Below are 218,489 nucleotides of genomic sequence, written 5' to 3'. Positions count from 1 at the left end.
AACTTGGAAAAATCCAGTTTATTCATCTGTAGAAGCCTCCCTCCACTTAGCACCCAATTGCAGTATTAGGGAACCTAAATTACTCCTATTTGGGAAAATGTACCACTAGACAGTACTATACAGCACATTGAGGGGTACTGGAGACTTTCCCTATGGAGGGTTAAAGATGAAGCTCCTGAAGGGGGCATCAGCACAGGGAGCAAGCCAGAAACTGGGTGGCCACCAGTTGACTCCCCCTGAGGACTGAACTTGGTCTGGTAACAGAGACAGTGGCTTGCTCCACTTCTTCTGAAGTCACATTCTACTATGGGCATCCAGGCCAGGAGTCAGGAATTAAATGAGGCTGGAGGGGAGCGGCATGAGGTGCTCAAAATTTGCTGATTCAGGACAGATGGAAAGCTACCTCTCTTGCCAGTGGGTTTCAGCCCCGGGCAAGTTCGCTATGGATTCGGTGTGACCAACGAAATGACAATAGAACGTTCTTGGGGTGAAAGGGTTTATCACCTGGCTTGTTCTCCTGGCGATAGGTGGAGCACTGGTATCTCTACCTCCGCCCAAAGCACTGGGCCGAGCTCTCTATATAGTGCAATAGCAGCTTATTACCTACAGGTGTGGAAGTGGTAGCCTAGCAACAGGCCAGTTGCATCATCAGGTGGTTTAAGTTCAGTGAGGATCCTGGCCATAGGAACCCCAACTTCTGCACACTACCCTTTTCCCAATATATGCTTCTGTGGGAGAAATAAGGAGCTTGACTAGTTTGCAGATAATTTGAAAGGAGCTTGATGCTAGGTTATAGATGTTTGTAGAGAAGCTGAAAGGAGAAATTAAATGAAGAAGAGAAAGGGAAGTTCAGCCCCAAATTACAGATGTAGGTTGTTGCATTAAGATCAGCTGTGGCTATGAGGCCGAAGGTGAACCAAGGGGCAGTCACTACCCCCAGGTCCTGAGAGGATACTGGCTTCCTTGGAAGGCAATGAGTTTCAGGAGGTAGGACACACATTGGTGATGGAGAACTGAGAGAGAATAAGCATACTATGGGAGAGGGAACAAGTGAATTGGGTCAAAACAATTCAGGAGAGAAGACAAGTACCTCAGGGAATGATGATGGGCAACAATTTGCTCCTTCTAGAATTTTCTTTCCTTGGCTTTCAAGACCTGCCATCCTGATCCTCCAATAGCTCCTTCCAGTTCACCCAGGGATGATGAGCAGACCTTATGTGGCAAGGCACATTGTTGATAATTAAATAAACCCACGAACGTGCCAACCTTAAAAATAAAATAGTGCTTTTACTAGCAAAATGAGTTTATTTGGTGTGGATAAAATGAGAGTTGCTGTGGCCAGGATTCTCACCTGGCCCTGGTTGACTAGCTCGCTGCACACCTGTGGGCAATACATGTCTGTTTACTCTATTTAAAGAGCTCCGCCCAGTGCTCTGGGCGCAACACGGTGGCAGGGCTGCAAGGCTGCAGGAAAGCAGAGTAGAAGCTGGAGTGGTGGCAACGCCAAGGACAGAGGCCCAGAGGATGGCTGTGTGGGACGACTGCAGACAGAGGGGCCCAGAGGCAGAGACTGACTTGCTGCATGCAGACTTGCTCTGAGTGAAAGGGATTCTAGTGACTGACCTGCCACCTGAAAATAACCCTTTCACCCCAAAAACGATTTGCTGTCAATTTCTTTGGTCACACTGAATCCATAATGAACTTCCCTGGGGCTGAAACCCATTGGCAAGACATTTGGGAATGGCAGAGGAATTGCAGTTTAGGACAAACAAACTGGCAAACCATAGGCAAGTCCAGGAAGATCAGCTGTTACTAGATTTTAGGAGGAGAATTGGGGAGAATTGTTTTGAACTAAGTTTCACTGGAGCCCAAGAGTTTGAGGTTTGAAGGTTTCTCATTGGCTGCAAGTGGTGGTTAGTGTGTTGTTGCTGGAGCAGGGAGATGAAATAATTCTTACATGCAAAATCTCGCCTCTTGTCAAGGTAATTCCTACTTTCCTTCTTTCTGCTGGTTACAAGCTGCAATGAGTAGCAACTTCATGAGAACTCACCCTTCACCACTTCCTGACCCCATTTGAAATGAGGTTCCCTTTACTCATTTTCACAAAAGAAATCCAGAATTAGCCAGATAAAAAGTTTTACTATAAATCAAGGGTTTCAATCTCACTCTGATTTTATTTCTTGAAAAATAATGTGTGGGAAAAACTTGCTTTTTGCTTGAAAGGTTGCAAAATTTGGCTTAAACTGTTTGCCCAGTTCTGTACCCCAATACTTGGGAGAAAGGAGGGTGCTTATTTCAGTTGTGGTTTTGGAGTGAGAAGCCCTGTGGGTCAATGGTCACCGTTGTGGGGCTGAGAGCTGTGACTTGCCATTCTGGGGGTTCCCGCCTCCTCCTGCAGGGTTCAGGGTGGTTTGGCCTGGATGATGAGCGCCACCTGTAGGTAGAAAGCTGGAGGCAGGAGAAAAATCTGAATACTGCTTAGCGTTATTAAGGATCTGGAATCAAAGCCCTGTAAACTCTTTGACCCATTTCTGGTCTCTTCATCCTGAATTTAGTGTCATTGTGATTAAGAGACAATATGTAAGGTCCAGCCCTGAAAGGGAAGCAGCTCTAATTTTTGCAACGTCTAAGAGACCTCCCCACCTCCTTTCCAGAGAAAATAATTCATCAGGGGAGAATTCCCTTACCTTCCCATCAGCAGTCATTCAGAATTACTTACTTCTCTACGGCATCTCCACCTTGTTCCTGGAGCAGAGGGAAAAGTGTCCCCTACCTAAGGCTAATACCTGCAGGATCCCATCCCACCTTCTCCCGTAACCTGTATCTTCAACCCTTTCTTCACTTCTTCCTACCACTATTTAAACATGCCTAAGAGTCTTCCATCTTGAAAAGATTTAAAAATCCACAAAGCAAAAAGAACAGCAGCTCTCTGACCCTATTGTAACCTGCTGCCTAACTGCTTCTCCCCTTCACAGCCACCCTGCTGGCAACGGCTGACTCGGACTGCTGCCTCCACTTCTTCTCTTCCTTTCAATCCTCTGTCCACTGCCATCTCCCTGTCACCCCCCTCACCAGGAGACAGTGCTTGCCAGGTCCCCAGCAGCTCAAAAGACACTTCTCTTACCTGCTCTTTTGGTAGTATTAGGATGATACTCCCTCCTTTTCACTTGAAACACTCTTATGTTACGCATCACGGAAACACACATTCCTAGGCCCTCTCCCACATTTCTGGCCACCCATCTGGTAGATGCCACTGAAAGGGTATCTCGCCGCGACCCTCCTTACCCAGAATGACTCAGGAGACACGGGCCCACACAAGAGATTTTATTATCTGAAGGAGAAAGTGGCTGCCCCAGAGGGGGGTGGGGAGAGAGAGAGAGAGATAGAGAGAGGGAGAGCAAGGGGACAGAGAGCCAAAGAAAGAGAGGGTAGCAGCGTGGTGCCTTTTATTGTGGCAGATCCACTAGGTCTGTGGCAGATCCGCTAAGCCTGTTGCTTTGGGGAAGGGTCGGGATGTTTAGAGATAAGGTGCGGTAAACCCAGGCAAGCCCCAGGCAAGCCCAGGCTTAATTCTCACCAGCTTATGTGCTTGGGACCATGGGGCAAATGGAGGATAAATTACTATATTCTTACAGCCACTATAACCAGCTAGTTGCTCAGGCCATCCGTGGATGACCATGGAGTCATCTATGAGCATCTGCTCTCACAGTCCACATCCTCCAGCAAGTTCTGCAGCTGTGCCTTCAATATCGATTTGGAATCCCACCTTTTCCCAGAAGGTTCTACCTCTGCCAACACCCTGGTCCCGGTCACTGTCAGCTCTCACTTGGGACATTACTGTAGCCACTTGGCTAGCCGCCCTGCCTCTGTTCTAGCCACCACAGAGCAGCTGGAGTGATCCTGCACAAATAAATCACACTATGGAACCCCCCTGTTCTCAGTTCTCTGACGTTGCACCCTGTGAAAATTAATAAAGGGAAACCTAAGATAGAGATGGGAGGCCAGAAGGGTGGGCTCTCAAGCCATACCATTCCAGGTCAACCACAGGAATAACTGTCCATTACAGACCCGCAAAAGAAGAATTGTCAACAGGAAAGAATCATCCATTACAGGCCCCAACCGGAGAAGATGTTCTTTACATTGCCTCTCCAACAAGAAATGGATCTCCCCAGCAGCTCAGCCAATGAGAAACTTCTAAGTCCTGACCCTTACTGTTCTCCAACCGACTTCTATTCAAAACCAGCCCCTCCCAGCTTCCACCTTATGTTTGTTTGTTTGTTTGTTTGTTGGATTAATGTACGTTTTTTGCCACAGTTTGCATGTCCCAGATTGCAATTCAGTGTTATTCCTGAATAAACCCATTTTTTTTCCTATTGAAATAATTAACTGTTTAATTTTTAAGGTAAACACTCCCATCATCCTTAGGCTCTGGTTACGTGTCACCACCCCACAAACCCTCCCTGAGCCCCCACACTCGGTGAGAAGCCCCTCCTGATGTGTTTCAGGAACACCTGTATATTTCTTCCAAGAGCGTCCTCTGCACTGTGTCATAACTCTTCTGTGTCCAGACAGCTTCCTGAGCTCAGGGAGGGCGGGAATTGTGCTGAATCCATCCATCCCAGCGCACGGCACCTGTAAATATTCCGTAACAAATGGTGAATGTATTGAACCCCCGCCCCCCACTTCTAGACATTGTATTAACAGATCAGGGAGCAAAATGCAAAAGAAGGAAAGGTAAGATGCTGAGAATTAATTGATTGATTGGGGTCTATCGGGGGACTTATTTCAACATTTTTAAGAGTCTCAGTTTGCACCCAGCCGGTTTATTTTTATTTTTTTGTAAAATGTTGGTCGGAGGCAAAAATGAAGCTGTTTTTGTGTTTGCACAAGGTCTTGTGACCCAAAGCTGTCGGTTTCATCCAGTTGTGGTTTGGGCGAGTGGCACATAATGCTCGGAGCTTAGGGACCCGGGGACACAAACGGAGGGAAGCCAGATGCCTGGCATGGGGTTGGCCAGCCTTTGCTGTGCGCGAGCGATAAAGGTGAAGAATTAGGGGGTGACTAGCTCAGCTGGGGCAGCTGTTGACAGCCGAAGACAGAAACTAAACAGCAGGGAGTGTTCCGGGAAACGAAAGCGAAAGGGGCAAAGTTTAGCCGCCCGGAGTCTGGGTGGGTGGGGCAGTCTCGGCCTGACGAGCGGAGCTGAGGATGGCCGCTCGCGGCTCCTTCCCGCTGCTCGTCCAAGGGTCCTGGGGCCCCGAGCCCCCGCAGAACTTGAGCACCAAGTTGCAGATGTACTTCCAGAGCCCGAAGAGATCGGGAGGCGGGGAGTGTGAGGTCCGCCAGGAGCCCGGGAGCCCGCCGCAGTTCCTGTTGTTCTTCCATCTGGAGGACGGTGAGGGGACCCAGACCCAGGGATGAGAGGGGACGAATGGGCTCTTACCCCAGGAGAAACTTAGGACAGGGGCCCGCAGCGGGAGAACCCGCCCGGCTCCAGGAACAGCGGCGGGGAAGGGCGCGGGGCTGTGCAAAGACAGACTGCGCCGCGGGCGCTGCGATTCCCCTTGCGCTGCGGTTCCCCCTGCGCTGCGCTTCCAGGCGCTCTGCGGGGCTGCCTGGAGGAGGAGGCAGAACCTCGCAGGTGATCAAACATTTATTGTGGTACAACCGAAAGGGGCTGGCAGCCGGTTCACTCCCTTCATTTTACAAGAGTTGCCATTTCATTGTAATTTTTGCCCTCTTCCTATGAAAGTAGTAGTTCCAAAGGTTTATGGGAACACAATTTTAAGGGAAGAGAAAGTTTCCAGGAAGAATCACTCCTGAAGGTGAATCCAGTTCCCGATGGGCAAGATGCTGGGCAGAACTCCTCAGAGGACGGCCCGCTTCCTGAACAAGTACCAGGTGGCAGGAAAGCACGATGCACCTTGAGGGGCGAGCAGGGCACCCCAGAGATGTTTGGCTTGAGTAGTGAGCCATCTGTTAATCCTTCATCTCTGTGCACAAGCAAGGTCTGGAGACTGGATAATAAAAAGAACATGTAGGATCTGGGAAATTTTCTAAGGTTATAAAGGGGCTGCCTATATTTTAAAAACCTTAGGCCTTCTATAATTAAACCTCCTATTTGTGAAGTGGTGGTGAGGAAATTAAGGCTAAGAGAAAGGTGGTTTGAGATGACAGAGGGCCTTGTATGACACCAATAAGAAGTACGAACTTTCTGCCACAGGCAGGCAGGGGAGAGACATGTCCAAATATACTTTAGGGAGATAAATTTGGTTGAAAATAGGTATACTGATTTCTGTTGGGAGAGATCATGGAAATCAGACCATGCAACGTTCTAAGTGAGGACAAGTGAGCTTCTGAACAATGCAAGCCGGTGTGGGGATGGAAGGCGCGTGCTTGTGTGCTGTTCTGGAGCTCGTAACTGATTCTGTGAGAATGGTCAACGCTCCATGTGGGAGAAGAGGAGAAGAGAGAGCCAGTGTCCTTTTCTTTCTGTTATGTTTTAGGTTATAAATAAAAGTTTTTTTTTCCTTTAGAGAGAAAGGTGTTACATACACAATGTGAGGAGTTGTGGGGGCCACTTGGCACTTGGGAAGGGACAGAGGTGCTGCCTAAAACCAGGAGAAACTTGGGACAGGGGACATTTTGTAAATAGTTATTGGAGGGGGAGGCAGAGTGCAGTTGATCAACACACAGTATCTTTGTTGAGGGTCCTCTGGTACCTCTTCCCTGAGTTTCAGGGTGGTCCTCAGCCTGGGAGTAGGGGTGACATTCTGAATTTTGAGCTTTTGCGGGGGGAGTTTCTTCCCCATAGACAGTTGGGTGGTTGAGTTCATCTGCTTGCTGTTGCTTTTAGGAAAGGGGAAGGACAAGTACCCACCAATTAGCTGCTTGCTCAAGACACCTGCCAGGTCTGTACTTGGAGGTGCATGACCTGCTGCCCGCAGAGTAAGCATTTTCCCATCAGAATCTCATAGGAAAGGATGTGGACAACCCCACTTCTGCCGTCCTGTCACTGGATTTGGAGAAGCATTTGGGCCAGAGGAAAGGCAAGGAGGTTCACAAGCTGGGAGAGCAATCAGAATGCTCTAGTAGGGATCCAAACAGGAAAAGGGAAACCCACAGAGGAGAGGGGTGCACCCAAAAGAGTGAAGGAAGGGAGGTGTTCAGGGGCAGGAGATCTGTTTGGCTCAGAGCCCTTATGAAAAGATGGTGCGAGTTTTCCAAGGATTAATTTCACCAAGCCATGCTCAGTAGGGCATCTGTGCAGTGTACTCATTCCCCCAGGGTTCACTTCTCGTCAAGGGGCGTTCCTATGATACCGACTGTGAACATCACCATGGACCTGGCCCTCAGGGTCACTTCCTTCTTCTTAAGCTTCTCACTGTCCTCAAGAGTAGTTCTCACACTGGGGCCACAGACCCGCTGCATCCGGCTTGCAGCAGGTTGAACAGGCACAGTGTCAGCTCTGTCCCAGAGATGCAGGACCCCTTTGTGTGGGTGGGCGGGCAACTGCAGGGTTAACCAGCACTCCAGTGACGCTGATGTGCTAACACTGAAGAATCCGTTTGTGGACCCTGAATGAACAAAAAGGGAAACGATGATAGAAAATAACAAACAGCATACAAATAACAACCAGTGCAAAATACACCTTTGTCGTGACGACATCTTTCTGTTCCAGCCCGCAAAGAGGGAACGATTTCAGTCTTCTTGCCAGACTCCTTCCTTCATATCCCCGAGCCCACTAACCTCTAGCTCCACCCCCAGGCTGCTCCAGTGGCCCCTTTGTGTTAACCCCAGCATAAACAACTCAAAACATAGCACAACTCAAAAACTTAGAATCAAAGTCTTAGTGGGAAGTAGGAAGTCCCTGTTCAGTTTCAGTTTCCTGTGGGAGGAACCGCTTACTTTACTGTCACAGATTTGCCAACAATGACTCTGCTTGCCCTAGCAATCAATCCTAGCTCACAGCAGCTTCTCCTGCCCAGATACTCCGCACCCTCAACGGCAAGAAGGGGATCCAACAGGTGGAGGCCCCTCCTATAACAACTTTATTCACATACATTTGACCCTTGAATAACATGGGCTTAAATTTTGAGGGGCCATGGATTTTTTTCAAGAAATTTTTTGGACATTTGTAACAATTTGAAAAATATTTTCTTCAGCTTATTTTATTATAAGTATACAGTATATAATACATATACAAAACAAGGGTTAATTGACTGTTGATATTACTGGGAAGGATTTGCCTGGTCAACAGTAGGCTAGTAGTTCAGCTTTTGGGGGGTCCAAAGTTAAACATGGATTTTTGTATGTGTGGGGTGTTGGTGTCCCAAACCCTGCTTTTTTCAAGGGTCAGCTGTAATTCATAAAATAAGAATGAGCCAAATAATACTTCTCTGTAGAAATTAGTGTATAACAATAAGGAAGTATTTGGACATAGCATCTTACTTTTATATACAGTTCACTGAATTTCCTAAAAATTGAGGGTATATTGACTTAAAAGATCTTAAACCCTGTTTCAACTGTGTACAAGTATCATCCTCTCTAGTCATAATTTGGCTCCTGACTATTGTTAGTACCACTGGGGTAAAGGAACCTATCTTCTCCTTAAATAAAATTAAATGAAGATGGTTTGAAGTTGGTGCAGAAGATAGACTGTCCACATGGCTAAGGGTGCTGGACATCAGAATTTCAGCTCTTTTTCCTCCCAGATTCACCTTCTCCTTGTTGCAGATCACTTACTAATATTACTCTTGTCTGCTTTCTTGAAATAGTGGTGTCTATTTCAAGACACTTGCACACACTTTCAGAACTGGCACATTTAGATACCTGGTTGGGACTCTACCAAAGTCTAGGGAATAATGAAGGAACACATCACAGAGGTCCAAGACTCCAGGCAAGTTCCTCTTAGAAAAATTAGCCTCATCTCTGGGTATGCAAGTCTCTCTTTATGAAAGAGTCTTACCATATTCTTGGTCACATCAGGCCAGCCATATCAGAATACAAGGTGTTAACCCAGCATGCGCCTGTGAACAGTAGGGCTCTCTCAAAGGTTCCCCTTCGCCCCAACCTCTGCACAATCTATGTTGACCGTACTTCCTCCTCTAAACTTACTGATTCCCGTTCTCCACGGTCTGAGATACACTGCTTCTCCTCTTCTCTCCCTGGCTACTCCTTATAACTCACATTTTCCTAGCTCTTTTAAGTGTTACAAAATCCAATCACAGACACTGCTTTAACTGAGGAAATAGACTGAAGAGAAGTAAGCTATTTTTGTCAGTATCTCTCATAGTGTGTGACAGAGGTGGAATTTGACTTTGGACTCTGGATTTCATAAAGTCTTTAGACTCTTTCATCGACCACTCAGTTTTTTCATTTTAGCCGAGCTGTTCATATGCTAAGTATATTATCATTTTTCTAAAATCTTCCCCATGCCTTCTTTTCTACTCCTTTTATTTATATTTAAGAGAGATGAGGTGGTTCTTACTACCACAGGTTAAAGAATTGATTGAAACAGCTTTTTAACTAGGCTCCAGGTCATTTGGCTCATGGCCACCCAAGTCCCCTCCCTGAAACATGGCTTTCAGTCATGCCGTGACTCAGAGCCCAGCCTTCCCTGGCCCACCATGAGGGATGGTTTTTTATTTCTCTTCACTCTGGAATATACATTGCTACTTTTCTGAGTGCCTATGGAGCATCAGGTATCCTGCTGGGTTCTTTAAGTTTTTTCTTCAGTTTAATCCACGAAACAGCTGTACAAGACAGTCTTCATAATTAATTACTTAATTAGTTACATAATTAATTACTTATTAATAGACAAGAAGACTGAGGCTTTATAAGTAAGGCTTACTAAGGAACATGCTCAAGGTTAAAAAAAAAGTTTAAAGATGGAATTCAAGTCCAAGTCTGCTTGCTAAACTTGCCCCTTTTCACCGCCCAAGTCCTCTCTTGGGAAACCAACCAAGCCATTGACTGATGGTGAGGAAGCCTGTGGAAACCATGGAGTAATTCTGTGAATAAAGATTGCTTGACGGCTGCACTTTTTTAAAATTTCAGTTCGGCGGAAGGTTCTGGAGAGAGAGAACCATGAGTTAGTATGGCCAGGACAAGGAACATTCAAGTTAACTGTCCAGTTGCCCACAGCACCAGTGGAAGCCCATGTCGTTGAGGGGGAAATTGCAACAAAGGTATGTAAAAGAATGAGTAAAATTAGGGTGTTCTTCCTAGGTGTGTGGGATGGGAATCTCAGTGAGGAAAATACAGTCGAGTAAGTATAAATCAAACCGGAGTGAGAAAAGCAGCTTACAGATGTAGAGGGAGCAAGAGAGGCGACAGGGAGGGTCTGGAACACTGGAGGAGTGGCACCTTCTGTCTGATTTTAGACACTTTTTGAAAAGCCAAGATTTAGAGGTTATAATACAGGCAGTTTGAGATGGAAAATGTTGGGTCTCTTCATCCTGGGTACTATACTTGTTTTATTTCTACATTGTTTCCAGGGGACAGTGATCCACACCTCCTGTAGTACTTCCTCAAGCGCAATATGGGGCAGAAACAGTATCTGCCTCATTGGATGTTGAATTTCTGAGGATTAAGAGAGACGACCTCTGTAAAGCACATGGCACAGGGCTGGTTAATAGTAAACACTCAGTAAATGTTATGGGGAAAAGATTTAGGTCTTACCCCATACCCCATACACGGGGTGCTAGCTGTGGTTTCTGTTATTTGTGACTCGTTTTTGCGAGATGCCCGTGCTGAGTCAGCAGATATGCCCCTACCTGGGAGGCGCATCTGGCAGAGTCATTGCTGGAACTTTCCTTCATCGCTTCTGTTGACCCTTTGTCTCCAGGCTGGGCTGGTCCCAGGAAGGTTTTCTAAATGTAAAGTAATTACTAGCCACTTACTAAGGCTAACTTCTTTTTTATTGGATTTTAGGAATCCAAGGCCAAAGAACGTGTCAAAGAACCAGGTAAGGTCTTGGTCGAGATGCCTGGCCTTCTGACAAGATGCTTTGCTTGTCTTAAAGATGGCCCTGCTCTCCTCGACGTCACAAGGCAGGGTCTGCTCGGTCTGCTCGGCTTGGAGATGCCTTAGGCTGCCTCGCCTACATATGGTCAGCCAGCTGCAGAGGGCGAACGCTGTGGGGTGGGCTTGTCTATGGCTTAGCTCAGAGGCGTGGGAGCAGCTCTCCCTGTGGGCCTGGGAGACACGCTGCAATTGAGGGGAGGGCAACCTTTAGAGCCCACCTGTGCCTAGCTGGCCCCCAAGAAGCAAGGAGATGCTGTGTCAGTAGGTGCTCTGTGTGGCCAAGTCAGCTTCTGAACACTGCCTGGGGAGGGTACTGTCACCTGGAATCACAACAGGAAGGTGGAGAAAAGCTTCTGAGGGCTGTGTACAGCTGGGCATGCTCTTATAAAGGGCAGGGCATACAGAACTGTGCCAAATGGCTGGGCCAGCGATGAGGGAGACATACATCCAAATCTTAGGGAAAAGGAGTTCCAAAATGTGTAAATACTGTCCTCTAAGGTTGAAACTCTCTTGAGGACATGTTTAGATTTTCACAACTTTCTCATGAAAATAGAGCTAGGCTGAGAGCTGCCTTTATTTGGTGAAGTGATTGGATAGGGCTGTATAGATTGTTTTTAGCTAACATGGATGTGCTATTAAGTTGTAGAATCTAGTATGCATGGTTTTCTTAAGAAGCTCATGATTCTTAAGACCTAAATTTTAGATAGACTTCAAGATCTGCTCAGCTGCCTCCTCTGAAGCCTTTCCAAGCCAGCCCAATCCCTTTCTCTCTCTTTCTTGGACTCCTGGCTTGATTTTTGATGCTCTTTATTTCGCAGTTAACTAAGCCTCTATTGTGATGAAGCTTCTAATAGTCTTAGGGTTATAAAACTATCCTGCTGGAAAATCTCTTACCATTTGCTTAGTCCAGTACTCTATTTTATAATTAAAAGATGTGTCCAAGGTCACATGGCAAAAGACTGGCCAAGTCAGAGGTTGAACTCATATAGCCTCACTCCCAGCCAGGTAGTCCTGGTTTGTCATGCCTGCCTTCTTAAATGCTAATGTAGGGTGTTATTGAATCCTTAAGCTATTCTTTTTTTTTTATTAAAGTATTATTGATTTACACTCTTATGAAGGTTTCACAAGAAAAACAATGTGGTTACTACATTCACCCATATTATCAAGTTGCCCCCCCCATACACCATTGCAGTCACTGTCCATCAGTGTAATAAGATCTTAAGCTATTCTTCATCTGGCATTAGGGTGTATATATGGTGTCACACCCAGCATACAAGGAGTTTTTCAGGGTGGTCCGATGCCTGTAATAAAGAACCCCCCAAACACATTCAGGGTGGTCAGCTGTGAGAGTGGTGGGGGCAGTCTAGATTGCTTCATGCAGTCATTGGGAAATCCAAACCGTGCCATCTTCTGACACCATTATCTTTGATGTGTGGCCTCCAGGGTCACTGCAAGGGAACATGGAGATTCATACAAAGGAGATTTGTATTGGTCAGACTTAGAAAGGGAATTCACCACTTGCACCCATATCCTATGAGGCAGATGAACTCTGCTAGGCATTGAACTATACGAAGTCTGGCATATGTCACGCAGAAAGGAAACAAAATGGATTTGGTGAGCACATAGCCTCTGACTCTGCCGTAATAAGCAGTTTACAAGCCTTTATTCCCTTTCTCACTTACCTTGTGTATCTCCACTAGAAAACCTGTAAGTTCCTTCTCAAATATTTATTCTTGAGCATAATAAGGGCCCATTTGAATAGTCGCTTACAGAATGTCTGAAGATTATATTGTACACATCATGCTCCCCGGACAAGCATAGAGTGAGAGTGACCTTGGGCATATATGTAACTCCTGTGGTCAACAATGAAGAGGAACAAGCTACCTGGGGTGATCTCTATTCAGTGAGTTTGAAGTAGCCCTGCAGCTCTCCAGGCTATTTTACTTTTATGTGAATTCCATAGTCATTCACTGCAAGTGTCATTTTTTCTTCTTCAGTGATGGGAACTTGCTGTTTTTCAGAATATAATGTGTTAGATGATGTCCAACCATGGTACTCGTGCTTTCCTCCAGTGGCCCACACACTCAACCTCCAGTTCAGTGAAAGCTTATTGAGTCTCAAGTATATATCATGTGCTAGCGATACAAGGATGAATAAACATGCCCCTTGCTTTTGAGAAGTGGAGTTCAATAACTGTAATATGGTGCTGTGTTAAAAGTATATGTCAAGCGCTATGAAAAACAAGGCAGGTTTCTCGAAGAGACAAGGCAGAAAAGGGTATAATAAAATTGGACATCATCATAATAATAAGTTAAATGCCACATTTAATTTAATTTAACTAAGCACAAAGCCTTCTAAGACCTGTTTTTATTTGAGTTAGGCAAGAGATTGGGAAGAGGGCAGTGTCTGATGACAATTTACTTTGCTAGGACCATGATAGATGCATATGACATCTTGTGCCTCTTTTGTCTCCCTAAAATCAGATGGGTCAGAAGAACTGGATGCCAAACTATTTCCTGACAGAAGATCAAAAAAAATTGAAGCTATCTCAAAAGAATGTGAAAAGATTTCCTCTTTGGTTGCATTTGAAAATCTCAAGGCAAATGTGACTGACATAATGTTAATCTTGTTAGTGGAGACCATTAGTGGCCTTACAAATGGTGATTTTCAAGTGGAAATACTACGAGATTTTGATGTTGCTGTAGTTACCTTCCCAAAATATGTAGGTAAGGTCAAATGATGCTTCATGTGTATTACACTGTGGGATTTGAGTCACCTAGCTAATCGAATTTCCCTGAAAGTTTGAGTCTTTCTAGTAGAAGACTCCATGTTAATATAGGTGCTTTTTTATTTTGAAAGGGAAACAAACAGTTTGAAACCAAATTCTGGTACGTTCAATAGATCAAACTTCATTGTATGAATTCTGTGTGTGTGTGTGTGTGTGTGTGTGTGTGTTGAGAGATGAAAAGAGACAGAACACACCCAAACAGAAATCTAAAGTCTAAGGTTTAGATCTAAAGTGATTCTAAACAGAGAAGTAGGTGTTTTCAGATGTGTTTTCTCACTCAAAGAAGTAAATACTGATTTATTACTAGACTGGGCTTCCTGGGATGTAATACTACTAATAATAGCAAACACTCTTATAGTGTTACTGTAAGTGACATATTACGCTAAGCTCTTTACATGAATTCATTTATTTGTTCCTTTCGACAGCCTTTTGAGATTATTATTCTTCCTCATTTTACAATTGAGGACACAGAGGCACAGAGAATGCTAGTAAATGGAGGAACTGGATTTGATCCCAGGCAACCCACCTCTATACCTGCTCTCTTATCCCCTTTTACCATGTGTTTCCTTAGTGCTTTGATGGTCAGCACAGTTGCCGGAAGAGTAAGTGCATGTGCTGCAGAAAATGAGTGTCCTCCGAGGTCTGTGTGAGGAGCCTATAGACAGTCTGAGATTGGTAGAGGTACCTCCAGAAAGACAAGGACATTTTCCAGTTCTAAGCTCTCACTATTCCACGGCCTTGGCAGTGGGACAGTTCATTAACAGCACAGGTCATGAAGTCAGAATTGTAGCCCTGCGATTTACCTGATTATCCAAGATAGGCCAAATGACCATCCTCTGTGTGCTTTACTTTCCTCAGCTGTAAAATGGGGATAATAACAACTACTTGATTCAGTTTCTGTGAGGATTAAATGAGATAATGTTTAAAAAGTTCTTAACATAGTACCAGAGACATGGTAAGGACTTGGTAAAGAGAGCAATGCGTATTTCAAATTTATGACTGTTTCTTTTAAAGGTAAAGCTAAGTGGACTTAATTTTGTTCACTGTGAAAAATCTCAAACATCACTGTGTGCCAGGCACTTGTCTAGGTGCTGTGGGTCCAGAGATGGATATTCTTGGTGTCTGCTCTTGAGGAACTCATTTGGGGTAGGCAGGAAACCCATATGTAAATGGATAATAAAGGTGCAAGAGGAGAAGCTGCCTCCCTCAGCTGTGAACAGCAGGCTGTGAGGAAGGGGAGAAAAGGGGACTCAGATGGCTTGGTTTTGCCCTGCCTACTCCGTTCTGCGAAGTGGATGCTCCAGCAGTCCCAGTCTGTCAGGCCCCAAACACTATGTCGCTTCATGCCGCTGCTGTTCCCTATGCCTGAAATGTTTCCTTCCCTCTCTGGTGAACTCGTCTTCATCCTTCAAAACTCAGCTCAGTGACCACTTAACTCTGGGGATCCTTCTCTTAGGTCCAGGATCAGTCTTCCTGCCTCGTTGACCCCACAGCAAGCCACCTGTTTGCTTTCAAGACTTCCTCCCTCCTGGCTGGGGAATTTTCAAGGGCTTGTTCTGTTCATCTCTCTGTCCCTGGATCCTAGTGTCTGCCCTCAGTATTGATTAATTTGGAGGAGATGATTGGGCCAAGTCCTGAAGAAGGAATAGGACCGGGATAAGAAATTGGAGAAGGGCATTTCAGGCACAGGAAATTGCATATATAAACGCAAAAGAGAATGGGGTTTTCAAAATAATGATGAGTTTTTGTGTAATATGGAAAATAAAATGAATGGCAGGGAATATCCAGAGGTGATGCTTGGGAATCAGTTTGGAGTCAGATAGCTAAAGGTACTGTAAGCCTATCTAAGGATTGTGAGCTCGTGCCTGTGTGTACTAGGGAGTCTTGGAGGACTTGAGAAAGGAGTGAAAGCAGGAGATTTGTGTGTTTTGGAGACAGCACTGAGGTGGCATGTCAGGGAGGGTTGGAGAGGGCTGTGACTGGAGGCAGGCACACAGCTAAGGGGCAGTAATCCAGGTAGTATATTCAAATGTGCATTGTTGCTCAGAATCTGGGAATTGTAGCCACATAAATTCTTATCCCCCTTTCTCTCAATTAATTTTCAGATAGTTTATTCTATATAGTATATAATCATAATTTTCTGATTGACGGATTGATTTTGGTTTGTAGATGTCATGAAATTCATTGATGATTGTGCCAAGCATCACTCCATGAAACACCTTAAGCTTTCTCCAAGAGTTCTGGAAGTGACGAAAACAATCAGGGTTGAAAACCTGCCACCTGGTGTCGAAAACTGTAATTTGAAATCTTTATTTGAAAATCCTCAAAATGGAGGAGGAAGAATTGCCAGTATTGAATGTTTTCCGGAAGAGAGTTCAGCTCTGATTGAATTTTTTGACAGCAAAGGTAATATTGATTAGCTTGATTTTGTAAACCTTACCTGGCATAATCTAAACCATTTTAGCAGATTTTAAGAGCTATCAGTTGATATCTTATTTTTTATTTTGTATTCATATATCTCATTGGAAATCCTGTTAGCAGTCCTGTTCACCTGGAATGTAATGCTCAATGAGCCCAGTGATTCAACTTTAGAGGAGCAATGTAAAGTTTTGGAGCGATAAAAAGAGATTCTCTCGTCTTTAGCTATGATGGACTGAAAAATACTTTATTCTTAGAATCTTTGAAATACTGTATTTAAAAGGGGGTGATCTGTGTTTTAGCTCTACACTAGGTAGAAATTCTCAAGTTAATTTCAACAAAGGTTAGGTAAAGAAATACTCAGAAACACATACAGTTCCTGTAAAGCATCACTACTTCCCCTGTGACCTGTCAGTATCATCATTTAGAAATTGATAGGAGTGGTTTCATGTGATCAATGGATGCCTGCAGGACTGTTCTTGGCAGTGACCCTGTGAAAACCATGTCCAACCGAGCTGTAGGGAAATACTTCTGAGGGGTTTGTAGAGGTAGACTGACCGTTCTCTGAACCATATGCAGAGTCAGCTGGGAGATTCCACTGATGTTCAGAGGTCAAGGCTGAGGAGTAGGAATCAGGGGGCCAGACTTCTTAGGGAGAGAATTAACGTTGTGCTTGGCATTAACTGGAGGAGCATGAGACAGGACCATGTAGCATGCCACCTGCTCCAGATAAATTGTTTCATGGGAGTATTTGGAGGAAACTCTTACATATTGGGGAAACGGGTGAAGGTATGGTTTGGACTCCAGTGTAATGAATGACCTAGTGATCCTTGGGCAAGGGGACAAAGGAGGAGGAGCTTCACATGTTCCTTAAATCTTCCTTGGCCTCGTCTTGGGCCAGGGAGAGAGGTACGTAAAGCTGCATCTCTAGAAGTTAACCTCCCACATATGGTGGGAGTTGACAACTTTGGGGCTTTCAGACATCTTGATGGCATGGGGAGCTAGGTGTGTTTTTAGAATGTCTTATGTTACATGTGTATGACTAATAATAGTGAATATTTAATTAAGATTTATTTTATGCCAGAGCTACTACACCTGTGAAGAGCAGGACACTCTCAAAGGTTCCCCTTCACCCTGACCTCTTTGTCCCACTGTCTGACTATGCTGACCACACCTAGTCTGGTAACCTTACTCATTCCCCTCTTCACAGTCTGAGATAAACTGATTCCCCTCTCCCTCTCTGGCTGCTCTTTCTAATAATTATGACTTAGATTTGCACAGCAGGGGTGCTACAAAATGCATCCACAGAGACCGCTTTACAGGCATTGCTAGTATCACATTCCTATTTTACAAATGAAGAAACTGAGGCATAGAAAGGTCAAATAACATGACCAGGTTACACAGCTGATAGGTGACAGGGCCAGGATTTGAACCTGGGTAGTCTGGCCCCATAATTTATGTTCTTCTCCACTTTTCCACAATCTTCTGTTCACCTGAAACATTAATTTTTTTTTTTTACAAACCAAATGGAAAATATTTATTCAAAAAACATTAATTTTTCTTATAGGATATTTTACCACTTACAGTGGGTTACCAACAATGTGGCAAACTGTAGATAAAGCTGGATTAAAAACAATTTATGGGAGTTGGGAGGGGTACAAGTTGTAGCACTCCAAAATCTTACGACTATAGACTATCTACGGTTAAAAGAACATATGGGATTGAACAGATCCCAGAAATGGGTTGCTTTAATTTGTCTGATTTCTCTCAGACTGTTCAAGTACAGTTGGACAATATCCATCATATCATAGACAAATTTTCACAAATGCCTAGGGTGCCTAAATGGTTTTCTTGGCTTCACTGGAGATGGACGGTAATTATAGATTTGCTCTGTTTATGTCACCGTATTCCTATTATGTTAATATGTGTGCACAAGTTAGTTAGTAGTTTAAAACCTATACATGCTTAAGGTACTCTACAAGAAGATATGTCAAAGAAATAATCAATCCTCCCATGTTTTCTTCCATATGCTACCTCTATAGCTTTTCTTCTTCCTTCCTAATTACAACCCTTAAATAGAATTCATGCCTCATATTGAATTTACCGAGCATCATAATTCTTCCAGGTGGTAAAGATACCTCGAGACAAGTGCTGGGCATAGAAGCCACAGGGCATAAATCTGCAAAGAAGTAAAAAGCTAACCTTTTCAAACAATACGGCTTCTCTCTCACTTACCAACTTTACATTTCCCTGTATGGCTCCAGAAGATGACTGGTTAGCCAGAGACGGGTAAGATTCCTCAAGGGAGGAACAACCTAAGACAGGCACAGTCGCAGGGGGGCCATCAGGTGAGAAATCGGGGAACAACAGTGGTGAAGCTCAGAACCTCACCCCCCCCGTTTTGAGAGAAAGCTTCTGCATCCGTGGATGTTTTATTGCCCTTGTCTAGCTCGGATTAGCACATAGTCTACAGGCACACACCTGATCATCTACAATTGCTCTCTTACAACACTAAACTATGTTTTCTAACTTTATCTTGCATCTACCTACCACTTCAGCATTTTATTAAAAAAATAATAATAATAATTATAATAAAGGGAGAAATGTGGGATCCACATATAAATCAAGTATAAAAATCAAACGAATATTCATATTTGACCTGATTGTTTATAGTTCATAATGCGTGATCAAAACCGAAAGTTTCTGTGATGACTGCCCTTGTACTGTTCACCATGTAAGAACTTACTCACTATGTAAGAATTCGTTCACCATGTAAGAACTTGTTCGTTATGCTTCAGAAGATTGGAGACTGACGAGAATTAGGCTTGAGATGGATTAATGATTGTGCATTGAGCATTGACCCCCCTATACTGAATTTTATTGTTGTTAACAACCATTTGATCAATAAATATGAGAGATGCCCTCTCAAAAAAAACAAACAATTTATGTAGCACTATTGTATTTATGTACATTATTTGAGAGGAATAAGTTAGGTACTTATTCTGAAGTTATTTGGTTCAATTTCACAAAATCTGACTTACAAAATCTTAAGGAGAGGAATCCATACTGAACACCTATTGGACATGAGATCTTCTGCTGTTTCCTGCCACAGTATCTCACAGAATCCTTGCAATAAGCCACGCAGTTAGATACAGTTACTCTTTCTTTACAGAGGAGGAAAAGGATGGAGAACTTAAAGCACAGTAAGTTCTTAACTGTGAAGGTTCTGGGTCAGACAGACCTGCGTTCAAATACTGGCTTTGGGGCTTACTGGCTTTGTGATCTTGAGCAAATTACTTTAACCCACTAAAGCCTCTGTCTTCTCAACTGTAAATTGGGGCTCACATTTATTATTTACTTCAGAGGAATTTGTGAGGATCAAATGAAACTACAGCTGCAAGTGTTTGGCATGTGGTGGCTGCTCAGCATGTGTGAGTTGTCACTGCCACTGCCCAGGCCTGGAAACTGCACGAGGCCATGCTGGGAAGTTGAAGCTGGTGTCTGGGCCTCTGAAGGCCACTTTCTTTATACTATGTCTGGCTCCAGATCTAGGAGGTAGTCATGGACAAGGTAAAGTTAGTGTTAACATCTTTACCCAAGGGCACTTTCTTAATCCAAGTTGTTACTTGGGTTCATTCTAGTTCCCTTCCTTCTCAGACCTCTTGTACCTGTGTAATAACTAACACAAAATGAAGAGGGGCTTTGGGGAGAAGAGTGCCAGCCTCCCCCTCCCACACACATATTCCACGCTAGGGACTGTCCCAGTAAAGGAGGCAGGAGGGGGACCATAGCAAGGATAGGGGAGGCGCAGGACTTACTGAACTGGAGTCTCCGAGGCAGGGCTCCCTGGTTACTGTGAGGATGATCTTGGTCTGGAACTTCTGGCAGAGGGGCAAGAGCATGGGCTTTGGGGCTAGATAGACACTGACTTGACGCCTAGCCTAGATATTTGCAGTCTTTGTGACCCTGTTTGAGTCATCTGACCTTTCCTAGCCTCAGTTTTATCATTTGTAAATAGGATGATAATAATGGTGACTCTCAAAGCACTGTGAGGATTAAATGAATTAACATGTATGTAAATCACTTAGAATTGTGTCTGACACATAAGCCAAGCTGATTTTTACTATGCTCCTCCCCTGAGAGATATTAATGGAATCCAAGTCATCTGAAGCCTGAAATTGTGAGGCTGCACAAGAAGCAAATAGCATAATTCTTAAGTGAGCTTTATTTTGAGCACCAGAATATTCTTTGCAGTGGGGCGAACATTATCTCCATGCTTGCATCCAAACTCCCATCTATTTCTTAACCTGGTGGTGATAGATCAATGTTATCAGAAAAACGGAAGAAAGAAGTTATTTAACAGAAGTTCAACATAGAGTGATCTTGGCTGAGAAGTAATTATTCCACTAAACAAGGGATACCTGTATAGTGTTAACACATATTAATTTATATTTGAGCACTTGGAGAGTAATGCTGCTTTTGAATAGCATGTGATAATATCAAAGTTCCATAAACAGGATTTTTTTTTTTGTCTAGAATAAGGAAGGCTCTTTTTTTCTTTTTCACTTGAAACTTATTACACTGGGATTACTTTATTATTTTATTTCTTTCCTTTTAAGTGTTAGACACCATCATGACCAAGAAATTTGACCTCTTCAATATGCCGCTCTCGGTGTTCCCTTACTATACCTCTTTGGGCACAGCTTTGTATGGAAAGGAGAAACCTCTGATTAAGCTTCCAGCACCATTCAGAGAATCACTGGCTCTTCCCTTGTGGAAGTTCTTGCAGCAAAAGACTCACCTGATTGAGGAGATAAATGATGAAGTGAGACGCTGCCACTGTGAGCTAACCTGGTCTCCACTCAGCTGTGAAGTCACCGTCAGACCTGCGGCCACCTTGGTCAATCAAGGAAGACTAAGAATCAAGACCTGGCAGAAAAATGCTTCCACTGCACTCTCCAGCATCAGGGCTAAATATAAAGTTATCTCATTTAAAGTGGACCCAATAGTGTGGGACACTGTGAAAAATGATGTAGAAGATGACAGGATTTTGACTGAGTTTGATGCATGCCTGGGGATTATAAACTTGGTGGGGAAATCAGAGGATATACAAAGCATTGAGTCACAAATCAAGGAATTAATAGAAAGCACCATGCAAAAAATTAAAAGAGAAAAGCAAAGTCTGAAGGAAAAAGTGGCTATTTCTCCAGGAAAGTATTCTCTTTTGTACCACAGTGGTGTACAGAAGCAGCTCTGCACAGAATGCCCGGATGTGGAGATTTCCTATGATGAAGCCAGTCAGCACATGTACTTGAAAGGACTCCAAGCAGATGTGCGTAAAGTAAAGTGGGAAATCCAGGAAAAGGTGTATGCCATGGCTAAGAAAAACATTCATGTTCCCCCTGAGGTTTTCCAGTTTTTGCAACAAGTAAATTGTGCAGAACTCTCTAAGTCTCTGTTTATAGCACAGAAAATTCTTGCAACTTGTGAGCTAGATGGTACAACTGTTTTCTTAACTGGCTATTCTTTTGACGTCCTATTAGAAGCTGAAAAGCAAATAAGCAGTGCCTTAAATTATAAGCGCATAGATATTGAGGACAAGGGAGTTCTTAATGACAAGAAATGGAAGGAGCTCACTCAGAGTTTAAGTAAGAAATATAATTCCTCCCCAAAGACTATAGTAATCAATCAGTTGACTTCAGGCACCACAGCTGAGGTCATGATCTCAGGCTATGTAGGAGAAGTAAATAAAGTCCATGACTTGCTTTACGAGTTCTTGGAAAAACACATCAAAATAGAGAGATTGATTGAAGTAAAGTCTTCCTTAGTTTTTGATTATTTAAGGATAGAAAAGAAGCTGTTCTGGCAAAAGATAAAGAGGACAGGTGTTCAGGTAATTTTCAATTCTGAGAATAAACAAAAAGGCATTTTACTAATTGGCCCAAAGATCAGAGTCCTGGAGGAAATGAACATTATCAAGCAAGCCCGGGATTCAGTCTGTGTTAAAAGCATCCGTATCGATAAGCCAGGAACCAGCCAGTTCTTCAAGGACAAAGCCCGGTATTATAAAGGTGAAGTCAAACAGTTATTTGGTTGTTGTATTGAGCTACAGGAGAGTGAAGGAGAGCAGGCAGGAGGTGGCACGCGGGCGCAGAAGTGCCTCTGCCGGACGGAGGTGGTCCCAGGAGTCTCCCTCACTGTGCAGCAGGGAGATCTGACACGGTTTCCCGTGGACGTGGTGGTGAACATGGCAAACGAGAACCTCAAGCTCAGCGGTGGCCTGGCGGCTGCTCTTTCCCAAGCAGCTGGTCCTGAGCTCCAAGCAGACTGTGACCAGATAGTGAAGAGGAGGGGCAAGGTCCTACCTGGCCATGCCACCATCTCAAAAGCAGGACAGCTCCCGTACCACCACGTGATCCACTTGGTAGGGCCCCAGTGGAAGCAAGATGGGACCGAGAAGCACGTATGTCAGCAGAAGAGAGCTGTGGGCGAGAGTCTGCGTTTGGCTGAAGAACACAAGTACCGATCCATAGCCATCCCTGCTGTTAGTTCCGGGGTCTTGGGCTTTCCCTTGGCCCTGTGTGCGGGGGCCATTGTTCTGGCAATAAAGGAAAACTTCCAGCGTAGCCAGGCCGGATGCACCTTAAAAGAGATTTACCTCGTGGGTTCAGTGGAGAAGACTGTGGAGGCCTTTGCCGATGCTGTGAAGGATGTCTTTAAGGATGTCCAGCCTGACACAGCTTCCCTGCCCAATTTACGAGCAGTGGTCCCACCCAGCGTGAGACAAGTTCATGGCAGCAGACGAACTCTGCTGACCCCAGAAGGCCTGAGGATCCTGTTGGTCAGAGGAGATGTACAGAGTTCTACGGTGAGTGTCCCTCACTCCAGCCACCCCCCTCCCCCCCGGCCTTCCTTAGTCTGTCGCCAAAGGAAGATCAGAATCCAGGGAAGAAGCAAGCGAGAGGATCCGTGTCCCCCAGCCCCACCTTGAAACAGCTTTCCTTAGAAAACAGGGCTGCTTCAGGACACCTGCTAATAGAGATTGGCCACTTATGGGTGGGAACTGAAAGTGTATTCAGGGTAGCAGGTTTCTAGTAACTGTGAAAACCTTACATTCACAAGTCTCTCTCTACTTTTTCAGTGCCTTTACCCCTGCTGTATTTTGGCAAATCAAAAGTTAATTTCCCATCAGATTTATCGATAGCAGTTACAGGAAGAATGGAGCACACGATGGGGGCAGAGGACAGGAATCTTGTCAATGGAGCTGAGCCACAGTGAGCAGAGCCCCTGGGTCTGAGGGATGGTTAGCACCCAACACCAGAAAGAAAATATGGGTGGACCTGGGAAAGGTCTGGGTATCATGTAGGGACCATTCTTGCAGGTCTGCTAGAGGGTGACATGTTTTTATTTATTTGTTTGTTTGTTTATTTTTATTTTTTATTAAGGTATCATTGATATACACTTTTATGAAGGTTTCACATGAAAAACAATGTGGTTACTACATTCACCCATATTATCAAGTCCCTCATACCCCATCGAAGGAGGGTGACATGTTTTTAAAGAATGTATTTAACAACCTTTTCAACATTAGTAGAAATCATATTTTTCTCGTTCAATGCCATGAAGTAGACTCCAGGCGTCTTCTTGTGTCACAGATGAACGAATGAGAGTCGGAGGGGTTAAGTAGTTTGCCCAACAGAGCCCTGAAAGCCCTCTGTTCCCCCAGGTTGTTACTTCTTTTTAACTGAGGGGTGGTGGGCAGTCCTGAGGAAGGAATTCCCCGGAAGGCCATTCACGGAGCTTCTTTGAAGAAATGTCTATTCAGATCTTTTGCCTGCTTTTAAATTCGGTTATCTTTCTATTACTGAGTTTTAAGAATTCCTTATATATTCTGGATACAGGTCCCTTACCAGGTATTTGATTTGCAATTATCTTCTCCCATTCTGTGGGTCATCCTCCTTTTTTGTTTTCAAGTTGTTACTTTGTTTAAATATTTTTTGTTGTAGTTTAAAGTATGGAAAAAGATTTTTTTAAATTGGACTTCTACTTACAGTAATCTCAAGTAATAATGAAAAGAATGAGAACTAACACTGATTATTTACTATGTGCCAGGCATATATTAAGTGCTCGGCATGCATTTTTCTCATTCAATGCCAAGATGTAGACGCCAGGCACAGGCATCTTCTCGTTTCACAGATGAAAGAATGAGAGTTGGAGGGGTTGGAATTTGTTCAGGTTCTTGACCACTGCACAATTTCCAAATATTAAAAATAATTTTGTTTCTCATTTGAGACATCAAATAAACAAAAACTCTTTGGACCAAGAGTCAGTAATTGGAATGAGTTCCGTTCCTCATCCACCTTGAACACTGAATAGTAAGACATTCCTTCCATTCCTGTCAGTCCTACAGATGCGTGGCGTCTGATGCCACAGTACCTGCTGTGTGCCCAGTGACCCATGCAGGGTGACTCTGAAAATCAGTTGGTCACATTCCTTCTCCTGTCTTCTGTTGGCCTCTCAATCTAGCCTTATTGGTCTGCTCACATGAACTGTCCTGCTGGAAAAGCTTCCAAGGCTCTTCATTGTCGGGAAGTCCAGCTGGCTTGGCACTCAAGGGTCTTTGCATTCTACCCCCAAGGTGACACCTCTAGCCTGGCTTGCGCCATTTTGCTGCAGAAACTCTCTCTCAGGTCAAATGGATCTGCTCACAGCTCACAGCCCACTTTGCTGATGCCCGTGCAGTTTGCCTTCTGACTGCTGTGTTTTTCTCTGCCTGCTGTGCAACTCTTCCTGTTTCCCAAGACTCCGCAGCACTCACAGTGTCTTCACTGGCCGCTAAAGCCACTTCCTCTGTACTCCTTCAGTGATCCTGTCATTTCCGTATTGCTTTTGACAGCCCATTTTTGTCCTGGAATGTTATTTAAAATACATCTAATAACACTTTGTCTTGGGGTGGTATTTCAGTGTATGAAAATCAGTCATTTTAGTTGTCCCCCATTGTGCCCAGCCCAGTGGTACAAAGATAGCAGTCCTTGATGAATGCTGCATGTCAGAATTTGAAACGAATTGTCAGTTTTGTTTTTAAGGCTGATGTTGTTGTGAACTCCATTTCCTCGGACCTCCAACTTGGTAAAGGGCCCCTTTCTCAGGCCATCTTAGCAAAAGGTGGGCCAAAGCTCCAGGAGGAACTGAACATAGCTGGACAAATGGCAGAGGTTGGTGTGGGCACAATTCTGCAAACCAGAGGCCACAGCCTGCACTGCCACTGCGTGCTTCACGTGGTGCCTCCGACCTGGAAGAATGGCAGCACATCTTCACTCAAGGTGGGGCCTGGTTTTAAATTCTCCAGGAAATTAGGTAGCCCATTCATTATAATGTAGATTGGACCATCCCTTTCTCTTTGGTAATGTATTCTTGGCAGGTTCCACCAGTGGTAGCCAACGTCTCCTGAAGACTAGTCACTATTGCGAGGTGATTACAGTGCTTCCTCCTTATGGGGCCGGGGAGGAGTCACTGAAGCGAGCACATTTTTAGAGAGGAAGGCCAGGCATGGGCTTGAAGAATGGACGAGAGTGAAGGATTAGAACCATAGTTGCTTCACTTCTTTCCTTCATCACTGAGTTTGGATCTTTCTGGAGAATCGCTCACACTTCCTTTTCTTTTTCCTCATCTACTCCTGTATTTCCTTTCCCCTTCTGACAGCCCTTCACCTCTCGAAAGCAAAAAGGAGTAGACACAGGGATCACAAAGTTGTTAACTTCTTGTTCTTTCTGTTCTAACTCCCGTTTCTAGGCAAGATATATAAAGATGTGCTTTGTGCTTTTCAGATCATGGAAGACATAATCAGAAAATGTTTGGAAATCACTGCCAGTTTGTCCTTGAGATCAATTGCATTTCCAGCAATAGGAACAGGAAATTTGGGGTTTCCTAAAAATGTTTTTGCTGAACTAATTGTTTCTGAAGTGTTCAAATTTAGTAGCAAGAATCGCCAGACAACTTTACAAATGGTTCATTTTCTGCTGCACCCAAATGATCTTGAAAATATTCAGGTACTGCCTCATTCACTTGTGGTTACTTTGGCAGCTAAGCCCTAATATTCTCAAATGTCTTCTTGGTCTAATAGGTTGTTTCTTTCATGTATTTCCCATATGAGAAAATGAAGGGGTACTCTAAATCAGTTGTGGCATGGAAAATTTCAAATTTATAGATAAAGAAAAAATTTCTTATTAAAGGGTATTTCAAACATACATAAAAGTAGACAAAAGTATAATGAGCTCCCTTGTAGCCATCATTCATCTGCACAGTTATTAACCTATGGCCAATATGTTTTATGGTTTATCTTTATTTCCAGTTATTTCCCTTCTTCTCATAATATTTTGAAGCAAAGTTCAGACAGACATTTGACCCATAAACTATTCAGTAAGTATTTTAGACAATAGGATTCTTTTAAAAAACATAAACACAATACTATTTCACCCATAAAAGATATTGAAATCATTCCATTTTTTCATCAATTACCAAGTCAGTGTTCAAATTTACAGCTGTCTCATAAATGTTTTACTTTGTTTTTACAGCTTGTTTGTTTGAATTAGAATCCAAATAAGGCCCATATATTGCAAAGGAGTTGGTGTGTCCCTTAATCCTATTTTTCATCTATAGGATTGATTCTCTTCCATATGAAAATAGAAATTTTAATAGATAACATAAAAGTTGGGGTCCTGTGAGTAGGAGGAAAAAATAAGTTGGGGTCCTATAAATAAGAGAATGTCAGGATGAGATCCAGTTGAAGGGTGTTGTTAGAATGAACTCAGAACATCCACACAGGAATAGAACTTGGGGACCAGAAATACCAGAACCATCTTTGGTCATAGAGAGTCCATCAAAAGCTCACATTTGCTGAACATCAGCTATGTATGAGCCACTGGACTTGGCATTATGGGAGAACAAGAGGTATTTAATAAGAAGCCATTATCCCTGCCCTCCAAGTTCTTAAGAGTCCAATAAAGTAGCTGCCATTAAATGTTTGAACAGTTTCATGATAGTGCAAGAATTAAACAAAAAGATTAAGTCAGCAACCTAAGAGGTGTCCATGGATCATGGGCCACCTGAATTTTTTGGTCACATTAAATTCTTTTCTGGATCTAGATAATACCTGTAAGTTCTTCAGAAGCAAATTGAACCTGAATTCTAATCAAGCGGCCAAACCACTGAGCAAAATATGTATGTGTTCCATTTGGTTGGCCTGCATAACCACAGTAATTTCTAGTCAATAAATGCTTTGGACACCCTCCCTTTGGCTTGTAGTGTACAAGGTGAAGGGGACCATGGAATGGGTATATAGCATGGGTTTCCCATCTTGTGATAAATCACAATTACTTTAGGGGCTAAGATTTATATACAAAAGTGAACTAAATTAGGGAAATGAAATGCTAAGAGTTTTTTAATGAGTGGCTGAGTGAATAGGAGAATGAGTCTTGTGACATGGACCTAAAACAATCAAATCTCACTATTTCTGTGCAACTCGTCTTTATTTTCCTCCCTAAGGACTCTGAGTACTCTGCAAGTATTCTATGAAAGGATCAGTCTAGACAGTCACCTTTATTGCCACTGGAAATAGTATGGATTCTCCATACATGGCTGTGACACTTCTTCTCTTAAGACTTTTAGGGACAGTTAAACTTGGTTGTATTTTCACAAAAATCATCAAGACTTATTGAGATGATTTTTGGTGGAAACTGTAACAGAAGTTGCAAAACCAGCCCATGGTCTCAACATGGCCTCTAGACATGCTTCCTTGGGGCTATTTAAAAAAAACTGGATCAGTTGTAACACTTAAGGTTCAGACATTTCACATAAAACTCTGGATGTCCACTGTGACCTACAAAGTTCAAGTTTTTGGCACACACCAGATGTGGATTTCAGCGTGAACAGTTTGCCGTGCCTGAGCGGCTGGTGCCCTGTGGTTCTCTAGAGTCAAACCCATTCACCTTTCATGTGTAGCTTACTTGCCTTGGTCTCTGGAGGCCTGTGGGCCTGAGGCCCTGGCTCTGCACTCTCTCCTGGTCCATCTTCCCTTATATTAGCCTTTTAGCCAAGAAGTTACTTGTTTTTTTCCCAAGAAAATTCTGCTTGTTTACAAGAAGGGAGAAAGTGATGATTTGGGGGTTTCACCACCAGGCAAAGAAATGGAATTCCAGGCTCACTGACCCTAGATGACACACACACACACCTCCATTCCCCAAAGCACCACTCCCCTGGCCGTTCCTCTGCTGGTACAAAGAAGCAGCTAAGAACTGAAGTGTTGGGGTCCTTGTGATTATCTTTCTCTTAACACTGTATTGTTTACAACTGGCAAGTTGTTTGCTCTTCCTGATTATGAAAATAATACATGTTCATTATAGAGACTTTGAACACAACAAAAGGCAGAAATTCTTTTAGTTTATTTCATTTTAGTCTTATACATGTGTGCTTTTAAGAGTGGGATTATATAATGTGACAATATCATTCTTCTTTCATTTAATAGTATGAAATAAGCATTTCCTCTTTCAAAGACTCTTCTATTCTTTGAAAATGGGATTTTTAATAACTGCTAAATGTTCTAAAACAGTTTGTCTATTACAAATAGCCAGTAATGAATAGCCTTGTATTTATATCTTTGTTCACATCTTGGCAGTTTTCACACGATGCATGTAGAAACAGAATTATTTTTGTGACTTGAAAACTCTATAATGAAAATAAATAAGACTTCCAGAGTTGTTCTCTCTTGAATATATGTGCATACAAGATCAAAAGCCCCGATGCATCAAATTCATTCATCTACCTAGGATTGTCGTGGTCAAACCTGTCTTTGTATTTCCAGGCATTTTCATATGAATTTGCCCGAAGGAGTAATGGAAATGTCATCAGTGACAAAACTCCCCAGGCTGAAGATGCACAAGGTTCAGTAAAGCTTTTAAATTGGGAAGTTATTTCTATTGCTAAATAACAATTCAATGATAGGTGAAAGATGGTAGGATGACTTTCATAAAAAAATGAATTTGTGATAAAGAAGATACTAAATTATACTCCATACACCTGAGCTTGTAAGACACTGGCCATGTTTATGTGATCTGAAGTGAAAGCATAGGCACGCTGTTATGGAATCTGTACAGTGGGTTTTAACTAGTGATGTGGCTAAGATTGTCTAAGGACGATGTGATGTATTTTCAGAAACAGACACGTTTAAAGGGAAAATACCAGCCCAGTGCTTCCCCTCTGTCAAATCTGCTGTTGCTGCATTGAGTTCCTCCTGTGTTAAGCCTCAGCAGCGGCTTCTTGAATCGAATATGTATGTCTTCCCACAAATTTGGGGACTTTTCAGTCATTTCTTCAATCTTTTTCCTGTGCTGGTCTCTCTTGTCTCCTGGTGCTTCAGTAACATGAATGTTGGGCCTTTTGATCAAGTCCCAAAGGTCCCAGTGATCTGTTCTATTTTTTTTTCAACTTTTTTTCTCTGTATTTTTCAGATTGGATAACTTTTATTGATCAACCTCCAAGTTCACTGACTCTTTTCTCTGCCTACTTCTCTGCCCATCCAGTGAATTTTTTATTTCAGATACTATATTCTTAAGTCTAAAATGCCCACTGGATTCTCTTTTTATAGTTTATATTTCTCTGCAGAGACTCTTTCTTTGTCCATTCATTCCAGATCATCTCATACATTCAGCTGTGTTTACTTTGACTCTCAGGGAAGATAGTTATAGTAGATGCTTAAAAGTCTTGGATAATTCCAACATCTGGATCATCTTGAGATTAGCATTTTTATCAATCGTCTTTATCCTTGAGAATTGTTCACATTTTACTCATTCTTTGTATGACAAGCAATTTTGGATTACAGACTGGGCATTTTAAGTATTACATTGTGTCCCCTTAAACTCCTGCAGAAAACAGTGGTTGTTTTGTTCGTTTGCTTTAGCAGGCAATCAATCAATTCAGTTCAGTCCTAAAGTTCGGTCTCACCTTCTTACTGGGTAGCAGTTCTGATGTTAATTCAGTTCTCAAAGCCTTTGCTCTGCTGCCTCGGGTCTGTCCCCCCACAGCTCTGGGTGAGCTCAGGATTCGTTCCAGCTCATACACACAGTAGGGAATCACCTTCTCCAGCTCTCACCTCCCCAGGATTCCTCTTACACTCCAGCTCACAGGAGTGCATTTCCTAGGTTCTCTTGTCGGAGCGACCGGCCTTTCTCCGAGTTTAAGCTGCCTGTTCTGTTGCCTCCTAGTGTTGTGTGATCAGGGTCACCCTTGGGCAGAGCGGAGAGAGAGACGAGAGAGAGAAACGAGATTGCCCGTACACATACATATACACTTTTTAGGCCAAAGGTTCCTTTTTCCTGATTCTTCTGGACAAAAATACAGAATGTCTCTTCGCACCCTGTGGGTGCCACTCTGGAGTTCTGCCACTGAGTCACCTTGGGGCAGGGCCTGGAGTGCCAGAGGAAGAACATTCCCAGTAATGAGGATTGCCTCTCACACTCTTTGGCACGTAGGGGGCCACTCTTTGGCCACAGGGACAGGGCATCTCTGAGGGCTTTGCTTGTGTGGTTCTGCTGCTAGGGCCACATTTGAGCCAGCATTGGGAGAGAAAAGAGGAGAAATTTCAAAACCAAACAAAGTGGGCAACCCTCCCCTGTACAGGCTGCTTCTTCAAGTTTTGGCTCCCTTCCCCAGTCTGCCTGCTGTTTACTTTTCAGTTGTCAGTGGCTTTCTGTACTTGTCCTGTGTTTTTAGGTGTAATCAGTGGGAGACATAGGCTCTAGTGGGCTGCCTTCACCATGGCCAGCAGCACAAGTCCATGTTTGATATGTATTAGAGTTTATAATCCTTTTTCAGAAGCAGACCATAGAGGCTCAGACTCAGGGCCAGGTCAAGAGCCAAAGATCACAGGCAGGAGGAAGTACAAGACGGGCACATGTGAGGGGCAGGAGACCTGAACCATTCTTGCAATAACTGACTTGGTTATTGACTCCATTTTTTTCTTCTCAGGTTTCTATGGGACTGTTTCTAGCCCTGATTTAGGAATGCGTGAAATGAAGATTGGACCCATCACCTTTCAGGTGGCCTCTGGAGATATCACCAGAGAAGAGGCAGATGTGATCGTAAATTCAACATCAAAGTCATTTAATCTCAAAGCAGGTACTTTACTGAGGATTTTGATGAGTGTAATATTTAACTGTTGGTTTATCCATACTGAATAATGTAAAAATTCTGACATGGTTTCTAATAATTGGTAACAATTGTTTTATGAATGTTTCTTCTTTTTTATCAGAAATACCCAGGCTACAGGATTCCTCTGATGATGGGGAAAAGGTTTAGATAATGAGGCAATCATTTTAATGAAAATGTACTGTACTGATTTTTTATTCATGTTTGCATCATCTTGATTTTCTCCTGTAGGGGTCTCCAAAGCAATTTTAGAATGTGCTGGCCAAAATGTGGAAATGGAATGTTCTCACCAAAGTAAGACATGTTACTTTTTGGTCCTAAACTGTAAGTGGAAGGCTGAATATGGGAGGCTGTGGAGAGGCTGGGGAAAATCTTGGGATTGAGGAGACAACCTGTGAATCTTAAAATCATACATTTGGCAAAACAATTCAAATCACGGAGAATTATATGTGAAAAGTAATCTCTCAGTTAAAAAGGGGTAGTAAGCAAGAAAAGAGTCATTGAAGATATTTTAGGAGTTTCCCATTCACATTAAATGCTTTATTTGCCATCCCAAACATTTTGCTTTCTAAACAAAGAGGGGGTTCAGCCTCTAATGTATTTTTTTGTCATGTGTTTCCCAGCTCAACAGGGCAATTGTGACTATATAATTACCCAAGGAGGGTTATTGAAGTGCAAGAATATTATTCATGTCGTTGGTGGAAATGATGTCAAGAGATCAATATCCTATGTTTTGCAAGAGTGTGAAAAACGGAATTACTCATCCATCTGTCTCCCAGCCATTGGGACAGGTTTGTAGACTTTGGCTGTTGAGTCTAATTTCCTGGATGTCCACTTACCCTTAGAGAGAGAGCACTCAGCCATGGACCCATCACTCCATCAGATTCTGCTCAGGAAGTACGAGTATCTCACACTGGCATTCTAGGCCCTCCATAAACTTAGCATTAATGAGCTGTTCACTTTCTGGACTTCCTTCTAATCCTCTGTCCCATATTTGGTTTTTCTAAGTTTCTACAACTCCTCTTAATGTTCCCACATGGAATGCTATGTCTGCTTTCTATATCTAAAAGTAAATTTTATAGTCCCTTTATGTTTTCCTTCCCTTCGTAGTTTTATCTAGTCCTAGCAGATTAGCCAATGTATTATCTGTTTGTTTATGTCTATATATTCATGTATCTGTCTATCTATCATTTATCTTTCTTTTTTTTTAAATGTAAAACATTTATTTAACCTGAGATTGATGGAAAGGCTTCTAAACAGTTTTAAATGTTCTTTGATCTTTTATTTTTTTCCTCCTACCCCAAGTCCACCCCCACAAACCCCATTACACTCACTGTCCATCAGCACAGTAAGATGTTGTAGAATCACTACTTGTCTTCTCTCTGTTGCACAGCCCTCCCCTTTACCCCACCCCCCACATTATACATGCTAATCATAATACCCCTTTTCTTCTTCCCCACCCTTATCCCGCCCTACCCTCCCATTCTCCCCAGTCTCTTTCCCTTTGGTACCTGTTAGTCCATTCTTGGGTTCTGTGATTCTGCTGCTGTTTTGTTCCTTCAGTTTTCCTTTGTTCTTATACTCCACATATGAGTGAAATCATTTGGTACTTGTCTTTCTCCACCTGGCTTATTTCACTGAGCATAATACCCTCTAGCTCCATCCATGTTGTTGCAAATGGTAGGATTTGTTTTCTTCTTATGGCTGAATAATATTCCATTGTGTATATGTACCATATCTTCTTTATCCATTCATCTACTGATGGACACTTAGGTTACTTCCATTTCTTAGCTTTGTAAATAGTGCTGCGATAAACATAGGGGTGCATCTGTCTTTTTCAAACTGGGCTGCTGCATTCTTAGGGTAAATTCCTAGAAGTAGAATTCCTGGGTCAAATGGTAAGTCTATTTTGAGCATTTTGAGGAACCTCCATACTGCTTTCCACACTGGTTGAACTAATTTACATTCCCACCAGCAGTGTAGGAGGGTTCCCCTTTCTCCATAACCTCGCCAACATTTGTTGTTGTTTGTCTTTTGGATGTTGGCCATCCTTACTGGGGTGAGGTGATATCTCATTGTGGTTTTAATTTGCATTTCTCTGATAACTAGCGATGTGGAACATCTTTTCATGTGTCTGTTGGCCATCTGAATTTCTTCTTTGGAGAACTGTTCAGCTCCTCTGCCCATTTTTTTAATTGGATTATTTGCTTTTTGTTTGTTGAGGTGCGTGAGCTCTTTATATATTTTGGATGTCAAGCCTTTATTGGGTCTGTCATTTACGAATATATTCTCCCATACTGTAGGGTTCCTTTTTGTTCTATTGATGGTGTCCTTTCTGTACAGAAGCTTTTCAGCTTGATATAGTCACACTTGTTCATTTTTGCTTTTGTTTTCCTTGCCCGGGGAGATATGTTCATGAAGAAGTCGCTAATGTTTCTGTGCAAGAGATTTTTGCCTATGTTTTTTTCTAAGAGTTTTATGGTTTCATGACTTACATTCAGGTCTTTGATCCATTTCGAATTTACTTTTGTGTATGGGGTTAGACATTGGTCCAGTTTCATTCTTTTACATGTAGCTGTCCAGTTTTGCCAGCACCATCTGTTGAAGAGACTGTCATTTCCCCATTGTATGTCCACGGCTCCTTTATCAAATATTAATTGACCATATATGTTTGGGTTAATGTCTGGAGTCTCTCATCTGTTCCACTGGTCTGTGGCTCTGTTCTTGTGCCAGTACCAAATTGTCTTGATTACTATGGCTTTGTAGTAGAGCTTGAAGTTGGGGAGTGAGATCCCTCCCCCCACTTTATTCTTCTTTCTCAGGATTGCTTTGGCTATTCAGGGTCTTTGTTGTTTCCACATGAATTTTTGAACTATTTGTTCCAGTTTGTTGAAGAATGTTGCTGGTAATTTGATAGGGATTGCATCAAATCTGTATATTGCTTTGGGCAGGATGGCCATTTTGATGATATTAATTCTTCCTAGCCAAGAGCATGGGATGAGTTTCCATTTGTTAGTGTCCTCTTTAATTTCTCCTAAGAGTGTCTTATAGTTTTCAGGGTATAGGTCTTTCACTTCTTTGGTTAGGTTTATTCATAGGTATTTTGTTCTTTTTCATGCAATTGTGAATGGATTTGTTTTCCTGATTTCTCTTTCGATTGGTTCATTGTTAGTGTATAGGAAAGCCACAGATTTCTGTGTGTTAATTTTGTATCCTGCAACTTTGCTGTATTCTGATATCAGTTCTAGTAGTTTTAGAGTGGAGTCTTTGGGGTTTTTTATGTACAATATCATATCATCTGCAAATAGTGACAGTTTAACTTCTTCTTTACCAATCTGGATTCCTTGTATTTCTTTGTTTTGTCTAATTGCCATGGCTAGGACCTCCAGTACTATGTTAAGTAACAGTGGGGAGAGTGGGCATCCCTGTCTTGTTCCCAATCTCAGAGGAAAAGCTTTCAGCTTCTCACTGTTCAGTATGATGTTAGCTGTGGGTTTATCATATATGGCCTTTATTATGTTGAGGTACTTGCCCTCTATACCCACTTTGCTGAGAGTTTTTATCATGAATGGATGTTGAATTTGGTCAAATGCTTTTTCAGCATCTATGGAAATGATCATGTGGTTTTTGTCTCTCTTTTTGTTTATATGGTGGATGATGTTGATGCATTTTCAAATGTTATATCATCCTTGCATCCCTGGGATGAATCCCACTTGGTCATGGTGTATGATCCTTTTGATATACTTTTGAATTCAGTTTGCTAATATTTTATTAAGTATTTTTGCATCCACATTCATCAGGGATATTTGTCTGTAGTTTTCTTTTTTGGTGGGGTCTTTGCCTGGTTTTGGTATTAGGGTGATGTTGGCTTCATAGAATGAGTTTGGGAGTATTCCCTCCTCTTCCATTTTTTGGAAAACTTTAAGGAGAATGGGTATGTCTGATAAAATTCTGAGGTAAATCCATCTGGCCCGGGGTTTTTTTTCTTGGGTAGTTTTTTGATTACTGCTTCGATTTCTTTGCTGGTAATTGGTTTGTTTAGATTTTGTGTTTCTTCCTTGGTCAGTCTTGGAAGGTTGTATTTTTCTAGGAAGTTGTCCATTTCTTCTAGGTTTTCCAGCTTGTTAGCATATAGGTTTTCATAGTAGTCTCTAATAATTCTTTGTATTTCTGTTGGATCTGTCATGATGTTTCCTTTCTTGTTTCTGATTCTGTTGATGTGTGTTGATTCTCTTTTTCTCTTAATAAGTCTGGCTAGAGGCTTATCTATTTGGTTTATTTTCTCGAAGAACCAGCTCTTGGTTACGTTGATTTTTTTCTATTGTTTTATTCTTCTCAATTTTGTTTATTTCTTCTCTGATCTTTATTATGTCCCTCCGTCTGTTGATCTTAGGCCTCATTTGTTCTTCTTTTCCCAATTTTGATAATTGTGACATTAGACTATTCATTTGGCATTGTTCTTCCTTCTTTAAATATGCCTGGATTGCTATATACTTTCCTCTTAAGACTACTTTTGCTGCGTCCCACAGAAGTTGGGGCTTTGTGTTGTTGTTGTCATTTATTTCCATATATTGCTGGATCTCCATTTTAATTTGGTCGTTGATCCATTGACTATTTAGAAGCATGTTGTTAAGCCTCCATGTGTTTGTGAGCCTTTACTTTCTTTGTACAATTTATTTCTAGTTTTATACCTTTGTGGTCTGAAAAGTTGGTTGGTAGGATTTCAATCTTTTGGAATTTACTGAGGCTCTTTTTGTGGCCTAGTATGTGGTCTATTCTGGAGAATGTTCCATGTGCACTTGAGAAGAATGTGTATCCTGTTGCTTTTGGGTGTAGAGTTCTATAGATGTCTATTAGGTCCATCTGCTCTAGTGTGTTGTTCAGTACCTCTGTGTCCTTATTTTCTGTCTGGTGGATCTGTCCTTTGGAGTGAATGGTGTGTTGAAGTCTCCTAAAATGAATGCATTGCATTCTATTTCCTCCTTTAGTTCTCTTAGTATTTGTTTCACATATGCTGGTGCTCCTGTGTTGGGTGTATATATATTTATAATGGTTATATCCTCTTGTTGCACTGAGCCCTTTATCATTATGTAATGTCCTTCTTTATCTCTTATTACTTTCTTTGTTTTGAAGTCTATTTTGTTTGCTCCTAGTACTGCAACACCTGCTTTTTTTCTCCCTATTGTTTGCATGAAATATCTTTTCCATCCCTTGACTTTTAGTCTGTGTATGTCTTTGGGTTTGAGGTGAGTCTCTTATAGGCAGCATATAGATGGGTCTTGTTTTTTTATCCATTCAGTGACTCTATGTTTTTGATTGGTGCATTCATTCAGTCCCTTTACATTTAGGGTGATTATCGATAGGTATGTACTTATTGCCATTTCAGGCTTTAGATTCGTGGTTACCAAAGGTTCCAGGTTACTTTCCTTACTATCTAAGAGTCTAACTTAACTCACTTAGTATGCTGTTACAAACACAACCTAAAGGTTCTTTTCTGTTTCTCCTCCTTTTTCTTTCTCCTTCATTCTTTATATATTAGGTATCAGATTGTATACTTTTCCTCTGTTCCTTGATTAGCTTTGGGGATAGTCAATTTAATTTTGCATTTGCCTCGCAATCAGCTGCTCCACCCTCCCTACCATGATTTTACTACCTCTGGTGACAGCTATCCAACCCTAGGAACACTTCCATCTATAGCAGTCCCTCCAAAATATACTGCAGAGATGGTTTTTGGGACATAAACTCTCTCAGCTTTTGCTTATCTGGAAATTGTTTAATCCCTCCTTCAAATTTAAATGATAATCTCACTGGATAAAGTGATCTTGGTTCCAGGCCCTTCTGCTTCATGGCATTTAATACATCATGCCACTCCTTTATGGCCTGTAAGGTTTCTGCTGAGAAGTCTGATGTTAGTCTGATGGGCTTTCCTTTGTATGTGATCTTATTTCTGCCTCTGGCTGCTTTTAACAGTCTGTCCTTATCCTTGATCTTTCCCATTTTAATTACTATGTGTCTTGGTGTTGTCTTCCTTGGGTCCCTTGTGTAGGGGGATCTGTGGATCTCCATGGCCTGACAGACTATGTCCTTCCCCAGATTGGGGAAGTTTTCAGCAACTACCTCCTCAAAGACACTTTCTATCCCTTTTTCTCTCTCTTCTTCTTCTGCTATAATGCGAATATTGTTCCGCTTGGATTGCTCACAAAGTTCTCTCAATATTCTTTCATTCTTAGAGATCCTTTTTTCTCTCTGTGCCTCAGCTTCTTTGTATTCCTCTTCTCTAGTTTCTATTTCATTTATTGTCTCCTCCACCATATCCAACCTGCTTTTAATACCCTCCATCGTGCTCTTCAACGATTGGATCTCCGATCTGAATTCATTCCTAAGTTCTTAGATGTCTTTCTCTACCTCCATTAGAATGCTGATGATTTTTATTTTGAACTCCCTTTCAGGAAGAGTCACGAGGTCCATATCATTTAAGTCTTTCTTGGGAGTTATATTAATAATTTTACTCTGGACAAGGTTCCTTTGGCGTTTCATATTTGTATGTGGCGCCCTCTAGTGTCCAGAAGCTCTATTCTGGAGCTGCTCAGCCCCTGAAGCAATGTCGGGGGTCGCAGGGGAGCAGTACTGGTGCCAGGGGGGAGGAAAGAGCTGTTCCCGGCCTCCTGGCTCCTGTGCCTGTCTCCACTGCCTGAGCCAGTGGGCCAGTCTCACAGGTATGTTTTTGTCCCAGAGCAACCAGATATGGATCCCTGCTTTCCACAAGCAGCTGGAATCCCAGTGTCCCCAGGAACTCTGCCTGTATTAACGTTCCAACCCGGTAGTCATGCGAGTCTCATGAAAGCACCATGAAATGTAGGTTTTTGCTCCCAAAGCAGGTCTCCGGAGCTAGGTATTCAGCAGTCCCAAGCCTTCCACTCCCTCCCTGCTTGGTTTGTCTTCCTCCCTCCCGTGAGCTGGGGTGGGGGAGGGGCTCGGGTCCCAGCGGAGCCACAGCTCTGGTACGTTACCCCGTTGGGTGAGGTCTGCTCTTTTCTCCAGGTGTGTGCAGTCTGACCCGGTCCTCTTTCCTGTTGCTCTCTCAGGATTAGTTGCACCAATTAAATTTTCTAATTGTATCCAGTTGTAGGAGGAAGCCTCTGTCTCTCCTCTCACGCTGCCATCTTTAATCCCATCTCCTCATTTATCTTTCATAGTGTATAACAAGTTTATAAAATTGATGTGCAAAGCTCATTGTTAAAGGATAACACTATTTGTTTATAAATATGGTGTCTCCCGTTTACATTTCCTGATTCTTGATATAAATTGGAGACATATAGTATTTTTAAATAATACTTTTTAAGCAGTAAAATATCCAAGAGATTCCTGAGCACAACAAAAATATCTTGAAAATATGTGACCATCTGAAGTATAAAATAGCAAACGTAAAGAATAGCATGATTATAAAACTGTTTGAAAGCTTATAAACAGTACAAAATAGTTTGCCTTTTCTGAGTACCTAATTATACATTAGTGCAAACAAAAATGTCTCAAAATTTAATGGCTACAAATCTCAAAAGACTCACAGAGGTGTGCAAAACAAATTTCTTTAATGTCATGCAAACTGAACCCAGTTCTTGATTAATCCTTTCCAAACAGTCATCCAAGGCTTCCTGATTTAATCTCGTCTTCAAAGTGATTTGTCCTTGTAGAAGGCATTTGATTTACTGCTGTCTCAATCTGGTCGTTTCCTTTTGTAAATTCATTGAGAAATCATTCCATTTCAGCTGGGATCCTAACTTTTGCTGTATATTCAAAGTCATAACTATATGGTGCTACTGAAGTCAGCTTACACTGTTCTTAGCTAACTGATTTATTCTTCTCCCAGGTGGATCTCACAGACTATCTAAACTCCATGTGGCAACAGTTCAGGAGAAGAGCTATTTTTAGCATGGATGTCAGTGGCTTTTTCTGAATACGTTTTTTTTCATCCAAATCATCTAGAGGAAGAAACTGGATCATCTATCTATATTTAATGGACACCCCCTAATGACTTCTCAGTCTCTGTCTCCATCTGCTTTTTCCTCTGAGCTCTGGTCTTATGTTTCTACCTTAGCTTTGTTTGGGCCAAGAAAGCAGGCAGCCTAGGGGTGGCCCAGACCTTCCCAGAGGAGGCCCTGGAGAAGTGAAAGAAGAAACAAGAGATGAGGCTGTTTTTCTTCTGTATAAATATGTGCACCTGTTTGAGTATTTCTGAGTCACTGCAGACCTATTGACCTGGTGGTACTGCTGGTCTGCACAAATAAATCAAGGCCAGCAGATCCTCCTTGCTTGCCTTCTTTACCAGTCTCTATCACCACCTGAGCTGGTCCTTAGACTAATGGATGGGGGAGCTTTCTCCCTTAGAGGTGTTTTTTAGTTGAACTGGGACTGTGATCAAGACAGCTTCTGGCAGTAAAGGAAGCCCTGTCCCTGTCCTTATAGACACCTGCCTAAGGGGAGAATTGAGTAGTCAGGCATCTCAAGCTCAGGGCAAATTTCAAACTCGATTCACTATCTGAACCAACAGTGCCTTCCCAAACCTGCCCTTCCTCTTCTGTCCCTGATCAGGTTAAAAACATCACTCTGTACATGGACTCAATTGACTATAAGCTCTTGATCATTTCTGTGTTTATAGCTTATTAATTATTTTGATGGAATATTCTCTGAGTGCCTGCCATGTGCTAGGCACCATGCGTAGGCACTGGGGATAAAAGGATGACTAAGAAAAGGGTCCAGTCCACAGAAAGTGCCCAGCCTACCATGGGAGGCAAACATGTAAACAAACAACTGCCTTATGTGACTCCTGATGTACACAGGAAAGTGTGTGGGTGGCAAAAGGGAGAACAAAGGGTCAAGGAGATCCCCAGTTGGGCACTACATCCTGCTAACCTTAATTCCTAATGATCTCTTCAGTGCCTACATCTGACTTCATTCTGACCTCTTTTTGTTCAGCTCTTGTCTTTTGCCTAAATTTTTAATAAAGCTTCCTACCTAAACTTGGGCTCCCTGCCCCAGCACCTTCTGTACACCTCCCCCAGATTTATCTTTCTCCAAAACAGACTTATTCCTCTAAACACTCCAGGTCGAACACACCATGACCCCGTTAAACAGTTCTTTCTGGCATAGCCTTCCCAGCAGTTTTCCATACTTGATTGACATCTCTTCATTGCCATGTATCATATCCTCTGTGGCCTAAGTGCCTAGATGAGCTCTAGCCCATGATGGGACACAGTAACTGTTATTGAGAGAGGAATGAAGGTATCTGAACACTCCCATTTAAATTCTTCCAAATATCATGAAATAACCACAACTTTGCAAAGGAGAATTCCCATTTATCCCTGATCATCTGATCAAAACAATGCACAAACTGTTGGTTAGTTTAAATGGAGTTTGTCTACATTCCCACTGTTTATCCAGCTAAGTCAAAGAGGTCTGCTCTAACTTCTGCAGTAATGGTGGGCACCATTAGAAGGATAATCCAAGTGGGCCTTTAGTCTATCATACCAAGCTGGCCAGGGAACTTTTATATTGCCCCTCTCAGCCTGCAATGTGACTTTGCCAGTTGCCAGTCATACAGGACTGCTCCATGGCTTTTCATGGTGCTTTTGAATGGACTCATGATCTTACCTAGGCAGTAGGCTTGAGAAGCAAGATACAGCATGCTGTTACGATTAGCACACATAATGTAGGGGGGCACAGGGAAGGCAGTATAGCACAGAGAAGACATGTAGTAACTCTACAGCATCTTACTTCGCTGATGGACAGTGACTGCAATGGGGTGTGGGGGGAACTTGATAATACAGGTGAATGTTGTAACACAATGTTGTTCATATGAAACCTTCGTAAGATGGTATATCAATGATAGCATAATAATAAAAAAAGACAGCATGATGAAAATAGGAAAAGACCTGCTTAGGTCGCAACCTTGAACCTTGCAACTCAGCTAAAAGTCACTGGCTGTGGGAGGAAAAGACCTGGAGGCTCATGGCTAACATGTGTGCAAAGAATTATTATAACAAATAGATTATTCCAGGTGTCTTACAAAATTAGCTTAAGTCAGTTCCTTAAAGACATCTGCGAAAATGAGGATACATGCATAAAGTCAGGTGATGACTGAGCCAAAAAAATTGTTGTTCTCTTTATTTAAAAAGTATTGTATTTCAACATAGATTAACATGTTTTGCTTTTATTGATCTTTTGAGTGCATTAGTGAGCCAAAAAAAAAGGTGTACTGTGCTTTGTAACACAGGAACTCAGCCGGGATCAGTTGAACAGAGCAGATACGAACATCAGGCACCAAACGTTAGGTTTCTAGATCTTTTGTTCATTGTTGGGCTGTTGGCTTCCAGACATCTTGGAACCCAATGCATCTAGGACCTCAAAAGCGTTTGCTGATGCACTGTTAGAACTAAGTCCATGTTGATGAAAAAGATGGGGAGCAGGCATTTATCCTGTGAGAATTGACTTAATCTTCAGCCTTTTCTAGTTGGGTCTTTTTTACCCCCAGTCATTTTCCACTCCCCTCACTCCCAGTCGTTTTTATTATTTGTCTTTTCAGGAAATGCCCAGCAAGACCCAGATAAGGTTGCTGAAGCCATAATTGATGCCATTGAAGAGTTTATCCAGAAAAGAGTGCCCCAGTCTGTGAAAAAAGTTAAAGTTGTTATCTTTCTGCCTCAACTCCTGAATGTATTTTATGCCAGCATGAAAAAAAGAGAAGGATCTCGGGCTTCTCCTCAACAGTCTGTGATGTCTAAAGTTGCAGGTGAGTTGTGTATTTTTATGAAGTGCATATTCCTGATATTGATGTCACATGAGAAATAATCTGTAATGAACTATCAGAAAGAGAAATTAAGAAAAAAATCCTACTTACAATTGCCTAAAAAAAATACCAGGAATAAATTTAGTCAAGCTGGTGAAAGTCCTGTATACTGAAAACTAGAAGACACTGATGAAGGAAATTGAAGATGACACAAGTAAATGGAAAGATATCCCATGCTCATGGGTTCGAAGAATTATTGTTAAAATGTGCAATCTAAAACAATCTACAGATTCAAAGCAATCCCTCTCAGAATTCCAATGGCATTTTTCACAGAAATAGAACAAATAATCCCAAAATTTGTATGGAACCACAAGACACTCTGAATAACCAAAGCAATCTTGAGAAAGAGCTGAAGTTATCACACTTCCTGATTTCAAACTATATTACAAAGCTATGGTAATCAAAACAGTGTGGTAGTCACATAAAAAGAGATACATAGATCAATGGAACAAAAGAGAGACCAGAAATAAGTTCATGCATATACATGTCCTTGACTTACAATGGGGTTAGGTCCTGATAAAACCATTATAAGTAAAAAATGGGACTTACTACACCTAACCTACTGAACATCATAGCCAAGTCTCAATTACCTTAAACATGCTCAGAAATTTACATTAGCCTGTAGTTGGGCAAAACCATCTAACACAAAACCTATTTTATAATAAAATGTTGAATATCTCATGTAATTTATTAAACACTGTACTGAAGGTGCAAAACAGCATGGTTGTATAAATATAGAATGCTTATAAGGGTATCAGTTGTTTACCCTCATGATTGTATACTAAGTGGGAACTATGGCTCACTGCTGCTGTCCAGCTTCACAATAGAGTGTCATATTGCATATCACTAACCTGAGAAAAAGTCAAAATTCAAAATATGAAGTACAATTTTTACTGAATGCATATTGCTTTCAAACCATCATAAAGTAAAAATATCAAGTCATCATAAATTTGGGACCATCTGTATAGTCAATTAATTTATAAAAGAGGAGCCAAGAATATACAATGAGGAAAGGATAGTTTCTTCAATAAATAGTCTTTGGTGCTTGCTTCAGCAGCATATATACTAAAATAAATGGTGTTGGAAACACTGGACAGCTAAATGCAAAAGAAGAAACTGGACCACTATCTTACACTATACACAAAAATCCACTCAAAGTGGATTAAAGACTTGAACCTGAAACCATAAAACTTGCAGAAGAAAATATAGGGGGTAAACTCCTTAACATTAGTCTTGGCAGTGATTTTTTGGATTTGACACTAAAAGCACAAACAAAAAAAGCAAAAATAAACCTGGGAAAACCTCAAACGAAAAAGCCTCTATACAGTAAGGGAACCCATTAAGAAAATGAAAAGGCAGCCTATGGAATGGGAAAAAATATTTGCCAGTCATATACCTGATAGGAGGTTAATATCCAACATATATAAAGAACTCTGACAACTCAATAGAAAAACCAAACAATCCAATTAAAAAATGGGCAGAAGATCTGATAGGCCTTTTTCCAAAGACATACAAATGGCCAACAGGTCCATGAAAAGGTGCTCAACAGCATTAATCATCAAGGAAAAGCAAACTGAAACTGTAATGAGCTATCACCTCACCTGACAGACTGGCTATTATCAAAAACGTAAGAAATAACAAGTGTTACTGAGGATGTGGAACAAAGGGAACCCTTGTGCACTGTTGGTAGGAATTTAACTTGGTGCAGCCATTGTGGAAAACATTACTGCAGTCTCTCAAAAAATTAAAATAGAGTTACTACCTGATCCAGCAATTCCACTTCTGGTATTTATCCAAAGGAAATGAAATCACTATCTCAAAAAGATATCTGCACCCTTATATCTATTACAGCATCAATTACAATAGGCAAGACATGGATACAACCTGTGTCTATCAACAAATAAGTGGATAAGGAAAATGTGGTGTGTACACACACACACACACGTACACACACACACACACACATACCCCACTGGAACATTATTCAGCCATAAAAAAAGAAGGAAACCTTGCCACTTGCAGCCACATGGATGTACCTAGAGAGCATAATGCTAAGTGAAATAAATCAGACCAAGATAAATACTGTAGGATATCACTTATATATAAATCTAAAAAACATACTCACAGAAGAGATTGGTGGTTGTCAGAGATGGGGGTGGGAGGGTGAAAGGTGGGCAAACTAGGTCCTGGGGATGTAATGTACAGCATTGTGACGAAAAAATAATCTTCCTTTCTTTTCTCGCTTAGCATTTTTGAGCTTGTCAGGTCAATCTCCCCCAAAAAAACATCCTTTGGTTTTGGAAAAGAAAACAGAATCAGCAGTTTTTCAGGTGTGTGGTGAAAATGAAACATGTGTGGAGAATGCCCTCTCCTGGATACAGGATCTGATTAAAAAGGAACAATGTCCTTACACAAGTGAAGATGAGTGTATCAAAGACTTTGATGAAAAAGAATTTCAGGAATTGAATGAGCTGCAAAAGAACTTAAATATTACCATTTTCTTGGACCATAAAAGACCTCTGATTGAGGTTTGGGGAATTAAAGATGCGATAAAGGCTAGAGATGCCATTGAGAACATCATCAAGAGAGTTAGACTGGCCAAAGAACAGGAATCCCGGGCAGCTTGTGTAAGCGAATTTATAGAATGGCAATATGAAGACAATAACATTTTTCATAATTTTGACAAAATAACCAATTTGCAATTGGAGGAAGCAAAGAAGGAACAGAGAAAGACTGTTAATATCAAAATTAATCATCAGAGCTACACAGTGGACTTGAAATTATATATTGCAACAGGTGCAAAGGGACGCAATTTATCTGTTCGGCGCCTCATGAAATCTCAAGGTGAGTCAAACTTTCATGCTGGTTATCCATTATTTTACAGCTACTTTGAGCTTAACCTGTTTCGTACATACATTAAAATTGTATTCAAGTAGGAAAAATTCAAGCATAAAATAAAAACCTTGGTCTCTGAGCTTGAAGCGCTTGCATTATGACCCGGAAGATGCTGCGTGAGCATACCCGACAGCCTGAGGATGACTGTCTTAATGGTAATAACCACACTTTGCATTTTCTCCCATCTCTGCAGTTTGCAAGCTTCCCAGAGCCAGTTCTGCTGGGGAGGTAATGTCTGCTTCAGCCAGGAGAGAAGCCATGGGCTTAAAGAAAAGTGGCCAGTTTTTTTCTAGAACAAATGGGAGAAGACAGCCTGGTCAGAGAGTGTGTGTTCTCTGTGTCTAACAGAGAGTACCGGGAGCCTGTAGGATCTTCTCCCAGAAGTCACTTCCTCCTTTGCTCTAAGGTTCCTTGATGCACACACATCAGGAAGCAGCCTTTGGATCCTTTGAGGGGCTCTGCTCCCCAAGGAGGGAATGCTTGTCTTGTGTAGACAGCCATGCCTGCCTTCAAACCACATAACTCCCCCACTGAAAACTAGCAGATTGGCTTCCTATCCATTATCTTCATCTCCTGTGAGATCAGTGTGAATAAATTCCTCAGACTCTGAGCAGCCCTAGGACAATGGCAAATCAAGGAGGGGATTCTGTTTAGCAAGAGAGGAGATAGAGCTGCCACCACAACCTGTGACAGAGCAAAATCTGCCACCACCCGCCTCTTCAGGCCATGAAAAATTGTGGGAGGATGGGTGTGGTGGGCCTGTGGTGGTGCTGAGTTCTGGCAAAACTGCACACCTTTGTAAACAAGACAACAGTGACTATTTAAAACATTGTAAGGAAATAATTTATTGCTAAATTACTAAATTATGACAGATTAGTGACTGAGCAGAACACACAGCCGAGTTCTACTACACCAACAGTTCTCAGGAAGTTGTTAAGATGCAGGTACACAGATTCCACCCCTCAGATTTGATTCAGTGGATCTGCAGGTTTGTTTTTTTTAACAAGCATTACAGTTGGTTCTGATGTAGGTTGTCTGTGGACCACGTTTTGAAAACATTCTTCTAGAAAGATAAGGAACTTCTTGAACAAGTTGAATTAGAAGACTGTAAAATAAAAAAACAGGTGCTACTCAGTTATTCAAAGCTTCTCAGGAATGTGGACTATGCAGCCTTCCCAGGTGGGAGGGAGTCCTCAAGTGCCTCTTTTGCAGTTGAGATCCCTGCGAATTGGAGTGATATGAAACAGAAGAATGTCTGTGTGGTTGAGCTACAGCCTAGCCAAGCAGAATACAGCACTGTGGCGAGCAAGTTTAATCAGACCTGCTCAGACTTCAACATAGAGAAGGTAAGCCTCTGCTGACGTGGGCTTTCTTAAGTGGAAATAAGTGGTATCATAGTCCTGGATAAACACATTTCATTCACTTCCCATAACATTTTTTTTTACCCAGAGTTTGAATATGTTATGGTCATTAGATTTTAGATTCTATTCATATTACTACAACTACTGAGACGTGAAGATTGGGATTCTGTGTCGGTTATTACAATATAATATTAGATTGTAATATATTGGAATACTGAAGACACATATTTACTTTGTAGAGCAAGCTAATAAAAATTCAAAGAATATGGCTTCAAAGTTGGACTTGATAACTAGCAAACAACACAAAGTGACAGGCAGAGGCTCCTCAGATCGGGGTTCTGCACTTCTGCCCCACCCCCCACGGCCAACAGTGTTCACTTCCTTGGTAAATCTGTTCATCTCCCTTATTTTGTAATCTTCCACTTTTAAACATTAGTATTGCCCTTTGAAATTATGTTCTCTGTTGATTTCTATGGTAATATTATATTGACGTTTTGTCCTTCTTTAACTAATTTTCCTCTGATTATCATTGGTATCTGTTTCTCCTCCCAATCCCTAATCTAAGCTTTACCTACAGGGCTTATGTTTTGATCTTCTGTCTCTGCACCTCATCAGGAAATGTTTTTCCTCTGCTTGGCTTGAAATGTTACTTCACTGTTGCTGGCTCCCAGATCATCTCCAGTCTGAAATTTTGACTCAAGCTCTAGGACATATCCCAGTGGCCTAAAGCGTCTCTACTTGAATGTCTATCTGCTGAATCAGTTTCCCTAAAACCTAAGTCATCATCTCCTCATTTCCCCTTCCTTCCCCATTTCTGTCCTCAGTTCCACCACTTTCTGAATAAAGCTGGAAATCTTTGAGTATCTTCCACACAAAAATGAATCTGCCAATAAGGCCTGCATTTTCTTTCTTTGCAAATTTTCCCTTACTCTCTATTTGCACAGCCACCACTCTGTTTACTCATGTGGTTAAGCACATAATAATTCAGAAATGATTTGAGGTGTCCTATGAAGATATATATCATACATTCAGATAAAAAAATAGATAAAAAATGTATAAAAAGAAACAGAAGTATGGAAAATAAGATAATACAGGGGTACTGTTAGGTCACAAAAATATGTAACATGAGGTCTTAGTAGTTACTGGAGGAGGACCATAAATTTGTCTCTGAGCTTCCCAGTAGACAAAGCAAAGAAGTAAACAGCCAGCCACAAGATTCATAATGTCCATACATCAAACACAAACCATGTGATCAGGAGGCTCAACAGGTTTTCACTATACTAAGATTGACTAAGAGATTCAGCCTGTGAATCGAGTACTAGAAAACAACTTCAAAATCATCCTCAGAGTAAATTCAATATAAAATTTTATACCACTTTTTAAAACAATTCCTCAGTGTAAACCAGTTGAGTAAAAGCAATTATATGAGGTACCAAGACAACATGATTCAAGCATTCAGCTCTTTGATGGTTTGGTTCTGAGATAACAAGTAAGTTTCATTCCAAATACCAATTACAGTCACCTGGTGGTGGCTGACTGACTCATTCCCATGAAATGCCAAGTCCAGATGGAACAGAACCATCCGGTGGACCAGCATATCTGCAGTGGGCCCTGGAGGCTTGCCGTATTTTGGCAGACCTTGGCCAGAGAAATTATTTCACTATTTTTTTGTAGTGAAACCTTTTCTCAAATAAAATCTTAACCTGAAATCCCAGCATATGAAAGAGGTAACAGCAGAGCGAGGGTTATTTAGGGCACCTCTGTGGAGATACCTACTACTATGAAAACACTAACATGAAGAATGGGTGGTCTGGCATCCTCCATGACAGTTAGGACTTGTGACTAAGATTTTTAATGTGCATAAACTTCCACTGAGATTCAACAATTTTGCCCCATTTGCTTTTTCTCCCACTGTTTTTGCTGAAGCATCTGAAAGTAAGTTGCAAACATCATAGCACTCCTAAATATTTAGCAGCTATCTCCTAAGATTAAAGATGGTCTCCTAAATAACACCCCCATTTTCCCATATAAGGAAATTAACATTGATTCAATAGTATCCCATATAAGGTCCATATTGAAACTTTTCCAATTGGTCAAAACAGCTTTCATTTACCTGCCCTGTCCCCTGCCCAACTCTGGGTTCACATATTGCATTTGGTCATTGTGTCTCCTTTAGCTCTTTTAATAACAGTACTGCTGCATTTAAAAAATTATTTTTCATGATATTGAATTTTAAGATAGCCAGTTGTGTTGTAGGATGTCCTACATTCCGGCTCTGTCTTGCCTAGATTTTTCCTTTCTCAGAACCCAAACCAGTGTTCTTGTAGATTCTAGATCTGCCTGTTTCCTCTTGAGTCTGGAATGAGTCTCCACCAGAGCCCTGGAGGTCGCTTCCCAAAGAGTATGGTCAAAGCATGGCCACTTGGTTCTGCGACCAGATCCCCTCCTAGCAGGCTTCACGGCCCTCTCTTCCAACTAGGCCAGAGATTTTCACTGGTTAATTTCCTTCTTGACTAGACACTCTAGTGCTTAGCCCATCGCACCAGAAGGACTGAGGAGGGCCAAGTGACAAAGGAAGGACGCCACCAACAGGAGCAGTTAGAATGCAGGTACAAGCAGGCAGTGGGAGGCTTGGTTGGCCAAGTTCACACAGCAAGGACTGAAGATCCTAAACAGTTTTTGTTCTTGTGTGGTACTTAAAGATGTTAAAATTAAATTCACATTCTTCCCAAAGCCTGTTTGTGTGAAATACTGGACCTAAAAAGATTTCAGAATATGGAAAGCAGCCATATGGCATTGAACTTGCTGTTTCTTTTAATTTTTATTTATGAAAAATAGTCATCCCGTTTCATTTGTCATCTCTTATCTAGGGCTTTTGGCACTGACAGAATATTTTTCCTTATTGATTTGCAGATTGAAAGGATCCAGAATATGGATCTCTGGAATAGCTACCAGGCAAAGAAAAAGACCATAGATGCAAAGAATGGCCACATAACAAATGAGAGGCAGCTCTTCCACGGGACAGATGTGGACTCAGTGCCGCATGTCAACCAAAATGGCTTCAACCGCAGTTATGCTGGAAAGAATGGTACGGGAGAGTACAGGGTGCTCTGAATGAGGCGTCAGCCACGGGAACCGAAACAGGCTAGGGGACAGTGTGAATTACATCGTGTTTCCCCGAGGTTGGTGGCCACAGTGCAGCCAGAACTTCAGGGTCACAGTCAGTGCTGCATCCCAGAGGGACTGATTGGCCCTCTGGAGTGGAGGAATGGTTTTTTGAAATTAAAAACACACTAAAAGTTTTTGAGTCTTTAATGAGAAGAACTGAACATTGCTTTAACATTATTTGGCACACAGGGTCAACATGTCAAATTACAGACTAAACTGAAATTCTGAAAAACGTTTTGTTTTTCTCTTCACAGCTACGGCGTATGGAAAAGGAACATATTTTGCTGTCCATGCCAGTTATTCTGCCAATGATACATACTCTAGACCAGACAGAAATGGGAAGAAGCATATGTATTATGTGCGAGTACTTACTGGAACCTACACACGTGGACATCAGTCATTAATTGTGCCTCCGGCAAAGGATGTTCAAAATCCTACTGACCTGTATGACACTGTCACAGACTGTGTGCAAAATCCAAATCTGTTTGTGGTATTTTATGACTACCAAGCTTACCCAGAGTATCTCATTACTTTTAGACATAGATACTAACATTTTGGTATCCTTCACAGAAGACAGTAGATACATCTATCTGTAAGATAAGTTTTAGGGTGTTTTTTTTCTTAACAACTTTTTCTGAAATAAAAGGATCCTTGTCACTGAAGTCAGACTCTCTTCAGCTTCTCCTTCATAACTGGAATGAACCTTTTCTGAGAGCAATAAATGTGAGAATTTAAATCAGGTAACTTAGAACTATGTGTCCACAACCACAGACATCAAATTTGTAGACAAAAAGAACGGGTTTATATCTTCAGGAAAAGAGAATAACATTAAATCTTAAAGGTAGAGGGCACAGCTATGCAATTTCAGCTGCTGCTGGAGACATCCCTGTCTCAGGATGCCATATTGCTGCAGGGGCACAGGATTTCTGAGAGGGTAGGACTGCTGTCCTCTCTGGGGCAGGAGTGGTGTCTTATTCCTCCTTTTTTATCCTTGAGCTGAGGTCTGTACCTTAGGTGCAACAGATACTCCTGAAATGTTTCAGAAACCAATTAAGAATGAAAGGCTTAAAGCAATCCTGAGAAGGAAGAATAAAGTGGGGGAGATCTTGCTCCCCAACTTCAAGCTCTACTACAAAGCCACAGTAATCAAGACAATTTGGTACTGGCACAAGAACAGAGTCACAGACCAATGGAACAGAATAGAGTCTCCAGACATTAACCCAAACATATATGACCAATTAATATATGATAAAGGAGCCATGGACAAACAATGGGGAAATGACAGCCTCTTCAACAGCTGGTGTTGGTAAAACTGGACAGCTACATGTAAGAGAATGAAACTGGATCATTGTCTAACCCCATACATAAAAGTAAATTCAAAATGGATCAAAGACCTGAATGTAAGTCATGAAACCATAAAACTCTTGGAAAAAAACATGCAAAAATCTCTTGAACATAAACATGAGTAACTTCTTCATGAACATATCTCCCTGGGCAAGGGAAACAAGCTAAAATGAACAAGTGGGACTATGTCAAGCTGAAAAGCTTCTGTACAGCAAAGGACACCATCAATAGAACAAAAAGGCAGCCTACAGTATGGGAGAATATATTCATAAATGATAGATCCGATAAAGGGTTGACATCCAAAATATATAAACAGCTCACGCACTTCAACAAACAAAAAGCAAATAATCCAATTAAAAAATGGGCAGAGGAGCTGAACAGTTCTCCAAAGAAGAAATTCAGATGGCCAACAGACATGAAACGATGCTCCACATCGCTAGTCATCAGAGAAATGCAAATTAAAACCACAATGAGATATCACCTCACCCCAGTAAGGATGGCTACCATCCAAAAGACAAACAACAAATGTTGGCAAGGTTGTGGAAAAAGGGGAACCCTCCTGCACTGCTGGTGGGAATGTAAATTAGTTCAACCATTATGGAAAGCAGTATGGAGGTTCCTCAAAGCTCAAAATAGAAATACCATCTGACCCAGGAATTCCACTCCTAGGAATTTACCCTAAGAATGCAGCAGCCCAGTTTGAAAAAGACAGATGCACCCCTATGTTTATCGCTGCACTGTTTACAATAGCCAAGAAATGGAAGCAACCTAAGTGTCCATCAATAGATGAATGGATAAAGAAGATGTGGTACATATACACAATGGAATATTATTCAGCCATAAAAAGAAAACAAATCCTACCATTTGCAACAACATGGATGGAGCTGGAGGGTATTATGCTCAGTGAAATAAGCCAGGCAGAGAAAGACAAGTACCAAATGATTTCACTCATACGTGGAGTATAAGAACAAAGAAAAAACTGAAGGAACAAAACAACAGCAGAAACACAGAACCCAAGAATGGACTAACATTTACCAAAGGGAAAGGGACTGGGGAAGATGGCTGGGAAGGGAGGAATAAGTGGGGGGCGGAAAGAAAGGGAACATTACGATTAGCATGTATAATGTGTGTGTGTGGGGCACGGGGAGGGCTGTGCAACACAGAGAAGACAAATAGTGATTCTACAGCATCTTACTACGCTGATGGACAGTGACTGTGATGGGGTTTGTGGGGGGGACTTGGTGATGGGGGGAGTCTAGTAAACATAAGGTTCCTCATGTAATTATAGATTAATGGTACTAAAATTTAAAAAAATAAAAAATATAAATAAATAAATAAAAAAAGAATGAAAGGCTTAATCAGACTCCCATCCAGAGTAGGAATCATGTCTTCACCATCCTTGACTGACTGTGACTTCACCTTAAATTGAACAGAGAACTTGGTTCTTCCTGAAGCAGCCCGACATGGGACAGCCCTTCAGGCGGTGAAACTGTAGTCCAGCTGTGGTCTAGCTTGTGGTCTAGGTGAATTGGGCCCCATGGGGTGTGCAGTGCAGCAGCCCGGGCTCCAATGGGTCCTTTTTATTTTGAAGCCAAACCTGCATTCTTCTTTTATCCACCCAGTGAAAATGGTGGGACAATGCCTGCCCCATCTTCAGTGTGACACCCTTCTACTGTGTGTTAACATTAAGTGAATTCTAAGGTTACTAAGTAGCATATTTTCATTGGCCGCCTAGCTTTTGATGATTTTAAAGCCTTGTGTATAAATAAACCAAAGGAATTAAGCAGTCATATTGCTAATTTGCTAAATTTCTTTGTTAACTTCCCCAGGTAAATTTCAGATTCAAACTCTATTTATTGAGCACCTACATTGTGCCAGGTAGGTGCTTTCACACACAGTACTTATTTTATTCCCCAAAATAATCTTGTGAGGTAGGAATTATATCCCCTTTTAAAGTTAAGGAAATGATACTCAGAGTGCGAGAAACTTCCTTTCTCTCTATTCCTTCCCCTCGATAGCAGCTCTGAGTCAGCTACACAGTCTTGCTACCTGGGTCACCAAGCCGCTGCTTCTCCCTGTAGAACATGGCTTCTAGAACAAGGTATACGTCAGACATTCTGCGACTTAGCCTCCTGTTTGCTTGGCTTTTCCCTCCTGGCCTTGGTTGCCACTGTAGAGTCTCTGCATTTGGAGCTCTGTAGGCCAGGAGGCCAGAGCGAGGCCCATGTGCTGCGATGGCACACTTGGACGCCAGGGGTCGCTCCTCTGAGCTACACCAACACTTCAGGTAGAGGAGGTTTAAGGGAACCAGTTGCTGCTTCCTCAACACAGACGTTTTAAAATTTTTCTTGCTGTTGATGTTTATTTTTGAAGTGGACTGTCAAAGACTCCTTATTGCTCAAGAATGGCTTCCCTGCCAGTGGTATCTGAACTCAGGTTTGACAATGTAAGAAACAGAAAGGAGAGCCCCTGCTCTCTAATCTGTTCTTGTTCTCCAGCGGTCTGGTTAACGTAGGGCAAAGTGGAATATCAGCGTGTACTGCACCTAAGTGTAATGATGCAGTCAGTAAATGTTACAGTCAACCGCAATCTAAAGAGGATGCCACATACCTCCTTTTTGAATAAAATACTTGGAAAATATCATTTGGTGGGTAAATTTCTTTATCCTTGTAAAAGACCACGACTAAACATGACAGCATCAAGGGATCCTCAGAGGATTAACAGTATTTGGCTGAAAATTACAAGGAAGGGCAGAGTACAGGTTTAGTTTAGTAAGTGTGAAGAGCCAGTTGATGCCAACTGGAGGTCCCTTCTAAAACAAGCCCACTTGGAGACTGATACGTCTTGGTGGTCTACCCTAGGGCCAGAGATTCTTAAACTACTTTGGTATTTGCATCACCTGAAGTGTTTGTTGAGACAGCAAGTTCTGGCCCATTCCAAAGGAGCCAGTTTCTGTAGCTCCACAGTGTGCCCAGACACCTGCATTTTCTGCAACCGATTCTGACATCCCGGGTACCACAGCCGCTTTGGACTCTCATGGGCTCCAGGCACTTTTGCCTTTGTGGGATCCTTAGTTCATGAACAGTATTAAAAATTATATTTTGCAACTGTGCTGATGTAAACATGAGTGTAATCGAGGCTGGATTATATTCATCTTTTGATTTTAAAAGACACAAATCATTTTTGTGGGCCCCTGAGATCACATGGGCCCTGGCCACTGTGCCTACTGGATAGCCTGTCCCTGTGATGCATGGATGCTGACACTGAGATGCAATAATGAGTTTGTATTCTTTAATCCCTCTGGCCTCTGGAGGGTCAGTGTATTTATTTAATAAGTGATTTCACTCACTCAGGCATGCTTGGCTGAGAAATGTAGGACGAAATGGGATTCAGGTATCTTGGTGGCAGCCTCCCCGTCTCTCTTTCCTCACACTCCCCTTACACAGCCGGGTCTCCTGCTATGTCATAATGTCCACTCCTATAAAATCAGGAAATTATTTCCAATCACCTATTTACACTTAGAAATCCATATATTCCAATGTCTTAACTCTCTTCCAGGTCTCTGCATGTCAAAGACTATTACCTCTATCTCATAACACCTTTGAAACTTTTCTGACCCCAACCTACAGTAAGAAATACATTTTGTATCAGGCCCATACACATATACAGCTATAACTGAAAAGCTTTATGAAATAAACTTACCCTGAAAAATATATTTTTCCTGAAAAATTTGATGAAGTAATACTTACAGTTACTACTGGATTCACTGCAATCACCTGTTCTATTCCATTTTTTAAAAAAAATGCTAGTCTTAATCACTATTGATTTTATGACTCACTTGTGAGTTACAATCTGCAATCTGAAAACTAGTGGTTGAAGGAGTAGTGAACATAAAAAATAAAGTATCTGAAGAAAAGCTTATGTATATTTCTGCAATAAGGATATACCTAAGGGTAACAGACATCTTACCCTTGACCACAACATCCTTTGCCCCAAAGTATTTGATGGAATACTGCCAACATGCTCTTTTTATAATCTGCTCAAATATTTAACAGACACCTGCCAAGTGCTGGGCATTGATGAAAGGCTCTGCAGATTCAGCAATAATCACAGCCCATACCCTCATGGAGTGGCATTCTGATTGAGGAGATAGATAATCATCAAATAAACAGATAAATGTAGAGAGGTCAGGCGGTGATAAGTGCTACAGAAGGGTTTTTTTCAGACACTCCTTTTCCTGGGCATGTGCAACACGACAACCTCCTTCCTCCTTCCCTGTCTCCCAGGAGGCACATACTTTCTTTGCATGTAGGGATACCCGCAGTCTGAAGACTGAGAAGGATAGGGCCAGTTGTGAATTCATCTTTAAAGCTTACTTTGGTTATCTTTTGTTACCTATTTGTTTCATGACTGGTGGCTCAGAGATCAAAATATGCATTTCTAATTTCAAAATTCTCACTTAGTAATGTTAATAATTACTCCCAGATCTTCTTCCAGATGTAATAAGCATAGGATCAATTTCACTAAACCAAGCTTTTAGTCAGTTTCAGGAATCAGTAACATCTGGCTTTTTATTCCCAGGTCTGGTGTTCTGGATGTCCCAGGCTCTTCCATAAGGAGGCCTCATACTGGACCCCCGCCTACTTTTCTCCTGATTAATACCCTGCTTTGGAGGACAGGTTAACCAGTGAGAATTCTGCAGGTGTTCAGATCAAGGCTAGAATCCACCTAATGGATGCATTTGGCCAGGGGCTGGCAAACATTTTGTATAAGGGGATAGATACCGAATATTTTCAGCTTTACGGGCCATGCAGTCTCTGTCACTAATCAACTCTGCCACTGCAACCCTAAAGCTGCTATAGATGATATGTAAATGAATGGCATGGCTGTGTGCCAATAAAGTTTATTTACAAAACAAGCAGCAGGCACACCCTTGTAGGAAGCTGATGGAGAAATTACTTCCTGGTGAGAACTCACAGGGGTTCCATGTGAGACAGGCTACAAGCTCAGGCGAGGGAGGAGAGGCAAAGGTACTGAAGAAAGGAGGCCGACAAATAACAGAGTGGCACGGCCAAAGAGCAATGTGGCCAAGAAGGCAGGCAAGGCTGAAACTTAGTAAGGTAAGAACAAGGGCATTTATGAGCATGTGAACATGGACGCTTTACTCTTGTTATTTAACAATCACACATTTAAAAAATATTATTTAAAAGTCATATTCTGTTAGAATCACAAACTTTCTCTTTGTATCAAAAGTTGTGCTACCAGCCTGGTTACCTGCGGGTTCACCAAGCAGTCCAGCAAGTCATCAGTGGAAATGCATGTCTGGGAAGGGGCCATAGTGCCCTCTGCAGCAATCGGTTCCACAACTGCATCCTCAGTTTCACTCATCATTCGTGGCTTCTTGGTACAAGCCGATTTTCCAAAGTGTTCTCCACCTTTGCCGACAAAGTCTTTACTATCACTTTCACGCAGACCCCCTCTTTCTGAGGGCAGTTCTCTAGAGCTCGGTGCTACAAGAACCAGATCAGGACCAAACGGGCTTGCTGCCGCCAGTTCTGTTCCCAAGGTCAAGTTCTGGCTACCTGTTTGCTCCACCTCCATGGGGTTGCACATGTTTAAATCTTCCTTTCTCATGGACTCTCTCTTTGTTCTCAGTGCTGGGATTTCTACCTTAGATGTTCTGTAATGATCAAAAAAGGCAGAAACAGCTCCATTTAAATAGTGACAATTGACTTCATGGGATGTTTCCTCAACCTAAGGAAAAAAGAAAAACCCTTTAGAATGGTTACCTGTACTTACGTAAACTGAAAAACAAATGTTCTAGCCACAGTCAGTATATCACATGAAAGCACCTGGCATGATAAAAACCAGAAGCGGCCTACCTCAGTGGGGTTCAACCAAGCTCTGGTGTTGTGTGGGTCCTCTGCAGTCTTCAGCACACACACAAGCATGCGGGTGATGGCCTCCTCCACCCGGGCATAGTGGTCCTCTTCCTAAGTCAAGATTAAACAAGTATCTTCTCATTTGTCTCTGTGTCTCATGGCTTAAGACAGAGTAGAGCCTCTCTTAAACGTGTGCCCTGTTCTCTCATTAATATAAGCTGTGTAACAGAAGGAATGAATACATTGTGGGCAGACCACTACACGATAATGTATTTATTATCATCTGCCATCTAGAAGAGATGTAGAATATTTCACCAACCAAATTTAAGTACGTAAATATGCTGTTCATACAAAATAGTCCTTAAGTATGAGCCAGTTTGTAATGTTTTTTTCAATCTTTTCCATTCTTTGGCATGTTTTTTAGTTTATTCTTTTTATTTTTTTGACTTAAGTATAGATGATATATATATAAGACATGTTTAAAGTTAAAAAAAAATACTACATACAGAGAAATAATCCCTATAGAGTTTGACAAGCTAATTGTTTGAAGAATGGGAGAAAAATTAGAACAAACGTGCTTGGCCACAGAATGATATGGTTAAACTTCTATGTTTTTTTATGAGGACAGTAAGTATAAACTGTAGCATTAATGATGAATTACATTAAAATCAATAACTTCTGTTCATCAAGATACCATAAAGGAAAAAAATGAACCAGGCATCTGTAACACATATAACTGATATGAGGTTAACATAAAAAATATATCAAGAATCTGCATGTATCAATAAGACAAATGAACTACTTTTTTGATGTGGGCAAAACATATGAAGAGAAGCGTTTTTTTTTAAAAAGCAACATATGACTAATAAACACATGAAAATATGCTTAACCTCATTAATTATCAGGGAAATGCAGATTGAGAAACTGATAAAACTGGCAAAAGAGGGTCTGATATTTCCAAGTGGCGGGGAAATGTGCAGTGAGAGACAGAAGTCTTATACACTAATAGTGGGAAGGCGAACTGGTGGCACCATTTGAAAAACACATTGGCCGTACCTTGTGAACTCAGGTATCATATACCCTATAGACCAGCAATTCCACTCCTATAAATATACATATTATCCAGGGAAACTCTTGTATAGCGTACAAGGATATTTTATTATAAAAGCAAAAAACTGACTCAATTATTTATCAAGAGAAGACTCAATCAGTTATGGTAAATATTATACTATAGTGAAAATGAATGAACAGCTACATGTGACAACACAGATGAATCTTAAAAACATAATATTAAATTAAAAACAAAATCCCCACTATGAGACACCACTTCACACTAGGATGACTAGATAAAAAAGACAAATAGCAAATAATGGTAAGGATGTGGAGAAATCAGAATCTTCATATATCATCGGTGGGTATCTAAATGGTACAGCTGCTTTGGAAAACAGCCTGGCAGTTTGTCAAAGGGCTATGAATTACCATATGTGATAATTAATTATAAGAGTCAACTAGGTTAGGCTGTGGTATCCAGCTGTTTGGTCAAACCCTAATCTAAATGTTGCAGTGAAGACAGTCTATGGATATGATTAACTTTTACAATCAGTTTATTTTAAAGGAAATTACCTCAATAACGCGGGCATACCTCATCCAAACAACTGAAGGCTTAAGAAGCAAAACACTAAGGTTTCCTGGAGAAAAAGGGTTTCTGTCTCAAGACAGTAACAGAAATCCTGAGTGGGCTCCAGCCTGCCAGCTGTTCTACAGATTTTAGACTCCAGGCTGCAACTTAAACTCTTGGCTGAGTTTCCAGCTTGCTGGCCTGCCCTAACTAATATACCATATGACCCAGAAATTCCACTTTAAGATTTATACCCAAAAGAAATGAAAATATATGTTCACATATATACTTGTACATGAATGTTAACAGTAGCATTGTTCATAACAGCCCAAAGTAGACACAACCCAAATGTCCACCAGCTGATGAGTGGATAAACAAAGTGTGGTGTATTATACAATGAAATATTATCCAGCCATAAAAAGGAATAAAGTATTGAAACATGCTACAACACAGATGAATCTTGAAAAAACTGTGCTGAGTGAAGGATGCCAGTGACAAAAGACCACATATTATATAATTCCAACATTGACAAATCTACAGAGACAGAAAATAGAATAGGTTAGTGATGGCCTATGGCTAGACAGGAAAATGAGGGAGTAACTACTAATAGATGGAGACTTCTTTTTAGGGTGATGCAAATGTTGAAACTATTCTTAAAATTGAGTATGGTATGGTTACACAGTTCTGTGAATATACTTAAAACTACTGAACTGTATACTTTAAAGGGATTAATTGTATGGTATGAGGATTATATTTCAACAAAGCTATTATTTTAAACAAAAGCAAACCCCCAAAGACTACATTAAATATGACCTCATTTGTACCAGCTCAAACACATGCAAAACTAAGCAATATATTTTATAGTGATATGATAAAGGTACTTTCTGTTTAAGCAAGAGAATGAAGTTAGTAAAGGGAATAAACGGGATGGGATGGGGAAGAGCAAAACACAAGATAGAAATTATGGGTAGATTTTTAATTTTGGGGTTAGGTGCTAAGTTACTGGTATTCATTATATTATTATCTTTTATCTCTTACAAATATGCTATATATATATATTCCTTTATATGTATAAAGACTTAAGAATGGAAAAATTATGAGAGCAAGAGGAAAGCCTTTATAAATTAAGAAAAATATTTTTGAACAAAGTTTGCAAAAAATACTGAGAAAATATATCTCAATACTAAAAGAATAAAGAGGTAAAAAGGATGAAAAAGACACAACTGAAAAGACTAAAGGATACAAAGAATATACTTCATCCCCTAGAATATATTAAAACAGGATCTGCATTTCTTTAACAGAGAAACTGAGAAGGAATGAGTATTGCACCAGCTCAACAGAACTAGAATTGCTACTTTTTTCCAAACCTGTGTGACTCACAACACAAAGTCTGGAGTCAGCTTGAGTTATTTGAATATGGTAGGCTTTAAAACCAAGGTATCATTACTCAACTCCGATTCTGCATTCCAGTTTTTTAAGAAAGACTGAACTGTCTTCAAACTGTAAAGTATATAGAAAGGAGTTAAAGAACAAATTGAAGTCTTAGCTTGGTAAAGGACAGAAATCATCTACTTTATATCAGCATCTGGTCCTTAGGTACCCAACTTGTAATACTACCTCAGAGCTTGTTTAACACCTTTTCCTGATTAAAAACAACAACAAAAAAGTAATGAATTAGACACTTAACATGATAAAATATATATGCAACTCAGCCACAAATATAGCATTTTATTTAAAGAGGAATCACTTAAAGGAACTCTCCCTAAAGTCAGAAACAAGGCAAAAATGCCCTCTAGCTCCATTATTATTATTGAATTGAAGGTATCAGCTAATGTAATCAGAGAAGGGAAAAGAATTACAGGCAAACAAACTGGAAAGGAAGAGGTAAAACTATCTTAATTTTCAGGTAATTTGAGAAACACCTGAAAACCCAAGAAGGTAAATAAAAATCACTACCAACAACAAAATAATTCAAATTAGCAGAAAAATCAATAGACTTCATATACACAAACAATATCCAGTCGGATGATATAATGGAAGAGAAAATCTCACTTACCATAGCAGCAAAAAAAAGATGAAATACACCCAGGAATAAAAACTTAGAGTATTTCATTCTTGGATAGAACAATTAAACACCATAAAGTTCATATAAAACTTAACATGTATTGAATAAAACTATCAATTGGTTATTTATCCTGAAGTTAAACATGCTAATTCTAAAGATCATATGAAAAAACAAATTCAGGAAGAGCCAGGAAAACCACGTAAGAAAAGCTCTGAGAGAACTTAGCCTTATAGATATTAAGACCTAGTATAAAACCTCTCTATAGAAAACAGGGTGGAAGTGATGACAGAACATGAAGAAAGACCAATGGAAGAAACAGAACCAAGTACAGTGTATGATTAAAATTACATTTCAAATCACCAGAGAAAAGACAGACATTTCTATTTTCCATTTGGTAAAAGATAAAACTAGACCTCAGTGAAACAACCCAAACTCTAAAACGAAACATTGGGGAATTCCTTCATGATCTGGAAGAGGGAAACGTCTTTCCAAGTGCAACTCAAAAACCAAAAGCAATTAAGTTCAAACACAATCTGGTTGGTGAGTCTGGGGAAAAAAGAAGCACTTTCACATTCTACTGACAGATATGCAAAATGGCACAATCACAATGAAGCGCAATTTGGCAAAACCTAACAAAATTAGAGATACATTTACCCTGTGACATGGCTAACCCATTTGTAAGACTCTGCCCTAAATACACTTTGACAAATATAAAACAACATACACACTTTCAGTGGAAGAGAAGACATAAAAATATGGGAACAAGGAAGAAACAAACCTACCATAATTAACTTTAAATTAGAAATAAAAATACATCAATACCTTTCTGACTGTCTGTCTGTACCACATTCTAGCTTCATCACTTAAAAGTATCTGGAAACAGAGACATGCCAGCAGGAATGAGCAGCAGCCTAGAGTCCAGATCTTGGTTTCTAAAAACCATTCCCCACTAAAAGGAACCATGGCCACCTGGAGAAATTACCAACTTCCAAGTTTGGGTCAGGGAAAGCACAAGGTGATCCTGGGATATCTTCTTATACCAGAAGGCAAAGACACACTCAAAGACTCATAGGGACATACCAGAGAGGCGCTGGCCCGCCTGAAGGAGTTTCATTAAAGGCATAGATGAGACTCAAATCCAAAACTACCTTGGCAAGCTGGAATGCTCAACTGAATCAACATGATGAAAACAACAGAGATGGCTGTGAAGTACTGGGTATAGGTTTAAAGAACCAGCTGTACAGGTTCAGGCTGAGAACAACTTGACAGGGCAGCTGATCATGTGGGAAAAAAATCTGAACATTCTAGAGCTGAATATGAACCCAAAGTGACATGAAATTTCTAACAAAACTACACTGAAGAAATTTAGGATCTAAGTCATGTGAGGTGGAAATCTTACACTCCACCAAGTGAGGCCTTCTGGTATTCAGTTTTAAGCGCTATACATTAAGAGGGCCATTCTTGATATAATAGCTCTTCTTGCTTTTCATAGCAATCTATTTTTAAACACTTCCCATGTGCTAGGCACTGTATTAGATGCTTATGAATATTCTGCTCAATGTTTAGCCCAATTTAAACCTCACAATCACCCTACTGAAGTGAGTACAATTATAATTCCCTGTTCTACCAGTGAGGAGACTTAGGTTTGATGAGATTAAGTAACCATCTAGGTTAGCTACAAAGGCATAACTGTAACTTAAATCAGCATAATTCCAAAGTCTACAAACAAAATAGTGAAGAATCTGGGGAAAAAAAAATTCTTATAAAAAACATTGTTTTACATAGGCAAAAATCTCTTGGACATAAACATTAGTGACTTCTTCATGAAAATATCTCCCCAGGCAAGGAAAACAAAAGCAAAAATGAACAAGTGGGACTATATCAAGCTGAGAAGCTTCTGTACAGCAAAGGACACCATCAATAGAACAAAAAGGTACCCTACAGTATGGGAGAATATATTTGTAAATGACAGATCCAATAAAGAGTTGACATCCAAAATATATAAAGAGCTCACACACCTCAACAAACAAAAAACAAATAATCCAATTAAAAAATGGGCAGAGGAGCTGAACAGACAGTTCTCCAAAGAAGAAATTCAGATGGCCAACAGACACATGAGAAGATGCTCCACATCGCTAGTTATCAGAGAAATGCAAATTAAAACCACAATGAGATATCACCTCACCACAGTAAGGATGGCTACCATCCAAAAGACAAACAACAACAAATGTTGGCGAGGTTGTGGAGAAAGGGGAACCCTCCTACACTGCTGGTGGGAATGTAAATTAGTTCAACCAGTGTGGAAAGCAGTATGGAGGTTCCTCAAAATGCTCAAAATAGACTTACCATTTGACCCAGGAATTCCACTTCTAGGAATTTACCCTAAGAATGCAGCAGCCCAGTTTGAAAAAGACAGATGCACCCCTATGTTTATCGCTGTACTATTTACAATAGTCAAGAAATGGAAGCAACCTAAGTGTCCATCAGTAGATGAATAGATAAAGAAGATGTGGTACATATACACAATGGAATATTATTCAGCCATAAGAAGAAAACAAATCCTACAATTTGCAACAACATGGATGGAGCTAGAGGGTATTATGCTCAGTGAAATAAGCCAAGCAGAGAAAGACAAATACCAAATGATTTCACTCATCTGTGGAGTATAAGAACAAAGGAAAACTGAAGGAACAAAACAGCAGCAGAATCACAGAACCCAAGAATGGACTAACAGGTACCAAAGGGAAAGAGACTGGGGAGAATGGGAGGGTAGGGAGGGATAAGGGTGGGGAAGAAGAAAGGGGGTATTATGATTAGCATGTATATTGTGGGGGATGGGGGAAAGGGGAGGGCTGTGCAACAGAGAAGACAAGTAGTGATTCTACATCTTACTATGCTGATGGACAGTGACTGTAATGGGGTTTGTGGGGGGGACTTGGGGTAGGGGAGAGCCTAGTAAACATAATGTTCTTCATGTAATTGTAGATTAATGATACCAAAATTTTAAAAAATAAAAAAAATAAAGATGCAGTGGCAACAGAAACAAACAAAAAAAAAAACATTGTTTTAAAAACCAGAAGTTTCTGAGCCTAGACAATAAAAGATTAATTGGACACATGGCAGCTATCCTCAAATACATTTTTTAACAATTCTGTATAGTTTCAGAAACAACGGGTATAGGTACAAGTAGGCAGATAAAAGCTCCACTGTTTCACAACTTTACAAGCTACTTTGGAAGGTGAAGCATCTGTCAAGACTACTGTAGATGAGACTCTGGGGGTGGGAGAGGAAGCGGACTCCATGGCCTGTGCCTCAGCATTTGCTCCGACTCCGATCCAGCATACTGCAAGCAGGACTTCTAACTGCGAGTCTACTAATCTCCTCTAACTTCTCACCTAAACCTAAGGGCAACAACTATCCTCTGGGCCCACATAAAACAGCTTCCTGTTACTGATTCCTTATACTCCACCTATGCCAAAGTCCCTCCCATTACCAAAGGTGAAACAGCTGACTGAAGGGGCATGCAGCAGCCAAGAAGAGGTGAGAGATGGAATCAAGACTGTGGGTGCAGGAGAGCATAGGTGTAATGAAGACCTCACACTGAGGAGAAACTTGAGCTGTACTGGGCAGCCATCTTAATTGGCAAGTAAGAGCAGGCAACCAGGACTGAGCACAGCATATTGGAGGGCAAAGGCCTCTGGAAGAAATGAAATGATAAAAACCTAGCACTGAATAACTCTACTTTGAGGAAATGTATAGGCCAGGACTGAGAATTCTGCAATTAGTAATAAGGACTCTGAACAAAGAAACAGTTATGTCCAGCCTAGGTGGGACAGGATGGGACTGGCAAAGTGGGAGACATATGGCAGATGCGGGCCAGGCCCAACACAATTCTCCTATTAGCACTATTCAAGGGAGAGGACCCTGTACTCCAACATCAAGGCCCACTGTGTGCACTTTAAAGAAAGAATGGCATGTCATTGAAAACCATATTTCTAACCTAAACATCCATCAACAGGGCATAGAATACATAAATTATAGCATATCAAACCAAAGTAATACTGGAGTGTTGGTTAACATTAATCACAAAGTTTTACAGACAGGCTTTGTGTATCTTAAAAGCAGGATTACATTTATTTAATAAATAAATAAAGGGAAGCATACCAGCTCGATCCATGAGTTTATACTGACGGTGACTGGATCAATGGATTCTACATAATGCCACCAATGTCTGGGAACAAACAGAACCTGAGAAACCAAACAGAAAACACTTAGCATAAGAATAAGACATTTTGTTTTTATGTCAGAAACGGATAGTAACTGAAGCTGCTGGGTAAAAAAAGAAATATGAAAGGATATAGTAATGTTGTTGTAGGGAAAAAAAACCCCCACAATCTTCTTATTCCTTTTTTTCTTGACAAGTTTGCCATGTTCTACAAAGGATATTACCAGCTTCTTTAATCTCTACTCTTCCGAATCCCAGACCTTTCTGTCTGCATTTAATCTTAGTAAAGGATTCTGAGATTCTAACTTTCCCTCCTTTCCACTAAAAAAGTTACCTGCATTCTGAGAAAGAGCATAGGTAAAAACATAGGATATGGTTTCTGTGTTCTTACAGTCTAAAATCTAGCCAATAAAAAAATAATGTATAGAAAGGGGGCAGGGGCAACCTGGGTGGAGAAGTATGATTTACGCCAGGGCTTGGCGAGAACTTGGACAAGAGAAAAGAATGAGGACATGCCAGGAGGGAGAAGTGGCACAGGCAAGGGGTGTGGGCCTGTTGAGGGACAGCAGGTAGTGAATCTTACAGAAGAAGTAATGAGAGATAAGGTGGGAGAATTAGGTTAGGGCCAGTGGAAGGCCTGACTTCAGAATAAACATCTGGATTTTATCCTATAGGCATCTGCTAAGAAATTTTGAGTAAGGGGATGGCTAAAATAGTGATATTATGGGAGAGTCTGGGAAGGACAGGAGATTCTTGTGATGGTCTAGTGACTGTATGTTAAGATCTAAATAGGAAGGTATAGTGAACAAAAGCAACAGTCAGAGTCAAGAAGGATCATATTTGTCCAAACTCAATAGGAGATTTCCTATGGAAGGCTAAGAAGAGCAAATTAGATAATCCAAAGTTTTTGGGCTTTGAATTAGAAAACTGGTGGCACTTGCTATGAAAAAGGTGGATCTGGGAGATGGGAAGAGAGCTCCTTTTAGGAGAGCTGAACACTAAAAAGAGTCATAGGATTTAGACATTGGGAGGTCATGAATGTCCTATCAACATGTGTTTTCAGTAAGGTGGTAAGACAGGGGGCCAGCTATTGGTGGCTTAAGGAATGAGTAGGATATGCAATAAATAGAGGCGCTCATTCAAATTTGGCTACTAAAATAGAAGAAATGAATTAGCAACCACTTCACATCAACTAGAATGGCAATAATAACAATAATAATGGAAAGTAACAAGTGTTAGGATGTGAAGAAACTAGACCCCTCACACATTGCTCGTGGAAATGTGAAATGGTGTAGCTGTTGTGGAAAACAGTTTGGCAGTTCCTCAAAAAGTGAAAAACAGCTGTCATATGACCCAGCAATTTGACTCCTAGACATATACCCAAGAGAACTGAAAACATGTCCTCACAAAACTTATACATGAATGTTCATAGCAGCATTATTCAAAATAGCCAAAAGTAGAAATAACCCAAATGCCCATTAATAGATGAATGGATAAACAAAATGCATATCCATACAAAGGAATACATTTAGCCATAAAGAGGAATGAAGTACTGGTAAGATTCCACAGAATGGCTGAACCTTGACACATAATGTGAAAGAAGCCAGACACACAGGCCATACACTGACATGTGCACTCGTATGAAATGTCCAGCATCAGTCAATCTGTAGAGAGATGAAATAGATGAGTGGTTGTCAGGAGCTGGTGGGGGGTGGGGTGCATAGGTGGACAGGGAGAGACTGATAATGAGTCAAAGCAACTTGGGCACGTGAAATTGTTTGAGCTGGAGTACTCCAGGGTGAAGGAAGTGGGAAAAGAGCTGGTGAGAAGGGAGCCAAGGGAAACAGGTAGGGGAAAGGATAATCACGGGAGTAAAACTCCACAAGAGACTAAGAAAACTTCTCAAACTATTAATAAGCTATCAGACAGAAAATGCCAATGTTGTAAAGGTGATTTTCCCCAGTGTGCAGCAGCACTAGGTACAGTATCTTTGGAAATCTTTCAGAGACAGTCATTTATAAAAGTAACATCCATTCTTGCTTAAAAGCACATCAGTCTCAGTTCACTGTACCTCTGTGGGCCCACCACCTGGATGCCTGCCAGTCTGCATTTATGTGTTTGGGTTCTGGCACAGGCGAACATATATTGACTGTGAATAAATGTTCCAGAGATGCTCAAGCACCCATGCCTGACACTGTCTTCTAAGCGTGACTGGGTGTTCGCGTTCCTCCAAAGTCCATTCTCCTGTTCACCAGCAGGAGGAGCTGCGTTCCCTCCTCCCTCTCCTTCCCTTGCCCTGTGAAACTGAGAAGTGTGCGTCTGTGGCCTACACCTGGGGAGCTACCTTTCAATAGCTGGGCAGCTGGGAAGAAAACCATTCTCACTTGTAGTGGTGGCTACGTGGCATGAATGCTTGAGAGAAGTTACAGCAGGGGTGTCCACTGACAGGTCATCAGTGTTTCAAAGACTCCGTTACCTGTCCTGGGCTCAGCGTAACCATGTGTCTTCGAGCTTTCCAGAACTGGGGAAAACGTTTTAAATCAGGATTGACAACATTGACTTTACTGAACACGCTGGATTCTTCGTAAGGGATTCTAGTTGGATAAAGGAAAGGAGTATCTTCAGGAGGAAAAAGATGCCATCTTTTCCTAAGTAAAAAAATAAGATACAAGTTAGTACTTTGAACTTGAGATAAAACATTTAAGAAGGTAGCAGCTAAGTGTTCCATTTTACTCATTTCATTTAATCCATAAAGGAATACGGGAGCAATCTCAGAGTCATCTGGCCCATCTCTCTCTCTCTCTCTCTCTCACTCAGTGCTGGAGTCTTCTCTGCAGACACCTGGTATATGTAGGGCAGCAACAACTGGATACCTCATGATGCCCCTTTGCAGAATCTAGTTTGTCAGATCATTCTTTCTTATCTCAAATCAAAGTCTGCCTCCTCTAGTTTCTATCCCTGACTCTAGAGCTATGCAGAATAACTCCTCCCCGTTCAAATATCTGTACTCTTATCTTATGCAGAGCAACCACCATCAAAAAGGTTTGATGCAGAGCAACCACTATCAAAAAGGTTATATCCATCAAAAGGTTTCCAGACCTGTTTGGGTTATAAATTGCTTCAGTTAAACATTTATTAACTCATTAGGGAAGAGAAATGAACAAATGATGGCACCCAACTAAAAAGTAGTATAATACAGGAATTTTCAAAAAGAGAAACCTATAAAACGGTTCAGTCATTTAAAAACTTTTTGAGAAACGGAGGTGATCTTAAATCATAAAATGCTACACACGTCCACACTTTGAGCCAACAGAGGAAGGACATCTGCAGCAAAGGAGGGAGAAGTGTGAAAAAGGAAGAGACACAGACGGGCAGAAATACAGATGAGGAAGCAAGGAGGAGCAAGAAAACCTCCTAGTTCTGGGAAGAGCCCTGAAGCCCTCCACTGACCCCTGCAGTTTCAGTGGGGTCATCATGTCCTTGTAGAACAGGGAAGCACTTGGCCGCTATTTTCAAACTAAGAAGGCTTATTTTGCCTTAGAGATGATAAAGCTGCTCCATTGACTGTGACTAGCTGGGGAGAAGTTTCAGCATTTAATACGTTTAGGAAGTTAGAGCTGGAAGGACTCCCCAGAGATTATCTACTTTTATTTTCAAAGCAGCGCAAGAGGGAGCCAGTGCTTGCTCAGTGTCACTCACTGGGCTACTGGTTCATGGGGGGCCCAGAACTAGGTCACAGATCTCCTGACCTCTCCAGGTCCCAGTTCTACCTCTGTACCAGAGCTGTGTTTCCCGAAGAAGGGCCATATGAAAACCATCCCATACTGTTTGCTTGGCATGGTTTAAAATGTAATTTATATGCATCCTTCTTTTGTTAATCAGAAATGGTGGGTAATCACCATGTCATCCCCTGCTTACAGTTCTGCCTGCTGAAGGAGCAGAGAATAAGCAGTATTTGCCTGGAAGTCAAGACCCTCAGGCTCCAACCTGCCTTTCCTGCCTGATCCCTCTGTCTCCAATGCATGACTTAAATGGCACAGCTCACAAGGTTCTCTGTACACCCCATGCTTTCCTGGGGTTCTGCTCATGCTGGCGTCTCTGCTCCTCCCTGTTGTTTGAACATTCACCCATCCTTCCAAGCCCATCACAAACGGCAGCTCCTCTCTAAAATCTCCCCTAATCTTTCCAACAGGAATGCTCCCTTCTCCTTTTCCACTCCACAGCCCCATGAAACCTTCAAAAAAAAAAAAAAAAAGGAATTGAGCTGGAAAAACACTGCCAAAAAGAAATACCTAGGTTCTTCCTATGATATAAAATTAATATAGCTTTATTTTAACTTTGTAATAGAGCATATTTTCTGGCCTTATATATCTCTGAAGTAATAGCATAAGTATCAGTAAATATTCATTAGTATCCTGCTGTGGCAGGTACCATGTCTTTCAGTGGGAGGGAGGTTGAATGAGTAAGACCCTCTGCCCTAGGAGAGCTTAGAGGTAGGCAAGCCCACAGGGAGCCCTGGCACAAGGCAGAATGCTTTTCCAGCTCAATTTCTTTTGCTTATTTCCCAATTCAGAACACATGGAAAGCAGCTATTCAAATGAGGCCTTCTCTCACCAAGTTTAAGGTTCAGACTGTTACCTCCATAAGGGCACATTTGACTGGTGCTGCATCCACAGCACATAGTAAGTACCTGAGACATTCTGGGCCCTTTAATGAAGACTTGATAAATCAAGGAATGGACTATCTTATACCATTTTATAGTTTTCAAATTATTTCACATGTAAAATCTATTCACATAATTATTATTTCTCTTGGATCCACTCATAATCCTTTTCCTGTCTAAAGAGTCTGAGAACTTAGACACATTTCTGCTTTTCCCTCTGTGCTGTCCTGTAAATGTCCCAAAAGGCCAGGAAAGGCCATCGTTAATTAGGGGGAAGTAAGGCTGCACATACTACATTCTGAGTACATCCTCCAAGTGGCAAAAACACTGACACTCTCACATAACCCCTGGAACCAGGGACTATCAAAAGTATTACCTGACCTAGACTTGTATCTCTTTGGGTCCACAGGCAGATGGAGACATGACTGACTTAAGGCAGTAAGATGCTGCATTGCGTCTACATGTCTGCTTTTGTCTACATGCAGACACAAACAAAACTTAGGGTTGAAAGGGGCTGTAAATACCATCTGGTCCAGGAGCTCTCAAACCAGGCTCCCTGGTCTCCCCTCAGGGGCCGGAAGGTAGCAGCAAAGCCTCTTCCTTTCCACAAACTGCTTGGCTCTTATTTATTATTACTACTACAAATGTGGACTTTTATGTAACAGAGCTAAGCAGACAACTGTCTGGTTGAACTGAGCGTGGAATCCTGGAGTTCTAGGATCAGCTTTCTGAAAGTAAGTAACCCTGAAAATGGCTCAGACACCAACATGGAAACTACCATTTAACGGTTCCTCTTACTTCACAAAGGAGGAAACTGAACCACAGGTTAAAACATCTGCCCTGGTCATAAGAGCAGGCAGACAGACAGGATGGAGCTGGGACTAACCCTCAGGGTTCTGCTGCCTATCCGATACTCATTCCTCTTGCTGTGCAACACACACCACACACACACATATGCATGCGCCTGTGCTTACCTTCCTTGTACCTGGAATACTAAATTGCAACCATAGGAATCCAGATGACAGGGTGTATGGGCCCCCCTGGAGCCGATCCATAAGGTACTTTCCTGTCCATTTCTTCCAGGAAACCCAAAGTCAGACCACCTCACATCCTGTTTTGAAAATAAAGTTACAGTCCATCAAGAACCGCACTCTACGACATGGTAGCGTTCCACAGCTTCACTTGCACATCTGGTTGTTGGCTCTCAGAATATTCTCTTAAAGAAAATGCCATAGATGGAGGAGGTTTGGTTTCCAGAGGAGTCCAAGAAATCTTTTTAACCAATAACATGTGATTTACCTCATTAACAGTAGTTATTCAACAAATACTAATCAGTGTTTACAAGATGCCAGGCAAGGTTCTAAAAGCTTGAGATGAATCAATGAATAAAATATGACAAAAATGCCCACCCAAATGAAACTTATATTTCAGAGGTTGGAAACAGACAATAAATAACATACACAATTATGCCGATATCTCAGGGAAGAGAAACAGTGGCAGCAGGAACAGTGACTGTAATGGAAATGGAAGTATTTAAAGAATCTCGGAAGCTCAACTCAGAGAGCCAGAAAGCCATATTCCCTCCAAGCAGTACAGATATTTCTGGGCATTAAGTAACATACTAACTTTCTGCACTTTAATGATCATGAAGAAGCAGCCTTCTCCTGGTTTTAGCAAAGTTATTTAAAACTACAAACGCTGGCAGGAGCCTTAGTTCATACCTACTAAATCAGTCTCTAGGTGGGGGTGACATAGTTATCTTTTGAAATTCGTATCCATAGATGACTTCTGCTATGCTCCCTGAAGTCATGAACTCTTTCAGTGTAATGAACTTCAAAACAGAGATAGCACAGTGCTCTGGACTTAGCTCTCTGTATACCTGGTTCTGTGGACAGATCATGCCCAAGTCAACCACTGATCCATAAATACCACCTGTTTCAATAGTTCTCTAATCGGGCTTCCTGGCATCCCTTAGGGGCCTGAGGCTACCAGCAGAAGCTTTTCCTTTCAACAAACTGTTCTGCTCCTGCTCTATTTTATTAGGTTTGAAGAAAGAGTGTTCCTACTTCTACATAAAAGTTGGAAAAGTACAAATGTGGTTTGACAAACTCAAATCCATGGCAAAGTATGTATAAGCTAGAAAGAAAAAGAACATACTAGTGAACCAGACATGAAGGTTTTACTTTACTTTTCAATAATAAATTCTTCTTATTGAGTTCTAAAAAAATAAAACAAAAAGATATTTATATGTGCAGAACTTGGTCCTAAATGCTGACTTCTTTTATCAGTATCTTCTATCTGTATTTTCTATTGTTAGAGGCAAAACATTAACAGCTGTATTCAAAAAGAAAGAGGACTTTGGAGAAACATTTTGAGGAAGAATAGAAAAGCATTTTCACTTTTGCCTTGAGTGATAAAAATAGTGGAATATGTGCACATAACGCTTGTTTCAGAAAGGGGGAGTTTTTGCAATGTCAGCATGATTGTACATGCACAGGGCTCACATGCAACAGCTCTAGGAGGTGGAGAAAATCATGTCCCTTCTGAATATAGGCCATAAGCTCCATGCAGGGAGCTTACATATGTATTCCCAATGCCTAACATAATACTTGACTCAGGGTAAGCACTTAAAACATTGGCTGGGAGGAAAGAAGAATCTGTTGGTTTATTATGGGTAAGTGGTTTGGGTGAAGAACATTTTTGAGCAACTACCACATACCTGTTATGACGGAGGGTGTTTGGAATACAAAAATTAATGTAACATGGGCCCACCCTGCATATCTAACAATGGAAGATAGTCTCATAAATGAGCCTTTTCATTATAATATGGCAAGTGCTCTTATAAAAGGCAGAAGATGCTCTCAGATCAAAGGAGGGCTCCTGGTTGAAGCAGGGAGCTTAGGAGAGGTTTCCAATTAACCTGGTCTTTGTTTGCCATTCATCACATCTCAGCTTGGAATTTAACTAAAATGCAGCTGAAAGACTTGCAGTATAAAAACAAAAAATGGGGATTTGCCTAATGAATCTAGTAAATGTCAACACCCCTCTCCTCAGAGAAATGCACGCACACACAATTTCACATATACTTTGAGGGAGTCGATGGACTGACCCCAGGTGAGACTCTTCTAAAGCACTGCTTCAGAAAGAATCGCTGGAGAATTTTATACAGGGTTGGGGATGACTATATGAGAAATGGACAAGAAGTTTCCCTGACCTCTTATCTAGCACAGTAGTTACTGAAAAAAGAAACATTATTTTGGAATGAGTAGATCAGGGTGACTTAAATTCAGCCTCCCCTGCAGTTAAGTTGGGCTGTGGGACTAAATTCTAACCATTAAGCAGAAGTTCTTGGGTGGGACTTTGGGAAGGTTCCTTAAAAAAGAGAGAGATTGCTGGGAGTCCACTTTTGTCCTTCCACCTTTCTGGAATATAGTTGTGTTAGTTGTGATGGCTATCTTAGAACGCAAGATGGCCTTGAGGATGGAAGCCATATGCTAAGAAAGATAGAGCAGAAAGACAGGAAGAATCTGGGTTCTTTGGTAGGACAAAGCTTCCATTCCAGCCCTGGCCAGGATACCTCCAAACTTTCCTTATATGAGGAAAAAAATCACCCTTATGTGTTGTGGGGCAACTTCTTCTATTCTTGGTTTTCTGTTATAAGCAATAAAGCCTAACCCAAACCAATTCAGGAGGTTAACCCATGGAATTCTGTCTTTCCCCAACAATCTCATTTTGTCAGAGCCTATATCTCAGGTATGTAGCAAGGCTAATCCCAAACCCTGTATCAGAGAAATGTATCCCTGAAGACACCTTGGGGTGAGAGTAGGGAGACTTCCGTGGTACCATTCTTTGAGTATATTACAAATTTAGTAGGCTGCCCCAGGCTGGCCTAGAGTACTAACCACCAAGATCAGCATTGTTGCTCCAGGAAAAACAAAACAAAACATGCTGAGTCCAAACAACTGAGATACAGATAAAATGCGCAGACCATAAGCAATGAAAATGGCAAAAAAAAAAAAAACCCCAGAAGAGAAACAGAGCCAAAAGGTCTAGATAGTCAACTGTTTAATTAAAGGGTAAGACCATAGTTATTATGGAAGTGCTAATACAGGGCTGCAGTAATTTAGTAGTCCATTAGATATGCCAGTAATTCTAGAAGAAAACAGTATCACATCTTACCCCAGTACTTAAAGGAATTAACCAGGACTAATACCTCAATTAACCAACAGAATTCAGTCCTGCTTTTTCATCTTCCCCCACCTCTAACCTCAATGGTTTCCTATCAGCCCTGATTCTCAACCTATTCCCAGAATCTATCTGGGACACTTACCTGCAGTTGAAAGATGCCTGAGAGAAATGGAACGGAAATAATACATTACAGTGCTTCAAGATAAGACCAAGTATAGGACAGAGTCTGACCAGAATGAGCATTATAAGAAAATTCATTGTTCACTCATAGTTGGAAATGGTTGGCCAATGAAAATGAACTTTGTTTATAACACAAAAGTATGGCAGGTACTTTATTTTCCTTCTTTCTTTGGATGGCCCTGCCTTGTCATGGTGTTCTGAACTATGTAATTTATAAATAATGATGGTTTTATTTCTTATGTATATAGAGGGATCAGATTTCTCAAATAAAAAATCAGGACACAAGGGATGACAAAGCTTTATTGTGCCACTTGTGAAGATAAAAGTTAGTTTAGGATATACTGCTTGAATACCAATATAATGGAATATTTAGAAGCAATATTTTTCCATTGCCTCGTTTTCTTTCTAAATTAATTTTATTGAGGTAAAATTTACTTACAATAAAATGCATCCAGTTTAGAGTACAGTTAACAAGTTTGTCAAATGTATACACCAGTGTAACCACCAGCATGATCAAGATATAGAATAATATATACTTCCATTGAACCAAGGAGATGAAAGACCTGTACTCTGACAACTAAAAATGTCCATATCGTCCAAGCCATCTACAGATTCAATGCAGTCCCTACCAAAATACCAATGGCATTTTTCACAGAACTACAACAAAGAATCCTAAAATTTGTGTGGAAGCAGAAAAGACCCTGAAGAGCCCAAGCAATTTTGAGAAAGAGCAAAACTGGAGGTATCATGACCCCAACCCCTGATTTCAAAGTATACTACAGAGCTATAGTAATCAAAACAGTATGGTACTGGCATGAAAACAGATACATAGATCAATGGAATAGAGCGCCTAGGGAAAAAACGCACTCATATATGGCCAATTAACCTATGACAAAGGGGAAAAGATTGTCTCTTCAATAAACAGTGTTGGGAACACTGGACAGCTAAATTCAAAAGAATGAAACTGGACCACAATTACTACACCATATACAGAAACAAATTAAAAATGGATTAAAGGCTTGAATGTAAGACCTGAAACCACAAAACTCCTTGAAGAAAGCAGGCAGTAAAGCTCTATGACACCAGTCTTAGCAATTTTTTTTTTTTGGACCAGTGTTGTCAGCCCAGGGCAATAAAAGCTAAAATAAACAAATGGGATTACACCAAACTAAAAAGCTTTTGCACAGTGAAGGAAGCCATCAACAAAATGAAAAGGCAACCTAGTGATTCGGGAGAATATTTTGCAAATCATACATCTGACAAGGGGTTAATATCCAAACTACATAAAGAATTTACACAACTTCATATCAAAAATAACTCAATTAAAAAATGGGCAGAGGACTTGAAAAGACATTTTTTCCAAAGAAGACATACAGATGGCCAAAAGGAACATGAAAAGATGCTCAACATCACTATCTACCACAGAAATACAAATCAAAAACCACAATCGCCTCACACACATTAGACTGGCTATAACCAAAAAGAAAAAAGTTTAACAAGTGTTGGCAAGGATGTCGAGAGTAGGGAACCCTTCTGTACACTGTTGGTAGGAATGTAAACTGGTACAGTTACTATGGCGGTTCCTCAAAAAATTTGAAAAACTACCATATGATCTAGCAAGTCTACTTCTGGGTATCTGAAGAAAATGAAAACACCAATTGGAAGAGATATATGCTCTCCTATATTCACTGCAGCATTATTTACAATAGCCAAGATATAGAAGCAACCTAAGTGTCCATATTTGGGTGAAGACAGGTGAATGGATAAAGAAGATGTGGTACATATGCACAATGGAATATTACTCTGATAAAAAAAATGAAATCTTACCATTTGCAACAACATAGATGGACCTAGAGTGTCTTATGTTAAACGAGATAAGTCAAACAGAAAAAGACAAATGCTGTATGATTTCACTTGTATGTGAAATCCAAAAACAAAACAAGCAACAAACAAACAAAACAGAAACAGACTCATAGATAGAAGAAACTTGGTTACCTGAGGTGGGAGGGGTGGGGTGGGGGTCAGGTGGAACAGATGAAGATGATTAAGATGTATAAATCTCCAGTTAAAAAATAAATAAGCCATAGGTATGTAATGTAGAGCACAGGAAATATAGCTAATAATATTTTTAAAACTTGTAGGATAACAGATGGTAAACTAGATTTATCATGGAGATCATTTCATGTTTAAAAATATCAAATAACTATGATGTACACCTGAAATTAATAGGCTATTTTATATCAATCATGCTTCAATAATTTAAAAAAAAAATACTTCCACTACCCCAAGACTGCCATGCAGTCAAGCTGCCTGCCTCTACCCTCAGCCCCAAGGAACTACTGATCTACTTTCCGTTATCACAATATTTTGAAACTGGATTCCTTTAGGTAGACATAACAGCAAGAGAATCCGTTTTGAAAGCTGCTTAATTAAAAATGTTCAAAGCACTTTAAATAATTACGCACAATATTCTAAAACTATTATAACCATTTAAGTGATAAAATAATGTCAGAAAAAGTTTCAAAATCTCATAGCACATTTTATACTCTTCTATCTTAAGGTTTGGTTTCAGCATTCAACTTTAAAGTCCCATGGGAGCCAAGCCTTTTATTCTATTCCAGTTGGCATCTCCAGTATCTAACACAGTGAGCATAACAAATGCTAATTTTTGGATTTACTGATCTAGGTAACTAGAACTATTTATGCTGAACTTGAGTAGCTCCTAAACCTGTTCAAATGAACAAGTTAAATAACTGTTGCAGAATAAAATACTATTTAAAAAATTTGGTATAAGTAACCAAATCTTCCATCATTTTATAGCTTTAACAACAACAAAAAACCTGAGGAAAAACTGGTAAGATGCTTATGATATAGAATGGGAGCTTTGTTTTAGCCTACTATGAAAACCAACTACCAAAAAACTAATCCCTTCTTAAGTTGCTTAGTTCTTAAAGATGGTATATTTTGAGTTGGGGTGTTCTCAGAGTGAAGATTCAGAACAAGCTAGTCTAAACTCAAGGCTCTGAGAACCCAACTCAAAACTACTTGTTCTTTTACCTATCCCATACTGCTTGGGCAATGTGGGTCACGGTTAATTTGAGCCTGTCTGTTATGTTGAAAATTGTCTCATTCTATTTATTCTCCATGCATAGACTATAACTATATGAAAACTGATTACACATATGTAACTCCATAGTAAATTTACAATTGAATAAAAAAAAAAACACTAATTTTGTTGTTGGTCAAAAAACAACAAAAATGTAACTTTAAAAACATGTAATTAACTATAACTACTATGTAAAGTATTATATAGGATTATAAGGATAGTAATATAATACATAGTATTATAAAGGATAAATATTTCAATTTAAATTTCAAACAGCCCCTTAAATGGACATTATATATTAGCAAGTACTTAAGGCCCTTTTCTCCTTAAGAAAATCACCTTTGGTAACATAAACAGAAAGAAGATAGCAGTGCTCTATGCAGATAGACTTGGATAAAACATCCAAATTCTTACATTTCAATTTGTCTCATCAGAAAGCATCACTGGCTATCAAATCCTTTTAATCATTACTATACCACATGGTTCAATTTCAACATACAGTCATAACCATGTTATAAAGTCCAAGATAGGCTAGAGCCAATCTTTTATGGATTGCATTTTGAGACTGTGTCCAGATGAGTCAACAGGGGTCCTGACTCTCAGAAGCCAATCTTAATGATAACATAAAATGGAATCTACATGGGGAAACATTCTTGGGGCAAAATCCCTTTTGCTATATATCAATTATTAATAGCTTCAACTATGATTATACTTATTGATAATTACAAAAGGTAACACCTGTCATTCTTACCTAGTGAGTCAGAGATAAGGAAATTTTATGTGATACTGTCACAAATCCCCTAGCTTCCTTGGGAAGTAGAGAACAAACAAAATGTTCCAAATAAATGCTTCACTTAGTCAATGACATAATGTATAACCAAAAAGTTATAAGACTAATTCCATTTTCCTTACTGAAAGTCAGGTAAGTATTAAAGTCATAAGTTTTGGTCATCTTTAAGGTTATAGGATATTTTCCAATGATATTAATTTATGTATCAGTATATATAAATACATATTTATCAGTGGATAGATTTTTTGTGGAAGGAAAGGGTTAACAGATGGACACTTTAAGTAGAAGCTGTAAGTAAAAACTTTCTAGTACAAGGCTTAAAAAAGCTAATAACTTCTTATCCAGATTGACAAATGCTACGATTAATTAACTAGAAGCCACAGGAAATTGGACAAGGGTGAAGCTAGGGGTTTAAGTCAAAACATTCTCTGGAGGGCCCGAAAGACCAAAGAAGTGTCAAAACAAGAAATGGTAAGACTAGGAAAAAAATACACTTATGTACTCATTCGAATACGTATTATGTATTCAGCACTGCTGAATGTTAGCAGTTTTGGGGGAAAAAGATTACACAGAGTCCTGAAGAGCCTACAATATTGTGAGAAATAAGACACAAGCATTCTGTGTCACTCACCATTTAAGTAACAATCCAAATGAAACATTCAGAAATGAAGACAAGGGGCAGATGTCTGTTGATACAAGTGGTTGAGAAGACTTCAGAGCCCACAGCAGGGTCATAAGTAGTAGGATTTTCATAGACAGAGACGAAGAAGAGCACAAGCCAAGGTAAACTGGAGAGAACTCGGTGGTCCAGCACTCAGCGGTCCAGCACTCAGCAAGAAGATTAGACAGGAACTTAGGCGAAGGTTGCATCAGTCATATTGAGGAATGTCTTAAATGTCATCCTTACACAATTTTAAATCAGGAAATGTTTATGAGCATGATTAATATATTTCAATATTTAATCTCTAGCATGGCTTGAAATGTATTTTCATAAGAGACCATTTTAGAACTAATTAGAGGAGTCAGAACTGGAGAAATGAAGAGTAATTTCAGAAGTGATGTATGTAGATCAGAGGTTCTCAAAGTGGTTCATAGATCCCTTGGGAGTCCCTGAGACCCTTTCAGGGGATATGTGAGGTCGAAATTATTTTCATAACACTACTAAGATGTCATATGCCTATATCACTATGTTGACATTTGCCCTGATGGCACAAAAACATTGGTGAATTAAAACTGCTGGTGTCAAGGCAATGGAACCAAAGTGTACTAGTAGCGATGTATTTTTTTAAAAACAGCTTTACTGAGGTGTAACAGACATGTAATAAACAGCACATATTAAAGTATACAATTTGATGAATTTTTACACACATACACATTTGAGAAACTATCACTACAATCAAAAGGATCATACCCTGTGACCCTTTGTAACCCACCTCTCTGTATCCCCTCATTCTCAGACAACCATTGCCCTATTTCCTGTCACTATGAATCTGTTTCAAGTTCTACATTTTATATAAATGAAATCATAGAGTAAGTACTCCTTTTACATGCCAACACTAACCAAAGGCAAACTAAACAAAGCAGACTTCAGACAAAGTAGATATCAGAACAAAGAACACAGAGAGGATCATTTCATCATGATAAAAGATCAGTCCATTAAGAGGACATAATAATCCTACATGTGCATGAAACTAATAAGTTTCAAAATACATGAAACAAGAACTGGCCAACCAAAACCAAAAATGAAACAAACACACAATCATAATGGGGAAATTTCAATGCCTCTCCCTATAGAATGGGTAGAACAACAGTACAGAAATTCAGTAGATACAGGAGACTTGAATAATCAACTTGACTTAACTGACATTTATAAAACCCAACAGCAGCAGAACATACCTTATTTTTTTTTAATTTTTATTAAGGTACGATTGATATACACTCTTATGAAGGTTTCACGTGAAAAAACAATGTGGTTACTACATTTACCCATATTATCAAGTCCCCACACATACCCCAATGCAGTCACTGTCCATCAGTGCAGCAAGATGCCACAGATTCATTATGTGCCTTCTCTGTGGTACAATGTTTTCCCTGTGATCTCGACACCATGTGTACTAAACATGATACCCCTCAATCCCCTTCTCCCTCCCCCCTCCCTCCCCGCCCGCCCTCTCACACCCCTCCCCTTGGGTAACCACTAATTCATTCTTGGGAGTCTCTGAGTCTGCTGCCATTTTGTTCCTTCAGTTTTGCTTCGTTGGTATACTCCACAAATGAGGGAAACCATTTGGCATTTGTCTTTCTCCTCCTGGCTAGAACATACCTTATTTTTAAGTGCACTGGAACACTGATAAAGACTGAGCATAAAACAATAAATTTAAGAGGTCTGAAATCATACAACGTATGTTCTCCAACCACAACAAATTAAATTAAAAATCAGTAACAGATAGCTGGAAAAATCCTCAAACATTTGGAAACTAAACATTATACTTGTAAATAATCCATAAGTCAAAGAATAAATCACAAGGGAAATAAGAATATTTTGAATGGGATGAAAATAACTCTGGAAATTTGTACCTTGAAACACACGAACTTGAAAGTTTCCTAATATTTAACAAGACTTTTCTGATGAGAATGGTGATATTAACGAATGCCACTCTTTTATAGTGATGTATACGGAAGCGTGTCAACATTTGTAAGATCTATGTAAATGATGAATGAAAGGCATTACAAAAGATCCATTCCAAACAAGACAGGCCAATGAATTTTATTGTAAGGGTACACAGAATTCATTGATTATGGATTCAGAGTCTGTACTGCAATGAACAAACTTTTAAGAAACTACCCCTGGTTACTTTGGTGGAGTATTAATTATCTAAAAGGTCTGCTAAAATACTCAGCTCTTTTTCAGCTGCATATGTATGTGAGGCAAGACAGTTGTCATGTATTTCAAACAAATTATAAGACTGAATGAAACAGCAGATAGGAGAACCCAGCTGTCTTAAGCTAGTCACTGAAGAGACAAGATTGTAAAACAATGCTACTGCTCTCATAACATTAAAAATTTTTTTAATATCTTTTCATAAAAATGCCATTTATGTTCATGTGTAAGTTTATTTTAAATGAATTATTTTTAAAACTTACCAATTATAACATTTAACTACCATCATTTTATGACAAAGAGGAAAGCTTGAAAGAGTAAGTAACAAGACTCCAGGACTGAGTGAATGAGAGGGGTAAAATAAACCAGCACCGTAGGTACTTATGATGTAAGAAGACTTGGTGCTCAGAAAACTCTGAAATAAAAATTGGTACAATCTTAGTGGGCTTGGTTGTTCACAGCAGATTTGCCTATTTAATCCAGAGTATTAATAACCACATTGTGAGGTGACAGAAAACTAAAAAGACCAGATTTTGGAAGGGCTCAATTAGAATTCCAGCACGTTATAACAAATGGCTGCCTTTCATCTCCACACTGAATGAACAGGACTCATGTCTGCCCACTGTTGCCATGCCTGGGCTAAGACACAACTGATGAGGTCAGATTAGATTCATCCAAAGCAGAAGTGAGCCTACAGAACTGAATGCATTCAGACCCTCTGTAGGCATACAGTGCAGTAGTTAAAGGTTGGAGGGCAGACAACTTGTCAGGGGGTTACTCTTTTCTTGTATAATTTCAGAAAAGATTTACTTAACCTCTTCATGCCTCATTTTTCTTCAAATAGGGATAATTGCTATATTATAGGGTTACTGTGAGGATTATAAATGTAAAGCGTTTAGAAAAGCACCAAGTATAAGTAAAGCACTTGATAAATATTACTATTACACAATGCTTTTCACCTGAAATTTGGGAGTAAAGAAATACTAGTCTAATCTACAGAGGAGGTAGGGCTGTAAGAAATATAATAAAATACTCTAAAATTTACCTATGATACTAAAAGTTCTAGGATTAAAGATACATAAAGTGATCAGAACTAATGTTATAAGAAAAAAGAAAATCACCTCAAGGTTATCATTTAAAAATGAGTAAACAGTAAATTTGGTTATAGACCTTGGATTCAGAAAGCATCTATATTTTCAAAACCAAGGCCTCTCTTTCATGGTTATGAGAATAATATATCCTCATCTAACAATTATGGGGCAAGTGACATATTTTTCCTTTTTTTTATAAAAAGCAAAATTTAAGTAAAAATTTGAAAAATTTAATAAAGGAAACCTACAAAGTATTGGTATTTGTATTATAACTATGTAAACATCAGTGTTTATAACTTGACTCAAGGTGAAAAAGAAAAATCCAGGCTGAGTGGAAAACTACTCAGGACACCAAGGACTATCAGCCTACGTGAGTGCAAAGTCCAGAGATCCGGGACAGTGCTGACGGCAGAAGGAGAGGGGCGAGGGTGGGCAGCCTGCAGAGATGTGAAATACTTTTCTCCATAAAGGAGTAGGGGCAGGATACAGGACTCTGGAGCCTTGACTTAACTTGTGGATAAGGCATTCATCCAAACAGCTTCCTAGGACACTTCCCACCCCTGCCCCATGCCTAAGACACACATAGAAACCGAACAGGGAGTCTACAAAGCCACCCCACAAAATAAACTGGCAGCATGAGGTAGAAAAACCTTAAAAGAAAAGAGGATATGGTAGTCTGCAAACTCTGCTGTCAGTAATGTCAACACATGGTAAAGAACTCCCACATTTTTTATTTCTGCAAGAACTCCCACTACAGGAGTTGTACGAACAAACACCAGAGCCCAGTACTCTCTGCCTCAGGACATCTGCACGAATGCGCCCCAAAGCAGAGAGATGGCAGCAGCAGCCTGAAATGCTTTGAGGATTCTGGGAATACACCTTTCTATCTCCATCTGCATCAGTCAGAACAAGAATTTATATGTAACTCAGGAGGAAATGAAGTCTTATATACAATCTATGCTTCTAATAAACTCCAAACTAGCTTAGATGCTATTTACAAGCAAAGGAGAGAATGTGTGCAAGTCTGGTGAGTAGGAAAATAGTGAGAAGGCTGCTCATCTGTCAGCCAAACATTACACTTCTCTTGAGCAAATCTTTTGGCTTGAGTGGGTATAAATACTCAAGACTCATGGTGATTGCTTTTGAGAGGAAAAGACAGTGAAGGAAAAAGGTATCAGGAAGATTCTAATCTGTGATCTTTTCTCAAGAACAAATTATTACCATGATTAAAAGAAATGTACTCACTTACCTGGAAAATATCTGTCTTGTCTCCAAATAGACTGACAAAATATTTATAGTCAGCATAAGCCCAGAATTTGGAATGATCATAATCTCTAAATTGTCCTGAAATACTAGACTGGTCACAGTTCCAGGTCAGAAACTCTTCAAGTGTGGCTTCTATGTAACTGCATGTAGTTTCAAACTGAGGAACTGCAATGCAAGAGAAACCAACTGTAAGTCCGGGGAGAGGAAATCCTGGGGCAAAATACCTCTAAAAACTGAAATCAGTCAAAGGGAGAAATAAAGTTTAAAATCCGTTTATTGCTCACAAACCCCTCCAGAAATTTCACCTTACAATTTACTCATTCCCCCTCTTCTGACGTATCTAATAACATACAACAGCAACAGCAATAAAATGTTGATAATTCTCAAGCCAGGGGATTCAGCCTATGCAGACTGAGTAAATGTGCTTTACAGCACAATCTCTCACTAAGCACAAAATGTTTCTACACTTGTTTACGCATTCCTAACAACTATGCTAGATTGCTCACAAAACTTTTACCAAACATTAGACAAAGTCAAGCCCCTCTTTAAGCATTTTTTTCTTGACAACAGCAACACAATCGTGATAATTCTTAGGCTAGAGGAGTCAGCTAGGTTCAAAGTCCCATGCAGATTAAGTCCAAAGCTCCTCCATTCCAGGCATCATGCGGTAGCTGCAGCCAGGAGGCACATCCAGGACACAAGGACTGTAGAAGCAAATAACTGTGATTGTGGGGGGGCCACTTTTCTGTTATTCCAGGAATACACAGGAGGCCAGCCTCCAGGCCTTTTCCCCAAGGTGCCAGAAGAGCCAGCCATCACTGATCCATGTGTTGAAATGTCCAAGGCCATGACCATTTTATTTCTAATTGCTGCACCCATCCTTGCAAGGCATGTCCAATAAAGTGGGTGCCTTGATTGCTCTCAAAATTAATTTTTAATGTTAAATGATAGTTAAGATATTTTGGTTGAAATTATTTTCATTTGTGCGACCAGCCATAGGTTGCAAAGAGATGCTCTAGGCCCCTCTTGGTGGTTTGCTGATCTGCACAATATGCAGGGCACTCCTGCTGGGCTAGGCTGACTTCTTCAAAGGTGAAAGGCAAGCCCCACTGATGGGCCCATGTTGTCTTTTGCCCTGAATGCAACAAACGCTGGTGTAGCCATTGGGCCACATCAGAGGCAGGCTTTCCTTCTAGCCAGCACACCTGAGCCAATGTGTCTGCTTCATCATTCCCTGGGGATGCCAAAGGCAAGTGGCCAGTCACATGATATATGGTAGGTGTCAGTGCCACACCACTCCGTGGCTTTTGGGTCCAGTCTTGTACCCACCCTGCGATGGGATAGGAGGTTATTACCTTGGTCGGAGCTGTTTCAGCGATGGGCTCCGTAGCCAGCAAGGCGTGGTACACAGCAGCCAGTTGCTTCCCTATCAAAGTGACCTGGACCTCTGCTCCTTTCCATAGTTGTGACCAGGATCCAGCTGGCAGCAGGAGCAGCAGCAGTGGCAGAAGCAGTAGCCTTAGGCTTGGGCCATGGGCAGGGGTTGGCATGGCCAGCAGCAGTGGTGGCGCCTTCACGACCACACGAGTGTAGACACACTTGCCTTGGCATGAGCACCACTTTTTCCTATCATTTCTAGGGGTGGCCCTCCTAAAGGTCGCACCCATTATGACAGATTTCAGGTTCAGAGGAATCCTGTAGACTACTGCCAGATTTAAGTCCGGGGAGAGGAAATACGGGGGCAAAATACCTCTAAAAACTGAAATCAGTCAAAGGGAGAAATAAAGTTTAAAATCCGTTTATTGCTCAAACTGCAGTCTGGGCCGGTTCTCTCTTTTCTGCTCCGACAGAAGCTAAAAAGAGGCCCTTCCCACTTCTCAGGTACAGATAAAGCCCTCTGTTGCCCAGGTAATTACCCATTGATATGGAGATGAACTTCTCTCCACCCCTGAGGAGTGATGCAAATGCACTAAAGCCATAGTTCTTTCACCACTGAACACCTACTGATAGGCAGATGTACTAAAGCCAGGCAAGATATTCTGGAAATGTTACAATTTTACTGTAAGAATAGAAATAGGTTAGCATAAGCATAGCCATCTTAAAGGCCTAGTAGCCATTTTCTGAGTATGTGACTTAGAAAGAAAAACTGGAACTGGGTAAGGCCTTGAAAAACAAGTTAATCATGAGCACCGGGTGGTGGGCAGCTGTGACCCTTGGTCAGCTAACCTTGGTCAGTAAATCTTACATACCAAGCTTATCGTGCAGAACCTCCCTAACCATTGAGGAGTAGTCTTACCCTGCCCTTGCTTAACCCCAGGATATATGTCTTGCAAGAATAATGTATAGTTATAGAAAATTGCTATGAGTTAAGTGCTTTGAAATTGCTATATAAACCCTTGGCTCTGAGTGCTCGGGGTCCTTGTTGAGACCCGCTGCATCGGGCTGACTTGGACCCCAACTAGTTGGCTGAATAAAGACTTTGCTTGAATTTACATCTCTATGCCTGTGTAGTTTGTTCTCTGGGGAAGCCTCGGAAGCCTGCACCCTAATATTTACCCACACCAACTTGAAATGTATACTGAAGTTTCCAAATGCTGTTGTTGTTTTAAATGAAAATAATTTCAACCAAACCAAAATATCTTAACTATCATTTAACATTAAAAATTAATTTTGTGCTTGCTACATAATTAGAATGATAATACGTACAAAATACCACACTCACAATACTCATGATTAAATATAAAACAGTTTTCATTTTAAGATTGCAGATTTTGCTTATTATATAGCCTGATTCAGTAATCCAGTGGAAGGCTTTAGATGAGCAATTCTCCAAGGCGTTTTCAGGGGTCTGTAAGGTCAAACAATTGTCATTGAAAGACCATGACACTATTTGCCTTTTTCACTCATTCTCTCTCAAGTGCACAGTGGAATTTTTCATAGGCTACATGACATGAATTAATGCTCACAATGATGCATGTTAACTGTTCTGACATATAGTGGAATAGCTTATGTTCTTGTATTTTAAAGTGTCTTGATTTAATTTCTAATATGGTAGTATCACTAGATATAACCCACACTGACAAAAGCTCATGGGGGTACTCAATAATTGTCAAGTGTAATGGGATCATGAAAACAGAAAGTTTGAGAACCACTTCTGCAGATACAAAAAAAAAGGCTACAAAAAATCTCTTTTGAAAATGCTCTGACTTTATATGGCACATATATCATACACAGCTCTTGAGAATCATTAAGTAGACAACGGTAATTTAAAGTCTGTTAATTTATTCATTAACTCATTTCAGAATCATTTATTAGGTGCCCTATTTGTAACTAGCCCTGTGCTCAGGCTTGTGGGAACATAAAAGAAACAGGGAACAATCTTGAGTTTAGAGTATATTTAGACAAAGATAAAACTTTAATTACAATAATAGGAAATTTGAGGCATCATATAATCAAATGCAAAATTTTGTGCCATAGACATATAGGAAAAGGCAAAAACCACCAGAAATGAGGATTCATCTACATGTAGTTTCAAACTGAGAACAAATGTGAGAAGTCTGTTGTCTTTCCACAGTGCTTTATTACTGTAGGATGATGTGAGTAAAACTGTAATATTTCCAGAATATCTCGCGTGGCTTTAGTACATCTACATATCAACAGGCATTCCTACGGGATGGAGAGCAGTTCATCTCCATATCAATGGTAATTACCTGGGTGAGATGGAGGGCTTATCTAAACCTGAGAGGCTGGGGGAGGTCTCGCTTGCTTCTGTCAGAGCAGGAAAGAGAAGTAGCCCCAGACCGCAGTTTGCAAGCAATAAACGGGTTTTAAATTTATTTCTCCTTTTGACTGATTTTGGTTTTAGAGGTATTTTGCCCCGGAACTTCTTCTCTGTGGAATTACAGATGACTTATTTAAACAAAAATTATTCTCTAAAGACTGATGAAATGAGGCAGGGATTTTGCATTTGGTGGAGTGTTTTAAATGTACACTGGGAAGTCAACGTTCAAGGAATCTGATTATGATCTCCCTTGCAAAGCATGAAATCCTTTCAAGAGGGGATGTAGACCTACCACATGTAAATCAGTTAAAAGAATGTTTAATACATAGAAGATGCCCAGTATAAAAATCATTACTCTTATTCTTCATTCATATATTTATCTGGAGCCCTTTAAAAATGGACTGAATTAGCAGTAGCAAGGGGAAGGTATTCAAACTCTTCTTTCAATGGCTTTTATCTTTTCCCTCCTTTGATGCCTGAACTGCTAAGGATTATCTTAATCATTTTCCCCCTCCTCTATTTTTCCTAAAACCTCAGGATGGCAGAGAAATAAGGGGAGGGGATGTGTCAGTCATCTTAATGCATCCACTTCATCAATTTGTCCTGACTTTGAGGAGCAAGAAACTTATTACTAGGGTACATTTATCTAAAAGATAAAAACTCTGCATATTAAGACTTGAATTTGTTAATTTTTAAGAAATTTTTAGAACACAGCAACCCATCAATATTGCAACTCTCAGGGGGGAAAATCCTGGGGCAAAATACCTTTGAAACTGAAATCAGTAAAAGGGAGAAATAAAGTAGGAGAAACCCATTTATTTCTTACAAGCAGTTGTCCACTTTTGCTCTCCTGGGTCTCTCGCAACTGGCTGCAGAAGAAGCCCCACCCAACCCCTCTGGTCCAGATAAGCCCTAGCTTGCCCTGTAATTGCCTATTGATATGGAGATGTTACTCTCCACCCCTTAGAAACACCTATTGCTATGGAGATACACTAAGGCCAGGCGAGAGATTCTGGAAATACTGCAATTTTACGCACAAATATATATAAGCTCTTCATATTATCAACATCATCATCAGAAATTTACCATAACAATGTACGAACACATAGTGTTTCTTTAACAAACAAAAACCCCCATGGGCAAAGAAAGCTGCGTGGTGCTGGGAAATAGGAGTCAGTTCTAAATCAGTTCAGCATGTTCCAATGTAAGCCTGAAGACATTACACCATCTTGTGAGTTTTTACAGGACAGAACTCAATCCAACTGATCCAACTGAATATTAAAGCTATTACTTGAGCCACTTGTCCCTGGGGTAGACTGAGCAGAACTCTCAGTTAAGGCCACTTTTCACAGGCAAACCTCAGCCTCACTGGGGACTTTGTTTTCTGTCACAGCAAGTTCCATACTTTAAAAGATGAAAACTTAAAACGTAAAAATTATATTTGAGAACTGTTTACTGTCAGGATAAGATGAATGGAAATGATAGGGATATTCATTTACACAGTAATTTCAATATGTAATCTTTCACTCCCTCCTGGTAGTAGGGGCACCAAAGCTACTGTTTTCATTCTGTTATCAAGGCAGTTTCTTTCTGGGTGGTACAGTTGTTTTTCCTAGTTTATTATGTAATGGAATGCCTCCTTTGTACCTTGAGTGCTATTATTCTTGCACACTGAAGTAGCCTAGGCAGCTGCCACTTTCATCCCACTTACTGTCAAAGTGTTCAGTAAGAAAAAGCTCACCTGAGTTCAGGATTTGGAAATAGCGTATGAACTGAGTTTGCTTTTGCCTTCAACTCTCCTAAAAGGGAGTCCTAAAATAATTTTTTGCACAGCAAGGAATCAAATACTTCTCCATTTTGTTAGACTTCATCATTTTACAAGCAAGGAACACTGCATGGAATGTGAGTACTGAACAGAACTTTGGATCATCGCCCACCCCCATCTACAAATGTCATTCGTACAATTCCTTGGCAAATTACTGCTAGCTGAGGTATTGCCTCTGCACACACATGTTGGCAAATGAATTTGATCCAAAATGGTTTCAAAGGGCTATATGATGAACACCAAAAAAAGTCGCTGAACACCAAAATAAATACAGATGGATAAAGAATAAAATGTAAAAAAGAAATCATTAACTTATTAGAAGAAAATATTTAAGTATTTGTCTATTTTCAAGATATAGAAGGAATTTTTAAATAAATAATAATAATGTTGAAGTATTATTTGATTTTAGTATATAAAAATGTGAAGCAAACTCAGAAGGCAAACTGAGATACATATAACTCAAATAATACATAGTTAATACTTTTATTTCAAACATTCTTGAAAAAGTCTAGCCAAGATCTAAAGCAGAAATAAGAAATACAGTCAACTGAAAGGAAACAAAATTATCTTTTCTCATAAGATCACATGTCTGTCTTCCTAGAAAACCCACAAGAATAAAAAAGCATAAACTACTTATGCTAGTAAGTAGCTGGATAAAAAATAAATATACAAAAAAAATTAATGATTTTTATTTATGTACCAATCACAACTAGTTAGAAAAACAGGCAAAAATATTTTCTTCATAAAAGCTACAAAAAATTTATAGTATTTAAAGAAATTTGTAGACCTATATGAAAATTCCAAATCTTTTTACTGAGATATAAAATAATCTTGATAGGTGAAGATAACATGTTCTTGTGTGGGAATATACAGTAGTATCATAAGGGAGATTCTTTTGAAATTTATAGCCCTTAATGAGTTTTCATTTAAAATCCCAACAGCTTTTGTTTAATGTGAGCACATTATTTAACTCTAAAATTCATTTAGAAGAATAAAATTCAATAACATCTAAGAATAAACTGAGAAAGAAGAGTAATTAAGGAAGACGAGTTATTCTTTCAAGTATTAAAATATATATACCAGTTACTAAAATAGTTTTTAAAAAGTGTTTTACTGGCCCCCACACTGATATCTCAATATGTGTCCAAACATGGATGCTGGAATATGTAAGAAATAATAATATAATGAACGTGGTTTCAAAGTCAGTAGGGAAAAAAAGGATTATTCAGTAACTGATACTGAAATAAAAATATTGTTATTTCCAACTTAACTATTTGGAAAAGTCAGTGAATACCAAAATAAATACAGAATGGATAAAGAATAAAATGTAAAAAAGAAATCATTAACCTATTAGAAGAAAATATTTAAGTATTTGTCTATTTTCAAGATACAGAAGGAATTTTTAAATAAATAATACTAATGTTAATGAAATATTATTTGATTTTACTATATAAAAATGTGAAGCAAACTCAGAAGGCAAATAGTGAACTGGGAAACATTAATAACAAATACAGTATTATTTTTTTATTGATGTATAATTGACATACAATATTATATTGGTTTTGGGACAGGGACCATAGGGTGAGGGCCTCTAGAAAAAGCAGGATAAGGTATTTGCAGTCAGAGCAATGTAACTACATGCAAGGAAACCCCCAACTAAACTCTATTAAACGTTAAGCTCTAGAGTCATTCTTCATTGAGATCAGTTAATATTCCCCAGATAAAGAAGAGTAGCACATGTTTTTATTATGCTAATCATTTGTAATCATGTGTAAGATTCACTTTAGCATGCTGAAGGCCCAGGCCTATGTGCTGTCTTTCCTCCTTTAGACCTGATGAGGTGATTTACAAACTGGGCAACTAATTTAGGATGCAGGCCCAGCCATAAACAACACAGTAAAAGGTAGGAAGGATTCCACCTTAAAGATAAGATTGCATTTTAACACCCAAGTAGTTAAGAAGTAAGATTCTTAACTGACTCTTTAGCAGACAGACAATAACTCAGCCCACCTTGGGGGCTGGGCAGGTGGCCCTGTTTGATATGCTCCCAGACCAAGACACCAGTATCCCAGGGAGAAATCAGAGCAGGAAATTCTTTATGTTAGGTTAATTCTAAATATTCAGGGACCACTTAACAAGTCCACACCCCTAAGTCTTTTTTCACATTCCCTATAATCCTCAACTGCCTATAAAACCCCTAGACAACGCACCACTAGGGACTCTCTTGTCCCCCGCTGGCGTGAGCCAGGAGCTCTGTCCTCTCACTGTATGTCTCAATAAAAGCCTCTCCCTGGCTCTCCTACCTTGGATGTTTGCTAAGTTCATTCTTCGACTTCACAAACAAGAGCCCGGCATCAGTTTCAAGTATACAACACAGTGGCTCTATATTTACACACATTATTAAATCCTCATCCCAACTAGTATAGTTACTACCCTTCAACATAGAAAAATGTTACAGAATCATTGGTTATATTCTCCATGCTGCACGTCCATCACTGTGACCTACTTATACTGTGATTGAGATTTCTGTGCTCCTTTATTCCCCCTCAACCTCCCCAACTCACTCCCCATGGTAACCACCAGTTATTTCTTAGTGTCTATAAGTCTTAGTGTTATTTTGTTCATTTTGTTTTGTTTTGTTTTTAGGTTCCACAAATAAATGCAATCATACAATATTTGTCTTTCCCCACCTGGCTTATTCCACTGAGCATGATACTCTCTATGTCCATCTGTCATGTCAAATGACAGGATTTCTTTCTTCTTTATGGCTGAAATAATATTCCATTGTGAATATGTACCACAGCTTCTTTATCCACTTATGTATTGATGGACACTTTGGTTGCTTCCGTATCTTGGCTATTGTAAATATTGTGGCAATAAACACATATAAACATGAATATATCTTTTCAAATTCTTCTAGGAATTTCTTCACGCAAATGATGTGTGAGCTAATACCTGAAGTAATTTTTTCATGAAAATTCCTAGAAGTGAAGTTACTGGGTTATAAGGTGTTTCTATTTTTAGTTTTCTGAGGAACATCCATACTGCTTTTCCACAGCGCTGAATGCTGCACCAAATGACATTCCCACCAACAGTGTAGGAGGGTTCCCTTTTCTCCACTTCCTTGCCAACACTTGTTATTTCTTGTCTTTTGGATAGTGGCCATTCTGACTGGTGTGTGGTGATACCTCACTGTGACAAATGGCAGATGCATTTCTCTGATGATCAGTGAAGTGGAGCATCTTTTCGTGTGCCTGTTGACCATCTGTATTTCTTCTTCAGAGAAATGTCCATTCAGATCCTCTGCCCATTTTTTAACTGGCTCATTTGTTTTTTTTGTGTTGAGGCATATGAGTTCTTTATATATTTTGGATGTTAATCCCTTATTGTATAAATCATTTATGAATATATTCTCCCATACTGCAAATACAGTATTCTTAATAAAAGGAATATATATTTTTAAAAAACCCAAACCTGAAACCCCAATAAGGAATAGCCAAAGAACAATTACCAGAAAAAATATATATTACTAATAAACACAAACACATGTTCAACATCACCAACAATCAAAGAAATGTTACTTAAAATTATACCATTTTTCACCTATCAGGAAGATTTTTTTTAGAAAAGATAAATCTCAGTTTGGGCAAAGGAGTGGCAAAACCACCACCTTTCTGCCAATCACTTGGCTGCACTTATCAAAAGCCTTTCATTCTTTCATTTCACAAATATCTGACTGTCCATTAGGTACTCAGTGCATGATGGCCCTAGCCCTCACTAAGGTGACCTTCTTGAGGGGAAGAGAGACTTCAAATAGTTAATTACTTACACAATGCACCACATGATTATAACTGTACTAAATGTCAGAAGAAATAAAAGGTGCTCTGAAATAATGTAATAGTTGCATCAGATTTGGGGGTGGAGGAAGGAGATGTGGTCAGGAAAGACTTCCATGTGAAAATGAGGTGTGAGCTAACATCTGAAGGAAGAAAAGGGATTAAGTAGGTAAAGCTGGGATAGGAGATGGGAAAAGAGATGAATGGCTAGACTGAATAAGCAAAGGCCCTGAAGTAAGAAGCAATTCTGTATATACAAAAACTGAAAAAAATTCTGTTTGGCCTGACCTCAGGAAGAGAGAGAAGCTGACAAGGCAAACAGAGCTTTCCATACCACAGCAAACATCTTGATCTTCAGCTTAAGGGTAATGGGAGGCCACTTGAAGATTTAAGCAGAAACAACATGAGATTTATTTTTTTTAAACTGTCTCTGCTTCAGTATGAAGAATGGCCTAGGTAGGAAGGGCAGAGGGTACAAAGGGACTAGGGACAAGACTACTGCAATTATAGAGGTGACAGAGAGCAGGGTGACCTTGACTAGAGGATGGCCAAGGAGAAAGAGAGAAGCAGGTGGACTACAAATATTTAAGATGTAAGTCATATCACCAGACACCACTTACAGAGGCAATCAGAATGACTCAGGGGTTTCTGGGTAAGAAGCTTCATGGATAATGCTGCTAATGATAATGTTTATACCCTGTGACCCAGTCATTCTCCAGAAGTCTGTCCCAGGGAAATAATCAGAAACTTGGACAAGGTTTGTTTTCAAAGATGTTCACTGCAGCTTTATTTAAAACTTCTGAGCAATCTAAATAATCAAGAGAATTTAAAAAATTAATTATGATAATACCATACTGTGGGTAAAATTGCAGTATTTCCAGAATCTCTCTCCTAGTCTTAGTCCATCTCCATATCAATAGGTATTTAAAAGGGGTAGAGAGAAGCTGTTCTCTCCTTAGTTTACTTCCATATCAATAGGTGTCTACAAGAGGGGAGAAGTGAGCACCCCCTGCCACTGGAAGAAATGGGTGATTGAGAGCAGTAGCCAGAGAGAAAGGTGAATGGAGCCAGGCATCCTGTGAGCAAATAAATGGGGTTCTCCCACTTTATTCTTCCCATTGACTGATTTCGGCTTTACCGGTTACACTCGTTTATTTGTCCTGAGCTGGGAACATGCTTCCCCCCAGAGGTACACATACAATGGAATACAAGGTACCCATTTAAAAGCTGCATTTAATGTCAAGAGAAGCTGCTCAGAATATGTTAAATAAAAAAATTCAGGTTGTCATAAAAATAAATCTTGCCATTTGCAACAACATGGATGTACCTAGAAGGTAATATGTAATATGGTCAGTGAAATAAGTCAGGTGGAGAAAGACAAATACCATACAATTTCACTTATTTGTGGAATATAAAAACAAAGCAAAACAGAAGGAACAAAACAGCAACAGACTCACAGAGGCTGAGAAATGACTAGAGGTTACCAAGGGGGAGGGGTTAGGGTGGGTTGACGGGGAGAAGAAAGGGATAAAGAGGCACAGTAATTCGCAATCACAATGTAAGTTGGCCAGAGGGACAGTAGTACAGCATGGAGAATATAGCCTATGATTTTGTAACATCTTTCTATGGTGATAGATAGTAACTACACTACAGGGGGTGAGTATTTAACAATACGGGTAACTGTTGAACCACTGTGTTCTATATTTGAAACCAACATAAGATTGTATATCAATGATACTTCAATTAAAAAAAAAAAGCAGGCTGTGAAAAATTAATACTTTATTTTTAAAATATAAAAAGGTCTACAAGGACATATATTAAAGTGTAATAGTGGTTATCTCTTGGTAATAGGACCAAGTGTTTGTATTTCTTTGGACATTCCCATTTTTAGAATGTTCTCTACAATGAGAAAGTCGTATTTTTATTTTTTAATTATTTCTATTTTAAAATAACACTTAAGCATTTACTATGTGCTAGGTGCTGTTCTAAATGTTTTATGCATGTGAGCACATTAAATCTTGAAGACATTTCTAAGATACAGAAAAGTTAAGTGACTTGGCCAACCTCACACAATAAGACAAAATCTGAACCCGTGCAAGCTGACCTGAGTTGTCACTCTGTGGACACTGCTTCCCTACACTACTTTGAAAAGAACAAATTATTAAGACTGCCCGCAGAATAGGAGAAAATATTTGGAAGTCATGTATCTGATACAAGTCTAGCATTTAGAATATATAGTCCTCTTCCACAAGTCAACAACAAAAAGACAAAACAACAATAAGCCCCAAAACAAAAAACACCTCAATTAGAAAATGGGAAAAGGATCTGAACGGACATTTCTCCAAAGGAGATATACAAATGGTCAATAAACAGGTGAAAAGATGCTTAGCATCATTAGTTATTAGGGAAACGCATCAAAACCATATACACATACCCGAGGATGGCTAGAGTAAATAAGTGTTGGTGAGGATGTAGAGCTAGAGAAGCTGGAGCCCTTGTACACTGGAGTGGAATGTGAAATTGTTCTGGAAAACAGTTTGGCAGTTCCTCAAAAGGTTAAACAGAGTTACGTAAGACTTGCCAATTCCTCTTGTAGGTATAAACCAAGAGAAAGGAAGACATATGTCCACACAAAATCTTGTACATGTGTGTTTATAGTAGCATTATTCATAATAGCCCAAAATTGGAAACCAACCCAAATGGTGGTCAACAAATAAATGGATAAACAAAATGTGGTACATCCATAGGATGGAATATAATTCAACAACAAAAAGAAATGAAGTACAGATACATGGATACATGCTATAACATGGATGGATCTTAACAACGTGCTACGTGAAAGAAGCTAAACACAAAAGGCCACACAATGTAGCACTCCATTTACATGATATATTCAGAATGAACAAATCCATAAAACAGCAAGTAGACTGGTGGTTGCCAGGGGCTAGGAGTAAGGTAGAATACAGAGTGACTGCTTAAGGGTTACTGGGCTTCCTTGTGGGTGACGAAAAGAGACAGTGGTGATGGTTGTGCAACATTGTGAATATGCTAAAACCACTAAACTGTATTCTTTAAAATGGTGAATTTTATGTTATGTGAATTTTATCTGAATTTTTAAAAGGAACAAATTATTTTTAGTAAAAACTCACAGCAATTGCTCATATAAGCAGAGACTGCCTGCTTTTTCTTTTATGCTTAAGTATTAACTTGAAAATGTCAAATTACTGTGCCTCATCTATAAAAACATATAATAATAGTACCATTCTAAGAGGATTGAAGAAGATTAAGAGAGTATGTATAAAGCACTCAGAGTAGTACCTGACATGATAGCTCTCAAGAACTATTAGCTATTAACAGCAGTAGTGTATGTGGGAACTAGCCAGAATGTGAAACAAAATTACAAGTCCTGTTTCTCTCCAAATTACTAATAGACACTTCAGTGAATGGAAGATTTATTTGACTAAAATCAAGAAGGAAAAAGCATAAGCTGGCTTTACATGTGGCTGCTGCTAGTCTAGCATTTAGTTGCAAAATACAATAAACACTTTGGTCTGTGATTAGAATGAGATGCCAAAGAGTTTCAGGACTATTAATCCTGCTCCAGCTGTCATGGGAGTACAAGGAGGTTCTAAGACACCAGAAACCAAAGAATTCTATGAGATATTCTAGGATGTCAACATGAGAGAAAAAGGCTTGGAGAAGCTGGAAGGGAAGCTCAGTAATTTTCTAGTTCCTTCTGAGTTATTAATAGATAGTCACAGAAGTCACAGAGCCAGCCACTTTAGAGCAGTGCTGAATATACTGTCAATTTCTAGACTACCCATATTTAAACAGAAGTTAAACACATATCCTGAACCCAGAATACACATATTCTTAAGTCATGAATTCCTTTAGATTAGAAACAGCACTATTTATTTTCTTTAAATTAACTATGTTTAAAGTTAAGAGTAATTGCTTCATCTGACTAGAAGGCAAAAAATCAAAATGTTATAAGTCTTCAAGGAAGAAGAGGGAGCCAGCAAAATCTAATTGCTTCAAAGGATGAAAAAAACCCAACCTTATATGTTTCCCATTTATGCAGTGCAACAGAGGTCAGGAAGCAGATAAAGCAGAGAGAGAGAATTACAACCAATTCGAGCCACTATAAATAGCAACTGCAGCCTCCAATAAAAGGACATGTTCTATATGAGTCAGAAGTGGAAGAGACTATTAGATTAGTATTAGTCTTTTCAGTCACACACAACATAAATATAGCACATGCTAATAACAGCATGTGCTATTATTAAGCCTACTAATAATAACTGCACATGCTATTATTATTAAATGCTTACCACGTTCAATAAACCACGATACGTGACCAAATACATTTTACATGGGGTTGTAAACTACAGATTGTTTAGTTGAAAAAAAAAATCTTAACAAACCGTCCTTCCGAAACATCCAATAAAATTTCCCTATCCACAAAATGGTTAAAAACAGATTAGAAGTAAAGGATTCTCTAGAGATAAAGAAACCACTGCTCAGGATGTGGGAATGCTTTGAAGAGACATTAGTATTATGACGTAGTCCTACCTGTACCTCTGCTTTTCATTCCCATCCTGAATCGTATCTTCTTGCCACAAAGGACCTCTGAAAGGTGTTTAGCGGTCCAGTGTTGTGCTGGCCAATCAGAAACCATGTTACAGAAGACTGCTGGTAGTTGTAAAGACATTATAATTTCTTTTGCTTTCTCTGGAGTAAAAGGTTTGACACGTTTACCTAGGAAAAGAAAGAAACTGTAGTAATAGAAAGTCATTTCATATTAACAAGGAGAAAAAATAGCCAGTGCCATTCTACTATGGCAAATATCTTTCTGTGTAATTACACTTCATTTACACTTCACTTATTATTGTTTATATAGTTTATATAAATATTTGGCCTCCATAAACCACAATTCTTATGAGTTTTCTAATTAAATTTTAAATGTTTAAAAACATTTACAATTTTCAATGTCAAAATGTTTTAAAAGGAGGCTTTTAAACTATTCCTTTAGATTTTAAAAGATGCAGTTCTTTGAAAATTATTTCCTAAATAGAGAATTATGTAAGAAATGCTGATGGGAATACTACTCAAGAGCAACAAGAACAGCTGGAATCACCAATAATTCTACTTTCAATATTACATGTTTATGCCAAGAACAGTACTGAACTAATACAGCAGTCAATAGGATGGCGAGCTAGTTGTTGCAAGATTAAAAAAAAAAAAAAAGAAAAGATGTGCTAGGATAATGGTTATTAGTGTTAATCCTTGACTTTCACTGCATCCATAAACAGTACAGGGGACTAGGTAAAAACTAATACTGTGACTTACTGAGTACTTCAATGCATTTCACAGAATCACAGAATGTTAATTCTGGATAGGACAGTAAAGATTAGTATTTGTTAAATAAAGAACAGGTAAGTTTCCCTTTAGACACATCTTAAGATTAAAGTTTTTTGGGAAAGTTGGAAAATGCTTCATACCCTGACTGCAACAACATATATTTACAATTCTCCCAAACAATCAGCTAAATTCCCTAAATTTTTTTAACTACTCCATAATTACATATAGTTCAAAAAAAATTAAGAAAAGCTCATAAATTATCTAAATTCTCCCATCACCCAACTATCTTCTAAACTTTCTGATGAAGGGAAGAGGGATGGGATAAGACTCGTTGATGAATTTGAGTAATCTGTACTTGTTTGAATTTGTACTTGTACTGTAAGGGTGGTTTTTAAAGAAAATGAAAATTTAAGTCAATTTGGCCTCCTTTCCTTAAATGAGGGCAAACACTTAGAGTCCTTTCCTAACTCTTGATGAAAATGAGCAAACTGTCAGCCCTCAGCAGTTGACACTAGAGAACCACCTGCCATCTACACAGTCCAGGCTCCCAGTGAGGAAGGAGACCAGTGTGGGAGATAGAAGGAGCAGACAGGAAGAAGAGCTGGGGACTGCACGGAGTGAGCAAAAGAGAAGGCACCCAAGGCCCAATGTAAAAGGTCCCCAGTTTACTTTAAGTGACCTTGAAGTGCTGAAGAGCCCTGGATGTGACCAGGACTAAAATTTTCTGTCTTTTCTTGAGATTCATTTTTTTCTACTTTTGACAAGTATGATAAATTCACATTAAAGGTCTTACCCCAATTATACTTAACAGCGAGAAGCTGGAAGCTTTCCCTTTAAGATCAGGAACAAGACAAGGATGCCCACTCTCCCTGCTTTTATTCAACATAGTACTGGAGGTCCTAGCCACTGCAATCAGACAACACAAAGAAATAAAAGGCATCCAGATTGGCAAGGAAGAAGTTAAACTGTCCCTGTTTGCAGATGATATGATATTGTACATAAAAAACACTAAAAAATCCACTCCAAACTACTAGATCTAATATATGAATTCAGCAAAGTTGCGGGATACAAAACTAATACACAGAAATCTGTTGCATTCCTATACACTAACGATTAACTAGCAGAAAGAGAAATCAGGAAAACAAGTCCATTCACAATTTCATCAAAAAGAATAAAATACCTAGGAATAAACCTAACCAAGCAAGTGAAAGACCTATACTCTGAAAACTGCAAGACAGTCGAGAGAGAAATTAAAGAAGATACCAATAAATGGAAACACATCCCATGCTCATGGATAGGAAGAATTAATATTGTCAAAACGGCCATCCTACCTAAAGCAATCTACACATTCAATGCAATTCCTATCAAAATACCAACAGCATTCTTCAATTACTAGAGCAAATAGTTCTAAAATTCACATGGAACCACAAAAGACCCCAAATAACCAAAGCAATCCTGAGAAGGAAGAATAAAGCTGGGGGGATTATGCTACCCAAATTCAAGCTCTTCTACAAAGCCACAGTAATCAAGACAATTTGGTACTGGCACAAGAACAGACCCATAGACCAAAAGAACAGACTAGAGAGCCCTGATATAAACCCAAGCATATATGGTCAATTAATATATGATAAAGAAGCCATGGACATACAATGGGGAAATAGCCCCTTAACAACTGGTGTTGGCAAAACTGGACAGCTACACGCAAGAGAATGAAACTGGATTATTGTTTAACCGTATACACAAAAGTAAATTCGAAATTGATCAAAGACCTAAATATAAGTCATGAAACCATAAAACTCTTAAAAGACAGCCTAGGCAAAAATCTCCTGAATATAAGCATGAGCAACTTCTTCCTGAACACATCTCCTCGAGCAAGGGAAACAAAAGCAAAAATGAACACATGGGACTACATCAAACTAAAAAAGGACAGCATCAACAGAACAACAAGGCATCCTACAGTATGGGAGAATATATTTGTAAATGACCTATCTGACAAGGGGTCAACATCTAAAATATATAAAGAACTCACACGCCTCAACACCTAAAAAGCAAATAACCCAATTAACAAATGGGCAGAGGATATGAAGAGACAGTTCTCCAAAGAAGAAATTCAGATGGCCAACAGACACATGAAAAGATGCTCCACATCACTAATCATCAGGGAAATATGTATTAAAACCACAATGAGATATCACCTCACACCAGTTAGGATGGCTAGCACCAAAAAGGCTAAGAACAACAAATGTTGGCAAGGATGCAGCTACACTGCTGGTGGGAACGTAAGCTAGTTCAACCATTGTGGAAAGCAATATGGATAGAAATACCATTTGCCCTGGGAATCCCACTCCTTGGAATTTACTCAAGCAAGGGAAATAAAAGCAAAAATGAACATATGGGACTACATCAAACTAAAAAGTTCCTGTACAGCAAAGGATTCAAAAACTTCTTTGCTGTATAACTTTTCAGATTCAAAAAGACATATGGACCCCTATGTTTATTGCAGCACTTTTTACAATAGCCAAGATATGGAAGCAACCGTAGTGTGCATCAGTAGATGAATGGATAAAGAAGATGTGGTACATATACACAATGGAATACTATTCAGCCGTAAGAAAGAAACATATCCTACCATTTGCAACAACACAGATGGAGCTAGAGGATATTATGCTCAGTGAAATAAGCCAGGTGGAGAAAGACAAGAGCCAAATGATTTCCCTCATTTGTGGAGTATAACAACAAAGCAAAACTGAAGGAACAAAATAGCAGCAGACTCAAGAGACTCCAAGAAGGAACTAGTGGTTACCAAAGGGGAGGAGTGTGGGAGGGCAGGTGGGGAGGGAGGGAGGGAGAAGGGGATTGAGGGGTATTACGTTTAGTACACATGGTGTGGGACGTCACGGGAAAACAGTGTAGCACAGAGAAGGCAAACAGTGAATCTGTGGCATCTTACTACACTGATGGACAGTGACTGCAATGGGGTGCGGGTGGGGAATTGATAATATCGGTAAGTGTAGTAACCACATTGTTTTTTCATGTGAAATCTTTATAAGAGTGTATATCAATAATACCTTAATAAAAATTTTTTTTTAAAAAAAAGGTCTAACCCTTACTGGCCTACAAATACAAGTACAAAGTTACCTAGATTGCAACACACCAAATCTTTTCGGATTTAGAGTACCTGGATTCCACATGTATGAAATGCTGCATTTACTTATATATTTTCAAAATTTTGCTAGATTATGAAAAGCTATTATACATCCATGATAACACTCTTGTTTGCAACATATAAATTAGAACAATCCTTGGGGAAACAACTGGAAAAATGAAGAAGTCTCAAAAAACCACTCATGAACCTAGTAACTCATGCCATAGGAATTTACTTTTAAAAAGTAATTAACCATAAACTATATACATATTTCTGTATATCACATGTACCTATACACACACATAAAATATCCACTACTACAATATAAAAACAGCGTAATGTCTACAAGTAGAAAAACTATTTACTAAATACTATAAATATTTAATAAGTACTTTTCCCATGGCACATTCCCACAGTAATTATATCCATTTGCAATAAAGATACGGGCCAGATAGAAATGTATGGAGCTATAGGGGCTAGCATTGCCTCAGAGCACTATTGCAATAGCCAGCTGAGATGAGTGATAGTAAGGCCCTGAACAAGGGGTGGCAGTGAGGAAAGCAGAGATCGTAGAGATGGAGAAATACTAAGAGAATAATACCAAAGGCTATTATGACCAAAGAGATGTAGAGTGGGAGGCAGATGCAGCTATAAGGAAGACGAAGTTTCCAGACTCTGTGACTTGCCATAACAGAAAAGTTGGGCAACACCCTATCCTGTTCGGAAGATGAGGAGTTTGGCTTTGAATGTCATCATCATCATAACAACATCATGCATTGACTTGCATTATGCTTTACTGTTTCCACATACTTTTGTGTACATTGACATAAAGGTACTCATCTCTAAGAAGCCTGTAAAACACAGGCAGAGAAAGTATTTTATTTCCATTATCCAAAGGAAGAAATGGAAGCTCAGATGTCCAAAGTCAACAAACCAGTGAAGAACTGAACTATAAGCCAGTTTCCCTGATTCCAAATCTAGGGCTCTTTCCACTGAACACCTGCTTGCAGAGAAATAATGCTGTGGGACTTAGACTAGCACTAAAAGCTCAGCAAAGACAGTATAACCTTAAAAAAATAAGGTCAGGAAAGCTTTAGATCAATTCACACGTAATAAATTCAAGCATGCTGTTGGGCAGAGAGGAGTGTCTTAATTTGGCCATATGTGTTTGGGGGTGGGGAGGGGTGGTTAATACCTGTAGTAGAGATTGCTAGTTGCCTACCTTACCCATTACCCATTCCCTACTTCCTTGCTAGCAGAACTTCAGGCAATGGGAAGGCTGAAAAATTAAATTTCCTAGACTCCCTTACATCAGGGATAGCCAGCATGTATCTGGAAGTTGCTAAGTCAGCCTTCTGCCCTTCTCTCATGTATTTTACCTGGAAAAAAGACATCTTGGGACATAAAAGAAAGGCCCATGAAATTGGAATCTTCAGCTGAAAGAATGCAAAGATGTCTGTGCTATTAAATCAAGCAGCAACATTCTACCTCCTCAATCCTTTCACACAAAAAAGTTAACTCTTATAATCAAGACTCCATTATTAGCTCATAAGTGGTATAACATCTTGCCTTCTGAGGCTGCCACTTTCAAGGACAACCATATTCTCCCAAGAAACCGTTCTATGGGTTAGGCTGAATGAATTATGGCTGGTCTGACCCAATGTAGCATTCTTTAGGTCTAAGGCTTAAAAATACTCAAACTTTAAACAATTTGCTTCTAGAACTTTAAAGGGCTGAGAAAAATAGAAGCACCAGTCCTTTGGGGTGGGGATTTATTTATTCTGCTTATCTGAAATCAGAACCAATAGATCACATGCCTTTGAATGTTCCCAAAAGAGTACTCGCATTTGAAAATGTCTAGCCACCCATCCAACCACAAGTAAGTACCTGGGCATTAATAACGTATAAGTAGTGTTTTGACAAAAGAGCTCCAAAGAAGCACATACTTTTTTTTCCCTCTAACATGTTTTTTTTAAGTATTTAATGGTCTGGTCTAAAAATCCCAGACATCCCAGAGGCTATTTAATAGGAAACCCTAAAAGCTAAAATTTGCTGAGAACGCACCTGTTCCAGTAATTGGGATATATTAAATGCTCAAACATTGCTAAATGAATGAAAAGTGCTATAATGTGTATGCAGAACAGAGCAGTAGGATGCTTACCATAACAGGAAATCAGCATATTTACAGAATTTTAGGACTATCAGTGAAATAAAATTATCAGCGGGTTGTAAGATAAAACTAATTTGGTTTCTGATTGTTTAATTAACAATGAACTGGGCCATTAAATTAACAAATTTAAGTGCTACAATTTCCTTTAAAGAAGAATACAATCTACATTGTATTAATTAAATAGCCTAGGGAAGCACCCAGTCATTTCCTGCAAGGAATATTTGCAAAAACATAAAAATTCCAAAGCAACCTTGACAGCCTTTAAAGGGTAAGTGTATTTAGATCTAAACTTGCAGTAAGCAGCAATTTCTAATTAGATGCTTTAGAAACTGCTGAAAAAACAGACTATTGATCTAGGTGTTACACAATAGTCTTTTCTCCCTGAATGTAGCATTTTTTTTCAGACAATTTATTGCAGCTTTGGATACAAGGAATTCTTTAGAGATAGTAAAACATCAAAAAGCAAACTGCCTTTTTCTCAGTAATTTTTTCTCTAATTAATGCAAAGTACAAGATCATTTGAAAACTAATTTTTTTGTATTTGCTAGCAACCTGGCTTCAGTCATTTTTTTGGTTTGGATTAATAGCTGAAATTTAGAATTCAAGACAAGAATAGGGAAAATTTACCAAGTTTCCAGAATACCCTCTAAATATTCATAAAATACAACAAAGATAGAGATCCTGAAACAGAAATGAACTCACCTCTCATGTCAGGTATAATTTTAATAGAAATTTTAATAACTATTAAATTTAAATTTAATAGTTTTAAATGTTACTAAAAAAGTTTCATAAGTGACAAAAGACTAAGTCACAAGTTACAATATAGAGAGACTCACCATACTTATAGAGCATGAATTAAAAAACTGGGTCCTGGCATGGTGAGCTAATGTCTTTCTAAATATATACATGTAGGTCTATGATGGTTTCATCAATCTGACAACTACTGTATATACATACAAGAAAATTAAAAACCTCTGGAATGGTGGACATTAGGGTAAAAAAATAATGAAAACATTTGGGCCATGTCAAAAAACATGGATAGGATTACCCAAGCACTATTTAATAAAATGACTGTATTTATCCTAATGCCCAAATGGTAAAACTTCCATCTAAGATAATTTTTCTTTTTATAGTCACTATTTTCAAATGTCGGCATGAACTAAAAAATATTCTCTTGGAAGTTAATGCAATGCTTAAGTAAGACAACAGTTAACTCGTAAACCCCTAGAATTTTAGGGTCTAGAAGGTGGTCCCACTGAAGAAACCACAACCTAAGTGTTGCAGTTGTTGGGATGTAACCTTGCCAATTCCAGTGCTTGGTGTGAGTGAGCACCAGTCAGCCTCAGGTTGGGAACGAGAACGTCACGTGCCGGATGGTGACCATCCTCTTCTTCCCATCGTCTTACACTTGCAACTCTTGCTCAGTTAATCCAGAAAACTGTTTTCTCCTCACTTTAATCCATTTATGAGCCAGAATGGCTCATAAATGCTACTTATAAGTTCAAAAGTAATTCTACTTCTAAACCTAGAGCAAGGAAATCTGTATTTTATAAGAAGGTAGTATTAGAAAGAAAGGTGTCTTCAAGATTAAAGCTCTTTAAAATGCTCCAAAGTCTCTTCAAAACTTTTACTGAAATATTTCCATCTATGTCTTCAGCTCCCACTAAGAAAATTTTCTATGATGCAAAATAAAATGGTTATTTCATCTCACTTTTCATAAAAAACATTAGTCTTAAAACATATTTGCACACCTATATTCATAGCTGCATTATTCGTAATAGGCAAAAGGTGGGAGCAACCCAAATACCCACTGACAGATGAAAGGATAAGGAAAATGTTTAACCATATGGTAGAATATTATTCAGCCTTAAAAAGGAAGGACATCTGTCACATGCTACAATATGGATGAAACCTAATTGAAAAAAAAGCCACAAAAAAGACAAATGCTGTATTATTCCAGTTATATGAAGTACTAAAACAAATTAATAGAAACAAAAAGTGGAATGGCAGTTACCAGAGGATAAGGGAGTGGGGGGAAGGGGAATTATTTAGTGAGTACAGTTTCACATTTGCAAGATGAAAAAGTTTTTGGAGATCTGCTTCACAATAATGTGAATATACTTAACACTACAGATTTATTAAAATCTTGAAAATGGTTACAATGATACAGTTTATGTTGTTTTTCACTACAATTAAATATTCAACAGTAGGGTTTTTTTCTGCTATTCATCATTATCCAATATAAAGTATTTTAGCTACATATGAATTACACATGTGTTCTAGGATGGGAATTTATTTTTTTTAATTATAGAGGCTTTTGATTTTCTTTAAACTCCTTTGCCTCCCTCTGCCCTTAAAAAAAAAAAAAAAAACGAAAACAAGAATGACATGGCATCCCCAACTGAAGGGGGAGTAAATCCTGTCATGTAGGAGTGTCAGCTCTACGTGCAACTCAAGTCCCTACAACTCTGGAATTAGATATTTCCTTGGGAAGGACTGGAAGAAGAGTTACTAAAAGTACATTCTTCTCTTCATCAAAGCATAAACTTGGCTACAGCTGAAATTATAAGAGCCCAACAGAAAGAAATATAATAATCTCAGTCTGAAAGAATCAGATTAAAAGAATTGTGACTTTTAATCTCACTGAAACGCTTCAGTCAATGTGTGATTTTGGAAGTAACATCTCAGAATTGATGTTGGTTCTTAACAATAAGTGGTTTCACATTTGTTGTCACTTTTTAAAGAGTGGTTTTAAGTTTACAACAAACTTGAAAGGAAAGTCCAGAGATTTCCCATATATCCCCTCCCTCCACACATGCATAGCGTTCCCTATTATCAACATCACTCATCAGAATGGTACATCTTTTATCAAGATAAACCTAAACTCCACATCACAATCACCAAAGTCCATAGTTTACTACAACATCTTGGTGTTGTACATTCCTATGGGTTTGGACAAAGTATGACATGTATCTATCACTATAATATCACACAGAGTATTTTCACTGCCCTAAAAATCCTTTGTGCTCTGCCCATTCATCTCATGTTTGTTTTTTAAGACAAAAGAGATCATCTGTATTAAATGATAAAATATGGTGAACTTTAAATTAGGATGCAATGGCAGCAAGACAGTTCTTTACTTTGCTGTTTTTTATTAAAGTATCTTTGATATACAATCTTATGTTTGTTTCAAATATACAACACAGTGATTTAGTTACCCATATTATTAAATCCTCACCCTCTCTAGTGCAATCACTATCAACGTAGTAAGATGTTACAGAATCATTAACTACATTTTCTGTGCTGTACTACCATCCCCATGACATTCTTATACTGTTAATGTTAATTATTTTGCTGTTTATCCCCCTTCACTGTCCCCCAACACCCTCCCCAATCCCTCCCCCTTAATGACCACTAGTCCCCCTGTGGTGTCTATGAGTCTACTGCTATTTTGTTCCTTCTGTTTTGCTTTGCTTTTATGCTCCACAAATACTTCACTTTGCATTTTTAAGGCCCCCTTCATAAGATTCCAATACATTTCATTATCAATATGTTCCAAGCTGTTACTTCAAACAAAAAGTATCACATCCTTGAAGACAAGCCTGTAATTTTCATATCTCTCGAGCTTTGGACAGTGCTCGGCATAAACTGGTGCTAAGTAAATATTTTCTGAATTCATACCTCATTTTTAGCTATGTTTAAAAAATACAAAACTTTATTAAAACTAACCACTTGGTTTCTCTACTTCTGCACAGTGGGCTATTTCATAGTCAAAAACAGTCTCAAAACAAAGGGATCAGTTACTAGAGCAACTATTCCAAAGCTTCTTCACCCAAACCGCCAATGGTCTACTTCCTCACTCTTTGTGGTGCTTGGCTCTATTTTTCTGAGAAAACTGAAACCCATGATTTCCAACTTCTCAACCTCAACATTCCTGGTTCACCCTGACCTTTAGTTTCTAAGAATATACTCTTCCTCCTGTCACCTGCCTTCCCTGCCACCGCTTCCACTCCAGCAGAACCAGCCTGTCTCCTCCACTGAATGCCTTGGGCTTTTCTCCACTCCCACTCCTAGCCTCTGCCTCACCAAAAATGGCCTCCTCCATTCATTTCCATAAACTATACCAAACCTTCAAATCACTCTAGGAAGCACAGACCAATCTGATTTGCATTATTTCTTTCTCCTCTCAGACCTAAATCACCTAGTGAGTGGAATATTTACATCCCAACTGGAATAATTGCGTGGAATAATTATTATAATTAAGAATATTGACTTACTGATATTTATTTTATTTTATATTAATTATATTAATAATATAAATAAGTAACATTAAATTAATAAATGATTAACCAGAATACATAAAGTGGAATAATTGCCTCCTGCCTTGTGAATGTCTTCACAACTATTTTCATCTGAGTCTTTCCCTCCCAAACTATATAAGTTATTTTAGGGCAAGAACTGTCTTCTACCTCACTGTATGAAAGAGCCTTCTGTTTATCATGTACATTAAAAGTTTTTTGATAATGGAGTGATAATAAGTTTGCAAATATTTGCTTTTCTAAGACTCCCACAATATACATGATTATACTGAATGCACTGACTTCTTCACATGCATTTATTTAATGTATGTATTTTTCTATTAACTGATAAATGGATAAACAAAATGTGGTATAGTCAGACCATGGAATATTATTCAACCTTGAAAAAGAACAAAATATTGATGCAAGCTACAACATGGATGAACCTGGAAAACATTCTATGTGAAGGAAGACAGACACAAAAGGTCACATAGTATCTGATTCCATTTATATGAAATGTCCAGACTAGGCAAATCCATAGAGATAGAGAGTAGATTAGTGATTGCCAGAAGCAGGGGAGAGGGGCTAATGAGGAGTAACTACTAGTGGATACCAGACTTCTTTTCAGTGGGATGAAAATATTCTGGAATTACAGTAGTGATGGCTGCACAACTTTAGGAACATACTAAAACTCACTGAATTGTATAACTCAAAAGACTGAATTTACAGTATGTGAATTCTCTCTGTCTCTGTCTCTCTCTCTCTATATATAACCCTCGTCTTCTCCGGCTTCATGTCTATATCTTTGTATCATCTTTCCATACCCAATTCTGTATATCACATTAAAACACAGCATTGCTCCCAACCCCCTCCTTTTCTTCACATTCCTAATTTACATGTAATTTCTCAGGCTGAAATATTTCAGAGATATCTCTAATTCCTTTTCTCTCGGTTTCAATATCAGTCAGTGACCAATGCCAGCTCTTTGTATTAAGAAAAATTGTTGCCCTTCTGAATTATGTAATTCCCACCATATGCTATGCCAGATGATCTACAATTATCTTTACTTTTCACAAATGTCATGCATTTTACAGAAGGAAACAGGATAAGGTAGATTAAGTACCCTGTCCTCCAGTCTTTCTCTAATCTATCCTCCACCCTTCAGCCAGAGTGATCTCCCTAAAACCAAACCTGATCATGTTATCCCCCTGCCTAAAGCTCTTCCAAATCTTCCCACTGTCATAAGCTCACACTCCTTACTTGGTATAAGGTACCCTTCATGATTCCTCTTCTCTCACTGCTCCTCATACCAGCTTCTTTGTTTCTGGGCCATACCATGCTCTTTCTCCTCTTGCCTCTGGACTGGACACAGAGGTCCCTTATTCATTCACTCAGTAAATAATGATTTTAGTGCCCACTATGTACCCGGCATTGTACTTGTTGTTTGGGCACATGTAGTGGATAAAACAGATATAAATTCTGCCCTTAAGGTAGTTAAGATCTAGTGGAAGAAACTGTAACAAACAAGAATTAATTACAGATTGTGATAAGTGAAATGAAGGAAGCTGGATGCTGTATTATGGAACATCCAGGGTTAGGGGTCAAAGGAAAACTACAATGACTGTTTTACATAGGTTGGTCTGATAAGGTCTCAGGTGGCATACTCTGAAATCTGAAGATTAAGAAGCCAGCTATGTGAAAAGTAGGTAAGAGGTGGGAGAGGATGAGTGACGACAGATGCTCTTAGACACATCAGCAGAGCTCCGATCAAAGATTTCTGTAGGCCATAGCTAGGAGTTTGGATTTTACTCCAAGTGCAAAGGAATTTATTGAAGAATTTTAAGTAAGAGTCACTTTTTATGGCTGAAGGAGAAAGGATTGGAGGGGCAGAAGATAGGAAATAGGGACTCACATCCTTAATAGTAATAGTTTAAGTGAGAAATGTGGGTGATTTGGATAAGGGTCTAATAGTGAAGGAGGAAAAAATTTGACAAATTAGATGAAGAACTGACCTGACTTGCAAAGTTGTCAGTTGAAAATGAGAAAGAGGTGAAGAGAGGATTTGGGGAGTTTGGGGAATTGTTATTGCAGAAAGAAAGTAAGCTAGATGCAGAAACAGAGGATCAGAAGGCTCTCAGGCCAATGCTGAGTGAATAGTCAAGAAATTGGCCATTTTCATTCTCTAGTGTCATCAGTTTGCCCAGGACTTTCCCCAGCAATGTTCAGCAGTACAGGTGCAGGTACAAAGAGGGCAAGATGTCTGATTTATTCAGAGTACACAGTTTTGACAGAAGAATAAAAGGCAGAGACGGACAAGTGAACAGTGTGTTTTCAAGGGATAGATCATAATAATGTGACATTCACTCTAAGCTAGATAAGGGGGTAGAAATGGACAGAAAATGGAAGGCTCAGTGGACTGCAGGCACAGATGAAGTTTAAGAACCGTCTCCTTGGGGTACCTAAAGCAAGCAAATTACAAAGGCAGGATACTGTGGTCAAATAGCAGCAAGTAGTTTCTTATGTTTGGAATGGTCATCTTCCCTCTAGGCAAACCTATTTGATCTCCAACCACAACCATTCTGTGCTTCTCTGCTCCCTGTCTTTCCACCACACCCTAGGGCTACCACCTAAGTATGTCATTATTATCTCATCCAGTCAAAAAGGTCTACCTCAACTACTCCCTCCTTGAGGAATTTGTTTTCCCAACTGGGATCTCTCCTCCTGGTGACAGCACTCATCCAGTGTTTACTTCGGATAGTATTCACGCACTAGTCATTCTTTTTCCCTTCCATCCCCTTTACTCAATTGGGATAAGGCACTGGATCCCGTGGCAGTCCCCAGAACAGTGCCAGGCACGGAGCAGTCATTCACTAAATGCTAACAGAGATCTCAGGCTCATGGGCCTCCAAACCTCATTTGTTCTTTAAAGCAGGATTCCACTGAGGTCAAACAAAAGCTTATAATGTCTGTTCACGAAAGTTCCAGATATGTCCACTTACCTCAAGAGTGGGCTCCAATTTCACAAATTCTATTTTAACCCACTGTTACATTCAAACCACCCTCGTGCCAGGATGCGGGGTTACGAACCTGTATGATGATCAAAAATCTGGATGCCAAAATTTGAGAAAAGTCGTGTTCACTAAAACACAAGTAATTTTCCTCCTAGCTTAACGCAGGCCCGGAAAACCTGGGATAAGAGCTAGACTAAAAGGGCACGAGAGGTGCCCACAGAGTCAGCTGGCAAAGGGGTGTACTCGTGGTCTGACCTCAGCCTGGAGCCTACCTTCCTCCTCTGCAGCTGCAGGAGCCGTATCAGAGGTTGCCCCCGGGCCGGCTGCCATGGCTAGCACGACGCGGGCTCCGCCCGAACCCCGAAGTGGAATGGAGAGGGCGTGGGGTCCGAGGAGCGCCAACACCCGGACTCTGAAGCCGGACAACAGGAAACGGCCGCTGCTGGAGCTCCGGGCCTCCCCCCGGAAGCACCGTTTACGTCACAGTCACGTGACAGGCGGCGGGCAGGGCCACGCAGATTTGTTTTGATTCCCTATTGTGGAAATGTTAAGCACGTGGGTTCGGCTGTGGCGCTTTTCAACCTACCCGGAGTTTAGGATTTTTCCAATGTAGTCGTTTCTTCCCTTTGTTTCTGCGTCTCCTCGTTTTATAATCACGTTTTTCCTTTCCTTTGTGGCGCTTTCCTCCACCCAACGGTATTGGAGTTTTAGGAGGTCTGCTTTTTTGTAGCTGCGGGCAGTGCAATGTGACTGTCCGCTTACCTTGCAGCCGCTCATACCAGCCTTGGACACCGGGAGAGCTCCCGCTTCTCTTCCACTCCTCTTGCCCTTGCGGCAGCAACATGAGTCCATCTGGTTTTCGTGGCTGCTGGGGAATAAGAACCCCAGGCAAATGTCCTTTTATTGCGTTCCTTGTGATTCAGCTCCATCCACCCCCCAACCCGGCCCCCAGCAAAATCCCTTGACCTGTTTTCAAGGCTACTAACCGACAGCTGTCAGCTTCTGGATTTGTGTATCAAAGTAACTGCTTGATCAAGAGGTCAACAACACCCACCCTCTTAACTTTCCGTCTGGTCATAATTATATAACTGTATATGGTCATTTGGGTGCAGATATCTTCCAGTCAACATATATTTAACGCTCGCCTATTAATGACAGGCAAAAGAGTACAAAGATATCTACCTATCTACAGCTTATATATAGATAATATATGAATGAAAATGGCTAGTTCTTAATCTTATTGGGTATGTATGACACCAAACGATAGCTAAGAAAACTAGGCACTTTGTACATAAGTAATGTTCATGAGGCAATCCAACACCTCAATCTTATCCTATCTCCCCCTATAATTTCTTAAGTTATAAACCCAGTGAAAATAAAAATAAACATGATATAGAAGAAAGCATTAGCTTAAGTGACCCGAGGTGTCCGAGTTGTTTATTAGGCACGTGATGTAAACTTGGGCACTTCCTCCAACAACCCCGGGTTCCTCACCAGCCTCCTCTAACAGCTTCTCTGGGAGTTTCCTTTTCCCCGGGCTCAGCCGCGCTCTTCCCTGCCTTTTCAATTTCTCCTTGTCCCCGCTCTGGACGCCGGCTCCACTCGCGGTCTCACCTCGATTTCCTCTCGCCTTGTGGGGCTCCCCAGCCGCCTCCCGGAGCGCAGCACCTGCCCCCCCTCCCTGCCCCCCACCCCCGAGCCGGCTCGCGCGGCGCACGCGCACCAGGCGCACCAGGCGCGGCCGGGAGGCCGAGAGCGAGCATAGTAACCTCTGTCTCCGCTGTCCCGGCGGTCAGCGCCGGGCTGGTTGACGGCCACCTGGACAACGCGGGGCACGGGCCCCGCGGGCCGCGTGTCGTCATGGGCTCCAGCTGGAGCAACGAGGAGGAACGGCAGCCGCTGCTGGGGCCCGGGCTCGGGCCTGCGCCGGGAGCTGCCTGGAGAAGCCGGGAGGCGGCAGCGGCGGCGCTGCCCGAGGCGGCCCCGGTTCCCGGGCGGGTGTACGGGCGCCGCTGGCTTGTGCTGCTGCTCTTCTCGCTGCTGGCGTTCGCGCAGGGCCTGGTCTGGAACACCTGGGGCCCCATCCAGAACTCGGCGCGCCAGGCCTACGGCTTCTCCAGCTGGGACATCGCGCTACTCGTGCTGTGGGGGCCCATCGGCTTCCTGCCCTGCTTCGCGTTCATGTGGCTCCTGGACAAGAGAGGTGAGGAGGGCCGGGAGAGCCGGCCCCCGCGGGCCCACCAAGGGGAGCCGAAGCCCGTCCGGTCCCCAGGCCAGCGAGCCGCCGCCCTCGGCTTCGGCGGGGGGATTGTGAGGAGACGGACGTTGCTGGCGCCCGCTTCCTGACCAGCAGCCTCCGTCCCCAAAGAAGCAAACATGGGAAGACTGCTTAGCAGATATTTATGTTTGTATCAAGGCCCGTTACGCAATATCAGGGATTAAGCGATCTCCAAATGCTGAAGTTTTTGCCTGTTGTTGACATCAGAGCATCCCCACGCACGTGCTCTGTACATTTTTTACATCTGACAAAATGACTGTTGGTTTGACTTAAAAGAGATTTGGGAATGTTGAGGGTGCAAGGTCAGAAAATAGAAAGATGATGCCCATATTTAAGGAGGTAATGCGTTGGCTTTGCATAATAGGTGACTCCAGCCCAGGGCTGTTGGGAAACTCGGATCTGACGCTTTGGTTTCTGGAAAATGGTTCACAGCAGCTTTAAAATGTGTGTGGGGGACTAGGTGGTGTCTCAGTTGAGATTTATACGTCTCCAATAAAGCAAGGCACATGAATGAAGACTCTCTGAGGAATAGTCTAGACAGACATCTCACTTCACCACTTGCCAGTGTGATTATGTGAAGAGAAAAAAGGTTGTAGGACTGAATAATAAGGCATTGAATTATACCACACAAGTATGGGCAAATGATGCATGATCAATGTGATGTAGCCGCCAGAAAAGGGAGGACAGTTTTAGGCATAGAAGTATAGGGTCTAACATAAGAAGAGAAATAGTTTGATATGCTTCACTCTAGTGTTCAGTCTGAGCATTAATTTTAAAAAGGCCATTGGCAATTTGGAGAACTCTAAAAGTTGTGTGACAAGAATGATTAAGGTTGTAAAAGTCATAATATGTAAGGTGAAGGGTGTGTGTCAAGCTTGAAAAAGAAACTTGAGGCAGAATATAAAATAAGCGAAGATAAGTAAAAGAGGAATTAGACTTAATATGGGTAATTCTAGAAGGAAGAACTAAATGAAGTTCCAAAAGTATGTCTCAAAACAATACAAGGAAGAACCTTCTAACAATGAAACAAGTCCAGTCCTGGAAGTTGTGTTTTGACTGGTGTAGGACTTCCAGGTAGAGTTAAGTGTTCATGCTGAAGATGTGTGTTAGATGCTGAGGAAGGGTTTCTTGTACTGGAGGTTTTCTTTGACTGGGTTTTTTAGTTTGCTTTTAAACTGTATTATAGACTTTATTTGGGTTTCTCAAGTTTCTTCACTGTCTTTTTTTCCCCTTCCTCTTCAAGAATTCAATGTAGGGTTCCAAATTGTATTTATTTATGAGTCCTCCTTAATCTCCTCCAATCTGACAATTCCTCCATCATTCCTGATGAGGTTGGCAATTGAGGGGGAAAGGCTCTTTTGTTGTTTCTTTTTAACAGGAGTGTTCTTCAGTATTATTCCCTAAATTTAGATAACCTTGTTTTTATAGAAAAATATTAATTTTTACCCTTTTTACTGTAATTGTATCTGCTGTCCATGGCCTCATCAATCTACCTATTCGCTTTATAAAGTAAGTTACTTTAGGAGTTCTTTCAGAGTTCCTGTGGCTATATGGTGAATTCAGTTTTATCTTTTCCATTGGTTGAAGCAATGAAAATACACTTTAAAAGTCTCCCTTAGGTTACAGACCTGTGCCAGTTCATCAACTGTGGCTACCAGATGCAATGAGATAAGAAGCTTGCTCCAGAATATCAATGCACCACTTCCTTCACTAAGAAAGTCTTGCTACAAAAGAAAACAAATCAGCTGCACTATTTGCAGATGACACTAAAAAACCAGACTGCCTACTTTGAGTAGCCCTGACCCAAACAACTTAATCAATACAGTCACTCTTACAAATATGTATAAATTTCTGAATCTCAATATTAAAGACTACACTTCCTTTTGAAGTGCCTGTGGAATAGTCATAAAAATGGACATTTAAAGATAAAAGAAAAACTGCAATAAAAGGAAAATAGCACAGTGCTCTCTGACTATAATGCTAGAAAATTGATAATAATAATAAAGTTTTTTCTACCTGGAAAAAAAAAGTCTCCCTTAAGAAGTGCTTTTCCTTTTCAGTAGAAGTCTTTCCTATGTTTTCTGCCCTGCTGTAGACATTCTATCTGCATACATAGAAAGTGAGTTCCCAGTGTCCCTGGGTATGAAAGGATCTTGCTCCCTAGAAGGTAGGTGGTTTTCTGGCCTTCTGCTGCCATGCATCCCAGCCAGCTTAGCATGAACACTGGTTATCTTCCTAAGATGGGTTTTGTACTGCCTCATCCCTCTTCATTTTACAGCAAGGAGACAAAAAAAGACTTGCTGGTGAGATAATAGCACCAAGAAAGAGTGCCAAGTGAAAAAAGTTTCAAGGAGATAGCACCTAAATATGTGTTAAGGCCTGGGGAGGTAGCCCTCACAGAGCCTACGTTTTAGTGAGGAGATCCAGGCAACACATAAACAGTAAAATTAAATATTTAGTATGTCAGATGGTGGTAAGTGCTTTGGAGAAAAATAAAGCAGGGCAAGAGATGAGTGAGTGGTATTCTACTTTATATAGAGTGTCCAGGAAGGCCTGACTGATAAAGAGTATTTGAGCAGAGATCTGAGGGGAAAGAAGCCTCACTTGTCAATTCTGGACAAGACTGTTTCAGGCAAAGGTCCTGAACTTGTTTGGCATATCCCAGAAAGAGCAATGAGGCCTGTGTGTCTGGAGGTGAGCCATGAGGGAAACACTGATAAGAGATGAGGTCAGAGAGGTAGTTGGAGGCTGAATCATGCAGTGCCTTGCTGTCCACTAAGGAACGAGGAGGGCTTACTCCATGGGAAGGCTGTGAGCTGAAGAGGAAAATGATGACCTTGCTACTTACTGTCTTGAGAACAAGAGCCTGAGCAGGGAGACCAGTTAGGAAGCTAGCGGAATAACTCAGCTGGGGCTGATGGTGACTTCCAACTGTAAGATAAATTCTAATTTTGCTGTGTACTTGATACCGAGACTCATTTGCTTTAATTTTATATAGCATGACCATATTAAATTCTTCTACAAACTTTCTACAACCTTTTTACATTTAGAGTTCTCCCTCTACATAAACAGCTGTACTTTAAAACAAAGTTACTTCCTTTTATCAAGACACATTCTTTAGCATGCAGAAATGTTTTCCTTATTACTTTAAGTAGTTTTTATTAGAACTTAAAACCATTACTTTAACCTTCAGTGAACACTGAAAAATAGGCTACTGTAAACTGTTACACTAGCATTCTTCAGATTGATACATCTATGAATGTATATTATCATTTTTGAAAATGTGCTTTACAGCACAATTTCTCATTAGGCACAAAATATGTCTATATAACTTAGCAAACTTTAAGAATTTTGGTTACCACAAAAATTCTCAGGCTGTTTGCATATATATACATATATATATATATATATATATATATGTATATATATACACACACACACTGTTATACATTAATACAGTATCATTATTAAGATGTTTATTTGCTTCACTTGTTTACTTATTTTTAGCAACCATGCTAGATTACTTACTAGCATGACTAGCATTTAGAATGACCAAAACTTTTACTAAATATTAGACAAAGTCAAGCTTTTCTTTAAGCATCTTTCTTGAAATGTTTAACAGATAACATCAACTTAAATGACTTTAAGTAAATTTTGGCAACTGATAACTATAAGGACATGTCCATTTCAGTTAAACTTAAATTAGTGTTAATGCTTAATATTTTTTATTAGATTTTCTGGAAGTTTTAGAATGATCAATTTTCACAAGTGCTTGTTTTTAAATCAATTTTTATTAACACCATACGGGGGTAGGAAAATATTTTTCATTTACACACTTAGACACACAAACATACAAATTGAGACATAACGACTACAGTTAGCAACACTCTTCATATAAAAACATATACACAGACAGACAAACTGATATAAAGATTTGAGTTACTGATTTTTAGTTGCTTTCTTTCTTTTTTAGCTTCTTGTCGGTGGCTTCTGGAACCGGAGGGTGGGAGGAGCGTGTTCCGGTGGGGGAAGAGGGCGGTGAAGGTGGAAGGAGAGGGGGAGGGGGTGGCGAGCTGAGAGAGGTGGGAGACCAAGGTCCTCTGGCGGATCTGAAAAGGAAGAAGGACTGGGCAGAGTAAGAGGCTGACAATCTTTAACTGGAGATTGGGCCGGGAGAACCTGAGTCGTTGAACACTTAACATAAACGTCTGGGCGAGAGCGCAAAGTCCAAAAAGCCTGCACATATGGGATTTCACCCTACTCTCCACTCCGATGGCAATAATTAGTCAAGTCGGTGAGGAGGCCAAAATCGAAAGTTCCCTCGGGGCCAGCGAGGTTGATTGTCCAAGGGATACTGAGGCCCGGCCTCAGAGCAAAGAAAGACTAGCTTCCATTTGCAAACTTTATGGGATAAATATAGAGTAGCCAAATTAGAAATGAGACACCACAACGGGTCTGAGCCTACGCTTTTGAGGGCTGGTTCCCCATGTCTGTGTCACCTCCCCAACTAATCCCGCTGAGAGGAGCACCCAGTGTCCCAAGCGCACCAAGTCAGGGGAGACGTCCTGGGAGCCTGGGTGAGGGACGTCTCCCACAGCACAGGGCTAGGGGCAGGCCAGATGCCCGCAGACGTCCTGGGGCCTGGGTTAGGGACGTCTCCCGCACCACAGGGCCAGGGGTGGGCTGGATGCCCACAGGGAGTGGGCCGAATGCCCTAACCTGGACGTAGCTACGATTTTGAACGGACCAGGTGAAACGGAGTTAGGAAGGAAAACAGACTGGGGGAAACTGAGGGACTCACTGGAAAATAGTCCACGCAGCAGAGAGCAGGCTGAGGTCCCGGGTCGGGGAAGGAAGGGGCATGGCCACCGGTGGCTGGTCAGGGCCCCACGCTCACGCTCCTTCCTGGGATTTCGGCACCAAATGTAAGATAAATTCTAGCCGAAATAAGCAGGCGACGAGAGGCAACAAAGGACCAGGCAGTTAATTTGAGCACAATTCTTGGGTGATATTCTCTGGTCTGGTTATTACAGGCCAGGGAAGTCACACTCAGCAGGGCAGGCAGTGAGTTTTAAAAGAAGGTAGGGGGAGGCAGAGCTTAGATTTACAGCGGCGTGAGATTGGCTAGCTTAAGGCACATTTTTCAGGTTGGGAGGGGGCAGCAGCCGGGGACCTTGGCACATCATCAGTGTCCCACGTGCTCACCCCTCCCTCTGGTGTTTTCGACCTTACACCAACCACGGTGATAAAAGTGGATGTAACTCTGGAGAAAGGAAATCCTGAGACAAAATACATCTAAAACCAAAATCAGTTAAAGGGAGAAATAAAGTTTTAAACATGTTTATTGCTTACAAACTGCAGACCAGGGCCGTCTCTCTCTCCTGCTCTGGCAGAAACAAGCAAGACCTAACCTCTCAGGTTCAGATAAGCCCTTGGTTGCCCAGATAATTACCCATTGATATGGAGATGAACTTTCTCTACCCCTGAGGAATGCCTCTTGATATGCAGGTGCACTAAAGCAGGGCAAGATATTGTGGAAATACTACAATTTACCCACAGTGGAGGATTTGAGAATTGGTTAGATTCCAGATACATGTTGAAAGTAGACTCACAGTATTTGCTGATGGATTGGGGGTGGGGTGTGCAGAAAGGAGAGGAGTCTAAAATGTTTCTCAACTTTTTAACATTAGTAACTGGGAGAAGAGCCACAGTTTACTGAGATACAGAAGATTCTGGAAGGAACAATTTGGGAACAGATGACATGAACATGAAGATCAGGGGTGTGAAATGCCTATTAGATATCAAAGTAGACAGGTCAAACTGTTAGTTGGATTTACAAACATGGAATTCACTAGAGAGGCCTGAGTAATAAACTTGGGATTTGTCAGCCTATAATGGTAGGTAGAGTCTTGGGGCTGGGTGCTGTCACCTGTGGAGGGGGTGTTGTTTCAGGAGAGGACTGAGCCCTGGGGCATTCCAGCATTTAGAGGTTGGGAAGATAAGGAAGGACCAGCTACTGAGGACTGAGAGTAGATCCTTGAATTTAGCAACTGGAGATTTTTGGTGTCCTTTAAAAGAATAGTTTCCCTTGAGTCAGGGAGGGTGAGTTCAAAACAAAATGCAAGGAGAGGAATTGGGGACAATGGATGTAGGCATTTATGTCAAGCATTATACTATAAAGGTCAGCAAAGAAATGGGGTAGTAGCCAAAGGGAATGTAGCTACTGAAAAGCTATTTTTAAAGATAAGAGATATTAAAGCATGTCTCTGTAATGTAGTATCCCAGTGGATCCAGTAGAAAGAGGGAAATTGATGATGCTGGATAGAGAGGAAGAACCCCTGTAGCAATATCCTTGAGTCAGCAAGATGGGGTACAGTCCTTCAGAGCACAGGTAGACAGGCTGGCCTGAGTAGCAGAAAGCTGGTTCTTCAGTACCAACTGAGGAGAAGGTAGAATGTAGAGCTGCAGATGCAGATGGTGAGTGGCTGGAGCTTATGGAAATGATCTTTGCTTATATTTCTAAAAAAATAGGAAGCACAGTTATCACCTGATGGATGATAATAGGGGAGCAGTTGCAGGAAGATTGAAGAGAAAGGATAAGTTATGAAACTATTTCCCAGGAAAGTGGACAGCACATGGACTAGGAATTGTATAGTAGGCTTGTCGGGCAGCACTAAGGGCTTGCTTCAAGTGAGAGCAGTCACCATGGTTGTGTGTCCCTGCAGCCTGTTCTGTTGGGCAAGTGCAGGTATGGGCAGAGTTGGCAGAGAATTTAACTGGAGTTGCAGTTTGCCAGATGAGTAGGGCTAAGGAAGTGCAGGCCAGTAGTAAAGGGTTATGTAGAGAGGGGTGTAACAGTGGGCCATGGAGTCAGAACTGGGTAAAGGAGAAAAGGATGAGAATAAGGAGTGGGCTCCAAACCTGTCATTCCCAGTTGGATCAAGAATTGAGTACTAGAAGGAAGGAGTGGGAAAGAGAAGAGGTCATAGATAAAGAATGGGAGGCTTGAAGGTGAAATTATGTCCTGGATGCAATTATGATAAAGATAAGGTCAGCGTGTAACTAAGAGAATGGACTACTGAGGGAGAGTAGAGGACACGATCATGGAATAAGTCAGGGGGCTGAGGCCAGGATATTGGAAGGATCATCTGGTAAATATTGTAATTACCAGATTTATGACAGAAATAGTGTCCCAGGGAGTAATAATGAGCCAAGACATTTGCAAGCAGTGAGGGTGAATGACTTGGAGTCGTCTGTAGGCAGCTGCAGCAAGGACTGGTGAGCATTATTGTCAGATAAAATTAGATCAGAGACTGTTCTGCCATGATGGAGGAACGTGAACCAACTTTATTCTTACATCTTCAGCAACTAAAAACAAAAAACAAAACAAAAGTATATGAAGCAGTGTTTTTAGATGTTGGACAAAAACAAGGCTGGACAGTGGCCCCTACAATTGCATTCGCTTACTGCCTGCAGAGAATTTCCAGGCAGCAGTGCAGAGATGGGAAGCCCAGAGCCCCTGCAGTCTTCCTAAGTTGAGACGTTTGAGAATTACAAGACGTCAATTTAGCTAGAATTCTTAGGGTAGAATCTAGAGAGGAAAAGCTTTCACAGAAAGGAAGTTCTGAATCTACAGGGGTTCCTCCTGAGTCTTCAGCTGAGCTCTGATCAGCCAATGCACATGAGGAAATGACCCAAGGCTGGAGAAGCAGGCAAAATAATGCCCAGAGTTCACATGAGGCTGAAAATTGTTCATATTCCCAAAAGCCAGAATGGAGAAACCTCATATACGTAGGAGCCTGGGTTATACTCAGAACGGCATCATCTCACTAAGAAATGAGATTAACCCCCAGGTTAAAGGCTGCTCTGGTTCCACCTACTGGAGCTTAAAAGTACAGCTTGAACAGATCAAAAGTAACTTCTGTGTATCCCAGAACATTGTTCACAAATATTTGAAGGAGTGCAAAAAAATAAATAAATGAGCCCGTCACCCATCAAGGTAGAATTCAGAATGCCTGACATCCAAATCAGAAATTACCAAGCATGCAAAGAAGCAGGAAAGTATAATTCAAAAAGACGAGAAAAAGCGATCAATAGAAACAGACCTAGAAATGGCATAGGTGATGGAATTAGTAGATAGGGACATCAGCACAGCTACTGTAAATATATTACATTTATTTAAGAAAATAGAAGAAAGTAAGGGCATGTTAAGGAGACAAATAGAAAATACAAAAAGACCAATATTAAACTTCGATAGGTGAAAATATATAATGTGTCTGGGACAAAAATATATATACTAGACATGATTTAACAGAATATTAGACATTGCAGAAAAAAATATTTACTTGAAGGCATAGCAGTAAATATTATCCAAAATGAAATAAAGAAGGAAAAAAAAAGACTGAAAACAAACCCAAATCCCATGAGGTCAGTGAGCTGCGAGACAGTTTAAGTGGCCTAATACACCTATATTTTAAGTCCCAGGAGAAGAGAGGTATGAGTGGAGAGGGCATGGAGTGAGCTGGGGTGGGGCAAGAAAGGAGAGGAAAAAAGAGAACGGCAGAAAAATTGTCCAATTTGGTAACTATAAACCCACAAATCTAAGAAATTCAAGAATTCTAGCAGAAGAAACTTGAAGAAAACTACACAAAGACACATAATAACTGTAGCTTAAAAACAGAAAATCTTTGAAGTGTTGAGAGAAAAGAGCCTGAGAGCTTAGGGAGGAGAGAGTAACTGTGATCTGGAAGTGCTGGGGAAGGAGTGTCGTCAGAGGAGAGGTTTCAGTGGGAATAAGAAAGTGAAGAGAACTTGAGGGATTCCATGGATGCCGTGCTTCTGATGCTCCAGAAGGCAGAGTGCAAAGGGTTCAGGCCCTGGGGAGGTGGCAAAGGTGTAGTCAGATTAGGGCGTTAGATGAAGCTATATTTGGATAAGGAATACCTGTGACTCTTGGACCTCTCCTGACCATGTAAACAGGAAAAACAGGCTTGATGTGATCAGTGCAGATGGTGGCCCAGGCAGATTGGTGTCGTAAGGCTGTGACTACTGGGAAGGCGGAACCTGGAGGTCTTGCCGGGAACAAGCAGGGCTCATTTTGCATCCCAGCTGATGGAAATGTGGAGCCTGGGAGGGGCAGTCTTCCCAGCTAAACTTTGTGGTATTAACTGATTTCTGTGCATCTGCTATGGGTGTGTGTGCAAGAGTACTTTTCCAATCAGCTTTGCATCCTGATTTTTTAGGCACATCTTGTAGACAGTCTGGTCCTATACCAAATAGGTTTCCAGAGGGAGGATTTTTGCGCTCACATCCTAGTACTGTAGTCACTTGGGTTCTAGTGACTGCTGTAGTCATTTATGTAAAGGTTCTAGTTGTCTCATAACCCTAGTTTCCTGGGGTCCACATACCTCTCCTTTCCAAAGTCAGTTGATTTCTTATTCATGACTTGGAATTATAGAATCCTGCATTGTTAAGATTCAAAAGATAAAGAAAGCATGCTATTCCAAATTGAGCATCAGGTGGAGTGAATCTAAGTATTTGACAAAATTAAAAATAAGCAAGAATACCACAAACCATACCAGTGAGGCTTTAATAATCAGCTTTTCACAACTTTTTTACTCTAAATGTTTATATTAACTCTTATATATTCATTTATTTGATTAAAAAGCATAATTGAATAGGAAAGTATACTAACCTCAGTAGTAATAATAGGAAACCTGGTTATTTGGACTAAATGGCCATAAACAATGCCCCACTGCTCACCTTAATTACAAACCAGTATTACGGGAAGATAATCGTCATGTAAAGGGTAAGCGTTATAGTCCCAAATCTATAAAATTGTATTCGGTATCTCATTGGCCACCCAGTATAATCTTATAAGAGCAACATTTTGCAAGTTTAGGATATTTATGACTGAATGTACTTTTTATTAATTATACTGTTTTCTGTGGCTATAATGTGGTTTTAAAATCTTTCTTCTGTGTAGAAGTAAATGAGCAGTATGTATGCATTACTTGTTACCACGAAGTACAATATTCCTTCTACCAAATTGTATTAATCATATTCAGATCATATAAGAATATAAAGTTAACTCAGTTCACATCACAAATTATCCCCAGTGTAGCAAGTGTGTGCCTGATCCAGATCTCAAGTTTATTTTCCTTGCTGTGTTTAATCTACATAATTATAGTTTTATTGACTTTGTTTCCTTTTTTAAAAAACACTATTCAACTGAGTAAATCTCAAATATCGTACTGGCTTTATTCAGTGATTCATGAATCCAGCAGCCCCATCGTGCAGATAGAACAGAGCCCTGCCTTGCTGTACAAAATGAAAGACGTTTATAGGCAGAAGAGAGTGGGAATAGGAAGTTACATTAGCGAAAAATGGGTTGGTGGTGGCAAGGTCACTTACCTTTAGGGGAGGGCAGGGGTCTGTCAAGCAGATCACCTCACTAGTGCTAATTGACTGGTTTAATATTTTATTTTTGGAAGAGTTGAAACTGTAATTAAGTCTGTAATCAGTTTGGTGCCATGAGGCTTAGCATAAGTGACTCCATTTGGGGCCTCTTATCTTGTTTTTTAACACTTGCAAGCAGAGAAGCCCTTTGAAAACCAAACATTTAACCATCTTCCCTCTGCCTAAAAAGAAAAGGTCTGATAAAAAAGAAAAATTTGCATTAAGCAGTTTTAAGTCTGTTCCCTGTGAAATGGCTTCAAGGAGGTATTGCTTTTGGGAGATATTAGAAGAAATGTTGCCACCTTTGCCAACTGTCACTTTTCCAGAACATTTAAAGCAATGTTCTATCACCTTAAAAAACTTCCTAGGAGCGGTTTAGAGTTTTTGCAGCTTGCATTCTACAATTGAAAATTTCATATTGGAATTATAAAACTGAAATACCTAGTCCTTTAAAATTATTTCCCGTATTTTTAGTGTTGTATGTGAATAAAATACTCATTTTGAAAAACCCAGAGCTAATGTAACTTCTCCGTCCCTGGTGTGATCATTCAAGTTTTCTATTAGTGTTAGAATCCTTTCATTTTCAGCACATAGTTGTTTTTCCCCCATGTTGGAAGCTATAAAGAAAAGCTATAATACTAGAATATAATATCGGTGTGGTTAAATAAAAAAACTGTTCTTAACATTGGGCTTACTTGAAGAGGAAATAACAAATAATCCAGATGTTTTTGTTTCCTTTTAGGTCTTCGGGTAACTGTGCTTCTGACGTCCTTCCTTATGGTTTTGGGAACTGGTCTAAGATGCATACCTATATCAGACTTAATGCTTAAAAGAAGGTAAATCTTATAAATAACTTTTTTAACCCACATTTTCCTTTCATTATAAGTATATTATTTATGTTTGGTTATAAGCTTTTAATAAACAGTTCCATTTTTAAGAAGATCTGTAGAGTGTCATATTTATAGTAACATTTATTTTTTCTCCCTACATGATGATTAATTCAGTAGACATTTATTTGTTGTCTTATGGAAGATACTCTATTAGTTGTCATATAAATAAAAAAAAGAACAAGTTAGTCTTCATGCTATCCAGGAGCTGTAATAACCATGGGAAGATAAGATACAAGGGAAGAATAATTTGGTTAATGCCATAGAAGAGTATAAAATTGCCCTGACAGAATTAAGAGAAGTTTTGCCTGAGAATATCAAAAAGAAGAGTTCATGAAGGAGGTAATAATTAAGCTAAGCAGAAGGATGAGTAGAATTTTGATAACTATACCAAAGGAAAAAAGTATTCCAGGGTAGAGGAATATCAGGAATGAAGATACGGAGGCAGGTAAGCATAGGCCTCTTCTGAGATGGGTGGGTAGCTTCATTTGCATACAACAGTATTTGTGCACCTGGGATCCATGGATTTATTTTCAAGAGGTGCAAGGTATATGAAGATTTTTAAGTTTTTATTTTCTTTTTGGTTATAATACTAACAATTATTTACCAGTAATAAACCTGTAATTAGACATTTTTACTGACCAAAACATCAATTTCTTAAATTAGTGTTTCTCAAACTGGGGTTGTTGGATGTGACCTTGAAATCCATTGAGAAATGTTTTCCCTTTCAAAAGGACCCATAAATTGCTCAAATTTGGGAGACACTGGTCCACAGCACAAGTTATAAGAATAGGATGTAAAGAGATGAGTTTAGAAAAGGATATCAGATCATGAAGGATCTTGGTGCCATCCTGTAGAACTGTATTTTCCTCAGTGGACAGTTGGGAACCACTTAGGTTCTTAATCAGAGTAGCAATAGGATCAGACCTATGTTAGGTAAACTACCAATTGGAGGTATGTAGGATTGATTACAGAGGGTAGGGGACCAGGAAAGATGCAGAGAGAGCCCAAACTGGAGTCATTTTATTATTGCTGTTTGCTTATTCATTTATTAGTTCATCCATTCAGCAAAATTCACTGAGCTGCTTTTCTGTGCCAAGCTCTATTCTGGGCATGGGCAGTACAACAGAGAACACAATAGACACAGCTCTGCTTCCTGTAGTTTTCAGTCCATTTGGGCAGACTGGCAATAAACTAGATAAATCAGTAAATGTATATTATGTGCTGTGGTAAAAAAGTAAAATAGGAAAGAAGGATTTGAAATGTCAGGGACAGGATGGTGAAATTTCAGAAAGAATGACCAAAAAACCTTACTGGGGAGATAACTTTTTGAGGCAAAAACCAGAAGGAATGAGTGGGAGATGCATTATGGAAGGGACAAATTCCAGGCAGAACAGCAAATGTAAAAGAGTGGAAAGAGCACACCTGGCAGGGAGCCGAGTGAGACTTCATGGGAAGAATGGCAGGCAATGAGACCAGCTCAGCTATGGGGCAGTAGTGGAAATGTGAGACAAGGTCCTTTAAGACCTTCAGTTTTTTCTCAGCTAGGAAACCATCAATAGTTTTGAGCTGATGATAACCATGGTTTCAGGTCCTTTACTGAGAATAGTCTTAAGGGCAGGAGTAAGCAGACCAACTAGGGAACCAGTGCAATAGACCAGGTGAAAGATGATGCTGGCTTGGGCCATAGTGGTGGCAGTGGTGGTGGTGAGAAGTCAAAGTATGATAATGTTTTGAAGGATTTGCTGATGGGTTGGCCAAGGGGAATAAGAAAAAGAATGGAGTCCAGAGTAACTCCTTGCCCTGGGAAGTTGTGGGAATGGAAAGAGTGGCGCAGATGTGAGAGAGAACATGAGAGAAAGAAATGGGATGCAATATAATTGCGATTTCACTCTAGAGACTCTGCAATTGATGAGTCCATTCACAGAGACAGGGGACATAGGAGGAGCAAAGAATGGATTTTAGGGGCAAGATGTTGAGTTTTATTTGGAACAGAATTTTTCCATTTCAAAATAAGTGCTATTCATTTTCAGTTCTTCAAAATATACTATACTTTCCAGAAAATGTGGAGTACAGGTGTTTCATATTTTAAAAGAAAGATAAGAAAATCACTCTGGTTCTGGTGCAAAGTTAGTCTTCATTTCCCATCCTGCTGAGTGAGGTTTTAACAGATGGGTTTCATTATTGTGTTTGAGATGTTTGTAATTTTTCAAACATAAAATTGCATTTCTATTTTTTTGACCATCTACAGCGTTAAGTACAAATTTTAGTATAAGCTTAACTACAACAATGCATTCTTTTAAAAAGCCTATTAATACTTTTGTCAGCTTTTCTTCTGTTTTGGGCCTATCCATAATATTATTTCTCACTAATATTATTTCTCTTTATATTCTTTCCCAATATAAAATTCTAGGAATAATAAAGAGTTGACATTCTGTTTTGATAGAGAAGGTGGTATGAAAAAGAAATAGAGCTCTTAAAGAAATGTAAACAAAGATAGGAAAGAGATAAAGAAGAGAGAAAATAAAGAATTCAGAGCAATTGAATCTTTCATGGAAAGAGTATATGAATTGAATTTTCAACACTTGTGTGTTCATGTATAAAGAATGTAGGACTATTATCTCCTTGAAATGAAACTTCACTTTATGTCCATACAGTAGTTCTTTTAAGCAGTACTATTAACAGTGCATATGTACTGTTAAAATGAAAATGGTACAATTGAAATATGTATTTCTGACCAGTAGCTTCAATAAATCACCACTTTCAAGCTTCAGTCTCCATCTGACACTCAGCAGGAGGGGATAAAGATCTTTAAGGTGTATCTGGACAGCACTGAAACAAGTATTTAGCAGTCTCTGTCTTTGTGTGCCTCCTTTACTTGGAGCTTTTTGAGCTTCTGATCCAGCCTTCTAGAATAGTGTCCCTGCACCCTTGGCTTCCTGTATTTTAGCTTCTGTAAGTCTCAAGACAGAATAGCATCTTCTGATGAACCCGTTCGTCAATCAAAACTATATATTTTTTTATTAAGGTATCATTGATATACAATCTTATGCTCAGGTTTCACATGAGCAACATTGTGGTTACTACATTCCCCCTATTATCAAGTCCCCACCACATACCCCATTACAGTCACTGTCCATCAGCATAGTAAGATGCTATAGAGTCACTACTTGTCTCCTCTGTGCTATACTTGCTTCCCCGTGACCCCCCCACCCCCAATATTATGTGTGCTAATCATAATGCCCCTTAATCCCCTTATCTCTCCCTTCCCACCCACCCTCCCCAGTCCCTTTTCCTTTGGTAACTGTTAGTGCATTCTTGGGTTCTGTGATTCTGCTGCTGTTTTGTTCCTTATGCTTTTGCTTTGTTGTTATATTCCACAGATGAGTGAAATCATTTGGTACTTGTCTTTCTCCACCTGGCTTATTTCACTGAGCATAATACCCTCTAGCTCCATCCATGTTGTTGCAAATGGTAGGATTTGTTTTCTTCTTATGGCTGAATAATATTCCATCAAAACTATTCTTAATATTTTCCTAATGGTGTTATACTTATGTATAGAATCAGTATTTCTTTTATCTGCATGGTACCAATGAAAATTCAGGAAAAATTAGTTCTCCACCTTTTTAAAAATTAACATCATACATAAATAAGGAACTTAGAATAATGAATATAAACATTTCTTCTATGATCAGGAAGCAAATAAAAAAATATAGATGGCATTGCTCTATAGCACTGGATGGCATTACTCTGTAGTGTGAAATATGATACTATGTGCCCAATAAATAATTTAAAGATTTCTGGAAGGTGAACTTATAGTCAATAAGTTATATCTGTTTTTAGTTATAGGTGTATCCAGTGATTCCCATAATGCATGCTATCTTTCAATCCAGGATAATTTTCATTAATATTAGTAATAGTTAATATTTACAAATGAGTTAGTTAAATAGTATGGTTCTAGTAAGCACAGATTTTCTAAATACATATTCCATTGTGAGATGCTTTGCAGCTGTCAAAATTACATTTAAAATGACCATACCAGAAAAGATGAATCATTTAGTAAATGGTTTTGTGACAACTGCTTAGCTATCTGGGGAAAAAATGAAGAAGAGCCTTCAATCCCTGCCTTACCACTTAAGTAAATTTCAGTTGGATCAAAATTTAAATGTAAAAAATAAACTATAAAACCTTCATAAGAGTGTATATCAATGATACCTTAAAAAAATGAACCATAAAAATATTAGAAAATGAGCCTAGTTACTTTTTAGTAATCTTAAAACAGGAAAGACCTTCCAACTAAGACACTAATCTCAGAGGCCATAAAGAAAAGCTTAATACATTTGGCTACATAAAAATATAGACCATGTGATTAAATAGACTATAAAACAAAGTCAAAAGACAAGTTAAAAACTGGAAAATATTTGAAACAATAAGACAAATGGGTTAATTTCCTAGTTGAAAATAATTCTTTCAAATTAGAAAAGAGGCAACTCAGTAGGAAAATGAGTGACAGATATGAACAAGTAATTTCAGCAGTTAAAATACAGGTGACAAACTGAAAATGCCTGTGGATAAAATGAAAGTTCCTGTGGCCAAGATTCTCACCTGGCCCTGGTTGGCTAGCTCAATGCACACCTGTGGGCCATACGTTGCTATTGACTCTATATAAAGAGCTCTGCCCAGTGCTCTGGGCGACACGGTGGCACAGCTACAAGGCTGCAGGAGAGCAGAGCAGAGGCTGGAGTGGTGGCAGTGCCAAGGACAGAGACTGGGACGGCTGTGCAGGCAGAGAGGCCCAGAGGATGGCTGTCCAGGCAAGAGATGCCCAGAGAACAGCTGTGCCAGGTAGAGAGGCCCAGAGGCAGAGACTGGCTTGCTGCATGCAGACTTGCTCTGAGTCAATGGGATTTTAGTGATTGATCTGCCACTGTGGAAACAAAGTTGGTTATAATCCTTTCACCCCAAGAATGTTTTACTGTCATTTCTTTGGTCACATTGAATCTATAGTGAACTTCTCTGGGGCTGAAACCCATTGGCAAGACAGTGCACAATTTTCCAACATAATTAAAGACATGAAAATTAAAGCAAGTAGATGTCTGTTTATTGGCAAAGATGAAAAGGTGTAGGATAAAACAGGCAGTGTTGATGCGAGTAGTTGGGGCATCCTCTTTGGAGGGCATTTTGGCAATATTTATCATAGTCAAAATTCACATGCCCATTCACCCGGTGGGTGCACTTCTAGAAAATTAGCCAATACAAAAATCTATACCAGGTGCAAGGACAACCATGTTCATGCAGCTCTGCTTGTAGTAGCAGAAGGCTGAATGTAATCCAGTGTCTTCAGCAGAGGACTGGTTGTGCTAATGTATGTGACGGAATGTATGCAGTTGTGAGAACAGTCAAAAGTTCTGTAAGTGCTAATATGGATATATCTCCAAGATACATTGTTGAGGTCTACAAAAAGGCAAAGTTTACATATTATGTAACATGTTTAGTATGTTTCTAGTTTAAAAAGTGGGAGGGATATGTATGCCACATTTGATAAGGACTATTTCTGAGAGAAGCTATTACTACTGGTTGTCTCAGGGTAGGAGGCCTAGGGAACTATAAGTCTAGGGTAGAAAGGAGATTTGCTTTATTGCCTCCATGTATTCATGCAACATCCTGTTTCCATGCAGAGAACATATTTATCCTTCCTTGAAGTTGAAAACCTATTGCCCTGTCCAATTATTGCATCCAACTCAAAATCCTGAATTTCTGGGTTCCGTCAGGTCTTTGTGACTCCTTGGGAGTAACTCCATTAATTGTTCTTTGTGGCTTTTAGCTTTGCCCTCTGGAAGGCTCTTTTTTTTGTCAGTGACCATACCTGAAGTGAATGTTGGGAGGCTTTGCTCTTCTTGGGGGCAATACAGCTTTCGACTTTTACTTTGTGCTGTTGCTGATTTGGGGACTTGAGGATTGCTTTAGGGATCAAGCAATCTTAAACTTTCTGTAGAACTGTTTTGTAGTGTCTTTGGAAATACACTTCCCTCAGGCGTCTAGTAGACTTGCTCTATTTACATCCAGTAGGTTCATGTAAATGTAGCCACACCCAGAGATTTTTACTTCTGGTTATAGTTTTTAAACCAGCTGAACCTCCTTAACTAGCATTTGTGCTCAGCCCATCCCTTTTCCCTCAACTTAGTGTTAGCTGCCTTGATGCCATCTGAAAGAAAGTAGGCCTGGGTAAAAAATAACACCATTAATCTGATCTCTGCTGCTAGACAGGCTCTGAAGGACATTTTATTTCCTGCTATTGAGGTACAGAAGCAAATTGAAGCTTCAAGTTCCTGGATTCTCATTAAATTTAGATTGTAGGCCTCAGGCAGAGAGAACCTCTTTTAGCAGAACTCTTGTCCCTTCCATCTGTGCTTGTAAATCAGCTAGCACTTGCCTGACTTTCTCTTATAGTACCATCCTAAAGGCAGCCAGGAGCAGGAAACAGAATAACATGATTTTTTCCAGCTAGTTACAGGTTATCACAAGCAATGGTTTTGCTATGTCTCACAAGTCACCTGCCTTTTCAGCACACTGCCTAACTGCTAAACATATTGTGTCTTGTGAGTGCAGCACCCCAATTCTGGAGTTGATTTCTCAATTAAGTAATAGGTTAAGCCATTATAATGAGGAGAGCCCAAAATATAATGGCTCTAATAAGATAGTATTTTTCTTATTTGAGTTGGCAGGTGGGCCAGGGCAGGGAGGCAGCTCTGTTCTACAAGGGATCTCAGTTTCCTCTATCTTGTTGCTCCCCAGGGAGACAACCTTAGCAGTACAGTCCTAGGCAGTGCACCGGCACTGTCATTATATTTCATCGCACATGGAAAGGGAGGGGAACACCAGGGAGAGCATTTCATCCCCATAGAGGTGAACTTGAAGTCTTCCCACTGTAATGTCATTGGTCCAAACTTAGTAACATGGCTCTCTGCAAGGGGTACTTAGAAATGTAGCAAAAATGTGGGGTGCTCTGTAGCTAAAAGGAAAATAGAATGGACACTGGGGGATAGTTAATTGTCTCTACCACAGGAAAACTGGCTATGTATTTGGGAGGAAAAGATAATTTTAGATCCTCACTTCATACCATGAATCAAAATAAACTCAGGTGAACTAAACAGTTAATTTAAATATTTAGCTGTAAAACAATATGTGGGAATATTTATATGATCTCTGTATGGGAAAGTTTTTTTTTCTAAGCATGAAAAACAAAGGAAAAACATAAAGAGAAAAATTGATAGATCTGACTGCTTGTAAATTTTAATGTTATGCTTCAGAAAAAATAAACTAATGGGAAAAAATATTTATCAAAGTAAGAGCAATAACAGGTAAATAGTGTAGATAAATATATAAAGCACTTATTTAAAATAAGAAAAATTATAATAAGCCAGTGGAAAAAAAGACCTGTAGTTAAAAAAGAAATGCAGTTAAAATAAGAAAATGCCTTTTGGCCTTACCAAATGTACTAGGCAGAATTATGCATCCATCCCCAAAACATAGCCATATTCTAATCTCTGGAACCTGTGTATATGTTAAGTTACATAGCTAAGGAAATCTGTAGTTGCAGGTGGAATTAAGTTTGCTAATCTGCTGACCTTAAAATACAGAGATAATCCTGGGTTATCTAGGGGGACCAAGGTAATCACAGAAGTTCTTAAAAGAGAGACACAAGAGGAAGTCAGAGATGCAGTTAGCTTTGGAGACAGAGGAAGGGGGCCGTGAAGGAATGCAGGTAGCCACCAGGAATGGGAGAAGGCAAGGAAACAGATTCTTCTGTAGAGCCCATAGAAAGGAACAAAGCCATGCTGACACTTAATTTTAGCCCAGGGAGACCTGTGTTAAACCTCGCATTTACAGAACTGTAAGAAATTTGTGTTTTAAAGCTGTTAAGTTTGTGATAATTTGTTTGAAGGGCAGTAGAAAACTAGTGCACCAAGATATTTGTGTGTGTGTGTGTGTGTGTGTGTGTGTGTGTGTCTGTTTTTAAAATACTGGTATTCCATGCTGGTGAGGCAGTAATGGCAGCCTCTACCGATAGGAATGTAAGCTACTATAAACCCTTCTGAAAAACAATTTGGGAGTATGTTTCATTAAGCCTAAAATGTTCATATGGTCTTTGACTTATTGACCCTAAAGAAATGACTTAGAAAGTGACAAATATTTACATACACAGATTGTCACAACAGCATTATTAATAATAGCAAATAAGTAGCAAACATTAGAAAAATGGTTAAATGACGTTTGTACATCTGTATAATAACACTGTCATAGAGTCATTAACAATAATTATTACAAAAAATAATGAAAAAATGCTATGATAGACTATAAAGTGAAAATGATCTGTAATTACCTATGCATACATATTGATTGAGAGATGCATTAGAAAAATCTGAAAGAAAAAAATGAAAAATCAAAATATTAGTAGTGATTGTCTGAGTTATTGAGTTACTAAATTTATGGGAGTTTTTTTCTTTCTAGACACTCTTTTATGCTATGAGTATATATACTTTTAAATTAAGAGGACAAAATAAAAGTTATGAGACAAAATGGGGAAAGGCAGACATCTCTCAGACCAGGGCTAAGTCCATTTTTCCCCTGTACCATGCTGAGAGATTATTGCATTTGGCCTTAATAAAAACCTCGTAAGATAGAGTACCTTTGGAGAAATTGAAACAGAAAAGAATAAGTGATTCACCAAAGATTATGTGGTTAATAAATTTAGCTAAGAGTAGAAGCTGAGTTTTCTGATATCTAATCTAATACTCCTAATACTCTTTTCACTGTTTTTTATGTACTTTGTGTAACTGGTACTTGGTGATTTATTATTATTATAAGCTTCTTTAGGGCCAAGACTATTAATACTCATCCTTATATTCCCTTTAGCGTCTAGCTGCCGGTGTTCTGACCACAGCAGATATTCAATAGATATTTTTAATTGAATCATAATTGGCCAAAGTTATTAAAGGATACAAAAGTGAATTAGATTTTCATAAAAGAAAACTGAGGCATGGAGTTGGGGGAAGATGGAAGAGTAGGAAGGCAAGGCGGAAACCTCCTCCCACACACACACACACGAAGGAAGCACCTACAGCAACTACAACTAAGCCTGAAAATGACCTGAAGACTGCAGAACAGGCCACCTACACCTGGTGAAGAAGAGAAGACCACACAGAGAGGGGTAAAGTGACAGAGCTGTGATCGAGCAAGAACTAACCCTTCCTCCATCCCAGCCCACAGGGGGGAGGAAGAGGAATAGAACAAGGAAGGGAGGGGATAGGCCCTCAGGAACTGTGCACACCTGGCCCTGGAGATATGTTCTGGGGACATGAGTCCACATTGCACTGGGTTCTGGTGATTAGTGGGGCACCAGGGAAAGTTGGAGCACTCTCGGAGGCTGAGACTCTAGCTTCTTGCAGAGGAAGGCATGCTCTGCCTTTTATTCAGCATAATACTGAAGGTCCTACCACAGCAGTCAGACAAGATAAAGACATAAAAGGCGTCCAAGTTGGTAAGGAAGAAGTTAAAAACTGTCACTATTTGCAGATGACATAATATTATACATAGAAAACCCTGAAGACTCCACCAAAAAACTAGAATAACTGGATTCAGCAAAGTTGCAAGATCAAAGTTCATACACAGAAATCTGTTGCATTCCTATGTACTAACAGCATACTAGCAGAAAGAGAAATCAGGAAAACAATTCCATTTACAATGGCATCAAACAGAATAAAATATCTAGGAATAGATCTAACCAAGGAGGTAAAAGACTTGTACTCCGAAAACTACAGGACACTCATGAGAGAAGTTAAAGAAGACACAAATAAATGGAAATATATTCCTTGCTCATTGATAGGAAGAATAAATATTGTCAAAATGGCCATCCTTCCCAGAGCAATTTACAGATTCAATGCAGTCCCTATCAAAATGCCAAGAACATTTTTCAACAAACTAGAGCAAATAATCCTAAAATTCATTTGAAACCACAAAAGACCTCAAATAGCCAAAGCCATCCTGAAAAAGAAAAACATAGCTGGGGGGGGAATTATGTTCCCTTGCTATATTACAAAGCCACAGTAATCAAAACAGTATGGTACCAGCACAAGAACAGATCCACAGATCAATGAAACAGAGTAGAGAGCACAGAGATAAACCCACTTATTTTTGGTCAATTAATATATGATAAAGTAGCCATGAAAATACAATGGGAAAAAGTCTATTCAATAACTGGTGTTGGGAAAACTGGACAGTTGCATGCAAGAGAATGAATCTGGATTATTGTCTAACCCCATGCACAAAAGTAAACTAGAAATGGATAAAGACCTGAATATAAGTCATGAAACTATAAAACTCTTAGAAGAAAACATAGGCAAAAATCTCTTAAACATAAGTATGAGGAATTTTTCCTGGACACATCTCAGGCAAGACAAGAAAAAAAGAACAAGTGGGACTATATCAAACTAAAAAGTTTCTGTACAGCAAAGGACACCATCAACAGAAGAAAAAGGCAACCTACAATATGGGAGAGTATATCCGTAAACAATTTTTCCGACAAGGGGTTAACATCCAAAATATATAAAGAACTTAAACACCTCAACACCCAAAAAGCAAATAACCCAATTAAAAAATGGGCAGAGGATATGAAGAGACAGTTCTCCAAAGAAATTCAGATGGCCAACAGGCACATGAAAAGATGCTCCACATCACTAATTATCAGGGAAATGCAGATCAAAAGCACAATGAGATATCATCTCACACCAGTTAGAATGGCCACTATCCTGAAAACAAGAAATAAGTGTTGGCAAGGATATGGAGAAATGTCACCCAACACTGTTGGTGGGAATCTTAATTGGTGCAGCCACTGTGGAAAGGAGTATGGAGGTTCCTCAAAAACCTAAAAATAGAAATACCATAGAACCCAGTAATCCCACTTCTAGTAATTTACCCAAAGAAAACAAAGTCCCTGACTTGAAAAGATGTATGTGATAAAGAGAATGATAAAGAGAAATCAGGAAAACAATTCCATTTACAATTGCATCAAACAGAATAAAATACCTAGGAATAGATAAAATAACCCTATTCTATCACCACATTATTTGCAATAGCCAAGTTTTGGAAGCAACCTAAGTGTCCATCAGAATGAATGGATAAAGAAGAGATGGTATATATACACAGTGGAATATTATTCCGCCATAAAAAAAAGAAAGAAATCCTGCCATTTGCAACAACATGGATGGATCTAGAGGGTATTATTCTCAGTGAAATAAGTCAGGTGGAGAACGGTAAATACCATATAATTTCACTTATTTGTGGAATCTAAAAACAAAACAAAATGAACAAAATAGCAGTAGACTCATAGACACTGAGAAGTGACTGGTGGTTACCATGGGGGAGCGGAGTGTGTGGGTGGGTGGGGAGAGTAAGGAGGATAAAAGCGCACAAAAATTCTCACTCATAATGTAAGTTGATCATGGAGATGTTAGTACAGCATGGAGAATATAGCCAATGATTCTGTAACATCTTCCTATGTTGGCAGATAGTAGCTGCACTAATTGGGGTGAGGATTTAATAATATGGGTAACTGTTGAAACTATATTATATTGAAATTGTTGTATATTTGAAATGAATTTAACATTGTATATCAACGATACTTCAATTAAAAAAGGACAAAAGACAAACTAGCAAAAATAAATACAATATAAAAGTAAAAAAAACAGGCTATGATAATATGTCTTTAGAATGTTCATCCCTTTCCACCATCAGCTCTCTTTCTTCCTTCCTAACTTTCTTCTCCCTGTAATTAACTCATAACATCTCTGACCTTTTTTATTTCTGTCTTTTCTTCGACTAAATAAAGGAAAAGTTTTCTAGCACTTTTGCCATATTCAATATGCAGGAAATCCTATAACACATGAGTTTACTCTGATGCATGATGATTAGGAATTGGGAAGAAAGTCTGTGAACCATTGAGTCTTAGAGGTTAAGTATTTTTATGGATTTTCAGATTAAAAATACATAGAATTTAAGTTAAGGATGCTGGACCTGTACTGATTCTCTCCTGTTACCTCCAGTGCTAGTCATAATGAACTAAAGGTTTATAAAGTACATCTATGCCCCAAATAAAAATACATCTTTGAATCTGGAATCCTTAACAATCAGTGATTTTTATTATAACCATTATTAACAGAAAACCTTAAGAATGAGATGCTGTGGAAGAGAAGAGAGATTTGTGGGCTGATGAAAGCAGTTCTAATTTTGATTTCTAATCCTTGCTTAGCCACCAACTAGGTATATGACTTTGGAGCTCCCTCCAGTACTTTTTGGAGAAAGGAAAGTTATAAAATTGTATGTGTGATTTTAAATGTATTATTATCCTCTCTGTAACTCAATTTTTCTATCTGTAAAATTAGGAGGGTGGGTTATCTAGGTGAGGTTTGAAATCTCTTCCAGCCATAAAAATTCTAATTCAAAAACATTCTAAGTAGAAAATAATTTAGGAATCATAGGTATTTGTCCCAGGATGTCAGAAAGTAGATTAGGATACCAGAGTATCATTAAATACAAGCTAAAATGTCAAGTACATTAAAAAATGTGAGCTCTAAGTGTTCAGTCGCAACTTTAGCTATTGACGTTTGTTTGGAAAGCTATAGTATATTGAATAATACAGAAAGGAATGCAGCTGTGCATGAATGCCATGCCATGTGCCACCCAGGTCTCAGCCTCTCTTGTGGGTGGGAGAACTGATTGAGGACTGAAGGTGCATAGGCCAAGGGCAGGGCTTTGTGAGGCTTCCTTAGGCCCCCTGGGCCTACCAGAAACCTCAGCAATGCTGACACTACTGGGCAGCACCCTGTCTGCCTAGTTTGTACCATCCAGTTCTGTTGAAGTTGGGGAAACACCCAGATCTTTTCATCCTTTCTGCCAGCCTGCTAGGGAAATTCCCTTATCTCTCATCCATTCTTCTACCTAGCCTGTGAGGAATGGGACAGACTAGGCCTTAGAAGTAGGCAGAAGCTAGGTAAGGAGGAAAAGAGGAAAAGGAAACAAGATCTGAGGGAGAAAGGAAGAAAAGGGAGTTGGAAGGGGGGTGAGGGACAAGAAGAGGGATAAATTAAGGAATCAATGGGGTGAAGAAGGAGAGCAACACACCTGTTCCTTGCAGATCTGTCACAGTTTGGCCTGCAAAGGGCAGGAGGCTTGCAGTCCCCTAACTGAATATATACAGACCCTCCTCAGGTGTGAAGTGTCAGGTGAGGAAGCAAGGCAGGCCCCTTGAATTAACTAGTGAACTTCTGGAGAGCTCCTTTCTACTACAGAGTTATTACCCAGTTTTGTCTCAAAATTACCTACTCACACTCCTAACTTCCACTCACCCTTCCAAGTCCACCGTGCTTGAGACAGTAATAAAGAGTATGTCTTATTTTTACCACCCCGTGTCTTTTTTAAAAGTTTCATTTCTAGAATATTTGTTAATCACCTTGGTTTTTATATTGCTGAATGTAAGCTTTTTAAATTTATAAATGGAACTGATATCATGTGTGTGTTTAGGTAACTGAGGGTTTTAAAAGGCAGTTTAGTCGTGTTTTTCAGCAACCCCATTTCCCTGTGTTTGAATCAGTCCATGCATTCTTAGAGTGTATCTGCACTACCTTAGCACTTTGTGAGGCACTGGGGAATTTAGAAGCCATGGTCCTCACCTGCAAGGAACTTAACTGTTACTTGCAAAATAAAACTGAAACATGAAATGATGACACAGAAAAATGAACATTAAATTATGTGATTTACTTCACTGAAGATTGTCAATCATTCCTCTTTTGTTTTTCTGTATTTTTAAGTCAGTCCAGATCAGTAAGTATTAATTTCTGAGTGCTTAGAAAGCATTAGAACAATCATAATAAGTTGCATCTGTCTTTCAATATGTGAAGTAAAAATCACCCAACTTTTTACTTTCACATTGCCAAGTTTATATACCTAATTTTTGTTCTGGCATTTGTTTTCTAACTACTAGAATGAATAGTCTAAACCCAAATTTCCATCACTTCACACCAGTCAGAATGGATACTATCCAAAAGACAAGAAATAAAAAGTGTTGGTGAGTATGTGGGTAAAAAGGAACCCTCCTGTACTGTTGGTGGGAATATAAATTAGTCCAGCCACTGTTTAGAGCAGTATGGAGGTTCCTCAAAAAACTAAAAATAGAAATACTGTATGACCCAGTAATTCTACTTCTGGGAATTTACCCAAAGAAAACAAAGTCACTGATTCTAAAAGATACTCACTCCTATGTTTATTGATGCATTATTTACAATAACCAAGATTTGGAAGCAACCTAAGTGTCCATCAATAGATGAATGGATAAATAATATGTGGTATACATATACAATGAAGTATTAGCCATAAAAAATAAGGAAATCTTGCCATTTGCCATGCATGGACCTAGAGGGCATTATGCTAAGTGAAATAAGCCAGGCAGAGGAAGACAAATACTGTATAATTTCACTCATATGTGGAATCTAAAAAACAAAACAAATAGACTAGGAGACACAGAGAAAAAACTGGTGGTTGCCATGAGGGATGAAGGTGAAATAGGTGAAGGGGATGAAGAGGCACAAAATTGCAATTATAATACAAATCAGTCATAGGGACAGCATAGGGAATATAGTCAATAACATTGTAGTATTTTTGTATGTTGACAGGCAGTAACTACACTTACTGGGGTGAGCATTTAATAATTCAGATACCTGCCAAATTACTACATTGTACATCTGAAATAAATATAATGTATTTCAATTATACTTCAATTTTTAAAAAGTTGAATAAAAAGAAAACATTTTTAATTCAAATTTCCATTTCCTTATAAGCCTGCCTTCCATCCTCAACATTCTACTGAAATGGCTTCTACTTGGATCACAAATGACTTCCTTGTTACCGAATTCAGTGGTTACAGTTCAGTTACCAAAACATTTTTCTGTTTGATTTAACACTATTGCCTGCTCACTCTCATCTTCTCAAAACCCTTCTCTCCTTAGTTCCTATGACCCCAGTCTTTCCTCTTCAGTTTTTTTCCTGCCCCTCTAGTTGCTCCTTCCCAATTGTTGTTCTAGATTCCTCTTCCCCTAGTTAAAAAAAGTTGGTGTTTTCCAGTGCTTGTCCCCCACCCTCAATGTGTATCTTTTATCTCAGATCTCTTTCCTTAGCTTCTGATTTTTAACCCCTTACTGTACATTTTTACAGTTATGGGTGGCCCCTCCCTCCCCCAGTATCCAGTCATTCACCTACCATATCTATTTTATGGCTGTGAACAGTTTTCCAAACCATCCCTTCCTTTGTATCCCCACTCCTTGCCAGTACTGCCAAAAGGTCCTGTCCTGGACTCCATGCCTGAAAGTATCCCACTCTGGCTTTCCTTCAGCTTTGCGATCCCCTGTGGGCTGAGGAGTCTGTAGGCCCAAGGAGATGTGCCCGCCTTGTCCATCTCCTCCTAGATACACAAGACTCCACAAATCTCAGCAACAGGCTTCTTTCCCAAGGCTGTTCCTCCAAGAGTGGACTGCATCCCTGATGTGTACTCCCTTGGCCCAAAAGGTAGCTATGGGGCAGCTGTTGGGAAGGCAGTAGATGGAGCTTCGAAGCTTGAATGGAGTTGGACCTCAGGTCCACATGCACACATGCCGTGATGCTGAAGACCAGAGCCAGAGGTCAGAAGAGAAGGAGGACGTGCAGGGACCTGCACTGGAATAATTATTGCCTTATTTTTCTTTATATTCCTGGTACAGTGCTGGTAGGTGATAACTTCAGCTATTCTTAGGGATTCTTAAAGGCAAGGGCCTTAGCCTTTTAATTTTATATTCCTGCCTGTCGCAATGCTTACCCAACACACACTGAACACTTAGTACATTTTTGTCGAATGAGTTAACACAGCTTGTATTGAACAATTAATAATTATTTCATCTCCTTTATTGTCATTTTAAATAGTTTATTATAGTATTTGTATGATTTTATGATGTCTTATGACCAACATTTTTCCAGAAAAACATACCTCTAATTTTCTATTATCATGAAATGGGAAAACTGAATTTTATATGTAAAATGGATATTTATTTCTAAATATATTTTTACAAAGTAATTTCATAAAATAGCATGAAGTAAGTGAAAGAAAACAGTGTCAAAAAAACATTAAAATCTTGATTTTACAGATAGTGCTATGTCATGTATGTCATGGTTACCAGGACAATGGTGCTTATAACCTGTTGTGTTAATAACTGCCAAGTCCTGAGGCACTCTGGGTATAAGCCGAGAGGGAGCAAGGCTAAGTTCTGGAGAACTTAAAGATACTGGGAAGATCAAGACCTGGCTTTCCCTGCTAGGTTCTCCATGAATTCAGAGGTTTACCCCAAGATCCTGTGGGTCCCTGTTTTCTTACTGAGCTCATTTGTGAGGAATATGTTTGTATATGATGACTTTTAATACAAAAAGCACAGTTATTTAAATGAGAATAATTTTTAAACACCAATCTGCATGTTTTAATTCCTAAGATGATTTTTCATGTTTTTTGTTCTCCCCAACCCCCCACCCCCCCACCCCTCCAAGTTCAGTAACTTTTTAGACCTGGAGCTCATCTGAAATATCCTGCTATGGATACTATGTTGGCATGTGTATCATGTTATAGTGAGAAACAGTCTGAGCTGAGAGTTGAGTACATTATCACAAGCTCAAGGTTCTGTGGCTCTTATGATTGCTGCTTGGAAAATAGTCTATTCATGATTCCACTGAGAGGTAACAAAGATTTAAACCATGGCAATAATCTGAGTTTTATACCTGAACTCTCAGATTCATACTGTTTTATCAGTGTTTTGTTTTGTTGTTAGATGGGTCTTCCATCTCTCTACTCTTAACATTTTCAGGCATAATAAAATGTATTCATTCCAGCCTTTCTCCTTCTAAATGAAATGAGATGTTTCAGGAACACCTCATTAAAGGTATTAAATATCAAAGCAGTTACCTTGATGAGCCATTGTGCGCTGTCCACTTGTTGGGCCATCCCCAGTCAAGAATAAAACCACCTAATGATATTGTTTCAAGAATATTTCTATGATGAAATTGCTGTATGACAGCTTGGGACCCACTGGCTTGTGGAGTAGATCTGGTTTCATAAGCAGTTTGAATTATTTTAGTTATCCAGAAAATAGTTCCCCTTTCACAAAAAGATTTTTAAATGTCTCCAGTTTTCTTAATTTAGGAATATTAATGATGCTTAAAGCTATTTTGCCTTCAACTGATTTTTCCAACATTTACAAAGATTTGAGCAGACCTAATTCACATATCTCACTTCCTACTCACTTATGCTTCTGCATTGAGGCTCTGCCTCTTCCCTTATGCCTGTTTATTTCCTTCTGCATTCAAAGAACTTTTTCTAAGTAGCTGAAGGTGGCAGTTGTTAAAAAGAGGATTTGACACCTCACATGGTGATTAAAAAGCAGAGCAAGCAGAGCAAGAGTGGCATCATGTATTCACATATACTGTCCCTTCCCTTTCTTCTACCTCCAAAGCAGAAGAGGTCGACTTGCCTCCCTTTCCTGTTTGCTTTTTGAACTTCTGACTTTTTTTCTTCTTAAGGGTACCCTTGAATGTAAATGCATATGTATATGAGGTGGAGGAAGCAATGGGGGGAAAAGGTTTGGCCAAAAAGGTACAGGATAGAGCACTAAATAGAATATTTGAGAAAATATGAGCAAGAGAACAAATGAAGTGAAAGCAATAAACTACTCTTCACCAACCCTTGCAATTAAAGTCATAGAGTATTAGAACTGGCAGGGACCTGGTGATCCTATGATTGCAGTACCTTAACCTGAAAGATGTTCAATAAATGAATATTGAATTAATCTCATTTTTTGAGAGAAGAAATGGCATCCCACAAAGATATATTACCCAGGACCATTCAACTAATTTGTTGCAGAGCTGAGCCAGAACCCAGGTCTTCCCATTCCTTGACCAATTCCTTTTCCATTAGAAGATACCATAATGACTATTTTCTTTTAGTATGTCCATCATCTGGCACAGAGTAGGCATTAAATGTATAATTTGTATGGCTGATGGCACTTTCTAGGTCTGTTTACTAGGAACTATATTAGAAAGAGTATGGATTTTGGAGTCAGACTTGGATTTGAATCTCCTCTTTGCCTGTTAGCCCTTACTTGGGCAAGTTTCTTAGTCTTCCTAAACCAAGTCTTTAACATCTCAGCTAATGGGGATAACAGTAGCTCTACATAGTGTCATTATAACAAATGAAGCAAGGTTATTGGAAGTACTCAGTTTGGTACATGGCACAAATCAGAGGCTTTGCTAAATATTTATGAAATGAATAGGGTAACAGTATATTTGCTGCCCCTCATAGAGAGAACATACTTCACCTTTCAGGTGTGTCAGTATTCTTTTTAGATACGTATACTTGTTGCCTAGTTGAACTGCTATTTGGCTAACTTCTCTTTGTCTAGAAAATGCCCGCTGCAACCACCTCACAGACTTTTAATTCTTTTAATTCCAGACTAATCCATGGAGGACAGCTGTTAAATGGATTGGCAGGTCCAACTGTAATGAATGCAGCTCCATTCCTCTCTACAACGTGGTTTTCTGCAGATGAACGGGCCACTGCCACAGCCATTGCATCAATGCTCAGTTACCTTGGTGGAGCATGTGCATTTTTAGTTGGGCCACTTGTTGTTCCAGCTCCCAATGGGACATCACCTCTTCTTGCTTCAGAGAGTAGCAGGGCTCACATTAAAGATCTCATAGAGACTGTATTATATGCAGGTATTTTGAAGTTTATTTTATTTCTGTTATACTTTGCTTTTATCCTAGTCATCTTCACTCCATTTTTTGTGTACCAGATCTCTTAAGAAATCCTTTAGAGGAGTGTACATATGCATATGTGTGCTTTCCTTATCATATAGTATGGAGAGGCCTATTTAAAACATCCTTTTGAGGAGGTTAAGTTTAAAATGTATTATTGCTGCATGGAAGGTTATTTCTTAATTTTACTCCTCCCATCCATTTACAATTAATCACTGTGTGACACATTGTCTGGTGTCTTTTCTAGATATTTTGTCATTGTATAAAACTAAATTTGATCAACAGAAAGATGTTTGTTAAGCACCTGCTGGTAAGTGTTAAGACCAGTTTCCCCACTATTGACCATATTCTCTGATCTTAAAACCTAAGTCATCCGTGATTTATACTTCTCTTCATTTCCTTTGCTCTGTGTATTTTGTCTATTAACCAGGGACGTTGACCTTTCCAAAACATTCTCTTGATCCTTTCTCTTAATTTCTAGAGTCAAGCCCTAGTCCATGCTACATTTATGGTCTCCTTCAGATTAATTTAAATATATCCCCTTTCCCCATATGCTTATTTTTTTATTTCCTTCTGCATTCAGAAAACTGCTCTAAGTTTTTACTATATGCCAAATACTGTGTTAAGCATAGGAATTGGTAGGATCATCGGTGAGACACTTATAATGCAAATAGACATACAGAGCTTGGGAGGCCTTACTTGCCTGGGTTTGGAGAGAAGAGAAGTTGGGTCAGGGAAGGTTTCAGTAAGCATGCATTAACTAAGCAAAGTTAACACTTTTATAGGAATTCAGTGAGTGTTCAAGTGAGTTAGGTTGTTCTGTATAAAAGGAAACAGTAACCGCAAAGGCAGAGAAGGTATGAGAGGGCTCAATATGTTCACAGAACCACACATAATTTGGCATGGCTACAGTGGTGTAAGTGTGCTTGTTTGGACATAGGAAGCAAGTGGCAGAAAATGAGTCTGGAAAGAAAAGGGGTCAGATTATGATGAATTGTATATTCATTTATTCACTTATTAATCTAATATAGTTTGAGTTCCTATGTATCTGTCACTGTTGTAAGCACTGAAGTAGACATATTTCCTGCCCTCACAGAACTTACAGTGTCCCAAAGGAACAGACAGGTAAACAAATAGTTCTGTAACTGAAGGCCTACAGTTGCTCCTGATTGCTCAGAAGAGGAGCACTTAACCAAATTTTGGAGGTCAGATAGTACTTCCTGAAGATGCAGCATCTAAGTTGGAACCTGAGAGATGAGAGAGAATTAGCCAAATGCAGTGGACAGGAAGAAGACTATATTAGAGGGAGAAAGTCATGAAGGAAAAGCCCATTAAGAGGCAAGAGCCTGGTACATTCATGCAACTGAAAGCCCAGAGTGGCTTAGATCTGGTGAGAATAGTGACAGATGAAGCTAGCCAGGTCCTGCAAGACTTCTAATCAGGGCTAAAGGTTTTGAAGTTCATTACATTGTAGGCACAGGCCACACTCTGAAGAATTTTGCACTAGAGAATTATATGATGAGATTTACATTTCAAATATGGTTTAAAGAGAATAAAAGCAAAAGCAGAGGCAGTGGCATATATAAAGCATTTAACTCTCCTGTAGACTCCTTTTAAAGAAAAAAAATGTAAAAATAAGTAAATAAAAAATGAAAGCAGAAACATAAGTTTCAAACATTTTTTTGGCCATATTCTTTTTATTGAAAACTCAAGCAATGATTGTGTCTTTTAAGTGACTGGATTTTAAATACTATTGAACATGTGTTAACACTCTGCATCCTTCTGACTCACAGATCCCATTCAGTGAAGCAGAAGCCTCTACTCAAAAACTTCCCAATTACTGCTTCAGTGCTTTTGTGTGTGCCAAAGTGCCTTCCTGAAATACTGTCCCATAACCCTTCATTCCATTAAATGTATTTTGCTAAAATTGCTACATATAAAGATTAATGACTCTTAAATTATTCCAGACAAAGACACACAATAAAAATAAACTACCAGCCAGTATCTCATGAATATAAATCCACAAGTCCTGAACAAAAACCAGCAAACTAGTTGCAGTGATATATAATAAAGATTGTACACCATAACCAAATGAGACTTATTCCTAGGGTGCAGGTTGGTTTAACATTCAACACTCTTAACCGATGTAATGTGCCATATCAGTAGTCCAAAGGAGAAAAACCCTGTGATCATCATAATAGATTCAAAATCTGTATTAACAAATCCAACATCTTCTCAGGATAAAAACACTCAACAAATTAGAAATAGGCAGGTGCTCTCTCAGCCTAATAAAAACCCACAGATAATATCATATTTAATGGTCAAAAACTAAATGCATTTCCTCAGAGTCCAGGAACAAGACAGGGATGTCTACTCTTGCCATGTCTGTTTAACATTGTGCTGGTGGTTCTAAATGGGATCACTGAGCAACAAAAAGAAAAAGGCATCTAGATGGAAAAAGAAAAAGGAAAAGTATCTCTGTTACAAATGTGATGATCTTAAATGTAGAATATCCTCTGGAATGCCCTAAAAAACTATTAGATCTAAAAATCAAGTTCAGCACAAATGAGCAAGTTCATCTTAAAAAAACAAAAACAAAACAAGTTTTAGGATGCAAGACCAATATGTAAAAATTGTAATTATGTACATTAGCAACAAACAATCCAAACATGAAATAAGGATAACAATTCAGTTTATACTATCCTCAAAAAGAATAAATATTTAGAATAAATTTAACAAAATAAATGTAAAATTTGTGAAGATTACACATTGTTGAAGGAAATTAAAGATGACCTAAAATAAAAAGATATACTATGTTCATGTGTTGGAAGGTATAATATTTTGAAGATATAACACTCCCCAAATTTATCTACAAATTCAGTAAAACCCCTATTAATATTCCAGCTGGCCTCTGTTGCAGAAATTGACAAACTCACCCTGAAATTTATATGGAAATACAAGGGACCCAGCATAGCCAAAACAATCATGAGAAAGAACAAAGTTGGAGAACTCGTATTGCCCAATTTCAAAACTTACTACAAAGCTGCATGCAATATAATGAGTTATAAGAAATACACATTTGGTCATTTAGATGGCCAAATATCTATTTCCTGGGTATGTTTGGTTTTGACCCACAGTTCCTGAAAACACTTCAGAGCCTTAATGGTGAAATGGGTGTCTTGTCATGTTAATCAGAGACTTTTGGACGCCATGCAAAGGCAGGGGCTGGAGGTTGAATCAACCAGTGGCCAATGATTTAGTCAATCATGACTATGCAATGAAACCGTCACAAAAAACCCTGAGAATTGTGCTTTCTTTTGAATCCTGCTTCTCTGTCAGAGAGCTTCCATGCTTGGGGAACTGGAAAGCTTCCATGTGCTACCAAGCCAGGCCCCAAGTTCCACAAGAATAAAGCTGCTTTATTTGGGACCTTGCTCTGTGTATCCTTTATCTGGCTGTTAACTTGTATCCTTTATGGTATCCCATATTAAACTGGTAGCCATGTTTCCCTGAGCTCTGTGAGCCACTCTAGCAAATTAATCAAACCTACAGATGGAACTTCCAATCTGTAGCCTGGGGCTTGTGACCAGCGTCTGGAGTCGGGGGTGGAGGGCAGTCTTGTAGAACGGAGCCCTTAACCCAGGGAATCTGGTTCTATCCCCCGGCAGTAAACATTAGAACTGAGTTGAGTTCTCAAACACCTGTTCGAGAACTGCTTGGAATCTGGTCCAGGAACCTGAAAGGAGTTGTATTATTACTGCTGTGTACTATTGTGTAGGAAAAAACACACTACACTTAACAAGATAGCATGGTACTAAATCAATGGAACAGAAATAAGATTCTAAAAAATAAACCATTACATTTATGTCATTTAACTTTTCACAAGGATACCAAGACAATTCAGTGGGGAAGAAGAGCCCTTTTCAACAAATAGTGCTGAAATAACTGGATATCCACATTTAAGAGAATCAATTTGAACCCCTTCTTTACACCATACACAAAAATTAACTCACAATGGATCATAAACCTAAATACAAGAACTGTAACTGTAAAACTCTTAGAAGAAAACATAGGAATAAGTCTTTGTGGCCTTGAGTTAGGCAAAGTCTTTTTATAAAGGACACCAAGTGCGCAAGTGACAAAAGAAAAAATAGACAAGAAAAACTTAGATTTCAGCAAATTAAAAACTTGTGCTTCAAAGGACACCATCAACAAAGTGAAAAGACAACTCAGGATGAGAGAAAATAGTTGCAAATCATAGTCTGATAAGAAAGAGACTTGTATCCAGAATATATAAAGAATTATTACAACTTAACAAAAAGACAACCCAGTTAAAAAATGGGCAAATTACTCAAATAGATATTTATAGAGAGAAGACATACAGATGGGCAACAAGCATATGAAAAGATGCTTATCATTATGGAAGTACAAATCAAAACCAAAATGAGATATACTTCACACCCTGTAAGATGACTGTAATAAGCCAATAAAATGGAAAATAACAAATGTTAGGAAGAAACTGGAAAAATCAGAACCCTTCATACATTGGCAGGGATATAAAATGGTCCAGTCACTTTGAAAACAGTTTGGCAGTTCCTGAAACTGTTAAACATAGATTACCATATGACCCAGCACTTCTATTCCTAGGTATATACCCAAGTGAAATGAGAACATACATCCATGCAAAATTTTCATACTAATGGTCAAAATAATATTATTCATAATAGCCAAAATGTGAAAACATCCAAATGTCTATCAACTAGATGGATAAAAATATGGTATGTCCATTCAATGGAATATCATTTGGCAATAAAAAAGAATTAAAGTACTGATACATGCTCCAACATGATTGAACCTTGAAAATATGCTACATGAAAGCAGCCAGTCACAAAAGACCACACATTATATGATTCCATGTAAATGAAAAGACCATTATATTCAAATCCATAGAGACTGAAGGTAGGTTAATGAGTGGATGCCTAGGGCTGAGAGATTTGGTGGGGAGGGGCAAGGGTGTGGTGGTAATGGGTAATGGGTACAAAGTGTCCTTTTGGGATAATGAAAAAGTTCTAAAAGTTCTAAAAGTGGTGATGGTTGCATAATTCTGTGAATATTCAGACCATTGAATTGTGCACTTCAAATGTGTAAATTGTATCTTACCTGAATTATATCTCAGTGAAGCTGTTTACAAAAATGCCAGAAGAAAGAAGAGCTAAGAATATGAACAAGGCAATCACAGAAGAAATACAAATGGCCAATAAGCATGTGGAAAATGCTCATTCATAGAACTGTAAATCAAAATAATGCATTAACTTCTTCTTGCTCCTCAGATTGACAAAGAATAAAGATATTATCTGTGGTTAAGTATCTTACATGAATATTGTAACTTTTGCTGTGAAATGTAGCCCTAGAATTAGAATAATTCAACTGAAAGGACCTCTATCTAGAGCTAGTCATTTTTAGTCCAAACCCTTTATTGACCCAGAAAGAATAAGGGACTCATTCAAGTTACAAATTAGCAGCATAGGTAGGCTCTCTACTCCAAGTTTCCCGACTTTTCTACTGTAGTTTTGCTTTTCTACAAAACTGCGCAGTTAACAAAAGTGGGGACTTCCAAGTGCCAGAAATGCCAGGGAATGATCAGGATTCCTAGGGACTTTCCCTTCTGTAATGGTGACAAACTAAAATTGTTTAGTTGTCCATTTTACTTATAATTCTTTAATATTCTATGTTAACTAGTCTCGTATTTCATTTTTTTACCTCTTGGTTTCTTATTTTTGGATGCTTTCCTGATTGTTCAAATTCCCTATACAGCCCACTTATACACTGTACATCAAAATATAATATCATTGATCAAATAAACCCCCTATTCTGTTCTTACCAATTTCTCTGTCATATTCTTCCTTTCTGAGTACCGTACTTATTAGGCCATCATCCTAGGCCTGTTTCAAATCTCTTTTTATACTGCGGTACTGTGGTTTTTAATGTGTTTTCCGCAGAGTAACATCTCTTTACTTACTCAGTCTCTTGTCTGTGTGGGGTACTATAGTACCACCATACTTCTTTGCTTATAGTATGACTTCTTACCTGTTGAAATTTGTATATTTACATATCCATCTTTCTCACAAGACTGAGCTATCTTGGCTAGGTTCTGTATTTTGCTTATCTTTATATGCCTAGAGCTTAGTTGATGCTCAATAAATAAATATTTGTTAGATAAATAAATATTTGGAATATTGAACTTTTTCTATTGTTTGGTTAACATTTTACTCTTTTTTTTTCCCCTCCAGAATTTGGAGTTGTCTGCTTACTATTTGCTGCAACACTAGCTTATTTCCCACCCCGGCCTCCTCTTCCTCCCAGTGTTGCTGCAGCTAGCCAGCGGTTGAGTTACCAGCGGAGCTTCTGTAGATTATTAAGGTAAATATACTTAGAGTCACTGAATGGTTTTGATAGCACACTAGGATAACATCACATTTAAGGTAATTTAAGATAGTAATTTTTCAGCAACCTATTAATCAGGTTGTAAGTAATTGAAAGACTTTAAAGTGGAAGATTAAAGGATTTTAAACTAAAGGAGTTAGGTAAAAGATTGTACAAGGAAAAACAGCTTATACCCTGTGTTTGTTTCTAACTACACTAGAGTCAAGATCTTTGTTCACTGCTTAAACTGTAAATTTTAAGATATTGTAGTATGTAAATATAAATGTTATCTTATTATAGAGAAGACTATAAAAAACCCTTTTCACCAATGCAGTTGTCTGTTTCACCAATTCCTTCGTCTTCTTCCATTTCATTGTTTATGCTGCAGGATTGCCTGCTTCTACCCTTGGCTCTCCAGGGAGTTTTTTGGGCCTGCCACGCCGCGTTCCTCTAGCCTACCAAAATGATTTTCTCTGGTCCTTCAAAGAACTTCTGAAATTATTACATCTTGGATTAGTCAGAATAACTGCTTCTCTAGATTCCAGTTCCATTGTCTGAACAAAAAAATATCAATGGTCATGTTCCAAAGTTCACGCCATAATTGTTTACTTACTATCCATATGATTCCCATCTCTTAACATACATTTACCTGTACAGCCTAATGGAAACATTTCTCTCCCTTAATATGTTGGCTTAATGTTTGATGAGTGGAGAGTTAATAAGTTTGAGACTCTTAATATGTGATTTTTTGCCTTGTAAGTTTGATCTACTGTAAATCCCTCTTCATAGCTTCTGCCCATTTCTTACTGATAGTTGCTGTCTTTTTCTTAATTATCTATTCTAGAGATAAGTTCCTTGTATATTAAAAATGTCCAAATACCTGTTCCCATTCTGTCATCTGTCTACTAATTTTGTCCATGGATTCCTTAATTATCAACTTTCTGGTCTTATCTTTCACATTTAGCTCTTTCAACCCAACTAGAATAACACCTTAGTGGTGTTAACTAGTGATGGAGGCATTTTGTCTTTCTCCATAAAATGAACTAGCACTATGCAATCCTTAGCCCTTTGATTTGTAGTATCACCTTTACTGTATATTGGGTTTTTGTGTCTTAGGTCTCTGTTCTCCAGTGTTCTGGTTTATTGGGCTTTTTTTAATTGAAGTATGTTGATAAACAATATTATATTGGTTAAAAGTATATAACATAGTGCTTTAACAGTTATATACATTATTAAATGCTCATCCCAGCTAGTGTAATTACTGTCAACATAGTAAGATGTTACAGAATCATTGGCTATATCCTCCATGCTGTACTTTCATCCTTGTGACTAATTTATATTATGATTGAGATTGTGTGCCCCTTTATCCCCTTCACCTGTTTCACCCACTCACCCAAACCCCTTCCCCATGTCACTTCTAGTAACCACTAGTCACTTCTCAGTGTCTATGAGTCTGTTGCTGTTTGTTTGTTTTGCTTTGTCAGTGTTCTTGTTATTCAGCTAAGTGTATAAAATTTTTGTTACTCTGGCTGTGTGGTTTGTCTTAACATCTGATAGGACAGTGGCCTCCTTTTTCATATTTTTTAAAATATGAGTTAATTTTCCAAGGACTTCTATTCTTCCATATAAACTTCAGACATATTTCTTGAGTTTCTAAAAAATTCAACTAGAATTTTAATTGTGACTGCATTGAATTTATAGATTAATTTGAGGTGAATTGAAAGCATGGACTGTCTCTCCATGTATTTAGATCATCTTCTGTGCCTTTAATTAAATCAAAGATTGTAGATTGTTCCTCCCCCAGATCGTGGGCCTTCCTGGTTTACTCCCAGATCATTTATAGTTTAAATTTTTTAATTAGTTATTGTGAGTGCTGTGTAATTTGTAATACATTTTTAAATTAAACATTTTCTTTTTAGATAATTGTAGATGCACATGCAGTTGTAGGAAATAATAGAGAGAGGTACATGGACTCTACCCAGTTTCCCCCAATATTAACATCTTACAAAGCTATAGTACAGTACCACAACCAGAAAATTGAATTGATACAATCAAGATACACAACATTTCCATCATCAGAAGGATCCCTCCTTTAGGCTTTTTGTAGCCCACCTACTTCCCTCCCACTGTACTCCTTAACCACTGGCAAACCCTAATCTGTTTTACATTACTATAATGTTACACTTCAAAGATGTTATATATATGGGATCATATAGTACATAAAATTTTGGGACTGGCTTTTCTCACTCACCGTAATTCTCTAAGAGAGTCACCCAGAGGCAGTTTTGTGTATCAATAGTTAATTCCTTTTTATTACTGAGTAGTGTCCCATGGTATGGATTTGCACAGTTTGTTTAACCATTCACCTGTTGAAGGACATCTGGGTAGTTTCTAGATTTTTTTGACTATTACAAATAAGCTGCTGTAAATGTTTGTATACCAGTTTTTGTGTGAACATTGTTTTTCATTTCTCTGGGATAAATGCCCAGGAGTGCAATTGCAGGATTACATGGTAGTTGCATGTTTAGGGTCTTTTTTTAAACTGCCAAACTATTTTCCAGATGGCTGTACCATTTTTCCTTACCACAAGCACTATGTGAGTCATCCAGTTTCTGTGCATCCTCACCAGACTTTGGTGTTATTACTATGTTTTTATGTTAGCCATTTTGATAGTTACATAGAAGTACAGTTTCTGTAGAAGACATTTGGCATTACCTATTCAACTTGTAAATGCACATACTCTTTGGCATGGCAATTGCACTTCTAGAAATCAGTTATCCAAGTATACTAGTGCACATCTGAAATGACTCTAAGAGCAAAGGAACTAAACTGTATATCTCAGTAGGGAGCTGGTTAAATAAATTTGATATACCAACATAAATGGAATGCTATCCATCTATAAGAAAGAATGAAGAAGCTATATATATTTAAGCTATGAAAACCTCTGAGACTGAGCTAAGAAAGTGAAGTTCAGCAAATAGTTGTAATATGCTACCATTAATTAAAAAGATGGGGGAAACTATATATATGTATGTTTGTATTGGCTTGTATATTTTGAAATATTTCTGGATGTTACCCAAGAAAATGGTAACATTGGTAATTGGGGGAAGAGGGGAAAAGGGAGAGAGATTTTTATCTCCTCTGTTTTCATACCTTTTTGGGTTTGAGCCACTTGAATTGTATTACCTATAACTTTTTAAATAAAATCTTTAATAATAATCAAATGAAAGTTAAAGCTGCTCCCTGAAAGTAATAAAGCTAGCAAATTGTATATTTCTTTACTTTTTTTTTTTTTTACTTATTGTCCTTGTTTTTAATATAGCTCTTAATTATAAGTTTATATAATTTTTTTTGGTATCATTAATCTACAGTTACATGAAGAACATTACGTTTACTAGGCTCCCCCCTTCACCAAGTCCCCCCACATACCCCTTCACAGTCACTGTCCATCAGCGTAGTAAGATGCTATAAAATCACTACTTGTCTTCTCTGTGTTGTGCAGCCCTCACTGTGCCCCCCCAACACTGTACATGCTAATGGTAACAGCCCCTTTTTTTTCCCCCTCCCTTGTCCCTCCCTTCCCACCCATCCTCCCCAGTCCCTTTCCCTTTGGTAACTCTTAGTCCATTCTTGGGTTCTGTGATTCTGCTGCTGTTTGTTCCTTCAGTTTTCCTTTGTTCTTATACTCCACATATGAGTTAAATCATTTGGTACTTGTCTTTCTCTGCCTGGCTTACTTCACTGAGCATAATACCCTCTCTAGCTCCATTCATGTTGTTGCGAATGGTAGGATTTGTTTTTTTCTTAGGGCTGCGTAATATTCCATTGTGTATATGTACCACATCTTCTTTATCCATTCATCTACTGATGGACATTTAGGTTGCTTCCATATCTTGGCTATTGTAAATAGTGCAGCGATAAACATAGGGGTGCATCTGTCTTTTTCAAACTGGAGTGCTGCATTCTTAGGGTAAATTCCTAGAAGTGGAATTCCTGGGTCAAATGGTATTTCTATTTTGAGCATTTTGAGGAACCTCCATACTGCTTTCCACAATGGTTGAACTCATTTACATTCCCACCAGCAGTGTAGGAGGGTTCCCCTTTCTCCACAACCTCGCCAACATTTGTTGTTGTTTGTCTTTTCGATGATGGCGATCCTCACTGGTGTGAGGTGATATCTCATTGTGGTTTTAATTTGCATTTCTCTGATGACAAACGATGTGGAGCATCTTTTCATTTGTCTGTTGGCCATCTGAATTTCTTCTTTAGAGAACTGTCTATTCAGCTCCTCCGCTCATTTTTTAATTGGATTATTTGCTTTTTGTTTGTTGAGGTGTGTGAGCTCTTTATATATTTTGGATGTCAGCCCTTTATCGGATCTGTCATTTATGAATATATTCTCCCATACTGTAGGATAACTTTTTGTTCTATTAATGGTGTCCTTTGCTGTACAGAAGCTTTTCAGCTTGATATAGTCCTACTTGTTCATTTTTGCTTTTGTTTCCCTTGCCCGGGGAGATATGTTCATGAAGAAGTCACTCATGTTTATGTCCATGAGATTTTAACCTAAGTTTTTTTCTAAGAGTTTTATGGTCTCATGACTTACATTCCGGTCTTTGATCCATTTTGAATTTACTTTTGTGTATGGAGTTAGACAGTGATCCAGTTTAATTCTCTTACATGTAGCTGTCCAGTTTTGCCAGCACCATCTGTTGAAGAGCCATTGTATGTCCATGGCTCCTTTATCGTATATAAATTGGCCATGTATGTTTGGGTTAATATCTGGAGTCTCTATTCTGTTCCACTGGTCTGCGGCTTTTTTCTTGTGCCAGTACCAAATTGTCTTGATTACTGTGGCTTTGTAGTAGAGCTTGAAGTTGGGGAGTGAGATCCCCCCCCCCCCACTTTATTCTTCCTTCTCAGGATTGCTTTGGCTATTCGGGGTCTTTGGTGGTTCCATATGAATTTTTGAACTATTTGTTCCAGTTCATTGAAGAATGCTGTTGGTAATTTGATGTAGGGATTGCATCAAATCTGTATATTGCTTTGGGCAGGATGGCCATTTTGACGATATTAATTCTTCCTAGCCAGGAGCATGGGATGAGTTTCTATTTGTTAGTGACCTCTTTAATTTCTCTTGACTGTCTTGTAGTTTTCAGGGTATAGTTCTTTCACTTCCTTGGTTAGGTTTATTCCTAGGTATTTTATTCTTTTTGATGCTATTGTGAATGGAATTGTTTTCCTGATTTCTCTTTCGGCTAGTTCATTGTTAGTGTATAGGAAAGCCACAGATTTCTGTGTGTTAATTTTGTATCCTGCAACTTTACTGAATTCCGATATTAGTTATAGTAGTTTTGAAGTGGAGTCTTTAGGGGTTTTTATGTATAATATCATGTCATCTGCAAATAGTGACAGTTTGACTTCTTCTTTAAGAATCTGCATTCCTTGTATTTCTTTGTTTTGTCTAATTACTGTGGCTAGGACCTCCAGTACTATGTTGAATAACCGTGGGGAGAGTGGGCATCCCTGTCTTGTTCCCAATCTCAGAGGAAAAGCTTTCAGCCTCTCACTGTTCAGTATGATGTTAGCTGTGGGTTTATCATATATGGCCTTTATTATGTTGAGGTACTTGCCTTCTATGCCCATTTTGTTGAGAGTTTTTATCATGAATGGATGTTGAATTTTGTCGAATGCTTTTTCAGCATCTATGGAGATGATCATATGGTTTTTCTCCTTCTTTTTGTTGATGTGGTGGATGATGTTGATGGATTTTCGAATGTTGTACCATCCTTGCATCCCTGGGATGAATCCCACTTGGTCATGGTGTATGATCCTTTTGATGTATTTTTGAATTCGGTTTGGTAATATTTTGTTGAGTATTTTTGTATCTATGTTCATCATGAATATTGGTCTGTAGTTTTCTTTTTTTGGTGGGGTCTTTGCCTGTTTTTGGTATTAGGGTGATGCTGGCTTCATAGAATGAGTTTGGCTGTATTCCCTCTTCTATTTTTTGGAAAACTTTAAGGAGAATGGGTATTATGTCTTCTCTGTATCTCTGATAAAATTCTGAGGTAAATCCATCTGGCCCGGGGGTTTTGTTCTTGGGTAGTTTTGTGATTACTGCTTCAAGTTCATTACTCGTAATTGGTCTGTTTAGATTTTCTGTTTCTTTCTGGGTCATTGGAAGGTTGTATTTTTCTAGGAAGTTGTTCATTTCTTCTAGGTTTTCCAGTTTGTTAGCCTATAGATTTTCATAGTAGTCTCTAATAATTCTTTGTATTTCTGTGGGGTCTGTCATGATTTTTCCTTTCTCATTTCTGATTCTGTTGATGTGTATTGACTCTCTTTTTCTCTTCATAAGTCTGGCTAGAGGGTTATCTATTTTGTTTATTTTCTCAAAGAACCAGCTCTTGGTTTCATTGATTTTTTTCTATTGTTTTATTCTTCTCAATTTTATTTATTTCCTCTCTGATCTTTATTATGGCCCTCCGTCTGCTGACATTAGCCTCATTTGTTCTTCTTTTTCCAATTTCGATAATTGTGACATTGGACTATTCATTTGGGATTGTTCTTCCTTCTTTAAATATACCTGGATTGCTATATACTTTCCTCTTAAGACTGCTTTTTCTGCGTCCCACAGAAGTTGGGGCTTTGTGGTGGTGTTGTCATTTATTTCCATATATTGCTGGATCTCCATTTTAATTTGGTCGTTGATACATTGATTATTTAGGAGCATGTTGTTAAGCCTCCATGTGTTTGTGAGCCTTTTTACTTTCTTTGTACAATTTATTTCTAATTTTATACCTTTGAGGTCTGAAAAGTTGGTTGGTAGGATTTCAATCCTTCTGAATTTACTGAGGCTCTTTTTGTGGCCTAGTATGTAGTCTATTCTGGAGAATGTTCCATGTGTACTTGAGAAGAATGTGTATCCTGTTGCTTTTAGATGTAGAGTTCTATAGGTGTCTATTAGGTCCATCTATTCTAGTGTGTTGTTCAGTGTCTCTGTGTCCTTACTTATTTTCTGTCTGGTGGATCTGTCCTTTGGAGTGAGTGGTGTGTTAAAGTCTCCTAAAATGAATGCATTGCATTCTATTTCCTCCTTTAATTCTGTTAGTATTTGTTTCACATATGTTGGTTCTCCTGTACTGGGTGCATATATGTTTATAATGGTTATATCCTCTTGCCTTTATCATTATGTAGTGTCCTTCTTTATCTCTTGTTACTTTCTTTGTTTTGAAGTCTATTTTGTCTGATACTAGTATTGCAACACCTGCTTTTTTCTCCCTGTTGTTTGCATGAAATATCTTTTTCCATCCGTTGACTTTTAATCTGTGCATGTCTTTGGGTTTGAGGTGAGTCTCTTGTAAGCAGCACATAGATGGGTCTTGCTTTTTTATCCATTCTGTTACTCTGTGTCTTTTGATTGGTGCATTCAGTCCATTTGCATTTAGGGTGATTATTCAAAGATATGTACTTATTGCCATTGCAGGCTTTAGATTTGTGGTTACCAAAGGTTCAAGGTTAGCTTCTTTACTACCTTACTGTCTAGCTTAACTCTCTTATTGAGCTATTATAAACACAGTCTGATGATTATTTCTCTCCCTTCTTGTTCCTCCTCCTCCATTCTTCATATGTTGGGTGTTTTGTTCTGTGCTCTTTTTAGGAGTGCTCCCACCTAGAGCAGTCCCTCTAAAATACCCTGTAGAGGTGGTTTGTGGGAGGCAAATTCCCTCAACTTTTGCTTGTCTGGAAATTGTTTAATCCCTCCTTCATATTTAAATGATAATCGTGCTGGATACAGTATCCTTGGTTCAAGGCCCTTCTGTTTCAGTGCATTAAATATATCATGCCATTCTCTTGTGGCCTGTAAGGTTTCTGTTGAGAAGTATAATGACAGCCTGATGGGTTTTCCTTTGTAGGTGACCTTTTTTCTCTCTCTGTCTGCCTTTAATACTCTGTCCTTGTCCTTGAGCTTTGCCATTTTAATTATTATGTGTCTTGGTGTTGTCCTCTTTGGGTCCCTTCTGTTAGGAGTTCTGTGTGCTTCCGTAGTCCTAGCAACTATTTCCTCCCCCAATTTGGGGAAGTTCTCAGCAATTATTTCTTCAAAGACACTTTCTTTCCCTTTTTCTCTCTGTTCTTCTTCTGGTTCCCCTATAATGCAGATATTGTTCCTTTTGGATTGGTCACACAGTTATCTTAACATTGTTTCATTCCTGGAGATCCTTTTATCTCTCTCTGTGTGATCTTCTATGCGTTCCTGTTTTCTGATTTCTATTCCATCAATGGCCTCTTGCATCTTATCCATTCTGCTTATAAATCCTTCCAGAGATTGTTTCACTTCTGTAATCTCCCTCCGGACGTCATCCCTCAGCTCTTGTATATTTCTCTGCAGCTCTGTCAGCATGTTTATGATTTTTATTTTGAATTCTTTTTCAGGAAGACTGGTTAGGTCTATCTCCTTCCCAGGGGTTGTGATTTTGGTCTGTATCAAATTCTTCTGCCTTTTCATGGTGATAGAGATAGTCTTCAGAGCTGGCGCAAGTGATGGCTGTGAGAACGTCCCTTCTTGTTGGTTTGTGGCCTTCCTCTCCTGGGAGAACAGCGACCCCTAGTGGCTTATGTTGGGTAGCTGTGTGCAGACGGGGCTTCTGATTCTTGCCTGGCCGCTATGGAGTTTAGCTCCACGGTTGCTGTGGGTGTGGCCTGCCTCTGGCTGCTGCTCCGATATGGCAGAGCCGTGTCGGAGGGGAAATGTCCAGGAGGCTGTTTACCTCTGTGAGGGGCCTCCGAGCTGCCCTGCTGCCCAGGTGGTTAGGGTGCCCAGAGTTCCCTGGGATTCCCAGCTGCTTGGCTAAGTGTCCTGGGACGCTTCTGTCCAGCTGTGGTGCCCCTGTCCCTTTAGGACATTCAAAAAGCACTCGCTTTTCTTTGTTCCAGGGGTGCCGACTGCAGGGACCCACTCACAGGCCTTACTGTCCTGTTTCCCTAGTTTCCAGCACCCCACGCACGCACTGTGTCTGCGCTCTGGTGCGGATGGCTAGGGCTGGCTATTTAGCAGTCCTGGGCTCTCTCTCCCTCACCACTCCGACTCCTCTCCTCCTGCCAGGAGCTGGGGGGAGGGGCGCTCGGGTCCCGCGGGGCCTCGGCTTGTATCTTACCCCCTTCGCGAGGCGCTGGGTTCTCTCAAGTGTGAATGTAGTCTGGCTCTTGTCCTGTGTCTTCTGGTCTCTCTTTTAGGAAGAGTTGTATTTGTTGTATTTTCAAAAATATATGTGGTTTTGGGAGGAGATTTCCGCTGCTGTACTCACGCCGCCATCTTGGCTCCAGTCTCCTGTATATTTCTATTTAATCTTTGTTTTTTACCCCACCACCTTATTCTTAAGAAGAAACAGTAATTTATACTTTCAAATAAGAGCTTTTTTAAACTGAACCTACCTACTTATTCTATGAAATATTGTTGGTAATTCATATATATAATAAAACTTGACAAAAGATTATTCTTATAAAAGTTAAAAATGTAAAGAAAGAACTTTGAGTTTATTAACAAACTGATAAATGTTTTCTGTTTCTGATTCTGGTGCTCTAATGTCCAAGTGGCGTACATTTTAGTAAGAGTTTAAATTTTAGATTTTGAATCTGAGATTATTTTCTTCTCTTTTACAGCAATTTGAGATTTTTGATGATTGGTTTAGCATATGCCATACCACTTGGTGTATTTGCTGGCTGGTCTGGAGTTCTGGACTTAATTTTAACACCAGTGCATGTCAGCCAGGTAAGCATTTTATTTTCTTATATGCTATAGGTATTTTTAGGTCATTTAAATTATAAATATCATCTACATGTTCTTGGTTTTAGCTTCAAGGTCTGGATAAATGCTGTTGCAGAAGCCAGATCTTTTTGAAACAGTTACACACAGTAATGATTCTCTTCCTGGATTTTGTTCAGAGCCATTAATTTCACATCTATTAGGGTGTTAATAATGATGTAGAGGGCAGCAGTGCTGGGCTCTTAAAAGTTCTGGTCCAGCTAGAGGAGTAAGACCTCATTAACACCTTGGTAACACTTGGACTTCTGCTGAGACAAAAGCCAAACTTTAGAATTAAGGACCATGTCCTAAATAGAGTAAGGCCTATTTTATTTAGACCCACCCCTGACAGAAATCCTCAGAGAAATAAGTCTGGAGATTGAGGCCCACTAAATGAGAAGGGTCTGGGAAACACCTTGGTTTCTGCTTATCTACCCTAATAAAGCACAAAATCAAGCCTATAGTGGGCAGTTAGTAATTGAACTACCTATTAACAGAAAAAATCAACCATTTTAGAAAAAGATAAAAGAATCCATAATCTCTATATTGTGTTGCCCACAACAGTTAAAAAGCAAAAACAAAAATATTAGACATACAGGAAAAAGGAAAATGTGACCATATTAAAAAAAAAAGTAGTCTTTAGAAACCAACTCGAAGGTAGGCTACACGTTGAATTTAGCAGAGACTAATTCAAAAGAGAGAGAGAAATCTTTGCTCCAGATCCATAAATATATTATTTTGAGGGTATATTACCATCTGTTATCTTGTGGAATCTTTTTGTCCAGTACAGTAGCCAGGAGCCACATGTGGCTCTTTAATTTGAAATTTAAATTAGTTGAAATGAAATACAAATTGACTTCCTCAGTGGCACTAGCCACTATTCAAGTGCGCAGTAGCTCTTGAATTGCAGCTTGTGGCTAGTGTATTGGACAGTGCAGATACAGAACATGCTGTCGTCACAGAAAGTTCTATTGGACAGTGCTGTTCTAGAAGCTCTACCGTTATTCCTGTCACATTTAAACTTAGAATTGAATTTTGTGCTTGTTATAAGGTAGATATTAAGGTTTTTCCCCCCCGTATATAGGTATTCATTAACCTAATATCAATTTTTGAAAAGAGCACTTTTCTCAATTACTCTCCATTGTCATTTTTGTCATAATGAAGTGCCCTTATGTGCACGGATATGTTTCTAAACTATTTTTTTCTTCTAGTCTGTATGTCTATCTTTGCACCAAATCCAAATTGTCTTAAGTACTCTACTGTTATAATAAGTTTTGGTATCCAGTAGAGTAAATATTCCCCCAGTATTGGGATTCTTATTAGAATTTTTTGAGTCGATAGATTAGCTTTAGAATTAAGGCCTTTATAATATTGAGTCTTCTAAACTATTATCATTGTATTTCCCTTCATTTACTTAGGCCCCAAGGTCTCTGAATAATCTTATAATTTTTTGCAGACACATTCTATATATTTATTATATTTATTCATAGGTACTTAATACTTTTTAAAACTATTTTAATTGGTAAATTTAAAGTTTTATTTTCTGTTGGCTGGCAGAGGTATAATTGATTTAGAGCTATAGTTGATATAGAAGTATAGTTGATTTTTGCAAGTAATTGACATACAGCTAATCTTGTATCAGCAACCTTGTTAAACTCACTTATTGTGATAATCTGATCCTTTGGCCTCCCTACATATATACTCATATCAGTTGTGACTGATGACAGGTGGAGAAAAATATATATAATAAAAATTCAGCATTGAGATAATCATATTTTTCTCTTTTACACTACTTAGGTGGCAAATTACATATTATTGTTACATATATTGAATTACATTGCATACCTGTACAGAACCAATTTGTCAGTGATTTATGACACTTTTTATATGTCACTGGATTCCATTTGCTCATACTTTGTTTAGAATTCTTTGCATTTATGTTCATGAATGAGATTGGATTATAATTTTCCTTCTGTCCTTTTAATTTTAGTATCAAAGTTTTACTAGTCTCAAAAAACAACTAAGGAAATGTTTCCTCTTTTTCTGTGTTTGCAAGAGTTTTTTTAAGTTTGGTAGTTTGAGGTTTAGTTTTTCCCATATTCATTTGAATTCACTGATGAAGCCTTCTAGTTTTCTTTGTGAAAAAAATTTTAATATAGATTAAATTTCTTTAATAGTTATAAAATTATTTAGATTTCCTATCTATGCTTGTATCAGTTTTGATAAATGGTATCTTTCTAGTTTCATTTCAGTTTTCAAATGTATTGATAAGTTCTTCACAGCATCATTTTATGATTTTATTAGGTCTCCAAGATAAGTCCTTATATGATTCCAGATATTATCACTATCTTCTCTCTTGTTTTTTTCCTTGAATAATTTCACCAGTGGCTCCTAAATGAATGTATATTTTCAGTTTCATCGATTAGTGATTTTGTTTTTATATTTCACTGTTCTTTTGTTTTTTTTGAGGGAAGTTACTTCACTTTCCTCTTTTTAGCTTTTTGATGTGAAGGCTTAGATCCTTGGTTTTTAGCTTTTCCTATATAGGCATTTAAAAGCTATGCATTTCCTTTTAAACACAGCTTTAGCTTCATTCATTCTGTAAGTTTTACTAAGTAGGATTTTCATTTGATTATTCAATTTAAAATAACAGTTGATCCTTGAACCACATGGGGATTAGAGGCACCGACCTTACAACAAGCACAAAATTCATGTTATAAACACTGAAAAGCCCTTCCAGGTATTTCTCTCCATACACACTCTGAGAAATACAGAGACTCTAGGTATTAAAGAAAGTGAAATATAAAATTAAATGAAAGGGAAAAAATTAAAGCAAAGAAAATATTTTTAGTAATTAATGGGTAGAATGTTATTAATTAAAGTAAATTCCATGAATAAAGGAAGCTGAAAAGCAAAATGGGCTTCAAGGACCAGGATCAGTAGTCAAATGCACAGGGGGGCTCTTAGCCTAGGACAGAACCACACTCACCTAGGGGAGAGATGGCAATGTTTGTGGGGGCCTAATAACATTAAATGGGCATTAGACAGATGCTAAAAGGTCTATGATGGAGAGTGGCAATTTTGCAGAAAAGAGTTCTCCTGCCCCAAATGCCAATGGTATGAAAAAAAGGTAGAGATAATTTAAGCTTCAAGGTATTCTCTTTCTCCTGAGAACATTTATCTTTGCTTCTGACACCAAAAAGACTCTGTATAAAGTTATTATATTACTTAGAGTGGTCTAAGCTGCTATGATAAATAGAATCCCAAAATTCCGAGGCTTAAGAATAAATGTACTTCTAGTTCACATAGCAATCTAGGAGGGTTTGCATAATAATATAGGGCACTAGTCCTTAGACGGGACAACTATTTTCCCCACACTGAATTAGAGACATGTGCTACTTCTACTTTGCAGCTCTTCTCTCCCCTATAACCTTGTCATTACGTGCATGGGTGAGCCCGGGTGACCACATCTGGATTCCAGCTGGTAGAAAGGGAAAGAAAGCATAGCAGCTGTCTTCAGGTTCAAGTTAGAGGTGGTGCACTTCTTCTGCCCTCTTCCATTAATGAGAACTCAGTTGTGTAGTCACAGGTTAACTGAATGGGAGCTGGGACATGCAATCCAGCTAAATGCCCAGGTAGAAGAAGATAACATATTTTGGTGAATAGCTGGCAATCTGTGTCACAGGTATAATGCAAAAGATGACTAGAAAAATAATAAAAGACAAAAGTTAATGTGGGCAACTCTCAAGTGCCAGGCCAGGTTTAGACTTGGCCCTTTAGGCACAAGGAAAGCCAGTAACTATTTTTGAGTAGGATAGTAGAATGTTTGGGACAGTTACTCTGGCAATGGTGGGCAGAATCAATTGTGGAGACAATTTAAGAAGTGATCACAGGAGTCCAGGGGTAAGAAATAAGGTAATAAGCAGTGTGGTGGCCGTGGGAAGAGAGAAGAGTCAGGATCCACTGATACTGGTAGGGACACAAGGAATTTCGGTAGGAGCAGCAATTAACTAAAATGTATTGAGCACTTTTTATTAACTTCTTTAATTCTTAAAAAAAACCCTTGTTATCCTCATTCTACTAATGAGAAAACTGAAACTTAGAGTGTGAGTTCATACAGAAGCCAAGTTATAATAAGAGTTAAATATACATGAGTGATGGGGAAGTCTAGGCAGATTGCTTGGCCATGAAAGGAAGAGACAAGACATTAGGTAGATGGAGAAGCGTCATCAGGTAATAATAGCTAACCTTTACTGAGCACTTCCTGTATACTGGCCACAAGATCTAAGTCTGTACATAGATTATCTCATTTAGTCCATTTTTTATAGGTAAGAAGACAGTTTGCCCAGGGTCACAAAGCTAGTAAATGGCAGGGTTGGAAATGTTTTCTCAGGAGTGGAGTGAGCTATACATTTGAAACCCAGCTCTAATTCTTTTTCTCTGCACTCTCCCCAAGTGCTCAACCCCACATTTCTCTTTCTCTCCCTTCTATTTTTAGTTAATGTCAACTGTACAATGCTAGACATGCATTACAAATTTGAAAATATTTGCTTATGACATTATTTTGATTCAAATATTCCAATAAAAAGTTAATGAAAGTTAAAGATGTGTTTACTAAAATAAATTTGTATTAGTCACACATGAATTCTTTCATATTATTCATTTTCTTAATAGTATTTTGTTGCCATTTAGCTATTGATTATATATTAAATTTTATATACATATAATTACATGTATATTATACATTGGATTATATATTGATTATAAAGGATCTTTATTTTCATGCTTTCTAAATTGCAGCATGAGTATATTGTATTATGTGTTTGCCTCTTTCCCAACAGGTCGATGCTGGCTGGATTGGGTTCTGGTCCATAGTTGGAGGCTGTGTTGTTGGAATAGCTATGGCAAGGTGAGAATATTTTATGTTAAAAGTGTGAATGTGAAGAACCAAAAAAAGCTCAAAGGGAAATCTGGCTCCCATAGGTAAATGTTAAAATTCAGGGAAAAGCAAAACAGGCAAAGGCCAGAGAAGGGCACTTGTTTGGGCTCTAAGAAAATACACACAGAGTAGAGAGAATTTGCTGCTACAAGACAGCTTTTCAGGAATAGTTCCTCCTAAAATGTTTTTGGAGACCAGAGATGTATTTCCAGTGTAATTAAACTGTCTCTCTCCATATTATTAGAGAACAACACCTGCAAGTGGGATCCAAAGAAGAGTGATACAATAATAAAGGCAAATTGATAGTTAACAAGAATAGAAAAGAGTTGAAAAAAACATTTGTAAGAGCATCTCTTAAACATTTCATGAAAAGGCAGAATCCTGATTAGCAGATACTCATTTCTGCTCTTTTTTGGCAGTTATGTCCCTATGGTTATCCCATTTTGCTGAAACTGTCCATAAAGTCTGCCAGTTTCACCAAACTCCCTTTGGTCTTAACTCATTATGACAACACTTTGTTAGAATGAGTCAGAGAGGAAAGTCTCATTTTCTCCAAAAAAAGAAAAGAATGAAAAGTATCACTTATCTAGGGGAGTATCTATTAAACTACTTTTGGTGTTCCCAAGCCAGTAATACTCATTCACTTCCCAAGTCATTTTACCCTGTGTAATCAAAAACAGAATTAGGCAGTCAACTTTACCAGTAGGAGAAGGCTCTAATTACATATTTGCGGAGATCAAATGAGATATATAAATCACCGCAGTTTCTAAATGCTTAAACATAATTGATACAGGATGTTATAGCTACATCTTATAGTTTGCATAGTGTTTCAGGGATAATGAAAGAGTAAATAGGCACTGTAATTTCTAAATCATTTTATCTGAGATTTTTGTAATTTAGGAAAACAGAATAAAATCTAAAAATGAAAGAAGAGGCATAGAGGACTATTTGTAGGAAACCAGTACACTGATACTGAAATACATTGATTGGCCTGTCACATTTGACGAGAATCATTATCTAATTTTTCTAATTAAATCTCTAAGCCAATTACAGTGAGTTATCATTTACCAAATCCTGTTCTGAGCCAAATATGTCAAAGGGGAGCCATTATATATCAAAAATGACATCTCACATGCTCCTTTCTCTCTATTTTCTTTCTATAAACCCTTAATTTTAACTATGTATAAATAGAACTAGGGGGAAAAATTAGAGTGAGGACATTTCTGTTTTTAATTTGCTGAAATGGAAGTTCTAAAAAATACTGCCCTTACTCTGGGATCTGAAATCAGTCGTAGATATCTTCTAGGCCTAAAATTAATTGTAAAATTATATTCATAACATCACTTTCTGGATCCCTAGAATGGAATCTCTTTATAGACGTTAGTGCTTCAGGTGATTCCTTTGTAATTATGTTGCTAAAAGCTGCTACTAAATGCACTGCTTTGCTTCTGACACTTGGTCCTAGCTTGATGGTGTTAGTCCATTTGAAAGGACTAGGTCCCCAAAACCAGCAGACCACAGTGGTCAGTTTATTCTTAGGGGATCTGGCCTGTAAACTTTCTCACTGTTAACTTCACTCAACTCTTGATTATAACAGAAAACTGTTTTATTCGCTCATACCTCGCACCTGCCTATCTGACAACTTAAGTTCATGCAGCATACCAAACTATAAATCAGTAAAGTGTTTGGTAGATGTGGAATTAAAACGGTTTTTGGATTTTCTTGAGGAACTTGTCTATCAAGCTGTGGAACCTTTTTCAGAGTACATAAGGATCTTTGTGCTACTGAACTTTCATTGAGAACATACCTGTCACTGGGAAAGATGCATCCATTTTTCCCACCAAAAGGTGGCATCAACTCTCATGGAAGTCATTTTAGTCTAGATAATGCTTACAAACATAATTAAGCATTTCATGTCAAGTAAGTGCAAAACAAAAGATAGTGAAAGTATTAAGAAGGAAAGGCATATAATTACAATAGAAATTAAAATCAGTAAAGAAAAACTTCAAAGAAGAAAAACATGGTGAATGTCATATTTAGGATAAAATCAGTTTTTCTACAATAAGAACAGTTCTGAGGTGCAGAGTAAGTTGTATCACAGCCAGAGGACTGTACCTATACAATCACCAGTAAATCAGCAGATGAGGTAAAACAATTGACAAATGGGAAAGTTTTTGTTTACAACTAAACAATAAACATCTCTACCAGATGCCTTTTAGTTTCACATTAACTCAGGGCAAAGCAGGGATTTTGAAAACTTGGAATGCTATGAAACATTAGTCACAAACTTTGTAGAATAGTATTCACTATTCCAGAGCTATGTTCTTGCTCTCACAAAGTTTACACTCTGATAGGGAAAAGAAAAAAATAAACAAATGCAGGAACAAGAAAAATATCAATAAAGATAAATGCTATGAAGAAAATATAGAATGTGGAGATGGGATGGGAAGTCTTCTTCAGTGAGCATGGAGAGCCTTTTAACCTGAGACCTGAATGAGCTGAGGAGTAAGCAGGAGTTAAGTTGTGTGAAGAATGGGGGTACCAGCATTCCAGGCAGATAGGACCGATAAGAAGGCTACATACTGCAATGGGAAACAGCCTTAGCAGGTATGAGAAGCAGGGTCATCTAACTGGAGAATAAGGCAGTGGGAGAGTAAAGGCAGAGAGACCAGATCATATAGGACCACGAAGGCTCTGGTATAAGCATTTGTATTTGTTCTCTAAGTGAGTTTCCATTTTGGGAGAGCCATCTTTGTAAGTTTGTGCCAACATATTAGCCTGTTTTCTAAGACTGAAACAATATGTGCTCATTATAGGATGCTTGGAAATTACATAAAAATATAAAGCAAGTAAAAGTGGCATTTGAAAACTTACCATCCATCTTATAAATTATAGATCCCAGAGATCACATTTTGTGTGTTTTGAAAGAAAAAAAATTATCGCAAAATAGCACTAATCGCACAAACTCAAAATGTATCAGTTAAAAATTTTTTAAACTTGCTTTTAAAAGAATGCATGGAAACTTTTTCAAGAAACTATCATTTAATGGAAGTGTGTCATTGATTTAAATAGTCTTTTAAAAATCCAGCTAAAATTAATAGAACATTGTTTCTTTTCAGATTTGCAGATTTTATCAGGGGTATGCTGAAATTAATCCTTCTTCTCCTGTTTTCTGGGGCTACACTATCATCCACGTGGTTCACCCTGACCTGTTTGAACAGCATCACACACCTGCCTTTAACCACAGGTGAACACAGAGTATTTTGAACTTTGAATTAGTATTTTCAGTTCACAGAAGTATATATACTCTGACAGGAGGACTTTTTCTTGCTTTTCGTAAGTAATTGATAAACATACAAAAAGTTCTCCCTTGCCCAGCCATTACATCATCCCCTCTAAAAAGAGCTTAAGAAATAACTAAAAATATTTTTATTGGTATTTTACATATGGAAAAGAGGTATAATTAGCCTAAACTTATATAAAATGGAAAAGTTTATATTCTTTTAAAATTTGTAATATTAAAAATAATACAAAGATTTTTATCTTCTTTATAGTATATCATTGTTAAAACAGGAAAATGAACAAAGGCAACTATGATGTTTGATGCCAGTAAAATTCTTTGAACCAGCACCTACAGGCTTATTTTATATTTAGTCTTATTACATTATCAATACAAAACAAAACTTACTGGAAATACCTACTGGAAGTATATTATGGGCTTATTCATAGCTTATCCAGTTGACTGAAACATTTACAGTTCCTGTTGTTTTTATTGCTATTGTTAATATCATTTGGGGGTCTAAATTAGTTTCCTATGGCTTCTATAACAGGTTACTACAACCACAGTGGCTTGAAATAATGCAAATTTATTATCTCACACTTGGTATGTTAGAATTCCAACTCAGGTCTCACTAGGCTAAGATCAGAGCATGGGCAGACCCTAGGGAAGAATCGTTTCCTTGCCTTTTCTGACTTCCAGAGGTGCCCACATTGCTTGGCTCATGGCTCCTTTCCTACATCTTTGAAGCCAGCATTTGCAGGTCAAGTCCTTCCCAAACTGCATCACCTGTACCTTTCTTCCAAGGTCACGTATTCCTCTGAACTCACATCTTTAGCCTCCCTTTTCCACTTTTAAGGATCCTTGTGATTCCATTGGGCCCACACAGATAATACAAGATAATCTCCCAATTTTAAAGTCAGCTGATTAGCAAACTTAATTCTATTTGCACCCTTAATCCTTTTTGGTTCCAGGGATTAAGACATAAATACCTTTTTTTGATGGGGTGGGGCCCTTCTGCCTACTACAGGATCTTTTTTTAATTATTAAGACAGATTATTTTATAAACCAAAAAGGCTGTTATTGCTTCTTCCTTTTCTTTAACAAAAGATAAAGGTGTGTGTTTTTTATTCTATTTGCAAGAAATATTCATCCACCTTTAGATTATGTATTTAATTGTAGGGTTATTTGTTATAAAGGCTGATTGTAGGATTATCTGTTATAACAAGCACTTGTATGGGTAGGAGTAAGCAAGGGTCTAAAAGTGTCTCTATATGGGCCTGTTACCAAGTTGCATGTATGTTTCATGGGACTCCATGAAAGAAAGGTTCCTTTTGTCTACATATAATTAAGGAATACTACAAATTCCAATTTGGATTTATGTGCTCTATAATAAAAGGACCAGCAGTTAACACATCAGAGGCATGAAATCTTTTAAAGTCAACCATTTATTTGGGGCTTTCTACCCAGTGATCATAGGGCAATGGAATGAGGTTGCCCTGAATCCACGACTACCAGACTGCACCAAGCCAGCCACCCTGGAGTGCCACAGCAAACTCACAAAGGCAGGGATCAGAGTATGGGTAGACTCTAGGGAAACACAGGGATATTCCACATCTTTTGGACACTGTGAACCTCTAGTTCAAAAGAGTCCCTGGTTTCATCATTAGATCCTTCTACGTTCTTTTTGATGACATCATATCTTTGCTAAGTTAAGTTTTCTGGAGTTGCTGTGATAAAAAGAAAATACTGCACAAAAATCATTGTGGAACGGGAAATGGGGGCAGTAGTGTCCTTCTGATGTCAACATTTGAAAGGTTGCCTGGTGCCCATCACCTCCCATTAAGAAGTAATTGGGGTTATTTAGGAATGAAATAAAAATATATTTCTTTCACTATATGGGTATTATTTTTTAAATGGCCACTGAGTCATCAGGACATGTATATTTATTAAATTGTTTAGACCTAACTGTAAATAACAGAATTGTTAGCTATTTCCTTTGGCCTTGGAGCACCATGAAATAATAACTGAGACACTAACAGTGCTGAGAAGTGAAGTTTGGAAACCTCTGCTCTTTACCTTCCTGCGAGGACCCTCTCTCTTTAACATAGATTGCATTGCCTCTAAAGCCTGGCTGTCCAGAGTAATAATTTTTGGAAACTGTGCATTTTTTATATACTGATATTTCTACATTAGGATTTTTGAGCAGTTTCAGGAAGTGTTCTGGGGAAGAATTTTCTATTTTATTCAAATTTAATTTCTTAATTTAGCAGTTGTACAGCATTCTGGTAGAACAGTTTTAGTTTACCACTCTTGTTATTCATGGCATTACACTCAAATTTTTTTGTGATACAGTATGTCAAGTATACATCTGTTAGATTTTTACAAGACAGAGTTGTGAGTACATAATGAACAAATTTTTCCCTTGAATTAAGTATAGAATATTCATTATAAGATAGTATGTTTATTAAATTTTCAAGTATTTTCTATTTAACATAAAATTAACAGTTTTACCTTTCAGTGGAGGCAAAGGGAATGAATGAATTTGTAGTAATGAGCATGTTTTGCTTTTATAATCAGGAAAATATGTATTTGAAAACTATACATCTTTTTAAATCTTAAAAGAAAATTGATGTAATTGACCCTGTTCAAGACTATGTGTTCCCAGTCTGTCCTTGAAAGTAATTATGTTGGACAGAAAGGAAAGCAAAATTAAATTAAATCAAGGCCAGAATTGAAAGGTTGAGTTTGATGTGGCCATCTTAATAACTGCTTAATTTATAAATTCTACTGTTGTTTTCAATCATAAGTCAGTTTTTCAATGTCACTTAGAAACTTCTGAAAGGTGCATTTTTATCTTATACTGGATTAAGGACTGGACTTGTTCACACTCCTTCTCTGAATTATCATAGTATTGGTTAATAGTTTCTTCAATATATGTCTATCTCTCCTACCAGTCTGAAAATCTGGATCATGGCTTTGTGCCTTATAAATCCTGACCCCAGCACCCACCCCAGTACTTAGCAAAAGACATAGTGAAAGAGTGAATGAGTGAAGTGTATATTATCTCCATTTTGAATCTCAGTAGATATGACTTATTGCTAATAATAGCACTCAGGGCCAGTCTTTGTTATTCAGCACTAGCTACAGTGAGGCAAAAGGGCATGTGGAACAATGGAGAATTTGAATAAATCTGTCACAGATATTCTTCCTGCCTTTGTAAAAAACTGATCTAATTCCTTTTAAGTAAAAGGGGTTTCATGAAAGGGAACTTACTACAAAATCTAATTATACACAAGTCTAGCCCTTTAGGCTGATATTTAAAGTCAGTAATGGCAAAGTCAAGTGTTTTTTCACAAGAGTCATTCTTGTTTTTAATCAGGAAAATATCTACTCTTTTTCCTGTTTATAGCAAACTTAGTATTCTATTATTACTTTCATTGTATGAGAAGAATGTATGTTTGAAAATCTGTGCAGTAATTCTAATATTTGACATGATAAATTAAAAGCTAGTTAATTTTGTTCAACCTGTGTGTTATAAAGGGTACTATTACTAAAACTTGCTATTGTAGTCTTTTTTTTTTTTGGTATCATTAATCTACAATTACATGAAGAACATTATGTTTACTAGGCTCCCCCCTTCACCAAGCCCCCCCCACATACCCCTTCACAGTCACTGTCCATCAGCATAGTAAGATGCTGTAAAATCACTACTTGTCTTCTCTGTGTTGCACAGCCCTCCCCATAACCCCCCCCAAAACACTATACATGCTAATCGTAATGGCCCCTTTCTTTTTCCCCACCCTTGTCCCTCCCTTCCCACCCATCCTCCCCAGTCCCTTTCCCTTTGGTAACTGTTAGTCCATTCTTGGGTTCTGTGATTCTGCTGCTGTTTTGTTCCTTCACTTTTCCTTTGTTCTTATACTCTACATATGAGTGAAATCATTTGGTACTTGTCTTTCTCTGCCTGGCTTATTTCACTGAGCATAATACCCTCTAGCTCCATCCATGCTGTTGCAAATGGTAGGATCTGTTTTTTTCTTATGGCGGAGTAATATTCCATTATGTATATCTACCACATCTTCTTTATCCATTCATCTACTGATGGACATTTAGGTTGCTTCCATATCTTGGCTATTGTAAATAGTGCAGCGATAAACATAGGGGTGCATCTGTCTTTTTCAAACTGGGCTGCTGCATTCTTAGGGTAAATTCCTAGAAGTGGAATTCCTGGGTCAAATGGTAAGTCTATTTTGAGCATTTTGAGGAACCTCCATACTGCTTTCCACAATGGTTGAACTAATTTACATTCCCACCAGCAGTGCAGGAAGGTTCCCCTTTCTCCACAACCTCGCCAGCATTTGTTGTTGTTTGTCTTTTCAATGATGGCGATCCTCACTGGTGTGAGATGATATCTCATTGTGGTTTTAATTTGCATTTCTCTGATGACAAGCGATGTGGAGCATCTTTTCATGTGTCTGTTGGCCATCTGAATTTCTTTTTTAGAGAACTGTCTATTCAGCTCCTCTGCTCATTTTTTTTTTGAGAGGACATCTCTCATATTTATTGATCAGATGGTTGTTAACAACAATAAAATTCTGTATAGGGGACTCAATGCACAATCATTAATCAACCCCAAGCCTAATTCTCAAGAGTCTCCAATCTTCAAAAGCATAACAAACAAGTTCTTACATGGTGAACAAGTTCTTACATAGTGAATAAGTTCTTACATGGTGAACAGTGCAAGGGCAGTCATATCACAGAAACTTTCGGTTTTGATCACGCATCATGAACTATGAACAATCAGGTCAAATATGATTATTTGTTTGATTTTTATACTCGATTTATATGTGAATCCCACATTTCTCCCTTATTATTATTATTATTTTTTTTTTTAATAAAATGCTAAAGTGGTAGATAGATGCAAGATAAAGGTAGAAAACATAGTTTAGTGCTTTAAGAGGGCAAATGCAAATGATGAGGTGTGTGCCTATAGACTAAGTATTAATCCAAGCTAGACAAGGGCAACAAAACATCCATGGATGCAGAAGATTTCTCTCAAAACAGGGGAGGTGAGGTTCTAAGCCTCACCTCTGTTGATCCCCAATTTCTCACCTGATGGCCCCCCTGCGACTGTGCCTGTCTTAGGTTGTTCCTCCCTTGAGGAATCTTACCCGTCTCTGGCTAACCAGTCATCTTCCGGGGCCATACAGGGAAATGTAAAGTTGGTAAGTGAGAGAGAAGCAATATTGTTTGAAAAGGTTAGCTTTTTACTTCTTTGCAGATTTATGCCCTGTGGCTTCTATGCCTAGCATTTGTTTTGAGGTATCTTTACCACTTGGAAGAATTATGATACTCGGTAATATAGATATGAGGCACGAATTCTACTTAAGGGTTGTAATTAGGAAGGAAGAAGAAAAGCTATAGAAGTATCCTCTGCTCATTTTTTAATTCGATTATTTGCTTTTTGTTTGTTGAGGTGTGTGAGCTCTTTATATATTTTGGATGTCAGCCCTTTATCGGATCTGTCATTTATTAATATATTCTCCCATACTGTAGGATACCTTTTTGTTCTATTGATGGTGTCCTTTGCTGTACAGAAGCTTTTCAGCTTGATATAGTCCCACTTGTTCATTTTTGCTTTTGTTTCCTTTGCCCGGGGAGATATGTTCATGAAGAAATCACTCATGTTTATGTCCATGAGATTTTTGCCTAAGTTTTTTTCTAAGAGTTTTATGGTCTCATGACTTACATTCCGGTCTTTGATCCATTTTGAATTTACTTTTGTGTATGGAGTTAGACAGTGATCCAGTTTAATTCTCTTACATGTAGCTGTCCAGTTTTGCCAGCACCATCTGTTGAAGAGCCATTGTATGTCCATGGCTCCTTTATCGTATATAAATTGGCCATATATGTTTGGGTTAATGTCTGGAGTCTCTATTCTGTTCCACTGGTCTGCGGCTCTGTTCTTGTGCCAGTACCAAATTGTCTTGATTACTGTGGCTTTGTAGTAGAGCTTGAAGTTGGGGAGTGAGATCCCCCCCCCCACTTTATTCTTCCTTCTCAGGATTGCTTTGGCTATTCGGGGTCTTTGGTGGTTCCATATGAATTTTTGAACTATTTGTTCCAGTTCATTGAAGAATGCTGTTGGTAATTTGATGTAGGGATTGCATCAAATCTGTATATTGCTTTGGGCAGGATGGCCATTTTGATGATATTAATTCTTCCTAGCCAGGAGCATGGGATGAGTTTCCATTTGTTAGTGACCTCTTTAATTTCTCTTAAGAGTGTCTTGTAGTTTTCAGGGTATAGTTCTTTCACTTCCTTGGTTAGGTTTATTCCTAGGTATTTTATTCTTTTTGATGCTATTGTGAATGGAATTATTTTCCTGATTTCTCTTTCGGCTAGTTCATTGTTAGTGTATAGGAAAGCCACAGATTTCTGTGTGTTAATTTTGTATCCTGCAACTTTACTGAATTCCGATATTAGTTATAGTAGTTTTGGAGTAGAGTCTTTAGGGGTTTTTATGTACAATATCATGTCATCTGCATATAGTGACAGTTTGACTTCTTCTTTAAGAATCTGCATTCCTTGTATTTCTTTGTTTTGTCTAATTGCTGTGGCTAGGACCTCCAGTACTATGTTGAATAACAGTGGGGAGAGTGGGCATCCCTGTCTTGTTCCCGACTCAGAGGAAAAGCTTTCAGCTTCTCACTGTTCAGTATGATGTTAGCTGTGGGTTTATCATATATGGCCTTTATTATGTTGAGGTACTTGCCCTCCAAGCCCACTGAGAGTTTTTATCATGAATGGATGTTTAATTTTGTTGAAGGCTTTTTCAGCATCTATGGACATGATCATATGGTTTTTCTCCTTCTTTTTGTTGATGTGGTGGATGATGTTGATGGATTTTCGAATGTTGTACCATCCTTGCATCCCTGGGATGAATCCCACTTGGTCATGGTGTATGATCCTCTTGATGTATTTTTGAATTCGGTTTGGTAATATTTTGTTGAGTATTTTTGCATCTACGTTCATCATGGATATTGGTCTGTAGTTTTTTTTTTTGGTGGGGTCTTTGCCTGTTTTTGGTATTAGGGTGATGTTGTCTTCATAGAATGAGTTTGGGAGTATTCCCTCCTCTTCTATTTTTTGGAAAACTTTAAGGAGAATGGGCATTATGTCTTCTCTGTATTTCTGATAAAATTCCGAGGTAAATCCATCTGGCCCAGGGGTTTTGTTCTTGGGTAGTTTTTTGATTACTGATTAAATTTCATTGCTGGTAATTGGTCTGTTTAGATTTTCTGTTTCTTTCTGGGTAAGTCTTGGAAGGTTGTATTTTTCTAGGAAGTTGTCCATTTCTCCTAGGTTTTCCAGCTTGTTAGCATATAGGTTTTCATAGTATTCTCTAATAATTCTTTGTATTTCTGTGGGGTCCGTCATGATTTTTCCGTTCTCGTTTCTGATTCTGTTGATGTGTGTTGATTCTCTTTTTCTCTTAATAAGTCTGGTTAGAGGCTTATCTATTTGGTTTATTTTCTCGAAGAACCAGCTCTTGGTTTCATTGATTTTTTTTCTATTGTTTTATTCTTCTCAATTTTGTTTATTTCTTCTTGATCTTTATTATGTCCCTCCGTCTGCTGACATTAGGCCTCATTTGTTCTTCTTTTTCCAATTTCGGTAATTGTGACATTGGACTATTCATTTGGGATTGTTCTTCCTTCTTTAAATATACCTGGATTGCTATATACTTTCCTCTTAAGACTGCTTTTTCTGCGTCCCACAGAAGTTGGGGCTTTGTGGTGTTGTTGTCATTTGTTTCCATATATTGCTGGATCTCCATTTTAATTTGGTCGTTGATACATTGATTATTTAGGAGCATGTTGTTAAGCCTCCATGTGTTTGTGAGCCTTTTTACTTTCTTTGTACAATTTATTTCTAATTTTATACCTTTGAGGTCTGAAAAGTTGGTTGGTAGGATTTCAATCCTTCTGAATTTACTGAGGCTCTTTTTGTGGCCTAGTATGTGGTCTATTCTGGAGAATGTTCCATGTGCACTTGAGAAGAATGTGTATCCTGTTGCTTTTGGATGTAGAGTTCTATAGATGTCTATTAGGTCCATCTGTTCTAGTGTGTTGTTCAGTGCCTCTCTCCTTACTTATTTTCTGTCTGGTGGATCTGTCCTTTGGAGTGAGTGGTGTGTTAAAGTCTCCTAAAATGAATGCATTGCATTCTATTTCATCCTTTAATTCTGTTAGTATTTGTTTCAAAATGTTGGTGCTCCTGTATTGGGTGCATATATGTTTATAATGGTTATATCCTCTTGTTGGACTGAGCCCTTTATCATTATGTAGTGTCCTTCTTTATCTCTTGTTACTTTCTTTATTTTGAAGTCTATTTTGTCTGATACTAGTATTGCAACGCCTGCTTTTTTCTCCCTGTTGTTTGCATGAAATATCTTTTTCCATCCGTTGACTTTTAATCTGTGCATGTCTTTGGGTTTGAGGTGAGTCTCTTGTAAGCAGCATATAGATGGGTCTTGCTTTTTTATCCATTCTATTACTCTGTGTCTTTTGATTGGTGCATTCAGTCCATTTGCATTTAGGGTGATTATTCAAAGATATGTACTTATTGCCATTGCAGGCTTTAGATTTGTGGTTACCAAAGGTTCAAGGTTAGCTTCTTTACTACCTTACTGTCTAGCTTAACTCTCTTATTGAGCTATTATAAACACAGTCTGATGATTATTTCTCTCCCTTCTTGTTCCTCCTCCTCCATTCTTCATATGTTGGGTGTTTTGTTCTGTGCTCTTTTTAGGAGTGCTCCCATCTAGAGCAGTCCCTCTAAAATACCCTGTAGAGGTGGTTTGTGGGAGGCAAATTCCCTCAACTTTTGCTTGTCTGGAAATTGTTTAATCCCTCCTTCATATTTAAATGATAATCGTGCTGGATACAGTATCCTTGGTTCAAGGCCCTTCTGTTTCAGTGCATTAAATATATCATGCCATTCTCTTGTGGCCTGTAAGGTTTCTGTTGAGAAGTCTGATGATAGCCTGATGGCTTTCTTTTGTAGGTGACCTTTTTTCTCTCTCTGTCTGCCTTTAATACTCTGTCCTTGTCCTTGATCTTTGCAATTTTGATGATTATGTGTCTTGATGTTGTCCTCTTTGGGTCTTTTCTGTTGGGATTTCTGTTTGCTTCCATAGTCTGAGCTATTTCCTCTCCCAGTTTGGAGGAGTTCTCAGCAATTATTTCTTCAAAGACACTTTCTTTCCCTTTTTCTCTCTCTTCTTCTTCTGGTACCCCTATAATGCAGATATTGTTCCTTTTGGATTGGTCACACAGTTCTCTTAATATTGTTTCATTCCTGGAGATCCTTTTATCTCTGTATGTCAGCTTCTATGCGTTACTGTTCTCTGGTTTGTATTCCATCAATGGCCTCTTGCATCTTATCCATTCTGCTTATAAATCCTTCCAGAGATTGTTTCACTTCTGTAATCTCCCTCCAGACGTCATCCTTTAGCTCTTGTATATTTTTCTGCAGCTCTGTCAGTATGTTTATGATTTTTATTTTGAATTCTTTTTCAGGAAGACTGGTTAGCTCTATCTCCTTCTCAGGGGTTGTGATTTTGGTCTGTATCAAATTCTTTTGCCTTTTCATGATAGAGATAGTTTGCAGAGCTGGTGCAAGTGACGGCTGGGAGAACATCCCTTCTTGTTGGTTTGTGGCCTTCTTCTCCTGGGAGAACAGCGACCTCTAGTGGCTTGTGCTGGGCAGCTGTGCGCAGATGGGGCTTCTGATTCTTGCCCAGCCACTATGGAGTTTAGCTCCACGGTTGCTGTGGGCATGGCCTGCCTCGGGCTGCTACTCTGATATGGCGAAGCTGCGTCGCAGGGGAAACAGCCAGGAGGCTGTTTACCTCCGTGAGGGGCCTCCAAGCTGCCCTACTGCCCAGGGGGTTAGGGTGCCCAGAGTTCCCTGGGATTCTCAGCTGCTGGGCTAAGTGTCCTGGGACGCTTCCGTCCAGCTGTGGGGTCCCTGTCCCTTTAAGACTTTCAAAAAGCACTCGCTTTTCTTTGTCCCAGGGCTGCCGGCTTCGGGACCCGCTCACAGGTCTTACTGTCCTGTTTCCCTAGTTTCCAGCACCCCATGCACGCACTGTGTGTCTGCGCTCTGGTGCGCATGGCTAGGGCTGGGTGTTTAGCAGTCCTGGGCTCCCTCTCCCTCCCCACTCCAACTCCTGTCCTCCTGCCGGGAGCTGGGGTGAGGGGCGCTTGCGTCCCACCGGGCCTCGGCTTGTATCTTACCCCCTTCGCAAGGTGCTGTGTTCTCGTAGGTGTGGATGTAGTCTGGCTGTTGTCCTGTGTCTTCTGGTCTCTCTTTTAGGAAGAGTTGTATTTGTTGTATTTTCAAAAATATATGTGGTTTTGGGAGGAGATTTCTGCTGCTCTACTCATGCACCATCTTGGCTCCCCTTCATCTCTATTGCAGTCTTTTCGTAGTTCACTTCCTGTGATACTATTTTTCCATTTATATATTTTTTAATTGAAGTATTATTGATATACAATCTTACATTGGCTTCTCATGTGCAATACAGTGGTTCAGCAGTTTTACACACATTATTAAATCCTCATATCTGCCACTGCAGTTACTATCTCTCAACATAGGAAAATGTTACAGAATTATTGGCTATATTCCCCATGCTGTACTCCCATTCCCGTGATCAACTTACAGTATATTATAACTGAGATTTCTGTGCCCCTTTATCAACCTGAACCCACCCTAACCCCTCCCCCATGGGTAACCACTAGTCACTTCTCAGTGTCTGTGTGCCTGCTGGTATTTTGTTCATTTTGTTTTGTTTTTAGATTCCGCAAATAAGTGAAATCATATGGAATTTGTCTTTCTCCATCTGTCTTATTTCACTTAACATAATACACTCTAGGTCCATCCATGTTGTTGCAAGTGGCAGGATTTCTCTATTTTTTATGGCTGAATAATATTCCATAGTGTTTATGTACCACATCTTTATCCATTCATCTACTGATGGACACTTTGGTTGCTTCCGTATCTTAACTATTGTAAATAATGTGACAATAAACATAGGGGTTCGTACATCTTTTCAAATTCTTCTAGAAATTTCTTCAGAAAAGTACTGGGTTGTATGGTATTTCTATTCTTAGTTTTTTGAGGAACCTCCATACTGCTTTTCACAGTGGCTGCACCAATTCATATACCCATAAACAGTGTAGGAGGGTTCCCATTTTCCCACATCCTTGCCAACACTTGATATTTCTTGCCTTTTGGATAGTGGCCATTCTAACAGGTATGAGGTGATCTCTCACTGTGCTTTTGATTTCCATTTACCTGATGATTAGTAATGTGGGGCATCTTTTCATATGCCTGTTGGCCATCTGTATTTATTTTGAGAAATGTCTGTTCAGGTCCTCCATCCATTTTTTAATTGGGTTATTTATTTTTTGGGTATTGAGGCATCTCTGAGTTCTTTATATATTTTGGATGATAACCCCTTTTCAGATAAATCATTTACAAATATATTCTCCCATACTGTGGGCTGACTTTTTGTTCTGCTGATGGTGTCTTTTGCTATACAGAAGCTTTATAGTTTGATACAGCCATTTCTATGTATACTATCTTGTCATGTACAAACAGTGACAGTTTAAATTCTTCCTTACCAGTTTGAGTGTATCTCTTTATCTTATATGATTGACTTGCCTGATCAGATTATTATCACTGTTGTGCAGAAGAAAAACTGGATCATTCCATTGCATGCTCATGGAAAGGCATAATATTTTAATATATGTACTTGCTTACGTGCATCCTCTTGGAGGCTGTTAGCAGCATGCTTTTATTTCCTTAGAGAATCTCAATATTTAAAATTGTATTAGGTCTTCATTAATTGAAGTATTTGCATAGGGCACATAATAAACTCATTACTAGGTAATGTGAGTTTCAAAATATTAAAGCTTGTTCTATAAACAAAATTAGAAAAATACATTATTCACCTTACCTGAGAACCAGCTGTTGAGTCATTAGCCACGACTTGCCGTCATTTTTCACTGAACAGATGAATACTTTGAAAATGGCATTTTGAAAAATGTTAGCACTTTGGTGTTAAGTTTGCTGAAACAATATAATTTGACCATTTAACAGAAGTTGCCTTGGGGGAGGTGTTTTATCTAATTCGTTACTAGAATGCTGATGGCGTTGTCAGAAAGAGAGTGGGTGGAGAGTAAGGGGCATGATTAGCTAGACACAAGCCCCTTGAGAGTGACAGCTGACTCCTAGCTGACTTCAAGTGATATCTGAAGAAAGCAAATATATTTGGTTATGTTGAAAGATGTGTAACATGTATAGGCTGGAGAGAGATTCTATTAATACATTTTCATGTAATTCGCCTTTATTAAGATAATTATGTCCCATTTTAATAACATGTGAAGAAATACAAACATACACTTGCCCCAAAATGAGAGGGAAGTGAGAAAATTCAGAAAAAGATAACAAACATGATTAAAGAGATGCACCCTTTTAAGGAAATTAGAGATATTAAGCTTTAAAGAAAGAAAGCTAAAGAGTGACAATTATTCTTTCAATTTTATGAACTGAAAGTGACTTATTCATGTTCATGACTGTCTGATCAAGAAGCAAGAAATAGAACATGGATTAAAAGAAGAGAATGGATTTGTGAAAAATCTTAAATGTATAAGTCATGAAATGCTCACAGGGCCTATTGAGGAAGGTCATGTAGTATTTTATCCGTGGTGATTTCCAAAAGAATTAAGTCTTCATGCAGAATCTGTGTTTCTTGAGGTAGAGAGCTTGACCAGGTGATCAGCTAATGTTCCATGATTCAGTACTGCAAAACTCTTATTAATTTGGGGGAGCTTAAAAGTTACTGATAAGCCTGTACTTATGGTATCTGATATCACAACCAATCTCTACTCTAAGCTTGCTCTTACAAAGGATTATTAGTTTTTCTTCATTTCTGGGAGGTAATTACTTGGCCTTCCCGCTATAATGAACTCTAAATGTAACTGTAAACCTTTATAGGACTAAACTATGCCAACAAAGAGGCTGAACAAAGGACACCCACGAATTAATAACAAGCAGAAAGAAAATCATCACCATTAACAAATATTGTAGCAAAATATGCCCATCTTCTTTTGGAACCACCATTTCATGTATTGTGTATTTTAATTAGTGGCAGATCATGAAGGCCACAGTCATCATTTTTAGGAAGAAAATGTGAGGCTGAGAAGAGAGTCACAGCTCAATAATAGAGAAATATATGTCAGTGTATGTGTGCACATATAATGAATGTACTCCATATATTTAACATGCCCCAAACCTGTGAAAAAACATTGTAAATGTTTACTGTTTCTCTTTACATATGTGTCTTTATTTCCAAAGGGTATAATTTCACTTGCATCATTAAGATTGTAGAAATAGTTTTAATGAAGTTCTAATCAAATAATTTCCAGTTAACTTCCCAAATTTTGTCATAAAGGAAAAATTCAGTCAGTAACGTGCAGTAACAAAAGTTTATAATCAAGTATGTTGATGTTATAAGTCTATTCTTTAGGGAAATTTATTGACTCTAATACTTAAAATAATTCATGATAAAGATTTATTATGTAATTTTATAATCTTTGTTTCTTATTTATAATGCTTAATGAAACTGTATTATTCTTATCCACCTAAAAACCCTATAAGATTTTTGTTCTTAATATCCTAGTTAAGCTCTCTTCCTACATTTATTTAAATTTGTTGTTGATCTACTTAAGTGAACCTTAGTCATCATCTCATATAACTTATTAAATAAGTGAATCTTTTACATTAAAATCCAGGTATCTGTCTGTCTGACTGCAACTTGAATACCTGATGAAAGAGGAAACATTCTTGTTTGTCCCCAGTGGGTCCTGGGAAATTCTTCCTCCTGCTGAGATAACTGATTTGGAGCAACATAGTTCCCAGAGAGCATAGTCAGCTCCCTCCCTCTTCCATTGGTGGCCCTCAGAACATTTGGACATAGCTGTCATATGTGGCCTTAGCCTTTAATCTAAATATCCCCCAGTTCTACCACCTTCCCTCATCAGGTGTGAATTCTACACCACTGACTACATAGTCACTGTCCTCTAAACCTACCACAGCTTGTCGGGATCCTCCTCAGAACATATTACTAGGATTTAGCACACTTTTCCTGCTGCACTCAGTACCTAATACTGGGAGGCTGTTGCTTCTCTTGATTAGACCTAGCTTTAAAGGAATGAAGTATAATTATCTTCTTAGCGCTGTGCATATAAATGGCTGCTGAGCCAGTAGGTGTCCATCATATTCCTTTAGATTAGGAGTGATTTGAGGATAGAGTGCCCTATTTACTGACCCAGCATAGCAGCTTACATTAATAGACACCTGATAAATGGTTTTGAAGAAAGGCCTAAGTTTCCCCTATTATATAACAAAGCCATAATTTTTGGACTCATTTTACATATATCATGATTAAAATTCATCTGTCTGTTTATAACCTTTTGGTGCTCTATTTTGAATTCTGTCATCTGTCTTAGGTGTAATCACTTCCAACTTGTATGCTGAATATAGATTTGGGAAGCATGCCTTTTGTGTCAATACCATTGAATAAAAGAAACACCAAGTTTTGTTTTGTTTTTCTCAATCTGACACATTGGCCTGATAGAAAATGTGCTAGATGACGTAGGCCTTAATTATACTATTTTTAGCACTACTGATTTACATTGTTTCTAAATAAGTCATTTGAACTTTTAGAACTTTTGTCACTTGTCTGTAAAATTCTGCATTGGCTGATAGGATGATTAAACATGATAATATGTTTGAAAGCAGTTTTACAATGTTTTAAGACTTTTATAACTCCAAGCTTTGAAGTTATTGTTTTTAATGGTATCATAAAATATCATTTAAATGTTGAGGGGAAATAGTTCTTATTCTTTCCTGAAATTTTGTGATTTGTTTTATAACCCTTGATCACCTAAGATTTGAGTGTTTTGGTTAATAAAAATGTATTTTTTACACAGTCTTATTTCCCTAAAGTTTAGGAATTTGGTTGGTCATTCAGAGCAGGGTTGAGATATAGCACTTTCAGGGTTATGATCCAATTAGTGTTCTTGAAATCCATCATTGTAGTTGTATTTTGTGCTAAACAGGACTTTCTGTTTTGCATTTTAAATTGTGGGTCTGTGAAATTTTATTAGCTTCTTTGAAAAAACTGCACCAGCATTGTATTTGTTCTGCTAAATTACGTTGACATTTTAATTGAAAGGCAGTTTATTATAATTTTAGTATGAGTGTTATATAAAGTCATAGAAATATTTAACGATCATGTAGTTTGAACCCTCTCTGACGAGCAGGAAATTATCTTGTCTGCCTGACTTTTAATAGATGACATTCACCCACTGGATCTGCCAAACCAGTGTGTAAAGATACCGTAGCAGACTCTAAACTGAAAACTCAAGTGGAAGTCAAATTCAGACTCATAATAATCAGCGTCTAATATATGCCTGTCCCAGAGCATTGGGAAGTATATCAAATCCCCCATTCTGATTACGACCATCTTAATTTAACCTGTTCCTGATTCTTTAGTTTTTTTTAATGCTTTTCATTCTTTCATTTCTGCAATAACAAGCGATTTTAGCACATCCATCCATTTTTATATAATACAAGAAATACCAAGAGGAGAAAACAGAGCTAAAATGCTTGCTTTTTGATTCCTGGTTTTCTTGGCCCATTTGTCGTATGTATAATAGGAATTCTTATAAATGAAGTGAGAATATTGATGTCAAGGATTCTCCACCAAGGCTAACTTATGTGGTTTCCAGGTGTGGACCTCAATTCTGTGATTCAGACATCATCACATATGTGATAAATGATAGCTATTTCTGAATTGACAAGCTGACAAATTCACATGAAGTGGACTGGGTTCGGCTGCCATTTCATTAATTTACAAGGAAATTTCTCTTTTTTTATTTTGTTAAATAGGTAAGATATGTACATAGTAAGAAATTTAAATAGTAGTAAAAGGATATACAATGAAAAATATCTACTCTCCTATGACATCCAACTTCCCTCTTTGGAGGCAACACTGAATGTCAGTTTCTAGTGTGTTTTCCCAGAGACTGTAAATTTATAAACAGGTGTGTGTATGTGAGTCCTTTTAAAAAATACAGCACACTTTTCTGCATCTTTTTCACTTACTTAACTTAGATGTCATTAAGATCAGTATATACAGAGTTACTTTATTTTTAACAGTTTGGATGTTTGATACATTTTTAAACAACCAACCCCCTATTGGTGGACATTTAGCTTGTTTTTAGTCTTTTCTTACTACTAATCATAGTGCAGTGAGTGTTCTTCATATACTATACTTGTACCTACAGAGCTATAAGGTAAATTCCTCCAAGTGGAATTGCTGGGTCAAAGAGCAAGTGCATTGTTTATTTTGATAGACATTTCCAAATTACCCACCAGAAGATGAATTATTTACAGTTTTATCAATAGTGTTCAACCACAGTAGAAACTTTACCTTTTTAATGACAGATACTTAGGAAATCAGAATGAGAAGATTCTTAATTAGCGTGAAATGAAGCCAAAGGAGTTGCATGATCCTGAGGGCTTTCCAGATGGGCCCTCTGCTTCACCAGGCTCTACTTTTCTGAGACATCCAGAAAGTATTGCTTGTTTTTTATTTTTTTATACCATGTTTGATAAAAATCAATGAAATCATATCTCTTTTCAAGACTTCGTACTGAGAGGTCCTTTCAGTATGTTCCCATTATTACATTATCATTCTTTTACAACATGCAGTTATGCTGTCTGTATGGATTATGACAATTTTTCATTTATTACATTTTAATTTGCCTGTTTACAATTACATGTGAGGTATATTTCCTTCAGAAATGAAAATGTTGAAAGATTATTTCCAAACATGTTTCCTAAAAGCAGGTAATTATATCAGTGGTTTATGAATCCTTAGACCTGTTACTTGCTAGTTCTTAGGAGTTGGATTTTTCCTGTCATTTATTTCAATGTTTTCTTATTTTGTGCTCCTGGGTTGGTCTGTTTGGGTTGGTAGCCATCTCTGCTCTGATTACCACTGGTTGACCGATAAATTGTTATAAAGTGTTTTATAGATAGAATACTATAGAAGCTACCAATGACATCCCATCCCTACATTTCATAATGTACCACCAGTGAATCGTGTGAAGTAGAATGCATTGATTGATATATGTGGCATGTCCAGCAAATATGCAGTGAACCTGAGGTGTTTTGTTTTTAAGAATCTCTTAAAAATTACTTCATGTTTTTAATGGCATTTATTGTAACTATCAGATGCTTTGCATGTAATTCTGTGAATAGTTTAGTCACTGTTTTAGCCAGCAGTGTGTTCTTTATTCACTGTCATCCTTTTGGTCTGTATTTTCTTATGTATCTTCTATTCAAAGAAAGTCAACATAATCATCAGCAATTTGTGTTACCAGAATGTAATAATATTTTATAATTGTGAAAGCCTAGTGTAAATAGGAAGAGGAAATAATTGTTGAGGTTAATTAGAGAAGCTCTATTAGAAAAAAAGTATCCTTTTTTTTTGTAACTCCCTCTGCAATGTTGTGGACTGTTAGTGATTGCAATCAATTATGGCAAGTTCTGAAAATTTGATGTGGTCTTTGAATAATAAATACATAACTGATTTAGGGTAACTCCTCGCTTTCTGCAGTTCCTATACAGAAATATTTTCCTTAACCCATATTTTTATTTAAAATATTTTCCTGATGAACTTAAAATAAATTCTACTCATATCGTAAGTGCGTATGATAGGAGATGTGTTTCAGGTTTCTAAATAGAATATCATTTTTTTCCCTCATTGGTTCAATTTTTACCTTCAAATTAAAAGTAATAAAAGTTTGCATATAGACAGTAGCCATGGTAGAAGTATTTGGAGTGGGATACATTTCCCTAAACAGTCTTCTTGGAACAAAAATAATACCCTTATTCAAAGATTCCACAATAGAACAGGGTTAATAGGCTTTTTACTTACTAACGTGGGATCCTAACCACTATAGCTTATACATTTCTGAGTGAAAATTTTTTCTGTGTTCCAAAATTATAAAAACATAATTGTTTCTTATATTTATTCCTAGATTTTTAAGTCCTCTTTAAAATTATAGAATGAGTGTAGATTTTGAAGTAAGTTGCTATGTTTTATCTATCTATCCATTTTCCAGGAGTGTGACTGAGGGAGAAGGATCCTTTTTATTGTATTATAGTGGTAAAATTGTTTCTGTGCTTGCAATAATACACCAAAAAGGTAAAGCACCTAAGCTGGTCATCACTCAGCAGTAAAACCTCTACCCATCTGCTCCACAAAACCTGAGCAAAGAGCTGACAGCTGTGTGGTGCTTTGTCACACTTTATCAACTACCAGTGAAGAGATGGGATTCTAGAGTTGATACTTAGGAAAGAGACTACCAAGGCCTCTCTGATATGACTCACTGCTGCTACCTTGAAACTAAAATGTTTGTGTTTTTATTTTAGTGACACTGTATGCCTCCTGTATTCTCCTGGGAGTATTTCTGAATAGCAGTATACCTATATTTTTTGAGCTTTTTGTGGAAACTGTCTACCCAGTTCCAGAAGGAATTACTTGTGGAGTTGTCACTTTTTTAAGTAATATGTTCATGGGAGTACTTTTATTTTTTCTCACATTTTATCACACAGGTAAGAAATTTGACTTTTTATTGCTGTCTCAATGTGTTATGAGAGAGGTTTGTGGCACTGACACATAGGAAGTTTATATTGAGAATCCTCACTAAGGCAAATTACTGATTTGCATTTTCACATGCTAATAAAAGAACATATCCTCAGTTGTTTTTCTTGAGGTGCATCCTAGCCTAATCTAATGCACCCTCAGCTCCTACAGTTTCTGATTTAATTAACCTGGACTGGGGCCCAGCATTTGTATTTTTAAAAGCCCCCCAAGTGATTCTGATATGCAGGTGTTCTCATGGAGAACCACTGGTACATTGCTTTTTTTTTTTTTTTTTTTTTTAATGTAGAATCTACTGTCTTAACATAGGGTATAAAGTAATGTCTGGGGCATAAATGTAGTTGAATGCCTTAGGGATGAATGAGAGGTCAACCAATGAGTATGTATTGTATATAAAACAGCACCATCCAATGGAACTTTTTATGATAAGAGAAATGATCTTTATCTGCACTGTCCAATACAGTAACCACTGGCCACATGAAGTTAGCTAAGGAATTGGCTTTTTATTTTATTTCATTTTAATTCATTTAAGTTTGAATTTAAGTAGCTACATGTGGCTAATGGCCACCAAATTGGTCAGTACAGGTACAGAGTGAAACAAAGGTTGAAGTTAGAACCCAGGGGTACACCTTTGAAGAAGAGAAAGATCCTTACAAAAGAGGAAGGAATGGGGTCCTGAGCCCAAGTGGAAGCCTTAGCCTTGGACAATGGGGATAGGAGAGAAGGTGGTGCACACCAGGCCTAGAAACAGATACTGTGCTGGGCAGATTATTGAAGGAGCTCCTTCTTGACAGCAGCAACTTCCTGCTTAGAAGCCAGTTTGTCTATTGAGAGTTGGTGGAGAAAGGGCTTAAAGTAAGAATGAAGCTTTAAAGTAAACTTGGAGCGGGCAGGAGGAGACTCTGCAAGGACAGCTGGGACGATTGCTGGGCCTGCTGATGGCAGGCTCGGGTGGCGCTGAGGTCCATGGGTTATAGTGGCTCCCTATTGCACTGTTGTTCAGTTTTTTTCTAATAGTCCCTCTTCTGTGGTCCACATTCTGACTTACTGTTTCAGAAAATTTAGGCTTAATTACCTAGAATTTCTTTTTACATATTAAAATAAGGATTTATACTTGTGATTCTTGAATATAAAGCTTTATTAATTTCTACTGGGTCTATAACCCATTCTGTATCTTAAACAATCTAATATTACTACCTCTTCCTGGTTGCTGTTCTCTTAATTACTCATCAAATACTAGTAAATTTGGATAATTTGTACATGGAAGAATCCAATTTGTAAGACTCAAATGTAAAAAATGCTCTAAAATGTGACACTCCAAGAGGCCTAATGATTGATATGAAACTTTCTGACAAGCTTATAATTGAAATAACCATGATAACCTTTGTGATTGGAAAATAAATTTTTGAAACTTTCAAAGCTGATGAAACAGAATCTGCCCTGGATTTTGAAATTTTGGTATAGCACTTCTACCTAATAAGAAAGCATCCAAATGATAAATTAATTTCTTAATGTAACTAACATCAAACTAGATTATTTCTGTCAGTCAGTAACACAGATAAGTAGGTTTTAATTTTATTAAACTTGATGAGAGTTTGGTTTATCACATAAAGTGGAATGATATTAATGAAGTCAGACGACTCTTTACTGTCCCCCTGGAAACAAGTGTTTCCATTAGGGAAAATGCCTTCACCAGGTCTTAGACTGAGTTTTAGTCTAAAACTCAGTTTAGACTAAGAGTTCCAATGAGTTTTCTAAACAGAATCATCTGTTATCATATATCAGTCTTAATGCTCTTCAGTGATGTCACAGTTGAAATTAAGAGGCTCAGTGCCTCTCTTTAGCCTAGTAAAGTATGAAAGACGGCTGTGCTGCCTCTTCAGGTGATAGAAGTGATTTGCCAGCTCGCGCACAGACTTGCTAAGTGGTCCTTGCAGCCTAGTAGACAGTGGTTTCTCCTGTCTGCTGGAAATAGAGTTTTGTCTTCCCAATATTTAAATACAACAGCAGTAGATGCCAGATGTTATCCCCCAATAAACCTCTTGCATGTGGTCTCTAGAATACAACACATACTGATTGGTCATAAGGCACAGGATACCCTACAGTGTCTTGCAGTGGAAAAGCGCTGCCCTCCTGACCGTTGTGATTGGCCGGTAGAATGTCACTTTCATACATCCAGATTGTTCAACAGAATCTGGCATGAATTAATGGGAACTGACGTGAGTCAGTGCTCACTCCTCATTTTGCAGATTCAAAGTGACCAGATATAAACAGATATGGGCACACCCTCGAGAGATTGCAAATTCTGTTATACACCACTGCAATCAAGTCAATTTTGCAATAAAGTGAGACAAATGAACTTTTGGTTTCCTAATGCATATAAAAGGTACGTTTATATTATATTCTAGTCTTTTAAGTGTGCAGTAAGTAGCATTATTTCTTTAAAAAAATGTATGTACCTTAATTAGAAAGTACATTATTGCTAAAAAAAAAAAATGCTAACCATCATCTGAGCTTTCAGTGAGTCAGAATCTTTTTTGCTGATGAAGGGTCTTGCCTCGATGTTGTCTGCCAACTGGTTAAGATGGCAGTTGTTGAAGCTTGGGTGTCTGTGGCAATTTCTTAAAATAAGACAGCAATGAAGTTTTGCCGCATCAATTGAGACTTTGTTTCATGAATGATTTCTTTGAAGCATGCAATGCCATTTTACCTACAGTACAATTTCTTTCAAAATATTCTAAATAGTTTGTTGTCATTTCAACAATCTTCATAGCATCTCTACCAGGAGTAGATTCCAGTCCAAGAAACCACTTTGTTTGCTCATCCATAAGAAGCAACTCCTCATCCATTCAAGTTTTATCATGAGATGCAGCAATTCAGCCACATCTTCTGGCTCTGCTTCTAATTCTAGTTCTCTTGCTATTTCTACATCTGCAGTCACTTCCTCCACTGAAGTTGTGAACCCCTCAGAGTCACCCATGAGGGCTGGAATCAACTTCTTCCAAACTCCTGTTCATGTTGATATTTTGACCTCTTCCCATGAGTTACAAATGTTCTTAATAGATGGTGAATTCTTTCCAGAAGGTTTTTAATTTACTTTGCCCAGATCCATCACAGGAATCAAAGCTACCTATAACCAGCTGTAGCTTATGAAATGTATTTCTTATAGAGTAAGACTTGAAAGTCAAAATGACCCCTTGATCCATGCCTGCAGAATGGATGTTGTTATCTGTCATGAAAACAACATTAATTTCATTGTCCATCTCCATCAGAGCTCTTGGGTGACCAGGGGCACTGTCAGTGAGCAGTCATATTTTGAAAGGAATCTTTTTTTCCTGAGCAGTAGGTCTCAAGAGTAGGCTGAAAATATTCAGTAAACCATGTTGTAAACAGATGTGCTTTCCTCTAGCCTTTTTGCTCCATTTACAAATAACAGGCCGAGTAGATTTAGCACAGTTCATAAGGGCACTAGGATTTTAAGAATGATAAATGAGCAGTGGCTTCAATTTCACCAGCTACATTAGCTCCTCACAAGAGAGTCAGCCTGTCCTTTGAAGCTTGGACACCAGGCATTGACTTCTCCTCCCTAGCTTTGAAAGTCCTAGATGACATCTTCTTCCAACAGAAGGCTGTTTGGTCCAAGTTGAACATCTGTTGCTCAGTGTAGCCGCTTTCATTAACTGTCCGAGCTGGATCTCCTGGGGGACCTGCTGCAGCTTCTGCATCAGCACCTGCTGCCTCATCGCACACTTTTATGTTATGAGGTCGGCTTCTTTCCTTAAGCCTCATGAGCCAACCTCTGCCAGCTTCCAGCCTGTCTTCTGCAGCTTCCTCACCTCTCTCAGCCTTCCTAGAATTGAAGAGCTAGGGCCTTGCTCTGGGTTAGGCTTTGGCTTAAGGGAATGCTGTGGATGGTTTGATCTCCTATCCAGACCACTAAACCTTTCTCTTTCTCAGCAGTAAGTCTGTTTTACTTTCTTATCATTCATGTGGTGACTTGGAGTCGCACTTGTAATTTCCTTCAGTGCACTTTTCCTTTGCATTCACTTCTTGACAATTGGTGCATGACACCTAGCTTTTGGCCTGTCTCAGCTTTCCATATGCCTTCTTCACTAAGCTTAATCATTCCTAGCTTTTGATTTAAAGTGAGAGTTATGTGTCTCTTCCTTTCTCTTGGACATTTAGAGGCCACTGTAGCATTATGAATTGGCCTAATTTTCAATGTTGGTGTGTCTCACAACAGGGAAGCCTGAGGAGAGGGGGAGAGATGAGGGAATAGCCAGTGGGTGGAGCAGTCAGAACATACATATTTGTCAGTTAAGTTCACCTTATGGATGTGGTTCATGGCACCCCGAAACAATTACAATAGTAACATTAAAGATCAATGATGACAGATCACCATAACAATAATAATGAAAAAGTTGGAAATGTTAGAATTACCAAAATGTGACACAGACATAAACTGGGCAAACACTGCTAGAAAATGGCATTGATAGATTTCCTTGATGCAGGGTTGCCACAAACCTTCAATCTGTAAAAAACACAGTGTCTTTGGAGCACAGTAGAGGGATGCACAATAAAACAAAGTTTGCCTATATTAGTTATAGGTTTGGAAGGCCTGATTTTTAATCATCATGAAGATTTGTAGTTTTTTAGTTCACCTCTCAAAGAAGTACTGCATTTCTTGACCATAGTTTTTTATTTCCTTGCATTGTGCTGTCTAGTAGGTGATTAAATCACAGATAATGTTTCAGGTCTATACAGACCAGCCCCCAAATGACCACGTTAGAATGACTTGCCTTGCAAGAAAGACTACTGGTGATATGCCTGCAGATCATGGCCATCGCCATCATTGATGGCAAATGCCTCACAGGCTTCTATACCCATGTCACTGACTTATTTGGAGCTGTGGATCTCAAGGTCCCCATGTCCTATTTTGAATTTGTTTTGGGTACCTGGGACAATGTCAGAAGTTTCTTAGTTTTTCTGACTGTGTTTTTTAAAGCCACTTTCCAATAAGCATATTTGTTTGCTTTCTGTGTTTGCTTTGAGAATCTCAGCAAGTTATTTCAGACAGCACAGTCCAAAAACTTCATGTACAAAATCAGTTCGGGAATGCTGTTGTGTTCGTTATGTGCTCTGAAATGTATTCTAATGTTCAATTTTGTAGTTGGTAACTTGTTCTGAAGTTTTTATTGTCTGGTTTTTTTGCTGTTCTAGAAGTTTTGCAGTAGGTTTTGGCTAAAAGCTTAATGGTTTTTACCGTAGTCCTTTCATTTTGACATAACCATGAATTTGAGGCTGTAGTGTAGCTCAAGAGATTCAGGGGCCTGGCTGAGGTGGGAGGCACTGAGGTTACCAGAACTGTTCAGCAGATATGGACTAGTGAGAAGTAATTTTATATGTAAGGAGAAAAATAATGCAATGTGATATCAGATCTGTTGGGTAATAATGTGGAGCAAGGGAGCAGGGCATTACATTACACTGTGAAATCATGGTGTTGTTAGCTGCCTTCTCTTGAGTGAGAATGGAGACAGAATCATCATAATTCTGGTTAAATCACCAAAGCAAGTGGAAGGTTGGTTCTGGAGGGTGGTATCTGGAAGCAGATAAGTGCTTGAAGGAGGTAGAAACCAAAGCATGGCATTGCTGAAGGGAAATATGGGGTAAAATGTTTTGCTTGTGGAAGCAAAAGGCAAGAATGAGCAAAATCTTAATTAGTTCAGTCCCAGCAGAGCAGCAACATTTGGTGCAGAGCCTATTTCACTGAATAAACATAGCACCTGTCTAAACCATAAATTGACAGAGTGCAGCAAAGTGCAGAGCACTCAGGCTGCCGTGCATCTAGTAAATGATAGACAACCAGCAGAAATGGAGAAGTGAACTGTCTCCTTAGAGTATGGACTTATGTTTTATCTAGTGAAAGGCAAAGGGAAGGAATGTTAGAAAACTGCACCCCCCTTTGAAGATGAAAGGGTAAGAATTAAGAGAATTTCAATGCTTCCGGACTCTGCTGGCTCAATGATGTCATGCAACACTGGGCTCAGAAAGGAGGGCAGTTGACTTTGCTACTGATAAGTCAAAGTGAACTTGTGAGCAGGCCATTGCCTCCCTATCAGGCCACCTCCACAGTGGTTTCTGTGAATGGATTTCAGTGGGAAAATGTAGATATTCTGGTCTCTGACCTTTTGCTTTCTGAAAGGCAAATAATTTCAAAGAACACTTGCAGCTGGTTGAGCCGAGTGAACTTACAGAAAGGTAGATTTGACTTCATAAAGAGAAGCCAATAGTAAAAACCAACCAACAAACTATGACACTGAAGAGCAATTATGAGGCATTTTATAGAGTTCAGCAGAACCCAGAGAGAAGGAATAATTTACAACTTTGGTGGAAGAAAAAAGTCTGCTTTGGAAATATCTGACCAATTCCTAGGTTTAAGGTGCGCAAGGACAAGTTGATTGTTGCTTGCTATGTGTGTGTACCTCTAGCTCCCCGTAAAACACGGTTCCTAAGATTTAGAAAATGTCATTGTCATACACCATTTTGTCAAGTACCATACTTTCTTTTAGCTATTGCTTAAAATTAGACCTGAAAGTCAAAATGCTTACTTTCAATACAAACTTTTTGCTGTTGTCTCTGTTTCACTGCTTTTTCTCTTATTTTTTTACTGCTTCCTTTTTGCCTGTTAAAATTAACATCAGAAATCCAGAATCTATATGGTTCATATAAAAACAGAAAATGCCTGGTGTGTAATTTCAGGGAACATCAGAAAAAAGACAAGGTTCCAGAGGTCACAGTCTTTCTGAGTGTTTAGATTACATTCAATCCCAGGAAAGCACAAAACACAGCTTTGCATGAAAATATCATAAAAATACATGTCTTTGTTACATGCTATCAAATGGCATGTCTGACTTTTAAAATGTAGAAATTGAGAAGTGGAGAGGGCTGCTTTTGTAAGCATATTACAGAAAAAAAGTATTTTTGCACCTATTCTTACCAGTTGGTTTTCTGATTTCCATTCCTGAACATAAACTGCTCTTTTAGCCGTATGAATTATGGATTAAACTAAAGCAGCAGTGTGGAAGACTTTAGGGTGATATTTGAAGATGAAGGCAGCGTTGACATTCTGTAGGGGGCCAAAGGGAAAGTGAACGCCTCTAGCCAAGCCCAGAGTCCGGCCGGCCAGGTCCCAGGGAACTTGCTTCCCTCATTTGTTGCCGTTTTTCATTGAAATATGTAAATGGATGTTAAGATAGAGAAGTTATCCCCACCACCACCAACAGGAGAAACCTCTTTAGGCCAAGAAGCTGCTTTCTTCTGCACCAGCATTGGGCTGGCAAGGGGGGCGGTGCAGGAGGAGCCTGAAGAGCCAGCCGCGCTCGAGGACCACTGGGTCTGCTGGTGTGTACTGGCCACAGGAGACGCGGCCTGGCCTGGCCTGGCCTGTGCGAGAGTCCCGAATTCATGAGTGAGCCTTTTGGAAGAACAATGCCCTTGATACCAGTAAGTCAGATAACAACAGAATTGCCTGTTAAGGTGATTCCGGTTGGTTTTCTGATAATTGGCACCATCATAGCCATTTATGCTGGTAGAGAAAAATAAGACTAGAAAGAAATAACCAAAATATTCACAGTAGTTTCTCTGAGGGTAGAATGAAGATTAACTTTTTTATGTTTTACATTATGTACATAATATAATATACATATTACATATTACATTATATATACAATTTTTTTGTTTTATATTTTGTATATAGATGTTTTCTAACCTATTTTGCAGTGATTCCTACTAGATGGTTTTGCTGAGAATTAGATACTTTTGTCTAAGAAAATTTTTTAAAGTGTTATATCAAAATTCAGATCTTTTCTTGTCTTTCCAATCCACCACATGTTTCAAAACAGGGACAAGAGTGATAGTAAGAGAGGCCACTTAAAAAATAATTAACAAATCAACATTTTAAGGTGATTTATTCTTTTCTTTGAAGTAATAGATTTTTTTTGTCACCAGAGTCAAGGCAGATTAAATTGATTAAAAGTTATTAACAATATTGATTAAAAATATTCCACATGAAAGCCCTGTGATAGATTACATGTGTCACTCAGACTCCAGCTTGTCACTGTTTACTAAAAGCCACAGCTTTCTGGCCTTCCGGGGCACATGTATCCTGAGAGCTCTTGCTTGCAGAGCAGGTGGCTTCCGGCACACCGGGTGCTGCTGGTGACACGTGGATGCTTACAGCTGCATGTTTTTGTCTTACAGAGTTGTCTTGGTTCAACTGGTGCCTTCCCGGGTCTTGCTTGCTCAGTCTCCTCCTCATCCTGTGCTTCAGGGAATCCTACGACAGACTCTATCTTGACGTGGTGGTCTCAGTTTAATAGCACAGATGGGAAGGAGTTTTAAAAGAGCCTGGAAATCGATACTGCACACCGCACATTTGCCTGGAGGGGCACATCTAACAGGGAAAAAAAGAAGAGAAGCTTCATTCTGAGGTTTTTTAGATTAAGATGATCACATTAATTTAATGATGACTAGGTAATAATCATGTGGGACTTGAGTGATAACAGAGGATTTAAAAACTCTGTAAAATGCACACATGTGCCTGATTCTGGGGTTGGACGTATGGATTTCTTACACATAAAACACTACCAAAATAATGCCCACTATGTTTTGTGCCAGTGCTAAACTACTGATGGATCATTGTAATTATGAAAAGAAATAAAGGGTGTCATATGAAGATAACTCCTTCCCTAAGTCATGTATCAGATTAGGAAGAAATGCCCTACCTCCTAAAGAAGGTTAAACCCTATATCAGATTTGAATTACAAAATAGCCAAGAAGTATGTTAATGATAGAAATTAACCACATGTACACTACATTTTTTCTAATAAAGCCATTTCTTATAAGACTCATTTTTAATTAGGTTGGAAACCTTTGGTCATCTTTATTATGCTGATCGAGTGCTTTCTAGTGACTTCAGATCACATACTTGTGTCTCAATCTCAAATTATCCTTGTTTCTGTGAAATATAATTTCTACTAGGCTCTTTCATGGATAATTATATTAAAGGTGACTAAATGTTTAATATAGTTGTATTAAATACTGTATGAAAAATGTAATTCCATTCTGATTTAGCACTTTGTTAAGAGTGAAATGACAAATTACATAGAACATTCTGTGTCTTCAGCATATATATGTGTGTGTGTGTGTGTGTGTGTGTGTGTGTGTGTGTGTGTGTGTGTGTGTGTAGGCATGGGATGTAAAGTCCAGCACCAGCTATTATTTACCAGGGTTAAATTTTATTACATGACCCTTGTTTGAAAAGAATAATTTATAACATTGAAACTTTCAAATCTGGGGAGTGATTTCTTAATTACATTCTTATATTTTAATTCAGGTTTTAAAATTCTATAGGGAGTCAATGTATTTGAGAGGGTAGTATTTTGCCAGTACCTGTTTTCTTTCTATGGATGGTAGCTTTTAAAAAAATAACAGTCACTCATTGGACAGCTCTCATATATGTATTTCACTGTGACATAAAATATGTCGGTAGAATTACAGTATTACCACTGATCACATTTACACAGTTACCCTCACACAGGAAAAGCAAACATTGTCCCAAAAAGTCAGCAGTAATACTTTACCTTCATTATTGTCATCTTCCTCCAAACCCCTCTCCTTTTTTCCTCAGTTGAAATTGTATCTTCATTGTCAGCTAAATATATATTTATTTGTCTTTTTCTAGACAGATGTTGTAAGCCATGTCCTCTGTTAGCCAAGGTGGTTAAGCATAGTTAAGGAGAGCTGCTCAGCACTTAATTCTGCTCACCTCTACACAGGAGCACTTGCCTTCGTCTAGAGGAAGATTCTACTACTGCCAAGCCTTCTTTTAAGATCATAAATTGTGCAACTTGATAAGTAAGAAAACCCTTGGTTTTAACATGTCTTCAGTCACTTCTAAGTCATCCCCTTTTATAACCATCCTGCTAGCCTAGCAGTGAGAACTGAAAGAACTAAGGAATTTGCTAAAAAGGAAAAGAAACTTATGAAAGCTGGGTTTATTCCAGTTAACTCTGTCCTCCTTAAGTACAATAAGAGGAAAGCAGAATTCTTGAAGATGATTGACAGTCAGCCACTACAGATATCAGATTCCATGCCCCGGGTGCTAAAATAACGACCACCTCTTCCTGTTCAGAAAGAAGACAGAAAGGAGAAGGGAGACATGAATATTTTGTTTTAGTCAGAGCTATTGTGTTTGAGGATGTTGCTATATAAAATTTTGCTGTAGTAAGACTCCTTTATTAAATACAGAACATTTTAATTATGGTTAATTGTACTTCTAACACAAAGTAAAGAATAACTCTTTAAAAATATTACCTAAATGACTAATTAGTTCAAAGACATCCCAAGTGAGGAGTGATAAAAAATTCTTGCACTGTACAAGACAACAACTACTGTTTTTAGCTTCCGTGAGATGAGCTGAGGTGAGTCCTCTGTCAGTCACTTAAGGTAACTGTCCTCATCACAAACTGCAGCTGTTTCAAGTGATCAAAATTTCATGTACCAAATCTGATAGGAGAGAACCTAAAGGTTATCAATCATTTATTTACCTGAATATTTCAAATCATTTTTTTTTACTTTTTGAATTTTTTTTAATCTGTATGCATCAAAATAGACCAGCTGCTGTCTTTACACTTTCTAAGCAAACATTATAGAGTCTTAATGAAATTTTGTAACTGAAAGAAATCTTAACCCTCCACTAATCCAAGCCCCCATTTTAGAATTTATAGAAACAATCCTAGAAAGGTAAAGGATCTTTTTGAAGGTCACGAGCCTCATTAGTGACAAAAGTAGAAATGAAACCCACCACCTTCAGACTCCAAACGCAGTGTTTTTCCTACCTCACAGAATTGCAGTAGAGTTTGGACGTTTGGGGGTGTTCATAAATAGTCTTCCATGTTCAGAAACAATGGGTCTTATGTGTAAATGGCCCTTACTGAGTGGAAAGTACAGGGAGGTGATCACTTGGCTTTAAACAGATGATTCTGTGTTCTTCCTCACTATCCTGTTGGTTCTCTAACATCTCTAAGTCTCAGCTTGCAGTGACATGATATGAAGAGATTCTAATGAATAATTCAATCCTCATAAACCAAGTCAACAGCATTATTGATTGGTAAGGCTGTGTTACAGTGTAAGGTCCCTGTGGCTTATCAATGATTACTTCACAGTTTATGAGAAGCAGCATTTTTTAGTATGACCCATGACGTGGGTATAGGGACAACACAGTGACACACAAATGCATTTCACTGGAGGGTGGAGCAAATAAAATAGCAAGAGGGAATCAAGTACAAGTATAATTTTATATATCTAAGCATATATGGCCTAAGAGCCACATTTTATCCTAGCTCATATATTCATGCTTAGTTATTGAGAATGTTTACAGCTTGTGTTTATGAAGCCCTTCTAATGAGGGACTCATGCAGAGAGATTTTAAATTGAATAAATTAAATTCCCATCTACTTATCTTTTAATTAGTGTCTTTTACTATTATTTTTACTAAAACCTAGGTATTCATCTTGCTGTTTGCATGAGTACAACCTGCATTTTAAACTCAGATCAAATGCGTAGTAACCTTGCTTCAATGTTAAAAAATTTTATCAGACCTATTTTATAAATATGGGAAAAGTAGAATTCCACTTTAATTTGGAATTACATAGACAGGGACAATATAAAGTTTGTTTCTGTGCTATCAAACAGTTTGCTAGTATGTTAGAAAATATCAGCAACTTTCAGGGGGAAAAGTATTGGACCCCCCCTAAACAAATTTGACAGGGAGATATTGGGGTGTTCTTTTAATGGCTTCCATTGGGTATTTTGTGCTCAGTAGAAGTGAGTCTTTTGCTCAGTAAGCAGATATCTTGGTGTCCTGAGAATTCACTTCCTTGCAGGTGTCGTCCCAGCTCACTTGGAATCTCAAATTCAGGAATGACTTCTAGGAATTAACACCAAGGTCCTTAAGAGACCTTGGGCGTGTCACCTCTGGTGATAGCAGAGACTGTGGGCAATGAGGACAGGCAAGGGCACAGCCCCAAGTCTCTCCCTTGAGCCGTGCTTCTTATAAACAATTTAAGTTTGTTGGTTGTGACTGAAACTATTGGTGTCTTATTCATTTTACAGTTTTCTGAGGCTTTCATCCTCATTGCCTGGGACCTCAGCTTTCTGTACCCTTGCATCAATCTTTCAGCTCCATTCCTGAGACTCTCCTGTAACTCCATTTCCTTAGGTTGACTTTTCCCCCAACGCTGCCTGGCTCCCCTGGTCTGCAACGGAGGCTTCTGCCATCCTGACCAGAATGGCAAGAATGACTTGAAGACACTTTTAATTTACTTTAATATAAGAAAGCAATAGTTCTACTTACTAGACTTAGTTTAAACTTCCTCTAACTCAGATTGACTTTCTTCCCATTTACTCAGTAGGATCATAGACTCAAAGGGATGATGTAATCCAACCACCTCATTTTACAAATTAACAGAACTTTTAGGTTAGATGCTACATCTAGGCTTTAGCAGGTCACCTGACTCTTAGACCAGCACTGTTTCTGTAAGTGATCAATATGTTAACCAGAAGTACATTTTATGTAAATTTTAAGGAAATTTTCTCACTTCTTTTAAATTTTTGAAAATTAAACAAGAAGCACCTGAGTGTGTACCCATTCTAAGCTACCCAGTACAGAAATAGAAAGTGAAGTCAACCTCCATACAAATGTGCTGGCCCCTCCATTCTCCTTTCCTTACTACAAATCCTTTAAGAAATTCTGTGCATTTACATATGCATGTATAAAAACATGTAGAGAGTTTTAAAATCAAATCATTAGGGAACTCTTTCTTACACCACATTGGTATTAACTTTTTGGGCAGAAGCAGGGATTTCTGAGATAATTCTCTCCTAGATGAGTCTGTATCAAATGTAGCAGCAGTTAATAGAGACATTTCACAGACCTGGTTGTGTTCCATCAAGCTCTATTACATTCTAAAGTTTAAAGGTGAATTTCAATATGCAATATCCTGTTTTTCTTACTGGAAATATAATTTTCTGTTTCTATGCCACCAACTAAGATCCATGCACTGTGAGAAGAAAGTGAATGACCCCCCTCCAAAATCCAAATCTATTTCCTTGACAGAGGCTTCCTTGGCTCTGTGTCTCAGCAGAGGCATACCGTACTGTAGAAAGCAGAAAGTCAAGGGAATAAGCTTTAATAATAGCTGATGAAGATTCTGGCAGTCCTTATTATTTTCCCAGTCACCTTCCTTAGCTCTCCTAATTTTCAAGCTTCCTTAGCTCTCCTAATTTTCAAGCTACTATGAACTGTAGTAGGGTAAGAACATAGCTTCCTTTGGCCACTCTTTCACTTCCTGCCCTCCTTCCCATCCAGCTTCGCCTTTCTGGTTGTGTCTTCTTACTTATGTCTGACTATGCTTGGAAGCAAGTTATGTGAGACCCAGATATTCTGAGTCTCCAACATTAGAGAGGAGAGGTGGCCAGTTTCTGCATGAACTAGGCAAGAGACCTAGGAACCCCACATATGGCTCATGTCCCAGGCCTAGTGTCTTCAGCTGTCTGACCTTGAGCAAATCACTTCATCTCATTTAACCAAGTTTCTCAAATGGGAGAGTGAGCAAAGATGTGCCTTAAGTCTGTATCAAATGTAGGAGCAGTTTTACAATGGAATGATAAATTCATGGAATGAACTTATCATTCCATGGTAAGTTCAGAAATTCAGGTCCCTTCACTTAAATATTAGAAAATGAGGGGAGTACATGCAGTCTATAAAGCTCTAGATGTTCCTGGCACCTTCGTGTTTCCTTTGTACAGTAGCCATCCTGTGGGTCGCCGTATATGAACACATGGACTATTCCCGTGTGCACATATTCAACAAGAAGAAATGGCTTTTTCATTGTCTGTGATAGGAAATAAGCTACAGGTACTGTTTATTTCCCTGAAGGACATTTGTATGAAATGCCGGGTTTATCAAATTTATCAAATGCAATAAGACATCTGCCATCTGATGTTGAGATAGGATTCTGGGAGCCAGGTCAGAGTTCTGCATTTGCTCACTGGACTCAGGCCAAAGCAGGAGCCCATCCTTTGGTTTGATTGATTCATCATGAGGCAGCCATGGGTTTTGCACATGGAGAAATCAGACTGTCAGATCAGATGGTAAAGTTGATTCTCAAACTTCTATTTCTCGGGTTATTGCACCAAAGAATTGGAAGTTGCTTTGTAAAAATGTCATCTCTGTACGGCCTAATGGCAATTAGAGCTGTGGAGATATTTTACAGTGAGAACAGAGGTTCAGAATGTCAAGGTCTGGTCTGTCCACAGGTGTTAGCTTCATGGAGACTCTGACGCAGGCCCAAAGCTAGCAGAGAGACAGATGATGCAAAAGAAGGCGAGCTTGGGGGTCGGGGGGCCTGGGCGTCTGTCTGCCTCCAGTGCAGCTGCTGAGTGCCCTGGGGCCTGGGCATGCCACCTGTTACCTCTGGATTCAGCTTCCTCACATCTGAAATAGGAGGGTCAGTGGAGATGTCCCTTTTTTTAGTTGTCTGACATACACTATTGGCCTCACACCACAGAAAGTTGAAAACGTGAGTGTGTAATACCTTTCCACTGGCATCTTCAGTTATACATCATCATCCTGAGCAAATGAGGACCTTGCCCAAGGCTGTTAGGTGTTACAGGTGCTAGGCAGTCATGGAGACTCAGGCTGTTGAAATACCTGTTTATTCCTTTATTTATCTTTTTATTCATTCTGTATGAAGAGTAAAAATACATGTGCAGTTCGCACCTGTGAAAGAATCAAAAATGTTTGTACCCTTCAGGATCATTTAGACAGATTTTTAAGAATAAATAACTCTCCTGAACCAACAAAAAGGAACAATGATGGTTTCCCAGCCAGTTAATTATGTATAGCAAGAACCCAAAGATTTTTCTCATGTCATCATTAACCAAAACTGATTTCAAAGAAAAGATAATCTTTTTCACCAGAATTTCCACCATAGACAGAATGTGTATCTGTCTGACAGCATAGAGTCAGTTGTGGCACAACGAACCCAAAGCTTACCATCATTCCATGGCTGGGAAATAGTGTGGCTTTGGGAAGTTCCATGGCTTTGGGAAGTTGGGGAGATTATTGGCACTTCCAGTTTTCTCTGAAGACAACTTAACAAATACTTACACACTAAGAAACACAGATTTGTAATGCCTTAAAGCTCTTAAAGAGAATAACTTGAATAATTTTAACAAAGATTAAACACCAAAAGAAATTATTTCTAATGGTCAAACTTACAATATCAGCCAGAGAAAAAAGGGCTCCTTTTGGGGCTGGAGACTGTGGAGGCCCTTCAGGTCCTTCCACCTGTGTGTGCCATGCGAAAGCCATGCTAGATGCATGGCTAGTGAGGGCCTGGCCTCCTAAACCTTTGTGGAAACTCCAAAATGCTCTAAAGGCCAGGTTTTCTGCAGATGATTTTATTTGCTACAGATGTCCCCAATTCCAAATTTACTTCCCTCCCCACTATAAATGTATCATTTTGGAAGCTTATGAAAATTAAGTACTAGGAAAATTCTGCCTCCATCCTACTAAATAGCATCCACAAGTCCTAAGCAAAATCACTTCCTTGACCTACACACAGAACTACCTGTTCCTTTTTTTCTAAATTAAAGTATCATTGATATACAATCTTATGAAGGTTTCACATGCCAACATTGTGGTTTAAACATTCACCCATATTATGTCCTCATCCCCCACTTTGCAGTCACTGTCTATCAGCGTCTTTTTAGGTCTGTGACTCGTAAAGTGTGTGGAAGAAGTCATGGGAGGGGAGTGACCCCCCGTCACCACACAGGCAGAACAGGGACTGCCCATGGAATCCAGGCAGAAGGGACAGTGTGTGCTGGGTGGTCTTTCCTCCTAATCCTCCCCTGAACTCTTTCTCCCATTGCATTGCTCTCCCTGACCAGCAAGGTGCGGCCGAGAAAACCATTTCAGTAAGTGACATAAATGTCCTCAGTGGAGCTGCACCTCTACCTCACTTTTGGTCCTTTTGGCTTGTACCCCAAGATCCTTGCTCTGTGTCCCAAAGAAATGAAGTTACCCTCATCCTTTTCAGGGGAAAAAAACATCAATTGATATCTTAGCCCTAACATTTCACTCTTTTATCTCAGAGAAGTCACTTCATAATTGTTGTCTTTTAAACTCAAGCTTAAATAGACCCCCAGACACACAACTCCATGCTACATTCTGTTGCCTGTAGTTGTCCTTCCATCTAATTGGAAAAAGCTTAACTCTAATGAAGCAGCTACTGGTTCCTTTGCCTATTCACTCTCAGTATTTCTTTACCAATAAATTCTTTGTTATCTAGGTCCTGAAATATACTTTATGTTTTTTTAACTTTAATTTTTATCTTTACAGAATTGCTTCTCTTATCTTTTAGCAGACTGTGATCTTTTTTTCCTTTTGAACATAATGGAACATTGTAAAATAAAGGCAGGCAGGGATTTCATCATAGCCAATACTAAATGCTAGGAGAGGCAGATGAAATTAAGAAATAAAGAAAGAAAGAACTGGGATGGAAGAAGCTGGATTTCATAATTCAACCAGTATATCTTGGGCTTCTTGCTGCATGCTGAGCACTGGACTAGGCACGGAGGATGCAGAAACAAATAAGACAGCATCCTGGCCTTCAGACTCATATTCTGGTAAGTCCATTCATAAGAACTGAATTCAAAGCTAGCCACGCCCCCAAAGGCTATTGGAAGCTTTGTAACTTACTTCTACAAATATTTTTGGATTCTTACTCTATTTGGAAAACAATCTGTTCTAAGTTCTATTTTTTTAGGCTGTTGAAATCCATTCTTGTCCCTATTAGATGTATAGTTATATGTAACCTTCACAGAATAGAAATGTCCCCAGACAGTCTTTGAAGGGAAAGGCAAAGAAATCTGTTTTGATGGTTTGAAAAGAAATGGAAAGGTTTTAGGGAAACCTAACAAGCTTTCAAAGACTTCAGATCTGCTAGTGTTGATTCAGACATGAGATTTGGCAGAGAGGAAAGCTTTCAAGCAAGGGAGAGATGGGGCCATGTAAGGAGGCCCAGGAGACCACCGTGGGAGAGTTAGTGAGACATTAGCCAGGCCTGTAGGCATTCGTTAATATGTTTGCTGAGCAAAAGAAGCTTAGAGGCAGGGAACTGCAGTGGAAGCAGATTCTGGAAAACAAACCCCAAACTGGCTCATTCTCCCAGAGTGATCTGGCCCGGGCTCCTGCCTACAAGCACATCCTGCGTGCAGTGTGTCTGGCCAACTGCTTTCCCAGCTCTCGAGGGATGGAGATTCTACAAGCTCCCTGTCATCTATTCCAGAGCCACTTTCTTTTGCACTTATAAGTTCTTGCTTTCAAAGAATGGAGGCAGGAGAGAGGTGGTCAGGAAATAGAGTGGCGAAGAGGTGAGAAGTAGAGCAAACCAGGGCAGAGGACCCCAAATGAAGAGGTCTTGTAGTGGAGCTGGAGGTGGGGAAATGTCCCATTCCCACTGCTTCACATTGCCCAGCATGTGGGAAGGCTAGGAGGTGGAGCCAGCCGTCTGGGAGCATCACCCTCACAGATGCCCTGTCTGGCATAGTGGACCTTCTTCTTCTTCTCTGAGAAAGGGAATGTAGCTATCCACCGCCCCCCAAGAGGAGCTGTGTGTTTTATTCAAGTTTATAATTTTCACAACCTACCCCTCTTCCATCCTGCAAAGGACTGTTCCGTGATTGAAGGCATGCCTTCAAAACCCTATTGTGTCTCCTGCAGTCTGACAGAGTCATGACTTTTCATACCAATTGTTGGAGGCAAAGAAATCTTGGGTAGGCCAAGCGAACAGAGGTCCAAGTTACCGTCTCTTACTCCATTCAGACTTTTCCATCTGCTTCTGTCCTCTCAGTTGCCCTCCTAGAAGCAAGCCAGAAAACCTGTCCAACCAAACTCACTATCTGAAAGCCCAAGCACTTTATTCTCCTTTTGCTTCTCAAGCCACAGTGTAATTAGTATAATTTTACACCATTTATAGTTCTTTGGCTTTCATGGCTCCGTACCACATGATGGAGCAGGAAGGCAGGCAGCGGCAGGGGCAGCAGGTGGAAGGAAGCAGAGGGAGGATGGTTGCAGAACAGAGCAGAGGCTGGAGCAGGGCAGGAGCCTTCAGGGGTCCCACGGCCGTCACAGTCCACACTGGCTGGCCTAGCATGCAAACAGGCTTCCCCCAACCTCACCCGTGTTCCCCAAGTTTTCCGGTGGTGGCCCTCCCCTCAGCCTCGGCCTCCCTCTTGGCCTGGAGTCTCCTGTCAGTTCATGCCCTCCCGTTTCCTCCTCCCAGTTGCAGGCTGCACTGAAGCCTCTGACTCGTTTTCAGCCTAAGGAAGAACAAATTCCTTTCCTCCTGGGATCTGGGACCACCCTGGGCATGGGTTTTGGCTAGAACTGCTACCGTTGAATGACTGCCAGAGTGAAATAGTACTCTCGTGGGCTGCAGTGGACTGCCTGTCGCTAGGGCTCTACGTAAGAGAATGGGTCAGGACACTCCCAGGGGACCGAGGATAGACCAGATGATCTCTTGTGATTCCTTCCAGTTCCAGGACCCGATTTTAGAACAGCAACACTAAGATCCAGGCGATACACAGGCTCCATGACAGCAGGTACCCCTCCTCCCGTGTGTCTGGGCAAACTTTCTCCACTGGGCACAAGACACGGTGCAAATCTGAATGGGTGCAGGGAGGGCCTAGAATCTAACCACACTGAGACTTGATCCTGGGGGGGAGGGGTGCGTATCTGCTGGCTCAGCTCTGCGATCTGGTGAGTCTGGTCTATGCAACTGTCAAAGCATGAGTGTGTGTGATGAATTTCCCCTCTGAAGCTCATCACAACTTAGGAAGTGTTCTGTGCATTTTAAAATAATTCTTACCATGTAAAGATTGTATTACATTTTAATAATAAATTTTTTTTGCATTTTACTTTTGTAATATTCGGGGTTTTATAGATTTTTATTTTATGGCCAAGTATACTTTTGTAAGGAAATGTTGAAGTCTTCAGTATTTTTATTCTTTTAAGACTCTAGTTAATGTCAACTGTAAGCACTGATAAATATTATTCATATGTAATTTCCCATCGGGTCTTTTTAAGAAACTGTGTTTTGGCATAGCATTTTACTTAAAAAACTGCTTCATTTTACACATTGTGAATACTGAAGATTCTGAAAAATAAAGATGCATTTAAAATCTCTGTGCTGTTACATTGTAAAAATGGTAATGTGCATGGCTTTGCCAAAGTGGTAATTAAATGTTTAATGGTTTAGAACTCCTAGTTCAGAATGGGGGTTCTAGTCATTACTCACAGTGCTGGAGCTTCCATATAAGCCTCCACTTCTCTGGGGAATGCACCCTAGAATGGCCATCTCCTGTTCAGTCAGGAAATATGGTTATGTTGACATTATAGTTACTGTGCTGTGGTTTGGCAATAAATGTGTATTGAAGGCACTTGTGATAACGTGGTCCGCATTTTGTTTTTAATCAAACTCCAAATGGCAGTAGAAGCAGAGCCAAAGCTCCTCAAGCATTTGGGCAGCGAAATGTGGTGGGAAAATCGTGAGCTTGGGAGCGGTCCCTGTGATTTAGGAATTCCTTTATCTCTTTGGGAGATCTTGTTTTCTCATCCATTAAAAAAGCATCATTAAGATAAAGGAGGGGGATAATTTTACTTACCTCACGTCGATTTTGTGATGAACTAAAAGCACCTGGCACATGTTGGCTGCCTAAGAGTTACTTACCTTCTTTCTTTTCTTTCCTTTTGTGTCCCTTCCAAAGTCCTCATTTTTATTTTATTTTTTTAGATATTCAAGGTGTAATGTACAGACCTTTTATTACAATAGTCATTAAATCTTTACATATTTAATACTGCTTCTAACATATCACAGAAGTTAATTCCTAAAAGCATTTATCACAGCTGGATTGAAAGAGTATGTGGGAAATGTGGCGATGTTTATGAAGTATATGGCAATGTTGTCTACATAGGTGTACCACATTGTAAGTGTACTGGAGAGCCAGAGCAATTTGCTGTTGTGGAGTTTGGAGCAAAATAACAAGCAGCAAGAGCTACTGAGGTAGGTCCAGACCTTCACTAAGAAATGGAAGCACTTCCTTGTTTAGCTTCAAAGACAGCATAGCCAGGGTTAAAGTGCCAGAACCCAGCCTTGAAAACACTTGGAATCATGAATGTCTTTTAACCTTTTGGAGGAAAGTTTTTCTTAACCTTCCTGGATTAGTTTCCAAACTGTCCAATTTTCCTCTTGAAGGTTCCAAAGGCTTCAGTTTTTTCCCCCCAAAGGCTTCATTTTTAAAAATAGGGAAGTATAATGCTTTCTTTGCTTCTTGATGTAAATTATTTAGTATAGAACAGTTCATAACTGTGTTTTTGTTTTATATCCTTACCATATAATGAACATTTATTTACCCATGACAAGGGAAACATAATTTAAAGTATTTAATTTTATTGTTGGACATTAAGGCCGTTTCTGCGGAGATGTATTCTGGGAATGCATTGTAGTATATTTATCCTCATCCTAGTTTCTTAGTTTATTTTCTTAGAAAAGTGTAGCTCTGGGAGTAAGGGGGTTCCCCTCCCGGAACAAATCCCCCTGTAAATCCAGTGAAGCTGAAGTAAGGCAAGGGGAAGGAGGTTGGGAGAAACCGTTTTGAAAACAGCTTGGGTCGATTCGCGAGCCAAGCCCTGCTCCATCCGTTCGGCGGTGCACGCTCCTCTTCCCCGCCTGCCCCTTCAGGCCTGAGCTCCGTGGGCTGGCGTGGGGACTGGCACCAGACCAATTAGGTAGCAGGAACGGAGGGGAGGGAGGCAAATAGCTGTTTTCTCACCAACCCTTTCCCTGGGTATACCGGAGTCTCCAAAATATCCATTGTATGTAAATGCACTAAGGCTAGGCAGGAGATCCCGGAAATTCTGCCATTTACCCCACAAAAAGCTACCTACAAGGAAAATTACTTGGTTCAGGTATGAAGACTTTTAGCTCCTGACAAGCATTACTATATTAATTTAATTATTTATCCAGCCTAAAATGGAAAAAACTTTCTTCTCTACACTCAGTATACTCACTTCTGATGCCATATGTGTGAGGTTTTCCATGCCAACCAATTGTCCAGTTCTCAGCAGACACCAGCAATGTAACTCAGCCCCGATGCTAACTGCTTGGAGTTAGGGTAGACCCCACAGGTTAAGGGCTCTGCCCCAGGACTGCCCACCTCAGACACCAATCGCAAGCCCAAGTTGTCACCTGTGCTTCTGACCAATGAAAGGCTATAAATTGGGGGCTCCCATGAGTCCCTCCTCAGGTTTGATAATATGCTAGAAGGGCTCACAGAATTCAGGAAAACAGTTTATTTACTAGATTACTAGTTTCTTATAAAAGGGTACAACTCAGGTACAGCCAGATTGAAGAGATGCATAAGGCAAGGTATGGGGAGCACCGCCCTTCAGCATTTTCACACGTTCCCCATCCCAGGAGCTCCCAGAAGCTCAGCTCTGCAGTTAGGGGTGTTTATGGAGGCTTCATTACATAGGCATGACTGATTAACTCATTAGCCATTAGTGATTGACTCAACCTCCCTCCATCCAGAGGAGGAATTCCTCTGTCCTGGGTTGAGGGCGGGGCTGAAGTTGGGACCCTCTGAACTGTTGGCCGGTCCCTTGGCAACCAGTCCCCATCGGAGCATACCCAGGAGTCCCCGGCTGCCAGGCAGACAAGCATTGCAGACATTCCAAGGGCTCTAAGAGTTGTCTGACAGGAAGTGGAGAGACCAAATGTGTATTTCTTAATGATTCACAAGCCCTATGAGGTCCACCAGGAAATGAGTTCGTTTCGGGGATTCTCCTCTAGTGGAAAAGGTGACAGGAGAGTAGGTCACAACTGGCCAGTCCCTCCCCTTATGGTTCTTTCCTTCACTTCCCATAAATCACACCCTTGGCATGGCTGGGCTCTGACTGCTTTGGTTCTTTCTTACATTAAAACACAGGACCTGATGATCTTTAAGGTCCTGCTCAATTCTGAATTCTGGCTGGTAAAAGGCAGAAAGGAGACAATATAGGATCGAAGGAAGGAAGGAAATTCTCAAGTTTGGATGAATGGAGATGGGAAAGCCCTATATGGGAGACAGGTCTTTCACTAGTGGTGTCCTACAGAGGTGTTTCATGCATAATTTCCTGGACTGGTATCACCTGTTAGCCAAAGGAAGCTAGGTCATATTTTGGAATTTTGTCAACGAAGCAATTTTTATGAAGCTCAAGGCCACATTTTCCATATATACTTTGACATACCAGTGACTCAGATTGCAGAAACAAACTGCAGCCCCTCAAGCTTGCTCAGTAACAATGACAATAATTTGGGGTGCTTGCTATGTGCTTGATACTATTCTAAGCACTTTTCAGGTTTCAGCCTTCACAGCAAACCCAGAGTAGGTTCTATTATTAGATCCATTTTTGCATAACAGAACAAATTGCCCAAGGTTAAAAAGCTGGTAAGCACTGGTGCTGGGATGAGCCCCGGATGTGTGGCTGCAGAGTCTGGGGCTCCAACTGGGAAGCAGAGGTCCTGGGTAACATATTCTAACATATTCTCTCTCTCTCCCCCCTCTTCTCTCTTTCCCCCCTTCTCTCCCCTCTTACACACACACACACACACACACACACACACACACACACACACACACCACACACACACACACACACAGGAAGGACTTTCCCCAAGAGCAGTGTATTTGTATTGCTGGACTTCGTGTGAGGCTCTGTTCTAGCATCAACTTATTTTTCACTGGAGTCCTTTGAGATAGGTGTCACTACTCCCACTTCACAATCGCACAGCTGATAAACAGTGGGTCTAGAACTCAAAAGTCCAGGGTCATCCCCTCTGGGTCAGGGACCTTCAGATCAAGGCACATGAGTGCAAGAGATTTCATAGCATGAGAGATTTAAGGAGGCCAAACACTGCCTGTCCTGAACCCGATCCAAGACACTTCCTGCGGACATGAGGTCAGGGCTGGGTTCTGCTGCCCCACTCGACCTTTCATTCTCATCCTTCTCCCACTTTACAAATGAAAGGTTTCTCTCTCACACTTAGCAATGCTACTACGGAGGTGGTCCTGGGATGGAAGAACCTCTAGCTGCCAAAAAAAGGGCAGGAGGAGAACAGGTACAAATATGTGTGTCCACAGGCCTCACAAGTGACCACAACCCAGGTGGGGCTTCACATCCATCCCGTTCTTGTACATAGTTCTGTTACAGACAACATGGCACTATACGTGGGTTTTTTTTTAATTTTTGCTATCATTAATCTACAATTACATGAAGAACACTATGTTTACCAGGCTCCCCCCCACCACCGAGTCCCCCATACACACCCCACTACAGTTACTGTCCATCAGCGTAGCAAGATGCTGTATAATCACCACCTGTCTTCTCTGTGTTGCACAGCCTTCCCCGTACTGCCCCACAACACTATACATGCTAATCGTAAGGCCCCCTTTCTTTTTTCCCTCCCTTATCCCTCCCTTCCCACCCATCATCCCCAGTCCCTTTCCCTTTGGTAACTGTTAGTCCATTCTTGGATTCTGTGATTCTGCTCCTGTTTTGTTCCTTCAGTTTTTCCTTTGTTCTTATACTCCACATATGAGTGAAATCATTTGGTACTTGTCTTTCTCGGCCTGGCTTATTTCACTGAGCATAATACCCTCTAGCTCCATCCATGTTGTTGCAAATGGTAGGATTTGTTTTCTTCTTATGGCGGAGTAATATTCCATTGTGTACATGTATCACATCTTCTTTATCCATTCATCTACTGATGGACACTTAGGTTGCTTCCATTTCTTGGCTATTGTAAATAGTGCAGCAATAAACATAGGGGTGCATCTGTCTTTTTCAAACTGGGCTGCTGCATTCTTAGGGTAAATTCCTAGAAGTGGAATTCCTGGGTCAAATGGTATTTCTATTTTGAGCATTTTGAGGAACTTCCATACTGCTTTCCACAGTGGTTGAACCAATTTACATTCCCACCAGCAGTGCAGAAAGGTTCCCCTTTCTCCACAACCTCGCCAACATTTGTTGTTGTTTGTCTTTTGGATGGTAGCCATCCTTACTGGTGTGCAGTGATATCTCATTGTAGTTTTAATTTGCATTCCTCTGATGACAAGCGATGTGGAGCATCTTCTCATGTGTATGTTGGCCATCTGAATTTCTTCTTTAGAGAACTGTCTATTCAGCTCCTCTGCCCATTTTTTTATTGAATTATTTGCTTTTTGTTTGTTGAGGTGTGTGAGCTCTTTATATATTTTGGATGTCAACCTTTTGTCGGATCTGTCATTTACGAATACATTCTCCCATACTGTAGGCTGCCTTTTTGTTCTATTGATGGTGTCCTTTGCTGTACAGAAGCTTTTCAGCTTGATATAGTGCCATTTGTTCATTTTTGCTTTTGTTTCCCTTGCCCAGGGAGATATGTTCAAGAAGAGGTCACTCATGTTTATGTCTAAGAGATTTTTGCCTATGTTTTTTTCTAAGAGTTTTATGGTTTCATGATATGTGGGGGTTTGGACTCAGGTTAAGACACTCAGAATTCAGATGTATTCTCAAGTAGGGGAGCAGGAAGAATGAGAACGGTTATTTAACAACTTCACCTTCTCCATTCTTCAATTATTGTCAAAGATTGCCCAACTCCCAAGGGAGACAGACCTCCAGGAAAGCAAAACCAGGAGAACATCCGAGAGACATCAGAGAGTCGAATGTGGCAGGAACTTATTTCTCCCATGTGACACACTCATGTCAAGGTCACATACCTTATCTAACTGTATCTATCTTCAAATATTAAGATTGGAATAAAGCATGCTGCTTCTGAAGCTCATCCTCTCTGCTGTTTCCCATTCTGAGTTTTGAGGAAGAACCTGAGAATACTCTCCTTCAGCCTGGCCTCCTCTGGGTCCCAGGCGCACTGGGAGTTCCCTACTGACTTCAGACAGAGGAATAGTACACCTTCAAGTAAGAGAAACATTGTATAGAGCTAGTTAGTGTTTGTATTTTTTGGATATTTATTCATACTTCTTAAATAGCTTTATTGAGGCTAATTAACACACAGTGTACAAGTTTTGACACATGTATATACCCATGAATCCATCATCAAAATTGGTGAACATACCTATCAATCCCTTTAAATCTCCCTCCCTCCCTCCACCCCTGACATCACCATTCCCCATGCCAAGACAGTCACTCTTCTGCTTTCTGCCACTTTTGTTAGCTTTCATTTTGTAGAATTGTGTGTAAGTGGAATAATATAGTATGTACTCCTTGTGTTTGTCTGGCTTCTTTCTCTCAGCATAGTTACTTTGATGTCACTGCATGTATCAGTAGTTCATTCCTTTTAATTGCTCAGTACCTCCACTGTATGACTGTACCACCACATGTTTATCCATTCACTTGGTGATGGATATTTGGGCTGTATCCAGTTTGGGGCCCTTACAAATAAAACTGTTATGAACATTTGTGTGTAAATCTTTGTGTGGACATACATTTTCTTTTCTCTTGGGTAAATAGCTGTGTGTGGGGAGTGGCTGGATCATATAGTAAGTGTATGCTTAACTATTTAAGAAGATGCCAAATTGTTTTTCAAAGTGGTTGTTCCATTTTACATTCTCACCAACAGTGTAGAATTCCAGGTGTTCCACAGCTCACCAAGCTTGGTATGATCAGCCTTTTTAATTTTAGCCATTGTAATAGTGTGTTGTGATATTTCATGTGGCTTTAATTTGCATTTTTCTAATGCAAACGAATGCAACAACTAATGATGTTGATCATCTTTCCACATGTGTTTGCCACCCATAACTCTTCTCTAGTGAAGGGTTTCTTCAGACATTTTGGTCCATTTGTTACTAGGTTATTTGTTTACTTAGTATTGAATTTTGCCTATTCTTTATATATTCTGGATTTGCCAATATTTTCTCCTAACTTGTAGTTTATTTTTAATTCTTTTAACAGTGCCTTTCAAAGAGCAGAAGTTCTTAATTTTAAAGAAGTACAATTTATCAATATTTTCTTCTTTAGATTGTGTTTGAGTCATATCAACTCCTTACCTGACCCAAGCTCATACAGATTTTCCCCTCTTTTTTTCTTCTAAAAGTTTGATCGTTTGTATTAAATATTGTCAAAAGATTACCAAACATTTTATAAATCCATATTCCTCTCTAACTTGGGTACAGGTCTTGTTGTCATTGCCAACTTCGTCTCTCTTATTTTTAATTCTTCTCTATCATTTTAAATCCCTACCATCGATTTCAATGTCCACACCCTCCCAGCAACTCTGCACATTTTCCACATTCTCTTCTGTAAGTAGCGCACTTGACAACAAGCATTAAAACATGTTTTGCCAGTACCAAGACCCTCACTCTTTCTCTACTGTTAATCTCTCTCATTTTGTAATAAGGAACATTTATTTGAATCAGTGTTCTCTAAAATTTTACTTTACATATAATAATTGTCAAGATTCAAGTCACTCCATTGTATCTGATGTTAATAATTATGATACCTCAATCCTGAATAATTTTTAACTCAGATCTCATAGTCATAGGAAATTTTAAAAATTAACATCACAATTCATGTATGTATTTTGGTTGTGGAGAAGTAGGATAGTATGAACAATAAGAGACTTTCAGGCTTAAAAATATCTTACATTAGGAGAAAATTCTGTGGGGAAGAGGGATGATATACACCTTCAAAGGGCAACAAGAACAATGTAAATTTTCTAGTTGTTAAAGTAGAGATCTTCTTGTACTTTTTTAAAATGCTGTGCTTTTAAAATTCTATTAGTTATACTTAAAAGAACAGTTTTATTTTTAAATGTCAGTATTTACAGTATGCCAGAAATTACATCCTTCACAGCTCTTTAAGTTATGATGAAAAAGCCTACATGTCAGCATAAAATTTGTGAGAGTGTAACAAATTTTTCAAGATTCTTTCAGAAAGTATGTGGTAAAAAAAGTCATAATAATTATAATAGCCACTGCGCTACCCCCACAGTACCTCACACGGAAGAACTGGCAGGTGCGTGTGAGGCTCTGGCCGAGTGCTGGGTGTGCTCCTCAGAGGACGGAGCTAAGATGCTCATGGAACTGCATCCACCTCAGCACAAAGGCTGTTTCTGGCTGTGGCTCAAGCAAGCAAGCATGACTGTGTCGAACTCCTATTTTCCCCAAAAGGGAATTTAAAGTAAAGGTCACAAGCCAAGCCAATCTCACACACTGGGTATAAAATCTCCTGGGCATGGTATTGGGGTAGAAGGAGGTGGAAATGAGCAAGGGTCAGGGGAGAAGGGTTCTGAGCACACCCAGGGATGCCCATGAGCTGCTATGCTCCTGTGGTTACAAGAATCAGAAACTTACTTCAGCTATCTGAGCAAGATGACTCAACTGCTTGTGTGGGCTGGAACTGGGAGACAGGCAGCCACCCCCGCCTGCCCCAGCCAGCCCAGTGCCTCTCGATGGCATCTCTATGTGTTGGCTCCCTTCTACTACTGCACTGGTCAGTCTCTTCATTCTTCAGCCCAAATGCCACAGCCGAGCTGACTGGCTTAGGGGATCTCCCTCTGGGCTTTGGGGAATCCTTCATGCCTGTGGCAGGGAGAGACAATAAGTAGCCATCGTCGGGTGAAGACCAGTCTAATGAACATTGCTTGTCTGAGGGGAGGTGTGGAGGTGAGGGCTGTTTCAGAGAAGTGGGAATAATAGACTTGACAGGACTGTGACTGATGCATCCATTTAAGTGTCATTCTCTGGGCTAGAAGCCTGGTCTTCCCCATGCTTGCTTATCCCAGGCCCTTCCCACAAATCAAGTTGAAATAATGGCATTTGTATCACTATCTAGAGACCATGGTCCTATACAGATATTAAAATGAAAATCAAGGGAACACAGAAACTTTGGAAGTCCAAAAAGATGCCCTAAGCAGCAGGAGAGACCCTGCTTCTTGCCCAGGTGAAAGTACCAGAAGTCAAGGGTCAGGAGGGGTCACGGAGGAATTCCAGGAAACTCAGGCCTTTTGCCTGAAATAAGGAAAGAAGGGGAAGGAAGGAGGTCATTGCATCCAGGCAGCTTCAAGGCCAAGGATGTTGGGAATCCCTCTGCCCCAAATGTCAGAGATGGTTCTTGGAAGCCCAGCATCACTTGAGGTTAGGCCTCAGAATCCTTCATTATAATGCACTGTCGGCCATTTACACTGATGCTGGAACCTACTTATCCAATTGGCTTTTCAGAGAACAGGGACTCAGGACACAGGGCATGGGACAAAGAAAGTGTGGTGGGTCCCTCATGAGGGTTTGACCTGGTGCCTGGGGGATGCAGGGAAGAAGGGAGCTCCTCAGGATGGAGGGACACTAGAATCACCTTGACTGACTCTCTTTCCCCCAGAATGAGCCCAACTGCTAAAACTGGAGAATTACCTCTGAAAGAGAGAAACAGATAAAATTAGGTATGATATGATGTTACAATCTATCAAAATGTTGGATGTCTATACTCTTTGGGCATTTTTAGGAATTAATTCTGCCTAGTTATGGTTGTACACATCCAAGGATAGTCTTTGCAACATTTTAACAACAACAAAAAAGCCATCTTTAAAGTCCATCATTAGGGATTTGGTTAAATAAATGGTGGTGCGATTGTTAGGTGGGGTCCGTGGGCAGCTGGAGCCTGCAGGCAGGCTCTGGTGTTGCCAGGAACACACACGGCTGCGACAAATGCTACAGCCAATACTGAGTTAAAGTTAAGGCCAGAGCCAGGTATCACCATCACAGACAAAAACTTCTGGGATGCAAGAATTAATCTGAAATTTCACTCCAAATAATGAAATTATTCTTATAATTTTGCTGTTAAAATTGCTAATGGTCAAAGCAGATGCTCACTTCACTCAGAACAGTAGAGAAACCTGATATTTTTTGGATATTAAATTCCCTGGAACTTTTTTCTTTTCTCCATTTCTTTACATTATTCATTCTGTCTAGCTCAAAGATCAAAAAATATTCATCATATGCAATAATTAATATTACATAATATACATGATTTGGGTTTTTTTTCTGCTTATGAAATGAAGTAGGAAAACTGATGTTCTTTTTTAAAATCCCTTTTCTTAAATTGTGAATTCCCAAATAGGATTTATTCTGGGAAGATAACCTAAACAGAATTAAATGCCAAAAATTAAACATAATTTTTAAAAGGTTATTTTGCTATTTAACATAATGCTAGATAGACACCAAACCAGTCAACAAATATTAGAATTATAATTTAACCAACTCTATGTTATTCTGCCTCCACATTATTTAAAATTGTTTAACACCAGTTGACTCACACAAAGACTGTAATGTTCTTCCTAAAGTTATCTAGGTATCATTCTCTCTCAATATTCTTTTTAACTCATCTTTTTCCTATTTGCTGTTTTAATATGCCTACTTGGTTTGAACATAAAATTAGTAGCTTTCACAATCATCAATTATTGTGGCATTTTACTCATTATAATACTAAATGTACATACATAGTTTCAGTGACGAATAGGATTTTAACATATGAAGCATAGATTTTCACTTCAAGATTCATCTAGACATTTCTAGCATCATTTATTAACAATAAATCAAAGTGATGCTCCCTGTGCATACCACCGGAGTTGATGTGCTGATTCGATATAATGGTAACTATGTAACCATGACTGCAGTTCAGGCACAAGCTCAGGGGAACTATAAATGATGATGAAGTACACGTTCAGCTATTTAGACTTTCAAGAGCTGATGTTTAAGGCCAATTCACAGAGTTTTGGCTAAATGTCAAGGTCAAGGCCCAACTTTGGTGCATGTTATGTACATATACATAATCAGATATACACATGCTTCAGGGAAAGGGAACTTGAGGCCCAGGAATCAAGAATGGGAGACACCTGTCATCATATTCCTTTTGTGCTGTTCAATTCTTTTTCTCTTTTTTTTTTTTTTACCCCTTCCATGTATTCTTTTAAAATGCTTGCTATCTATTCTCAGTAAAAAAATTAATAGAAAAATATATTAAATGAAAGTTGTGACCTTATGTTCAAGGAGAGAAACACTGGTGGTCAAGGCTGCAGATGGTCGGCAGGAATCCCATGCTACCTGGCTATGCCTGGTAGAGCAGGGCAGCAGGAGAGGGCTAGGGCTGCATGCCGGGGACTCACCCACGGGTGGGCAAGTGTAGCCTTTTGTGTTTGGGACTGCTCCATGGTGGGCAGAGATGATTAGGCATGTCCAATATGGTAGGGGTGCTGAGTCCCATCAGCCCCTGGACACTGGGGTACAGTCTGGAGAAAATGTTTACCTTATAGGGTATTTGGAAAGACCTCATGCATAGGGATGAATTTCCCATTAACTTTCAGAGTCATGTATCTGGACCCTGAGGCCGGAGCCCCTTGTAGTCGAGAGCAGATCAACACAGACATGGAAGTGACACCCAGCCTACCAAGCACTTCGTGTCCTGTGGGCAGCTCAGGATGAGGAGAGAGGCTTTGCCTAAGTCCCCTCGGGCTGGCCTGTAGGGGTGCCTCGGGGAATCAGCAGAGGTGACCTAGTGGTGCAGCTAGAGGCCACAGTGTGACCTGAGCAGAGGGTCAGGCTGGGACAGAAGCAGCTGGGCCTTGTGCTCAGGCCCAGAGCTACAGAGACAACCATTTGAAAGACTGTCTTCAGGGTTTGCATCAGGTTTTAGGAACTGATGGGGCTCTAGACCAAGGCAAGTGACCTTTTGTTTGGTATTAATGCCTGGATATCTTCTCTACCAGAGGCTCCCCTATTAAAAATTGCAATTCCGGGAGAAAATACTCATCCAGTTGGCCCTCTGTGGAAGACATCTTCCCAGGTTATGTGTGAGAACAGGTGGTTCAAGGAGTCTGATTTCCCCGGAAAATGACCCAGCCCTGAGCAGGGGGGAAAAGTACCATGTCCAGGCTTTTCCCAAAGCTTTGGGAATCACAGAATTGGGCAGGGACCCTGGGCCCAATACTGCCAATACATGGGCCAGAAAACTGTAACCCAATGTGGGGAAGAGACTGCTGAGATTCCACGGCTGGTGAGACGCAAAGCCAGAGACGTTGAGCTCTTGGCATTCTGTCCAACACCCATTCCCCCAGCGGCGAGCACTCAGAATGGGCGCCACTGGAATAGGTGTCTTTCTGCTGCTGGCTGTCAAAGCAGGTTTGGGTCAATATCCTCTGTCCCCCAAGACGATATGTACCAAGTCTAACTAAATGTCAGTTTTGAGTGTAGAGGCTGCAGTTGTGCTGTATGACTTTGGAACCAGGGCTTGGCAGCCAGCATCTGGTTGGAGAAGACCTGACCTTCCCTCGGGGCTGCCCTCCTGTCAACAGCACTGCCCTGACCTGGAAGTGTGGGGAGATCATCTCCTTGCGCCATCAATGGGCTCCTAACCTTGGGTGCTTGGGTGTTACATTTGACCTGCTCAGAGACTCGGCTGTGGTCAAGCTTGCCTGAGACTCTGGGTCTGCATAACAGTCCGCCACTATGGCCAGTTTCTACTGCCCAAGAGAGGAACCCCGTTTTTTTCCCCTTATCCAAACCTCACTTGCTGTGATAGTAGAAGGGTTCCACTCTATTTCCTTCTTTCAGAGAAGTGAACGTCTCTGCCCACACTTTCTTTTTCTCACTGTTAGGTACCATTCTTCCTCTGAGAAGCATAAGAATGTGGGCTCTCCTAAGTCAAATCCCAAACTGGTCTCCCTCTGTCTTTGCTTGTTTAGGGTAACTGCCACTATACAAGGTATGCAGGGGAGAAATGTGTCCCCTAAGTCTACATTCTTGAGATTCATGGTGTTATGAGAGCAGGAGATTCATTACTTTAGGGGCATTCATGCAAAATCAACACAATTCTCATGTTTTAAAAAAATCAGTAGTTCTGACTATGTAAAATATTCAAACATCTGTGCTTCAAAGCAGGCATAGGATTTAGGATCAATTCAAATCTTTTTCAGCAGGAATTGATATATTCTTATATATTTATTTTATTTTACTTTATTTTGCTATCGATATATTCTTATATTAAGATCTATAAAGCAATAGGGGAAATATGACCACCTAAGAGAAAGGTACAGAATAACTTTCTTAAAAAGCCAAAATACAAATGGCCAATATGTATAGGGA

At 39.3% G+C, this 218,489-nt stretch overlaps 3 protein-coding genes across 12 annotated transcripts; 2 read left to right on the top strand and 1 right to left on the bottom strand.

The window, feature by feature from the left end:
• The first annotated feature begins 5,154 nt into the window (after window positions 1-5,154).
• PARP14 (poly(ADP-ribose) polymerase family member 14) lies at window positions 5,155-50,364 on the top strand. 2 transcript variants are annotated; one of them, XR_012129175.1, is made up of 17 exons: window positions 5,155-5,395; window positions 10,060-10,190; window positions 10,936-10,969; window positions 13,512-13,754; window positions 15,986-16,222; window positions 20,854-23,102; window positions 25,321-25,557; window positions 26,062-26,283; window positions 29,094-29,172; window positions 31,256-31,405; window positions 31,667-31,729; window positions 32,059-32,226; window positions 42,015-42,221; window positions 44,526-45,122; window positions 46,386-46,519; window positions 49,052-49,143; window positions 49,448-49,580. XR_012129175.1 is itself a non-coding variant. In XM_073231541.1 (17 exons), the coding sequence occupies exons 1-17, from the start codon at window positions 5,209-5,211 to the stop codon at window positions 50,250-50,252; spliced, it is 5,409 nt and encodes a 1,802-aa protein (XP_073087642.1). In that variant the 5' UTR covers window positions 5,158-5,208; the 3' UTR covers window positions 50,253-50,364. The 2 variants fall into 2 exon arrangements, 1 of the variants encoding a protein (XP_073087642.1); XM_073231541.1 differs by lacking the exon at window positions 49,052-49,143 and adding an exon at window positions 49,957-50,364 and having other exon boundaries at window positions 5,158-5,395; window positions 49,448-49,622.
• A 5,798-nt stretch (window positions 50,365-56,162) lies between these two features.
• Window positions 56,163-112,337, bottom strand: HSPBAP1 (HSPB1 associated protein 1). 7 transcript variants are annotated; one of them, XM_073231543.1, is made up of 9 exons: window positions 112,198-112,337; window positions 111,015-111,293; window positions 97,016-97,218; window positions 82,985-83,166; window positions 70,474-70,610; window positions 67,313-67,484; window positions 64,776-64,859; window positions 56,929-57,039; window positions 56,163-56,800 (listed from the first exon to the last, which is right to left on the bottom strand). In XM_073231543.1, exons 2-9 carry the CDS (start codon window positions 111,278-111,280, stop codon window positions 56,273-56,275), a joined length of 1,683 nt encoding a protein of 560 aa, XP_073087644.1. In that variant the 5' UTR covers window positions 111,281-111,293; window positions 112,198-112,337; the 3' UTR covers window positions 56,163-56,272. The 7 variants fall into 7 exon arrangements, with proteins under 7 accessions (XP_073087644.1, XP_073087643.1, XP_073087645.1 ...); XM_073231542.1 differs by having other exon boundaries at window positions 111,015-111,296; window positions 112,198-112,334; XM_073231544.1 differs by having other exon boundaries at window positions 112,152-112,285.
• On the top strand, window positions 112,176-205,506 carry SLC49A4 (solute carrier family 49 member 4). 3 transcript variants are annotated; one of them, XM_073231549.1, is made up of 9 exons: window positions 112,176-112,631; window positions 123,907-124,000; window positions 142,626-142,891; window positions 149,221-149,350; window positions 159,020-159,128; window positions 164,003-164,070; window positions 167,220-167,347; window positions 185,960-186,142; window positions 194,451-205,506. In XM_073231549.1, exons 1-9 carry the CDS (start codon window positions 112,289-112,291, stop codon window positions 194,564-194,566), a joined length of 1,437 nt encoding a protein of 478 aa, XP_073087650.1. In that variant the 5' UTR covers window positions 112,176-112,288; the 3' UTR covers window positions 194,567-205,506. The 3 variants fall into 3 exon arrangements, with proteins under 3 accessions (XP_073087650.1, XP_073087648.1, XP_073087649.1); XM_073231547.1 differs by lacking the exon at window positions 194,451-205,506 and adding an exon at window positions 188,441-188,466 and having other exon boundaries at window positions 112,289-112,631; XM_073231548.1 differs by lacking the exon at window positions 185,960-186,142 and having other exon boundaries at window positions 112,289-112,631.
• The last annotated feature ends 12,983 nt before the right edge of the window (window positions 205,507-218,489 follow it).

Source organism: Manis javanica, chromosome 3 (assembly GCF_040802235.1).
Source record: "Manis javanica isolate MJ-LG chromosome 3, MJ_LKY, whole genome shotgun sequence".
NCBI classification, from domain to species: Eukaryota; Metazoa; Chordata; class Mammalia; order Pholidota; family Manidae; genus Manis; species Manis javanica.
This window is presented reverse-complemented; position numbering and strand designations above follow the sequence as displayed.

What these genes read in the sequence shown, in the direction of transcription:
- HSPBAP1 (XM_073231543.1), bottom strand. Translation starts at nt 111,280, where the DNA reads ATGGACTCATGTTGCTGCCGCAAGGGCAAGAGGAGTGGAAGAGAAGCG. An exon ending in GTATTCCAGGTACAAGGAAG is followed by an intron (nt 67,485 to 70,473) that starts GTAAGCACAGGC and finishes TTTTTTACTTAG; the next exon opens with GAAAAGATGGCATCTTTTTC. An exon ending in TAAACTCATGGATCGAGCTG is followed by an intron (nt 57,040 to 64,775) that starts GTATGCTTCCCT and finishes ATCTTGACTTAG; the next exon opens with GAAGAGGACCACTATGCCCG.
- SLC49A4 (XM_073231549.1), top strand. Translation starts at nt 112,289, where the DNA reads ATGGGCTCCAGCTGGAGCAACGAGGAGGAACGGCAGCCGCTGCTGGGG. An exon ending in AGAGACTGTATTATATGCAG is followed by an intron (nt 142,892 to 149,220) that starts GTATTTTGAAGT and finishes TTTCCCCTCCAG; the next exon opens with AATTTGGAGTTGTCTGCTTA. An exon ending in GTTGGAATAGCTATGGCAAG is followed by an intron (nt 164,071 to 167,219) that starts GTGAGAATATTT and finishes GTTTCTTTTCAG; the next exon opens with ATTTGCAGATTTTATCAGGG.
- PARP14 (XM_073231541.1), top strand. Translation starts at nt 5,209, where the DNA reads ATGGCCGCTCGCGGCTCCTTCCCGCTGCTCGTCCAAGGGTCCTGGGGC. An exon ending in GCGCCTCATGAAATCTCAAG is followed by an intron (nt 45,123 to 46,385) that starts GTGAGTCAAACT and finishes CCTCTTTTGCAG; the next exon opens with TTGAGATCCCTGCGAATTGG. An exon ending in CAGTTATGCTGGAAAGAATG is followed by an intron (nt 49,623 to 49,956) that starts GTACGGGAGAGT and finishes TTCTCTTCACAG; the next exon opens with CTACGGCGTATGGAAAAGGA.